At 50.9% G+C, this 279,200-nt stretch overlaps 7 protein-coding genes and 6 long non-coding RNA genes across 37 annotated transcripts in view; 5 read left to right on the top strand and 8 right to left on the bottom strand.

Annotated features, from left to right (window-relative positions):
- Positions 1–5,159: 5,159 nt before the first annotated feature.
- On the top strand, positions 5,160–23,642 carry LOC135298536 (ras association domain-containing protein 6-like). Of its 9 annotated transcripts, none has more exons than XM_064416206.1 (13): positions 6,929–6,960; positions 10,179–10,279; positions 10,409–10,479; positions 11,533–11,622; positions 15,703–15,781; positions 15,999–16,150; positions 17,930–18,021; positions 18,457–18,641; positions 18,745–18,846; positions 19,789–19,840; positions 20,348–20,466; positions 20,553–20,650; positions 21,365–23,642. In XM_064416206.1, exons 4-13 carry the CDS (start codon positions 11,552–11,554, stop codon positions 21,438–21,440), a joined length of 1,026 nt encoding a protein of 341 aa, XP_064272276.1. In that variant the 5' UTR covers positions 6,929–6,960; positions 10,179–10,279; positions 10,409–10,479; positions 11,533–11,551; the 3' UTR covers positions 21,441–23,642. The 9 variants fall into 9 exon arrangements, with proteins under 9 accessions (XP_064272279.1, XP_064272283.1, XP_064272281.1 ...); XM_064416207.1 differs by lacking the exon at positions 6,929–6,960 and adding an exon at positions 7,100–7,183; XM_064416209.1 differs by lacking the exons at positions 6,929–6,960; positions 10,179–10,279 and adding an exon at positions 5,160–5,382.
- On the bottom strand, positions 23,012–24,717 carry LOC135298538 (uncharacterized). The gene is made up of 2 exons (XR_010360541.1): positions 24,569–24,717; positions 23,012–23,311 (listed from the first exon to the last, which is right to left on the bottom strand). It is a non-coding gene; the product is annotated as an uncharacterized LOC135298538 (long non-coding RNA).
- Positions 24,230–33,632, top strand: LOC135298537 (uncharacterized). 3 transcript variants are annotated; one of them, XR_010360539.1, is made up of 8 exons: positions 24,234–25,127; positions 27,130–27,223; positions 28,259–28,384; positions 29,671–29,794; positions 30,845–31,075; positions 31,360–31,526; positions 32,608–32,747; positions 32,933–33,632. It is a non-coding gene; the product is annotated as an uncharacterized LOC135298537 (long non-coding RNA). The 3 variants fall into 3 exon arrangements; XR_010360540.1 differs by having other exon boundaries at positions 24,230–25,127; positions 31,363–31,526; positions 32,608–33,632; XR_010360538.1 differs by having other exon boundaries at positions 24,237–25,127; positions 32,608–33,632.
- Positions 33,633–38,024: 4,392 nt separating this feature from the next.
- On the bottom strand, positions 38,025–41,887 carry LOC135298535 (spidroin-2-like). 5 transcript variants are annotated; one of them, XM_064416201.1, is made up of 3 exons: positions 40,364–41,887; positions 38,508–39,333; positions 38,025–38,334 (listed from the first exon to the last, which is right to left on the bottom strand). In XM_064416201.1, the coding sequence occupies exon 1, from the start codon at positions 41,870–41,872 to the stop codon at positions 40,784–40,786; it is 1,089 nt and encodes a 362-aa protein (XP_064272271.1). In that variant the 5' UTR covers positions 41,873–41,887; the 3' UTR covers positions 38,025–38,334; positions 38,508–39,333; positions 40,364–40,783. The 5 variants fall into 5 exon arrangements, with proteins under 5 accessions (XP_064272271.1, XP_064272273.1, XP_064272272.1 ...); XM_064416203.1 differs by having other exon boundaries at positions 38,508–38,822; XM_064416202.1 differs by having other exon boundaries at positions 38,508–38,753.
- A 27,119-nt stretch (positions 41,888–69,006) lies between these two features.
- On the bottom strand, positions 69,007–71,449 carry LOC135298540 (uncharacterized). 3 transcript variants are annotated; one of them, XR_010360544.1, is made up of 6 exons: positions 71,250–71,449; positions 70,791–70,827; positions 70,360–70,436; positions 70,136–70,229; positions 69,580–69,624; positions 69,007–69,260 (listed from the first exon to the last, which is right to left on the bottom strand). It is a non-coding gene; the product is annotated as an uncharacterized LOC135298540 (long non-coding RNA). The 3 variants fall into 3 exon arrangements; XR_010360543.1 differs by having other exon boundaries at positions 69,007–69,475; positions 70,394–70,436; XR_010360542.1 differs by having other exon boundaries at positions 70,394–70,436; positions 71,250–71,448.
- Positions 71,450–77,256: 5,807 nt separating this feature from the next.
- Positions 77,257–81,542, top strand: LOC135298542 (uncharacterized). Its single transcript, XR_010360545.1, has 3 exons — positions 77,257–77,440; positions 78,437–78,499; positions 78,657–81,542. It is a non-coding gene; the product is annotated as an uncharacterized LOC135298542 (long non-coding RNA).
- Positions 81,543–81,998: 456 nt separating this feature from the next.
- SHROOM3 (shroom family member 3) lies at positions 81,999–191,240 on the top strand. Of its 6 annotated transcripts, none has more exons than XM_064416216.1 (11): positions 81,999–82,304; positions 112,810–112,964; positions 165,255–165,383; positions 172,850–172,981; positions 175,027–178,225; positions 180,371–180,447; positions 183,240–184,112; positions 185,081–185,569; positions 186,322–186,472; positions 189,469–189,741; positions 190,273–191,240. In XM_064416216.1, exons 1-11 carry the CDS (start codon positions 82,140–82,142, stop codon positions 190,630–190,632), a joined length of 6,003 nt encoding a protein of 2,000 aa, XP_064272286.1. In that variant the 5' UTR covers positions 81,999–82,139; the 3' UTR covers positions 190,633–191,240. The 6 variants fall into 6 exon arrangements, with proteins under 6 accessions (XP_064272286.1, XP_064272285.1, XP_064272287.1 ...); XM_064416215.1 differs by having other exon boundaries at positions 185,078–185,569; XM_064416217.1 differs by lacking the exons at positions 81,999–82,304; positions 112,810–112,964 and adding an exon at positions 121,243–121,402 and having other exon boundaries at positions 185,078–185,569.
- On the bottom strand, positions 89,311–106,562 carry LOC135298543 (uncharacterized). Its single transcript, XR_010360546.1, has 2 exons — positions 106,449–106,562; positions 89,311–90,864 (listed from the first exon to the last, which is right to left on the bottom strand). It is a non-coding gene; the product is annotated as an uncharacterized LOC135298543 (long non-coding RNA).
- Positions 191,241–198,101: 6,861 nt separating the features above from the next.
- Positions 198,102–200,768, bottom strand: LOC135299913 (16 kDa beta-galactoside-binding lectin). The gene is made up of 4 exons (XM_064419305.1): positions 200,617–200,768; positions 199,061–199,140; positions 198,768–198,939; positions 198,102–198,309 (listed from the first exon to the last, which is right to left on the bottom strand). Exons 1-4 carry the CDS (start codon positions 200,713–200,715, stop codon positions 198,166–198,168), a joined length of 495 nt encoding a protein of 164 aa, XP_064275375.1. The 5' UTR covers positions 200,716–200,768; the 3' UTR covers positions 198,102–198,165.
- Positions 200,769–204,443: 3,675 nt separating this feature from the next.
- On the bottom strand, positions 204,444–206,314 carry LOC135299912 (uncharacterized). The gene is made up of 3 exons (XR_010361750.1): positions 205,516–206,314; positions 204,677–204,996; positions 204,444–204,540 (listed from the first exon to the last, which is right to left on the bottom strand). It is a non-coding gene; the product is annotated as an uncharacterized LOC135299912 (long non-coding RNA).
- Positions 206,315–212,945: 6,631 nt separating this feature from the next.
- Positions 212,946–216,155, bottom strand: SOWAHB (sosondowah ankyrin repeat domain family member B). Its single transcript, XM_064419255.1, has one exon. It carries the CDS (start codon positions 216,153–216,155, stop codon positions 214,107–214,109), a length of 2,049 nt encoding a protein of 682 aa, XP_064275325.1. The 3' UTR covers positions 212,946–214,106.
- A 2,760-nt stretch (positions 216,156–218,915) lies between these two features.
- Positions 218,916–267,351, top strand: SEPTIN11 (septin 11). 4 transcript variants are annotated; one of them, XR_010360530.1, is made up of 11 exons: positions 219,004–219,069; positions 242,906–243,020; positions 245,074–245,269; positions 246,279–246,465; positions 248,156–248,317; positions 249,923–250,019; positions 250,938–251,106; positions 254,320–254,452; positions 254,895–255,082; positions 261,667–262,941; positions 263,818–267,351. XR_010360530.1 is itself a non-coding variant. In XM_064416185.1 (10 exons), exons 1-10 carry the CDS (start codon positions 219,019–219,021, stop codon positions 258,025–258,027), a joined length of 1,314 nt encoding a protein of 437 aa, XP_064272255.1. In that variant the 5' UTR covers positions 218,916–219,018; the 3' UTR covers positions 258,028–261,231. The 4 variants fall into 4 exon arrangements, 3 of the variants coding, with proteins under 3 accessions (XP_064272255.1, XP_064272256.1, XP_064272258.1); XM_064416185.1 differs by lacking the exons at positions 261,667–262,941; positions 263,818–267,351 and adding an exon at positions 258,012–261,231 and having other exon boundaries at positions 218,916–219,069; XM_064416186.1 differs by having other exon boundaries at positions 261,667–267,351.
- Positions 266,451–279,200, bottom strand: part of CCNI (cyclin I) — a 23,337-nt gene continuing 10,587 nt past the window's right edge. Inside the window, exons 2-7 of the mRNA XM_064416189.1 lie at positions 277,695–277,851; positions 272,307–272,441; positions 269,915–269,989; positions 269,613–269,753; positions 268,608–268,838; positions 266,451–268,061 (exon numbers count right to left, since the gene is read on the bottom strand). Of these exons, the coding sequence (XP_064272259.1) occupies positions 267,600–268,061; positions 268,608–268,838; positions 269,613–269,753; positions 269,915–269,989; positions 272,307–272,441; positions 277,695–277,808 (1,158 nt within the window). The 5' untranslated portion in view covers positions 277,809–277,851 and the 3' untranslated portion in view covers positions 266,451–267,599. The remainder of the gene's footprint in view (positions 268,062–268,607; positions 268,839–269,612; positions 269,754–269,914; positions 269,990–272,306; positions 272,442–277,694; positions 277,852–279,200) is intronic.

Raw genomic sequence — 279,200 nt, 5'->3', positions numbered from 1 at the left:
GTTTGGTAGAAAACAAAGGAATCAACTGGATCTTTATTCACAATGCAAAGAAGTTTATCTAATCACAGCTCATTTTTGAGGGGTTGAAGTTTGGAAAAAAAGAGGAATGTAAAGGCAGTGCCTACTTTTTCAGAAGGAATTCTGACACAGCGCTCACTGTGTAATCAAACACAAATTTGATTACATTTACATTTAATACTGCATGAAGCAAAGCATTATAAAGGCCCTGAACACTGTTACAGACATGCTCACAGCTGAAAGTACCACATTCAACAATTTGTTTGATACATCTGGCAGCATTAAACTTGCTGGAAATCTACAAAAACTCATTTTGGAGGATTGGAGTCAAAACCACCAACCTGGCACTCCATTTGACTGCGACACTCCATCCTCATTTCCTTCAGTGCCTTTCCTATGCTCTGCAGCTGCATGTTTCTGTTGTCCAGCTGCCTCCTGACTGCTCCATGGTGATGCTGTTCTCTGTGTTCTGATCCCAAAATCGCTCGTTCTGCTCTTTTTCTAGACTTAGCTCTGTCTCTTTTTTTGAGGAGTTCAGTCTATGAGAAATTAAAGCAATCTCTCTCCTAAATAAATTCGGAATTTTTTTGTTCTCTTAATGATAATTTTAAATGTAAATCACGTTAAAAACACTAACACACACATTTCAGAGCTACTCATTTCAACAATATGAATTTAAAGTGTGGCCCAAAGAGAATTACCAATGGGCATTTCTGCTAATCATAACTTCTGCTGTTGTTTACTACTTGAATATTGGATAAGCCTTGCAAAACATGTGTTAAGGGACCAAGGTTCCTTAGCAGAGAGATCCAAACTGTGAAGCTAAAGTGGAGGTAGCTCAGCATCTTGATATGATTTGCATAGGTTTCTGTGGCTTTGAATTTATGACAAAGTCTTAATTCAGAATATCCACCACCACTATTGGCAAAGGCCTTGGGCCTTTCACAGCTAATTCAAATTTTTAGTTATAAATAATCCCCAAAGTTAATTAAAAGGGGAAAAAAGCAAGGTGCAAGTTTGAATACCAGAAGCAAGGAGAGGCTTTTAGAAAGCAAGTATTTTCAACACTATCATTTGTTTTTACCCACTGTTGATGAGTCTGGTCATTTGGATTTCCAGGTTCTTGGCCATGTTGTGCCTGGTCTGTGTGAGCTTCTGCTGTCTCAGAATGAGCTAGGTGCAACAGCTTCTCAAGGTCTTGGACTTAGAACATTCTGTTTAAATAGAATGCTTTAAGAGAATTCTTCATGAATATTTGCTCTTTTCTATCTCTTTTGGTTTTCTTCTAGGTCCTACTTGAAACAAGTACAAATTTAATCTTTTGGCCCAGCAGAGTTATTCCCTGGGTGTACTCATAATTGTGCTGTCTTTTGGTGATTAAGCTCAGTTTCGTTTCAGAGTTAACAGAGGTTCAGGAGAGCAATTTGGCTTCCACCCTGATCCAGAGCTCTTAAAAAGTCCCTTATCTACAACATAAATGCTGATTGGAATGGTAAAATAACACTCTGGGGGGGAAAAAAAAGTAATTTTTTTTCACACAGGACTATTCCTTCACCATGGCTACACTGAGAAATCTCCAGGAACACACATTTTGTACCGAGTAGTGTTCCCTTTCTCTGAAAGGAGGCAACTTCTGCCAGTGTATGAGATGATGGACCAGACTACAAGGCTATTAAATATAGATACTCTTGTGTGCCAAATTTAAGATAATGTAATTTATTCTATTATCCAGACAGTTTTTTCTGAAGCAATCCCTCATGAAGAGACTCCCTTCTGTCTCTGGAACATTTCAGATGTCGACACACCCAGTTTCACTGGCACCACTGCTAACAGGCAAATTCATACATGCCTTATTTCCACAGATCCTCTTCACTTCTCCCCCCTGGGAACAGAGCTGGCAAACTGTGGATTGCAGGTGACAGACTTGATGTGGATGCATCAGATTCAGGGTTCTTGTTTGTTCTCAATGGGAAGTTTGAGGTGGAGACATTAGAAACTCTAAGAACCATCAAAGGAGAAGCAGCTTCAACCTCCTCATTCCCAGCCTGCCTAACACATGGATGTTTTCTCTCCCCTCTATATTGCCTGGTTTTGGGGGGTTTCTGCTTTTATCCCTTTTGTCTTGATTTCACAGTCCGGGCACCCAGTGCTCCACTTAAACAAAATCACTGAGAAGCCAAAAGAATAGGGCAGAGAGTAGGGCGTAGGAGCAGATTAAGATTTCCCTCAAATTAAGGTTACTCCTAACATTTCCTACATTATAATCAGACCCCAGACTTAAGGACCTGTCTCCACCAGGGTTTGGATGTTAATTGCGAGCTGCAGGCACTGCCCGCTTCATGAGGCACTGCTGCCACCTCGTGCTCGTTTCTGAGCTGCTCAATCCTCCTCCCAAAATAAAACACTGGTTACGATTTCATCTTGGCAAACACTAACTTCTTTCACTTGTCGGAAACGGAACCATTTCACTGCTCTGTTATTGAGTATCGAGATTGGATAGTTTAACTTTGAAGGGGTTACTGTGTAACTCAAGTGGATGGCGGGGCAAAAATTAGGACATAACAAGCAAAAAAGGACAAAACTCTTAGTGAAACCAGCAGAAAAAGCTGATTTAACCACCAAAATTACTGTCAATCTTTTCTTTTAATGGCGGAACTGGTGTCATCTATTCGGAATTTCAGCAGGCAGCCGGCCACTCCGGGCCACCGGGCCCTGGACACGAACCATGGCCTTTCCCCAGAGAAACAAAAGTCACCAGGCCAGCTCCCTGATGTCAGTTTGCAGGAGGCACTTCGCACTGTCAAACCAGCCACAGCTGGTTGTGGTGGAACCTTGCTTCAGGGAGGCATCCTGATCCGTGTGGAATTTCAGCAGTGTATGAAGAACGCCTGCAGCACGCAGGGGCTGTGAGCGCAGGAGCGTGGGCTGCCCAGGCACACTGCCACTGCTGCCATTCCCCAGTGCCCACCTGCCCCTGATCCCCTGCTGCTCAGGCAGAGCTGAAACAAGAGACAGCTGTTTATCACCCTTTTATTGCACTAATTCTTACAAAGGTAAGCATCACTGGCACTTATCTCGGCGTGTTTTGCTGCAGGGACAAACTGTCCTCTTGTCTGTACAGGAGAAGCTTTGATGTGTAACACCTTTCAAATTGAAAATGCATCTTTATACCTCATCTAAATAGAAGTATCAGAAAAAATGACAGGCTATTTTGCAAGGATGTCCCTGCTGTAGCAGGTGAGTCTGCCCTTCCAGGAACGATGGCAACAATTTCAGTTCAGGATTAAGATCTGAGTCTTCCCCAGAACTCTAGGAAGTGACTGTTCAATTGAGGGGAGCTCTGGACAGACCTTTTGTAAAGAAATAGAAAATAGGAGACAGCACACATCATGACTCACCTGCCTTAAGGAAAAACTGAAGAAAAGTCATTGAAAATGGGAAAGGGAGTCAGGGAATACAGTCACATGGCCTCAACTGGTCATTTCAGAGCAGTGACTGAGCATAAAAGGATCCTCTAATGCATTGGTGGGTGGTCGTTGTGTGGGGATTGGGAGGGTCTTGATAGCAGCTGTGAGAAGTATGGGAGACCAAGGGTTTTGTATCTTGAAGGCAGAATAATCCAGATATGTAGCATGACCTACAGGGGGAAAAATTGGACAAATTATGTTTGATGGACTGAAAACCTTGAGTGTGGCCAAGTCACAGTTTTTAAGTGCTGTCCTGGCTGGGTGTGATGAGGCAGTGATTTTACTCCTGGCTCAGCACCAGTGGGAGTGACCAGCTGTATTACTGCAGCTCTTTGGGACAGGACAGTCCCCTCTGGCTCTGCCCTCTCTGATATTTTGTAGCTCCAGGCAGTAAAAATCCCCGTGTACCTCTGTGAAGTCCTGTAATATTAAATGGATGACGCCATGGGTGTGGATAGGCAGTGACAGCCACGAGGCATGACTAAAGGTGTTTCAGATGCTGAGGTCAGACCTGCCCATCCAGCAGTGGCTCATGAGGATAATAACAGTGACACCTGCAAGCTGCTTTCCATGCAGGCAAAGGTCAGTGTTTGGTAAGTTCCAGTTCTTGATGTGATATTCAAAACCATAGCCTTTAATACGTGTGCTGCTGCCAACTTCAGCTCTGCTTCTTTTCTATTCCTTAAAAACTCGTGGCTCTCAAATCCACCAAATGGTGTGTGTGAGGGATTATGGCCCATGGCAGTGCATAAGCCTTTGTGTGCTTTTCACTTTTGTGACATACTTCATTATCTGAGCTAGTATCTGTTACCCAGTCTCTGGCTTCTGTGCTTATCAGTCGTGGCTCCAGAGCATGTCCTGGCACACGAGTACTGCTGTTGGCACTTGATTGTGATGACACAAAATAATGTTGCCAAGGAGCGGGAGGCCCACTGGAGCCTAAATTCAGGTTTTAATTTCTTGGTTTGTTCCTATGATCATGCCACCCCTCTGGTAGCATTTGTAATGAGAATGGAAGGATCGATCACTTGTTTTTTGAGTTAAATTCAACTCTTTTCAGATTAGTCTCTCTTTTTGCCTTAGAGTGCCTAGCTCAGAAAATCTTGGAAGAATTTTCTGTGCTTGAAGTTAATGAGTTGTCTAGAAATAGGTGTTTGCAAACAGGATTAGGGATTTTCCTTCTCACTGTGAAACAAAGGAACACTTTGTGTTTATCAAAGTCCTTCCACTGAAGTGCAGCGCGCGTGTGTGATGCTGCCGTGGCAGCCTGCTTATTGTGATTGTCTGCTACAAAAATAGAACAGGAATCTCTGTTTTTCCCGTTACAGGTTCTCTCCTGTCTTCAGCACTGTGTTTGTTAATGGTTTGAGGCCAAGTTATGAAGTAGCTCAACTCCAACTTCCAATTACTTATTAACCTAAAATTACTTAGTTATTAATCGTGCAAGGAGCAGAATGTAACAAAGTCTGTAAAGACTCCAGGATCATCACAGTCCCTGTCTGTTCTAAAGAAATTATTGTTACCCTTTCACTCAAGAGGTGAAGCAGTTTTACCAAGTTGTGACTTGTTCATGGATTTCCAGGGCACGCAAACTATGCTGATTATGAAAGACGAAAAAAATAATTCTCTCTGTGCATTGATGATTGAATTTCTATGAAAGGGATCAAAGCCTTCTGTCTCTTGGGGTTGACAGTAAAGCAGCTCCTGCTCTGTGGCCCTGAGGACCTTTTTCCCCTCCCCATACCTGCACCCAGCCTGCACTGACCAGTCCTTCCCAACCACTCACCAGGTAATTTTGTGTGACTCAGATGAGGTCAAAACTTGCCCAGTGGCAGGAAGAGTTCAAGGGTGAGAGAGAGAACTAGAAATAAACCAGAGCCACGTTGCCCAGGCCAAGGTAAGGACCAACACACCTGGTTTTACTGGGAATGGGAGCTGCAGTTTTTATTACAATTAGAGGTTTCTTTGCTTTATTGTATTAATTTCTTACTGAGATATCTTTGCATGAATCTAAGTACTTAAAGTGCTGGGTTTGCAAGACTTAGTTACAAACTTTGAAAAAAAATAAAAATATAAAAAGGGAAAAAGCTATCTGCAGAAATCTGAGGTTTTGTTTGCTTTTTGAGTTGCAAAGTTTGGGGTCAGGATGAAGCCTGATTTATCCTTCGGGGGGAGGCTAACATCACATTTTGCTGTTGTAAGCCAATAGTGCGGTCTTCAGTCATAAAAATACTCGGGTACCTCCTGCTGCCCACAGCTTCACGGTGTGGGTGTCCAGCAGGGTGGCAGACCTGTCCAAAACAGGTATTTGACATGATCTTGGCTTAGAGACTGAAAGGAGTCAGGCTGCTGTTGCTCTCTGCTCCAGCTCTCTGATCCCAGAGCACCAGGCAGCGTGCTCAAGTATCTGAAGCTGGGAGAGGAAAAACCAAACCTCTGGTTTTACAGAGCTGGAAAGCTGTGTGGGCTTGTGCCAAACTGTCCCACTTGAGATGGAGCAGCTCCAAGCCCCAGCACGGAGCTTCCATGCTCTTGTGAACTGAGTTAAAAAACCTTGCGTGCTGCTTCCCCGCTGTTTTGAGTGACTCTCAGTGTTGTAAATACCAGTTAAGTCCTTGTGTCAATATTTTCAAGGTGCAAAGCCAGAAACTGCAGCACAAAGTTTAATCCCAAACCCCAGGCTTGCTGTGGTGTGTGTCTGGCAGTGTGTCCAACTCTGGACAGAAGTATACCACAGGAGAGGATGTGATCAGGAATCAAACATTTGAGTATTTGAGTCTGTTCTGCCTCTCCCCAGCATCAAATTATACAAAGCAGAAGGAACTTGATATGAAAAAGTGCAATGAGATGGGCGTGAAGGCAAATTCAGGTTTGGTGTTTTTCATGCTCCTCTCCGTGGCCCAACAACTTCTTGTTTTGGGGTTGATCTGGTGAATGAATTGTTTGCTGGAAACAGATGGGCAAACAGTGGAAATGGTGAAGGTGTGTCTTGTTCAACTCTTTTTTTCTAGCTTAAGCATCTGCTTATGCAGTTTATTGCTGAGCAATTAAAGAGGCCATGCTTTCCTTCTGACAGATGCAGCTCTTGCCCAGTAACATTCATAAGGGTATCACACAGTTCAGTAAAAAAACCAAACAACTGTGTGGGGTTAAGGTGCCAAGCTGTTCTGTCACAATTTGCCATAACGTTCTAAATCTGTGTATCTACACCGATGGGTTGTACCAGTTGTTCCCCCAAACACTGAGGATGGGCGGGTATCTGAGGGAAAGCACGCTTTATCCGATGGATTAGGAAACAGAAGAGGCTGAAGCCCAACAAGAGCTTTGGGCACGGGGTGTTTCACCAGACGATTCCAGGGAGTCGGCAGGTTGCCTCCCCTGGCCAAGGTAGTGATTAAAGCGTTAACCGGAGCCTCCTGGAGGTGGAACCGTGACTGAGGGCGGGCTCCTGTCAGCGCTCGGGGAAAGGAAAGTGGTAGGTAAATATTCCCGACGTGCACCGAGGTGCGGGGAGTGTCCTGGGCTTCCAGCGTTCCCAGTTTGTTAAACAAAACAGCAATTAACAGCAGGACCCGGGCAGCAGCAGCGGCAGCAGAGGCGGCTGTCCGCCCTGGCCGTGCTGCCATGCCTCCCTCGGGGCTCAGGGAAAGGCTCCTGGAACTCCTGCTGCGCTTCCCCTGCTCGCAGCGCCCGGCCGGGTGAGTGCCGAGGGCGGCTGGGCTGCTCCTCCCGCCGGGGAAGCGAGCTGGGGGCTCCCGCACCGCCGGGCACTCCTCGGGGGCGTTGGGGTGCCGGGGGAAGGAGGAACGCTCCACAGGAGCTCCTGGAGGCTGGGTGAGAGCCGGCTGGGCTTGGTTCGGGCGGTGCCGCCCTCGGCGTGCCCGTGCCCTTCCTGGGGTGCCGGAGGATGCGGGAGCGACATCAGCGACCTTGTGCGGCTGGGCACGGCCGTGCGGGCAGAAAGGAGCGCTCCCGCAGCGGGGGGACCCTGCCCGAAGGGGACGTGTGCGAGCCCCGCCGGAGCGGTGCCCGGGGCAGGGAGCGTGTGCGCGTCCCCTGCGAAGTGCCTGGGAAAGCGGAGGGGCCGGACTCGCATGGTCCGATTCACCGCTGTTTTTGTCAAATCCCACTCCCAGCCTGCCTGAGCAGAGGGCTTACGCTGTGATTTGTGCTCAAGGGGTGCTCTTAATGCTCTGTACTGAACAGCTAAGTATTAAAATAAGGTGGGAAGAAATCTGAAAGCCCGAGGAAAAAAAAACAAAGCCTTTTTTTTTTTTTTTTTAATTAGCGGGGGAAACACAGTTGTTCAGAAAGTACTTTGTTTTAATTACCACCTTTTTCTTTGGTGGTAGGGACATTTAACGTAAACAAAAATAACAAACAAGGGAACATAAGTCCCATAACTAGAGTATGTGACTAGTAAAATTATTCTGCTGTTACTGAGTTTGTCTATCTGAACAAATCTTAAATTCATCTTCATAGCAACCAATCAGGATTGAAGAGTTTGCCAAATACCAGACACGTGTGAGTTTAGAAGATGACTCAGCTGGACATGGTGTTGTGCCTATGTACAGAATATTCTGTGTGCCTGCAGTGGATAGCTGAGCTAACAGGCAGCTGAGCCTTATGGTTTCTGTACAAGAAATGGAAGAGGTTCACCCTATGCTGACTTCCCGTGCGTTTGGAAGAGCTTTGGGGAGCTCTGGGTTAAAATACCTAGGGGTCTTTGCTGAGCTTTGGGGCTTTAGTTTCTCCAGCACGGGCAGAGGCTCTGCGTAGTGCACTGCGCTCTGCGGGCCCTGTCTTCATGTATGGATGCACCAGAAAGCACATCCCGGCTGTTTCACAAACTGAGGTGCTGCCTTGCTGCTCCTCCTTGGCTCACTTCTGGATCCTGGGTGTCCTCTCCTTCCAGTTCTCCTCTGCAGCTGCCTTTTTTAATCCTTGTCTAAAAATCTGTGTAGCCATTTGCTCTTAACTTCTGCTGTCTCACTCCTGCACTCTACCGTCCCCGGTCTGTCCCCTTAAGTAAATGACTTAAATATCACTGTACTGAATAGAAGGGAGCAAGTCCTCTTATCTGCCTCTGCACGGACACTTGGACTTCTTCTTTGGGGGGGGAAAAAACCAAAACCATTTCAGGTAAGATATGAATCTTACAGACAAGTACAGCTCATTACCTTTGTGAGATTTATCTTGTGCCCTGACATGTTGCACAAGACAATGCTCTTGCAGCTTTGAAATGTGCACTGGTCTGCTTTCCCTTTGCTTTTCCTAGATTCCTCCAATAGTTGCAATCCTCCTCGAGAGATGCTCAGTTTGCAGCTCCCCCAGTTTTCATGTCATCCTGACTTTCCCGTTGCTTTCCTGTCTTTCCTTCACTACGTATTTCATGCTTCAGTCAGTCTTCCTCCAAGCATTAGGTTTCTGCTTAGCTAGGTCTCAGGCCAGCTGTTTAGTCCAGCCAAGGTCCCACTTTCCAGGTGTAACCTATCTGAGGAAATTCTGCCCTTCTAGTCCAGTTTAACATAATGGTAGAGACACCTGTGTGATACCAAGTAAGTCAGGAGATGGCTTTGAATAAGTGGCACAGGCAGATATGGTTGGAGTGGCTGGCAAACTAGCATGGCTAGTTCAAATCAAAGGGAGCAGTGGAAAAGGCATTTCACTTCTGTTTGCTTCCTCAAAAGGACTACAGGGAAGTGGCATGGAAAGCAGCAAGGTAGCAGGAGGTGATGGGAAATCTAAGAGCTTTGTGGATTTAGGGAGCGCCAGTGCAAACATCCTGGCATCTGCTGTGTCAGGTCCTGGTGCTGGGGAAGTCACTGCGCAGTGGCAGCCCACAGGTTTAGGCCTTGGCTAAAAATAAGCCTCAATGTGCCCATGGGAAGGGTCCAGGGAGCAGAGGTTCACCTCTGGAGTGAGCTGGTGGTGTGGAAGTGTTTGGTGCGAGGCTGACAAGCACAGCAGGTCACACAGCTGAGGAGAACGTAGTGAGAGTTGTGCTTCTCCCCAGCCACAGGAGAGAAGGCTCTGTCCTGGGTATTGCGGCCGTGAGGGAAAGAAAGAGAAAGGCATCGGTGAAGAATTATCCCCATCACCACCCACTCTTCCAGTTAGCTTTATTTCCAGCATTTTAATGGCACCTGGCTGATTTAAAATCTGTCCAAGGTGTTTAAGGCAAATTTACTGGGAGCCATTCGCTGCGTAGCAAAACACAGTGTTCATCTCTTTTGTGTGTGTGTGAAAAGGTCACTTCTCTCCATGTGCAGAGATCAGCTTTTTCTTTCAGATGAATCATTTTAAGGCCAAATAGTGTAGAAAAGCAATGGAGCTGCTGGAGCTTGCCAGTGTGGCTGCTCTACAGTTAATAGAGGTGACTTGGCTATCCACTGCTCTTAGCATGTTGTTTCCTGACAGGTGCGAGGAAGCTGAGGTCTGTGTTCAGCTACTCAGGTGCCAGAGTGCATAAGCTCCTCTGCATCTTGAAAAAAGGGCTTGAAATGACACTGACACAGGCAGCTGCTTCACTCAGAGCTCTTAAGCAAATCACATAAAATCAGATTTCAAGGTGTGGCCAGTGGTTACTGAAGTCATTTCAGAGGGAAAAGCCAAGCAGTGGTATACAGCAGTGTATTCCTCACACACAAACTCATGTCTGTACAGAAGTCCCTGGGCTTGTTTGGCTTGCAGGTATGTTTTTGTCTTGATGGATGTCACCCAAAGGACAGAGGAAGTGCTGCTCCTTTCAGTGAGCTCCTGATAGAGCACTGCTAGAAACACCAGCTGCTCAGGTAAAGCTCATTTTGGTAGGGCACTCTGGTTTTAGGGGTTAGGAAATACCTTCCTATATATTTTATAGGGTGAAGATCGTGGTTTTTATATGCAAAACTTCTCATTTGTCCTTATATGTTGTTTTTTAGAAGCTATTGATCTATGATTATGGAAAATTGGTGACACCTAAAAAAGCAGCTCAGTGGTGCAGTACACAGAGGTGAGGTGTTTCCTCTTTGCCCAGCCATGACCCATTCAAGGTTGAATGCTCCCTAAATCAGTTTTTGGAAGGCTGCTTGTCACGGGGACTATAGACAATCAGCTGCTTTGCAGGTATCTTTGACCAGGCCCTGTCCAATGCAGTCTGAAATAAGATTCAGGTCAATCCCCTGGCATTAAGGGACAATGGGCATCGAGTGCTGTGAGCCAAATTCCTCTGTCATCACGTCCAAATAAGAGAAATGGCAGTGGAATGATCAACTCCCAGTGCAGTCTTTGGAGATGTTACTGCTTTTCACAGGATTCTCTGAGGTTTTTTTTTCCCAGCCATGTGTCATGCTACTTGTTCAGTTAACTCCTCAGTCCTCCTTTTATTCTAGTACCTGGGGGTGGAGGAAAGAGCCTAGACTCCATAATTAAGTTTATTGAGGAATGCATTGTTGAAGTCTTGTGGCTCTGGCTCGTTGCCTGCATAATGTGCTTGAATCCCAGTGTGGAAATCTGTAAATTGTATTGCTGCCTCCCTGAAATTACTGTCTTGTTCTCTCTTTGCTATTCCACTTGCTTGGTGTGCAGCAGGACACTGCTTAGCATCACCACTCCTTCCCTTGCCTGGCTTTAGGAATCCGGATGAGGGTGGCTGGCAGAGTCACAGTGTGTTCTGCTGACCCCGGGTCATGCTCTGTCCATAGTGGGCACATGGATCCTGCCCAGTACCTGGGCTGCTGTCTCAGAATGCTGACAATTTGAGCATAATCCTGGACTTGAAGAAGTCCTAAAACTGCTTGAGGAAGTCCTGGTAGATGTAGTGCTTGGGATTTAAGGGACTCTTATACACCTGATGGGAATAGCTTATGGCTTTTTTTATTAGGACTGGGAAATAGTTGGGTATTAAGGCAAAGTATGAAGTAGTCAAAATATGATGTAGTGAGCCCTCAGCTTGAGTGTCCCAGCCTGTGTCACTTAGCCAGCTAAAGCTTTGTGCTTGATTACTATTCCATCTTCTGTAGTAACAGTAGTGGATGCATTTGTTTTTTTTTCACCTTTTCCTTAGATTCATCTCTTCTGAGTAAATGAAGAAAGTGACTATGAAGGCACAGCATCTGCCTTCTGTTTTCATCAATGAAGAGAAGTTTGTAACCAGGTAAATTATTAAAACACTGGATATTTAATGACTTTGCTGCTTTCTTTCAAGTTATTCCACATGAATTCCTTGACAGGGGATCCCGTAGAGAGCTGAGCCTGTAGCAACAGCAATAGTTAGTTTAACTATTAGTTAGTTAATTGTTAGTTAGTTAACCATTAGTTAGTTTAATACTTAGTTAGTTTAACCTGCCTACAGAACAGAGGCCTTTGACCTTTACATGGAATTAAAAGAACAGAGCATTAAATTTTTGGGTCTGTGGTTTTTGTTCCTTAAGGAGAACAGCCCCTCTAGAGGATTCTGAAATAAAATTACAAGTTAGGGAAGAAGACCTTCCTGTCTTGGAAATCTGTTGGAATTGACCATAAGTTCCAGAGTTGAGCTCAGCTTGTCTGCAGCTTGGGGTTTGGCAGCCCTGGACTGCAGGGTATCTGTGCAGAAAGACTTCTGGGCTGTGGTCAGAGGAAGAGTCTCTTTCACCTACTTGTAAAAAAAAGCTCGGAATTGCAGTCTAACTGTCATTTGTGGGATGCTTTTCCACAGTTCAGTCTCCCTGGGAGGAATTTTTCCTACTGCTGCCCCAAACTCTGAGCCACCTGGCATTTAGCAACATCCCCTTTCTTATGGGATTGTTTTTCCCCTGTTGACAAGAGTGCAGGAGCTGGAAGGAGAGCCTCTCTTCTCTCTCCATTTCCATTGCTCTTGGTCTTCCCATGGGAAAGAAACCACGTGTGGACTCAGCCAGGGATGGGTCTGCAGTGGAATTCATCGTGCTGCAGGAGAGGTTTGTTCCTGACTCCTGATACTTTCCTGTGTGGCCTGGGCAATGCTGTTCTCTCCCTGTTCAAGGAAGGGTGTCAGGGCTTTGCCCAGAGCACGCAGGCAGCAGATGCATCACTCCCTTTCTCTTCAGGAGTCGTTCCCTTTATACTGCTGCTAATTTGGGCTGCAGTGCTTTTGTGTCAGAGGTAACTCATGTGTGTGAACTTGGCATGCAAAAGCGTTTGGAGGTGTACCAGGTGAACCAGTGTCTCTGGGGCTTTATTGCTCTAAGCACTTGCCTGTTCATGTGGTGAAATGTGCATCCCAATTGAGACCTTTCTGCATGACAGCCATGGTTTAAACTTTCTTCACCTTGCATCAAGGAAATAAGCATTTCAAGAACCACTGACATTCCATATGCACTCAGGCTTGCTTCCAATGCAATTTCCAGACTGTCATCCCTCATCTCTGCCTTGAATCTGCTGTTACACTGCTTCTCTTCCAGTTCTATCCTGCAATCTTGCTGATGGGGCAGGCCTGCTGTTTGGGAATTGCACAACGGCTGGATCAAAAGGCTGACCAAAGGCTGTGGGATGATTTGGCTGGCTGAACTGCTGCGTCTCCAGCAAAACTGCTGTAAATATTCAGGGATTGTGTGCAGGGCTTGGGCAGGAGAGAGCACAGGTGAGCTGTCCTGGGTTAGTGTTTCCAGAGAGCAGCCTGGGCTCTGTTGTGGTTCACCACCTGATCTTGCAGCTCCTTTGTATCCCGCTTTTGCTGCTGAAGAAAGTGGTGAATCTGCAGTGCACGTTACATTTTTGGGCTGAGTTTCTCTGCCAGTTACGTGGCTTTGGTTTCTGTTAATGGCTGTGTTTGGCTGTTGTCCCAACAGCTGCTGATTTTCCAGACACCAAACTCAGCAGAGATGGCATCTGCCTCTAGGTTAGGGCAGCAGGAAGATGTGTTACAGTAAGACTACTCCTGGAACTAGGCTGGTGCACATACTCCCTTCTGGGACAAAAAGAAGGAAAATGTTTTTTTTCTCTTATGTTTCCACTGCACAAGGACAAACAAGCCAGAGTGAGCTGCTGTTAATCTCTCCCTCAGGGCTTTTCTAATTGCTTGTGTGGTTTGTCACTGTTGGTTGCACTAATGCAAGGCTGAAACCTGAAAGATTTACTTATGCAAACTTCTGAGGAGGGTAATGGCAAGTTTTTCTAAACAAGGCAAGAAACTGTGTGGAAGTCTTGAGGGCTTGCTCTGAGAAACAGAATCTGCTTCAGAGATGACCCTTAGCAGACCACTTCCTGCTGTTAGTCTATGATTTTATTTGCCTTTGCAGTCAACATGGACTAAGAGTAATAGGTGACCCTCAGAGCGTGCCCCAAGTCCTTAAGTATTTCTAATCCATCTTCAGGGAGCTCACCTTCCCAATGTCCTGCTTGGAACAAACTTGTGAGATAACAGCTGTCAATGAAATGATTGCCAAATGCTGTGAAGTACAGAGACTTGAGTGTGGAGCACCTTTTGAGCAGGATCAGCAGGTCTGTCACAACATCCCACGGACAGAACTGCCTATCTCCTTCTTGCCTGGTAATCACGAGTTGCATCTGGAGCTTGCCTGTGTACGGGGCCAAGGCATGCTTCATCTTGCTTGCCTGTAGCCAGTTCTGTGATCAGAACTGGGCTTGCATCTGATTCATATCCAAACCTATTTGCATTCCCTTTTGGTGGGATGACCTGAATGTGGTCCCCCACAGAGACATGAGGAACTTCCAATGAACTATTTCAATCCAGGGCAAAGAAGGGCTTTTCCCACCAGCATTCTGAGGGTTTAAGACCAAAGTAAGTTGAAGTAAATATTGAAAGTCCTTCTTTAGAATCCAGTTGATAAAACTAGTTAAAAATATTTTTGTGTGTGGGATTGCAGTAATGTAAAGTAAATAATTTACAGCCACAGAATTAGCAGGGAATGCAATGAACCTTGAGTTTTGTGCTGCAGCCCTGTCCTCATGTTACCTGCTAGGTAAAAGCCCAGTTGATTTTCTCCCTTCTCACAGTGGGAAAAGGCTCTCTGAAGCAAGGGGACACTGTCGTGTTATTAAGTGGAGAGGGAGGGATAGGTATGCCAGGGAAAGCTTTCCATATTCATACTCTGCACGCCCTCTGCCCCAAGCACAGCCTGGACATGTTACCTGCCCTCCTGGCTGTCCCTGGTTCCTCTCTGGTGCATGGACACCTGGGCCCAGGGGAAAGCCACCTTCCTGGGGCCTGTCCCCATGCTGAGCTGTCAGTTCCTCTGGGGCACTTCCTTTATTTAAAATTGCTGGAGGAGCTGTCATAGTGTTTCTGATGGTTCATGGGTTCTGAACAGCTCCAGCAGCTCTCTGAGGAATGTGTGCTGCAGAGTTTGCAGGTGCTCTGTGTTCCATCTGTGGGCCTTGCTGCTCCAGCAGCTCCCACAAACGTGGAAATAAAATAACAAGCAGTCTTTGGAAACAAACTCGGTGTCCTCACACATCACTGTGAGGCAGGACATGAAACCATTGTAATCGTTAGTCCACGAGGAAGAATTTGTACACTTCCATGCAGCTGTTCCCCATGGTTAACCACCTCTGCTGGTGGGAATTGCTTGCTTGAATTACAGTCTGAGTTGTCTTTAAATGGTGGGGGGAAGAGCGCTTCATTCTCGATGGCCTTGAAATGCATTTCAATTAATTCTGTCGTTGTTCAGCCCTCCACAGCCTGACCTGCAGCTGGCTTTGTCTCCGTGGCTCCTTGCTTGTTGGCAGAGGTTCTCTTCATCTCCTTCCTTTCTCCTCTCAGCAAAGACGTGGTGCAAAGCTGTTTTGTTTCAAGCAGAGGGAAATAGAAATGTTAGCCATCCTGTAGGTGTTTGGAGACAGGAAAAGTACCTGAAGCAGTATGAGACCCGAGTGGAAGCCAGCATGCAGGGAAAACCAAGTGCAGCCTAGTTAAAGTAACCTGCAGCATTGGTGCATGGGGAGGGTGTTCTGTTTGCCTCCTGCTCATGACTGCTCAGAGGTGCAAAGTACGAGCTGTGCTGGGGCAGCGTTATTAAGGTCATGTGAGACTGACTAATTAATTTCCTCTGGGCCTTTAAAGAAGCAACTTATGAACAGCCCAATAACTTGACAAAACTCCTCTCTCAGAAAATGATGTATGGATCATTAATAAACCTGTACAAGGATCCAGTGGGTAGCACAATTACAATTATGGGGTGTTACCCTGCCACATACCACCAGCATTTTACAGAGATGTTAAATTTTTTTTTCCCCATTGTGATCTTTATTCTAGAGAGCAGCTCAGTTCTCTTCTGAAGAATTACAACTCTTACTATTCAGATCAAGAGAATCTGCAACTGACATATAATCAGGTAAGGATTTAGGAGTGAGAAACTCCACTAATCTGGACATCACTAATTAGTGCTCTCTTCTCCTCACAGCACTGGACTCCACTTGCTGTGGTGTTGCTATTGCACGACATGTCCCATCTAATGTAATAAATAAATAATGTAAAAATGTAATTGATTATTATTAGTTGATTATTTTTACGCCATTATCATGCAGCACTATTTCCCTGTTTTTCTCCAGCGAGAAGGCAGCACCCCATTCATTGAAGGAATCCTCTCAATATTCTGGGGCGTGCGACATCCTATCCGATTAAAGATCCAGGATGAGAAGCAGATACCCTCTTTTGTGACCCTGAAGTCAGCAGAGAATGTGGGGGTTTTCCCTAGTGAAAGGTAATGTATGCACTTCCCTGGGGAGGCTAGCATTGCAAGAGAGCTCGTGTTGTGCCCTCGGTGGCTGTGGCTGGCTGCACTGCATATCCCAGATTCCCCAAAGGCCGTGGTGGTCGCTGGACAGCAGAGCCTTTCAACAGCTCCTGCTGGGCTGGAAGGTGTGTGTTTGTAGCATCTGTGTTTGGCCTCAGGCTGAGGAGCTGGAGGAGGCTGCTCTTTTTCATGGGAACTGACAATTCCTACACAAGGACTGGGAAATTGATGTGTATGAAATATAGGAAAGGACCCAAACAAACCCCTTGTGTTTCCATGTGCACTGATACTGGTAGCCCCTGAGGGGCCTCGTGTTGGTGCACACACTAGAGCACGAAGCCAGGATCTGGTAGGTAAGTGCTGAGGGATTGTCTGTCCCAGCTTACATTCCCAGGTATGTGAGGTCTGGAACCATTGCTGCTCAGGTGAAGTTCAAGTCAAGGAATGGATAGTGGCTTTGTCTGTGCAAAATTTGGTGTAAAAACCCCTTAAAATGCCCACAGACCAGCTGTTCCAGCTGCTGCCCATGGCATTTTATACCCCAGTGTGTTGTGCTCAGTGATACAGGTACTCAGTGTACTTTTCCTTTGTTTTGAACACTGTTTCCCCAACCCTGGTTGGTGAATTTGATGAGCTGAATCTTGTAATACAGAGGCAGAGCCAATGTTTGCCCTGAATGACTCCCTGATGAATTGAGTATTGCAGAGTTTATTTTTCCAATGACTTATTGTCTTAGGTTGCATGTGGGACATGTTGAAACTGAACTGGGGATTTAATTCTGCCACCTTTGCAGCTGTGGAGTTCCAGTAAAGTCCTCTTCCCCATCTCTGGCTGCTGAAATTCAGGGATGAATTTGGACAGGAGTGACTAGGAAAGACCCTGAGCTTTAGGCAGATCTGGCTCTCAGTTTACCTTGACCAGGTCTGCTGGTGTGGGGTGCAGGGCAGTTCTTAAAAAACTTGTGGCTGGTGGAAATCTGTATGCTAAAGTAAACATTCACTCATGATCCCAGAAACGTGGGGCTGCCCTGACATGCTTGAAGGTATGCAGAGCAGCTTGGCTGTCTGATCTTAAATTAACTTGGTAAATGTGTGGAATACAACCAAGATCTTGTTTGGCGTGTAAACTGGTGGTAGCTGAATATTGCTGGGAATACACAATATACATATACATATGAAATTCATTTTTAATATTGCACTACAAATTGGTTTATTCTCGGTCAGAGCAGTAACTGGATGAAGATCTTAGGCTGAAGAGTTTAGGCAATGATTTATGGAAATATTGACATGAATGCAGGTTTTCTGAAAGGCTGGATGGAACTTTCTGCTCTCATACACAGCTGGTTTGGACAACCCAAGGGGCTGTGTGTAACTTAACCTGTGTAACAGACCTGTGCTCTGTAACTATTAAACAACAGTTTGTGTGTTTTGTGTGCCTGCCTGGTAGTCTGAGTGTGATTAATCCAGGGTGTTGCTGTGAAACAGATCAGGAATTACTGCAAGTTGTTTAAATTATGTCCTTGTTGATGTTCAGCAGGTTTTAAATTGGATGTGTTACATTTGGGATCGCTGGTCATACTGTATTTTAATATTATTTTGTTATGACTTAAACTAAAATTACCATGCTGAAGTCTGTAAGTTGAGCAGGGATAGGAATGACATGGTCCCTGGCCACAGGATAAACTGAAATCACCGAGTTAATGAGGAGCATTATCAGTGAATGATAACTACGTGTTTGGTCTTTCAGGGGAATGACTCGCTGGGGAGAGTTTGATGACCTCCATCACATCAGCGGGGATACACTGAAATCTCCTGAGGAACAGCCAGACCTCGAGCAAAGTTAGTGTCGGTGCTCTCAGGTTAACCAAAAATTCTGTGTTCTGTGACCGTGCCAAAGGCCTCTCACACGTCAGGCCCCCCTACCAGCAAAGGGAAATAAATCCCTTTGCTCTGCAGCATGTACTGCAAGCTGGGGAAACACCGGCCTAGGGCTGGTTATTGCTGTGCAGGTGACTTGGTGAACAGACAGTGGGAATGAGCTGTGCCTTTATCCAAGAAATCATTCCCAAGGGAGCAAAGCAGCAAACTGCAAACACTGCAATCAGCCTATTCCTCATTTTATTCCTATGCCTTGTTCCTTTCCTGCTCCACCCCCTCAAAAATAATAAATAGTAAATAGTAAATGAAGCCCTTCACTGAGAGCCTCCTTCCCCTGGGGGTGCTGGCAGGGAGTGGCCAGCAGCTGCACACGATGTGTGGTTCCATTCTGTCCAGGTTATCCATGCTATGAAAGTCACACGCTCAGGTGCAGGAGGGAGCAGGAGCTTGAGTGTGCCACCCTGCCCCGGACCAGCAGCGACGCCACGGCCGCGCGCAGGAGGACCAAGCTCCCCACCACAACCAGGACAGAAGTAGAAACTCACAGGTTCTCTATCAATGGCCACTTCTACAACCACGAGGTAGGAGGTTTTAGGCTTGGCTTTGTCACCTGGGGGACAGGGAGCCCTGTGCAGTGAGTTGTGCCTCACGCTGACGCCGTGGTGTGGCTGTTCCTGTCGCCAGACATCAGTGTTCACTCCGGCTTTTGGGTCCGAAACCAAAATAAGAATCAACAGCCAGATGAGGACCAGACAAGTGATAGAACAGTTGCTTCGGAAGTTTAAGGTAAGTCTGCTGGCAGGAGGAGGCGTGGCTGTGTGCTGGAAACGTTCATTCCGATGTCCAGCAGTGCAGGAAAGATGGGGAATAGCTGGGTGAGGATGGTGCATGGAGCAGAGTGTAAAAAAACCCAGAGGGGCAGCTTTAAATGTCTGGGACGGGCTTTCTCTGAGAGCCAGGCATATGGGAAGATGGCAAGGTTCGAGCTAGAAGCACTGCTCAAGGGCAGTGCCATGCTGTCTGAAACGATTCATTTTCTTTATTTCCTTGGAACCATCTCCCACCAGCTATGTCGTATGCGGTCGGAAGTCGCTTCGCCCTTACTGCTGCATATTTCTCAAGTATCTTGATTTTGCATGGCTGCTTAGTGTTTAATTTATACTTTAATGGCCTTAAACTTCCCATTTAACTTGTCTAGAGACTTCGCTGTTGCAGAATTACTTTTTGTGGTTAGTAAGACTTGTGAGTGTCTTGGAAGGAAAACTTAACTTCTGGGAGTAATAGGGAAGGGAATTACAGAGCAGGGAGTAGAAGTGTAGGGAATAAATTGCAAAGTAAGCGTTCAAAAGGCTGTCAGGCACGAGGGTAGGTTACAGAGGTTTACCTTGATGGCAGCACAAATAGCAGATCTGCATGCAATCTGAGAGAAGTTAGCTATAGGAAGCAGTGAAGGATGCTGCAAGGGAAGCAGGCAGCAAAGATCTGGGCTTCCAGTGTGTTACTGATTTGGGCAGCATGGGAACACAAGGGTTAGGGCTGGGGAATATGGCAGCACAGCTTTCTGCCTTATCCAGATCCAGTACCTTTAACTCTCTTACAGACACGATCCCTGTCTCAGACTTTGATCCAAATCTCTGAGCTGAGACACACAGGGGAAATGTGCTGAGAGGGAAGTGCTGGGAAGGTCTGTGAGTCTGAGTGCATTTTCTTTTTTTTTTTTTTTCACAGATAGAAAACAGCCCCCATGAATTTGCACTTTACGTTATCCATGCATCTGGAGGTAAGCCAGCCACTGCTGCCTGATCACTTCAGCTCCAATCATTCTCTGTGTGTGTGGAATGTGTCCCTTGGGTTCACAGGACTTGTCCCAGGCCTCTGACCTTGTTTGTGCAGTGTGTCTGTGGTGTGGCTTTTTGCCTTCTCATGGACCCTCCAGAGGTGTGTCCTCTGGAGAGGAGAAGCTGAATAATTGTATTGTGGGCCCTTTCAGCTGACAGCTTTGGATTGCTGAGTTCAAAGTACTCATTGTTCAGTGGAAAGAGGTTACTTCCATAGCAGCTTACTCTTACTTTTCCAGGAAAAGGGAGATTTGATCTTTAGTAAAGGGAACACCTGAGAGAATGGGAGGGAGCTGGGGGAGAAGGTATTTTAATGGCACAATATTAGGGACCTGTTAGGTATCTGTCAGTATGGGATCCGTGTCAGGAAAAAAGGCTGGTGACTGCAGGTGGTAGATGCAGCCCCTGTGGTACGTGCCATGCTTTATGACACTGCTTATAAATTCCAGAAAAGAAGCAGCTGAGGAGTAGAGATGTTCCCTTGCTGCACAGGCTGCTGCAGGGGCCCTCTGAGAAGGTTGCCAGGTTCTTTCTCATGGATGGGGACGTGGAAGAGATCAGCAGTGATGTATGTATATCCTCACTTCTCACAGTTCATGGAGTTGTTCTCAATGACCACAGTTAGCAGTGCCTTGCTTGTCTTCTCCTTATTAGGTTGCTCAGTACATTTCATTTCATCTTCCCTTTTTGGAATCCATTCTGCACAGAATAAATGAAGAGGAGGAGCAGGAGATTCAACAGACAACTGCAAGGTACACAGACACAAAATGAGGTGTCACAGAGTCCAGGGCAGTCTGTACCATTGGCTCATGAGCAGGACATACAGACGTGGCAGAGTGCAGGCAGAACACTGTGATGGGAAGGATGAAGGGATTGGGAGGGTTTGTAATCCTTTCCCTGTCCTGCTGCTCTTAAAGATTCCATCATTAATACTGACTACACACAGAGTGGGGTCTTCAGAAAATTTGGACCCTGAGGGTAACTTCTCTTTATTTTGTTTGCTGTTTGCTTTCTGGGCCTTTGACTGGCTCCGTTTTTACTTGCTGCTGCTCCCTTGGGAAGGGTAAATGCAGTACCACACACGGTACCATTTGGTTCTGTAGCATTTAGGCCACATCAGTGCCAGCTGTCCCCTCACAACCTGAGGTGAGTGACGGAATCCCCCTGGCAGTAGCTCAAAATGCCCCACAGGTACAAGCCAGAGGAGCTCCCATATTTGTGAGCCTCTGAGTCCTGAGTCCAAGAACACTTAAGAGGCTGCAGCAGCACAGATCTGTTACTGCATGGTGGGCTGCTCATCATGTTGAACCAAAGTGTTCAGGAAACGTTTAGAAAATAGTAGACTTGCCTGCGTTGGGAAAGTTGGACACGGACACAAAAGCTGGGAATGGACACACACGTGACCAGCTCGCTGGAATTAGGGCTGGAAGTTTGCCGAGGGTATTTAAATGCCTTCTCCCTGTCAGGTACATAAGAGAGAAGAGGCTGATACTGCAGCACCTTCGCAGTCGAAGTGTGAAGAAAACAGAGACCACGGTGTGATGGGCCAGCCCCGGGAGTACTGGGAACACTGGGAATGCTGGGGCTGCTGGAGGGCAGCCCTTGCTGCCTTCCGGGGCTGGTGGAGTGCCCAGTGGGAGAAGTCTCTCCTCACCTTTAACTCCTGCAGCGCTGGGGTGCAGGCTGGAAGCAGCCACGGAGATGCACTACATCAGATGCTGGATCTGACTTGGAACATGGGCAAAACCTCCCCTGAAGAGCCCAAGGCTTTAAATCCTGCTGATGTGTGACCTGGCACCAAGAGGCTGGCGTAGAAAAATACTGCAATAACCAATGTGCTGGTAGAAAATATGCAAACTAGGAATGTGGTTATCCCTCTGTTAAAGAAATATTGTATTATATTAGCAGAAAGCTTTTCAGTAGGGCCAAGTGGCAGAAGATATTTATGTATTTAAGACTGCAGGTAGAATTTCCATTTAAGTTATGAAATAATCTATGCAAGATGCCTGAAATCCACTGGCTTCAGGCTGGTGGGTGCTGAAACTGCTTGAGCTTTGAGCTGCTGTTAGGAAAACATAACTGGAAACTCTCCCCCTTAGGAGCTGCTCAGCTCTTAGCAATGACAGGGAATTTATTGCCGAAATACCTCGTGAACTGCAAAGTAAGAACTGACTGAACACTGTTGGCTCCTGAAAGGCACCTCGGTGGTTTCTGTAGTTGGAACCAGAGGCTGTGTTCCTGCCTGTGTGCTCTGTTTGGCAGGGCATTGAGGGTGCTCAGTGAGAGGCTGTGTTACAGCCACGCAGGGCTGCAGTTTGCCCCCAGCCCCACGCAGGGCACGGCTCCCAGGTCCCTCCTGGCCGAGCTGTGCTCGGTGTTAGAGCTCCAGCTGCAGAGATGTCAGTAAAATAAACCTGTGCACAGCTGCTTGTCCTCCTGGGCAGCTGGTTGTTTTGGCTGGTGTCTGCGCCTTCCCTCAGCTGCCTTTGTCTCATGCAGGTGACAGGGAGGAAAGGCATGTGCAGAACGTGGTGCCCAGAGATTGGGTGGAGTAAATCAAATTGGAAAACTTCACACTGCTGGCGTGTGAATTCAGAAAGTGGAGGTCAAGGTGCTGGTATTGAAGCTGCTCAGGTTGCAGCAAGTGCCTTATTTCAAAGTACAGTTTATTGTCCTGCCCAGGAAAATGGTTAGGGACAAGGGAGCACAGAGGGCAGAAATAAAAACAATTCACAGCCAAGAGGCAGGAATTAAACAGGCCGTTTCTGTCACCATCTGATGTTCAAGACTTGAATCCCCTTCAGTTCTCTTGTCTTGCTGAGTTGGGACTGTCACTTCTGTGGGACAGCCCTGGGACAGCACACAGGGCTGGTGCTGCTGGCCAGGACTACAGGGAGTGAAACGAAGCTGTGACTCCTGTGGGCTTGGTTCTTTCTGAGGGCTGTGCTGTCTAAATGAGCTGTTCCTGACAAATACAGGCAAGAGCAGGGCAAGAATTTCTTCCAAGGTATTCTGGTTTGGACACGAAGCCATTACCCACAGAAACAGTGATTACAGTCTGTATCTTACCTGAATGTGTACATTGAGCTCATTTGCACTTACACTTCATACGCTTAGGATTTAAAATGCCTTTCTTTGTTTTGTTCTGTGACTGTTTGGGACAATACAGTAACATTTCACACCAGAAGATGGTGGCCACAGCCAAACCCTGAATTTCCATCACTTGGCTTATTGTTTCGGTGGAATTCCTCGCAGGGATTCAGCCTCCCTCTGAACCAAATGTGGCTTTTTGCCACTTGGTTTGCTGTAAATGCTCCCCGTGCTGTTTGTGTCACTTGTCCAGCGCGGACATGAACCCATGCAGCTCCTTCTGCCCACAGCATTTTCTCACTCCTTTTGATGAGTTCCGGACCCTGGAAAAAGGAAAACCCCTGGGATCAGTGGTGCCAGGAGGGTGACTGACGTGTCTGTGACCTGTTCAGTGAGCTGGCAGCAGTGGGGCCTGTCCTCTGACCTCGGCACAGCACCACACCGTGTGCAGGGCACAGACACATCTGTCACTGCAAATGCACGTTTGGTTTTGCTGTTCAGCTGAGCTGGCCTTAGACTTGGTCAGAAAAATACTGAAATGCAGTTCTGGTAGGAAGAACCAGAATAATCCTTTGGGAATGTGCTGTTCACATCCAGGGGTGAAAAAAAATATTAATAAAAGAGAATTCCTTCTGTTGTCACATTTCAAGCCAAGACTTGGGGAAAAAACATAATAAAAGCTTACGGGTCGGGGGGGTTTGTTAAGGAATAAAGAGAGAAGTAGGGAAGATGGGATTTACTGGAGGGTGGAGAGGAGCCAAGGCGGCTCTGGGGTATGAAGTTCAGCGGGCTGAGACAGCACAGGGAAGGCAAGAGGGAAACAGAGGCAGAGAAATCAACAGGGAAATGCTTTGGCCTAAAAGTCCATCACACGCGCTAATTAATGGGCACGAGACCAGGAGGCGGCGTTCGGCCGAGCTCGGCTCGGTTCGGCTGAACTCGGAGCCGCGGGTGCGTTCGGCCGGGTTCGGCTCTGTTCGGCTGAACTCGGAGCCGTTCGCTGGGTACGGCCGAGCTCGTTCGGTTCGGCTGAACCCGGAACCGCGGGCGCGTTCGGCAGAGTTCGGCTCCGTTCGGGGAACCCCGCAGCCTCTCACTGCGTTCGGCCGGACTCGACTCGGTTCGGCCCGGATCGTAGCTGCTCACTGCGTTCGGCTAAGCTCGGCTCAGTTCGGTCCAAATCGGAGCCGCTCGCCGGAGTCGGACGAGCTCGCGTCGGCTCGGCTGAGCTCGGACCCGCTGGCTCGGCTCGGCTCGGCTCGGCTCGGCGCGGCTCGGCTCGGCTCGGCTCGGCTCGGCTCCCTGAGGCGGCGCGGGCCGGGCCGAGGCGCTGCCGGGCAAGCGGCGCCGCCTCACGCTGAACACGCCCAGCTCCGGGTTCTGCTGCTGCCGCGGCCCGGCCCTCGCACGGACACGGACGGGAGCGCGGGTCGGGCAGGAGATCATTAGGCTGTGACTGCAGTCGCGCTAATCAATGGGCACGAGAGCAGCAGCCAGGGTTCGGCCGAGCTCGGCTCGGTTCGGCCGGACTCGGAGCCGCTCGCTGTATTCGAAGCTCAGCTCGGTTCAGTTCGACCGACCTCGTAAAGTTCACTTTGGTTCGGCCGATCTCGCGTTGGTTCGGCTTGTTTAGTTCGGTTCGGCTTGTTTAGTTCGGTTCGGCTTGTTTAGTTCGGTTCGGCTGAACGCCGTTCCGTTCGGTTCCGTTCCGTTAACCTCGATTCGGCAAATCTCGGCCAGGTTCGGCCCTTCGGGAACGCTCGTGCATTGTCGGCTGCACTCGGCCGGACTCGGCTCTTCGGCCGGAGAGGAGCGCTGCGGTGCAATGGCGCCCGTGGCCGGAGCTCGCTGCGCAGCCTGGGCTCCGTGAGGGCGCGGAGGGCCGGAGCAGCCGCCCCGTCCGCCTCACCCGGTCCCTTGCGCACCGCAGCTCGCCCTGCAGCGCCCTGCGGCCGTCGCCCTGCCGTGCCGTGCCGTGCCCGGGCGCGGTGCTGAGGTGAGGGCCGGAGCGCGGGACGCGTTCGTGCCGGCCCCGCGGCTCCGGGATCTGCTCCGTGGGATGAAGGCCCTGCCCGCCCCGCTGCGGTGCCAGCGCTTTGCAGCGTGAGAAACGAAGTTCGCTCTTGGGAATTTTTAAAGGTTTGTTAAGGGATGAAGTGCGGCGCTGGCGTGCTTGGCTGTAAACCATGTTCTCTGTATTCTGTTACATTTCAGGGGGTTCGTGCATATCCATGAGAGTTTATACGTATTCAGACAGTCGAGTTTAGATGTTCTTTTGCTTGGTTTTAACCTTTCACTTGTCTTCGTGCCACCTTGTGGATTATGCCAATATATTTTATTTCTTGCTGTGGTGCCATCCCGTTTTGTTTTCACTCCCTCGTTATTTGATAACGAGGGTCAGTAAATTCTTCTTTTTTTCGGTGCTCTGGTTTCTGTTTCAGTTGCCTTGTGTTTTAGATAAGACAGTCCCCGAATGTGGGAAATCGCCTGATTATTTCACACCATTTTCTGAGTTACTTACGTGTGAAAGCATTTTAGCATTTTACAGTCTCCATTATGCTACAGCCTAAATAGTATCTATTACACTGCTGTGTATGAAAGGTGCATACATGAACTGGCAGATTATACTTTACCAAGAGCAGTAATTACAGACTGTACTCTGTCAGGATTTCTGTGGTCAGTAGTAACTTGCCAGAGCTGATGCACAAATGCCAAAGGCAATAACTCTGTTTGTTGTTTATAATTCTGGGCTGGGCTGAGCTCTGTTTTCCGGGAGGCAGCGGGATGGGTGTCCCTGTGCCACCCCCATGGTCCCAGGGAGAAGCTGCTCCTGTGGCTGCAGCTGAGGGTCAGTGGGAAAACAGGAACAGTCCCGATGGAAACCAGTAGAAAAACTGGTTTTGCTGGGTTGTGGACTTGATGTTTTCCCCCTGATTCTGTGTGTTTTGCCTCAGGAAACAGGAACTGGGGACCAAGACGTTTTGTTACCTTAGCAGGGATGAGTTTATTTGATTTATTTCCTGACCCACCTGGAACGATTTGGGTCTCAGGAGGCACCTGAGAGCCAAAGCCAGCTCCTCTCAGGAGGAGCTGAGAGGCCCTGAGGGATGAGGACACTGCAGCAGCTCCTCTCAGGAGGAGCTGAGAGGCCCTGAGGGGTGAGGACACTGCAGCAGCTCCTCTCAGGAGGAGCTGAGAGGCCCTGAGGGGTGAGGACACTGCAGCAGCTCCTCTCAGGAGGAGCTGAGAGGCCCTGAGGGATGAGGACACTGCAGCAGCTCCTCTCAGGAGGAGCTGAGAGGCCCTGAGGGATGAGGACACTGCAGCAGCTCCTCTCAGGAGGAGCTGAGAGGCCCTGAGGGATGAGGACACTGCAGCAGCTCCTCTCAGGAGGAGCTGAGAGGCCCTGAGGGGTGAGGACACTGCAGCAGCTCCTCTCAGGAGGAGCTGAGAGGCCCTGAGGGGTGAGGACACTGCAGCAGCTCCTCTCAGGAGGAGCTGAGAGGCCCTGAGGGATGAGGACACTGCAGCAGCTCCTCTCAGGAGGAGCTGAGAGGCCCTGAGGGATGAGGACACTGCAGCAGCTCCTCTCAGGAGGAGCTGAGAGGCCCTGAGGGGTGAGGACACTGCAGCAGCTCCTCTCAGGAGGAGCTGAGAGGCCCTGAGGGATGGGGACACTGCAGCAGCTCCTCTCAGGAGGAGCTGAGAGGCCCTGAGGGATGAGGACACTGCAGCTGGAGTGCTGAGACTGCCTGGCTGTTGTCTGCTCAGTCTCCTGGGGTCCCATGGCTCCCAGCTCTGCACACCCTCAAGGCAGGGGTGGTTTTTAAATGTTTTTCTGCAGCAGCTCCCTCCCTGCGTGAGAGCTGCCTCAGCCTGGCTGAGTGTGGGGATATCCAGCTCTTCCTTAGGGCTTGGAGCACGGCAGGGTGCAGAGCTCGTGGTCAGTCCTGTTTAAACACTTTTAATATCAAAACACTTTAAAACAGAGACTTGGAGGAAACAACACGTGAAAGTCTGTTGCAAGCACGGGTACCAGCTGTCTTTGTGAAAGATCCACATTGATGGGTGTCTTGTCAAAGCAGTCTGGGGCCAGAGAGTGTCCAAAAGGCTTCATTAACCCCTTGTGTTCTGCTGGCAGGGCAGTGTCTGACCCCAGCTCCGGGGGCTGTGTGGGGATTCCTCCCTGGAGCAGGGTCACCCCCTGAGGATGAGCCACGGAGTCGCTGGAGCAGGTGAGCATCTCTTTGTGCTTGGGGGTTGTTGTTGATGGTTTTAGTGCCACTGCTTTCGTGTCAGTGTTCATTCTGAGCACTGATCCTGCAGCTGGGTACCTCGGCCAACAGGGATTAGAGGCAGCTCTCGGGCCCAGAGCAGGTGCTGTCCCACAAAGAGCCCCTGAACTTGCTGAGATGGACACAGGGGTGCACTGGACTTGGGGCTGATAGTGAGTGCTGCCAGGTGGTTACTGTGAGGTTGAACTGAGCTTTGTTAGAAAAGCCATCAGGTGTAATGGAAATCCATGGAAAACAGGTGGTTGGTACACTAGCTGATGGTAGGCCTTGGGCTTTTCTTCTTCTTTTCTTTAACCTGTTCTTAAGAGATCCCCAAAACTGCAACATTTAAAGTTGGGGCATGGGGGGAATGTGGGGGTGAAAGTTGCTTTTTGTTTTTTTAAGAATTGCTGTGCATTTTGGTATGTCAAGTGACACTACCAAAACAGAATTGGAATACCTGAACTTCAGGACTCTGCACTTAATTCTTTTGATGTGTTTGTGTGGGTGCAGGAAATGCCAAATCCCAAAGCAATTCTACATCTGTGACTTCAAGTGCAACATCTTTAAATCTCAGTGTGGGCTTTTCACATGGATGCAAATGGTCTAAAGGCCTTTCTTGTGTCCCAAAAGCAAAAATCCTTTCTCTGTGGGGTTTTGGAGGGGTTTCTCTCTGGGATTTCTTGTGATGCAGCATCCCAGGTGTCCCTTCCTTTGTGCAAAGTCCAGTGGTAAGGGATTGAATGACTGACAGCTGGGGTCTGGGATGAAAATGGTTCTGTTAAAATTAGGCAAAGATGCAGTAAGAAAAATGAGCATCCTTTTAATGTCTGAAATAGTTAGGAATAAAAACGCTGGGGAGGGGCACTTTTATGTTTGTTTGGTGTCACCTCTCATGGATAAAACCCCGTAGCGAGCAATCAGAGCAGAAATATGAAAGCTGGGATCCTTTGACTCCTGCAGTGGACTTAATTGTCTTTTCCTCCTCTCTTTCAGGACAGGAGAATTCATCAAACTCCTCCCATCTTTGCCAAAAGCTTTGGTGTCTAAGCAGCCAAAGCCCAGAGGCTTCAGCACCAGGGGTCGGCGCTGGAGGGCTCCTGGTCCTGCCCACGCTGTGGGGTAAGTCGGGGGGACACAGCCTTCCTCTTTTCCTCTCTGTGGGAATAACTGCCATGGGAATGCCCTTTCTGACAGCCCAGCCCTCGCCGTGCCTGCTGGAAGAGGGCAGAGGTGAAGAGGCAAATGCCAGAGCTCCCTGGGATGATGGAGCTGTGGTGTTTGGCTGTGTCCAGAGGGGCAGGCTGGGCATTGCTTGTGCACCTCAGGACTGCTCTGGGCGTTCAGGAGCTCTCGGTGTATCCCAACCTCCTGCAGGGCTGGGTTGGGCACAGAGACAGGGGGAGGGAGGGCTGGGAGGATTTGGGAGCAGTGGGAGGAAGTGAGGGATGGTGCTGGGCAGTGATCAGCCTGTGCTCGTGTCAGTGCAGCCACGCAGGGCACTGGGATCTGGGAGCAGCTCCGGCTCTCCTGGTGCTCAGGGATGCAGGGTCCGAGGGACTGCGTTTACCTGAGGCTGCCCAGGTCAGCAGGAACAAGGGGGAATGTGGGGCCAGAGCTGTGCTCCATCAGGCTGTGCTGCCCTCTGGGCACAGAGTCTCTGGGCTGAGGAGATGAGTTTCCTGCAAGTGCTTGGATGAGCAACCCAGGGAAAATGGAGTTCAGGAATTGCATCCACTGCTGGAAACATTGCCTTAAGTCTGCTTAGTTTGTGTCTGTGAGAAGTGGGATTTGGGCTGGAGAGGTGCTGTTGGGAACAAAAGATGGAGTAAATCCTCTCCAGGGATGTGCAGTGAAGGACTGAGTGGGAGGGAAGGGGAGTATTTATAAATTATATCAATATTTCTCCAAAGATTGGGGTGGAGCAGTGATGGGGGTGGTTGGGTTTGGCCTGGGCCTTCTTACTCCTTAAGCAATTTTTAAATTCTGTTGTATGATTTACTGTCAAGTATCTTTCTAACAAAAACTGACAGAAATTTAGGTCAAGGATTAGAACTTAGGTCCATTCAGTGCAAGATCTTGCCAAGGCTGGGGTGGTGACTGCTCTCACACAGGTTACTTGTTAATCCTGTGTCAGATGTCCCTCAGTGCTGGGCAGGAAGGGTGAGGGTTTGGCTCAGGAGTTGTGCAAACAAGGCCTGTGTGATGGTCACTTGCTGTGCTTTTCAGGGAGCCAGGGCTGGCACAAGGGCTCGTGCAGGTCCTGGTCTGGCACTGGGGCTGCTGCCCTTTGGAGCCTTTGTAAAGGTAGCAGTAAAGAGCATTTTGGGGACTGTTTTCAGAATTTTGAGTTTTAGAATTCCTGTCCCCAGCCTGTTGCTAACCCTGTTGATCTGCTCTGGTTCCAGGCTGCCTGTGCTGGAGCACCCTGGTCCCTGCCGTGCCCAACGCCTGAGACACAGAGAGCCCTGTCCAAAGTGGCCTTTGCCACCTTGTCAGGAATTTGGCAGCAGCCCCAGGAGCAGGCTGGAGGTGAGAACGGGGTGCTGGGAACTGAGGAGTGTTTCTCTGGGGTGGGGGGAGGAGTTGGCCCCAGGTGCTGAGTTGAAGCAGGATCAGGGTGACAGATGCTGTGTTTTGTGCACCCTGAGAGTTTCCATCCCCTCTGGAGAGTCCCTGCTGATGGAATGAGGCAGCACAGGGAGCAGAATGAAGTGTGCACCTCCTGTGGGCATTGCTGGCCTTTGTGTCTCTGTTGTGCCATCAGAGTGTGGCAGTTTGCTGCTGTCACTGCCACTGCCACCCCACCTGGGGGCTGTGTCCTCCTGGCAGCCCTTGCCAGCCCCAACACGAGCTCCAGGGGTGCCTGTGTGCCACGCTGGCAGCGTTTGCTGGGAATGTGCCTTATCCCTGGCAGGGTCCTTTTGTCCCTGGGCTGCTGGCAGAGCTTTGGGCTCGCCAGCCTCCGAGTTTGGTGGCAGCAGTCCCTGAAGGGAGAGGGGCAGGAGGATGTGAGAGTGGGGCTGTCAGAGCCCTCTGTGTGCTGGGGGTGGATTTGCACTGCAGGGAGTCAGGGTCCCCTTCCCAGATCAGCCCAACAGCTCCCGAGGGCTCTCAGAGAAATAATTTATTCTTTACTTCCCTTTGTGGCAATTTAATCTCCACCCTGCTCTTGAGGCAATCCTCCCATGTGTGAGAACACAAGGCTTGACTCCATTTTTCTCAGAAGGCTGATTTATTATGTTATATATTAAAATACTACATTAAAACTATACCAAAAGAACAGAGAGAGGAAGGATCAGAAGGCTACAAAGAACAAGAATAGAATAGAATAGAATGCATAACAAAACCTGTGACTGCTCACAGCCTTGGCCCAGGTGGCTGTGATTGGTCACTAACTGAAAACCATCCACATGGACCAATGGAAGATGCACCTGTGGCATTCCACAGCAGCAGAGAGTTATTGTTTACATTGCTTTCCTGAGGCTCTCAGCTCCTCAGGACAGGAAGAATCCTAGCAGAGGATTTTTCATAAAATATCATGGCTACACCCTGCCATGAGCAATTCCTTGATTCCTCTAGGAGAAAACCTCACAGCAGAGGCAGTTTGCAATGGAGGCCAGAGTTGTGTTTGGAGCAGAGAATGCTGAGAGCTGCATCTGCCTGTGCTGCCACAGCCTGACAACAGCCACACGGAACAGCCTGGGAAAAGGGGACGGGGAATTTCTGATTCCCCAGGGAGAAGAACAGGAACTCACAGCCATTGGGGCCTGACAGTCCCCTCCAGCCAGAGCTCAGCACACATCCACAGAGGTAAGTCCAGCATCTGAAACAAAAGAGAAGAAAAAGGTGATTTATTTTGCTTCAAAGTCATTTCAAGTCCTTAAAGCCCAACCAACATTTGCTCTTGATTTTGGTTGGGTGAATCATGAGCAGTAGATGATTATGGCATTCATTTAGCTGAAAACCTGGTGTACTTTAGAGGGGACACAAGAACTGTTTGTGTAGGAAAGTGTGAGGGGATGCTAGGGGGGTGAGGTGGCATTTTTGAGGGAATTGCTGAGGTCATTGCTCACTGTGTCCTCCTTCCTTGGCAGCAGGGAAGGGAGAAGAGGATCCCTGTGGGATGAGACTGGAGAGAGCGAGCAGAGGAGCGGCCTCGAGCTGGAGCAAGGCAAAGGGACCTCCCTGTGGGCAAAGGGACACAGTGCTGTCACCAGGGCACCTGTGAGGGACAGGACAGACACTTGGAGGTCACACAGAGGTGAGGAGTGGATGGTTTGGGGCAAAATCTGAGTTTATCTGCAGTGAAACAAGCAGGGGATACTTAGGAGGGAAAAGCTGAGGCGATGAGTTCACCCACCCTGGCACAAGTTGTGTTGGCACAGACTGGGGCCAGAGGTGAAGGTCAAGCCAAAGCTAACCCTGCTCAACTCAAATCCCATGATCAGTTTTACAGACTGCACACTGAGGGATTGAAAATACATAACAAATATTAGCCAAGAGCATTAATGATTCCTGGGAACCCCATTACTGTGTTGTCACGGAACTCTTAACGCAGTTTTGAGCTTTTGATGACATAATGCATTTTTTTATTTGGATTATTCACTGAGTGGGACATGGGGTTTATTTGGATTTCAAAGCTCTCATGGTGGCCCTGACACTGCTCAGGAGCTGGTAGGCAAAGCAGAGTCAGAACTCCTGGCAGGCACAGGGTGTTTTCCCCCATAGTGGGTTGCAGAGGAATTGTCTGGGACCCGGATTGTCCCTCTGGGTGACACCTCTTGCTGTGATTTGTGTAATTCCATAGCTTTAATTCCCAAAACTTCCCAGCCCAGGGGTTTGAGCTGACAGGGCAGGACAAAGATGGTTCTCTGTGTGGTGCCCAGATTTGGGGTTCTCTTTTAGCTTTGCTAGTTCTGATGAATTACATCCATAGCCCCAAATTCCTGCTCCATTCTCACTGCAGTAAGCGCACAGTGCCTCATGGAGTGTGGATGTTCCCATGCAGAGCTGCTGCCTCGAGCACCAGCCGTGTCAGGAAGCAGCAGAGCTTCCCAGGAAGCTGAGCAGCACTGGGACAAGGACAGGTTTACGTTCCACAGAGCTGGCTGTTTATAACCCTGACCCCAGTGACGTCCCTGGGATCAGCTGACAGAGCTGATGGAACTGAGCTGATGTTCACTCCCCTGGGCTCGGGCTCCAGCTGATGTTCCAGAGCAGGAGGAGGCAGTGGCTGGATGAGCTGGGGCAGCCCCTGTGCCCAGCCGGGGACAGCTCTCCCTGCAGGAGCTCAGCTCCTTTCACAGCCTCAGCAGTGGCCTCCACGAGTTCTTTTCCCTCAGGAAGGAGATCCATGTCCCTGTCTCCAGTGCACCTCCAGTGGGACCCACCTGTGAAAGCTTTCCACCACTTCTGCACCTGCACTTCAGCTGGCTCCCTGGAAAACTCCAAACGGCATCCCACTCCATCCTCTGATTTTCAGGTATCTCTGAGGGCTATTGCTTGGAATTTAATATCTGTGGGGGAAGATTGCCTTGGCTTTAATGCTGCTGATAGAGAATGGCCCCAGGCTGGAAAGGAGGAAAGGGATTTGGGGTGGCTGGGACATACCTGGCAGCTGTGTGGGAGCTCTAAACCAGGAACTGCTGTCTGAGCCTCCATTCCCAGGTAATGCCAGCTGCTCCTTGGGGTCCTTCTGGGCTGCAGCACCTCCGTGTGCCTGGGCAGAGCAGCCACGGTGCAGGCAGTGCCCTGCAGATCCCAAGGACAGGAGGTGCTGCTGCCTTTGGGGGCTTCTGGCCTCCCCCTGCCCTGAGGGAACGCCAGGGAACACTGCTGGCAGCGAGCAGGAGACGCCCAGGCCTCTGGGCTAGAAAATCAGCCCTGGCCTCAGCAGCCTCCATCGTTTTGGCCTGGCAGCACTCACCTGCAGGAAACGCTCTCTGCCATTCTCCAGAGGAACTTCAGCCATGGAACAAGGTAACCCTCAGGACTTGTTTCTCCCTGCAAAGGGACGTGGCATGAGCACACTTACAGCTGGGTGAATCCTGGAAAGGACAGAAGGATCAGGGTTATGGGGAAGAGTGTGGTGCTGTCATGTCAGGTGCCAGCAGTTCTGCCTGCAGCCATCGCAGGGGCTGGCATGTAAAGCAGTGTTAGCAGAAGGGAAGGAACTGCATTTCTTTAGGAGTTCTCTTACTGGCAGCAGTCATTCATCGTGATCCTGGGATTGGCTCAGGTGCTTGGAGCAGGCTGCTGAGAAGACCAAAATTCTGTGTTCCACGTGCAGCTGGGCCAGTCATTGCTCAGTGATGATCCTCATGGCTCTGGAAATAAAGAATAAATAGTTTTCACTGGCTTTTCCACACGAGGGGTTTTTCCATTGGAGACTGCGAGGCACAGGGAAAGAGGGGAGAGGAAGGAGAGCATCAGGTCTGAGCTGGCAGGTGCTGGACGGGCGGGCAGAGCAGGAGCGAGCCCTGCGGGGCTCCAGTCCCACACCGGGCACAGCTGAGCGGGAGCAGCCGCAGCAGCCATCCCGAGCGGCTGCTCCAGCGGCGGCCCCGCTCGTCCGGCGGGGATCCCGGGCCGCGGCGGCCGCAGTGCCGGTGCCGGGGGGGTCCGGGCCCGGCACGGGCGCTCTCCGTGTCCTGCCCGCTTCCAGCCGCGATCCAGCAGATTCCCGTCTGCTCCGGGGAGTCGCTGTGCTGCTGGCGGGCCCGGCACAGCCCCGGCCGGAGCGTGCAGGAGCCCCAGCGGGACCCCAGCCCCGCTCCCACCACCCGCACCCGGCCCGCCGAGGAGGCAGCGGCACCGGCAGGAGCAGGACCCGGACCCCGATCCCAGCCCCACCTGAGCGCCTGGGACGCCGCGCAGTGCCGGGAGCGGCCCCGCTCCGGCTCTCCGAGCGGCGGTCCCGCGGTATCCCGTGCTGAGCATCCCCCGCAGGAGCCGGGACGGCCCCGCTCCGGCTCTCCGAGCGGCGGTCCCGCGGTGTCCCGTGCTGAGCATCCCCCGCAGTGCCGGGAGCAGCCCCGCTCCGGCTCTCCGAGCGGCGATCCCGCGGTGTCCCGTGCTGAGCCTCCCCCCCAGGAATCGGGACGGGCCCGCTCCGCCGCCATTTATGGCCGGGGGGGCGGGGCCGGGGCCGCAGCGCGCCTGCGCGGGGCGGGGCCTCGGGGTATTTAAGGCGCAGTGAGGGCCCGGCGGAGCCATTTGCTCCTCGGCGCTCGGTGGGGGAGGCTGCGCTGCCCGGGCTCTATATCTCTTTTTCTCTACGTTTGTTTTCCTCTACGTTTGCTTTCTGTTGTATTTCTTTTTCTCTATACCTTTCCTTTCCCCCCTCCCTTCCTCCCCTCCCCCACCCCCTACACCCTCCCCCCCCCCCTTCCCCCCCCCCTCCCTCTCCCCCCTAGCCCTCCCCTCCCTCCCCCCCGGGCGGTTCCCCCTGCCCGTCCCCCCCATCCCGCTTTTCTATTCCCCTGCTCACCTCAACCCTACCCCATTCCTCGATCCTTCTCTCCCCAACCGGGCTCCCCCCCGCGCCACAGTCTCTCCCCACCTGCCCTCAATCCTGGTCATTCATCCACTCTTCCTTCCCCCCTCCACCCCGGCTCCACCTGCCCCCTTTCCACGATGCCTTCCCCCCCACACCTCCCACCTCCTTCCCCTCAGCCTGCCGTCAATCCACCCTTGCCTTCCTCCGGCCCCCTCCCCTGCTGCCCTGCACACCCCGACCTCTTCCCTACCTGCCCTGTGCGTGTTGCCCTTCCCTCCGCTACCCCATTCCCATTCTCCATCCTCTGCTCTCTCCTTTCCCCGCAGCCGCGGGGCTCGGGGCGCCGGGCAATAATAAAGCCCAGAGGGCCGGAGCCCGGCGCCCCCCATGGGGTCCCCACACGGGGCCGGACCCGCTCTGCGGGTGCCCCCATTCCGGTCCAACACACCGCCCGACACTGCCGGCGTTCGGCTTCCCCAGCATCACACCGTGGGGTCGGGGCTGGGGTCGGGGGGCAGGGGGGTGGGTAGGTCAGGGCGGGCCCCCTCCGGAGGGGGGGGTCCGGGGGGGGTGGGGTCCCCTCCGGAGGAGGGGTCCCTGGGGAGGGGTCAGGGGCGGGCCCCTCCGGGGGAGGGTCTGGGGCGGGGCGGAGAGGGGATCCCTCCCCCTCCAGGCCTCGCCCTCTCCCCGGACCCCTCCTCCGGACGGGGTGGGGAGGGCAGGACAGGGGGAGCCGTTCGTGTATTTGGCGATTTTTTAGTATCGATTCCTTTTTAGTGTTTATTCGCGCGACAGAGTGACGTGACCCCACCTTCCATCCCACCCCACCCGCCCCCCTCCCTGCCCCGGGCCCCGTCCGGAGGAGGGGATCCCGGGGCGGGGTCCGGGCGGGCCCCCTCCGGAGGAGGGGTCCGGGGAGAGGGCGAGGCCTGGAGGGGGAGGGACCCCCTCTCCGCCCCTCCCCAGACCCCTCCCCCGGAGGGGGCCCGCCCCTGACCCCTCCCCAGGGACCCCTCCTCCGGAGGGGACCCCCCCCCCCCCCCCCGGACCCCCCCCTCAGGAGGGGGCCCGCCCTGACCTACCCACCCCCCTGCCCCCCGACCCCAGCCCCGACCCCACAGTGTGATGTTGGGGAAGCCGAACGCCGGCAGTGTCGGGCGGTGTGTTGGACCGGAATGGGGGCACCCGCAGAGCGGGTCCGGCCCCGTGTGGGGACCCCATGGGGGGCGCCGGGCTCCGGCCCTCTGGGCTTTATTATTGCCCGGCGCCCCGAGCCCCGCGGCTGCGGGGAAAGGAGAGAGGAGAACGGGGAGACAGGAGAGATGTGGGGGGGAAGGACGGGAAGGGAGAGGGGTCGGAGTGAGGAGGGAAGCGGGAGAGTAAGGGAAAGGCTGGGGGGGAAGAGGGACGGTGGAGAGGGGGGAATAGAAGGGAGTAGCGGGAAGGGACAGGACAGGAAGGGCCGTGGGGGGGGTCGGGTTTGGGGGGAGAGGAAAGGAGAGTTTGAGGGCGAGAGGGAAGGGGCGGAAAGAAAGGGAATACGCGGGGAATGAAGGAGGGGTAGAGAGAGCGACAGGAGGGGAGGCAGAAGCCTCCGCGCCTCACCTACGGAGCCCGCACACAGAGCTCCTGCCCGCGCCGCGCTCCGAGTGAGCAAATGGCGGACGCGGCGACTACCGGGGCCTAAATCACCTCGGCCCCGCCCCGCGCAGGCGCCCTGGGGCCCCGCGCACCTGAGCCGGGCCCGCCCTGCGCACCTGAGCTGTCCCCGAGCCCCGCCCCCGCACCGCCCGGACACGCCCCTGGTGCATCTCGGCCCCGCCCCCTGTGCCGCCCCGCGGCGCCCCGGCCCCGCCCCGAGGGCCGCCCTGTCCGGGTGGGGGCGGGGCCATGGCTCGCGGCCCCGCCCCTCGCAGCGGCTCCGGGGCTCTGAGGGCTCCGGGGGCTCTGAGGGCTCCGAGGGCTCTGAGGGCTCTGGGGGCTCCGAGGGCTCTGAGGGCTCCGAGGGCTCTGAGGGCTCCGGGGGCTCCGAGGGCTCTGAGGGCTCCGGGAACGGCCCCGGGGCTCCGGCTCAGGTCCGGCGGCATCTGCCGCGGGCCCCCATCGGGGCCATGGCCCGAGCCTCCCCGGGCCGTGGGGACAGAAGCTGCCGCGGGCCGGGCAGGGAGCTCCGGGCCCGGCGGGAAGCGGCGCAGCCCCGTCCCGGTGCTCGGCCGGCGCGGGCCGGGCAGTGCCGGCCTCGGGAGCTCCCGCGGCTCCGGACGAGTCCCGGAGGCCGCACGGGCTGGGCAGGGCAGCGGCCGCTACCGCCCGGGGCTTTCCCCGGGAGAGCTGGGAGCAGGGGCGGATTCCTCTGGCCCGGGCTCGGGGACGGGCGGGAGGCTCCGCGTGGAGGAGGTTCTGGGGGCCGGGCATGGCGGCCCTGGAGCGGGGCGGGCTGTGAGGGAGGGATGTTCCCCTGGAAGCGGGGTACCCGGCTGGGCTGTGCTCCCGGGCCGGGGGTGAGGTGTTGCAGCTGAAATAAACGTCAGTGATTCCCCACATCCCCCAGTGCTGCCCCACAGAGACACCGCACGGGACCCCCGCACACGGAGAGTGCCTCCATCCCAGGTCCCAAGCACTTCCCATGAACTGGAGACGGGGTAGGCAGTGGGCAACACCTTCCAGTGCCCACTGCTACTTCACACGCGGGGTCACGAACAGAGGTGCAGTGCTGGCTCTGAAGTGCCAAATGGCACGGCTCGGGTGCTTGGAACAGGCTGAGGGGCTCGGAGCTCAGAAAGGGACCAAGTCCTGCATTTTCCACAGTTGAAACCAGAGACTAAATCCAGTGGGTTTAGGTCTAAAGGCAAAAACTAAATCTTACGTTTTCACCTTTTGAGAACAGAGACTAAATGTTGCATTTTTGGGCCTTGAAACCAAACTCTGGGGGGGTTGAGCTTGGGTCCCAAGAGCACAGCCCAATGTTCGTGAAGCGCAGAAAAAGTAAAGCAAGTCCTGCATTGTCTTTTCTTGAAAATGCAGGTCCAGTCCAGTGTTTCTGGGACTCAGAGAAATGACCAAGTGCCACTTCCCAGAGACCTGGACACAGCAGCTCAGCTGGCTGTTCCCAGCCCCCAGACAGAGGCTGGGGAGGGCTGGGATGAGGACCCGCTCTGGAGGAGGGGCTCCGGCCACCTTGGTCCCCAAAGGCAGGGACGCCAGCACGCCCCAGGCTGGTTCAAGGGTCTGAGATAGGAAAGAAAATCACTTTTCAACCCGTTTTCCACGTCCAGCCGTTTATTGAGTACAACCACTACATCAGTTATGGCTTCTATTTAGACAGTAACTTCATGACAGTTAATAGTTACGTGCAATTGATGACAGTGAGTCATTTACAGCTTGGCCAAAATCCCAGGTAACTGCAATTAGCTGGAATTTTAAACTGGCTAGTAACAAAAACCAGCAGTTATTAAAACAGAGCTGGAAGGAACTGGAGCAGCCATCAAGTGGAGCATCTCAGCTCCAGAGCTGGACGGAAGAACACAGCACAGCCAGAGCTGGAGGTTCAGCAAGCTGGACTGGGTAACACCTGCAATGGAACAAGCAGAGGGAACAGACATCACCTGGGTCCTCAAATATCCTGAGCAGTGTCAGCAGGGGTCCTCCAGCAGGAGCTGTGGGCACCAGGAACAGCTCTTGTCCAGCGTCCATCAGCTGGAGCTGTAACAGGCACGGGTGTCCCTGAGGGAGAGCTGAGCTCACCTGCAGCTGCAGCACCACTGTCTCGTGGCTGGGTCCCAAACTAGGGCAGCCGGGATTCCCGGGCAGGCGCAGGCGTGGATGTCCCTGACCAGGAGCTGTGAGCAGCGGGAAGCCCAGGCTGCTCCCTCGGGAGCGCAGCCAGGCCAGTGCTGCTCTCTGCAGGGAGGTGGCTCCCAGCTCCACCCCAGAGCAGGAGCGAGCCAGGAGCTCTCCTGGGGACGAGGTGCAGCAGCGTCTCCTCTGTCTCTGCAGGGAGGGGCTCAGCCAGCACCCCCAGGGCGCACAGCACAGCCCCACACAGCCCACAGGAGGTGCCTGTCCCCAACAAGGGGCTCAGCCAGCACCCCCAGGGCGCACAGCACAGCCCCACACAGCCCACAGGAGGTGCCTGTCCCCAACAAGGGGCTCAGCCAGCACCCCCAGGGCGCACAGCACAGCCCCACACAGCCCACAGGAGGTGCCTGTCCCCAACAAGGGGCTCAGCCAGCACCCCCAGGGCGCACAGCACAGCCCCACACAGCCCACAGGAGGTGCCTGTCCCCAACAAGGGGCTCAGCCAGCACCCCCAGGGCGCACAGCACAGCCCCACACAGCCCACAGGAGGTGCCTGTCCCCAACAAGGGGCTCAGCCAGCACCCCCAGGGCGCACAGCACAGCCCCACACAGCCCACAGGAGGTGCCTGTCCCCAACAAGGGGCTCAGCCAGCACCCCCAGGGCACACAGCACAGCCCCACACAGCCCACAGGAGGTGCCTGTCCCCAACAAGGGGCTCAGCCAGCACCCCCAGGGCGCACAGCACAGCCCCACACAGCCCACAGGAGGTGCCTGTCCCCAACAAGGGGCTCAGCCAGCACCCCCAGGGCGCACAGCACAGCCCCACACAGCCCACAGGAGATGCCTGTCCCCCTCCCAGGCAGGGGCAGCCCTTCCCTCCCTGCTGCTCCCTGCTTTGGGCACAGACTGCGCACTGAGGACACGGAGGGAGAAATCTCAATGGGAGAGCTCAGGGCACAGCCCGAATAATGCACATTTCCGCCCAGAAAGCACAGGAAGAGGCACAGGTTGCTGCAAGCTCAGTGAGGGGCACTGTGGTAACCAGCCACCAAACAACAGGGGCTGAGGGGGGCTGTGCCCACACAGGGCTGGCCCATGGCCCTGCCCTGGCTCCCCTCAGCCTGCCCGGGGAGCCACAGGCTGTGCTGCACATCCTGATAAACACCTCTGAGCCAGGCACAACCCTGCCCCAGCCTGAACACACCACAGGGCACGCTCATCCAGCAACGCTGAGCCAGGCCCAGCACCAAGAAGGAAATGACAGAGGCCACAAAGGGCCCAGAACAACCAGAAGGCCCCGGGAGGGGGAGCAGGGCAGGATTGTCCCCGCGTGTCTGTGACCAGAAGCCAAACCAGCAGCAGCACAGGGTGGCTGCTGATGCTGTGGGGAGAAGCCACCCTCGGGCAGCTGTGCTGCAGCACCTGCTCTCAGCTCCCCTCACAGCCACAGCTCCCACACACGTCAGGCACAGCTGAATCCCACCCCCAGGTCCTGTCCTGGCTCCCTGCAGCCAATGCAGCCCCAAACCACACCACAACAGGACAGAAACCACGAGCACACCACTTTCTTCCCAAGGAACAGCCAAGCGCCATGCAGAGGCAGGGCACAGCCACAACCCTGGCCCTGCTGCAGCCTGCTGCCAGCCCAAAGTGGCCCAAGCAGGGCCAGCACCACCAGCAGAGCACGTTCTCCTCAGCCACAGCCCGGCACAACCTCCTCAGGTCGTGTGCACTGGGGCATTCCGTCCTTCCTGCCAGATCCTGCAACCTTCCCCAAAGCTGCCCGGCTCAGAGCACTCACCTGGCCTCACCCTCCCGTGCCAGCCTCTCCTGGTGCCACGCTGGGGCCGTGCTCCTCACCGGGGCTCACCCTCCCGTGCCAGCGTGCCCGGGGCAGCTGCTGCTGGGGCCGTGTGCCAGGCTGAGCCCCTCGGCCGGTCCCCCGCGCTGTTCCCTGCACGGAGACAGTCCCTGGTGAGGAAGAGGCTGCAGCTTTGCCTCTGGGAAGACAAAGCTCTTGCCCCAGCAGGAGCTCCCAGTGCACACCACAGGTCCCTGCAGGCAGCAAAACGCAGTGCTGAAAACAAGAGCTGCCTTGAAGGAGTGCAGCCCACCCTGTGGCCCTGACCTGCCCCTTTCCTCACAGCGCTGCAGGGGCCAGGGCACCCCCTGAGCCCCGGCAGCCGCAGCTTTCCAGGCACACAGGAGCCCGCGGTGTCCCTCAGAAGCTTCCCCTGGGCAGGCCGGGCCCAGGGCCGGTGCAGAGGCTTTGCCTCCTCTCCCTGCCGTGCCGTGGCCTCAGGCCCCACCTGCCCCTTCCAGCCTGGGAGCGGGGGCCGAGCCGTGCCGAGCCGGGCTGCCCAGGCAGGGTCTCTGCACAGGGCACAGCTGCCCCGGAGACAGGGACGCTCGGGAAGCCCTTCCCAGGCGTGCCGAATTTCACGGGAATCACGCGGCGGCTGCGACTGCCCCATCCCCTGCGAGACCCCGGTTCAGGGCAGCAGCGCCGGGCTGCACCGCTTCTCTGCAGCCGCACTCCTGCCGATGCGCTTGGAGAGCCCTTGCGTAGGCTGGCAGTTCCACGGCACCTCCCGGCTCCCTTCTCTTCCCGCGGCTGGGAAGCGCAGCCCGGCCCAGCCCCGAGCTGGGAGAGCCCGCACTGCCCCGGGCCGAGCTCCGCAGCGCCCCGTCCTCGCCGCACGCACCCGAAGCTCTCCGCAAGCGCACGCTGCAGCCGGGAACGGCCGGGGGGCCCCGGCAGCTCTGCCGGCAGCCAGCCCCGAGCACCCGGCCGGGCAGCTGAGTCCGGCTCCCGCCGCGCCCAGTGACCGCGCCCGTCTCTCCCGGGACCCCGCCGAGCCCAGTGACCGCGCCCGTCTCTCCCGGGACCCCGCCGGGCCCAGTGACCGCGCCCGTCTCTCCCGGGACCCCGCCGGGCCCAGTGACCGCGCCCGTCTCTCCCGGGACCCCGCCGAGCCCAGTGACCGCGCCCGTCTCTCCCGGGACCCCGCCGGGCCCAGTGACGCGCCCGTCTCTCCCGGGACCCCGCCGGGCCCAGTGACCGCGCCCGTCGCTCCCGGGACCCCGCCGGGCCCAGTGACCGCGCCCGTCTCTCCCGGGACCCCGCCGAGCCCAGTGACCGCGCCCGTCTCTCCCGGGACCCCGCCGCGCCACAGCTCCGCCGGGGCCGCGCCGCCCCCGGGAAAGGCCGCGGGGCGCTCACGGCGCATGCCCCGGGCGGGGCCCTCCCCGCGGCGCCCCCTGCGGGACGCACGGCGGTACTGCGGGAGCGCCCCCTGCCGGAGCGCATCGCCGCTCGCTGCCCCGGCCGTGTGTCCCTGCAGGGCCCTGCCCGCTCCCGAACCGGACCCGCGTCACCCGGGCTTGGGCCCTGATCATTCCCGCTGAGAAGCGATCCCAGCTCTTCCCCGGTCCCGAACGGCCGCTGCTGCCAGAGGCCCGGCGTGGAGAGGGGGCAGCCGGGTCGCGTTTCGTGGTTCGATGGCTAACAAACCATCCCTGACCCGTAACCTTTGTTTTCAGTCAGATTCGGCTCGGTTCGCCTCAATTCGTCTGGGTTCGGCCGAGCTCGGCTCGGTTCGGCTGCACTCGGAGCCGCTGTCTCCGTTCGGCCCAGCTCGGCTCGGCTCGGCTGAACTCGGAGCCACTGTCTCCGTTCGGCCCAGCTCGGCTCGGTTCGGCTGAACTCGGAGCCGCTGTCTCCGTTCGGCCCAGCTCGGCTCGGTTTGCCTGAAGTCGGAGCCGCTGTCTCCGTTCGGCCCAGCTCGGCTCGGTTCGGCTGAACTCGGAGCCGCTGTCTCCGTTCGGCCCAGCTCGGCTCGGCTCAGCTGAACTTGGAGCCGCTGTCTCCGTTCGGCCCAGCTCGGCTCGGTTTGCCTGAACTCGGAGCCGCTGTCTCCGTTCGGCCCAGCTCGGCTCGGCTCGGCTGAACTCGGAGCCGCTGTCTCTGTTCGGCCCAGCTCGGCTCGGCTCGGCTGAACTCGGAGCCGCTGTCTCCGTTCGGCCCAGCTCGGCTCGGCTGAACTCGGAGCCGCTGTCTCCGTTCGGCCCAGCTCGGCTCGGTTTGCCTGAACTCGGAGCCGCTGTCTCCGTTCGGCCCAGCTCGGCTCGGTTCGGCCGAACTCGGAGCCGCTGTCTCCGTTCGGCCCAGCTCGGCTCGGTTCGGCCGAACTCGGAGCCGCTGTCTCCGTTCGGCCCAGCTCGGCTCGGTTTGCCTGAACTCGGAGCCGCTGTCTCCGTTCGGCCCAGCTCGGCTCGGCTCGGCTGAACTCGGAGCCGCTGTCTCCGTTCGGCCCAGCTCGGCTCGGCTGCACTCGGAGCCGCTGTCTCCGTTCGGCCCAGCTCGGCTCGGCTCGGCTGAACTCGGAGCCGCTGTCTCCGTTCGGCCCAGCTCGGCTCGGTTCGGCTGAACTCGGAGCCGCTGTCTCCGTTCGGCCCAGCTCGGCTCGGTTCGGCTGAACTCGGAGCCGCTGTCTCCGTTCGGCCCAGCTCGGCTCGGTTCGGCTGCACTCGGAGCCGCTGTCTCCGTTCGGCCCAGCTCGGCTCGGCTGAACTCGGAGCCGCTGTCTCCGTTCGGCCCAGCTCGGCTCGGCTCGGCTGAACTCGGAGCCTCTGTCTCCGTTCGGCCCAGCTCGGCTCGGTTTGCCTGAACTCGGAGCCGCTGTCTCCGTTCGGCCCAGCTCGGCTCGGCTCGGCTGAACTCGGAGCCGCTGTCTCTGTTCGGCCCAGCTCGGCTCGGATCGGCTGAACTCGGAGCCGCTGTCTCCGTTCGGCCCAGCTCGGCTCGGTTTGCCTGAACTCGGAGCCGCTGTCTCCGTTCGGCCCAGCTCGGCTCGGTTTGCCTGAACTCGGAGCCGCTGTCTCCGTTCGGCCCAGCTCGGCTCGGTTCGGCGCAGCTCGGCTCCCTGGGGTCGGGCAGGAGCTCATCGGGCTGTGGCTGCAGTCACACCTATCCATGGGCACAGAGCAGCAGCCTCACCGCCACGCCCCGGCTGAGGGAGCTTGACCACAGCACGTCTGGGAACACCAGGATGGACTCCTCCCCTAAACTCCCAGAATGGGGATCACCCAGGGACCTGCGCTGCAGAAACTGCAACAGGAACGAAAGCAATCCTCAAGCGAACATTAAAAAACCTAGAAATACAAGCAAACAGACAAACCCAACCCAAAATTACAAAACGCTGGAGGGAAACCCAAACGTCCCGGCAGGCACAGACCAAAGTGACAGCCAGAGTTTCCCTCACCACAGCCTGGGCTGTGATAGCTCCCCCAGACTCACAGGGAGGGCGGCGTGCCAGGGACCTTCTGCAGCGGGCACCAGGAGAGAGGGGCAGGCAGGGCACCTGGCATCGTGCAGATGTGGGAAGCCAGGCCACAGCAGGGAGCTGGGCAAACCTTCCTCCTGGAGGATCAAAGGCACTCTGGAAAAAATGGAGGTCATGCAGAGCAATCCATTCCTCCAGGAGATAAGGAGGAGTGGGCACCCCCCCGGGAAGTGGGGAGCCAGTGGGCAGTCCGTGTGTGTCAGCTCCTGCCTCGGTCACGGCAGGGAGCGGGGTTTGTCCCGGACGTGGCCACGCCACAGACAGAGGTACAAACTTGGCTGCCAAAGCCCTGCTGCCCACGGCGTACTGCGGCAACGGAGAGGGGAAGCTCAGAGCCAAAGGGAACACGTCTCCTTGAGCTGTGTGAGGACTGCGTGCCCTGCACCTCTCCAGGAAGGGCACAGCCACTCACCAGCTGCCCGAGCACTCGCGGCTCTCTCGGACAGCTTCCCAGCCAGCGCAGCAGAAAGGAACTCGCACGGCTGTGCCAGGGGCTGTATGTGCATCTCCACAGCCCGGAAAGAAATCGGGAACAGGAGAGAACACATCACAATTCCAGCCCTTCAAAAACACAGGAGGACACTCAGTCACGTGGTTGAGGGACGGCCACTTAGTCCTGGAGGGTGCAAGTGCTTTAATTCCAGCGGTGCAGATTCAGTATTACGTGTAGCAGACACCTGGGTGTTTCTCCCTGGCTCAGCCTCCAAGTCCAGCTGGCAGCAGGGTCCCATCCCTGCCACGGGTAAGGAGGCCTGTGCCCGGGCATCAGCTGGAACATCAGCCTCCTCACTGCTCACCACAAAGCAAAAATCCACCCCTCTAATGACAGCTGCAGTGGACCAGTTGGGGCTGATGGATATGGTGCTGAGGGATATTATAAACTTGTTGGCAAGAAGCTAGCATTGATGTTAAAAAATCCTCAGTATGAAATTGGACACGATTACCTGAAACTGGGGTGGTTCTACCATCTCGCCACGGTGGTGTGTTGCACCCAGTCACAAGAAATCTGTTTCTCCGACCGATCTCTGAGGCAGGCAGCCCCTAAAATCTCTGGCAGTCAGAAAGCACAGGCTGGGAAGGAGCTGCCAGGGCCCGGTGGCCCTGTGCAGTGTCTGTTTCCCCCTCTCCCAGAGTGCCGGAGAGATGAGAAGCATCTCCTCGTAAGTGCCGTAAGCCGCCAGCCAGGTCTGCATCAGCTCCCAAGCTCTGAAAACACAAAGGCGCTGTGAGCGAGAGCTCCCTGGCTGACTCGGGTCCGAGCTTTCTGTCAGCGCCCGGAGCGCGGCAGGACCGTCCCGCTGCCCACGGGAGCCCTGCGCACGCCGGGCCGGGCACCGCTGTGCCGAGCGCTCCCGGTGCCGTGCGCCCGCTCCGCGTGTCCGCTCCCGACTCCTTTCCTTCCGTGCCGGCTCCCTTCCTGCGCTGCCGGCTCCTTTCTTCCGCTGCCTACTCCCGTCCTTCGCTCCCGTTTTTCGGTGCCGGCTCCAGTCCTTCGCTCCCTGCTCCCGTTCTTCGCTGCCGGTTCTCGTCCTTTGCTGCCGGCTCCCTTTCCTTCCTCGCCGGCTCCCTTCCTTCGCTGCCGGCTCCCTTCCTTGGCTCCCCTCTCCCTCCCTTCCCCGCCGCTCGCTGTCGCGCCCTGTGCCTCCGAGACGCCCCGGCTGCGGCGGGCTCTGCTGCTGTTAAACCCGGGGCTCTGCCGCTTCACCTCGGTGATGCCAGGTTTCGGTGATGAGGTCGGGTTGCCACGTACGAGGCGGCAACAACTTTCCCTGCTGCAAACTCCCTCTGCAAGCTCTGCAGCGTCAGGAGTGTCGGCTTTGTCACCCGCTCAACACCCGGCAAAGCCACAGACCCCGCTCCCCTCTGCAGCGTCCGCCGAGGGACACCCCGAAGGAAACAGCCCCGAGGATGAAATGCCCGTGCCTGCACACGAAGAATCGGTCTCTGCACCAGGACACCAGCGCCACTCTGGGCCACCGGGCCATGGACACCAAAGACGGCCTTTCCCCAAAGAAACCAAAGTCACCAGGCCAGGTTCCTGATGTCAGTTTGCAGGAGGCACTTGGCACTATCAAACCAGCCACAGTTGCCTGTGGGGGCATGACACGATCCGTCCTAAGGATGTGATTCGTGAAGGTTCTTTTTCACTGATCTCAGGGTGCAAAAACTGACACGACAAGGGGATTTTGCAGTAAATCAAAACAGATGTACTTTTATTGAATAGCCACAGCAATGATGTGTTAGAGAGAAGGGGAATGGAGAAAAGGGAAAGAATAAGGAAAAGAAGAGAAGAGAGGAAGGGTAAAGAGGTGTATAGCTACCAGACGTGCGGATGACAAAGTCCCTCGAAGTCCGGTCGACGAAGAGCCTGTCGTCCTCACGTCAGGGGAGATCTCAAAGGTATCAGTCAGCTCTAACCCTTTTTATAGTCCTTTTGAAATGGGGGAAGGGGACACATTTCAAAATAGTCTATTGATGAAGGGTACAAGGAGTCCATCAGTAGTCCATCAGGAACAGGCGTCGTCAGCAGCAGATGTCGTAGGCAGGAACCATTGTCTTCTCGGTCCAATGGTCGCTTGCAAAACTTGCTCCGGTCCCCACGCACACCTTCCCTCACCCTATGGTAGGGATTTCAGTCTTAGTCCTTTTGGGAAGAAGAGGGGAGCTTTTCCATGTAGGGGTCGCATGTCTCAGTCCTTGAGGGGAGAACCCTCTCCCATCTCAGTCCCTCTTTCACAGTGGTTGATGAACGGTGAATAGGGAGTCTTTTAGTGGTGACCTCCGGGAAGGTCATTCCAGAGAGAAAGTCCAGCCAAGTCAGAAGGGTTGAGAAATTCCAGCACTAGCGTTGCTAGGTGACGCAGGCAAAGGAGAGCACACTGCCCCTTCTCGGGTGCAGTGTTCCATGAGTTGAGCAAACACACCCGTAGGCAATAATCTGGCTGGATGGACCAGACAGACCTGGACTTTCAGAACAGGATCTTTCCCTTTCCCCGGTGGTCATGGCTTTCATGACGATTGAGAGGCAAAAATGAGGGAGGTTTCGGACAGACACTCACAGGGCACCTTGCATCTGGGAGGCATCCTGATCCTTGCGGAATTTCAGCAGGCAGCCGGCCACTCCGGGCCACCGGGCCCTGGACACGAACCATGGCCTTTCCCCAGAGAAACAAAAGTCACCAGCCAGGTTCCTGATGTCAGTTTGCAGGAGGCACTTGGCACTGTCAAACCAGCCACAGTTGACTCTGGGGGTGTCAGAACCCAGAGCATCTCTCTGGATGCCCTGGATGCCTCAAAGCCCTGGCAGGGGCTCGGAGACCCTGGCAGGAAGCCAAAGACACCTGGAAATTCGATCTTAATTAATGGAGCAAATTGTCAACCTTATATGAAGAACTACAGGCCACAAAAGTTTAAGTAGGAATCACAGGGTGAAGCGAAAAATTTTGGAGCACTGTACAGTGGGGTTTTGTATGTTGTACAGGGGGGGTTTGAAATTCTGTACATGGGGGTCAGGAGTTCTAAGATAGAGGAATTTGGGCGTACCCTCTCCTTCTTCATTCTTCTCCTTGGCATCCATGTTCAGGATGATGTTGGCATGTGTGGATTGGTTCATAGAGAAAGTGCACTTCCCAACAAGGGCAGAAAGTATTGGAAATTAAAGGTAAATATCTAATACGTAGTTTTCACTATAAAAGAGACAACCACCCCGTGGGTGGGAGAGAGTGCTCTTGGCTGTCCTGTTGATCAGATCTCGGCTGGACAGACAGAAAAACTTTGTAGATAAGAAACAATAAACTCAACAGAAGACCGAAAAGCAAGAGTCCAGACTCCTTCTTCGAGAGTGCGGCCTGCCCAGAACCACTTTTTCCCGTGCTGGGGCAGAGACAAATAACAGCCGACTGCGGCAGGGAGCACCTTGCATCTGGGAGGCATCCTGATCCGTGCGGAATTCCAGCAGGCAGCCGGCCACTCCGGGCCACCGGGCCCTGGACACGAACCATGGCCTTTTCCCAGAGAAACAAAACTCAACAGTACAGCTCCCTGATGTCAGTTTTCAGGAGGCACTTGGCACTGTCAAACCAGCCACAGTTGACTCTGGGAGCACCTTGCATCAGGGAGGTATCCTGATCCTTGCGGAATTTCAGCAGGCAGCCGGCCACTCCGGGCCACCAGGCACTGGACACGAACCATGGCCTTTCCCCAGACAAACAAAAGTCACCACACCAGCTTCCTGATGTCAGTTTTCAGGAGGCACTTGGCACTGTCAAACCAGCCACAGTTGACTCTGGGGGCACCTTGCATCTGGGAGGCATCCTGATCCGTTCGGAATTTCAGCAGGCAGCCGGCCACTCCAGGCCACCGGGCCCTGGACATGAACCATGGCCTTTCCCCAGAGAAAGAAAAGTCACCAGGCCAGGTTCCTGATGTCAGTTTGCAGGAGGCACTTGGCACTGTCAAACCAGCCACAGTTGACTCTGGGGGCACCTTGCATCTGGGAGGCATCCTGATCCGTGCGGAATTTCAGCAGGCAGCCGGCCACTCCGGGCCACCGGGCCCTGGACACGAACCATGGCCTTTCCCCAGAGAAACAAAAGTCACCACACCTGCTTCCTGATGCCAGCTTGCAGGAGGCACTTGGCACTGTCAAACCAGCCACAGTTGACTCTGGGGGCACCTTGCATCTGGGAGGCATCCTGATCCGTGCGGAATTTCAGCAGGCAGCCGGCCACTCCGGGCCACCGGGCCCTGGACACGAACCATGGCCTTTCCCCAGAGAAACAAAAGTCACGAGGCCAGCATCCTGATGTCAGTTTTCAGGAGGCACTTGGCACTGTCAAAGCAGCCACAGTTGCCTCTGGGGGCACCTTGCATCTGGGAGGCATCCTGATCCGTTCGGAATTTCAGCAGGCAGCCGGCCACTCCGGGCCACCGGTCCCTGGACACGAACCATGGCCTTTCCCCAGAGAAACAAAAGTCACCAGGCCAGGTTCCTGATGCCAGCTTGCAGGAGGCACTTGGCACTGTCAAAGCAGCCACAGTTGCCTCTGGGGGCACCTTGCATCCTGTAGGTATCCTGATCCGTGCGGAATTCCAGCAGGCAGCCGGCCACTCCGGGCCACCGGGCCCTGGACACGAACCATGGCCTTTTCCCAGAGAAACAAAACTAAACAGTGCAGCTCCCTGATGTCAGTTTTCAGGAGGCACTTGGCACTGTCAAAGCAGCCACAGTTGCCTCTGGGGGCACCTTGCATCTGGGAGGCATCCTGATCCGTGCGGAATTTCAGCAGGCAGCCGGCCACTCCGGGCCACCAGGCACTGGACACGAACCCTGGCCTTTCCCCAGAGAAACAAAAGTCACCAGGCCAGGTTCCTGATGTCAGTTTTCAGGAGGCACTTGGCACTGTCAAACCAGCCACAGTTGACTCTGGGAGCACCTTGCATCTGGGAGGCATCCTGATCCGTGCGGAATTTCAGCAGGCAGCCGGCCACTCCGGGCCACCGGGCCCTGGACAGGAACGATGGCCTTTCCCCAGAGAAACAAAACTCACCAGCCAGGTTCCTGATGTCAGTTTGCAGAAGGCACTTGGCACTGTCAAACCAGCCACAGTTGACTCTGGGGGCACCTTGCATCTGGGAGGCATCCTGATCCGTGCGGAATTTCAGCAGGCAGCCGGCCACTCCGGGCCACCCGGCACTGGACACGAACCATGGCCTTTCCCCAGAGAAACAAAACTCAACATCCCAGCTCCCTGATATCAGTTTTCAGGAGGCACTTGGCACTGTCAAAGCAGCCACTGTTGCCTCTGGGGGCACCTTGCATCTGGGAGGCATCCTGATCCATTTGGAATTTCAGCAGGCAGCCGGCCACTCCGGGCCTCCGGGCCCTGGAGACGAACCATGGCCTTTCCCCAGAGAAACAAAAGTCACCACACCAGCTTCCTGATGTCAGCTTGCAGGAGGCACTTGGCACTGTCAGACCAGCCACAGTTGACTCTGGGGGCACCTTGCATCTGGGAGGCATCCTGATCCTTGCGGAATTTCAGCAGGCAGCCGGCCACTCCGGGCCACCGGGCCCTGGACACGAACCATGGCCTTTCCCCAGAGAAACAAAAGTCACCAGCCCAGGTTCCTGATGTCAGTTTGCAGGAGGCACTTGGCACTGTCAAACCAGCCACAGTTGACTCTCGGAGCACCTTGCATCTGGGAGGCATCCTGATCCTTGCGGAATTTCAGCAGGCAGCCGGCCACTCCGGGCCACCGGGCCCTGGACACGAACCATGGCCTTTCCCCAGAGAAACAAAACTCAACTCACCAGCTCCCTGATGTCAGTTTTCAGGAGGCACTTGGCACTGTCAAACCAGCCACAGTTGCCTCTGGGGGCACCTTGCATCTGGGAGGCATCCTGATCCATTTGGAATTTCAGCAGGCAGCCGGCCACTCCGGGCCTCCGGGCCCTGGACACGAACCATGGCCTTTCCCCAGAGAAACAAAAGTCACCACACCAGCTTCCTGATGTCAGCTTGCAGGAGGCACTTGGCACTGTCAAACCAGCCACAGTTGACTCTGGGAGCACCTTGCATCTGGGAGGCATCCTGATCCTTGCGGAATTTCAGCAGGCAGCCGGCCACTCCGGGCCACCGGGCCCTGGACACGAACCATGGCCTTTCCCCAGAGAAACAAAACTCAACTCACCACCTCCCTGATGTCAGTTTTCAGGAGGCACTTGGCACTGTCAAACCAGCCACAGTTGACTCTGGGGGCACCTTGCATCTGGGAGGCATCCTGATCCATTCGGAATTTCAGCAGGCAGCCGGCCACTCCGGGCCACCGGGCCCTGGACACGAACCATGGCCTTTCCCCAGAGAAACAAAAGTCACCAGGCCAGGTTCCTGATGTCAGTTTGCAGAAGGCACGTGGCACTGTCAAACCAGCCACTGTTGCCTCTGGGGGCACCTTGCATCTGGGAGGCATCCTGATCCTTGCGGAATTTCAGCAGGCAGCCGGCCACTACGAGCCACCGGGCCCTGGACACGAACCATGGCCTTTCCCCAGAGAAACAAAACTCAACAGCCCAGCATCCTGATGTCAGTTTGCAGGAGGCACTTGGCACTGTCAAAGCAGCCACAGTTGCCTCTGGGGGCACCTTGCATCCGGGAGGTATCCTGATCCTTGCGGAATTTCAGCAGGCAGCCGGCCACTCCGGGCCACCGGGCCCTGGCCACGAACCATGGCCTTTCCCCAGAGAAACAAAAGTCACCAGGCCAGGTTCCTGATGTCAGTTTTCAGGAGGCACTTGGCACTGTCAAAGCAGCCACAGTTGCCTCTGGGAGCACCTTGCATCTGGGAGGCATCCTGATCCGTTCGGAATTTCAGCAGGCAGCCGGCCACTCCGGGCCACCGGGCCCTGGACACGAACCATGGCCTTTCCCCAGAGAAACAAAAGTCTCAAGTCCAGGTTCCTGATGTCAGTTTGCAGGAGGCATTTGGCACTGTCAATGCAGCCACAGTTGCCTCTGGGGGCACCTTGCATCTGGGAGGCATCCTGATCCTTGCGGAATTTCAGCAGGCAGCCGGCCACTCCGGGCCACCGGGCCCTGGACAGGAACCATGGCCTTTCCCCAGAGAAACAAAACTCAACATCCCAGCTCCCTGATGTCAGTTTTCAGGAGGCACTTGGCACTGTCAAACCAGCCACAGATGACTCTGGGAGCACCTTGCATCTGGGAGGCATCCTGATCCATTTGGAATTTCAGCAGGCAGCCGGCCACTCCGGGCCTCCGGGCCCTGGACAGGAACGATGGCCTTTCCCCAGAGAAACTAAAGTCACCACACCAGCGTCCTGATGTCAGTTTTCAGGAGGCACTTGGCACTGTCAAAGCAGCCACAGTTGCCTCTGGGGGCACCTTGCATCCTGTAGGTATCCTGATCCGTGCGGAATTTCAGCAGGCAGCCGGCCACTCCGGGCCACCGGGCCCTGGACACGAACCATGGCCTTTCCCCAGAGAAACAAAAGTCTCAAGCCCAGGTTCCTGATGTCAGTTTGCAGGAGGCATTTGGCACTGTCAATGCAGCCACAGTTGACTCTGGGGGCACCTTGCATCTGGGAGGCATCCTGATCCGTTCGGAATTTCAGCAGGCAGCCGGCGACTCCGGGCCACTGGGCCCTGGACACGAACCATGGCCTTTCCCCAGAGAAACAAAACCCAACAGCTCAGCTTCCTGATGTCAGTTTGCAGGAGGCACTTGGCACTGTCAAACCAGCCACAGTTGACTCTGGGAGCGGCTTGCATCTGGGAGGCATCCTGATCCTTGCGGAATTTCAGCAGGCAGCCGGCCACTCCGGGCCACCGGGCCCTGGACAGGAATGATGGCCTTTCCCCAGAGAAACAAAAGTCACCAGGCCAGGTTCCTGATGTCAGCTTGCAGAAGGCACGTGGCACTGTCAAACCAGCCACTGTTGCCTCTGGGGGCACCTGGCATCTGAGAGGCATCCTGATCCTTGCGGAATTTCAGCAGGCAGCCGGCCACTCCGGGCCACCGGGCCCTGGCCACGAACCATGGCCTTTCCCCAGAGAAACTAAAGTCACCAGCCCAGGTTCCTGATGTCAGTTTGCAGGAGGCACTTGGCACTGTCAAACCAGCCAGAATTGCCTGTGGGGTCACCTTGCATCTGGGAGGCATCCTGATCCGTGCGGAATTTCAGCAGGCAGCCGGCCACTCCGGGCCACCCGGCACTGGACACTAACCGTGGAGTTTCCCCTGAGAAACAAAACTCAACTCACCAGCTCCCTGATGTCAGTTTGCAGGAGGCACTTGGCACTGTCAAACCAGCCACAGTTGACTCTGGGAGCACCTTCCATCAGGGAGGCATCCTGATCCTTGCGGAACTTCAGCAGGCAGCCGGCCAATCGGGGCCACAGGGCCCTGGACAAGAACCATGGCCTTTCCCCAGAGAAACAAAACTCACCAGCCAGGTTCCAGATGTCAGTTTGCAGGAGGCACTTGGCACTGTCAAACCAGCCACTGTTGACTCTGGGGGCACCTTGCATCTGGGAGGCATCCTGATCCGTTTGGAATTTCAGCAGGCAGCCGGCCACTCCGGGCCACCGGGCCCTGGACACGAACCATGGCCTTTCCCCAGAGAAACAAAACTCACCACACCAGCTTCCTGATGTCAGTTTGCAGGAGGCACTTGGCACTGTCAAACCAGCCACAGTTGACTCTGGGGCACCTTGCATCTGGGAGGCATCCTGATCCTTGCGGAATTTCAGCAGGCAGCCGGCCACTCCGGGCCCTGGACACGAACCATGGCCTTTCCCCAGAGAAACAAAAGTCACCAGGCCAGGTTCCTGATGTCAGTTTTCAGGAGGCACTTGGCACTGTCAAAGCAGCCACAGTTGACTCTGGGGGCACCTTGCATCTGGGAGGCATCCTGATCCGTTCGGAATTTCAGCAGGCAGCCAGCCACTCCGGGCCACCGGGCCCTGGACAGGAATGATGGCCTTTCCCCAGAGAAACAAAACTCAACAGCCCAGCATCCTGATGTCAGTTTGCAGGAGGCACTTGGCACTGTCAAAGCAGCCACTGTTGCCTCTGGGGTCACCTTGTATCCGGGAGGTATCCTGATCCTTGCGGAATTTCAGCAGGCAGCCGGCCACTCCGGGCCACCGGGCCCTGGACACGAACCATGGCCTTTCCCCAGAGAAACAAAACTCAACTCACCAGCTCCCTGATGTCAGTTTGCAGGAGGCACTTGGCACTGTCAAACCAGCCACAGTTGACTCTGGGAGCACCTTGCATCTGGGAGGCATCCTGATCCATTCGGAATTTCAGCAGGCGGCCACTCCGGGCCACCGGGCCCTGGACACGAACCATGGCCTTTCCCCAGAGAAACAAAAGTCACCAGGCCAGGTTCCTGATGTCAGTTTTCAGGAGGCACTTGGCACTGTCAAACCAGCCACAGTTGACTCTGGGGGCACCTTACATCTGGGAGGCATCCTGATCCGTTCGGAATTTCAGCAGGCAGCCGGCCACTCCAGGCCAATGGGCCCTGGACACGAACCATGGCCTTTCCCCAGAGAAATAAAACTCACCAGCCAGGTTCCTGATGTCAGATTGCAGGAGGCAGTTGGCACTGTAAAACCAGCCACAGTTGACTCTGGGAGCACCTTACATCTGGGAGGCATCCTGATCCGTTCGGAATTTCAGCAGGCAGCCGGCCACTCCGGGCCACCGGGCCCTGGACACGAACCATGGCCTTTCCCCAGAGAAACAAAACTCAAAAGCTCAGCTTCCTGATGTCAGTTTGCAGGAGGCACTTGGCACTGTCAAAGCAGCCACAGTTGCCTCTGGGGGCACCTGGCATCTGGGAGGCATCCTGATCCTTGCGGAATTTCAGCAGGCAGCCGGCCACTCCGGGCCACCGGGCCCTGGCCACGAACCATGGCCTTTCCCCAGAGAAACAAAACTCAACTCACCAGCTCCCTGATGTCAGTTTTCAGGAGGCACTTGGCACTGTCAAACCAGCCACAGTTGACTCTGGGGGCACCTTACATCTGGGAGGCATCCTGATCCGTTCGGAATTTCAGCAGGCAGCCGGCCACTCCAGGCCAATGGGCCCTGGACACGAACCATGGCCTTTCCCCAGAGAAACAAAACTCACCAGCCAGGTTCCTGATGTCAGTTTGCAGGAGGCACTTGGCACTGTCAAAGCAGCCACAGTTGCCTCTGGGGGCACCTTGCATCTGGGAGGCATCCTGATCCATTTGGAATTTCAGCAGGCAGCCGGCCACTCCAGGCCACCGGGCCCTGGACACGAACCATGGCCTTTCCCCAGAGAAAGAAAACTCACCACACCAGCATCCTGATGTCAGTTTGCAGGAGGCACTTGGCACTGTCAAAGCAGCCACAGTTGCCTCTGGGGGCACCTTGCATCCGGGAGGTATCCTGATCCTTGCGGAATTTCAGCAGGCAGCCGGCCACACTGGGCCACCGGACCCTGGCCACGAACCATGGCCTTTCCCCAGAGAAACAAAAGTCACGAGGCCAGGTTCCTGATGTCAGTTTGCAGGAGGCACTTGGCACTGTCAAACCAGCCACAGTTGACTCTGGGGGCACCTTGCATCTGGGAGGCATCCTGATCCATTTGGAATTTCAGCAGGCAGCCGGCCACTCCGGGCCTCCGGGCCCTGGACACGAACCATGGCATTTCCCCAGAGAAACAAAACTCAACTCACCAGCTCCCTGATGTCAGTTTGCAGGAGGCACTTGGCACTGTCAAACCAGACACAGTTGCCTGTGGGGGCACCTTGCATCTGGGAGGCATCCTGATCCGTGCGGAATTTCAGCAGGCAGCCGGCCACTCCTGGACACCGGGCCCTGGACACGAACCATGGCCTTTCCCCAGAGAAACAAAACTCACCACACCAGCTTCCTGATGTCAGTTTGCAGGAGGCACTTGGCACTGTCAAACCAGCCACAGTTGACTCTGGGGGCACCTTACATCCTGTAGGTATCCTGATCCTTGCGGAATTTCAGCAGGCAGCCGGCCACTCCCGGCCACCGGGCCCTGGACAAGAACCATGGCCTTTCCCCAGAGAAACAAAACCCAACAGCTCAGCTTCCTGATGTCAGTTTGCAGGAGGCACTTGGCACTGTCAAAGCAGCCACAGTTGCCTCTGGGGGCACCTTGCATCTGGCAGGCATCCTGATCCGTGCGGAATTTCAGCAGGCAGCCGGCCACTCCGGGCCACCGGGCCCTGGACACGAACCCTGGTCTTTTCCCCGAGAAACAAAAGTCACCAGGCCAGGTTCCTGATGTCAGTTTGCAGGAGGCACTTGGCACTGTCAAAGCAGCCACAGTTGACTCTGGGGGCACCTTGCATCTGGGAGGCATCCTGATCCGTTCGGAATTTCAGCAGGCAGCCGGCCACTCCGGGCCACTGGGCCCTGGACAGGAACGATGGCCTTTCCCCAGAGAAACAAAACCCAACAGCTCAGCTTCCTTGGGTCAGTTTGCAGGAGGCACTTGGCACTGTCAAACCAGCCACTGTTGCCTCTGGGGGCACCTTGCATCTGGGAGGCATCCTGATCCGTTTGGAATTTCAGCAGGCAGCCGGCCACTCCGGGCCACCGAACCCTGGACACGAACCATGGCCTCTCCCCAGAGAAACAAAACTCAACTCACCAGCTCCCTGATGTCAGTTTGCAGGAGGCACTTGGCACTGTCAAACCAGCCACTGTTGCCTCTGGGGGCACCTTGCATCTGGGAGGCATCCTGATCCGTTTGGAATTTCAGCAGGCAGCCGGCCACTCCGGGCCACCGAACCCTGGACACGAACCATGGCCTCTCCCCAGAGAAACAAAACTCAACTCACCAGCTCCCTGATGTCAGTTTGCAGGAGGCACTTGGCACTGTCAAACCAGCCATAGTTGACTCTGGGAGCGGCTTGTAATGGGAGGCATCCTGATCCTTGCGGAATTTCAGCAGGCAGCCGGCCACTCCGGGCCACTGGGCCCTGGACACGAACCATGGCCTTTCCCCAGAGAAACAAAACCCAACAGCTCAGCTTCCTGATGTCAGTTTGCAGGAGGCACTTGGCACTGTCAAACCAGCCACAGTTGCCTCTGGGGGCACCTTGCATCTGGCAGGCATCCTGATCCGTGCGGAATTTCAGCAGGCAGCCGGCCACTCCGGGCCACCGGGCCCTGGACACGAACCATGGCCTTTCCCCAGAGAAACAAAACCCAACAGCACAGCTTCCTGATGTCAGTTTGCAGGAGGCACTTGGCACTGTCAAACCAGCCACAGTTGACTCTGGGGGCACCTTGCATCTGGGAGGCATCCTGATCCGTTCGGAATTTCAGCAGGCAGCCGGCCACTCCGGGCCACCGGGCCCTGGACAGGAACGATGGCCTTTCCCCAGAGAAACAAAACCCAACAGCTCAGCTTCCTGATGTCAGTTTGCAGGAGGCACTTGGCACTGTCAAACCAGCCACAGTTGACTCTGGGGGCACCTTGCATCTGGGAGGCATCCTGATCCGTGCGGAATTTCAGCAGGCGGCCGGCCACTCCGGGCCACCCGGCACTGGACACGAACCATGGCCTTTCCCCAGAGAAACAAAACTCAACATCCCAGCTCCCTGATATCAGTTTTCAGGAGGCACTTGGCACTGTCAAAGCAGCCACTGTTGCCTCTGGGGGCACCTTGCATCTGGGAGGCATCCTGATCCATTTGGAATTTCAGCAGGCAGCCGGCCACTCCGGGCCTCCGGGCCCTGGAGACGAACCATGGCCTTTCCCCAGAGAAACAAAAGTCACCACACCAGCTTCCTGATGTCAGCTTGCAGGAGGCACTTGGCACTGTCAGACCAGCCACAGTTGACTCTGGGGGCACCTTGCATCTGGGAGGCATCCTGATCCTTGCGGAATTTCAGCAGGCAGCCGGCCACTCCGGGCCACCGGGCCCTGGACACGAACCATGGCCTTTCCCCAGAGAAACAAAAGTCACCAGCCCAGGTTCCTGATGTCAGATTGCAGGAGGCACTTGGCACTGTCAAACCAGCCACAGTTGACTCTCGGAGCACCTTGCATCTGGGAGGCATCCTGATCCTTGCGGAATTTCAGCAGGCAGCCGGCCACTCCGGGCCACCGGGCCCTGGACACGAACCATGGCCTTTCCCCAGAGAAACAAAACTCAACTCACCAGCTCCCTGATGTCAGTTTGCAGGAGGCACTTGGCACTGTCAAACCAGCCAGAGTTGACTCTGGGGGCACCTTGCATCTGGGAGGCATCCTGATCCATTTGGAATTTCAGCAGGCAGCCGGCCACTCCGGGCCTCCGGGCCCTGGACACGAACCATGGCCTTTCCCCAGAGAAACAAAAGTCACCACACCAGCTTCCTGATGTCAGCTTGCAGGAGGCACTTGGCACTGTCAAACCAGCCACAGTTGACTCTGGGAGCACCTTGCATCTGGGAGGCATCCTGATCCATTTGGAATTTCAGCAGGCAGCCGGCCACTCCGGGCCACCGGACCCTGGCCACAAACCATGGCCTTTCCCCAGAGAAACAAAAGTCACGAGGCCAGCATCCTGATGTCAGTTTTCAGGAGGCACTTGGCACTGTCAAAGCAGCCACAGTTGACTCTGGGGGCACCTGGCATCTGGGAGGCATCCTGATCCATTTGGAATTTCAGCAGGCAGCCGGCCACTCCGGGCCTCCGGGCCCTGGACACGAACCATGGCCTTTCCCCAGAGAAACAAAACTCACCACACCAGCTTCCTGATGTCTGTTTTCAGGAGGCACTTGGCACTGTCAAACCAGCCACAGTTGACTCTGGGGGCACCTTGCATCTGGGAGGCATCCTGATCCTTGCGGAATTTCAGCAGGCAGCCGGCCACTCCGGGCCACCGGGCCCTGGACACGAACCATGGCCTTTCCCCAGAGAAACAAAAGTCACCAGGCCAGGTTCCTGATGTCAGTTTGCAGAAGGCACGTGGCACTGTCAAACCAGCCACTGTTGCCTCTGGGGGCACCTTGCATCTGGGAGGCATCCTGATCCTTGCGGAATTTCAGCAGGCAGCCGGCCACTACGAGCCACCGGGCCCTGGACACGAACCATGGCCTTTCCCCAGAGAAACAAAACTCAACAGCCCAGCATCCTGATGTCAGTTTGCAGGAGGCACTTGGCACTGTCAAAGGAGCCACAGTTGCCTCTGGGGGCACCTTGCATCCGGGAGGTATCCTGATCCTTGCGGAATTTCAGCAGGCAGCCGGCCACTCCGGGCCACCGGGCCCTGGCCACGAACCATGGCCTTTCCCCAGAGAAACAAAAGTCACCAGGCCAGGTTCCTGATGTCAGTTTTCAGGAGGCACTTGGCACTGTCAAAGCAGCCACAGTTGCCTCTGGGAGCACCTTGCATCTGGGAGGCATCCTGATCCGTTCGGAATTTCAGCAGGCAGCCGGCCACTCCGGGCCACCGGGCCCTGGACACGAACCATGGCCTTTCCCCAGAGAAACAAAACTCAACTCACCAGCTCCCTGATGTCAGTTTTCAGGAGGCACTTGGCACTGTCAAACCAGCCAGAGTTGACGCTGGGGGCACCTTGCATCTGGGAGGCATCCTGATCCATTTGGAATTTCAGCAGGCAGCCGGCCACTCCGGGCCACTGGGCCCTGGACACGAACCATGGCCTTTCCCCAGAGAAACAAAACCCAACAGCTCAGCTTCCTGATGTCAGTTTGCAGGAGGCACTTGGCACTGTCAAACCAGCCACAGTTGACTCTGGGAGCGGCTTGCATCTGGGAGGCATCCTGATCCTTGCGGAATTTCAGCAGGCAGCCGGCCACTCCGGGCCACCGGGCCCTGGACAGGAATGATGGCCTTTCCCCAGAGAAACAAAAGTCACCACACCAGCTTCCTGATGTCAGCTTGCAGAAGGCACGTGGCACTGTCAAACCAGCCACTGTTGCCTCTGGGGGCACCTTGCATCTGGGAGGCATCCTGATCCTTGCGGAATTTCAGCAGGCAGCCGGCCACTCCGGGCCACCGGGCCCTGGCCACGAACCATGGCCTTTCCCCAGAGAAACTAAAGTCACCAGCCCAGGTTCCTGATGTCAGTTTGCAGGAGGCACTTGGCACTGTCAAAGCAGCCACAGTTGCCTCTGGGGGCACCTGGCATCTGAGAGGCATCCTGATCCTTGCGGAATTTCAGCAGGCAGCCGGCCACTCCGGGCCACCGGGCCCTGGCCACGAACCATGGCCTTTCCCCAGAGAAACTAAAGTCACCAGCCCAGGTTCCTGATGTCAGTTTGCAGGAGGCACTTGGCACTGTCAAACCAGGCAGAATTGCCTGTGGGGTCACCTTGCATCTGGGAGGCATCCTGATCCGTGCGGAATTTCAGCAGGCAGCCGGCCACTCCGGGCCACCCGGCACTGGACACTAACCGTGGAGTTTCCCCTGAGAAACAAAACTCAACTCACCAGCTCCCTGATGTCAGTTTGCAGGAGGCACTTGGCACTGTCAAACCAGCCACAGTTGACTCTGGGAGCACCTTCCATCAGGGAGGCATCCTGATCCTTGCGGAACTTCAGCAGGCAGCCGGCCAATCGGGGCCACAGGGCCCTGGACAAGAACCATGGCCTTTCCCCAGAGAAACAAAAGTCACCAGGCCAGGTTCCAGATGTCAGTTTTCAGGAGGCACTTGGCACTGTCAAACCAGCCACTGTTGACTCTGGGGGCACCTTGCATCTGGGAGGCATCCTGATCCGTTTGGAATTTCAGCAGGCAGCCGGCCACTCCGGGCCACCGGGCCCTGGACACGAACCATGGCCTTTTCCCAGAGAAACAAAAGTCACCACACCAGCTTCCTGATGTCAGCTTGCAGGAGGCACTTGGCACTGTCAAACCAGCCACAGTTGACTCTGGGAGCACCTTGCATCTGGGAGGCATCCTGATCCGTGCGGAATTTCAGCAGGCGGCCACTACGGGCCACCGGGCCCTGGACACGAACCATGGCCTTTCCCCAGAGAAACAAAACTCAACTCACCAGCTCCCTGATGTCAGTTTGCAGGAGGCACTTGGCACTGTCAAAGCAGCCACTGTTGCCTCTGGGGGCACCTTGCATCTGGGAGGCATCCTGATCCGTGCGGAATTTCAGCAGGCAGCCGGCCACTCCGGGCCACCGGGCCCTGGACACGAACCATGGCCTTTCCCCAGAGAAACAAAACTCACCACACCAGCTTCCTGATGTCAGTTTGCAGGAGGCACTTGGCACTGTCAAACCAGCCACAGTTGACTCTGGGGGCACCTTACATCCTGTAGGTATCCTGATCCTTGCGGAATTTCAGCAGGCAGCCGGCCACTCCGGGCCACCGGGCCCTGGACAGGAATGATGGCCTTTCCCCAGAGAAACAAAAGTCACCAGGCCAGGTTCCTGATGTCAGTTTGCAGAAGGCACTTGGCACTGTCAAACCAGCCACAGTTGACTCTGGGGCACCTTGCATCTGGGAGGCATCCTGATCCTTGCGGAATTTCAGCAGGCAGCCGGCCACTCCGGGCCACCGGGCCCTGGCCACGAACTATGGCCTTTCCCCAGAGAAACAAAAGTCACCAGGCCAGGTTCCTGATGTCAGTTTTCAGGAGGCACTTGGCACGGTCAAAGCAGCCACAGTTGACTCTGGGGGCACCTTGCTTCTGGGAGGCATCCTGATCCGTTCGGAATTTCAGCAGGCAGCCGGCCACTCCGGGCCACCGGGCCCTGGACAGGAATGATGGCCTTTCCCCAGAGAAACAAAACTCAACAGCCCAGCATCCTGATGTCAGTTTGCAGGAGGCACTTGGCACTGTCAAAGCAGCCACAGTTGCCTCTGGGGGCACCTGGCATCTGGGAGGCATCCTGATCCTTGCGGAATTTCAGCAGGCAGCCGGCCACTCCGGGCCACCGGTCCCTGGACACGAACCATGGCCTTTCCCCAGAGAAACAAAACTCAACTCACCAGCTCCCTGATGTCAGTTTGCAGGAGGCACTTGGCACTGTCAAACCAGCCACAGTTGACTCTGGGAGCACCTTACATCTGGGAGGCATCCTGATCCTTGCGGAATTTCAGGAGGCAGCCGGCCACTCCAGGCCACCGGGCCCTGGACACGAACCATGGCCTTTCCCCAGAGAAACAAAAGTCACCAGCCCAGGTTCCTGATGTCAGTTTGCAGGAGGCACTTGGCACTGTCAAACCAGCCACAGTTGACTCTGGGGGCACCTTGCATCTGGGAGGCATCCTGATCCATTTGGAATTTCAGCAGGCAGCCGGCCACTCCGGGCCTCCGGGCCCTGGACACGAACCATGGCCTTTCCCCAGAGAAACAAAACTCAACTCACCAGCTCCCTGATGTCAGTTTGCAGGAGGCACTTGGCACAGTCAAACCAGCCACAGTTGACTCTGGGGGCACCTTGCATCTGGGAGGCATCCTGATCCGTTCGGAATTTCAGCAGGCAGCCGGCCACTCCGGGCCACCGGGCCCTGGACACGAACCATGGCCTTTCCCCTGAGAAACAAAACTCAACTCACCAGCTCCCTGATGTCAGTTTGCAGGAGGCACTTGGCACTGTCAAACCAGCCACTGTTGCCTCTGGGGGCACCTTGCATCTGGGAGGCATCCTGATCCTTGCGGAATTTCAGCAGGCAGCCGGCCACTCCCGGCCACCAGGCCCTGGACAGGAACCATGGCCTTTCCCCAGAGAAACAAAAGTCACCAGGCCAGGTTCCTGATGTCAGTTTGCAGAAGGCACTTGGCACTGTCAAAGCAGCCACTGTTGCCTCTGGGGGCACCTTGCATCTGGGAGGCATCCTGATCCGTTCGGAATTTCAGCAGGCAGCCGGCCACTCCGGGCCACCGGGCCCTGGACACGAACCATGGCCTTTCCCCAGAGAAACGAAAGTCACGAGGCCAGGTTCCTGATGTCAGTTTGCAGGAGGCACTTGGCACTGTCAAACCAGCCAGAATTGCCTGTGGGATCACGTTGCATCTGGGAGGCATCCTGATCCTTGCGGAATTTCAGCAGGCAGCCGGCCACACTGGGCCACCGGACCCTGGCCACGAACCATGGCCTTTCCCCAGAGAAACAAAAGTCACGAGGCCAGGTTCCTGATGTCAGTTTGCAGGAGGCACTTGGCACTGTCAAACCAGCCACAGTTGACTCTGGGAGCACCTTGCATCTGGGAGGCATCCTGATCCATTTGGAATTTCAGCAGGCAGCCGGCCACTCCGGGCCTCCGGGCCCTGGACACGAACCATGGCATTTCCCCAGAGAAACAAAACTCAACTCACCAGCTCCCTGATGTCAGTTTGCAGGAGGCACTTGGCACTGTCAAAGCAGCCACTGTTGCCTCTGGGGGCACCTTGCATCTGGGAGGCATCCTGATCCGTGCGGAATTTCAGCAGGCAGCCGGCCACTCCGGGACACCGGGCCCTGGACACGAACCATGGCCTTTCCCCAGAGAAACAAAACTCACCACACCAGCTTCCTGATGTCAGTTTGCAGGAGGCACTTGGCACTGTCAAACCAGCCACAGTTGACTCTGGGGGCACCTTACATCCTGTAGGTATCCTGATCCTTGCGGAATTTCAGCAGGCAGCCGGCCACTCCGGGCCACCGGGCCCTGGACAGGAATGATGGCCTTTCCCCAGAGAAACAAAAGTCACCAGGCCAGGTTCCTGATGACAGTTTGCAGGAGGCACTTGGCACTGTCAAACCAGCCACAGTTGACTCTGGGGGCACCTTACATTCTGTAGGTATCCTGATCCTTGCGGAATTTCAGCAGGCAGCCGGCCACTCCCGGCCACCGGGCCCTGGACAAGAACCATGGCCTTTCCCCAGAGAAACAAAAGTCACCACACCAGCTTCCTGATGTCAGCTTGCAGGAGGCACTTGGCACTGTCAAACCAGCCACAGTTGACTCTCGGAGCACCTTGCATCTGGGAGGCATCCTGATCCTTGCGGAATTTCAGCAGGCAGCCGGCCACTCCGGGCCACCGGTCCCTGGACACGAACCATGGCCTTTCCCCAGAGAAACAAAACTCAACTCACCAGCTCCCTGATGTCAGTTTGCAGGAGGCACTTGGCACTGTCAAACCAGCCACAGTTGACTCTGGGAGCACCTTACATCTGGGAGGCATCCTGATCCTTGCGGAATTTCAGCAGGCAGCCGGCCACTCCGGGCCACCGGGCCCTGGACAAGAACCATGCCCTTTCCCCAGAGAAACAAAACTCACCAGGCCAGGTTCCTGATGTCAGTTTGCAGGAGGCACTTGGCACTGTCAAAGCAGCCACAGTTGCCTCTGGGGGCACCTTGCATCCTGTAGGTATCCTGATCCGTGCGGAATTTCAGCAGGCAGCCGGCCACTCCGGGACACCGGGCCCTGGACAGGAACGATGGCCTTTCCCCAGAGAAACAAAAGTCACCAGCCAGGTTCCTGATGTCAGTTTTCAGGAGGCACTTGGCACTGTCAAAGCAGCCACAGTTGACTCTGGGAGCACCTTGCATCTGGGAGGCATCCTGATCCGTTCGGAATTTCAGCAGGCAGCCGGCCACTCCGGGCCACCGGTCCCTGGACACGAACCATGGCCTTTCCCCAGAGAAACAAAACTCAACTCACCAGCTTCCTGATGTCAGTTTGCAGGAGGCACTTGGCACTGTCAAACCAGCCACTGTTGCCTCTGGGGGCACCTTGCATCTGGGAGGCATCCTGATCCGTGCGGAATTTCAGCAGGCAGCCGGCCACTCCGGGCCACCAGGCACTGGACACGAACCATGGCCTTTCCCCAGAGAAACAAAACTCAACATCCCAGCTCCCTGATATCAGTTTGCAGGAGGCACTTGGCACTGTCAAACCAGCCACAGTTGACTCTGGGAGCACCTTGCATCAGGGAGGTATCCTGATCCTTGCGGAATTTCAGCAGGCAGCCGGCCACTCCGGGCCACCAGGCACTGGACACGAACCCTGGCCTTTCCCCAGAGAAACAAAAGTCACCAGGCCAGGTTCCTGATGTCAGTTTTCAGGAGGCACTTGGCACTGTCAAACCAGCCACAGTTGACTCTGGGAGCACCTTGCATCTGGGAGGCATCCTGATCCGTGCGGAATTTCAGCAGGCAGCCGGCCACTCCGGGCCACCGGGCCCTGGACACGAACCCTGGTCTTTTCCCCGAGAAACAAAAGTCACGAGGCCAGGTTCCTGATGTCAGTTTGCAGGAGGCACTTGGCACTGTCAAAGCAGCCACAGTTGACTCTGGGGGCACCTTGCATCTGGGAGGCATCCTGATCCGTTCGGAATTTCAGCAGGCAGCCGGCCACTCCGGGCCACTGGGCCCTGGACAGGAACGATGGCCTTTCCCCAGAGAAACAAAACCCAACAGCTCAGCTTCCTTGGGTCAGTTTGCAGGAGGCACTTGGCACTGTCAAACCAGCCACAGTTGACTCTGGGAGCACCTTGCATCTGGGAGGCATCCTGATCCGTTTGGAATTTCAGCAGGCAGCCGGCCACTCCGGGCCACCGAACCCTGGACACGAACCATGGCCTCTCCCCAGAGAAACAAAACTCAACTCACCAGCTCCCTGATGTCAGTTTGCAGGAGGCACTTGGCACTGTCAAACCAGCCACTGTTGCCTCTGGGGGCACCTTGCATCTGGGAGGCATCCTGATCCGTTTGGAATTTCAGCAGGCAGCCGGCCACTCCGGGCCACCGAACCCTGGACACGAACCATGGCCTCTCCCCAGAGAAACAAAACTCAACTCACCAGCTCCCTGATGTCAGTTTGCAGGAGGCACTTGGCACTGTCAAACCAGCCATAGTTGACTCTGGGAGCGGCTTGTAATGGGAGGCATCCTGATCCTTGCGGAATTTCAGCAGGCAGCCGGCCACTCCGGGCCACTGGGCCCTGGACACGAACCATGGCCTTTCCCCAGAGAAACAAAACCCAACAGCTCAGCTTCCTGATGTCAGTTTGCAGGAGGCACTTGGCACTGTCAAACCAGCCACAGTTGCCTCTGGGGGCACCTTGCATCTGGCAGGCATCCTGATCCGTGCGGAATTTCAGCAGGCAGCCGGCCACTCCGGGCCACCCGGCACTGGACACGAACCATGGCCTTTCCCCAGAGAAACAAAACTCAACATCCCAGCTCCCTGATATCAGTTTTCAGGAGGCACTTGGCACTGTCAATGCAGCCACAGTTGCCTCTGGGGGCACCTTGCATCTGGGAGGCATCCTGATCCTTGCGGAATTTCAGCAGGCAGCCGGCCACTCCGGGCCTCCGGGCCCTGGACAAGAACCATGGCCTTTCCCCAGAGAAACAAAAGTCACCACACCAGCTTCCTGATGTCAGCTTGCAGGAGGCACTTGGCACTGTCAAACCAGCCACAGTTGACTCTGGGAGCACCTTGCATCTGGGAGGCATCCTGATCCTTGCGGAATTTCAGCAGGCAGCCGGCCACTCCGGGCCACCGGTCCCTGGACACGAACCATGGCCTTTCCCCAGAGAAACAAAACTCAACTCACCAGCTCCCTGATGTCAGTTTGCAGGAGGCACTTGGCACTGTCAAACCAGCCACAGTTGACTCTGGGAGCACCTTACATCTGGGAGGCATCCTGATCCTTGCGGAATTTCAGCAGGCAGCCGGCCACTCCGGGCCACCGGGCCCTGGACACGAACCATGGCCTTTCCCCAGAGAAACAAAAGTCACCAGCCCAGGTTCCTGATGTCAGTTTGCAGGAGGCACTTGGCACGGTCAAACCAGCCACAGTTGACTCTGGGGGCACCTTGCATCTGGGAGGCATCCTGATCCATTTGGAATTTCAGCAGGCAGCCGGCCACTCCGGGCCACCGGGCCCTGGACACGAACCATGGCCTTTCCCCAGAGAAACAAAACTCAAAAGCTCAGCTTCCTGATGTCAGTTTGTAGGAGGCACTTGGCACTGTCAAAGCAGCCACAGTTGCCTCTGGGGGCACCTGGCATCTGGGAGGCATCCTGATCCTTGCGGAATTTCAGCAGGCAGCCGGCCACTCCGGGCCACCGGTCCCTGGACACGAACCATGGCCTTTCCCCAGAGAAACAAAACTCAACTCACCAGCTCCCTGATGTCAGTTTGCAGGAGGCACTTGGCACTGTCAAAGCAGCCACAGTTGACTCTGGGAGCACCTTACATCTGGGAGGCATCCTGATCCTTGCGGAATTTCAGCAGGCAGCCGGCCACTCCGGGCCACCGGGCCCTGGACACGAACCATGGCCTTTCCCCAGAGAAACAAAAGTCACCAGCCCAGGTTCCTGATGTCAGTTTGCAGGAGGCACTTGGCACTGTCAAACCAGCCACAGTTGCCTCTGGGGGCACCTGGCATCTGGGAGGTATCCTGATCCTTGCGGAATTTCAGCAGGCAGCCGGCCACTCCGGGCCCTGGACACGAACCATGGCCTTTCCCCAGAGAAAGAAAACTCACCACACCAGCATCCTGATGTCAGTTTGCAGGAGGCACTTGGCACTGTCAAACCAGCCACAGTTGCCTCTGGGGGCACCTGGCATCTGGGAGGTATCCTGATCCTTGCGGAATTTCAGCAGGCAGCCGGCCACTCCGGGCCCTGGACACGAACCATGGCCTTTCCCCAGAGAAAGAAAACTCACCACACCAGCATCCTGATGTCAGTTTTCAGGAGGCACTTGGCACTGTCAAAGCAGCCACAGTTGCCTCTGGGGGCACCTGGCATCTGGGAGGCATCCTGATCCTTGCGGAATTTCAGCAGGCAGCCGGCCACTCCGGGCCTCCGGTCCCTGGACACGAACCATGGCCTTTCCCCAGAGAAACAAAACTCAACTCACCAGCTCCCTGATGTCAGTTTGCAGGAGGCACTTGGCACTGTCAAACCAGACACAGTTGCCTGTGGGGGCACCTTGCATCTGGGAGGCATCCTGATCCGTGCGGAATTTCAGCAGGCAGCCGGCCACTCCGGGACACCGGGCCCTGGACACGAACCATGGCCTTTCCCCAGAGAAACAAAACTCACCACACCAGCTTCCTGATGTCAGTTTGCAGGAGGCACTTGGCACTGTCAAACCAGCCACAGTTGACTCTGGGGGCACCTTACATCCTGTAGGTATCCTGATCCTTGCGGAATTTCAGCAGGTAGCCGGCCACTCCGGGCCACCGGGCCCTGGACAGGAATGATGGCCTTTCCCCAGAGAAACAAAAGTCACCAGGCCAGGTTCCTGATGTCAGTTTGCAGGAGGCACTTGGCACTGTCAAACCAGCCAGAATTGCCTGTGGGGTCACCTTGCATCTGGGAGGCACCATGATCCTTGCGGAAGTTCAGCAGGCAGCCGGCCACTCCCGGCCACCGGGCCCTGGACAAGAACCATGGCCTTTCCCCAGAGAAACAAAAGTCACCACACCAGCTTCCTGATGTCAGTTTGCAGAAGGCACTTGGCACTGTCAAAGCAGCCACTGTTGCCTCTGGGGGCACCTTGCATCTGGGAGGCATCCTGATCCGTTCGGAATTTCAGCAGGCAGCCGGCCACTCCGGGCCACCGGGCCCTGGACACGAACCATGGCCTTTCCCCAGAGAAACAAAAGTCACCAGGCCAGGTTCCTGATGTCAGTTTTCAGGAGGCACTTGGCACTGTCAAACCAGCCACAGTTGACTCTGGGGGCACCTTGCATCTGGGAGGTATCCTGATCCGTTCGGAATTTCAGCAGGCAGCCGGCCACTCCGGGCCCTGGACACGAACCATGGCCTTTCCCCAGAGAAACAAAAGTCACCAGGCCAGGTTCCTGATGTCAGTTTGCAGGAGGCACTTGGCACTGTCAAACCAGCCACAGTTGACTCTGGGAGCACCTTGCATCTGGGAGGCATCCTGATCCTTGCGGAATTTCAGCAGGCAGCCGGCCACTCCGGGCCACCGGGCCCTGGACACGAACCATGGCCTTTCCCCAGAGAAACAAAACTCACCAGGCCAGGTTCCTGATGTCAGTTTTCAGGAGGCACTTGGCACTGTCAAAGCAGCCACAGTTGACTCTGGGGGCACCTTGCATCTGGGAGGCATCCTGATCCGTTCGGAATTTCAGCAGGCAGCCGGCCACTCCGGGCCACCGGGCCCTGGACAAGAACCATGGCCTTTCCCCAGAGAAACAAAAGTCACCACACGAGAGTCCTGATGTCAGTTTGCAGGAGGCACTTGGCACTGTCAAAGTAGCCACAGTTGCCTCTGGGGGCACCTTGCATCTGGGAGGCATCCTGATCCGTGCGGAATTTCAGCAGGCAGCCGGCCACTCCGGGACACCGGGCCCAGGACACGAACCATGGCCTTTCCCCATAGCGGCAATACTCACCACGCCAGGTTCCTGATGTCAGTTTGCAGGAGGCACTTGGCACTGTCAAACCAGCCACAGTTGCCTCTGGGGGCATCTTGCATCTGGGAGGCATCCTGATCCGTGCCCACTTAAGCGACACTTAGCAAAGTAAGGTGCAGAGATTCTTCCTCAATAGATTTTTTGTGGCAGTAAATAAACCACGAGGTGATCAGCATGGAAGAAAAATGCAGCAGACAGTCACGAGCAAATAAACATCTTTTATTGGAATGATTACTGAAGTCTTCAAATATATTGCTTGATACCTCCTAGTCTCCCCACCCCAAATACCATGATCATCACAAAGGAAGTCTCTGTGGAACATGTGAAAAATGTCTGGTTATGCTTTAGGAATGAAAAAAGCCAGAGAATGGATGCCTCACTTGATGTTGCTGCAGCAGAAGCTCTCTTTGGGTCTGTGACTCTTTTGTCAGTGACTGAAGTGCCTCCTCCACCTGTTGTGAACAGATGACACAGCAAAGCCCTGAAGAAAAGGCAGCAGATTCTAGAGGGTGATTTCTTCCCTTTTAGTTCCCCCTTGAGCTGTGGAAATGTGCTCATTCCCAGCAGTAAACCCAGTCTGGAGGCGTGACCAGTGTCAAAGGCTGCCACCTTCACTGCAAGGTGCCACTTGCACCTCATCATGACATAACCCTTCCCCTAGGCCAGACTGGAAGAGAAAAAAAAAACAAAACCTCGGGGTGTTTTCAAATGCATTTCCTAAAAGCCAGAACACAGAGCATCAGAAGGAAAATGAGGACCTTGTCCACTTACCAGGACCAGCTTTCCTTTGAGGTGTGACACCTGGGAGTCCAGATCCTGCAGGACACCACAAAATGCTGTGCTCAGGCTGGCCATGTCCCCAAGCTCACAGAGCTTCCTGCCCACCCTGTCTCTGCAGTCCACTAGGCTGCCAGGTAATTCCAGCAGTAACTCCTTGTGGCTGTGGAACTACCTGTGTCAGATGCTCATTTTGGCTGCCAGCCTCCCTCAGCACCTGGTCCTGCTGCTGGCTGGCAGCTTCCAGCTCTCCAGTACTATTTTTTAACTGTATTTGTAGATGCTCTTTGCTCTGCAACTCCTTTGGTCTGAATTTGGAAACTAAAGTAAAATAATTCAGAGAACAGGATTCACCTGGAGTTTTACCCTCACAGGGGTAATACTTCAGTTGATGAACTGCTGGTTTTTACAGCTAAATAATGAGTTGTTTTCTAACCCCAGAGTGCTATAGTGTTATTCCAGGAGGGAAGTTTCTCCCTGAGGAAGCCTGCTGTGCCTCTCAAAGCTCATACAGATGCTCTCCATGGTACATCTGTCTCAACCTTCATACCTGCTATCCTGAAGTGCATCTCTTTCCAGCTGCATTCCCCTCAGTTTGCTCTACCCATCAGACTTAAATGGATTTCCTCACACAGCTCAGTGGTCTAAAAGAGAAAAAACAAACAACCTAACTGAACCAGCCAAAATACTGAAGACATGACCTAAACCAGAAAGAGGCTGCTTAAAATAGTGCTGGTGAAACTGCCCAAAGACTCAGCACTGACAAGGACTCACTAAATTTAAGAAGCTGTCCCAAATTTCAACTCACTTCATGCAGCCTGTTCTGCACATCTCCACTTTTCTGAGAGAAACTGTAGAATCAGAGGAGAATTTGGTTATATAAAACCTTGAGTACAAAAGGAAAGAAACCTGAGCCAATTCACACTGTCTTATTTTACTGGAATTGATCAGGCAATGGATTATTTACTCCATTCCTGAGGGTGTGGTGTCAGTTTGACTCATCAGTCTGAGTCAATCAGTAAATCAAATCGCTGTTTGCCATCAATTTTCAAACTAATTTATGAACCTTCTTGGGTGAAACTTTCAAATATTAGATATACAACTGTGTATAAAAAAATCACTAAAAATCAAGCTCTACATTCTGGGGGAAAAAATAATGACACAGCAGGGACAGGAATTTTCTGCAAACCCATCCTGTGTATTACCTTAATTCCTGGATATTCTTGTTCATTGGGACAGCACCTGTGAAGAAAAATATGTGCATTTACTTTTTAATCTATTAAGAATCAACTTCATGTAACACAATTAATTCTGCCCATCTAATTTTAAAACTGCAGGAGGACTTAAAGTTATTTAAGGGGAGATAAGTTTCCCTCCTTTTCCAAATCTTCTGGTTTGTTTTGTCAGGACTAACCCAGATGCAGACAGAAGAGGAAAAGAAGAAAAACAATAAAGAGGAGGAAAGAGACAGAAAGGGGAGCCGGAAAGAGACAGAATCTATCGGTGGTGGTTTTAAATCAGATGGTATTGACAGGTTTCTTGCTCCATTTATTTGCATTTTTATGCGTGACTCGCCCTCTGGAGCGCTGGTGACCACACCGCAGGCCAAGTGGCAGCCCGAGCAGCACCTGCCATTCCTGGCTAACTTAACACCTTCAACAAACCTGACACAGCCGCCCCGGGGGTGCTTCCTGTGGGCACACTGAGGAGAAAACCAGAGTCCTTGGTTCCAGAGCCCAACCCTGAGGGGCCAGAGCAGCGAACAGAGGAGAAAAACCCCTCAGCCCTGCCATGGCAGGCGCGGGAGCCGCCTCCCCTCAGGCGGGCCGGGCCCCGTCGCTTCCCCGTCGCTTCCCCGTCGCTTCCCCGTCGCTTCCCCGTGCTTTGTGAGCCACTCAGGAGCAGGAGATGGAGCTTCCTTGTTCCGGAGTGACCCATTATAGGTAACGCTGAACAGGTGTGGGGCTTTGCTTTGTGAGCCACTCAGGAGCAGGAGATGGAGCTTCCTTTGTTCCGGAGTGACCCATTATAAGAGACTTCTGGGGAGCACAGCGAACAGGAGCAGGCAAACAGGGTCACAGCAGTTTGTGCAGGCAGGGCTAGCAGGTAGGGCTGCAGGTTCTAGCTAGTTTGGTGAAGTATTTTTTATTGGTTGATTGATCTTGGGCTTTCCCCTAAGCAATGGTTTTAACCTGGTCAAAATCTGTGGTTAGTACAAGTGTATATGACCAAGTAGAGCCTTCCAAAAAGCATGTGTCTGTACAGACCCATTCCTGCCCGGAGTGTTTGAGCTTATCAGTGCCTTCAGGGGATGTTATGGAGAAGGCCTGCCTGCGGTGTGAACAAGTGAATGACCTCCTTTCGCTAGTGGCTGAGCTTAGGGAAGAAGTTGAAAGATTAAGGAGTATCAGGGATAGTGAAAAGGAAATAGACTGGTGGAGTTCAGCCCTTACATCTTTAAGGGAGGCCCACCAGGAGTCAGAGGGCTCATATGTCTTTCAGGCAATAGAGGGGCACCTGGTAGATGAAGGGGAGTGGAAATGGGTCCCTGCTCGGGGTGGTAATAACAAAAATCCCTCCTGCCCCCCATCCCCTAGCCAGGTGCCACTTCAGAATAGGTATGAGGCACTGGATCTAGACAGCCAGAGAGATGATTTAGAGGAAAATCATCTACCCAGTGAGCCTCCCAATTATGACTTGCCTAAAAAGAGGATTACCATCTCTAATGTCAAGAAAAAAAGAAAGGTAATTGTGGTGGGTGATTCCCTTCTGAGGGGGACAGAGGGCCCCGTATGTCAACCTGACCCATCCCACAGGGAGGTCTGCTGCCTCCCTGGGGCCCAGGTACGAAACATCACTGAGAAACTTCCTAGGCTGATTCAGTCCTCTGATTATTACCCACTGCTGATACTCCAAGCTGGCAGTGATGAGATTGAAAAGAGGAGTGTCAAGGTGATTAAAAGGGAGTTTAGGGCACTGGGTTAAGTGGTTGATAGGACAGGTGCACAGGTAGTGTTCTGCTCAGTCCCTTTGGTGGCAGAGAAAAATAATGAAAAGAATAAGAAAACTCGTATCATTAACAAATGGCTCAAGGGTTGGTGTTACCGGCAAAATTTTAGATTCTTTGATCATGGAGCAACCTTTATGGCACCTGCTCTATTGGAATCAGATGGGGTACATCTCTGTTAAGGGTAGGAGGTTTTTAGCTCATGAACTGGCAGACCTTATTGAGAGGGCTTTAAACTAGGTTTGAAGGGGGAAGGGGATGCAGCTGGGCTGTTTGGAAGCAGGCCCAGGGGTGGTAAGACTGTGTTAGGGGAGAAATCAGCAGCCCAGCTGAGATGCATGCATACCAATGCACGCAGCATGGGTAACAAACAAGAAGAGCTGGAGGCCATGGTGCATCAGCAGGACTATGATGTAGTTGCCATCACAGAAACGTGGTGGGATGACTCACATAGTTGGAGCACTGCACTGGATGGCTACAAGCTCTTCAGAAAAGACAGAAAAGGGAGAAGAGGTGGAGGGGTGGCCCTTTATATTAGGGAGGTTTTGGATGTCACAGGTATTGAGACTAATGATTATGAAGTTGAGTCCCTATGGGTAAAAATTAAGGGGAAGGCCAACAAGGCTGACATCCTACTGGGAGTCTGCTATTGTCCACCCAACCAGAATGAAGAGGTGGACAACTTATTCTATAAACAACTGAACAAAGTCTCAGGATCATCAGCCCTTGTTCTTGTAGGTGACTTCAACCTACCAGACATCTGCTGGGAACTCAATACAGCAAAAAAACAGCAATCTAGAAGGTTTTTAGAATGTGTGGAGGATAACTTTTTGTCACAACTGGTGGGCAAACCCACCAAGGGAGGGGCTATGTTAGACCTATTGTTTACAAATAGAGATGGACTGGTAGGTGATGTGGAGGTTGTAGGCCGCTTGGGGCATAGTGATCATGAAACTATAGAATTCTCAATAATTGGTGAAATAAGGAGGAATATCAATAAGATCTCTACACTGGACTTCCGGAGGGCAGACTTTGGCCTATTTAAAAGACTTATCCAGAGAATTCCTTGGGAAACAGCCCTTAAAAACAAAGGAGTCCAGGAGAGACGGGTGTGCTTCAAAGCAGAGATCTTGAGGGCACAAGAACAGACTGTCCCTGTGTGCCAAAAGATGAGTAGACGAGGCAAACGTCCAGTCTGGATGAGTAATGAGGTTTTGAAGGAACTTAGAAATAAGAAAAAGATGTATCATCTTTTTAAGGAGGGAGTGATTTCTGAGGAATTATTTAAGGGTGCTGCCAGGGCATGTAGAAAAAAAATTAGGGAGTCCAAAGCTCAGTTTGAACTCAACTTGGCAACTTCTGTTAAAAATAATAAAAAAAGCTTTTACAAATATATTAATGGTAAAAGGAAGGGTATAACCAACCTCGGTTCCTTATTGGATGGAGCAGGCAAACTAGTTACTAAAGATGCGAAAACGGCGGAAGTGCTTAATGTTTTCTTCACCTCAGTCTTTAGTGGTAAGACAGCTTATCCTCATGACAACTGTCCTCAAGGGTTGGTAGGTGGTGCCAGGGATCAGAATGGTCCTCTTATTATCCAAGAGGAGGCAGTCAGAGAACTGCTGGGACACTTGGATATTTATAAATCAATGGGACCAGATGGGATCCACCCTAGGGTGATGAGGGAGCTGGCAGATGAGGTTGCCAAGCCGCTCTCCATCATTTACCAGGAGTCGTGGCTCACTGGTGAGGTTCCAGATGATTGGAAACTGGCCAATGTGACACCTGTTTACAAAAAAGGTGGGAAGGAGGATCCTGGTAATTACAGGCCAGTTAGCCTGACCTCAGTACCAGGTAAGATAATGGAACGGTTCATACTAAGTGCTATCACACAGCACTTACAAGATGGCTGGGGTATCAGACCGAGTCAGCATGGGTTTATGAAGGGTAGGTCATGTCTGACCAACCTGGTCTCCTTCTATGACCAGGTAACTCGTCTGATGGATGCAGGAAAGGCTGTGGATGTTGTCTATTTGGACTTCAGTAAGGCCTTTGATACTGTCTCCCACAGCACACTCCTGGGGAAGCTGGCAGCCCATGGCTTGGACAGGAACATTCTGTGCTGGGTTAGGAACTGGCTGCATGGCCGGGCCCAGAGAGTGGTGGTGAGCAGTGCTGCATCCAGCTGGCGGCCAGTCACCAGTGGTGTCCCTCAGGGCTCTGTGCTGGGGCCAGTTCTGTTTAATATTTTTATTGATGATATGGATGAGGGCATCGAGTCCTTCATTAGTAAATTTGCAGACGACACTAAGCTGGGAGCTTGTGTTGATCTATTGGAAGGAAGGAGGGCTCTGCAGAGAGACTTAGATCGGTTGGATGGATGGGCAGAGTCCAACAGTATGAAGTTTAATAAGTCTAAGTGCCGAGTTCTGCATTTTGGCCACAAAAATCCCCTACAGCGTTACAGGCTGGGGACGGTGTGGCTGGACAGTGTTCAGGCAGAAAGGGACCTGGGGGTGCTGGTTGACAGCCGATTGGATATGAGCCAGCAATGTGCCTTGGTGGCCAAGAAGGCCAACGGCATCCTGGCCTGCATTAGGAATTGTGTGGCCAGCAGGAGCAGGGAGGTCATTGTTGCCCTGTACTCGGCACTGGTGAGGCCACATCTTGAGTACTGTGTCCAGTTCTGGGCCCCTCAATTTAGGAAGGATATTGAGATGCTTGAGCATGTCCAGAGGAGAGCAACGAGGCTGGTGAGGGGCTTGGAAAACAAGCCCTACGAGGAACGTTTGAAGGAACTGGGGTTGTTTAGCCTGGAGAAGAGGAGGCTTAGAGATGACCTTATTGCTCTCTACAACTTCCTGAAGGAAGGTTGTAGACAGGTGGGGGTCGGTCTCTTCCACCGGGCAGCAACTGACAGAACAAGGGGACACAGTCTCAAGCTACGTCAGGGAAGGTATAGGTTAGATATTAGGAAAAAAATTTTCACTGAAAGAATAATAAAGCACTGGAATTGTCTTCCCAGGGAGGTGGTGGAATCACCATCTCTGGATGTGTTTAAAAAAAGACTGGACATGGCACTTGGTACTATAGTCTAGTTGAGATGTTAGGGCATAGGTTGGACTTGATGATCTTAGAGGTCTCTTCCAACCTCATGATTCTGTGATTCTGTGATTCCCCACCGCGGGCCGTGAGGGACGCCTGGGCAGCTGCGTCCCCGGGACACCGCGCTGCCAGCTCCGCAAGGCGCTGCTGCCGACCCAGCCCGCCCTGGGGGAGCTGCCAAGCTCCTGCCGCCTGCTCCCCGCCGGGAAGGAGGCATCCTGAGCCGCCGGCTGCTTCTGGAAGACCCGCTGGCACCGCCGGGAATTGCGGCGCCGAGCCCCTCGGCCCCAACATGGCCACTGCCCCCTCACGGCGTGGGCACCATTTTGTGGTCGGGGGGCCCCGGTGGTTTCGCGATGCTGGTGCTTGAGGCTTGAGAAAAAAAAAATCCTCTCACAGGAATAGGGAAGGGCCTGGGTTATTTTCCTTATGATATTTGGCCAGTAAAGTGGGGCATGTTGGAGGGATGACCGTGAGCTGATTCAAGGCAGAAGTTGGGTGAGGGGACTTTGTCCCGCCAAAGAAAAGCCCAGAGGTTAAAAAGCAAAAGATTCGAAGGCATCTTGCCCTAAATCCAGTTCAGTAATAATAACTGGAATATTTTTATTTTTACACCAATCTCATCAGAGAGGACAAATTTCTGTGATCCCTGGTATTTTCAAGGTGAGGGAGAGGATGCAGAGTTAAGAGGTGATGACTTCAGCAGAGGAAATTACATGTCTGATTGTGCCATTTTGGATCTCGATTTCATGAATGAACACACAGGTGTCCATAGGCTGTCCCTCGTTTCAGATTATTCAAAAGACCACCTTGATACAAGTTTCCAGGAACAGGTGTATGAACTGTGCCCAAAACAAAATCCCAAGTTGGAGAGATGAAGTCTGAGAAAACTCAAGAGACAGAAGGGTATGTTAATTTGTTTAAATATCTGACTAAGATATAAAACACATCACCATTCCTCAAGGGTATCACATAATTTTCATTTACAAGACAAAAAACCATCCACCTGGTGCTGAAAGACAAACAAAGGGAGAAAAGTGGTTTTACGTGAACTACTACAGAAAAGCAAGAATTAACCAGCTGAAAGCAGACCTCAGCTCTCCGTTCTCCTTGCTGCAGTGCAATCCCAAGTGGAAAACACCTCAAGGAAAGGACTTCTAAGGCACTACTTGGAAGAGGCAGCAACAAAATGATTAAGAGATAAATGAGTGTGTAGGTAAATACAAGACCCTACGATATACTGAAGCTCTACGATATCTTCAAATGATATTTTAATCCTCCAACAGTCCCAGGTGTTTATAAAGCATAAAAACTCCCCTGGGAGGGGGCCAGCACCTACCTCTGGCAGGCAGTGCTGGGCTTTGTTTCTCCGGGATCTGGGATGGGGCATGGAGCTTTTGCTCCTTACTGTGGGGCAGGGAAAGAAGGGAGGCACTCATTTCCCCGCCCTCCCTCCTGGCTTTTCCGTGCTGAGGGCTGCCAATCCAACTTCCCGAGCCCTGCTGGGAGCCACCTGCTCCTTATTCCAACGCCTCTGCTCCCTACTCGGTAGCCTTGGGAACAAGCTCCTCCCTCAGGAGCCCGTCGTGGCATGAAGGAGAGCCAATAAACGCCGTACCGAGGGCTTGATTTCTCCCCCAAGTGTCATTCAAAGCCCGGCTTCAGCGGGAAACTTGGTATCTTTTCCCCATCGGGATCCCGGCAAGGTGCTTTTTTGCAGAATGACGCCTATCTTGACTGCAGGTGCCTTTTTTTCATCCCTTGTTTCCTGGGAGTCCCGGTCTGGAGCACCCAGCAGCCCCTGTCGTTCTTGAAACAGAATAACTCTTTAGGATCAAATTCCTGTGTAACTTTCCTCCTGTTTGGGAGTGCCTCTGAAAAGGTATCGAGATGCAAGTATCAACTGCTTGTGTTTAAAGTAATCCAGGATAGAGCTTCAGGGGAAGGGATTGGAGTGATTTATGCCAGCAGAGACTACTCACATACCTGGGCCATACCCACCAGCCACTTCAGAGCTGGTTTAAGGTTCTAACAGTGGCATGAATTGTTCAATCATCATCTTATTTGGGGTGGGAACGTTGTACAGTTGTGGTGACTCTTTTTTGATTCCCAGTTCCTGATTGGAACTCTGTTTTCAACAGAGTGGTGACATCAGATAGACAAGAATGCAGATGAAGGGGGAAAACCTGCAGTTCTGAGTTCAAACGCCCTGGGTTCAGGTCCTTGGGTTGTGGCAGCACTCGTGCTCCCCTTGGAGGGACAGATCCCTTCCTCACCTTGGCTTGTTGCTTTCCAGTTTGCTTTGAGGAGTTGAGCAACACAGCAAAGCTCCATATTAAATGGACAATCTCTTTCCCGTTCTCCAAAGAAAGTTCTTTCCTTTCAGACTTCAAACACAAGTGCCTTTTCCAGCACCAGAAGGATGTGGATTCATTGGTTTCACAGGTTACTTCTGTTTCTCAGTTTTGTTCTTTCCTTCCATTCTCGGACATCTGTTTTCCCCTTTCTCTGTCCGATTTTTTCACATTTTTCCCTCAGGCCTATCCAGAAAAAGAAGCTTGTTCTGTGGTTAGGAATGAAAATGAGCTCAAATCCAACTGGGAACCTGAGTGGAGGTTCCCTAGTAGCCCTTAGGAATTTTTCTCTGGAAGCACCTTTTGAACGTGAGCTGATGATTGCAATCTCTTTGATACCATGCAGAGCCTCACATGTTTTCCCTGCTGTTATTTCTTCTTTTAGATGCCAGACTGACATTTTCCAGAGCTGAGGAGATGGAAAAGTTACAGCCCCAGCTGATTGTAGGTAAGTATAGGAAAGCCATATTTTTGATTTGTTCCTGATTTTGTTAAAAAGAGGAATCGCTACCCCAGGAGGGAACGATTCATTCCTGAAGGGGTCCTGGGCTGATCCAGGAGAGCTGTGTCTTTTGCCACTTTTGTCTTGTTCCATCCTACTGCAGATTTAGGTGAATGGCTTCAGGACTCCTGGGGAGAGGAAGAAGCTGGGCCCACCAGTGCCTGAATGATGTCCATTATTTGAAATTCCTGGTGCTCCTCAGCTCACACAGAGCCCTCCCGGAAGGAAAAGAGAAGTTCTTCAGTGCTAAGATCAAGGGAAAAGGAGCACTGCTTTCTCAGCCTTCTCATGCTTCCTGTATGGCCATCAGCAAGTCACACGTCGTGTCTCTGTGAAAGGTAGGAGGGCCCACGTTATTTCACAAAACTTCTCTGTAGAGACAAAATGGGAATCTGCTTCCTCTCAACTTACAGGATAGAACTAAGCAGCAGGTAGATTTAAACTAAGCCTAGTGTTTAGTTCTCCTGCCAAAAGTAACAAAATGAGCTGAATTTCCTGTCTTTGATCAGATCAGGCACTCTGAACACTCTGGACAGATTCTGCTTCATTTTTGAAAGGGAAAAGCATAGTAAATGCCTATTAACTAAGGAAACTTTGGCATGGAAGTCGATCCGCTTAAACTGTGACAATTCCCGGTTTCAGCAGACGAGGGCAGTGTTGCTCTGACGAACTTAATTTGCAAAAGAATCTTGGAATATTTGACGGAATTTAGGAAAGGACAGAGCCAGCTGCCTCGACTGATGATAAATACAGGGTTTGATTGGGACCCCTGAAAAGTGAAATCAGTGCTAATTTTTCCTGCTTTAGCAGTGCAGTGCTCGATGAGGGAAAGGGTTCTGACATGACTGTTCCAAATTTATTTTCTCTTACGCCACAACTGTGCAAAACTTCAAACATATTCTTCTGTGTGGAAAGCACTTTGCTGAGCCTGGGTTCTTTTGGCTGTATCCCATCAAGGAGTATGTCAGCTCTGTCCTCAGAGGAACTCCTGTGTGGAATAAGAGCCCGCTGAGGAAGTAGCACAGTATCTGGCAGCCCTTTTTTGGGTGATTGATCAAACCTCTTTCCTTAGTTGGTTGTGAGTCTCTGATACATGGAAGCACCTGGATGTGACCTTTTTAGAGCTGGATTAACAGGATGAAAAAATACCAAATCTGGAGGTGGTAAGAGGAGAAAATCCTGTGCCTGCAATGGTGACAAATCTGATGTAGTTTGGCAAAAATGATGTTTGATTCAGCACTTGAAACGAACCACAGTGCTGGAGGAGAAGTAAACTGTCTCAGAAATATGTTGATAACTTTTAATCATCAGATGCAGCAGACCCCATGAGAAGTAGAGCTCTCACTGGAAATCTGGTGTCCGCAGACAGCTGTGGTGACAAACGTTTCCTGTGGGAAATGGATGTAATCCAGAGGAGTGCCTCGGGCTGTTAACGGGCTGGTGTGTCCTTACACAGCCTTACCTAGTGCTGCTGGCTGTGGAGAGGAGGAGGCACGGCCTCGGGAGAGCTCCCGGAGCCTTCGCCTGGCCCTGGAAGGGCTGTGCAGAGCATTGGACATGAATTGCTCTTTGTGGTGGCTTGGAGCGAGGGTTTTCACACTGAAACATTAGGAGAGCAAAACTTCAGAAATCTGATTTGAGTCAGGCTAAAGGGTGAGCTCTGGATAATAGCAATCCGTGAGCCTGACCAGGTTGTGAGGCTAATGAAAACTCAGGCCCTGGGAGGGAAGCTGAGGGGGCAAAGCTCAGGATAAGCAAGGATTGGGAAATCATCTACCATGAAAAATAAAGCGAGGGGCCTCTTTTCTGCATTTGTCTCCATGGCTCTTGGGAATGAGACCTGGCACACGTGGGGCAAATGGAAAGCTCTGGGAACCTGTAACACCTTAAAGGAAATGGAATGGGAATGGGGTGGCACGGACAAATGCAAGGAATCCTGGGTTTAGAGTCCCAGCTCCAAAGCTTTTCCCCCACCGTTCATTAAGGTTTTGTTAACACAAGGCCCTGAGAGCTTGCAAAACCCGAAGGAGAAATAATGCACATTCCATGCACAGTGAGATCAAAAGCTGGGAGTGCCTTAGAGGCAGACGCTACTGTGTGTTTCCTCAGCTCTGCCAACAGGAAAGGCAGTGGGCTCTGGTCTTCTCTCTCTATTGTCCTGTTTGAGATCCAGCTAAAAATTAAAAATCAGGAAAGGTTTTGCACACCTCTAGTGACACATGCTGTGATATATGTTAAGGGATGAGCCAAGTCCCAAAGTCTACGTGCACATATGGAAGAGCAGATCCACCCACATGCACATGTTCTACAGTAGGTAACTGCCTGCATTAATAAAAGTATCCGGAGTTTTCGTGCTGTTTCTTATTCCATTTATTAGGAAAGCATTGGCCTTTTCTGGCAATGTAAATGGGGAAAAGAAATATGTCCAGGGAAGCTGATAGGCTCCACGCAGAGGAAAAGCGCTTTATGAGAGCAGAATTATTAGCAGTGCTCCACTGAGCTGATTTGGAACAGGTCCATTGTGTTTTCAGCAACTGGCAGTTTGAATTGTTACAATTCCTTGGCAAGGACAATAGAAAGATGGTGGTTTCCGGGGGCATAATAAAAGGGTGAGCCCCAGCTTTTGCACACTGCATTTTATAATTGCGTGCTTGATGTGCACAATTGGGCAGCACTGCCTTACTTGCCTTAATCCATCTCTCTCTCTCTCTCTCCCCCCTCACTTCCTCACCCTCCCTCAGAGCAGCAGTAGCTGCTGCAGCTCTGGCAGCTCATTGGGGAGAGCGCCGAAAATGAAAAGAGTTCAGCTATTGCCTTAACATTTTTCCCAGAGGATTCATTTCACCTGCTTCTCCAGCTTTCCCAATGGTTTCTTTTTCACTCTTTAATCCAATAAGTATGGAGTTATTTCACATTTTAAACCCCTCTAAAGGGTTTTAGGAATGGACTTGCTCTCTCCTTCCTCCTCCCCCAGCCTTTTTTTTTTTTTTTTTTTGACAAGTCTGAAAATCGTGAAGTAAGCGAACAGAGTAACTGAGAGCTGAGAGGGAGAAGACGCTTCCATTCTTTTAGTGCAGTGGGCTGAGGCAAAAAGGCTATTGTAATGGTAAATCGCATGCAGAAAGGAAGAAAAGACTGATAATCAATCACAAATGAAGCATTCGTTTGGATTTTGGCAATTTACTGACCGGGGGCTTTTAAATCCATAAACTTTTTCTTTTTTTTTTTTTTCCTTTTTTTTTTTTTTTTTGCCCCCATCTTTAAAAGCATAGTTTTGATCTGCTGAAGGCAGGAAGAGAAATCTTTACAGAGCTCTCATGCCCAGAGTAGCTGGGAGTGGGGAGAGCTCGGTGCTGAAACTAAAATCCTGACGGAGAAGCAGCACGGTGAAATGTTGATGGGGCTGTTTTTAGCCCATCACCTTGGACTCCGGCTCTGAAGCAGAACTTTCCACCTCAGGCTCTTCTTGTTTCTCCTGTTCAGGGATGACTTGTGGTGGCCTTCTGGGGACTTTGATTTCCAAGCTGGTCGCTCTGTGACTGCCTTGAGTGCGTTTAGTGTTTGCCTGAGTATGTGAATAGGACAGATGAGGATGTTAGACAACATTAACACCAGCATATCCCCTTCAGAGTGCAGCATCACCCACAAGGGAAGATACATCTACCTGGAGGCACTGCTGCACGGAGGTGCTCCATGGGGATTCACGCTGAAGGGCGGGCTGGAGCACGGAGAGCCGTTAATCATCTCAAAGGTACTTTTTCTCATTTTCTATGCCATGCAAGCAAGGTGGGAGCGGTGCCCGACTCAGAGGGCAAATTCGTAGAAGTAACAATGAAATGTTAAAACTGATGTTGGATTTGGCTTGGTTTTTAAGTGCTGAGCACCTGTTCAAGTCAGCAGCTTTGCTCAGGAGCTGCGTATTTGAGAAGCACAGGAGAGCTCTGGGCATTGTTTAGCTATCCAAGTGCAGGTTGTGTCCCACAGGAAGTATCGTGGCTTGCAGAAACTGGCTGTATTTATTTCACTGCCATCAATGGGAGGGAGTAGGGGACTCTGGTGAAGTGATCTCGTGTCATGAAGCCGTGGCATATCTGAGCACGGTCGGTAATCCATCCCCAGCACTCCTGAGGTAAAACACAGTGAGTGCTTTCAGCCGCACGGTGGAATGTGGGCTAATTAGGAGTGTGTGTGTGAAACAGTGCAGTAAATACTGGCACCTGTTTGATAAATGGTTTGCTCACCCTACTTAGTAAATATCTGTTAAGTATGGTGCGCCTTCAAGATTTTTTACTTAATGATTGCGTATTCTCAATAGGCAACTAGTAGCATAGTTCACAAGGATATTTTGAGGGGGAAAAATGGGAGAAGGAATTCCTTGTTCTCATCAGAACCGGTGCTGAAGACCACGGATTCTCAAAAGCATCACCTTAAATCCTTGAATATCTAAAATATGTCTGACCAATAGTCCTAAAACTGTTCTGAAAATAGGATATAGGTAATTCCGAAATTTCACCTGTAGTGGGTCCTAACCATATGTGTCCTGTGTCATCAGTCTGGTGCACTCTGTGTTTGTAGTGTGTATGTTGAAGTACTCGTGCACAAAGGGACTTTTGTCCAATCTTATTCCCTCCTGCAAACTGGGTTGTATGTGGGGAATTCGATGGATCACAACCAGCAGCAGATAAAAGAAAATGCTGATACTCAGAATCAACTTTGTTCAAATCTTTCGCATTTTCAAATCCTGTTGCAATTCCCTGTGCAAACACATTCACATGAAGACTGTCAGTCATTTACACTGAAGTAAATTCGTTGTGGTTAATACATTGCATGTTGAAAGTAAAAAAGGGAGGGCTCCCATTAAAGTCCTTTCATCATAAAGGGATTTTAGAAGTATCACACCATCATCTTTCTTGGAGGACCTTCTTGGAGGCAGTTTGGCATAGCCACAGACAGCAAAAGCAGCCTCACTGAAATGGTGTTATAATTTTTCTTTTATAAACACTTGGGACTAACACAGGCTGTTCACCGTTCCTGGCAGTGTACTGCAGTTGTGAGGAAAAAGTTTCTTTTTGCTCTGACATTCCTCTGTGATGTAAAAATTGCACTCCACCTTTTTTTCTTTTTTTCCTTTTTTTTTTCTTTTTTTTTTTTTTTAATTGGGGGCAGGGAGACAGAGAGGATAGGAGATAGCTCTGGCTGCTGAACATTAATTAATCTATGGGATTTGGTTTCCACAACAACCAGGCCCCTTAATGTCAAACATGCCTGGAGTGTGCATAGTGCCACTGGGAGCTGCATGACTTGTGCCTGCCTTTCTTGAAACAACACTGCAAAAATGTGCTGGGTTTTATTTTTGGTGGGGTTTTCCCTTTTTTCTCCTTGTAGTCCCTGCTTGGTTTGTGCTATGGGTGTCAGCATTTCAGTGTTTTGCTCATGCATGGGTGATGCAGAGCTGGAGAATGGCTGCATGTGAAAGCTCTCCTTTCTGGAATTCAGGCAGCTCCCGTTTCCTGGTTTCCAGTTTCAACTGAGACATTCCTCTGGTGCTTCAATTCACTATGCGCTCCTCAGAATTAATTGCATATTACCCACCTAGTTAATTCAGTGTTCCTTGCCTGAGTGTACTGTGAAGTAATGAGGAACTGTGGGGAAATGATGAATTATGTTACAGATTTAATTCTGTACAAGAGTGCTTGGAGAATCATAGAAAGTTTTAGGTTGAAAGGGACCATTAAGGATGCAGGCACTGGGAATGATCCAACAACAGTTCCAAATAATACTACATAGGTATTATATAGGTATTATATAGGAGGTGGGGGCAGACCATAAATTTATTACATCTCTCACATATTTTTCCCTGAGAGAAGCCTCAGAATAAAGATCTGTTGAATCCTCCCGGCATGTTTTTATTGTACCAGCAGGAAAGGAGTGGTAGGATGGCAAAAGGTAGGCAGGTGCATGTTCCTTTCCTGCTGCACCTCAAGGAAATGCCCAAAACTCAGTACCTAAAGGAGACCAGAATGTCCCTGGGTGGCAGTGGGACAGTGCCCAAAAAGAGGCAAATTAACACCAGGTATTTTCCCTTTTATATTAATTCTGTGGTATGAAATGTAGTCAATGACATGTTGTCAAATAGTGCTTTGGCAAGAAGGTTCTCAAGTTTTTAATTACTTTCCTTTTAAAAAAAAAAAAACAGGACAATTGCTTGTTTTGTTTTTGGTGTTTACACACATTTGTGCTTAAAAAGTAACTCAGTATCCTCAATGTGTCACTAAGGCTTCAAAATGAGAAGTCAGATTCCCTGAAGTGACCTCCAGTCTTCTGTTTCTAGACCTTGGGTCCTACAGTTGAATTTCTGATTTTTTTAGTAATTTAGAACCCTGTAATTTTGGCCCGATTTGGGGATATTTGCTTGCAGTGGAAATTTCATTAAACAAGTGGTTTTTTCATCTGGAAGTAGAACTTCAATGACAAATGCCAAAGTGAGTGCAGGTGATACCAAGTGTTTAATTAGAATCCAATATTCTGTGGGCTCAAAAATCATGATAATACACAGAAGTAAACCCAGATTTCTATTTCCAAATTACTTTTTTGGCTCACCCTTAGCTGCAAGATCAAAAATGCAAAAATGAAAGCCCTGACTGTTACAGGCAATGAAGGCAAACTGGTAAGAGAAGGTTTCATTCCTGCTCAATTTTCTCTAAGAATTTTTAACCTAAGGTAATTAATGTTAATCAGTCTCAACCATTTTGGAGCCAGGAGAGGTATTTCTGTGGTTTGTTTCTCTTCACTACACAAACCTTTGGAACAGTTCTGGCTGTTGTAGGCCTCTGAAATGCCCTTTTATTTTGAGCTCAGTGTTGACAATACTAACAAAGGAGTTGTTTCTCTTGCCTAGGAATTAAAGCATCCAAAGTGTTCTCCCTGGGATGGTGGCTGTGTGGGAACACTTTTCACATGCTGTGCTGGAGTTCATGGGTTCCCTTCACTCAAAAGGGCAGGTCGTTTGCAGGGACCCCATGCCAAAAGCATGACACAAACTCTGAGGTTTACCTCTCAGCAGGGATGTAGGAAGCAATAAAAGTTTAATAATAATGGGCATAGTTTGGGACACAGCCTGAGAAATAATCTGGAATTCTTGTAAGGTGTTTAAACCTTGTCTGGAGCCTGATCCAAACTCTGATGCGATGAACAGCAGTCAGTGCTTGCAGAAGCTGGACCTGGCTGCCTGCACAAGGCTCCCCTGCCTCTGCTACTTCTCTGGTATTTTTTGGTTGAGAGGGCTCATAGAGCACTTAGTGACATGCAGTGGGAATTGTTCCACCATTCTTGACAAAACAAAACTCAAAAGGCCATTCTGTACCCAGCTGGTCCACAGGCACTCAGCCCTGTCTCTGATCCAAACACTGGGAATCAGTGTTCTTCTCCCAGTACCAGGAGCTCGTAGCTTTCCCCTCTTGAATGCCCAGTGCCCCCATAAACAAAATAAAATTATCTTATGCACTGACAGGCCAAGTTTCTTTGCATCTGTTCCCTGCATCCCTTGGTGTGACAAGTGGTAGTTTAGGAACTGTCACCCTTTTTGTAGGGTTGCAGACACAAAACCCATGGCCCGTGCTCATGTTGGGGAGACTTCTCTGAAGCTGGCAGAGTCATGAGAGACTTGTTGTCCTGGGCATTAGGACATGAAACTGAGCCAGAGGCACGGTGACATCTTCTGTAAGTTTAAAAAAAATTATTGTCATTTTTTCTTTGCACATTTCCACCCTTGTTGCTGTTGATATCGACTTTTTCTCCTTACTGCTGAAGAATAGGTTGAGACCTGTGTTGTTAATTTTTGAAAAAACCACCCCTTCTCACCCTTTATCTTCCAATATTGTGTAAGTGGGCTGGTGATGGTGAGGGGTCCATGGCACAAAATCACTGGCACATCTGACTCCTGTGGCAGGCAGTGCACAAGGCAGGTGTCTGATCCCCGGTATCGAGGAATGGATGGTGCAGGCTGGCAGCTGACACTGTCACTGAGGAAGCAGGAGGCACTTCCTCACCACTCTTCTTGGTTTCTCAGGGCTCTCATTATGGCCTCTCCAAAGACTGCTGATGGCAGCACAAGGGACAGGATCCCTACCTTTTCTTAAAGCAAGGGAGCTGCTGCATGAAAAGGCTTCTATTGTCAGCCCCTCCATTAGGCTGCTGAGCATTCTCCAGCACAAAAAGTCTTCTGTTCACTTCCACAGCACTGAATTAGCAGCCACAGGCAAGCCCAGAGCCTGGGGTGAGCAGGGCCTGGTGGGCCAGGCAGAGTGAGTGGCAGCTTTCAGACTGCTGAGGTGGCAGTGTCAGCTGTGCTGTGATGCATCCCAGGGAACCTGGCTACAGAGAGAGTACCTTGCTTGTCCCAAGCTATGAATCCCAAGGGGCACAAACAACTCTGTTATGAATGTGCCTGTGGAAGGAAATTATGATAAAAAGGATTTCTCTGTGCTGAGAAAGGATGGGGGTGGCATCTGCCAGGTGTTGGTGTCCAGCTGACCAGTCATGCTTTAGGGCTTCCTCCTCAGCAGGGTCAGCCCAAGCTGTGAAGATTTGTCATCCCCAGAGACAACTGCTCTGAAAGATCAGGTCTCCACCCCTCCTGGCTGCCACAGGAGTTATGGAGTGTCATGTCCTTCAAAGTTACAGAAAGGTATCAGGGAAGAAATATTTTCTTCTCAGGACAGAGAAGAATCCTGTGTGATTAAATAGAAACATGTAATCCTCAGGATCAAGAAATGAAGCCTTTGTAAATCCTGCCCTGGCTTTAGCTTGCATGAAGGATTAGACGGAAAAATGCCACATATCCTTGTTCCCTTGGCTGTAGCAGATACAGCCAGAGTTGAGGTTTAAAAACTGATTCTAAAATGAGACCCAGGAAATGCACTCTTTAACTCAGTGTTTGTACACAATAGATGTTTGCTTTTGAAAGGGTCCACTACTTTCAGCCTTTCCCACAGTTCTTGGGAGCCCAAGGCATAGGAAGAAAACCCATCATTGATAATAGAGCGGGAGCTGAGCTAATCTAATCTCAAATTTCATTGGTGTTTGCCTTCAGGAACTCTTGAGGAAGCTCAAAACTGGGAAGCATGAATCCAGCATAGTTCTATTGCACAGAAAGTATTCAGCCAGTGACAGGATCCCAGGGAGCAGCTGGAGCTATGTCAGGAGATGTTTGACTGAATATTAGGAAAATGTTCTTCACCCAGAGGGTGGTCAGGCTCCGAACTCCCCAGGGCAGTAGTGATGGCCCCAAGCCTGCCAGAGCACCAGGAGTCCTTGGAAAATGCTTTCAGGCACATGGCAGGATTCTTAGAGTGGTCTTGTGCAGAGCCAGGAGTTGGACTTGATGATCCTTATGGGTCCCTGCCAACTCAGGATATTCTCTGAACTAGTCAGAAATGGGAAGGATCTTGGCAAGTGAAAATGAGGTGAGCTGTAATTTGCTTTCCAACAAACACTGGTAGTCAAAGGAACAATGTCCAGAGGCCTTTGAAAAGAGACTGCTAAGGCAGAAAATTTCTGTAACTCATTTGTGTAGTTCTAAAGCCTTGAGTGAATCCCCATCCAGTGGCAGCAGAGAGACCATCCAAGGCAGTGCCAGGAAACCCTGAAAGATGTTGGTACCCATCAGTACCAACTGAGTGCATCTGAAAGGTGGAAAAAAGCCTTTCCAAATGTTGTTTAAGTAAGGAAAAGTTTGCATCCACTCATTCACACAGCTGAACAAGAAGTAGAGTTCCCATCTTTCCATTTTTAGCCAGCCACTGCCTAAATCATTAAAAAATCCCCCACCAAATAAAGGATTCCAGGTTTCTTGGTCAACTGAAATTAGGAAAAGAAAAGGAGCAGAACAAGAGCACCTTATCCAGGACACAGCTTGTTAACATCCTCACTGGTATTCAAGCATCATATTAATTTTTCACACTTGCATTAAAAAATCCCACCAAAAAAAAAAAATTGAACCCCAGTGAAGAATGATTCCTGCTGATAAGAAAATCACTGTGCTTAAATTCATTAATAGAATAGGCTGTGGGATACATTTCAAAGCACGGGGTGAGAAATAAGCTCCCAAATCCCATTAAGAAATAACAGGATTTATGTGCATTCCTCCCATATATTAACTTTCCCCTCTGGAAACGTCTTGTACTGAGCTGGTGCCATTTTTGAGGCAGGTGCAGTGTAGTGCAGTTCCCACAGACTCACCAGATAATCTGCCAGCCTGAAAGCCATTTCCCATTCTCCCCAAGAATGGGGATTTGCTGAGGCCTGGCGGAATGAGGAGCTTGGCTGACAAATGCTGTGGCCATGGCCATTTGTGAGCTGAACTCCTCTAGGAGTTGGTTTGTAGGATCAGCAGGGTCCAAAAATTTCCCAATACCTGTGGAGAACTGCTGACCCCCTGAGAAGGACCATTCACTGTAGCCCTATGGATGTTTTTACCTTGGTTTTATGTTGAGCTTGTGAGCAGTATTTATTTCCTCTATTGTGGTAGTGGCAGCAGGATAAAGGTAAAACTACAAACCCTTTAATGCTGTTAATAAAGAAATCTGCTTCCAGGTGGTTGGAATTTATGGTTGTGATACAGTCATGAGATGTAAATACAAAACCCCAAATGTGGGGATGGGTGAAGAGTGAAGCAAGAGCCTGGAAATGCGGCAGTGAGTTTACTACCTCATACAAGAATGATGTTGCTTCAGATTTATGCATCATTTAATACTGGATTTTAAGATTTTTACAATGGCACATAATTGCTGGAATAATCATACCCTTGGAAACTTGCAGTGGTGCCGGATCCATCATTGCTTTCTTTTTAAATTGTTCTGTAAAAATACATGATCTTTAAAGGAACGCCGCATTTAGAAAAGTGGATTGGTCCCCAGTGTCAGACCTCATGTTGTCATACATTGATTGATGACCAGTCTTGCCAGTGGAATGAGATAGATCCACATTTCTCAAATGCAGTCTCATAGAAACTGGGAAATGAGCTGATGGAATCCAGACCAAAGATCTGGCTGTTTTCCAGGGGCAAATACATGGCAAGACACATTCCCAGTTTCAAGAGAGGGACTTAAAATGGAGAAAAAAATGCGAAACATTTGGGCACTGAGAGGTGGGGTCATGGGGGGAATCTTCATTTTCTCAATGGTCCCTCTCCCCTCCCTCCTGCCCTGCTCCGTTTGGTGTTTGCTTAAAAGCAGTTGCCAGTGTTTGTTGAATAGTGTCAGCACAGAAGGGATGCAGCCACTGACCTGACTAAAAGGCAACAGCAAAAGGTTAGCAGAATTAGTCTTGTACTGCAGACTTGTATTAATAGTTGTATTGTGGGGCTGTTGGCACCAACTCTGCAATTAAATAAGTTGTTGGCACTCTTCCCTAGGTTAAATTACTATGGCTGTTCCCCCTGCTTGCAAGTCAATGAATACAACACTTTTGGGGAGGCAAGTTCAAACATTTTTGTTCTTTGGGGATTCTGCGCATTTGTGGTCTCAAGCTAAGAGGTTTCTGCTGGCTTTCCAAGCAGACCTCTGTTGTTGTTCTGTCTGTGCAAACAGCCTGTGCAAACTAATGCTGGAATAACCAAGCAGGGAATGAGGTGACTGAGGGAGACACCACAAAAGACTGATGGAGAAACAAATGCCCTTAGAAGAGGTTCTTGCTTTCTCTCCTGCCCAGATCCACAGATGTTTCCTAGCACTGGGCTGTTGTTGGAGAGGATTAGCTTTCCATCACAGCTTCATCAGGGGCAGCTTACCCTTTTTGCTAGGCCAAAAACACAGACAGGGAAGGGGAGGGACTCCCTGCTTCTCCTTGCCCATAAGTGCAGAGCAGCCTCTTTTTCCAGCCTGAGGCCCTGTTCCCTCTCCTGCTTTAGTCTGTGGCAGTTGGGCTTTGCCCAGGGGTCCCCACAATCCTCTGTGCCATTCTGCAGGGGCCACTCTCAGCAATACATGTCCACAGCTGGAAAAAACTTCGGATTTCCAATTTATTAACAGTTTCTTCTACTTTGGGAACAGAAGTTCTTGTGCTTCTTTCTGAGCTGCCTCTAATGTAGCAACACATTGACTTGCCAGCAGCACCTGTGTCCTCACTTGTTCACTAAGGGGTACATCCAAAAATCACTCTTCCCTCCATGTAGTCCAGTCCTTTGGAGCAGCAACCTGTAAAATTCAGGCACAAGAACTGCACGTGTTTCAGTGTTTCTTTTCCTGTAGCCAGTGTGGAAAGGCAGCAAGCCTGTGGGGAGACTGTGCTCTGTACAGTCTGAGCTGCGAAACCTGTACAGAGAACAAGAAGATTTCTAAGAAACTGGTGCTATGCAAAAAAATGTCTGGGCACAACCTTCACCTGTGCTTTCCTTAAGACTGGCTGTTATTTAACCAAGTGTTAGGCATTAATCATGAACTGCAGCTTAAGATTTCCCTGCCCAGCAGGGACATGGGTTTTTTCTGGTTTATATCACTGTTTCATGGAGACTGATGGAGAGTGAGCTGTGGACACACCAACAGAAGCTGGAGGTTTGGAGGAAGAAGTGAGCAGAAACAACAGTAAGTGCATTTGAATGACTCAGTGTCTCTACAACTTGTTATGTATCTCATCAGTTGCTGAAACAAAAGGTTCCTGTGCTGAAGAAAACTAGGGTGAGCATCTATTGTTCTGTGGGCTTTATTCTTCTCAGGTTGGGATCTTGTCAGCTCTCATTAGCTTAACAGGTTGAACTGTGTCACCCCTTGGATGGGAGACTTTGCAAGGCAAAGAGAAACCACACAAAGTGGCTCAGTCTGTGGTCCTGCTCCTGCTGAGTCAGTGCTGAATCACTGACCCCTGGGGGTTTGTGGGGAGAGGGGAGGGTGTGATGGCACTGCTCTGTGAGACCTTCTGCCTCTGGTGATGAGATATTATAGAAGCTCAGGGTGGCATATTGTACTAGGGGAAAAATGTGATGCCACAAGCTAAATTCCGGTCGGGATAAATCACATGCCAACAACAGCATTATCATCTTGATTTTTCCTGAATCACATTAAGCCCTCTTTGTAATTCACAGGGGGTTGTATTCTGCCCCTGTACTTTTGGTGACCAGTTGTGGACCAAGCACAATCCTCAGTCAAATGTCTTTGGTTAGTTGCTGACTTCAGCACTCCAGAGTGAGTCTGCTTCTCTTCAGGATAATTTGAAAAAGCATTCTCTTCCATTATGCCTGTGGCCGTGGCATTCCTCTGTGACTGGAGAGGAGCAGCTCAATCCAGTGGCAATTGGAGCTGAGTTGGCTCCCTGAATCCCTGTGAGAAGACACTGGCCAGCTTCACAGCAATACCTAGAAATCTGCAAGGTGAGATTATTGTGCCAGAGGATGGCTTTAAAGTACTTCCTATCAAGGTAGCTCGAGGCAATTACCTCTGTATCTGCTAAAAGCTGGGAATGTGGGAGCTGGGTAAGGAAGCCAAAGTTAGGGAGACACCTTTCTTCAAAGGAGAGATGACAGACTGGGCCTTTCCAAGCTCTGTAGCTATCCCTGCAAATTCCCTAGGCAAGACACACACACACACACACACACAAAAAAAAAAAAAAAAAAAAAAAAAAAAAAAGAGAGAGAGAGAGAGAAAGAAAAACTAAGATGGATAAAAGGAAAGTGTGGTTGTCTCTTAGCTGCTCAACAGGCAACCCTGAGATCCCTCTGGCAAGAGCAACTGAAGCTGAATTTGCCATTGTTTGGCTTGTGTCACCCAGCTGGTCGGGTCAGAGAGCTTCTCTGACCTGAGTCCACGAGTGATGGACAGGTCTGTAGCGGGCATTATCACAACATAATCACATGGAGTGAAAGGAAAACCTTGTGTGCCTTTCTTAACTTCTTCTCTCCCTGTTCTCCAAATCTTTAGGATAATACATCTTTTCTTATTTTACTCTGAATCCGTTAATGCTTCTGTTGTGTAATAAGGTTTTCTCAGCAAAATATGGAGAGTAGTAAATGGAATTCTTGCAAGGATCCCCAAAGATCTGCAAAGATTCTGTTGCACTGCTAAAGGAAGCATTAATCATGGTCAGAATATTTCCTGCTGGGTTGTAGTATGCTTTCTGATTTCCTCTGTCCCTCAGGCACTAGTGGAAATTCCATCTGATAAGAAGGTGTGGGGTGGTTTTTTTTTGCTGGTTTAAGTTAGCTAAATTGGTTTTGGAATGGAACAGAGGGTCTGTAACTTCTTAGTGGTGTTACTGCTCTTGCCAAAACTAACAGTGGCCAGGAAGAAAAATGCTGGAGACCCAAAAATCCTGGTCAGGAGGAGAACAGAGGAGGAATTTTGTTGTCCTGGGGGCTTATGAAATTCCTTTTCTCTTTCTGTATATCTGGATATATGTGTTCCTGGCTTGGGGGCAGTGCAGGAGGAGACGTGCATTTGGAGCAGGCAGTGTCAGGAGTTTGGTTGTTCACTTGTATTTACAGTTTGTATTTACTCACAGCATATTGATCATGGCATGAATACTAATTTTTAATACATGGAAAGCTTAAAGAACATAGAACTATGTAATATTCTAGGTTTGGTGGCCTGGATAAAGAGACTGGTTCTTGTAGACCCTGAAACAAAATCATGGCAAGATGGAAAGAATAGAAGAGAATGAGGGACTGGTGCTGAACTGACAAGTTTTGTTTGACCCTGTATAATAAAAGCAGGTGAACTTTGAAATGAAAATGATCACCGAGACCAAACCTGAAGTATTCTACTTTAAAAATGTCAAAGTTAAAAGTTTCAAGCCTTTAAAGTTATTCCTTCTTCCATGCCTTTTAGGGATCAACATCCCTTACTGCATTTAACCTGCATGTGGAAGCAGCCTTGTTCTTGCCACTGGAATCACTGCAGTTAAATAAAGATGCCCCACTCTTGTCTTTTAAACTAAAGCTCTGCTTGAATGTGGAGTAATTTAGCTCTCATCCCACCTATGAATGACACTCCTTATTATCTTTGAGGCTTATTTTGACCTTTTGTCTTCTGGTGAAATGGAGCTGACCCTTGCCAGAATCCCCCTTTAAGACCTTTTCTTAATGGTACAAGGGATATCTTAAGCTCCTAGGAAAATGTAGGTAGTGAAGAGGAATTTTCATAAAGGAGTGGATGTGATAATATCACTGGATATTATTCCTGTGCATGTCATATTTCTAATGGAGAAAGATACTTTCCTTTGTTATTATTGATAACTGGAGCTGAGTGAAAAATGGATTTTCAGGTCACTGGATGTTAAAAAAATATTTGCACTCATTTCAGATGGTTTGTTTCAATAACATTTTTAGTTTTGACAATTCCCAGAGATAGCTTCAGCTACTAAAATAAAATAATGACATGCTAATTTAAATTGAAAAATTGCACCTTTTTGTTTTAAAAATAATGACCTTCAGGCTGTTTGCTTTTTAATGGATATCTTACCAGAATCAGTGTGTGTTGGGAAGCGTTTTCACTATTAACATGACACCAACTGGATTTAAACACCTAAGTCATGTAGGCGTTAGAAAAGTTGTTGAGCAGTCTTTAAAGCAAAGTAGATGAGAACTGAATTTGCAGGAACACTCAGTGTCCAGGGAAGTTTCCCTGGTCCTTTCTTGAACACCCATAAAAAATCTGGCTTTCTCACTCAAGTTCCCTGTTGGCAACTGCTCTTATTTACTCACACCCAGAGCTGTCACCCGTGATGCCCTTCCACCCAGAGGGCATACTGTGGCCCTTTGCCCTTGAATGCTGCAGTTCAGAGAGGCAGGGAGGGTCATCCTGTGGTGACCATCACGCCCAGGTGTGGCAGGGAGACTGGAGTTCCCACTGCCTGAGCTGAAAAGCTCGGTTCTAAGCAGAAGCTTGTGTGAAGATGGGTAAGGCCAGGAAGGAGGCACTGCATGCTCAGCATCTGTGCTTAATCTGCCCACACTGCCCCGGCTGCCCTGCTTGTTATTTCAACTATTCCAAATAACTTGTGAGATTTGTCTCTAAGTCTAGGGATAGCACTAATCCAGGCAAAGAGGTTTTGGTAATGTAAGGCCTGGTCAGTGGAGCAGCTTGTGAGGGTGAAGCTGCTTTTCTTAAAGCGGGCGTATGCACGCCCATCCGGTACTTGTGTGCAGTGTGAGCCACTGGCTTTGTGCATTCTGGAAGTGTCTAAGGCTGGGCTGGACAGGACTTGGAGCAACCTGGGATAGCAGAAGATGTCCCTGCCCAAGGTACGAGGGTGAAACTACATGGTCCTTATGGTCCTTTCCAACCCAAACCACTCAGCGATTGTAAAATAGATATACCCCGTAGGCTCCATTTGCGTGGGTGCCATAGGTTTGGGTCACAGTGACCCAGACATCCAAATGTGCCTGTAGCTTGCCACCCCTTGCTGGCCTTTACTGGCTTGGTGGAGATGGCAGCTACCTGTCAGCGGGAAGGTCAGAGACCTGGTGTTGCTCTGGCTGTAATTCCCAGCACGAGAGGCCTGGCCCCCAGGAGCTGCCTCAGCCGCGGGCCTTGCCCTGGCCGAGGAGCCGCAGGGTTAGCTGAGGACAGCTGCTGCCCGGGGGTGTCTCCTGCCCACGGCACTTGGGAAAGTGCAGGCTGGTTTGAGAGAGCCTGGGATGGGTGCGTGTGTGTGCTAATGAGGCCCAGAGGTGCTGCCAGCCAGGCCTCTGCAAGGGCACTTTGCGCATGAGTGCACCAAGAATGCACCGGCTATTCAACGGTAATAAGTTTTTATAAGCACACGTTTCTGACCATGTCAAATTTTGTACCCATTCAGCTGCTAAAATCCATGGAATTTGACACTGGGGAAACAATCACATTTGAGAAGAGCTTGTACAAAAGGGAACTCACGTTGCTTCCCAGCTAGAGCCTGAGCAGTTGATTGGCTTTTCTAACACAATATCACGTATTTATTCCTTAAGCAAGATGAAAACTTTAGAAGAAGAAAGATTGCTCAGCAAGATTAGAATAGAAAACATTCTTAGAGAGTTGTATTTTCCATAAAGAATCATCTGCTCTCCACAACTGCAAAAGTAAAAGGACATTTTTTTTTCTTCCACCATTTTGGACAGCAGAGGTCTACAAACAGACAAATGGGGCCTAGTCCATTCTCAGCTCAGAAGTCCCATTATTTTCTCTAATATTACCTATGTGGGTAAAGTAAAACACACTCAAGGGTGTGATTAAAATGAACAAACAAGAAAGAATCATATTCCTAGAGGTCTTGTTGTCCCAATGCCTAGAAAACAGCAGCAGATGCTGATGTGCCCAAGAGGTTTCCACACTGAAATGAGGGGAATGTGATATCTTCTCCATTAGAAAAAAATCTCACACAATCTAAATTATGGAAAATCACTAGCAACAGAGACCCAGTAAGCATCAAGGAGTGACAGCCACCACCAGTGCACTAGCAACAAGGTGTCATCCTTGTTAAAGACAAGTCTCTTAGGCTGGCTCTCTTTGCCTTCCCAGATAAGTGTTGAAGTACAGGAGATGAAATCTTATTTCCCACACTGCTGGTCTGATATCAGTTTACCACAATAACTGCTCTCTGGAAAAATAAACATTAGCTCAGCAGAAGGCAAACTGCAAAACACAAAGAGATGGAATATTAAGGAAATGGTGAGCAGTCACTTGAGCTTGCACAGGAGCACTTAACTTTCTCACCCCAGGGACTGAAGTGAGGTGAGAGGAGTTCCTGGGACTCATTAACCACAGATCCATTGTTCATTGGAAGCTGTTGCTGTGGTGTGATCGATACTTCAAAACCTGTGTGGGAACTGACAGGAGATTAGGAACAAATAATAAAAGTGAGACCAGCTTACAGGCCTGATCTTTTCTGCACTGTGCCTTTGGGCAGTTTAATTCCTGGCCAGTGAGGAAAGCAGTGTGCTCCGAGAGAAGGGGCCCTGCAGCAGAACCAAGGAGCTGCTGCTTACAATCCAGTCCTACCTCGGGCCCTCACTTGTGCCCTCTTTTACCTAACCTCTGTTTTGGGGCCATTTGAGGTCTTCCTGCTGGCACACAGGAAGAGCAGACACATAACGCAGTCTTAGGTGTAGGTGATGGGCCATGGGAATAAGATGGACACAAAGGGGTTTTTGGGGTGTTGTCTAATTAAGCAGCAGGGTGGACACTTGCAGAGTTGGAAAAAAGGTTTAAAACTTGAAAGTTTCTAAACTCCACTATGGATGTATTTCCACAATAGGAAAATCTGCGTAATGAACGGTATTAGACAAGAATATTTTGGGGAGCTTGACTCCATATGTTTCATGTCTTTCTTTCTCTGCACACAATGAACTGTCTACATAAGTTCTGTGCCCAATTTCTAAACCTTCTGCTGAGGTAATGGAGCTAGACAATGCCAGGCCACTAGATATTAAAACTTGGTCTGTGTTTTTGGACTGACAAGGAAACTGTTAAGTGCTTTTAAGCATTTTCCTATCATGCTGTGTTATCTGTATGCATTTATTTCTTCACTGTCAAATAGTCAAATTCTGGTTTCAAAAATAGTATTTAAAAATCTGCAAATAATTGTATCGATGTGTCATGCTTTGGTACTTAACTCCAAATGGATTTCACCTGTATGCATTTGGGGACCTGGGCTTTTATTGATTTCTTCCTGAATGAAATAAGCTTTTATGGGACCATGAGGTACAAGAACACACCTAAACATATTGTGAGCATTTCAGCAAAAACCCTTGTTTGAAACAGTAGTTTTTAAACCAAAGCATAGGGCTGCAATTTTGCCAGTGTTTCACTTTTTTACTGGGCTAGGGAGAAGCCATATTTGGAGTTACACTAAACCTGCAGGTTCTCTGGCTGAGTTTCAGTCTGCCTTCCAGTCAAACTGGCATTTGTCTCCCAGTTCCAGAAATGTTACTGTGATGATGATGTGTGAAATGGAAACAAGACAATTAGCGTTTCAGACACGCCAAGCTGGCACTGGAACCAACTTACGTGAACTCCAAGGGAACAAATCTGACGTGGAGCCCATTCAGTGTAAACAGCAGTCTCAAAAGAGCAGCACGCCTTTATTTTCTGATCACGGTGGGTTAACGACTGCTTGTTAGTCCCAAGGTGTTCTCTCCTTCCCCACATCCATTCCTTTGGAGAAAGCAATGGGGTTTGCCCTTATTACTCAGATTAAGAGTTTTGACTGTGAAGTGATGAAGCATATGCTGTGAGCTATTTCTACAGCTTCATTGGCAAGTGGCAGGGCAAAATTGCTCAGGGACTGTGAGCACAGGAATGGATGATAAGAGCCTTTTCATTTATTAATCACTTTAATTCACATCTAAAACTCAGCCAGCTGAAAAATAACCAGCTCTGGAGAATGGGCACGTAGAGCGCAGCACGGTCAGCTCATAGCTCGGTCATGACATCCGTGTTTTACTACTTGTACGTTGGGAGGCTGTGCCAGGATTAATAACTCTGGACAATGCTGAGAAAGTGTTCATTATCTGCAGAAGTTTATTAGATTAACTGACTAGGAGATATTTTGTGGAGATCTTCACTGTGATTCTGCCAATCCCATGTTTTAAATGGAATATTAAGTGTTTTCAGTTGAACTACAAAAAATACATCACCAGTAGCTGGATGTTGAAGGGAAAAGATTAAACTGAAGGTGGGATTTTTATTTTTAATTCTTTTTTCCCAAAAAAAATAAAAGTTTCAGATTGGTTTATGCAGGAATTAATGACTTGTGAACCTGTGTTATGATGCTGAATGTTCACACATTTAACACATTTTTAGCTGTATTCTAAAAGTCTTCCAAGGCTTACATCCCCTGTAGTCCATGGAGATGGAGGTGGCTGCCTTGGGTAGATGGGCTAGCTGATGCTAGGAAGCTTGTAAGCTCCCACAGCCTTGGAGAGGAGAATGTTCACGGTGACAGACACCCATCTGTCCTTGCACCAGGGTTACCCTTGCTGCTACTTGGAGTGGAGGGAGAAGGAGAGGATTTAAAACATTTTCGTTCATTAAAGTATGACAAAAGACCTTATTCTGCCCAGGCATGCAGCCCACAAAGCTGTTTAGGGCCTGAAAGAATCAATTGAGGCGATCCAGCGGCAGCAGGACAAAAGACCTCGGGCAGTGTAATTAGCTAAGTACTGCATGCTGCTCCTTCAGTCCCCTCTCAGTTAATCAGTCAGGACAGGGATGGCTGGGTGCAAAACATCGCTGAGATCATGCACTGGCTGCAGTCACCTGCGCTCCTCTGAAAGCCGTGGCTGGCTTCTGGGGTTTATAGATTTTATCACTGATTGAAACCAGCTTCCCCACAGATGGACATCCAGACTTAGCAGTTCTTGTGACAAATGGTCACAATGCCAGTGGCAAGTAGAGAGGAGGGACTCCATCCCTGTGTTAAACACTGTTTAGCTCTGAAAACAAACACCAGCACAGAGTTACATATGCAATTTAATAGGGATCTCTAGGATCCAACAGGAACAGCCAAGAGGCCACCATGATCACTGTGCTGTTGTTGTACTTGGTATTTTGTCTCTCCAAGCAGTGAAGGCATTAATCCTGACCTCAGTAAGGACCAGAATGCAGGAGAGAATCCAACTGTTCAGGGTTTGTTCAAATCTGGGGGTCTGTCCTGTCAGCAAAAGGGAGATTCAACTAAAAGAGTCAGCTGGCTCTGTTCCTAATTCAGCTTGAGGAACAGATGCTGGGATTTTACTGGAACTGGTGCTCTGTGTAGCTTTTCAAAGGGCCAGCACTGTACATTTTTTAATTATTATGTTGGCAAGGGTGAGAGCAAACAGCAGCAATTCAATATCAGTGCTCCCCAAAGTCTCTGCTGGGACAGCTGGAAACTCACACTTAAAGTCTTAAGGTTTGTCGTTCCATTTCCCAGTGGGAATCTCCTGCCAGGCCCTTTGAAGGTGAGCTGGCCTTCAAAGCTCATCCAAGCTTTTCACAAGTTCACCACTGTCTGCTTTGATACAGACAAGGCCATACTTGCTTTTCACCAACTCACATAAAGACACTTCCTCAGAGAGTACTTTTAAAAATTTGGAAGCCTGGAGGAAGGGTTGCTGTTGGCCATCTGTAACCATAGCAAAGGAAATATCCATTCCAAGCCCTCTTACAGAGGGATTTTTTCCCTGAAAAATCCCTCTGTGTTGCAATAATGAGCAACACAGGACCCCGGGCAGTGCAAAGAAGTGCTCTTTATTGCCAAAACCATGCCAGTTTTAAGGCACAACAAGCCCAAGTGAACCAACCACCATACACCACGATGTGGACATGATGTGGACATGCAGCAGGCAGGCAGAATGTCTGTCACATCCCTCTATTCCAGCTGAGTCACTCCCCCTCAGCTCCCTTAGCCTAAGTAACAGGCCAGAGCCATGTTGCAAGGCCTTCCCTTTAAAAAGCCTTACCTATCAGTACCACTTCTGTATAGGCTTCATCCAAACCTCATGACATGGAAAAGGCATATACTGGATTTAGCAGGGTCAAATCCCTGGAAGGATATTAATGAAACTAATTCCAAACAGAGCAGTGTCTGCCGCAGTATTTCTGCTTTGAGGTTTCCAGTGAACTTTTTGTTCTTTCCTCTTGGAACTTTTATGCAATCTTCAAGTTCTCTGCAGCTTGTTTGTCTCAAAGCTGTTGTTGCAAAATTGTTTGCCAGAAAGGACATTGTCATCATTCACAGGACCTATTTTTAAATTCCACCAAGATTCCTTAAGTGAGAATGTTACCCCAGAGAACTGTACATCCCAGAGATGCTGCGGAGCCTCTTGGAGCCGAAACAATTGAGAGTGTATTCACTGAAGTGGTGGGGGGACCATGGGGAAACAGTGTAGTTACCTTCACTGGAATTTGGCCAGTGTCCCAGCTGCCACTAATGCCTCCACTCTTATGGGAATCTCCTGGGATTTTCATTAAAGTATAATTCAGCTTATAAAAACATGTGTCTGCTGCCTTATCCCCTGGAGCTACAGCAAGTAAAGAAATGCTGTTAGGCCTCTGTGTAGTGGTTGGCTTTAGCAGGCACATTCCCTTCCTTTCTAGTTATTCCTGCTCCTCTCCTTCCTCCTCCCACCCCAGGATGCAAGGGTAAAGCTTCCAGAGCATTGTGTAAACAGCATGAAGCAGGAATATGATTTTCCAATGCTTAAGGCTGAGGGTAAGAAAACAGAACAGCTCCTTGTACCCAGATTCATCATCACCACGTGTGTGTAACAATACCTCCAGAACCTGGCACTACATGCAAGAAGAGAGGAGGCCAGTGAGCCAAATGGCCTTCTCGTGATGCAGGAATTAGGGCTCATTTTGAGACAGATATAAAACTGGAGTATGGAATCTTTGAAATCCAATTCTTTCCTGACATCGAGGGCCTTTCACTGCCAAGAGCCCAACACATGGTTTCACATCACCCTTGCTAGTGGGAAACTCAGAGCTGTTTGTTCTGTCAGTTTATTTTCAATGACATTTTTGGAAACAGAAGAGTAGCAAAAAAAAAAACAACCCAAAACAAAAAACCACAAACCCCACCCAAAAAAACCCCACCCCAATCATGGAGAGAGCTGTGAGAAAAATCAGGAAATGGAGGAGGCAGGAAGGGAATGTGTGTGTTCAATTTATGTTTGCAGTTCTTGTGTGGGACTTGTCCCTGGCACAATATGGTAAAAGAACAATTTGAAACCCTTCCTCTAGAAAGGAATTTACATGTAATCCTGGAGATGCAGGGCAAGGTGTAAATCCAAAGCAAGCAGGAAGGAGGAAGACAGTGGGCAATGTGCCTAGTGTTTTTACAGGTCTGTTTACCTCATCCATCTCCGTGGCACCTGACAGCTCTGGAAACTTGGACCTGCCTCAACTTGAACTGTAGCTGAATTAAAATCTGTGTGTCTGCTGCAGCTAAAAATAGTTTTGCCAAAAAGTGTTTGGCTTGGTAAATGAATAATTGGCTTGGGAAATGCAGGTATAAATTCCCCTCCCTAAAATGTCTGGATAAGACATTTCCAAGCAGGATGTGGCCACTTCAGAGACTTCAGGCAAAGAGAGGGATAGGTGCTGCATGTGACTGTGAGAGTGGCTTTAGGGAGCACTTGTCCTCGTCACCCACATCTGAAGGGATTGTTTTAAAGGCAGAAGAGAACAAACGTCTTTCTTCTCTCACTCTGCCCGTTTCTGCACGATTATGTCTGTATCTGCAGTATGAAATGAACAAGAATGTTCCCGGAATGCTATAAAATGCCTTGCTAATCACTAGCTAAGCCTGCTCTTATCATCTTAGTTTCCAGATTGCTCCAGCTTTCTCTTGAGCTGGTGAAAAACCCTCCCATGCAGGTTAAAGACATTTTTGCTGACATGTGGACAGGGAATTTCAGGGGCTTTTGGGCAGTAGTTAAAGAATTGACACAGAGCACAACAAAATTAATTCAGTGCTTACTAATATGAACGTTCAATAATTTTTAGCAGCATAAGGTACTTTCAGGACAAACTCATAGGGAATGAGCTCTGAGCCACAAGATGAACGATACTATCAGGAAAAACAGACCTCAGAGATCATGCCTGGCAGAGTGGGAAGCACTGAAAGTTATCAGCCAGACAAACTGAAGGGGTCAGGACCCCTTTCCTCTCATTTTGTACATAGACAGAGGACTGCAGCCTTTCCTGATGAGCCTGCCTGTGTTTTCAGAATTTAAATTGATGAATAAGGTAAATACCACTTCTTAAACAGTTTATTCTTGCTTTCCCACATAATAAAATTTATTCAAGCATCTGCCTTTGAGCCTTTCAGATATTTTCTGTGGCTTAAGTGCAGCACTGCTGTATTTTCACAGCACCAGTAATAACTGCAAGATTATTTCCACTGAAAAATGAGTTGCATGGAAAAGCAGCTGTCCCCTGAATGTGGAGCAGCCGCGGGGTGGCAGCAGAGGACAGGGAGTGTGACTGCAGGGCCGAGGGGCCAGGGCTGGGTATCTCCCTCCTAGGGAAATGCTACCTATTGCTCCATCTCTCTCCTGCTCTCAGGAAGACCAGGAAGCACTTCAAGACATCCACACGGCCAAAGCAAGAACAGGCGCTTCAGTTTCCGTGCTCTTTTTCATTTGGATAGCCTGCTGCACAGGAATCCCCATTTTATAAAAATAGCTGTTGCACTTCCATCTGTGGAGCTGACCATCCCCGAACATCTTGGAGGTAAAAGAAACTGGGAAGAAGGTGGCAGGGAGGAGGGGTGACAAGCTGATCTGTAGGCAAGGAAAAGGAATCTCCCGGGCTGTGAACTTGGCATCTTTCACGAGCACTAAATTCACTTGAGAAGAACTTTTAATAATTACAGAAGGCTGGGGGAATGAAGAAAGGGTTTGCCAAGAGTGATGTGATGACAATGGCTTGGAGCGTGAAATTCCTCTTTTGTCCCGGCCCCGTCGCTCTGAGCCGCGCGCTGTTGCCGTCCATTCTCTGTGCGAGGGGAGCTCTGGCTGTGGCATTGTGCAGGGGCTGTGACCTGGCACTGAGTCAAGATGCTGGGGTGAGCCGGCTCAGCTCCCTCTGGAAAGCCCGTTAGCTTTTCTTGCTCATCCCTAAGGATGCCACAGTACTCTCCTGCCCTGAAGGACACCTCCCTGAATGTTCAACTGAGTTTTATTTGCTGTTGGATGCCCTAAGCTTTGATCTTCAAAGAGTGACTAAAAATGCTGATGTCTGATTCTCATTAAAATGAGGGAGAAGTGCATACCTAAATCCCTTCAGCAGCTATTGAATCCTGGCAAGAGCTCCAGTCGGTTCATCAAGCACAGCTCTGCTGCATGGTCTGTTTTTACTTCCTCTCAGATACAGACTGTTTAGTGGTTAATGGTTTGTGTTACTGGGCTCCGAGAGGAAGAAGAGCATGATAGAGAAGGCCAAAAGGTAAAAAGGCACATGATAGCATCATGAGGGAGAGGACAACTGCAGCAAACAGGAGAATTAAACCTGTGGAGACAAGTGGGAAACCAGAAATAATGATGGAAGGACATCCAAGATCACTTCCTCATGCTTGTGGGAAAGAGAACATTGCTGTGAGAGAAAATGCCCCAGTGCTGGGGACATGGATGGAATATTAAAGGTGAAGAGTCTGGTTTGGCATCAGCACAGTGTCACCTCAGTCAGAGCAGGGAGTGCAGCTCCAGAACTGCTGTGTGGTGCTTTCTGTGACCCTGGAAAAGTTACATAAACATGGCTCCTGTTTTTATTCCTCTCTAATTTAGGAAGAATTCTTCCTGCTGTCTCCCAATGGTGCTGAAAGGCCAAATTAGCTAATGGAAGGAAAGTTCTTGAGGATGATTACTGCTGTTTTCATTACTATCATTATTGCTATTTATAATAGGTATAATGGAAGTGTTAACATTGGGGAAGGGAAATAAGGGAAAGAGAAGTGGCAAACATCAAAAGCAGTAACTGGCCATGCTTGGGCCAAGGATCTGTCTGCAGGAAAGATAAGCACTACCTGTTCCAATAGCCAGTAAATCCCATAGCTTTAGGTTCACCTAATTTATGGAATTACCTGATTGCAGGATTTTCTTGACATTTCTGCTTTGAATCCATGTGAGCAATATGCCAAGGCAGGAAGTTCACTGCCTAATCATGTGATGAAAAAAACCCTTGACAACTGTCCTTTGAGAGCTGCTGATTGTCTCCTTTCTCCTCCACACTGCTCCCAGGTGTGTACATCTCAGCCCTATTTTCTTACCTGGGAATATTTCCAGTTACCCCAAAATGATACAATCCCAAATAAGTCTCCTGGCAGTTGGTCACCCTGTCAAGCCTCAGGGGGTTACAGCAATATAGGTCATAAAAACAAATATAAAAAAAAGTAATACAAAAGCCTGGGAAAACTTGTTAAACATCCTGTAGAGAAGGACATATTGCCATTTGTGCCTTGATTTTACAACAGCTAGGAGATTAAAGCAGTGACTGAATTTCCTTCTATGGTTGTTCCTGTGATGCTAGAGTTGGCTTTCCCAAACCTTGAACAGTTGTCCTTGGAGTAGGGAACAAATGCAGTTTTGCAGACACATCTCCAACTGGTCTGCTTTCCTAGATGGTGAGGATGGCCAGAAGGAGGTGACAGAAAGTACAGAAGATTGTGCAATGTGCAGCAAATAATCTGCCAACAGCAAAAGTAATGACTTATTCCTAAACTGATCCATTTGCACTCAGTGCCAAAGGGGACATTTTTAAGGTGGGCCAATTCTTGCATCTTTAGCCTTTTTGTGAGTGAATGGTAGTCTGTAGCATCCCACAGTTTGAGGGATACACTGCAACCACCAAGGGCTGTTTGGGGATGGTGTGTGTACTCTGCACGAGTGCCTCTGGGAAGGATTAGGGAACAGCTAATGCCACTGACTGTATATCCTAAGATTCATAGGGTTCAGGCAGTCCCTGAACAGCACCTTATCTCAGTTTTAGTAATTACAGCTGCTTCCACATGTCCATCTCCATTTTTGAGGGATACATGGCACTGAGTGAGGAGCACTGTGTGCCATGGACTCCACAGCTGTGAGGCAGTGTTGTCTCCCGTGCTGGGTGGCCACAAGTTTGACAGCCTCTTGCCTAGGCTGTAATGGGCTCTCTGTCAAAATGTTGTAGAGACTGGGTTTTTAATTACTGAAATCTTGTGAGAAATGTGAGGAAGGACTGTAAGGCTGGGGGCAGGATGGCAAAGCAGGGTGAAAAAAGGAATCCTTGGGTGTGTTTGGGGCAGAGCAGAAGACCTTTCCAGCAGACTCTTTGGCAAACAGCTATTTTTAACTCTCCCTTTGCAAAGCAAATATTAACTCTCAGCCATGTGCAGCCACTGGCTTTGTGTGCTCTGGAGAGGGGCGAGCTGTATCAGCTACAACAGAGGAACAGAGACTGAGTTCTTGTAGCCCCTTGAGCTGATATCGGCCGATAATTGCCGCAGACCAAACAGGATCAAGTTAACGTGCTCCAGGCCCCAGTGTTTGTGTCACCTGGTGCTATACCCTCTGTGGCATGCTTGGAATGGATTGTTTGCAAAAACCAAACAGCAAGCAGAGAAGTAAGGCTCTCTGATTGCCAGGAGCACGGGCAGGGTGTGTTCTGCAGGCTGGGATTGGAGCTGGAAGCAGGAAGCAGAGGAAGAACAGGACAAAGTGGTCCCTCAAAGGGCAAGCACTGCTCTGCCCCTGCACTGGCATCGCTGTTCTGCAGCTGACCCAGGTACACCTCGGTCCTTCCTTGCCTTGCTGTGGGCTGTAATCAACAGGAGGGAAAGGCAGGAGGAGGCATTGGTGATGGATTTATGCTGGCTGAGAGCCAGCTGGCTTTGCCCTGTCCTGCAGCTGCTCTTCTCCCTGCCCGGAGGCTCAGTCCATATGTCGCCCATGTGTAGCTAAGAGCTGATTTTGGTGCTGCCTTTCTGCTTGATCATCACAGCTTTTCCACATCTGTTTTCCATCCCTCTGTTTGTCAAACCTGCCCGGTGATCCTGGAGGGCTTGGGGCAGGAATTGTCCATGATGAGGTGTTTGTACCAAGCCTCTAAAAGTGGGACCTTACATGGCTCAAGGCATTACCCATAGCAAACATAGATTAGTTCCTCATCTAATACATACAAAGAGGGGTGGAGAAAATGTATTGTTAGTTTTGCCTCTTGTTACAGAAAAGATCCTGGATGCTTCTTGAAAGCCTGAATCCAAGCTGCATCACAGGCCCATCTTTCTTTGTACATTAGTTGAAAGAAGACTTGATTTTCCCTACCCCTTCCTCTTTTAAATGTAGAAATCTCTGTGGGAGCCTAACAGTTTTGTGCTTAAGAAGGTGGAAAATTATCTTAAGAGCTAAGCCTTCTTTCCTCCACTGGCTTAGGAATTTAGAGTCACCAAGAGGAATCAGGTGCAAACTCACCCAGGCATGTCTCCTTATCTCTTGGAGCCCAAGCCAGCAATCTGTTTTCCATTCACTTCTTGCCACTTTTTGCTGAGGGGCTGGCTGCTGAGATTAACCTTGCTCCCAGGACAGGAAGCAATCACACAGGAAATGGAAAGGTGTGGAAGTGTTGGAACCCGCAGGGCAGTCCTGGGAATGACCTTGAATCCTCACCACTTGTCAGTAAGTTGCATCCCTCCTGCACCGATCCCACTGGCATATCTGCAGCTGGATTGCAGCTTTGGTGCCCACAGTCACTGTACCATCTGTACCACTTGCACTTTCATTCTGAGTGTTCATTAACGTGTTCAGGCTGAGTGTGGGAGAAAATGCCTTCTTTTGCCCGTGCTAAAGAACAGATTTACATCAAAGTATTGGAAAGCTTTCAGAGCACTGCTAGCCCTTCAAAACTGTGGAGTTTAACTTGCTCTTCCACTGAATCAAGTTCAGCCTCTCAAGGTGAAGTCATTCAATATGAACCTTGTATCATAACCTGGCACAAATTAGTCTGCACACCACTATGCTTTGTACATGGGAGCAGAAATGTTATTGTAGAACAATGCAGAACACTATGAGAAAAAATGCCTTCCTTGCTTAGCTGCAGCACAAAACAAAAACTAATTTGGAAACTCTTTCCTTAGCTTGGAGTAAATGGCAGTAGCTGAATTCTCTCAAGATGCATGTATGCACCAGGGATGGGGAAATCCAACAGAGACATGGCTTTGACTTAACTATTTCTTGATTGAATTGTCTTAACTGCTCTGTCAGCTGATACAGCTGAGAGTTTGAGGACAATGGGGAGGAATTTCTGTCTGCTGCATGTCACTGCCCCCCAGTTGTGACATGGCATTAAGGCTCCATGAGGAGAGCAGCATATCCTCTGGAGACATTCAGCTGCTCTGCAACTTTGTTTTTAGGTCTGAGAACCATCTCAACTCCACAGGGGATTAAAAATCTCCAACACAAAGCCCACATTAATTCAGCAACTTAGTGAGTTTTCTGAGCAAGCCAAAATATGCGTGCCCTGCTCTGCACTGGGTGCAATGCACAAATGGTCTGGTGTGGCTCTGCTACCCCTCATAGTGGACAGGGAAATGAAACATCCCAGTACTCCCAGTTTGAAGTTCCAGTCTGGGTTGTGAAAAGTGACTTAAACCTTGGCTGTTGAATTTGCAGTGAATACAGTCAGATTTTCTGGTTTCATCCTTTCCCTTGCATTGCACTGGTGCTGATGACCTTGTGAAGAGATGAACCCCAGATTCAACACAAACACATCTTACCACGGGAAAGAATGGAAATGGTTCCAGTAAAATACTTGAAAGCAAGAGGTCTAAAGCAGAGAACATTTTTCTTAATGCTGATGGAATGCCTGGGAAAGTCAGGGACTCCTTGCATCAGAAAAAGCTCTCTCTCTCTCTCTCTGTTCCTTCGTGGGGGAAAATTGCTTCCTCTTTCACCCTGTCAGTTCCTATAAAATCTTTTTCAGCAGCTCAGGAATTCTGAACAGCCACCTCCAGCAGTTCATATGTGATGCTTCTCTTCCCATCATTACAATATCTGACATGAAAAGGGCAGTAGTTTGTCACTGCAATTGCTGCTGCTGCTGTGCTGGCTTGCTGTTTTTTCCAGGTGTCCCCCAGGAACTGTCCTAACCTGTTCTGCACTCTCCTGTGCAACTGCATACAGTGTGCACACATCTTTGCTGGATTGCTCCTGTTTTTTTGTTGAGAAACTCAAGCAAGTAAGTTTGCAGATTCAGAATCACACATACCATTCATCATAGAAAGGACACAAAGATGGAGTAATCCATCTTAAGAGCTGCAGAGAATTTGTTTTTACAAAAGCTCCTAGAAGAAAGGGAAGAGAGGCATAAATAAAGAAAACTTCTTTAAAATAACCAAGAAAGGCTCTCAGTCAGCCAGTGTTCTCCAAACCTACAGTAACCATAGTGAGCCAAACAAAAGGCAGCAGTAGTAAGTCTTATGTATCCTTGGTGATCCGCTTAAGCAACTTCTTGCTTTTACAGTAAGCCAAAAAGAGGGGGAACACATGGGTTTGAAGTCTCCTGCAGGATCTATTGAGTGATAAGAAGCCTCCTCTAATGCAAGAAAATGGTCTGGAATGTTCATGCAAAGCAGGACCAGGGGTGGCCTTTGGGATTTTCAGCAAAGGGCAGTGGGCATGGAAGGCTTTACTGCAGAAAAGACAACGGCAGGACTGGAGTTTGTGTCAGCCCAAGGAGACTGTGGAGGCCTTCGGACGTGGGTGCATTTTAGGAGAGGTCAGCTTGGCAGGGAGCTCCTTGTCCTCTCCTTCCTAGAACCTGACAGAATTGGCTAGATGGGTTTGTGGTAAACAGGAGAAAGGAAGAGGTGTGTGGGACATGCTGGAATCACAGAAGTTTGGTGGGGTTTCACAAGAAGTAGGAACCATCCTGTCTGGAACACCCTCTGGAAAGGGATACTTTGCTGTTGCATGTTTCTAATTGTCATGGACTCTCCCCAGGGCCAGGGCCTGGGAGCTAGGGATTTGCAGAGACATCTGGAATAAGAGCCAGGATCTGGATCATCACCACCCATAGAGCACTCACACATTAATTAGACAGGACAGAGCAAGGCAGAGCAATTGTGTCCATTCCCAGGTGGGAAACTGAGGCATGGAAAACAAGAGTCTGTGCTATTGACATGTTTTGCTGTACAGATACTCCTGTTGATTTCAAGGAGAAAGGGTTGTTCTCCCCTCTTGGCACTGCCTGGGCTCTGGTCACAGCACCTGTAGTAAGACCAGCCATTGAATCCAGCCCCAAAGGTTCAAAGCCAGACTGATTTTCGGGTATTCCTCCACCCCATACTTGCCAGAGTCACCTCTCATAACTTGACTTGGCAGAGCAGTTGGCCTAATTCAGCCAAAAGGAAAAAAACGTCAGTCCCTGGCTGGCTCCTCCTGCTCCTGATGGATGAGAGACAATCATTACACCCACAAGGTTTGCTGGCTGCATTTCACCTTGTTTTTCTCAGCTTAAATAAACCATAAGAGGTCTTGCTGGCTATTGATTAGCTCCTAGCACTAGATCCTTCAGCTTATGACCATCGCATTTTTGCCAGCAGTGATTACTGAAGGTGATTTTGGCAATGCTGTGGCTACTCCACTGGCACAAAGAAAACACCAGACTGCAATGCTGGCTGTGCCCTGGCTGAGTGACAGCACTGAGATCCACTGGGGATGTAGGGAGCAGTGCAAAACTCGCCTTCCCATTTCCACTTGCTCTGGATCTGGTGCACAGGGTGAGTGAGGCTGGCAGAGCAGGGAGCCACAGGCAGAAGTGGTCCCCACCCAGTGTTATTTGGCTGCTGTGGCCTGCATGGTGTGCACACATCTGCCATCAGCTCCGTGCCTCCAGCACATCCTATCCTGGGCTCTGTGCACTCTCGTGCAGTGAAGCAGGTGTTCATTTAACCAGGTTACCTGCATGTTGAGGTTTGTTTGCTTTGTTGATAATTGTTACACTGTGATAGAGCTTTGTGTTTATAGTGCAGCTTGTTTTGTTTGAATCACTCAATCCTTCCCATGAAATATCACCACTCCTTAAACACAAATATTTTCAGAGGCATGCAAAGATGAAGAATGGACATGGAGCATCTGAGCTTTGCTTTGGGAGACAAGGCCTTGTTTCTGGACTTTTGATGGAACCTCATGAGTCTTTTTTACCTTTTTTGTTTCTCTGAGCAGTAGTACTAAGTCACAGGCCTGTTGTGAATGTTTTCTTCCAGGAACCTTCAGGAATTTTTATTCAGGTAACCCCAGCTGGGTAGATGAGAGATGAGAATGCTAACAGGTTAGTAATAGATGAGAGAACTGTGTCAACAATGAAATGGAAGTCCACGTCTCCATTTATATTCTCTCTAAGTCTGTAAGTAATACAGGTTTGATGCTGCCATCAAAAGCTTCCAAAGGCAGAATGTGGGTCTGGTTTTAGGTCTTGGACAGTTTAGGTAGACAGGAGCAAAGCAATTCACTTTCAGCCTCTGGAGTAACTTGCAGATGTCTCTACTTGTGCTAACGAAGTTCCTTCAAGGCATGCTTTACTCTGGTACTGTGGCTGGCTGCTTGGCCTTGCAGGCTGCAGTTTAAGAGCTTTGCCCTTGGTGTAGGTATAACCTGGAATGCATCAGGATTTGAAGAAAGATTTCTTTCAGAGCAGTTAATAACGTTATCAGCATTATCAGAAGTATTGCAGGGTTTAGTCTTCCCTGAAAGTGTTTGATTTCACATTCTTTATAAAGGTGAATATGGAAGAATCCAAATGTCCACTTTCACTGCAAAGGAGAAAAGGAGAAAAGGGAAGGTCTAGTCCATGTAGTTGCAAAGAGAACCTTAAAACAGTGTTCCTGTGAAATGAAAACCTCAACTATATAATTACAATTGGAATTGTTAGATGATAAAGCACAGATCACGATTCTGTTGGTTTTTTTAAGGTTAGGGTTCATCCAGGCACAAATTGATACAAATGCTTCTGATGAGCATTGCAGCCTTTGAAGTAGCTGGTATTTGTTACAAAACATATTTTTTCCAAGCAGGACTTTTCTCCAGAATATGTGCTGTAATATAAAGCACAAACAAACATTAAATCCTTTCTGTTCACTATATCACAAGTTAATCTAACCTCTAGTACCACACTTTTGTATTTCATTGAAATCATACCCACCTGTTCTGCTTTACAGCAGCAATAAACTGCAGCAATACTGCATTTTTCATTTGTTATTTATTTATACTGGCAGCAAGGGCTAATGTTTCATCTCTCACCCTTCCTGGTAATTGTGATACAAGGCTCTTTATGGGAAGGCTCATTCCTGTGGTTTTATCCATTCTTCAGAAGAAAAGAAAAAAACTCATTCATCAGTGGAATGACTTCCTGGTAAAATGAATGACAATGATTTTTACCTCCCTTTGTAGGGGGTTTGGAGACTTTATTGGCTGATGTTTGGGGAAGTCAGATTTTACATTTTAGACGGTACCTGGGCTGGAATTCCTTGGTTAGGAGGAACAGACCAGCTTTGCCTGTGAGAAATCACCATTCAACACCAAAACTAATGCCCTGGTAAAAAACCTGGGCAGTGTGTCTGCATGTGCTGAGTTACATGTCTGGGGCATGGCTTAATTACACCCTGCTTGGCCTGACTTGAAATAAAAGCAACTTCCAGAAGTATGCGTGCAATTCCAGTGCTCTGAAAATCACACCCCTGCACAGAGCTGCCCTTCCTGCCTGGATCTGAGGCAGAACCAATCCAGCCACATCCCTTTGTCGCAGCGGGATGTCTGAGGAGGTGAATGCCTGAAAGAAGTGCTGATACTCCTGCTGTGCCAGGAGATGTTCCACAGGAGTATGGGTCCCGTGGCATCTGCTAACACAGGTCACAGCCTCTGTTGAGCAGGGACTGCTGGGTGCTTTGAATAGCAGATGTTGTGGCAGAAAGTTTCACAGTCAAAGTAATTATCAGTTGCACTTGGAGCTGGTGGCAATCCCGAATCTCCTGGAATTTAGGATTTGCTGTGCCTAACCTGGCCCTCTGCTATGCTAGTGTATGCCTTTGCAGAGAGAGTGCATTAGTGCACAAGACTGCAATTTCAAGATCCTGGGCCAGATTTTCTTCTCCTCTGCCATGTGTATTTCTGCTGGCACATGGATGGGGAGTCACTATGCTGTTTACATGATGGGCTGCACAAAGCAGAATGAAGAGACTCTGCTTCTAGCCTTGCCACTCCATAGCCTGGAGCAGACTGCTTACTTTCTCATAAAATTCAAATAATCATCTACTTTCTTTAAATCCCTAGCTGAAAAACCCTACAGAGATGCCGCACTTTATTAACTACCTACACCTGAGTGCTACTGCTTTGCTGCTGGCCAGTAAGAAAGATGCTGTTGTTCATCAGGCATTTGGATCCAAAAGGGGAGCTTGAACAAAAAAAAAATACATCCAAGCTCTTCTAATCCTGGCTTTGCCCTTGGGCTGGTGCCTGGGTGCTCTTATCAAGAGGTGTTCCATGGCTGTTTTGCTGGAGTTCACTGCTTCCAAATACCAAAGACTTTTCAGGCTTATTCCAAACGGTGCTTCTTGGCAGAGCTCGTCTGGCTGCTGATTCCAAGCTGCCTTCTATATGAAATGTAGGGATGGCAAGCACAGACCTTTGAGTGAGCTGGCTGGCAAAGGGATCTTTAAGTCCAAGAGCAGAGTTTGGGGCTGGTAGATCAATTCTTTGAACAGAAACACACGCTCAGCTCTGCAGGTGAAAGCCAAACCACGTCAGGCACGTCTCACTTTCTCCCTTCTCTCCTGTGCAGATCGAAGAGGGAGGGAAGGCAGATTCCCTGCCTTCCAAACTGCAGGCTGGTGATGAAGTGGTGAACATCAACGAGGTGGAGCTGAGCAGCTCCAGGAGAGAGGCCATCTCCCTGGTGAAAGGCTCCTACAAGAAGCTGAAGCTTGTCGTCCGCAGGTAGGCAAGAGCCACAATCATTCCCTGCCTTCCTCCTGCCCCTCAGGCCACCCAGCCATGCCCCTCACTTCTCTGGAGCCTGTGGCTTGGCCTAATCTGACCACAAGCCTTGTTTTGAGCACACAGGCATGAGCCCAAGGGCAAATGCTTGTTCTTTTTAGCCAATATTTCTAGAACTCCTTTGTCACTGATATGTCCAAGCATGTGAAACTCCCATTTCTCTTGCACTGCTCCCCTGCCACATGACACTCCAGGATCCCAGTTCAGTGATGTACAGGCAGTCCCATCTTCCTCCCATGTGCCTGGGGCTCCCTGCCAAGGGGTGACAGTTCTGTACATAGCTCTTGCCTCATTTGCTGCATGTTGTCACTGTTGCTGTGGCAGCAGGAAGATTTCCACTGGCCCCATCAAGATTTGGGGCTGTTTGGTGTTCTGCAGGTGAGTGATAGAGGATTTTGCATCAAAAATGTTTTGGTCTGGAATTTGTGTTGTTTGTTTTTTTTAGACCTTAACAGAAATGGTACCTCTGTGTCTTTTGCTGTGGCCTTTCTGTGCCAGTTAAGTGATAGCTGGTATCACTTTATGGAGTGCTCTGTCCTCAAGCTCCATACTTAGGCAAAAAGGAATCTGAGTAAAGATCAGCACAGTTGGGGAGCTGTCATTACTCAAACAAAAGGTGTCATTTTGGGCCACTAAATTGGAACAACTGAGTAACATCTGAGTGGTGATGCCTGAGCTGGGCAGGTATGACCAGCTCAGACACCTCCTGCTCCCTGGGCTGTACTTACTGCTTTTGCTGACTCTATTTTGTTGTTTAGCTAAAACATCTTTAGGTAACCTTACAGCAAATTCTGAATATTCATATACAGAACTGTTACCTGGTTTGTGGACCCACTGGGAGAGGATTTGCAGAAGGAGTTTGTTGCAATTTGGTGTTTTCCAAAAATACCTTTTGGATTTGGTTTTTACTTTAAGACATGTAGATTGTAATCCAGCTGTACTGACTGAAGAAAATGTTTAATTCAAGCTACCTTAGCAAAACAGTGGAAAAAGAACCTGTTTGTTTTGCAATGCAATAGTTTCTCTGCATTTTTTTATATTCCAAACACCTTTCCACCATATTTTCCCTCTTTAGAGTATGCAAGGAGTTCTGATGTTTTTCTGGTTAGAATTACTATAGTGAACTTGAAAAAAATTTGATTGTGAGTCTTTCATGGCTTCATTCATCACCAATAGAAGGATCAAGCGCATTAACTTTTAAAGGTATTGCATTCACATAGCATCCCCTTGCCAAGGTACTTTGAATCCTTTGTGCACATTTAAAGCTCAGTGACAATCCATAAATTTAGAACTGGAAAATTGCAATTAAGAGCTAGGAGCCCAGCCTTCTGGTAATTTGACCCAGTCCAGGTGACCCTGCAGTGGTGGGCATGAAGGCAGAAAGAATCAGGAAATGTGAGGTCCTGGCTGCTCTGTGGGCAGTGGGTCACAAATTTCTCAAAATTCACTCCCTCACCAGAAGTGGCCAGACTCAGCACACTGGCCAGGATAGAGGAAGAAATTTTGTGTCCAGTTCTAGAAGGTAAGAAGAGATAAAATAAGGATTCCAGAGGAGAATGGTGAGAAAAGAGGAACGGGGTGCAGATTACCTTGACCCCAGACAGAATGAGTTTAGCCATTAAGCCAGGTAAAGGCAGCTCTAACCTTGCTTCCCACCTGAGGTCGGGTTTGGTAGGTTGGAGATTTGCAGTACTGCATCATCTAAAAATAAAGTATTTTTGAAATGCTTGTGGTGCTCATTTTTGTAAATCTGCCATCATGATTGAATTGAAAGGGATTAGGGTTGCTTGCTGCAGGTACCAGCAGTTTGAAAACTTCCTGACCTGTTTGCAACCTGAATTTTTCAGTGCTCTCAGTATTCACAGAAACTCTTCCTTATGGGGTGACACAAACTCCCACAGACATGGACTTTACTCCTTACAAGTCATATACAAACAACAGCAAAATCTGCTTGGTGTATGTGGTTCTGGCTCTCTGCAGAGCATATTCCAGGTCAGCATGTTTTTGGAGGTTTAGCTGTTTGTTTTTCAAATGAAAACCTCACGAGTTCTCTGTAACGGTGTGGTGGTGACACCAGCCATCACACCAGACAGAAAGCACACATTTTTAAAATCAGATGTATTGTGCCATAGCCCACACAATATATTCAGCTTGCTATTTAATCTTGGTTTTTATTTCAGGACAAAGGTAAGCTTTTAGTTCTTAAAGGGTGACCTCTCTGTGTGTTACTGAGCAAAAGTAGATGTTACAACACAGCTCTGCAGACTGGCTGATGAAACGATGTGGTACTTCCCTTGGAATGTCACAACTGATGTGTCATCATCAGTCTTCATCAAGTTTGATTGATCAGTGTAATGGAGGGACAAGGTGGGAATAGTTTCAAAGAAGGGAATGTGAGGGCAAAACCAGGGAAAATTCAGGGCAAGAGAAAAGGCTAAAATAAATAGTGATAAGAAAATTATCTATCTCACATGACCAGCACCAGACATGAGGACCACAGTCTGCCACATTCTCACTCCTGTGCAAATGTCCTGCTGTCCCCAGGGAGGAATTTGCAGGAGGAGAGACCTGGAGCTGTGAATTGATACACTTTCTGCTTCCTTGCTCACAAACTTATAGTAGGGCAGAGGCAGAGAATGCCCTAATGAGCCCCAGTGTTAAGTAAATCCTGTGCCTATTCCCTAAGAGGATCTTTATTTGGGAGATAAATGTTGAACAGTTTTCTTGGAGGCTCTCTAGCTGCATTTTGTTTGTCTCAGCTCAGAAGCCCTTAGTGACAGATTTCAAATGTTCCCTTTTCTCTGCTTCTTTAGCACATTTACTCACACCTCCTTGTTTCAAAGGCTGTTCCCAAAGCCAGGTCCTGCCTCTGCCCTGTCCTCACTGGTTTTGCCCATTCATTTCCAGGACAATGGACTCAGATATGTGTGTTTGCTCACTCCTGTGCACCTCAGGCCTGCAGCTGGTGTGCTCTGAGGGACCTTGCTGACACTCACACTCCATCCCAGCTGGAGCAGGAGCTGCTCTGCAGCCCAGGGAGTGACTCAGTGTGCCTGAATCACTGCTGGCGACAAATGTCTCCAGCCATGGGCATGAGAACCACCACTTTCATCAGGCCTGAGGAATTCACGGGCTGATGCTGGGGAGGTCCCTTTGCTCAGGGTTTGCCCATTTGGAGCAGTTGGTGTGAATCACAATGGGAAACTGGAGAGACCAGTTTGCTGGATTTTGAAGCGGAGAGGCTGGCCTACTATCCTCAGCAAACTGCCTTACAGAGGTCTTGATACTCCGTTGATCTTTAACCAGGTGAAGGAAAAACTGTTTGAAAGCTACAGCTACAAAAGAATAAGACTTAGCTGGTTTGTTGTGAAATACATAATTTTTTCCAAACATTTTTTTTCCTGTTGCTTCCTCTCCAACTGCAGTATCTAAGCAGAGTTGGATGCAATTACAAAAAGACCCTTTTCAGTGGTATCAGTCTGATCTAATTGTCTTGTGCATGCCTTCATCAGCTGAAGATAAGGCTCAAACCATGGGCAGAGCCTTGTGTGCTTTACAGCCCCTACAGTGGCCTGGAGCACTTGCCAAAAATAGGCTTTTGCACAGGTCAGTGGGCAGGAATGGCTGCGGGAGCATCACACTGTTTACATGGCCGGACATGCAGCGTGTCCCTAACTGCAGCAATTAGGGCAGCCAGGCGTGGTGGCACACGGAGCTGTGCCACCAAGGGGACCCAGGGCCGCAGGGGACAAGTCCCACACACCCTTTCCAGCACAAACACCGCCGTGGCCAAGCCTCCCACAGGCCACTCCCCAGCACTGCGAGTTCTGGGCGGGCAGAGGGCACAGCATGTGGCAGGTGTTCTTCTTGAAGGGACACTGCATTGTGGAGGGATCCAGCCACAGGCTGGGTTAATTAATACAAAGCTCTATTAATATTTGCTGGTGGAACAGCAATGAAAAATGTTCTGCGGAGATTTAACAGAGTTTCGGGGCCCTTGCTCTGCTCATGCCAATGTGCAAGGGCCCTGCAGATCTCTTCCAGGTGTTCAGATTGGGATGTGATGGTGACACTAGGGTTTGCAGAGCCAGTGAGACTGGACAAAGCAGGAATCTCAAACCTGCTGTGATTTACAGCAGAACTGCTTGCTCCAGGATGCACATGTGTGCTCTTAGCATATATCCAGTCATTCTGACACCAGCGACTGCAAGAAGCCTGTTCAAGTACTATTTATATGGTATACACAATATTGTAGTGAAGATCAGTATTCAAGGTGGTTGATTTTCTGTTTTCAGTGGTAGTAGTTTGTGTCTGCCTCAGGCTTAGCAGTGCCTGCAATTGTTTTCCTTCTCAAAGAACCTCAGACTAAAAGTACAAGTCAGATAAAGGAGGAGTGGGGATAGAAAACATCCTCCTTTTCCTGTTGTGCTAAAAAACTATACAAAAAGGAAGGATTAAGCTTATCCTTGGCTATGACCATAATCTGCATGTTTGTTTTCACGCTTCCCTACAGATTCCCTGCATCACTTGGGTTATTTGGGTAATTCTCTTGGTACATCCCTGGCCCTGGGCCCCCTTGCCTGAATGATGAGACCTGGGGGAGCTGCTGGGAGTGAGAAGGTGCTGGGCTGCGTGGGCCTCCCGGGGCCAGGGCTGTGTTTTCAGACAGATCTGCTTCTAATCAACTCCTTTAAACACCTCAATGGCAAGATCAGGAATTAAACCCAGACATCCTGAATACTTGCACTTACACCATAGCTACAGAGCTGTTCTTGGTTTGGCAGCAAATTACTATAACTAAGGCTTTAGGAAAAACTACAGGAGAAAAGTCTCCCAGTCCACCTGATAAATGACCCTATGGAGGTGTGGAAGGGCAGGAGGAAGATGTCAGCTGTGCTGACATCTGCAGCTCAGAGCTGATTCAAGCCCATGGAAATCAGTGGAAAGATTCCCACAGACTCCAAAAGGCTTTGGCTTAGACCCTCACTGAGCAGTGATTTCCTTCATTGACCAGGAGAAAATGGGCTATTCCTGGAGAGAGAGGAAGCTGCTGGCATTTTTACAAAAAGACAAATGCCAACACAATTCTTCAAAGAAGTCTGTCCACTAATCCTTTCCTCTTATGACACTAATGTAATTTTGTGCCGTATTTGACAGCGTGCCAAAAAATTGCATCGAATAAATCCAAGTTTTGTGAATGAAGTGAATTAGAATTAGCGCTGGCCCACACCCTGGCCCGCAGCAGCGCAGGAGTGCCTTCCCAAAGAGCTGCTCTGCGGTGTGGCTGGGGCTTCTTCAGTGCTGATGGCCGGGGGAATGGCAGAAAGGAAGGCTTCATGCACATGGAATGTTTAAGACTGACAGCTTAGAGGCCAAATCTGGCATTCGAGGGCTGGCAGGGTGGTCTGTGTCTAGTGCTAGTGTCTGTTTGTTGTGAACTCCTCCTCGGCTTTCCAGCATGCTCCTGCTCATGTCTCCTTGTGCTCAGCTCTTTCCAAGTGCATCCTTTTATCACTAAAAAACGAGCCTTTGGTTGGGGTCTGCCGCTCCTCATGTAATGCCAATGGGTGTGACCAGCCAAAGCCCACCAGGGGCCTCAGCCACTGTTGGGATGGCATTTTCAAGGCCTGTACACCCTGTGCCCAGGCAAGGAAAGGCATTAAAATTTCCTTGTGTCTTGGATCAAACTGGTCAGTCTTTAGTATCTCAAGCATCAGTATTTTCATAGAGGAGTTTCCAATGCATTCATCAAAATGTTTGCAGTTCCTGTCTCGTTAGGAAGGGACAGGCAGCTGGGAAGTGAACAGAATTTAATTTTTAAATCACTGGCAAATCCTTACTGTCTAGGACTTATTAGCTACTAATTACTACGTATTACAAATTAGCTACAGTTCAGGAATGATAGGGTTTTAGTAAATGTAAGGGAGATCTAGATACAATTTTTGAATAAAAGCTTTTAGGTCACTGATAGGAACAGTGGGCAAATGCCTTGGAAAGAAATAAATGCCAGTCACCAAGATGTGCTATGGTCTCTGAGATGTTACAGTCTGACCCCTCAGCTGAAGCTGCATTAGGAACCCAGGAATTTCCAGCCCCTGCTATTCCAATTAGCTGCTCCTCTCACCCTGTGCCTGTGGATTAGTTTGCCTTCTTCAGGCAATAATCAGCCTGGGGCTGGATGTGTCAGCAAGTGACTCTGGAAAAGCTGGGAGATCTCTGCCAGTGCCCTACAAACTACTTTTTACAGCGTGAATCTCCTTTATTTGGAATTTCCCAAGGATTTGGTTGGAGCTGGATCAGATCACAATAGCATGAAAACTCAGACAAACAAGCATGTGTTCTCCCAGCACTCCATGCATCCTTCACTGTCTGGGATGGTGTGGGGATGACCTTTAGTCCACAGGGCAAATACTTGGACTAGACAGGGCTTCTGGTTACCTGTCCAGGTGCAGAGGGGTGCAGGGTGACACCTTCACTGGGCAGCTGCAGGGAAAGCTGAGAATAGCTGCATTTCATCATCCCTGTGCTGTAAAGGAGCTGCCGTTGCATGGAAGCTGACTATAAATATAGATTTATAAGGGGTTTCTTGGTTGGGTGCTATTGATATGGGCAGATGTACATGTGTACACAGCCACAGCCAGATTAAATATTTAGTTGCTCAGCTGCTAATATAAAATAATTTCACAAAATCTTTTCCTTGCTTTTCCTGCTTGGTCCAAGGTTTCCTCTGAAAGGGAGGTGGGGTCAGGAGAGGTTAATGAACACTGATGTAATCCTACTGATATAAATTGTGTTTGCCTGGATTTACTTCAGCAAAACAGATGTTAGGGTGTAGTGATTACTGTAACTCCTTTACGTCTTTTATGAATGGGCTTGTACAGGTCATCCAAATCCCTTGGTATTGTTTCTCCCTTAGGGCTGGATCCATGGAATATCTCAGACAAAAGAACAATGAAGAGCAGACACTGCACAGACAGTATCAAATGGTCTTTTATATGCACAACTCTTCCTGTGTGTAGCGCAGAGCAGCCTAAATCACCCAAACACAGATGGACAAAGAATATAGAATGTTTTTTTTTCCCTAATCCCCCTTTCTTCAGCTTCCTGCCTGACTTGGGCATTAAAGGGAGGCAGGGCTGATCTTCAGTATGTGTATGTAAAACTTTTTAGGTAGGTTATACCTGCATAATAAACCATAACTTCTTTTTTTTTTTCTATTGAGAATGCACAAGGAAATGAAAATCAGAAATAGTCATTAAAAAATACATGTTTCAGGAGCTGAAAAGAGACTGTTAGCTCAGAGTTACCACTTAGGCTTTTGTGTTTACCAAGTTTTTAAAAAGTATTACTATTGTCAAGTGAAATGTCAGGGGATGAGTGGAAGCATTCAAGAAGGTAACCGTGTGGAAGAGGATGATGTATTCCCTTTACTTGAAGTCAAGGGACATTGGAGTAGAGAAAATGTGGTGAAAAGTATGGGTGAGATAGTGAATATTTTGAATTTTCAGCCAGCTTGGAAAGGAGAACTATTTAGGGCTAAATGGAAATGCAATTGTGTGTTCTGTTTGGCCTGAAATGAACCGTTTTGCTCCTGGTAGGAAAAGCATGTCAATTTAATATATTCAATGTATATTTAATGTTTTCAGCTTTCTCTTGGATGTTAAGGCAGCCTGGCTGGGTATAGAGCACTTGAACCTCCCTGTGCCGGTACTTCCTCTGTAGCAGGATGGGTCCAGTGGGTTGAGAGCCATGTGCTTTTCTGGGATTATTTCCATGGACTTCATCCGGTACCCACAGCCTTCTCCTGTGGCATTTTTTTCAGCCCTGCAGTCGATTGCTGAGCCCCAGCTTAGGGGCCAGCGAGCAACAGGGACCAACATCCTTGCTGCACCTCTTCTCCACGGTTTTTATCCCCCACCCTTATCCCAATTTTTCAATTGCAATGTGAAGAGTGAACTTTGAGAGAAACAACAGATCGTTCCTGGCTGGCTGTAAAGGCTTTTTTTCTTGGATATAGTTAATTTTCTCCTCTCTCCCCGCAAAGCCCAGTGTTAATTACAAGAGGGGCCAAGCCCAAACCTGCGGGGAGCCGGGGCAGCGCTGACTGGCACTTTCACTCAGCACATTCCCCCTTTCCTCACGGTCTCTGCTCCTGTCTGTCAGGCCTGCTGACGACTGCCGGGTAGGAGGGCAGTAATCCGAGCTGCCTGTGCCGAGCGAGCCTGCTGCGTTGTGCTGCGGGATCGGTGCCGCGGTGCCTGCGCGCACAGCACCTGCACCGGCAGCTCGCCGCGGCCGGGCCCGCCGCCCTTCCCGCTGCCGGCCCCGCGCTCCCCGCGGGCGGCATGGCGATCCCTCAGCCTCCGGGGGCTCCCCAGGTAAGCGGCACAGCCCGCCGGGCGCGGCCTCGGCAGGGGACAACGCGGGCCGGGGCTCTTAGGGACCCGCTCCGGCCTAAACCTCACGGGCATCGTACAGCTCAGGGTCTGTCACTGGGGGGCTGCCGGGCGATTTAAGCAAAGCTCTCAGGCTTCAGGCTAGAAAAGTGCCAGGAGCTCACAGGAGAGCCTCCAGAGCTGTGCAGCATCCCCACCCTCGGTGTCCAAGGGTAATATCGATGCCATGCACTTGGGACGCTGAGTCTTCCAAGCAGGGGTTCTGACTCACGTCCACACCGTGGTTGGTGGAGTGCAGTTTGCAGTTTTGTAGTCTGGAAGAATCCGTGCTCAAGTTCGTGGCACTCTTCTTGGCCTTCAGCTTTTATAAGTTGAGAGTTGTTTAAAGTGGGTGGCAAACCAGGCACACGCTTTACGTCACTGGCGGACAGAGATGGACCAGCCCCACAATCTGGGATGTGATCTTGTTCAATCAATATGGCAACAGTGCAGGGAGCAGGGAGAGAATGGGGAAGCGGCTGGTTCACGAGAGATGGCAATTAGTACAGCTCCAGTGCTGGCAATCACTGTAGCTCCAGCTGGGCCTGCACAAATTTGCATTCTTTGGAGACCTGTCGTATATTGTACACATACCTATCCACCCTTCTAGATTGGTCATGAATCATAAAACTAAGCTCATTGAACTTGGATTTGATTTTGATTATTTTCTGACACATGAACTCCTTTAGTAAACCCATTAACTAATCTTTAAACTCATTAGCTGCTTCATTGCTGTTAGGATATTTTCAGTTTGAAGTTTGTGTGGGGTTGTTTTATCTTTGAGAATGGGCCAAAGCTTTAGCTGTGCACTTCAAGGGAAATTGTAACTGGTTTTTCATGTAAACTGTGGTGATCCAGTGTGCTTAGGGAAAGTTGGCAGTGCAGGTTGTAGTGGTGCTTGTGGAATACTGGGGCAAAACTAGTGGGCATGGGAATATCCCTAAAGATTCCTGAGGCAGTCGAGCTGACAAGGATCCAGAGCATGAAGGAAGAGCTTGCTTTACAGCACAGATCCCACCTGTGCCTGGCCTGACGCCTACAGAGGTGAGCATGTTCCCAGGCTGCAGCAGTGAGAAGAACCTCCCATCTGAAATCTGAAAAGATGCCTGAATTAAAGAGATTTGGTGGTCACCCCCTTCAAGCAAATTGAAAAAAATTCATCTCAGGCTGATGTTACTGTTTTCTCTGGTGTGCTATATTGTGTTAAAGTCTTTTGGATGCCTTCAAAGGGCTAAAGGCAATACCTCATAGAAACCCAAGTGGCTGAAGAATTACCAGATATTAGCATTTACCTCAGTTGCCAAAGCTTGGACGTTTCTTTCTGCCTTTCATAAATTACAGCCTGCAGGGACCATTTAGTAATAAATCATAGCAACTTGGCTTTTAGAGGGCAACCCATGTACAGAGGCACTTCAGGTCTGTGCCAGCATCTCCTTTGTTCAATAAAAGTAACAGCAGGAATTTGATTAAAGACTGATAGAAAAGACAGGGAGGGAGAAACATAGCAAAGATTAAAGAAAGAAAGAGCCACCTGGAAACTTCGTTCCTCCTTTATTTCTAACTTAAGCTCGTAAATACCAAATCTAAACCATTGTGTGTGTGAGAGGGAGGGAAAATTTCCTGCATGCCTGCACAGAACAGACTGCACATGCAGCCACCCGAACGACTTATAGCAGAAGTCAGATTGTTTCCTCCAACTTAAGGCTTGCTGCATGTGCTCCATGTCTGCATTGGAAAGAAAATAAACTAGAAAATAACATTATGCCCCGGTGCTCTGGGAGGACGGCATTTAGGAGGGTCAGGCGAGTCCCATATCTGGAGGAGAGTGGCGCTGGCTTTGGGCTGAGCCTGCCTGGGAGCAGGGAGCACATTTCCCAGGCTGCCTCGGAGCAGCCCTGCAGCTCGGCACAATGCGATGGCCAGCTGCACACGGCCAGCCCACAGCATCTGCCCCTTTGTCTCCATCATCCTTGCTGTAACACCCCCCAGGAAAAGGAAAGCCCGGGGACTCCAGCAGCCAAATGCAAATTAGCCCCGAAGAGCCCCGTTCTGTGTGATCAGCAAGCGACAGGCAAATCGCATTCAAATTCCTCACTGCAGAGCCAGCCCGGCTGTTGTTTGGGTGTAGGAGACCAGAACGCTGCCATTAAGTGTCCAACGGGAGCGAGGGTGCATTTTCCTTAGCCTGGCTGTGCCCTGGGAGCTGGAAGAGCTTTGCTGGGAGTCAGAGGCGCGCTTTGGTTCCCAGGCGGGATTTGCAGAGCACACAAGAGGAAGTCTGGGACCATGAACTCCCCGGGAATGGGGAGTTCAGCCCTCAACAAGGTTTTGCATACTTTGGGGGCTCCTGCAGGTAATCTTGCCCTACTCCAGCCTAGATGGAGCAGCAGGGCAGAGAATCCTGTACTTGAAGTCTTTGGCTGCTGCATTTGGTGTCCCTTGTCTATACACTTGGACATCTCTGCTTCTTAAATCATGCTTTTGCCCACCTGCAGCTTCTCTTAGTCCATCTTTACATTGGTTTCTCTCTGCTCACTTTCTCTTATGCTTCTCAGCTCTTTGTAACACCCGTTGGACCGTGAATCCTTTTTGGCCGTGGCCCTGGCTCTGAACTGTGTTCCCCTCAAGTGGTTAGGATGCGATGATGTGTTTGCAGCAAAGAGGATATATCTGCCTCGGTCCAGCCTTCCCCACCTCAAGCCCTTATCCTGAAGGCTGCTGCCTCCTTCATCCAGGGAGCAGGAAGATGCCCAGCCCTGCATCGGGGTCTGGATCAGGCTTCGGTGCCCAATCAGACCGCTACAAAGACGCAGGAACAGACAATGTCCAGGACCGAGCCTCCGGTCAGCAAACCACATTCTCCTAGTCAGTGAAACTCTCAGTACCGAAATGCCGTATCCCGACAGGATTTGTCCTCCCGCTGCTTCTCGCATCCCGGCCCCGCGGCTCGGCGCGGTGTGGCGGGGACCGGCCGCCGGAATGCGGGGAATGCGAATGGCATGCTTGAGTGGACAGCTTCAGAGCCGGGCTCGGGGATGGCTCTCCTGCCATCTGTTGTGAACCCCGCGGGCCCATAGCAACAGCGGCTCAGGAATGGGGCTGCTGGGTTTTTTCTGGTAAAGAAATTCTTCCCGAGCCTCTTCACCGCTCCTGCATGCGCGCACTCACGAATAAGCGGGAACGGGGCTGGGATTCCTGCTCCAGAGCGATGCCTGCTGAAGGAGAAAGCGCCTTGTAGAACTCGGCTTGTGTTTGGTTTGGGGAGGTGTTTCCCTTTCTGCACTGGGACATGAGCCCATGTGTGTGATTTATTGTTAATTGCCAAAATCTTGTTCCATTCAAATCAAGTGTGAACTTGTGTTTGACATGAGGTCGGTAAAATCTCCAGTGGATGTACAACCACTCGATTGCCCTCAATGAAACAGAGATCACTTCTGCCTTGTTATTACAAATGCCAAGGTTATAACTGATGTAAATAATCCCAGTGGATTGATTTGTTGTGCCCATTGTTTTCTTATGACCCCGGAGCTTTTCTGTCCTGGCTGAGGGGTTTTGCTGCATCATGAAGTGGTGGGACTGGATTCTCTGAGGTTACAGGTAGCTCAGCATCACTGGTGGTACTGAGACATGCCAACTTGTGCTCCAGGGAAGATTTTGCCACATAAGAACTCTGTCTCCTGTTCACCAGTGTGAAGTGGCATGCCATGGGGAAGGCTTAGCGCTGAAAGAGCCTTTATTCTGTCAGCAGGGGCAGGAACAGACTGTCTGTCAGTCTGTCTGAATGGTTTTACTTCTTCCTTTCCTCTGGAAATTCCCTTCTGAAATGCAGGTTTATTTTCTCCCCGTACCTTAACCTTTTTTTTCCTGCTGTCAAGCGGCTGAGACCTCATTCCTGCACATTGCTCAACCTCTCCCTGTGACTCAGCAAGGTGGATTGTTTTAAAGTGTTTTTAATTCCTTTAAGATGAGGACTTGTAAGTTGCAAATTTACATGAATGTTTCAAGAGGTTTGATGTGAGACATTCAGAAGTTAGTTGTATTTAACTCTCCCAAACAGTGCATTGGTTTTTAAGTATTCTTTTAGTATTCTATTTCTATGCCTAACAGCGTGCAACAAATACCAAAATTTGCAGAGAAGCCCTCATGGCCAAGAGGGAATCATGGAACTGGAAGTTTCGTGGCCTTTGAAAGATGTCATGAAGAGGAGAGGGGAGGAAACCAAGGAGTTTTCCCCCCAGTGCTCACAGGGCTGTGTTTGAAGCTGGGCACACAGCTACAGTGGCTTGATCACAGGGAGCAGGGTATAATTTCAGTGAAAGCTGATAGGTACAGGGAGGAGGGATAAAACTCTCCCTATTACAGGTATTTATTATCACTTGACAGCTGTCAGTTTGCAGTAGGGGATTTGCCTTCCTGTCAGCTCTCTGAGAACCAGGTATATTTGCCCAAGGTTGTGGGGAAGGATAGAAATCCTGCTTTCAAGCACGGGTATCATTTAACCTTGATAAGAAGGCAGGTAAAGCATTTTTTCTGAAAGACAGCTGTGGAGAACAGGGGAGTCAAGTCTTTCTAGCCCTACCCAGATGGGAAAAAACAAGTCATTAAAATCTGATACCTACCTGCTTTTAATGAGAGAAATGTTGTTCGAAGAAATAATCTCAGTCCTATCACCACCGAACTATTTTCAGGAGCCATTAGCCTTTCACCTCCTCATATGTTTTATCTCTTACTTTTGATCTCATTCAGGGAAAACGGCAGTGCTGCTGCAACCAGAGATCTGGGCTTTAATCAGGAGCTTACTCAGTCATAGCCGTGCTCTTTGCAGCCGTCCTTCCCAGGAAATGACCCCCAAAACCATGGGGAGTGGGGTGGGGAAAACAGCAATTAAAATCAAGCACCTGGCTAAACGTCTTTAGTCACGTTTAGCTCTTCACTGAGCCAGTACGGGTATTCTCAAGGGTTCTGCAGTGCTCCCTTCCTCTTTAGCCTCTTCCCTCTCCCCAGGAACTCTTGCACAGGTGCTGGGGACAGGTGACTGTGAGCTCCCAGCCTGAAAACTACAGGCACAAGGCAGTTGGGTTTTTGCCTGGAAAAAGCAAAAAGCAAGAGCCAGCTGTGGAGGGATCCTCTGAGCTGCACTGAGCAGTCACAAACTCTGGCTCCATTTAACTGTACCTCAGTGTCAGGTTGTGTCTTTGCTGTGCTCTCTACTTGAAAGCTGTTCTGATGTAGAATAAGATCCTTGATCCAGGCATGGATGCTCCCACAATCCCCCAGCTGGAAGGGAAAGAAGCCGAGTTGGGTGGTTTTGGTTTTGGACAGTGGGATCAGCAAAGGAAGGCTGTAGATGACCAAGGGCTGCTAAGGTTCAGCCTCATTCTCTCTTTCTTCAGTGTTTATCACATTTTGTTCTTTGTACCATTCAGAATAATGTTTCAAAACAAAACCAGGAATGCAGGCTTGAGTCTGCTGAGACAAGTCTGTTTCTTCTGCCTCATCCTGCCCAGGAGCCCACTTCTCCCTATAAAATGCTGCTGCTGTTATTGCTGTCCCTAGACTGTAACACATCTCCGGAATCATCAATGTTCTTCAATATTTTCTGCCTTAGCTCCAGCATGTTGCATTGGATGATCTTTCATGTAGATTTTTTTCCTTGCATCTGTTAAATTCAGACTGAGATCCATTTTAATGCCAGGCCAGTTTTATTTCAAAAGTTACCCATCATCAGTACATAAGGATAAACAGAAAAGAGTGAAAAAATATCAATTATGAATGAGATATAACACATACACATTTATTTCTATGTTGCTGGTCCATATTTATTTCTTCTCTTTATCTATGGATATCAAAAGCACCAAAAAAATGCCAGGAATGCCACGTCCCACTGATGTTCTCCTGACAGGACATTCAGAGCAACCCACAGCAACAGCTGTACTGCCTATTTATCCTGGAGCAGAAAATTGTACATGGCCTGGGACAATGGCCGACGTCACCGACCGACACGGGGGCCACGTCTCTGTCACGGTGGGAACAGTCCCTGCACTCCCCTGGGCTGTTTGTGTGCTCAAGAATCATGCTTATCATATTGCTGTAACACAGCACTTTGCATCTAATTTAAGCAATACTGGGGCTTTTGTTTGTCTCACGAGGTCTAACCCGCAGACAAAAGCCGTGGTCCAGCCTGAAGGTTATGAGACGTTACCAGACATTCATGTTCACACATACACGCTCAGTCAGAGGAATTTATGGCCATTACCATGTTCTCTAATGAGTACAAAATGAGACCATTACATATTCACATAATTAGTTTGACAGATTTTCATTTAAATATAAAAAGACTTCTAGTCTTCAGAGAACAAAAGGAGGGGTTTGTTTCCAGGGCATTTTTTGACTTGGCTTTGCTGGAGCAGGAGGTTGGGAGTGACAACTGAGGGGAGACAATTTAGTGTGAATAATTCTCAGCTTTTGATTTCATGTTGCCATTTCTTTGCTGTTTTTCCAGTTCCCCTGGAGCACTTCAAGGAGAGTTTTGTGATGGGGCCTTTCAGGTGCAGCCAGGAAAGCCCAAGTGTCATTTTTTGTTCTTGGATATTTGGGCATCAGAGAAAAAGATGTGGCTTTTTTTATTAATTTAGTTAGAGTGATTTCTCTTTGGAAAGGTTCACAACAGCTCACCAGCTTGCTCTGTACCTTTTCCCCTGCCTTTTTCACACCTCTTTTACCTGTGGTCACTTGTCCTTCAGGTTATTTATCTTTCTGTATTTCAAATGCACTGTTGGCGCCCCTTCAGCTGTGTTTTTCCTGAATTGGTTGGGTTATGCAGCTTCTTCAGGCATTCGTGGAGGAGCACTTGCTTAATTTCATGTCTGGGCTTCAGAGGCCACATGCTGGCCCGGTCATCTCAGCATGAGGAACGCTACATGTGACACTCTCCAAGCAGGAATTCTTAAAAGTCAACATGAGGTGTCCTCCAAAGACCCATGCACGTACCCAATGTATCCAAACCCAAACTCCTCGGATTATGGTAGATTTGGATTGCTTTAGGCTTGGATGATACAGTAGTATAACTGAGCAGTGCCCTTAAACCATGTAAAGTTCCTTTGGTTCACAGCGTGCGTCTGTGGGGCCACTCACCTTTGTGTAACCAGCCCGTGTCCTTATCGGAGCTGACGACGTTTGTTCCTACACAGGGGTTACATGCTGGGAGCCAGGACTAAGTGCACAGCTACTTTATTTACACATCCAAGTGCCTCTTGGATGATGCTGGTAAATTCCAGGACGCTTGAGGTTCCCTGTGACATTTCAAAAAACAGCTTTTGTGAGAGAAGATATTGGGCAAAATCCACACGGGCTCGGTTGTGACACTTCCCAGCCCTCCTTTTAACCCGGTAAAGCTCAGGGCCCCCTTGTCCTTTGGTTTCCTGTGAATGTCCCACCCTGGGATGTGCCTGCCGCACATTGTGCCCAGCTGAGAGTAGGGAAAATTGTATTCACAGCTCAGACACAACCACACTGTGGAAATAGAGCTGTGAACTCGTAGAAAGCACAAGGCATTTTGGCACTTCCACATGCTAAATCCTCAGAAGGACCTTATGTTCATCACCTGAAACCCCCCCTGCCTTGTTCTTCCTGGACATTGCTGGGTAAAAAGTGACCTTTTAAAAAGTGACCAAGTGCAAATACAGCACATTTGTGTTTCGTTCAGGATCCAAGCACTTTTATTCCGTGGTTTTTAGCTCTGTCTTCCTTGTCTGGCATACACTTTTTAGAATGATGGCATGAAAAGGAGTTTGAGCTTAATGATGAATTAGTGCTATTGGAATTTGAACTGCTCTTGTTTTTCAAGTTATTCTTATCAGAGAGGCCTTGTTTCTGGAAGGGGAACAGCAGTGGCTCCGTTCAGTAAAGCTGACAAAGCAGGAAATGATCACCAGCCCTTCACAAAATCCTAACTGAACATTTACTTAGAGCCACAGTGGGAGAGACCCAGACCCATAAATCAACCTATTAAACCTTCAGACACGAATTTTTGGAACCTCCCAGGCATTTCTTTTTCCTGCTGCTCTTAAGAAGTCTTTTAAAGGCACAAGCTTCATGATGTCATTAAGGACATGAGCAAGTGATGTTGCTCCAGGCCTGGAATCAAGGCAGTGGGTGACCCTTACCCCTCCAGGAAGAAATCCCAGTGACTTCAGCCCTGGCTATTTATTAGACAAAAGCACAAGGTGACATGGGGTGCCAGTTTATCAGGCAGGAGAGGTGGTCATGTCTGTGTAGGAAGGGTAAAATCTCCTGGATTGTTTTAAGAAGGTCTGTGCTGCCTTTTATGGCAGGGTGTGAAGGTTAAGCCTGGCCTGAGTGGGTGGTTGAGGGGAAGCATCTATCCTGATCCATCTATCCAGAGCCTCCAGTTCTGCACTGTGGAGGACAAGAGGCATTTTGGTATGTCTGATATGGAGCCCTTCAATAAGCCCTGTGTGCAGTGTTAGTATGTGGGATTACCTCGTGCTCTGCAGAGACACAACAACCCTTCAGGGGAATGTTTAGGGGCAAAGAAAAATAGAAAAATACAAACTCTCACCACTCCACATTTAAATTTGGGGGTAAGGTAGCTAGTATTATTCCTCACTGTTTAATCCCCATGGAAGATTAAGGAAAGGATAATTAATATCTGCTGTTAAAAAATCAGCAGTATCCTTCTTTTCTCATAGACAACATTTAACTAAAGGCCTCTAGTTACATGTGTAAAGCCTGATTAGTACGTGTGCAACTATTAGAGGGCCAGGGTGCCTGGGTATCATTTCTGTCTGTGCCACATACTCACTGTGGGATGGGAGGCAAGATGTTTACTGCTGTGAATTGCCATTTCTCTGTGCAGGCAGTACGTGTGACAGCCCTTCCTAAGGCCAGGGATGTTGTGAGCCTTGATTGCCATGTGTGGTGCACTTTGCAAAATACCCTGCGCCACTGTAGGTATGAAAAGGCAATTAAAAGAAAAATACAACGTCTTTCTCTCTAATTTTCAGAGGAATGTCTTTGTACTTTTGGTTGCTGTAACCACAGCCCAGATTTTCCTGCTGAGTAGATGGTGAGAACTGCTTCTTAGAAAAGAAAATATTGCCTTCCTCAGCTGCAGTCACCCAAGAATGAGCCTTTGGTAGCTAAAAAGAGGAAAGATTCTTCATCATTCTCCCTCCCATCCAAGGCTTGGAAGATGGGGCTCTGCTCACAGGCCCAGAGTATTCCTTCATCTTCCTGCTTCACCTCTGCCTCAGTGACTGAGTGGTTATTCTCTCTCTGGGATGGGGCTGCCGCCATGAGCACTACAAATGTGGCTTATAATTCCAGTGCCTCTGAAAGTCTAGGTAATAGAGACCCCAGGTGCCTATAGCTCTCCCTAAGTGTGAGAATATATAGGACACTGGTCTGCTCCTGTCATCCCAGTAGGCCCTTGGCTGAAAGTTTCCCTGCTTAACTTGAGCTCTCTGCTGGAAATCACTTTGAATTCCAGCATTTTGCTGTCTCTGAGGATTCTGCAGCGCTTCTGAGTGCAGTACTCACAGGGTTCCCCAGGAATAAAGAACACATGACAAAGAACCATAAAGGAGGTACCATAAAGCAATTCTGCTGCAAAGGAGGGCCCAGAGAAACACAGCGTTGTGCCGTGCTTCATATCTTTGCAGTTGAAGATAAATCATAAGCCAAGGGGCTGGAAGCTTTTACAGCTCCTGGTGTAGGAATGGGTGTGGGTGGGTGTGGGCACATGTATGCCTTCAGAGTGAACCAAAAGGGAGCTGTGCTGAGACACAACCAGTGAGGAACAATGTGGAGTTGGGTTTTGCTCTGCATATTGCCCATTTGTCTCTTGGGGTATTTTGTTCATTCTATAATTTACATACATAAGGCCAGTGTGTCACAAAAAGCAAGTTGCAGCTCAGACAGGTCTGTGGATGGAAGTAGGGAAGCAAGAGTCTCTTCCTCTCCCTGTGCTGTTTAGGAGGGCAGCAGGAAGTGCTGACTGACCCTGTGAGTGGTGGTGCAGCTTGAAGAGAGCTGAACAGCCAGAGCCTGGGCATCAGGAAGAATTTCTTCACTGGAAGGTTTGTCAGGCATTGAAATGGGCCACCCAGGGAAGTGGTGGAGTCACTATCCCTGAAGTGTTCGAGGATGTGACACCCAGTGCTATGGTTTAGTTGACAAGGGAGCGATCAGGCAAAGATTGGACTTTACGATCTTCCAGCCTAAATGATTCTATGGTGACATTGCTGCACACCACATCCAGCCTGTGATGTGTGTGGGACATGAGGAAACCTTTCCAAGGGCTTTTGCCTCACTGACAAAATCAAGCACTAAAGGAAAAACAAAGGGATGGACTGGGAAATGCAGCAAAGTCCCAAGAGAAGAAGTGGCTGATAAAATCCCCCATGCATGTCTCAGCACAGTTTCCATGGCTAAGGGCTCTTGTTCTCCTTCTGCAGGACTGCATGGACACCCCTCCCTCATGGCTGCAGTGGGACTAGTCAGACAGTAAGGACTGCTCGTGTGAGTAAAGCCTGCAGGCCTGAGCTGCCTGCTGAGTGCTGCCCACGCTCCTGTTTATTCTTCCCAGTACTGATCTGGGCCATGAGCAGAGCACTGTTTTCCAGGGCCCTGAACCTTTTAGCAGCAAACAAAATGTTAATTTGAGCTGTGTCTTTATGACCTTGTGACCCACAACATGCTCTGGGGTGAAAGGTGCTTTGTTCCTTGTCCCAGTTTTGTCAGAGCCTCTGAGGGACGGGCAGTCAGATAATGGACACTGGTCCAGCAGTGTCAGCTGTACTTGGCGCTAATGACCAGTCCCGAATTTCAGTTTTAGCAGGTGGCAGGCTGGAGCAACTCCTTTGAAATGTCTTAAATCTGTTTTTACAAATGGCTTGGTCAATTTCGTGAGCTGGTTCCTGCCCAGTGGGTGCTTTGGATCAGGTCTAGTCCTGCAGTGCTGGAGTGAGGGGATTAAGACCAAACACTTTACAAGTGAGCAATGCCCTGCAGAGAGGTGTGCTGGATGCAGGAACCAGGACTCTGGCTTGGAATTATTGCTCATTGTTATCTGCATGGTTGTATCTCATACAAACAGGTGGGTTACGAACCAGCAGTGCTTGCTGCCATAAAAGCAGAGCAAAATCCGAGGCAGGCCCTGAGGCAGCAGGAATCTCCAGGTATGGCATCAGGCAGTCAGTCAGTCGGCATCAGCCCAGAGGGCATTACGGGAATCTGCAGAAATGATTCAGCAAGTCACTGCTTACTGCTGACAGAGTGTATTGCCTCTGAACATTTATTTCATTAGTGACATTTCGTGTGACACTGCTTTTGAAAACTGACATTTTGCAAAGCGTGCTGGTGGGTGACAAACGCCAGTAGCTCCAGTTCCGTGCTGGTCAGAGGTGGTGTCACTGACCCTTGCAGCCTTCCTCTGCAGTAGTCCAGACGTGGGAGATCCCATTGCACTCCCAGCTCTGCCCCTCGCCTCCAGGGTGGCACCAGAGTTGTGCTTCACCTTTACCTAAAGAAAAGGCCTAAGAGCTGAGCATTGTTTTTTCATAGTTAGGGTGGATGTAAGAGAGTCTTGCATTAATTTCAAAGTCATTCACATGTTTGCTGTCACGGAGCTTAACAGACAGACATCTTTCATCTGACTCACCCCTCTGTGGGGGGAGTGAATGAGACTTTGTAACAAATAGCTTTTTAAAAGAATGAATAAGGGTTCCTAGTTACCATAAGCTGCCTAAGACGTCTGAAGGATCTTATCTTTTTAATGAAAATGACTCTGGTTTAAATTTGCCAGCTTGGAGTTCATGTTGTCACATTTCAGGTTCCTTACCAACCTTTGCTCTTAGGGGCTAGCATTCCAAGCTGGATTCACTACAGATCAAATTTGCTTGTTGAGAAGATTTTTATTTTTCAGCATCACTGCCATTCCAGCTTCCCTCCAGGGAAATGAAGAGTGCAGTGTAATAGCTGCTGCTGGGATTGCTTGCTGGCAGTCACAGTTCATGCTGAAAGGAGGTGGTGTGTGGTGATGCTTCCATAAGGCAGGAATGACTAAAGTTTACAACAGTTTTCCAGGAAAGGAATACACTGGTGGCCTTTAGGAAGATTTCACTGTGATCATGCACAGCTATGCTGCTCTTGCCAGTTCCTGAGCTCTGCCTCTCGTTCTTCTCCTTAGGCAGATATCCAGATATTTTGCGAGTTCCTTCTTTTAGAGTAAGAGAAGGGAATGGGGTAGAGACTTGAAAGAAGATCCTTGAGAGCTGTCCCCATGTTACACCCCAGCATTAAAAAAAACAAACAATAAAATGCCTTGACTTTACTGCTAGCCTAGATGCTTTAAGGTTAGGCCAAGCAGGATTCCTGATCAGGGCCTGATCTCTAAGAGTACTCATCACCTGCCTTTAACACCTGACACGAGCACAGGACAGGAGGGTGGTGGGGACGTCTCTTCCTAAAAGAAAAGGCAGTATTTGTTGCTGAGGTCAAGGGACCAGCTTGCCTCTGCCAGATTGGAAGCACAACCTTTCCAACCAGTTTGTCAGCTCAATTGTTTAGCAACCTGCTTTGTTTATGCTATAAAACCTGGCTCCTTCGTTCAATGTGGAGTGCCAGAGGGCACTGGAACAACAGAGTGAGCTGCTTTAAATCCTGTGCTTAAACTCCATCAGGGCTTAGAGATGTAAAGAGAAGGTTTCTCTCTAGCTGTTAGATTTATTCTCAGTCACATTCCTGTGAACCCAGTGGAGGAAACAGCCTGAGCTAATGGGGTGTGGCTGGAATAGCCAGAGCTCCAGAGCCAAGACCCAAACACATCCTGCACCACTGGGGATTAAAGTCAGGCTGTCAGCAGGGCTTTAACTCCCTGCAGATCTTTCACCTGACATTGTGTTTAAACCCTTTTGGGCTCTAAGAGAAACAAAGGTGAATTAGAGGGAGATTTTCCTTGAAACCTGAGCTACAGAGTTTTGAAGTTTTGTCAGTGCTCACCTTGCAGCATCCTGCAGTGAGTCTCCAGCAGTTCAGTGAGTTGCTTCAGGCCTGGAGGTCGCGAGGTTTCCTTTATTCACAAGTACTGATGTAGCCAAAGGCAAGCCAAAAATTAATGATTTAGGTTTCAGTCTAGCTCTGGCCCATCCCAAAGTCTGGCAATCGCTGCCCCCGTGGTTTCACTGCCTTTATCTCTTACTGGGGGCGTTTGCTGGGCTGCTCAAGCAAAAGGGCTCGTAGAATATGATTCACCAGAATAAGTGGTTCTTGAATTACCCAGTGCCAAATATTCTGGTTTGATCCAGCAAAGCTTTTCAGATCATGATCAGCTTTAAGAGTGTGAGCAGTTGCACTGAAATGCTCTGGATTACCCTGGTGCTGGTGTGGGGACAGCGGGTGCAGCCTTGCAGGATCAAGCCCTTGGATACAGGGGCCAGAGGCCATGTGCTGGAGGAAGGGAGAGGAGTCACTGCCAGCAGTCCTGTCACAGAGTAGCACCCTGGAATTTAGGGCAAAAGCACATTGGACTTTTTTGTTTAATGCCAATCTGCCTGCAGTCCTCAAACTGTGTAAGCCAAGATCAACAAAGGAAGCTAAAACCTCTTAACACTGGTTTCTCTTTGTTGCTGACAGTGATGTCAGGCAAAAAATCAAATTCTTTCTGGGTGTCAGGTAAGTCAAAGACTACAGAGTGCCCCAGAAAGGGATTCTTGGGGATTTATGTTCCATCAGCAAGACAAATGATAATTAGAGCCTGGATATTTCTGCTAAGCTGGGAAACAAAAAAGAACCGTCTTAATTCCTTAAATTCCTCATGCCAGGCTGTAAAATATATTCCATTCATGCCTGTGTCTTGCTGCTTGTTCTCTCTGTGTGTCTTTCTTTAGCATTCAGCCACCTGTTTGTAAGCAGTGTCCTGCAGGTTCTCAGGGCGCTTTCCTCCCCGCTCTGCCTGCCCTTGGACGTGCTGCTTTGACACTGAGGCCTCCTTGTCTAGGGGAGACAGTCCATCAGAGCTCCCTGGCCTGCCCCGCTCCCATAACTTCATTCTTGGAAAGTTTCTGAGTTTCCCGGGTGATAAAACATGGGCAACATTTGCTCTGACCTGAATCATTTCTGAAGGCATTGAGTCCTGTTTTGTTATGAAGGTTAGTTGGGGTGGGTGGTGGGGCATGAGAATTCCCAGTGATGGCAATTCCTGACAAGTGTCAGGAAGTCGCTGCCTGCACCTTTCACGCTGCAGGATTGTTTTGATTAGTTTTTTAGTGCATGCTGAAAAGTGCATGTGACAAGCTGAGGGTGAGAGACGCCAGCAGAACAAATCGGCACGTTACAAGATTGTCTGCCATGGCTTGGCCCCAGCTCTCACCAAAAGGGGAAAAAAAAGGGGGGAAAGGAAAAAAAAATCCAAGCCCCAGCTCTGTATATACAGCAGCTATCAAACTGTCACAGATCACCACTGCTACAGCTGGGGTTAAAATAATATAATAGCAGAGTGTTTGCTGGTCTTGTAAAAACCTCCTGGCATTCACTGGAGACCAAACTCATGAATCAAGAGGACAGTGTTTAAAACTGTTAAAAAAACTATCAAATGACAAAAAACCCCACACAGTAAATAGCTCTGGAATGTTGTGGGTTGACTGTGGGATTTTTTTTTCATTTGCTCTGCATTATTTATCCCCTTAAAATTAATACCGTCTGCATGATGGGTGGCTTGGGGCTTAGAGAGACTTACAGAGCAAGTTCACTACCAGTTCTCAATTACTGTGGAGTCTGATTCTGTTCTCATTTACTCTTGAGTACATGGGAAATGATTGTGTTCCCCTTGATATGCAGGACATAATAAAACCTTGAGTGTCTGTCCTTTGCAAAGAGAGACCTAGGCCATGCCAAATACTCTCAGTCAATTTATTTAGGTTTTACTGCATTTCTGGTGGTGATGACATGCTGCATCTCTGCTCCCAGCCCAGCTCACAAGACCAGCATACTTCTGGAAGAAATGAAAAAGCTTCAGGTTTGAAACTTTGGAAATATTCAGTCACATGTCCAAGCATTAATAAAAAAGCCCAACACCGTTTCCACCCCGAGCGGTGTTGCCTGGCCAAGCCTGGTCACTGAGCCACCTGCACAGGACACTGTGCTGTCAGTTCCCAGATCCATGGCCGAGGTTGGGTGGCACTGGCTTTCCTCCTGAAAATAATAATCATTTTATGCTCAAAAACAAAGAATTTACTTTTTAGCTTGAAATTTTATTTCCTCTTCGGAGCATGAAGGATTAGGAACAGGATCATTTAGCAGTCAGACACCCATCATACACATGGACTTGGCCTTTCCTGAACCTTCCCAGCACACTGGCAGCTCCTGCCAGCATGGCTGAAGGTCATTCTGCAGCATCCGTGCCATGAGGAAACAGGAAGGTCATAGCTAATACTGTGCCAAATTAACAGACAGGTTTTAATTCAACACCAGTCATGGATGAACACTTGCATAAGGAATCCCGGGCCTGCTTTAAGCGAGGCCCCTGGGCATGCACTTCAGGCTAACCCAAGTACAAGTGCTTCCTTGTGTTGTGTCTTGGAAGTGATGAATGCTGAGGTGCTTTCGTGCCCTCTTCCCAGAAATCATATTGCCTTCAAAGAATGGGAATTTTACTCTGCTGCCGCTGGAAGGAGCTGGAATGTTAGATGGGAACCTTTGTGCCCTTTCATAACATGAAGGGAAGGGAAAATGCAGTTTTTCATCTGAGTAAACTGCTTTGCATGTAGGTTCACTGAGTGAAGAGTTGTATTATAAGGATGTTAATTTCTCTTTAGCAATGGTGAGACCCTGTCCAGCAAAGTGTCTTGTGAAGTATTAACAAGGTCCTGGTTGGCATCCACGGGGATTTTAATCCAGGCTGTAGCTGCTTTCAGCATTAGCAGCTCTGGAGATGTATCCGGGGAGGAGGGAAAAACCATACCAGGCTAATTTGAGAGAGCAGCTGGCTACCTGCTAGGGACCAGGTGTAATTAAAAACATTCCTGTCTCCAGCACAAGGTCTATAGATCTCTCCTGGCTGTCTGTAATTAGAGATGTGGAGTGAATATATTGGTTTGGGAGTGGGATTATTTGTACTTTCCTTGTTTCTGGTCCTCCTGTTTTATAGTGACACGTTCTCTGGGACATGTGGAGGAGTTCAACATCCAGAGTGATCCCAGAGGGAGCAGGTTGAAGATCAAAGAGGGAGCACTGACCTGCTGCATGTGTACCCTGTAAAGAAAACATGCTGGATTTCAGCACATGGTTAACGAAGCTGGAGGTGCCCTGATCTCTTGTTACTGATACAGTGAGGAAACACAGCCTCCTTGCATGGGGATGGCAAAATGACCATAAATTTGGCAGACACACACTGTACCAGGGCAGTGGAGCTGAGCCTGTGATGTGCCTTCATTTTACTTAACCCCGTTTCCCATCCCAGCCCTGACTCACAAGCTTTTCATCAAAAGTGATCCTTATCTTTTCTCCTGCTTTTCCAAAGCTGTGTGAGTGGCCAAGAAGGACTCTTTGAAGTCAGTGGGGGCTGCAAACTGCTCTGTGCTTTGGAAACTCAGACCCTGAATTTAGGCACCTGCTTTTAAAGGACCTTCATCTATAAATTCAGCAGTGCTTCAGCTTCACTGTCCGTATGGCAGGTCAAGTAATTCCTGCTTCCTCCAGGATCAGAAATGCCCTTATTTAACTTAATGTGGATGTGCACAAGATAGGCCTAACTGAGGCATTTCCTTCAGAATATAATAAGGTATGAAATCCTTTTAATCAATGTTTTAATGTATTCTTTATGAGACAAGTATTGGTTAATTTGATAGGATAGCACCAAATATGCACAGAAAGGTTATCCTGTGTGATTCTGTTAGGTGACCTTTTCTCTAAGGATTCCCTTGTCTGCCTTTCTCCGTGTTTCTTTGTGGTTTCTCTCATTTCTTCTGGCGTTTCCTTACTAATTTCATCCTACTGCTCCTTTTTCATCCCTTTCTCCCTGGGGCAGAGGAGAAGCAGCAGCAGAGCAGGAGGAGAGGGATACGTGTGACAGCAGCTTTTCCCCAGTCAGCCCTGCAGTATCAATCCATACCAGGGAGCACAAGGCTTTCCCAGGACCGGTTCTCATTGCTGGAGGAGGAAAGGCAGTGTCTGAAGAGGCAGTGTCTGAGCCAGGAGGGATCAGGCTGTTACCCAACCACGCTCCTGATGTAAGGGCTGGGCTGAGAGCATCCCTAGGTGTGGCTGTGAAACTGGCAATAAAATCTGTTTCTGAACTCTCTTCATCGAAACCAGGAATGAAGGGACAGCCACTGGCATTGCCTTGGCTTCCTTTTGCTGTCATTTCCCAAGGAGCTGTGACTCCACTGACACTGGAATAGGAGCTTTTACAGTTCTAAGATAATTTCAGGCTCTGGAAACAAAGTGTCAGATGAGGTTTGGCTAAGCCATCCATCCTTTGTGCAAGCTGGTGTGTTTGAGCTTGGACAACTCAGGATCACTAAAACACAGGCTCCTCCCCTAAGTTCAGAGCGATGGCAGTGCTTTTCTGGGGAGTAACGCGAAGGCACCATCTCCCTCCTGCATCCCTTCTGCTGTTGCTGCCCTGCTTTAGTCACCCGGCTCTGCTGTGCTCGTCTCATCAGCTCGGTGCCTGCAGCGAGGGCAATTCCAAAGCCGTGGCTGGCTGGCTGCTGGCGAGCTCTGCTCTGTCATTAAAGCAGCCAGCCTCTTAAAAGGGTGAGCGGGGCTGGCTGCTCTGCTTCCCTCCGTGCCCCTGGCCTGGCTCACCGTGCCCGGCACCAGCTGCAGCGCTGCCCATGCAGCCGCACCTGCAGGCCCTCAGGAAGCTCCTGGCCCTCTGGAGCGCATCCCGACGGTGTGTACCCTGTGGCACTGCACGCCCGCCTGGGCACCGGCGCCTTCTGCTTCCTCACCTGTCAGGAAAACTTCAGCTCCCTTCGGTGGCAGGGGAGAGCAAGGCACTGCTGCTGGTTTTGTCCGCCTGCTTTGGTGAGGGATGGGACGCTCGGAGGCTCGGTGAGCTGGGACGCTGCGCTTTGCTGTCACCTCTGGTTCTCTCTGGTGCTGTTTGCTTGTTCTTTTAGGCGTGAATGGTGAGCACAGCTGGATCTGTAGTGCTGACACAACCAGCTGGGCACAGGAGGTGGCATTCAGCTGCAAGGCGGTGCCAGCCTGCCCCAGCCTGGCCATGCTGCTCTTGGCGGGCTGCTCTGCTGGCTGCTTTGTGTGCATTCCATATTGTGAGAATGTGTCTTTCTGATGTTTAGATGATGACAAGCTGATCAGAACAGCATCATATCACCTGGGAGGTTAATCACAGGTGGCACTGTGTCGCTCAGACAAGTCCGGCCTTTGTGTGCTTGCTCACCATCCCTATCAAGTGCATGGTATTTGCTCCTTTTCTGCTGCTGTGTTTGTCCAGGGCTGGGGGTGAGATTCAGGAGTTAGCTGAAGTACAAAAGGCTGCAGATAGATGTGTTTTCCAGAGCTAACTCTGAGTTTTCAACCCTTTTGATCCAATTCTAGGAAACAACTTCTTAGCCTTCACATGGGTGCATAATTAACTGTGGTGGCGCTGAGGGTTTTCACCCACCAGGAGTTAGGGCCTAATGATACCAGGTGTGCAGCAGCCTTGTTTTATAGCAACAGAGTATGTTATAATTTAAACTTGACCTTATGAAATTACAGGACACCTTCCTTTTCTGCCAGGGCACTGTGCCTGCCAGTGGCACCATACTTAGTGCAAATTATTCTGGGGTTTTGGCAAGGTGGCCTCTCTCCTTTAGAGCAGATTTAGGGCACGGGCTTGTTTTCAGCCATGAAATGATGCCTCTTTCAGAGCTCTGTTGTCACGTAGTCTTGAGTTACTGTGCAGTTCCTGAAAGCACCACTGTTGAAGTGATTACTTTCCTTGCAGACCAAATATCTGGGAATTAAGATATAGCTAGCTTGGCTTTTCAAAAGTACTTTCTATCCATGACAACACCAAGGAAATTATTGTGAGCTTTAGTTTAGACATACTTGTATGGAGGCATTTTTACTTAGATGTCTAAGATGTTAGTTTTTACCTGTTTTACCCAGCTCTGGGTTATGTCATTCTGTACCACTCAGAGAGTCAAGTGTTTTTCTTTTGCTGTTTACTCGATAAGCATTAAGTGCAAATTCCTCGACTTGGCCTCTTCCAATGTAAATAAACCAGAATTTGTTTTAGTGATGGAAGTTAACAAGGGTTTAATTGACGTCAGCACAGGGTGAGCAACATCATGGTATCACAGCATCAAAGTTAGGATGTGGAGTGGCTCCCTGGGCTTTTCCCTCTGCCACAGCTGAGGATACCTGGTGGGAAATGGCCAGTTCCAAAAGTGCCATTGCAAAACCTCTGGAAAACCTGGATGGAACTGCTGCATGGAAGCAGGCAGAAAGGTTTTTGAGACCAGTTGACTTGCAGATAGTGACTTCATTCCTACAGGGGAAGCAAAACTTTGTCCAACCGTACAAGGGAGTTCAGGCACCTGAGCATTTAGTCGGCAGGTTTTGAAAGTTAAAAAAGCAAAGGTTAGTGTAAGTGTGCCTTTACACAAGTGGTAGGTGCAGCTGTCATTGCAGGAAGGCGTTGGTGAGGTGTCTCTTTGAGGACTAATGACAGGGCAGAGCAGACAGAGCGTGGCTGTGTGGAACAGCCCCACGTCCTCGGAGCAGGCACAGACAGTAACTACAGCTGTGCCTGACACAGGCTTTACCACAGGCTCCTTCCTGCCTGCTGCAATTAGGCAGCTCACAGGCTGCTGGGTCTTGGCAGAGACTTCAACAAGCTCAGCCTGCTCTGAGATAGGGCTCAGAGATCTTCCTGGGGATCTCACAGGATAGCAAATGAATTTCGCTCATCAGCACCTTGACAGTGTCTCAGACCGAGTTCCTCACTTGGCGGGAGCGGTGTGGTGCAGTGGTTTTGTTCCAGTGCTAAACACTTGGCATTTGAGGTTCCTGGTTTGGCTTTATGGGTTTGCATAGATCTGGCTTGCTAAACAGCATCTGCAGGAAATGGAATTACTCTTCTTACCATCACTTTGGAATAACTGCACTTATCCCAAATGTATTTTAGATCCAAATATATGAAATTTGGATCAACCTCAGGCATTTTCTTTCCCAATTGATCAAATAATATTCTTCCTTCCAGGAAACAAATTCCAGTTGCTTGAGGTCTTGTCACAGAAGCAGAGTCCCTGTATATTAGGGACAGTTCTGACTGAGGACAGTTTCACAGACCTAGACAGGATCAGAAACTTCAGACTCCTTATACTTTTGAACCGTTTTTCTTCATTTTTTCTCACAGCATTCAAAACTTCTATCTCTACTTCTGAGCCTTGATTTCTGTGCTCTGGTGACCCTGCCTTTCTCTCCTGGTTTCCCTGAGCTCTGTCAGTAATTCAGTGTAAACCACCCCTCATTGCAGCAGCAATTCTCAAGTGACAGCAGCTCTCACGAGCTGTTGAACTGCTGCCTGGCACACAGGAATGCAACCAAAACCTCCACTTGTTTCTTAAACCTTTATCAACCCATTCAAGCAGGAGTGAGCACTGACCTAGAAATGCGGCAGCTGCAGCTCTGGCCGTGGCTGCGGAGTCTCTTGGTGACCTACTTCGTCCCAGCCCGGAGCATCCTGCTGCTCCAGGGTGGGTCCTTCCCAGGAAACTCATTGACAAATGCCTCTTGCTGCTGAGGTTTCAGGGCAGGCTGCACCTGAAGGGGTTAAACAGCTTAGGAACCTTCCTGAAGCCCTCCTCTTTTACACCCAGCTGTTAGCCTGACCTTATCTCTGTAGTTAATGTGGGATACCTTGGACATGCACTTAGGAAGCCCCTGAGGGAATTGCCCAATGTAACCAGCACAGACCAGGTCAGAGAACTCTCTCCTGTAACTTTATTTTGGTTTAATCATCTTTCTTTGCTTTCCCATTTTGGTTTGTGCAGAGCAACAGTGACATCCATTGGCTTATTAGGTGAATCCAAAGTCTCACTCACCATATATTTACTCAAGGTGGAGGGCTGGACCAGAGTGTGTCTGAAAGATTATAAAATGCTGAATTCTCTGAAAAACTGTTAGCACTGCAGAACCAACACAGGTTGGGAAAAGTTAGAACAAATTTGCTTTAGCTCATTCACTCATGATAATATCTAAAATGTAAATTGCTACAATAAAAGACTGTTCTATTTTAAAACTACATCCTTTATTGAAGACATGAGAGCTTAGAAAAAGAAGAAAATCAGTAGAAGTTGTGGGGGACGAACTGACAATCAAAGGGTTGTAAAAAAACCCAGTGAATGAAAGACCGAAAGTCTGAAATAGAGGATTCAGTGATGAAAGAAAAAAAAAAATAAACACAACTAAATAAATCATTCATGTGAGAGGCTGATCTGGAGGATCCTCATTCCATTCCAAAAAACCTGAAAACAGTTCAATTTCTTTTTAACCATGTGAGTGAATCAGTGGCCATTTCCTGCAGGTATTTCATTGAACAGAACCAGCGTCTGCAGTAAATTTTTGACCAGCTGTAGTTACAGTCCCACTCCAAGGTCCAATGCCTTGACCTGGCAGGGAGTCCCTGTGAGAAGGAGGATTGAACTCCGAGCCCATTGGCCCAATTTTGTTGCTCCACAGCCCAGCACAGCTCTTGGGGTTGTGTCTGCAGCCAGGTGCAGCTCCTCCCTGTGACTGGGACACCTGGGACTTGCACAGACAGCAGGGGGATTTTGCCTTCCAGAACCACCAGGGACAGAGGAGAAAGGGAGTTATGCAGATTGATACCATCTGATCTGGAGTCTGGTTCATAGCTCTTAATTAGAAATGAATTTGTGAGTGCTGGCCAGAGCAATCATAACTGAAGGGAGCCACAGGTTCTCAGCAAAAGGTTTTCCATTCCATTCAGCAGCTTTGGAGCAGGCATCATGTCCACAGCACCTAAGAGGGATTTTCCCTTTATTTAGAGTTTAATTTCAAGTGGAAGAGCCCATTAAACATTCCCAGCTGATGCTCAGTGTACTGAGGAATTTCAGACTGCCCTTTGTGGATATGTGCACAACAAAGAGGAGGCGAAATTCATGAGGAAGCTTTGCCTCCTATCCCTCCAGACTCCAACATGCTGGAGATGCTTTCATCCAGTTTATGTGATTTTAGCCCTTAGAGTCTCTCTGCTTCATCTTCATATCCCATTGATATGGGCTCACAGCTTGAAAATGTTTCTTCTTGATGTTTCAGACACTGACACCTCATTCCAGCCAGAAGTGTCCCTTTGCAGACCCTCTGTTCTCCCTGCCTGCCTTTGGGGACTCCTGTGGAGATTTCTTGATACATTCCTCACTTTCCCTCCTCCTTGGGAAGTGCCTCCATGCCTTTCCATGGCTGCAGCTAATTCTAGGGCACTGTTGCTGAGAGAGGAGGACAGAATTTATTTTTTTTTTATCTCTCCTAGTCATTCTCTGGCTGATCTCTCTCTCACAGCTGCTTAGCAGGTTAGCTCCACACAGCACTTGGGTTTGCAGGGCCCGATCTTCCCAAACGCTGGAATTCCCCTGGGTGTTGACTTTTTGGTGCCTGTTGAGCTCCTTTTGTCATTCCTGCAGTATGTGATTTCACGGGGAGTGGCTGGCTGCCGGCTCAAGTTCCTTTGGCTATCCTGTGTATACATTTTCCATGATCAGAGAGGGAGACCGGCGGATAAAATCCCGCTGTTTGCGGATAACAACGGATAACACTGCTGTGCTAACAGACATTTGCATGGCAGATATGAAAACAGCCCCATTCATACCCTCCTGTCGTGGTGCTGGGTCTTGCAGCTGCTTTGAAATTTGAGGTGAGCTGGTGCTCCATTGCATAAGGCACCGGCTTTGCCGCGGCTTCCCACGGGAGCACTGGACTTACCCAGCCCTGGTCAGCCTAGCAGGAGGGTCAGCACTGCCTTCCCGCAAAGCTCCCAGCAGCCTGGGTGAAGTTACAGGCAACGAGGTTGCTTGTGGCTGCCTTGTCTGCAGATTTCCAAAGATGGAAGGGAAAACACTGTATTTGCACTCCAGAGCAGGCTCAGCCCCATTCTTGCCCATACACTAGGGATAATTCAGCAAAACACCACAAACATCCAAATTCCTTTTGGTAAGGAGTAAGCCAAAAAGGTGGGCTTTTTTCCATGGAAAATACTAAAATTTCAGTGAAACCCAGAATGCCCCCGAAGTGCAGTTGCATGTCTGGAGGTGTGGGGGGATAGAATATAAGGAAATAAAGATAGTGTAGAAAGTAATTTCACCCCTAAGGAGTTGCAGCTGGGCCAGTTACCAAAGATTAGGAACAGGCCTGACTTCACCAGGCCACAGCTGTGGCCAGTGAGAAGAAGAGTGCTGTGAAAGAGTGGGCTGGGTGGCTGAGAAGGGAAATGGAGTCAGTTGGCTACTGTGAAGAAGAGTCAGTGCTCTGAGGAGCTGCCCACCAAACCACACCAAGGAGGTGTGAAACTTTTGTGATAAGGAGACAGCAGTGTGGAGCTTTTGTGATATGATGACAACACGGAGGCTGCGCCGAGCAGTTTGTGCCTGCGAGGCTGGCGCTCAGTCAGCCTTTCCAGCGAAGACAAACAGGGTTATCTCCTCGAGTGTGCTTGGAGCCGCCATGAAAGGGAGGCTTTCTTTCCCCTTTCCGACAGGAACCAGGCCTGATGCTGTCCTGTCGCACCAGGACCTTGTTGTGCCTGTTTGTCCCCAGTTAATGACATCCGGTGCCGATTGCTGGTGTCACAGTAGCTTCCAGCACTGCCCACTCTGGTACTTGATTTTCCTTGTGCTGTTACAACAGATTGCCAAAAGGCAGTAGATTTGAGGCAAGCTTTTAATTGGAAAATGCAGCCTGACCTGGGATCTTGCTGGGAGCTACTCTGAGACTTGCCCAGCTGTCTGAGGTGGCACAATGTGGCGCATTTCTCTGCCCTGCCTGGGTTATGGTGGGGCCAAGTCTCTGCCTGGGGCTTTCTTTGCTCTCCTGTGGCAAAGGGGAACAGCTCCCAGTGTTTCCTTGCTCTCACATGTTGGAACTGTTTGCACATTTAGAGCAAGTAATGCTTTATTACTGTTTACATGAAAGGAGGAAGGCAAAATAAATTTAAAAAAAAAGGAGAGTGAGAACATCTTGTGAACCTGCTGTTCTCAGATCTCTCTGATAAGGACAGTTCCAAGTGCGTGAGAAGTTTCCTACTCCAAGATTTATTTATTTGTGAAAGAAAAGCCACCTTCATCTCATTATTTTATTTTCAATACAGGTTTTAATTTGGTGAGAAAATATCTTCCCCTTAAAGAACCTATTCTGCCTCATTAACTCCTATAAAAAGCACCCCCCAAGCTTGAAATGTTTAAAGAAGCATAAATTAAGGCAAAGTTTGTTGTTTGCCGCTTGAATCAACAAACAACCTTAAAAAGGACTCACAAAAGGTTCTGTACACTAAATTTATTAGTGAGCAGGAAAACAGGCCCTCAGTTGCAGCCTCCTCCCCTTCCCAGCCCCCTGGATTTGAATTGGGGTAGGTTTTTGGAGTGACTGGTTTTGTTTACAGTGTCTTATTCTCTTGGGCAGGTTGTTGTGGTCCCATGGATCTCTGTTAGACTTTTGTGATGCAGCTGAACTGAAGTGACTTGGGACAGTCTGTTAATTAAGTCTTCAAAGCCTTCTCCTTTTTTTCTTCACTGTACAAATGTCCTTTTTCCCTAAATCTTTTTGTCGGTAGCTCAGAAGAAAAAGAGGGTTTTTTCAACTGCCAGAGAAAACTGTCATTCTCTCTGCCTTCCTTTCACCTCTCTGGGATGTTGGAGGAAAAGTGGATTCACATCTATTTTCTGCACTTTTCCTCTCCTTGGAATGTTTAAGAAGCCTTCTACTATTTCCTCTTTATGCCATCATCATGATGTGTTTCTCTCTTAGGGTTATCTCTACACACAGAGAGGTGCTCACAGTGACTGTGGTACCAAGAACTGAGGGAAAACGTGGGGGCATAGTCTAGAAAGTTTCAGTGCAGAGGACAGGATAGTTGAGTAAAAACACCAGGAATTATCTTCCCTGAGTTGGCACACGTGAATACGTGATTTCTTTCCAAATTCCCCTTACAATTTCCTCATAACAGTGAACTTCCATAGAAACCTCTTGCATTCAGACTAGGTTCAATCTTAAACTGATTTTTCATTGGGTTTATTTGGGTGAAGTCTTCGTGAGGAAATTTAATAATGGGTTTTATTCATTGCTGCAGGATTTGGACTTCCTCATTTCTTATTTTTTTTCACAGCTATCTTAAGTTCAGTCTGAGATATGCAGTGTAAGAGAGATGCAATAAAAATCCTTTTTGTTCACTGGAAAAAATGGCCTTGACCCATTAGAGAGCGATTTGATATTTATCTGAAAACCTCCTCACCTTCCAGGAGTTAATTTGACTTGGAGATGAGCCAAGACAGGGAGTTTCTCTAAACTTCTCCCAGCTTTAAAGGCATGGATCCAAAGAGTCCTGGCTCTGAACAACTCATGGTTCAAGTTTTCCAAACCAAAAGGCGACTGGGCACGTTTTGGAAAACCGGAGCCTCCCTGGGAGCTCTGTTCCCCCCTGATTGATGGCCCTGGCTCCAGCCCCTCTGTGCTCTCACTCTTCATGGTCTGTGGGTAGGTCAGCACTGCAAACTCTCCTCAAAGGAAATCCTCCTTCTTCAATGCAGCCCATGGTTTATGTCAAAACCCAGTTTCCTCTGTGCATCCCACGCCTTCCCTTCCTCCCCCAGCAGACGTGACAAGGGTCTTGCATTTCACACCAGCTGCCTGAGCAAATGCAGGAGGGGTCCTACCGTGCTGCAGCCTGGCATCTGCAGTGCCCAGCAAGCCAGGAGCATGAGGAGCAGCCACAGGACAGGCTCCTTTGGGGCTGTTTCATGTCTTCTTTCCATCCTTCAAATAAGAGCTTATCCCCATCTCTGTGACCCAGCCATATCCCAGGCCTGTGTCCAGCAGCTCATGTTGCCAGAAACAAGAGGCTGGGAAAACAGGCAAGTGTGGGATGAGGGGGAGCACAGGGATTCAGGGCCACTCTTCCAGAGCCAGCACTGTGGGCATGTGGTGCTCCTCCCCCTCATGGCTTTATTTTACCAGGAAGAAGGAGCCTTCCTTGGTTATCCCATGTCCCCAGGAGCACACTGTTCACTGGGCATGGCAGTACCAGGCATCCAGCTGCCAGGGAGATGGGCAGCTGGAGAGCAGGAACACTGGAGGAGTTCTTGTGGTGACTAGAAAAAAAGCAAAAGAAAAAGGACTCCTGGATGAACACTTGAGTCCTCTGGTTCCCCACAGCAGAGCTGTTCCTGTCATCTCTGGGAAGGGATGGGATGTGGATGTGCAAATCCCAGGGCATCTTCAGCTACTCCCAAAGGCAAACAAAGGCAGTGTCATCACGGTGGTGTGTGCACAGAATTTTTAGGCTCTCTGTCCCTGTTGCAGCCCAGCTGGCAGGCTCTGGAGCTGATGGCAGCAGTGTGTATGCTGCCAGTTGGCTGTGATGTGGGAGCTGAAGTGAAACTACCTGCATGCTTTTCATCCAGGTGGGAAAGGGCAGGGAGATGGGCAAGGGCTTCACTAGACCTTCCTGACATCAACTCATATTTGTCTCTGCCATAATTCACTCTGCTTCCAATGCAACTTGCTGCAGCTGGGAGACAGGTCAGGAATCCATCTGGGCACTTAAGGGTCCAGCTCTGATTTCTTCAGGTGTTCTGTAAGTCCAGCCATTTTCAAAGCAGTGAGAACAGCCGCAGGACAGAGGAAAGCTTACAAAGACCCATGATTGTTGAGAGAGATTATATGACCTGTGCTCTTGAGCTTAGATAGGATTAAACTGCCATCGGAAGCAAACACCAAGTTAGGAACCAAAACCCTGCAAAAAAAAAAAAAAAAAAAAAAAGGAAAAAGCCCTCTGAGTCCTCCCCCTGGTTCTTACCCCTTGCAGGATATGATATTTGATACTGGTGTCACAAGAGTCACCCGGTGGAGAAATCTTGCTTAGTTACAGACATTCTTTCATTTTTTTGTATGGAAGTGCTTTTCTTTCCAGAATAAGCACTGAAGGGCACGTAGGCTGGTCCAGGTGGAAAGAGTTCTGGAGGTAGCTCAGTGACAGCTGAGCTGTGCTGTCCCATACAGGACAAGCCATCTGGGGCTGCTCCACCTGAACAGGGAACAAACGCTTTTCTGTTGAAGCAGGATCAGGAGGGAATTGCACAAAGGCCAAGGTGTGACCGGGATGGGTTTAGCTGTGTAGGGCCAGTGAGGCATTCCAGCCAGGACACTGGCAGGAGGTGAGCTGTGGACACTGAGCACCTCTGAGACGTGGCTGCCATCAGCCAGAGCTCCGTGCAGCAGCTCAGCTCCACCGTGTGGGTGTTTGACCCACGCCCCATCAGTCTGAAAGGGAGGCCGTGCTCGCTGCTCCAGGGCAGCACGGATTGTGTGGAAGGTTTCGTTTTGTCAGCAGTATGAGCTTGTTGTGATCCCTCCCAGTGAATTCCCACTTGGATTAGCTGCCTGTCATCTGCCTCAGGGCGAGTCCCTGTGCTATCCTAAGTGCTGTCATGCTTCAGTAAATAGTCCAAGGTTATGGGGACCCTTATGCTACGGTGGTAATGTTTTTGTTGTTGTTTTTATCACAGAAGGACAAGCGTTGATGGGTTTTTATGATCGCCTCCCAAAGCCGGACTTTGTTTCATTGCCCGGTAACGTCTGTGACCCTGTTTGCCACTCGGTATCTTGCCAAATGGCTGGCCAAGATGCAAAGTACACTTCAAGCGTTTAAAATATCAATAAAACCATCTGGAGTCATTTCACGGTGCAAATTATCATGGGTCCTTCTGGGTCCTAGTGGAATGATCCTGAGCAGGTGACATACACTGCACATGCTGGTGTGGGAATATACAGTGTTCCGTGTAGATTTCCGGTCAGGGAGGGGAGAAATCATGCCTTTGGGAGAGGTGATAGCAAAAGCCATGCCTCCAGTGGGTGACATCTGCACAGAGGGGCTCTGCTGGCAGCAGGGTCACCCTGGCTGGTGGCTATAGATGTCGGCTCTTGAGCTGGGTGATGGGTGTGCTCAGCTTGGATCAGAAGGGGCCTCTTGCTGTGAAAGGGGACAGAAAGGCAGGCACCACCACCTGAGTCATCCTTACTCCCAGGCTGTTTAACCCTGCTTCCCAAACCTGCCCTTTTGTGTCACAAGGCAGTGATCTGGAGCTGTTGAAATTATTAACCCATCCTGATGACACATCCCCTTAGACACGTGCATGGGAGGGGTCTGTTGTTGTCCCCGGTGGAAATCCAGGTGTGAGAGCTCAAAACCATGGCAAGACAGGTGTGTGACAGCACCCCAGGTTTTATACAGACCAAATATCCTCCCTAGGAAGCACAAGTGAAAAAAAAAAACAAAACAGGAAATGGCCCTTAATCTGCTGAGAGAGGTGCCACCTCATGATGGGTTTCATCATGAGGACTCAGAAGTAATGCTCACTGCCTTTGTAACCTCACCTCTGGTTTTCTTTCTGCATCTGCCACACTGGTTTATCACTATGATTTCTGCAGCTGATGAAGTATTAAACATTTCAGGCTGCTGATTATGAGTGTGCAGGTAGGGAGAGAGACATGAACATGAAAAGTAGGGTGACTGAGCATAATTTCACCTGACACAGATGCACCTGTTCAATATTTGCCTTCAAATTAGACCAACGGGAACCATTTTAAGCTAGGTCAGAATTAAGTTACATATAAACAGAAGTAAAATTATCTATGTAACATGTTGTGATAACAGTGGGTGAACAAATGGCTTCAGGGAGGCCAGTGCCTCTTGTGAAGAGTATATTGGGAGTGGGATTCTTTCCTGCTCACAATAAGATCACATCCTTTTCCCTCTCTCTATAAAATATCAGTCTCTTTCTATATAAAACAGGGATGTCTTTGGGTGATGTTTGGATATTCCTGGATAAAAGATCCATTATGGGCCAGATACATTGTGAAGAGCAACTTTTCCAGCACCTCCTTCAGTCACCTCTCTGGGTTCAAAAGGTATTTTCTTTCCCTCACATTTCCCCACTTGCCATCTTCATTCTGCACCGCTCTCTGGTGCTGCCATCAGCTTGCAGAGGAGTTTGAATTCAAGGGTTGTTACAGGGGCAGGCGCTATATTTGCATCCATGTGCAAATCCAGAATACGGGGGTCAACATGGAGCCACCCCTTGAGTGGAAACAGCTCCCAGATAAAAAACCAGGAGGGTACAGAGCAGAAAGGGAGAGGCAGGTGTTTGGCATCAAAAGGGCAGGAAGAAGGATGGCAAGTGGCAGGGTGGGAAAGTAGAAACTGATTCCGTTTCACCTGCAACATCTGTCACCACTGGGAAAGGCAAAATGAAATCCTGCAGTCCTCAGCCAGGAAGGCTTCCACACCACCTGGCCACTTCAATTCCTAGGCACAAACCCGCTTGGCTCCATAATAGCAGCGTGCTTGTTTCGTGCCAGCCAAAAGCAGGGCATTACAAGTACAAATTCTTAATTGAAACTTGAACCCCTTCCGTGTGTAACACAAATCATTGTGTAACACAAATCATTGTGCAGCGTGAAGGATTTTCTTTAGTTTTTCACAACAATACGAGAAATCGAAAGGGTTTGTTTATCTTGTCAGTTTCCTTTGTGAGACAGAACAGTTCAGCTGTGTGTAGTTTTAAAATTAATTTAATACAGCTCATTTGCTGGTTAAATGTCCCGTATGAAAGGAACCTAGCGGGTGACAGCAGGTGCAGTTAAAGCCACCGCAGCAGTAACGTGGCTTTGCTGTGGCAGTCGGAAGCACCCGCAACAGCTTCGTTTAACAGCAAGGTGCGACTGGCCTTTCGCAGGGAGCGGGAAAGAAGAGCGGCAGGGCTTTGGAGGGAGCGCCGTTCCCTGAGCGCAGCTCGGGCGGAGCTGGCCGGGGATGGGGATGGCGATGGGGCTGCGGCGGGACGGGCGAGCTGGCGGGGCGCTGCGGCCGCCGTGCCGGGGGGGCTCCCGCGGCGCGGGGCGGTGCCGGGGGCGGGCTGCCCGCCGCGGCACCTGCCGGGGGCGGCCGGAGGCGCCCTCGCCCGGCGCCAGTGCGAGCGCGGAGCCGTCCGCGCCCCGGGGCACGGTGAGTGCGGCGGCTGCGGGCAGAGGGATGCGCGGGGAGCGGGGGTGCGCGGGGAGCGCGGTGCTGGAGGAGGGGGGATGGACGAGACCCGGCGTGAGGGGGCTGCGGGGCAGGCGCGCTCCTTCTCCCAAGGCCGGGCTAACAAAAGGCGGCAGCCCCGCGGCTCGGCCGGCACCGGCGGAGTCTCCCGGGGAAGGGCGCCCGCCCCCTCGCTTTCCAACTGCTGTTTTCTCGTTCGGTGTTCTCGGCGCCTCTGGATGCTGGGGAAGAAGCAGTCGGGGAGGGAAGTGGTGTGGGATGAGAGCCCGCCGTGCCGCGCTGCCCGCTTGTGGCACTCGTGACTCGGAGGGGTCTCCAGGCGCCGTCGTCGTGCTGTGGGTGCACGGACACGTCTGGGACTGCATCATCCACTGTCCTGCTGCGGGGCTTGAGGGTCCCTTTACTGCTCTTTCTCTGCGGACAGTTGCCGGGCATCACAGCAGCGGGAGGTTTCGTATGCGCTCTCACTGTGTTACATGTTTTAGTAAGCAGTGTAGTGTTCCTGCAGGGAGTTCTGCTGGCAGGCACCTTGCAACGAGATACTGGGACAGAAGCTGAGAAGTTTTATCACCTGGTTGGAGTGACCCACAGACTCCTTAAAATGGCTAGGAAGAGAATTGTATTCAAACGGAACACTTAGCCAGCATTTTTCTTTGTAAATTTGGGAGGAATGTGTCCCACAGACCTCATATGCCTTCACTCCAACTTCTCCCCTACTTCTTCTGTTCACAAGGTCCAAAGGTCTGCTTTTCTCATTCCCTGCTGTAATGCCTTTTAAACGCTGATCTCTGTATGTTCTTCTGCCTAAAAAGCCCACCCTTAAATTTAGTTGGGTGCCACCATTGAAACACGTTCACTTCTCCTCCCAGCCTGAGCCCCCTTTAGCTCTTTTAGCAGAGGGGTGAGGCTCAGCAGCTCTCTGTGTTTGCTCAGCCATGGGGGTCTGACTCTGCTCCTCCTCAAGCAAGGTGCTCGACCAGATTTTTTTCCTCGACACCAGCAGAAACAACTGTAGGGAAAAATCAATGCCCTAAAACTCCTTTGAGTAAGAGGGGTGAAGTCCAGGCCAGCCTACAGCTGGGAGAGGGAGGGCTGCTCTGCAAGTCCATAATGTGGGGATTTAGAGGATTGAGAGCTTGTTGGCCCACATTAAATGGTGCTTGGCACCTCTGGTTCATTAATCGAAGAGGGAAGTTCAGTTTGACTGAAATCAGGATTACTGTAAATTTTAAGGAAAGTTCATTTAATAATCACAGAGGCTTATCTTCCAGAGGTCAGCAGGCCAGAGGTTTAACTATACAGCATTGCTCAAAAGGCAATAAAGACATACAAGGCCAGCTGCAGCCTATTTGGCATTGCTCTGCAGAGAGGGCTGCTGCCGCAGCACGTGGGAGCCCTGCCTCTGGGAGATGGTTCTGCAGCAGCCAGGGGCCTCCACAAATGCCTCTGTCTTCAGTAGGCCTGGACAGATTTTTTATGAGAATAAAAGCAGGGTGATGTAGAGTCCTTCCCCCCGGACAGAGTATCCCAGGTCTGGCAGCAATGGGTGAAAAGCTGGGCTCTAGCAGGAGGATGCAGCTGGCATCGGTGAGCAGATGGACTTGGGAAGGCTGCTGAGGGAAGAGCAGTGATGGGGAAAACATCCTTCCTGCCTTTATTTAGTTAGGGTGGACCCCGTCTTAATGGTCAGCTCTCTGGGTGAGCAACCATCCTTCACTTGGTGTTTGCAGAGCAGATGGCATGGTGGAGCCTGGTCCATCCCATCCCTGGGCTTCTTCACCCCAGCAGCAGTGTAAGTAAATAAATCAGGAGGATATGACATCAAACAGGGTGTTTTATAATGCCCTGTGTGATTCCCACTTTGCTAACATTTGTTCAGGCCCAGAGTGACTGCAGCTGGCGCTGGCAAGCTGCTGGACTTCAGTGGGTGTGGGAGTAGAGCATGGCTCGTGGTCAGCAGGATGAGGCTGTAGCCACACTCAGTATCTCAAGGTGCACCCCACTCAGGTGCTCCAGTCAGTAGAAACCATGGTTTAGGAAGTCATTCCCAAGTTTAACTGGACTGGAAAGCTTGGCTACCCTTGATGTGCTGCATTGCTGCATGCTTGCCTCTGTTCAGATGAGAGCCACTTCCCTAATCCTTTACATTTGAGTTGCACCAGGGCTGGAATTAGTGGCAATGTCCTTGGGTTTAAAGAAGCGTGAGGAATGTCAGTCAGCAGTTGTTCGGAGGGAAGGGGATTGGGTGGGTTTTTCATGTAGCTGTAACTGCTGCGTTGGCTCAGTTCTAGAGGTTGGGATCAGAAGGGTAAATTTATGCCTTTGAAAGAGGAATTTGATGGAAATGAAACCAGCCCACTTCACCCTGATTAGATTTCATCGTGTTGTTCCCTCGAAATGCCTTCAGCAGCCTGGCAACAAGGGCAGAGATTTGAGAAACATCCAAAAGTTAAAAGGACATGGTTCTGTGGATTATCAGCCCATCTGTTATTTTTTTAAAAAATCTCATCTTTGCTATTCTTTCAGCAACTCAGAACAGTGTTGAAGAAAAGTATTCAGGGGAACAATAAAAATAGGCAGGCCAAGTGCTCTCCGGCAGCGACCTGATCCCGTCTCATGTGCTGCAGAGGGCACAGATTCCTCTGCAGTTACAGGCGGGCTCCGGGCTGCAGACAGGCTCCATTTCAGCCTAATTTAAGCAAAGTACGTGATGATAACTGGTGGCCAGTACAGTTATAGTGGGGACAAGGCCCCCCTGCACGATGGCTGCATCCTTGTCATGCTATGGCAGCTTAAATTTCCCTGGGTAGATGGGAGCAAATATGTGCTATAGTAAGGCATAGCTCTGAAAACTCAGCTACAGCGCTGATGGAAATATCAAGCCTGGAGTGGGTTTGTCAATACTGTGTTTTCCCATCCAGCCTAGGCAGAAGTAAGTGGCATATACATTCCTGTCCCCAGGGGCAGGAATGATCTGCAAGGAGAAGGAGAAGCTGGGATATTTGAAGTGACTCTTGCAGCCGAGGAGTTTCCCTTGTGAAATCATGGTTTGGTTTGTTTGTCTTCCTGTGCAGACATTGTTTGCCTGGGAGCCCACTCACTCAGTGCTGGCTAGAGTGCTTAATTCCCTGCAGACCAGACCTTGGGATGGATCTGCTCTGTGTTGGGCAGGGAGTGGTTAAGCCAGGCCAGAGAGAGGTGTGTGTTGAGAGGTGGATTGAAAGGGAAAGGTTTTATGGGGCCCAGTGGCTCTGTTGTGAAGGATGCCAAACCTCCAGGCCAGGAGCTGGGGGCTATCACTGTTGCAGCAAAAAGGAGCTTAGTTTCTAAATGACTACTGGCTTTACTACCTTGTTTCTGTCAAAGGTTTGCAGGGGTGATGCTGATTAATGTCCTGTCCTTTCCCAAGTCTGTCTATTCCCTTCCTCTTCCATCTCACCAGGCTCAGCCTGACACTGTTTATTAGGCCACTTGTCCCTGGTTTGTGAAGAATAAATATTGACACTGATGGCTGCTTAATAGGATTTGGGTTTGCTGCTTTCTCTCCGAACGAGTTTGGTACTTGTGACTCGATTTGTGTTTGGGGCTAGCTCTGCCAAGGCTCCATTTTGGGAGGGGTGTTGGTAATGATGGTGTCACCGTGTGTGCTGCATACCAGCAGAGGCTGGGAGTGGGGTTATGTATTGCTCCCCTTTTCCTGTTGCCATGCAGAGATTTCCAGGCTGGGACTCCAAATCACTGCATGTCCCTAGCGAAGGTGTGACTTCCTTTGAGAGGGTGCTGCTGTTGCCGCTGGGGAAGAAGAATTTTTGACGTTTTGTTAGCCTGTAACTGCTGTGAAGGTCTCAGATCAGACTGCCACTTGGCAGGGATGTGGGTGGTCCTCTCCTGCTTCCTTAATGTGCTTGGGGTCGTCCACTCCAAGGAAATGCGGCCCATGCTGTTTCACAGTGGTTTGGGTAGATTTTGAGACGTGTCTGAAGTGAGCAAAGTCCCACTAAAAGCTGATAGGCATTTAGGCTAAGTGGGGTTTTCTTGCGTTTCCCAAGAGCTGTGAAAGGTTTTGCATCTACAGAGCAGCACCTTCATGTTCCTGGAAACCCAGGAGGATCTGAGACTTTTCTCTGGAAGTCAAAGCCATACGCTAAGCTGTAGTGGAATTTCTCTTGACTCTTGCTGGGAGTGGTTCACCTCAGTGTTACTGGAGGGCAGCATCACTGGGGAAGCCATCTCATCCAGGTGAGATTCCCACAGCCTCTGCAGGTGCTAATCCAGCCCTGCAGCTGTTGCAGAGAACATCCCAAGACCCAGCCTCAGATCTTTCTTTGAGCCCAAGGAATGATTTGGGTCTAGACTCGGGATCACCAGACTAAAACGCAGTAGACAAGGGTGATGGGGAAGAGTTTTCCTGCTGTCAGGGCACAGGGAAGAGGTCCCACACTCAGGGCTGTGTACAGGAAAGATGCTTATGGTATCTCCTCAGCAGAAGGATGGGAGATTACTCCTAATGCTGCTAAAATAGCTCCCTGCTGGGGGGAGTGGAGTCAGGAAGGCCAGTTTCCCCTTTTGGGGTTTATGTGAGAACAATGGGGATACACAGAGGCTTAGGGCCAAGTGAGAGGGGACAAGGATTCCCCTCCCTCATCTCATGTTCCTTGTCATGGTTGCAGCCCTCATCCTTTTCCAAGCTCATCTCTGCCAGACTGGCAGATGATAAAAATATTTGGAGTGACAAACTGATATTTATTAGCTTAGCAGCCAGCACTTCTGTCACTTGCCTTGGTCTCTCTCACTGAGCTGGCCAAGTCCTCATCTCCTTACTCAATCTATCATCACCTCTTACTTGGGCAAATCTCCTGCTGAAATCCCCAGGAAGTAAATGGAATGCTTTGTTGAGTAAGGTGCTCAGGAATTTGTCCAGGAAGAGGTTGGCGTGTGGGATGGAGAAGCAGCTCAAAAGGGGTAGCTCATATTCTGGGGATTAGGTATTGCTACACTTTGAAAGGTGATTTAGACCTGTACACTCCACCCATCCAGTAACTGCAATTAAAATCTGGAATACCAGGAAGCACTGCAGATAATCAGGTTAGAGAGGGCTGAGAGACAGCTCAGCTGCTGCAGACCTGAGTCCTTGGTGCTGAATGTTCACTGTGCCTGTGGCAAATGTGAGTACGAGGATTTCTTCTGCCCCCTCTGAGGAGATGCTCAGATTGTCACTCCCATTAGTACAAGTCACTGAGAACAGTGTTCAAAAAGCAGCTGAGCCACTGCTGCAGCACTTTGGCAACATCTGTATTTCTCTAGGAGAGCTGCTGGCTAAAATTTCAGGGTGTATTCCTTAAAGCACAAAGTGTCACCAGTGCAGGCGAGGAAGAGAGATCCAGCTGTGCTGGCAGAAGAGATTAATGCCCCACTTGCTCATATTGCCAGAGACTTCATCCATCTGCCACTGGAACAGTTCCTGTAAGCACTCCCTTAATCATTAGCTTTAAACCATTTAAATTGTTGGGCTGAACTGACCTCATTTGGTTTGTATGGAACATATTAGGAGCTGCACCAGCAGATGCAGCCTGGTCCCAGGTCCAAGCTGCTGGCAGAAGAGTGTCCCAGAGAAGGCTGGGCTTGCCTTTCAGGTCTGCACCCTATGGCCAGGTTCCAGGTGGGACATGTCTTTCCTGACATTCAGACCACCCTAGGATGGCCCTTTTATAGCTGGAAAACATCACTGTTCTGAAGGGTGAGTGTAAAAAGAGTAGTTGTGGGAAAATACCTTCTGCTGATTGCATGTCTTGCTGTGAACATAACTATTCTGTCAGCATGGCGGGCTTGTGGGCTTTTCCTATGGAAACATTTTAATTCCCAAATCCTAAAATGGAAACTAATGCTTATATTACATTATACGTGTATGGCTTTTCCTTCCTCCTTGTGGCTGCTTTTCTTTGTAGGAGCTGCAGTTACATTTTTTGTTTCACTTACACTTGTCCTTTAGAGCCAGCTTGTGCTTGGTGTGTGTAATGTTAGAGATGTTAAGTGTTATCATTTATCGGAAGGACTTTAGATCCACACGATTCAGTGTGGGGATACCCCAGAAGCTGTCAGGATGCTGACTTACCTGTGTGTGGTGGCTGTGGCCCTTACAGGGACAGGTGTTTTAGAGACTCTCCAGCTTGCCTGAGCACTGCTGTGCATCATCTTCTTCTCAGGACCTCTGCCCGACAGATCTGATGCACAGAGAGAGCAGATCCCATTGTTTTATGGCCAACTCTGAAGGATTGTTCCTCACAGCCTCCTAGTCCTGAACAGCCCATGAGGAGAGGGGTGTTCTGATTCCCCAAACTGCTTCTGCAGTGTCCCCAAAGGCATCTCTGAAAAACCTCAAGAGATGCTTGGTAATGGTCAAGAGCAGGTTTATAGGATAGTCCTGTTAGTTGTGGGGTAGAAAAGAATGAAACTGTCATTTCTCTGTGGTTTTACTCCTGTCTTGACACAGTTAGTAGGTAGATGTGTTTTTGAGAGGATTAAAGCTCTCTGAGCACGAGGTGCAGGTAGAGGTGGGGTGCAGGATGGATCACACACTGCTTTTTTGACAGGCCAGAGCAGTTCTCACCTCTCAATTGTCTCCTCCCGAGAAGGTGAGATCTCCCCTGAGCAGGCAAAGTGCTGCTCAAGTCAGTACTGCTTTGGAGTCTTTTGCTTCCATTGAACTTGATCCCAGATTAGAACTTCAGGGAATGAAGCCCCAGTCCTAGGAAGATGTGGGCCAGAGCTGCACAGAGCACACTTTTGGGAACAGGCTGTGTGGGTGGTACTGGGGCACAAAGAGCAAGTTGTGACAGACTCTAACTGTACACCACTAATACAAAACGCCAGGAATTCACTAGGGATAAACGCTAAATCCTGAGCCTACAGGTTCTTCCTTCCAGCCAGGATCCAGGTCGTTTTGGCAGGGCTGTGCAGGGAGCTGTGCGCTCCAAGGCGGCTGGGCAGCACAAGAAAGGACTGTGGGCTTCGGGGCTCCGTGCCCAGCTCCTCCAGGGCCTGCTGCTCATGCAAAGCAGGGAAGGCCCCCAGTTGAGAAAGCGTGGATTTAGGGTGCCTCTAAAAGCGTGGCAATCTCTGGGTCGAGGTCTGGGCGCAGTGGAATGCTTACTGTCAAAGCTAAAGACCAAAGGGAACGCTGCATATTGTGGGCCTAAATGCAGCTGGCACAAACCAAAAATGTGCATGTGAGTGCCTTTCTAAGTACCCAGTAATCCTCCAGGGCAAAACGGGGATTAGGGCTCTCTCCCAGACAAAGGAGGAGTTCATTTTCTCAAAGATCCCTTGGCCAGTGAAGTGAGGAACCCAAATGAATGCCAGGGCTCCTTTCAGCTCTCTGCTTGCAAACAGGTACAGCGCCGGAGCAGCTGGTTTGTGTGGGGCTGTGCAAACACAGCACGGCCACATTGTGGGATTGAGGTCAGGTCAACTAAAACCCATCCAGTCCCAGAGAAAAGAGGAAGCCAGAAAAATGCTGGACAAGTAAGACTAGACAGTGTTGCACAGGGAAAAGGGGGTCTCCTTTCTCCAGACTTTTTTCTCGGTGGACCTGAAGGTCAACACTCATTGAGGTTGTTTAAGTTGGAGTTGCCTGAGTGAAGAGCCCCCTGAGAAGGAAAGCTGTGAGTCTGGATTAATTCCAGGTGACTTCTCAGCCTCTGTTGCTTTGCCCTGAAATTCTGCGTGCTCAGAATCTCCACGTAGGAGCCATAAGACTGAAACTGATGGGTGCCTTATTGTGGGATGTATTCATCTAAAATTCACCATCCTGTGATTTCTTTAATTTGCCTTCAAGCAACGGCCTCTGCAGGTAGAAAAACACAAGCCTCTCTGCACTGTTCCTGGGAAAATTCTTCTTTTCCCTTTTGGGGATTGGCTTATGGCACAAAGATCAGCTCTAGTAATCCTGTATTACCAGGTATCAGGGTGGATGTGTTTGTGATGCATACAGAAAATGTGCATTAAGTAGTCCTGTTTCTTAGGAGCAGCAACACTGTGAAATGGGTATGGGGTTTGTGGTTGTTTTTTTTCCCCTGAGCTTTACTGACCCATCTGAATCCTAGACATGGATATTATTGTTTCTACTTGAGAACTTGGACCTTGCTGCAGATCTCAGGGAAGAATGCCTAATTTATTCCCAAGATTCATGTGCTCAGTGAGCCTTACTGAGATTTCAAACTCTGTCTTGCTCTGCTTATGATGAAAATGTGCTTCCAGGAGTTACACAGGTGGAGCCTGTTATGTTTTGGATTAATGAACCAGCCTTGAATTCCTCCTGTGCCTAATTAAGACTGTGGAGTTAAACCTGGTTGTTTCCCATCTCAGGTGAATCTTGTAAGTCACGAGGTAGAGGTTTTACCCAAGGACTGAGACTTTCTGGCAAAGGTTTTACAGGTTATTAGTGTGAGAGGTTTCAGTGTAATTTATAAATATTTTTCATGATAAGTTTTGTCCACATCTTTTCTTCTGGTCTTGGTGTGGCTCGGGAGTCCTGTGAGCAGAATAACAAACATGTGCAGGCTTTGCTGCTACCAGGAGAGCACCTGATAGTGCTCTGACACACAGGCACTTCCAGTGCAGCTCAAGGAGATTCTGGGAGTGTGACAGAGCTGTGGATTATAGGCTATTTCTGGGCCAGCCACAGGAGGTAATAAAATAAGAAATACGTCAGCAATCCAGTCTTTTCACTTCAGGCGGAGCAGGAGGATCCGCCAAGCAGGACAGCCACAGCCAAGGTGGGTGCCTGGGATGGGTGTGGTGTCTCTCTGCTCTGCATCCCTCTCCTGGCAGCACAGAGGAGACAGCAGGGCTTGCTCTTTGCCAGGACATAGATGGGGACTGCCGTGGAGGTGCCGTTTGCATTCCCAAGGAGATGTAATTCCGGCTCGGCAGCTGCTGAGAGCTTGCCTGTGGATGAGGATAGCCAGAGGTGAAGCTGCCCAGCTCTCCTTATGTCACTGGGCTGAGCTGGGGATCTCAGGCTGCCCTGTGACATTGTGTAACGTGGGGTGCTGTGAGGATAAACCAGCAGCATTAACCCCCCAGGCTCCTTGCTGCCTGTCAGAGCCCGGTTCAGCTTTGTTGCTGCTTCTCTCTGTTTTTGTGCCTGTGATGTGCTGTTGGCTGTTTCTGTAATGGAGAAGGGTTTCCTCTCAGGTTCTGACTTAGGACAAAGGGAAGAATATCTGGAATGCCTACAAATAGCTGTAAAAGTAGGAAGAAGAGTTCCTTCTCAGTTCCTAATCTCAGTTTTAGAAGCATCATTGTGTAAGCAACTATTTTCTTTTTGATTCTGTCACTGGTTACAAATACTCCTGCTCATCCCAAAGTATTTAAAAATGAGAATTTAATCTCTGTCCTCTCTTCTAGAACAATATTGGATTTAGAGGTAACAAAATACTAAAAATTACTAAACCTGTTAACATATGGGGATTGGATCCTCTGGCACTCAGATCATCTATTACTGTGGCAGCAAATCAGGTGTTGGTTTAAACTCAGCAATCATGGCTCCAAGAGGCTGGACCATTAAGAAATACCTATTCTGAACAATTTTTAAAAAATTAAATAATTTCTATACATACTCCAGGTGCTGTTTATGGCTCATCTCAGGCATATCCTAGACTCTTCCCTGGAACTACAGGCAGCCAAGCCAAGAGTACAGGATGGTAGTGCAGCCAGAAGAACTGTAACACTCTTGTCCTGGAAGAGAAATGCTATGAACAGACAAAACTTCCGAAGTTGGGTTTGTGCCGCCTCCCTGTGCAAAGTCTGTCTCCTCTCTGGAAATTACAGCCAGGCAGCTGAGCTTGCACTGCATCATTTCCTCAGTAAGAGCAGTGATTTATGCTGCTGCCATTACTCAGGGAGCTGTTGTTATGAAACATGGAGTTTAATTAATTAAGAATATGATCTCTGCAGACCCAGATAATTGCTGGGAGAGCTGCTGGGCAGAGGCACCCACCCACACTTTCTGTCCAGGCTGGTTTAGAAAACCGATCTGTGTTGGAATGTGAAGGTTGTAAATAAGGATAAGGAAGACTGAAGAAAGTGAGGAGGAAGAGCCAGGAGCCCCAAAGGTTAAGATAAGTGCTGCGAAACGTTCCAAGCATGCAGGTAGCAGGAGGTCAGCACGGGAGGCAGATAAGGGACCAGAGGAGCTCAGAGTCAGCCCTGCTCAGAGGCAAAGCATCTCCCTAAAACAGCAACTGAGTTCTGCAAGGACTGTGGCAGCTCAGGAGGCATCCAATGGCAGCAACTAGCAAACCAGTCTTGTGGGGAGTTGATTAATATAAAATAAGGCCACCCATGTGTTCTTGCAGAGCTCTGAGGAAGGTGGTGAAAAGGAGGGAGAGTTTCACAGATGCCTGCTGTGGAAAGGCTGTGCTGGCTGTGTGGGAAGAGATGGATGTGGGGTCAGGAGGTTCTGCCTTTCTTCTGGAGGGCACTGGAAACTTCTGGAGGCAGGTTTCCTTGAAAAAAGCCCTTAATTTCTAGCACTGTATTCTTTCACTGTCAAGCAAGCAGCAAGGAAAAATCCAAGCAGGCCATATTTTTAGATGAGGGAAAAGCTGAGCACAGTGTTCTCATGGACATGTGTGGTATTAAATACCAAAGGCACCATGGAAGCAGCAAGTATAAATAACAATTCATAATTAAACACAAACTTTGCAGAAAAGGAAAGATTTCAGAGGCAGCTGCCAGCCTCAGGTGGGAGGTAAAGGAGTTTTAAATAGACTGTGTGTGCTGGGTTTCCTGTCTCCCACTTGAGAGCTTTAGAAACAACACGATAACAAAAGGAACAACTGCAGGCCCCTCCTTGCCAGGCATAATTTTTAGCTATGGAATTGTGAGGCCCTTTGCAGCATCCCAAAATAAAATGCAGCCCCAGGCTTTAAGAGCATCCCATCGGGCTGGGTGCTGCCACAGGGAGCTGGAGAGCTGTCCTGGGGCAGCTGGAGCTTTCAGAGAAGGGCCACTCTAAGGAGAAGGTGTGAGGACAGCCAAGAGGAAAGGTAGGCCCTCAACAGCTTTTCACAAGAGTGGCTGTCTCCATGTTATGGTGGAGAAGTGTCTTCACAGGGATTAACACCCTCCTGGTTGTTAGACTGAGCTGCCTCACCTAGGAATGCCACAGAAAATGCTCTGGGATAAGCAGCCAGGTAAGGCAGGAGGCAGAAAGGACAGGATGGGTACTGGGCTTGGGGTCCTTTTTGGGGGGGACAAAACAGCCCTGCAGCCCTGGCTGGCCTCAGCTCTTGCCCCTGCCCTGCTCTCACAGGGACCCCTGTATGGGGACCGTGCCTCTGGCTGTGCTCTGGCCCTGAGCTGGGTGTGCTTCCCAGCTGGAAGGATGCTCATCTCTTGTGCCCCCACTGCGAGTGATTAATGTTGTTATTTCTAGAGCGGCTGATTAGTTTTCAGTGTCTTACTGAGCCTGCCGTGCACCACAGAGCTCTGCAATTACAGTTTTTTAAGAGGCTGGGGAAAAACTCTCTTGCATTTCCTTGTTGCCCCCAACAGCACCTCCAGAGCCCATGGAATCACTAATTAAGGTGTCTTTGTGAGGTAAAGCCCAAAGTTACGCATGCTGGAAGTACGGGTTGCTCCTGGGAGGGGGAACACCCAAGCTGCTTATCCTCCCTCCCTCTGCTTGGGGCTGCCCCTGGAGGGTCGGGCTGTGCAGGTCCATGTGGAAGGGACTTCCTCAGCTCTGCTCACAGCAGAGTTCAGGGTCTGTGGTGTCTCTTGCTTTCTTAGCATACTTCAAAAGCTGCTTTATCTTTAAAAAAAAAAAAAAAAAAAAAAATAGTCCAAGTGCTGAAAGATGACTAGGCTGCCGTGCCCATGGAGCTGTAGGCACTTACTACTCCTTTATATCAGTTCCTCAGGCTCTTGATGACTCTTTTCTTGGCCCAGGGGCAGTTTCCCAGTCCTACATATTGTCACTGGCTCCCTCAGAGACAGCTGGCCAGATGGCAGGCGTGAGCAGCTGTGTGTGGTACCTCTGTGGTGTGGTGTGGCCTGGCACGGCCAAACTCTGCTCTCCAGGAAACGAGCAGGGAAGCACAGGGCCCTGTCCTCCAAACACTGAAGCTGTGAACGTATTTTGCTCACAGAATTGTAGACTTGTTTGTGTGGATAAATAATTTACATGCAATCTTTTAGATCCTCATCTGTCTCAGGCCTTCTGTCCTTTCCGTGTCTTGCAGTGAAATCTCCTCTGGAAATTGGTAATTTTTCATGGTAAGCTTGGTGAGCAAAGAGTACTAGAGCGTTTAAGGATATTGGAACTTCCAGGGCTGCAGGAAAGGAGATTGTGCTCCTGGTGTACAGTGAGGCTGGAATGGGAGCAGGGAAGGGAAACTTTCAAGTTCAGTCAGAGACTTGACATCACCTTGGAGGAGAGGAGTGGCAGAGACAAAGCAAGATGGGATTTGGGACATTGAAAGAAAAGGCAGCCAAGGCAGGATTTGGGGTAAAAATATGATGAAGATGAGCAGGGTGAGCAAAAAAAGGCCCTTCCGGAGCAGTCGCTTTTTCTAATCGAGGTGAAAGTGCCGCTGCGCTTCCCTGCTGTATCCCATCCGCAATGGGAGGCTTAACATTCCTGCCTGGCACGTGGGGGCGCGGGCAGGGAGCGCGGGGGAGGACCCAGCCGGACACAAAGACGGCCGGTCTCTCACCGGAATGGCATCCGAGCCATCTCAGCCATCCAAAGCCCCAGATGCCGGCATGTGGGCTCAGCAATTGCAGCTTATCCCGGGCCAGGCCTGCCGCGGGCAGGGAGAGGCACAGGGGGTCTTTCAGCCCCGCTTTTATTCAGCGTGGGGGTTCCTTGAGCGAGCCGAAATTTCAAATCCCTTCTGCGCTTCGGGGCTAAAAATGGGAGCGAGTGGGAATAGCAGAGCAGTCCAGCAGGAAGGAAGGAGCTGAAGCGATGGTTACATAGCGTTTTTGTGACTTGGAGCGGGGTGAATACGTGTTTGCTGACTTGGTGGAAATATCAGTAGGGGTAGGACAGGCTTCTCTTTCTCCCTCTCACTGTGTGGACCTTCCTCTTGGCTTTCCTCTTGTGTGTTCAGAGCATTCCTTGAGCTCTCATACATGTGGAAAAAGCGTATCTCACAATGTAACCCGTGAACTCCATGCTTGGGGATTTAGTGTCCCCAAATGCAGCTGCAGGATAATGAGTTCTGTGCCGTGGACACTGAGCTAATCTCACTCCTGTGTGCCATGGGATTGGGCAGCTCCTGCAAAACACTCGTGAGGGACACTCACAGAGCCAAGCACTACCTAGAGTAGAGAAAAACAAGGATACACATGACCCGACGCCCCTGCCTTGCCCTCTGGGTGTGTGCATTGCCCTCTTTCCTAAAATCCTGTTGGCTAAAAGGCCTGAGGTTTTTTGCGTGCTGGTGTTTTACCTGTCCTTGCTCTCCTTGGCAGGGACACCCATGCAGCACAGGGATGCACAGAGCTGTCTCCCAGCCCGCTCGGCCAGGACTGCGTGACCACTGACTTCCAGCCCAGCAGAGCCACGTGGGCAGCAGGAGTCAAGCTACGGCTGAAGACCAGGTGAGAATGTGTTTGTGTGTGTCCCTGAAACCTCTGCAAAGCCAGGGTGGAAAACAGTTCCTGCTTTGGCTGACAGTGTGCCTGAGGGGCACTCACGGGGAAGGGGTGCTGAAATGTCTCCTGAGAGGCTTTTGTCAGCGCTGGTAAAGGTCACCAGAAATGCTGAACCCAAATATCCCCACAGAAGTGGTGTAAGTCTTCTCTGACTTCCCAGCTTCAGGTGCCTGGCATTCCAAAATCACCTGGCTTCTTCAGAGTCTGGGCGCTTTAGTGGGAGTTCATGACTTCTGAGTACCTGTCTACATTTTAGAACGATTAACTGTCTTCACAAATCACTTTCCTGAGCTGCTCTGGGTTGGCTGGTATTATGGCTGAGCCTGACTCCCCTCCATTGGCTATGCAGTTTAGGACTGAGTCCTGCAGCATCTGCTCAGGCAGAGCTTTTGCTGGCATCAGAAGAGCCTCTTACATCAGTCAGCTGTAATCTGGGTGACCTCATAGATTTTTGTGTCTCTCTCTTCTGAGATTTGTACCGTGAAGTGGAAGCAGTGGCTTTTATTTGCAACATTGTATTTGGGTCAGACTTTGACTTATTAGAAATCAGGAAGCTATGCTGATTTCCTGGAGCTGCTGGAAATGTGGCCCAGTGCCTGTGAGTGAGCAGCTGAGGAGGGAATTCCACATTCTGGTCTTTTCAGCAAGGATGCACCTCTGGAGCAACCTCCCTGACCTTAGTGGAGATGCTCCAGCTTCTGGCCACTGTAGGCAGTCATGGATGCTGACCCTGCCCAGCCTTGGACAGAGCAGATCTTAGAGGCTGAAATATCTCCTAAAGCTGATTTTGTTCAGGAGAAGTTGATCTCTGACTGAGGGGTTGGGACTCTGCATTTCCCCAGGTATGAGACCCACAGGGAATCTGGGAGAGGAGCTCCCCTACATCCACCACCTCCCTATAACAATGAGTGATTCACTATATACCCTCTGTAAATCCTTCTTGCCCAACAGTTTAGTAGCAGATCTTCACAGAAGGTCCACAGTTTAGCATTTCACTTGGATAAATTTGCCTTTGGGTGCAGAGCCAATGTTTAGCTTAACTTTTCCGGCGGCATTGGAAGCTGTGCCTGCACATCTCAGTTTGACCTGGGCTGGAGCTTTAGTTACAGACAGGAAGCTGCTCTAATGTATAAAATTGTGCCTGTGGGAGAGTGTTTCAAACTCAGCAGCCTTTGCTTTGGCCCAGGCAGCAAGTGCAGTTCCCTGGCACATTTAACTCACCCTATTACCCCACAGCTGTGTGCAAGTACCTCCACACATCCTCCTGAAGGCCCTGCTGCTTCTGTCCCGTTTATGGCTCTTCCAAGAGCACTTGGATGTGGAGCCTACAAGGGTTGCCTGTGATTTGTAGCCCTGTAGCTCAGAGGAGAGCCCAGCTGCTGCCTGGAGCCTTGCCCTGCAGATCCCCTTGGTTACCTGCCGTTCCTGATTGTCCACGTTCCGTTTGGATAATCGGGCTCACGGGGCAGTGTTCCTGCTGCCAGCCACCCAGTTCCTCCTAAGCACTGAATGAGGAGAGGAAAACACATTCCTTCCATTGTTTCTGAGTCTCTCCTGTTGCAAGTTGCTGTGTGTTGGATATCCGGTGGTGAAAGAATCTAAGCTATGCTTGGGTTTCTGTCTTTTTAACTAATTTACTGACTGGAGAAGAATGAGAAAAAATTAATTGAATTGAGCCCGTGGGGCCGGTTCATCAGTCTGGATAAATCAGTGCAGCTCTGAAGAGCTGCGGGCAGGGAAGCCAGTGCAGGCTCTGGCTGCTAGGATTTTCCACCCTTGCTCTGGGAGAGATGATGTGAATCCCTGCAGAAGACAGGGAATAATAGGGTCCTCCTCAAAGACTGTAAGTCAGTCAGCTGCTTCTTTTCCATGTCGGTTCTTTCCTCCTCTTTTTCCAGCAAAGGAAAAAATTGCAGAAAGAAGAAAGTTGCAGAGGGTCTTTAACCCAGTGCTCCCCTGCTCCTCATTGTATGCATGGTCTAGGTACCAGGCTGAAGGCTCTCCTGGATTCTCCATGTCCAAGCTGCAGTCCTGTGGGAGCAGCAGAAATGGACTATCTTGGCGGCAAGCACTTCTTGAAATAGAGATCTGAAATACTTCTAGTTTTGAAATTTAAATCAGTTAGTCTGTTGCTTGATAATGCTGTCTTCAAAACAGAAAGCTGTCAGAAGATCCTGGTAGGACAATGTCCTTGAACACAGTAATCAGGAAGAGGGAGGTTTGTATACATCACCTCTGTTCCTGTTGAAGCCTGTGTCTGGTTAGTGTCAGGAAATGCCAGTGGGACCCTTTCCTTTTGTAGGCAAAAGTCCTCAATCTAAATATTGCCTGTGAACCTGTGCTGGGGTGAAGGGAAGATGGAGCCCCAGCGCGCGGCCCGGCTGCCAGCCCCTCACTCTTTGTTTCCTTTGCTGGACACTGGATAAACGCCTCTTTCTTGGATAAGACAGCGTGGGGGTTCCCAGAGATATGTGATAACACAGAGGTGTGACTTGCAAGACCAATAATCATTAATTACAGTGTTTGACTGTTCCTAAGTTCAACGAAGGAGCACCCGTTGCTCACAGCTGCCATCACCTCTGAGCGATCCCAGCACTTCCATCTGCAGCCTGTGGCTGAGGGCACTTCAGTCAGGAAAAGCCAGTAGAAAAAATCTGTCTCTAGATCCATATACATGGTTGTCATCTCTGCTTACACACAGGGATTTTCTTCCCAGTGGTGTGGTGGGGAGTTTTTTTTTTCCGAAGAGTCTGTGATGGTAATGGTAGGAATTCTGAGCAGAAACTTCTGATTCCCTTCTTCCACATCCCAAAGAGACTTCAGGGAGATTGGTACCTGTCTCCCAGTTCCCACATGGTACTCAGGCCATGGTCTGATGCAGCCCAGACATCCTCAGTGATGCTTATCAAACGGGAAAAACAAATGGTGTCTGACGTGTCAGCTGGAAACACCACACAGGCACAGGAGCTGCAAAAGGAACATTTTGTGGAAAAGCAGGTTGTGCCCTGGTATGAGAATATTGAGAATATTGACACATTTCACCCAGGTGTTCTTAAGTGAAGGGTTTTTCATGTGTTTTTTACCTAGGGAAAGTTTTCAACTTGAGCATTAAGGGGTGGGGGCTGTGGGCATGGTTCTCCCTTTCCCCTATAGATGAGGAGACACTATTGGCCAAGATGCATGGTGTGAAATAACATTTCATAGACTTCAGGTCTTTCTAATGAGTCTTCCCTGGTTTTAGTCAAAATTGTGAAGGGACGGAGTTCACTCCACATCCCCCCTGCCCTAGAATTTACCAGAAGGGCTCAGTGAGCCTAAAAAGAGAGATTTAGTGAAAGACACACCAAGCTGATGCCATTCTGGTCTGACTCCTTTCTAATTGGCCTCGTCTGTTCTGCTTATTTTTAGAACCATGACTGAACCTTAATTAAGAGCGACGTTGCTTTGAGTAGATTGTGGCCTCGCTCTGTGGAAATCCTAATAGGCTTCTGAGTGCTTTACTTTTTCCTTCATCTCCTGCCTAATAGATGGGCAGAGAAGCTGCAGCCACACGTTTGGGTGTCTGGAAAACATCTTATTGTCGTGCTCCTGCTCCTTTAGCAGTGTCCATCTTGGAGACAGGTCTGTCCCAGTGAGAATTCAGATGGTTGTTCTGCTTTCTGTCACTGCAGGTGCACACTCACCCTGGAAGGAGGATACAGGTGAATTGCTGGAATCAGGATCTCTCCATGTACAAAGATCCTGCTGCTGCTTGCACAGGATATGGCTCATAGTGCTCCTGCCACGTGGGTTTTGTTAGGTTAGAATTATCACCAGCTTGAAATCTTGACTGCTGTGAGAATGACGTGGTAAGGATGGGCAGCTGCCCTCTTGGCTTTCTGTCTTGTGACTCAGTGCCTGGGATCAGGTCCAGGAGGCACCAGCTTTGCGCTTGCATCCAAATCTTTCATTTCTCCTGCAGGAGGAGGGTCCGTGCTGCAGGGCCTCCATCCCTTCCCACCTCCCCACGTGATGGGCTAGGCCATGGCTATTCCCTTCCAGCCATGCCTATCCCTTCCAGCTCCAGCAGCCTCCCACACAGCCACCTGACTGCAGGGCTGCTGGGGGAAGAACCTCCACAGGGATTGTGATTGTGAGTGATGGCAGAATGACCCCTCTGGCCTTAGTTCTCTTCTCTTCTCTGCCCCATACCATCTTCCCTGGACACAGGGACACCAGCCACTAGTCAGAGCCATCCCCTCAGGTCATGGAGGTGTGTCCTGGTGACCACCAGTCCTGCCTGCATCTGCAGTTGGATTCTGCTTTCCTTGAAAGGTTTTGCTGCCTTTATCTTCAGCATTCCTTGTGTCTGCTGAGGAACGATTTGGAGCTCGTGGGGACAGAGAGAAAATGACCACAAGGTCAGTGGTACTAGAAGCATTGTTCACAGTTCTCTCTTTTCAGCCACCTGGATGATGCTTCTGATGGATGTGAGAATGGTGAAAACAACTCCCCAGGAGCTGTGTGGGAATAGGAAAAGATCAGTTTATTGGGGCACTGATGACCCTGAGTGGTTGGTCAATCAGCTGCAACATTCCTCTCTGGCTTTCACTTATTAGCTTTCTAAGGATGTGGGAGAAATGCAAATGGCAATTTGAAGAAGCGGGGTTGTTTGCTCTGGGTGAAGATGGGCCTTTTCACACTGAAGGACTGCACTCCTAAAGGATGCTGGGCTTGAGGTACTTTGGAACTTGCAGAGCACTCAGGTTGTACATGTACTCCAGAACTGGCAAGGAACAGTACGTGAAGAACAGCAATCAGGCTGGCTACACTTGCCTGGATGTTTTTAGTTTGTGACCTTGAGAAGAGGATGACCTTTCAGTTACACTGTGAAGAAAGCCTCAGATGCTGATTCATCTGTCGAGTTAGTGCCAAAGTGTCTTTGTAAAGTTCCATTCCTGTTTTGCATGCAATATAAAGATAATCTCCAGAGATTACGAGATGAGCACACTCAGCTCCTGCTAATAAGAGCAAGCTGCAGAGTGGTTCCTGGTGAGAGGCCTCGGAGATGTGGATGTGGTCCCTGCAGCCCAGACTGCTCCCAGAGTGTGCCAGGCTGCCACTGAGGAGCCTCTGCTGGGCTGGGTGTGTTTCCATCTGCAAACACTGGGACCAGCGTGGCAACAGCGAGCACCCAGATGGCAGCAGCTGGGTGAGATGAAAAACGATCCCTTTCCCTTCAGTTTCCCCGTGTCCAGTGTGAGCTGGCAGCACCTGGTCTGTAGCTTGGGTTACAGCTGCCATGCAGATGCCAGCCTTGCATCCGTCCCGCTGACTTCCCCAGGTATCTTCACTCCCAGACATTTGTCATGATGCCAGCCTGAGCTGGATGCCCGGGTTATCTGATCACTGGAAGTGTCCATGAGGAACCAGGAATCTCCTTTTCCAGCCTTGGCATTTACAACACAGGGATCGCTTAGTTTGTTATTTGAAGTGCATAAATTTTCGGTAGTAAGGTTGTCCAGACACCTTCACAAGTACATTGCAGAAGATGTAAAAGATAAGGTGATGAGGTTGGTTTGTTATTGTTATTATTACAATTCTGCAGTTTTAGATCCTCCAGCCTCCTGTGCCAAAGTGTCACCTGTTGCTCCTGGTTTTGTTGCAGGCAACTTAGCTGTACCAAAGTAACACCAGTTAAAGATCTAATGATTTATTTGTCTTCACTCAAGTCCACCATTAGCTGCTGCCTTTGCAGGTTTTATCACTCAGCCAGTTTGTCTGGGATCAGTCAGGATCTGTCACATTTCCAGGACAGGGTAGGTGTGGAAACAGGGTGAGGTTATTTCACACAGAGCTGCTAAGCTGGTACCATGTGTCTTGTGACTCAAATTCAGCTGTGCACGTGTTGTATTATTACAAGGGTATCAAACAAAAGAGTTAAAACACATGTGGCTCAGATGATTGGCTACACAGCTCCGTCACTGTTCCTACTAATCAGGGGATAACGTGCCTTGCACAGGATCATTCACTTTCCCAAGCAAAAAATTGGTGCTGATGGTTTGTACTCCACTAAAGTATTTGCAGTCTTTACATGTCTGCAGTAGAAAAGGTAAGAATGTGGGTTATTCTTAATAAACAGTTTTGTCAACTTCCCATCTGGCAGTGTCCAGGTTCCTTGTTTTCTGGGCAAGGAGCTTAACAGAAGAGCTCTGTCTTAAACACACCTACACATGTAAAGGTAAAATGGTGTTGGGTTCAGCTTGTCCTTTGCAGACCTCCAGTCCAGTTTCCCTTAAGGCAATCCTGCCACAACAGACATGAAAGGGAAAAGCATGTCAGCATGTCCCTTTTTCTTCCTTCTTTTAGCAGACAATGAGAAAAAACACAGCACTTCTGAAATCTGTATGGAAGAAATGCTGGAGGAATGGCTCTGCCTCTCACTGTCTGCCTATGCTTTTCCATGCTGTCAGACATCAGTGGGTGCTGATGTTACCTGGTACTAGGAAAGGACATGACCCTGAAAAACATTTTTAACTTTTTGCACTTTCCTGTACCATTCCTTTTCCCAATCTTAGGCAGTGCTCTCAGTGTCTGTGTGCCAAGGGCATTTTAATCTATGTACTGATGCGTTCAGGACATGCTGTACTGTGGATTTTTCAGTGAGACTAAGACTAAAGATGTGTCATATCCTCCTCTTGCATTTATTTAGTCAGAAGCGTCCTGCAAGCTGTCACATTTCAGTACGACACAGGTCCAGGGCTGCTCCTCACTCTCCCAGGGAGAGAATGAGAAACTGTGGAAATGAGTGCTAGAGCAGGGGAGAGCTCCCTCATGGAAAGCAGCAGGAGGATTAAGGACAAGCCCAAAGGCTGGGACAAAGGAGAGCCTGTGTGGCCTCTTCGGGGAACTCATCACTAATCCTCTGCTTTGACTTTCCATTGCACCACTCTGCGCTTTAAATAAGGTGTCAGTGGGGTTTTTTTTCCCTCAGGGCTGACAGACACAGGCCTTGGCTCTGGTGGCTGAAGGCACCAAAGGGCAGCTGTGCCGTGCCATGTCTGGGGACACACCCTGGGGACAGCTGTCTGCCCGGGGTGGGATGCCAGGGACACACGTTGCTGGCGCTTGGTTGTCACGTCTCGTCCTGCATTTTTAGCAACCCCGAGGAGAGATCAGAAGTCCCTTTGCAGGCTTCCACCCCCTCATGGCATTCAGTGACCCACTCGTGCAAATCCCAGAGGGAGCGTGCTGTGGGAATGTAGGGACATTCTCACATGGTTACTGTGGGACTTGCTTGGAATGGACAGAAACACAGCAGTGAAGCACAAATGAGCACGAGCAGTTTTAAATGTTGGTGTAAAGTTCACTTCCACCTTCCAGGGGAGAGCTGGCCTGTTGCTGATGTGCAAACCTCTTCTGCTTTCACCTAGGCGGAGTGAAACTCCAGGCCGACCTCACTCCTGGCATTCAAGCAAATTCACGGAGAACCAGCCCGATCCCAGCATGATGCAAATATCTCAGGGTACGCTTGGCACCCCTTGGCATCAGTCCTACCACTCCAGGTAAGTACCGCACAGCTGGCGAGGGAAGGGAGGGGGCAAAGGTAGTGGGAACATGGTACCAGTCGTCTCCATACAGCTGGACAGGTTTGCACACAGCCAGGGTTCAGATTAGAGTTAGGAAAGTTTCAGTTTTTCTGTTTGGTTTCCAGATAAAGTGGTTTTGTTTTCCTCCTATAAGTGCTCTGTGGGGTGATTACCAGCTAGGAAATCCCCCTTCCTACAAGGATCAGAGGCCACTGCCAGGATGCTGGTAGAGCTTTTTGTGTATGCCCCCAGACAGAAGCACAGTGTGGTTGTTTCCCCAGCAAAGGAAAAGAAATCCAAAATCTAAATTGGCCTATTGAACAAAAAGGGAGAAAAGGGTGTAGGTAGCAGAGGCTGTCAGTGTAACAGAGCAGCCAACAGTGCATCAGCAGCAGTGCTCCCAGGGTGAGGAGTTCGGGGAGGGATTTCCTGGTTTGGCAGTGGCTTTCTGCAGGAGTCAGCTCCATCACATCTGAACGTGCAGGGCAGCTTGAGGAAGGACAAGTTTAAATTCCACCCTTGAAATATTTTCCCCAGAGAGGCAGAAGGGTTTGAAGCTCTCCATTATAGCCTCTGGGATTGAAACATCACTTTCTTCTACTGGCTAGACTGATCCTTGGCAGAGGAGAGGAAAGAGAAAAAAGAGCATTAAAGAAAGTGAGGAGATGGTTGCAGAAAATAAAGTCTGTTGGTCTGTGGCCTCAGCACAGCTCATGCTGGAGTATACTCCTTTCCCACCAAGGGGCTTTGCTTCCCAGGCAGTTCCTGGCAGAGCCTTTGGCAGCATGGCTCTGTCTCCCGGGTGCTTGAGAAGGAGCACGGGGAACATCTAGTGGCCAGCTGGCTAGGGCTGTGTTGGGCATTGCCAGGGAGATGGTTATTTGAATCCAAAATAGAGTGTTGCATTTAAATGAGTAAACCAGCTTCATCCTGAGTTTTGCCGTATCTCTTCCTGCCTGTGTTCCTCTGCATCTCTCTGCAGAGCTGCTGTGAGCAGGCTTCCTTCTGCCTTTCCTTATCCTTAGCAGCCTTCTTCCCTGGGTCTGTCACTTGTTTGGGATGTGATCTGGAGCCAGCTTCCAGTGCCTTGCCCTGCCACAGCCTGTCCCCTGCCTCCCTGTGGCTCTGCCAGGACAGCATGTGTCGTTGCACAGGGAACTAGAGAAAGTGATACCTGAAGAAGGGAAGCTGGGAAGAGAGGGAAGAAAAGTGAAATCCTCAGGCTACGCTCTCCAGTCCTCAGTGTATTTGCTTGAATCTGGAAGGGGAGACCAGCCAGGGCAGAAGTTTGTGACATCCCCTTGTGACTGGCACAAAGAGCTCCCTTCCCATGGATAGAAAGATCTCTGAATAGGCTTCTTTTTTGATCACTTTTCTGGTGGCCATGAGTCCTCTCTGGACACCTCAGAGAAAGTGCCAAGGTGTACCTGCACCTGCTAAGCCACAAGAAGAGGTGGCAGTGCAGATTTCCTGGGAATTCTCAGACTGTTTCTATGGTTGCACCCCACTTTCCTCCAGGCACAGGCACATACATCTCCTCTTCTCGTCAGCTTAGTTTTCTCGCAGCAAACAAACTATCCTCGGGACAGCTGAATTTCCAGGAAGCCTGCCAGGGCATAGCCTTCATCTCCATAAAAAGAAATGAAATGGGGAAAAAAGAAAGAGATTAGATTCCCCCAGAACGCCCCTTGTGCTCCTCTCCTCCACTGTGAATGTCAGTGCTCATTCAGCTTTCCAAGGGCTTTGGATGGGTTTGCTGGGTGGGGTCGATCCTCCCTGGCTCCAGAGATGCACCATCTTTCTGTCTGTATTTCCCTCCCACCCTTCTGTGGTAAATAAGAGCCATGTGTTGCAATGTCAAGCAGTTCCTCTTTGTGAACTGGGATGACTCCAGACAGGGGATGGAGCAAGGCCCAAATATGGGTTTTCATCTCAAAACTAAACATCTTGCTTCTGAGCTCACTTATAAGTTGTTGTGCCTCTCCTCTGCCGGTTTTCACTCTTCTCTCGCTGTCCCCCAGCTCCTCCACCAGCGATCTCTCAGCGTACGAGCATGGCTATCTGAGGAGGAGCCCCGATCAGTACAGCTCCCGGGGCAGCATGGAGAGCTTGGACCACTCCTCCCCCGCCTACCACCCTTGCCACCTGTCCCCGGCCAAATCCACCAACAGCATCGACCAGCTCTCCCACCTGCACAGCAAGAGAGACTCTGCCTACAGCTCCTTCTCCACCAACTCCAGCATCCCCGAGTACCCCGCGGCCCCGCTGGGCAAGGAGCACTCCTCGTGCTCCCCGGACAGCGCGCAGTCCCGCGGGGGGCTGCCGGAGGCCATGAGGCAGGCGGACATCCGCTACGTGCGGACGGTCTACGACGCCCAGCAGCGCATCTCCCAGGAGTACGAGGTGAAGCCCTCGGCCCTGCTCCCCGGCCACGGCAGGCTGCACGCCTTCAGCCGGCACAGCGCCGCCTCCTCCTGGGCGCAGGGCCCCTCGGACGGCAAGAGCCCGCCGCCCAAGGGGCCGCCCCTGCCTCCCGCTCGCAGCGACAGCTACGCGGCCATCAGGCACCACGAGAGGCCCGGCTCTGGCGCCGGCCTGGAGCCCAGCAAGCCCGGCCGAAGCCAGGCGAAAGGGGCCTGGGCGCCGCTCATCAGCTCCCTGTCCCAGGGGCCGCTGCTGAAAGCGCCCTTCGGAGAAGGACACCTGCACACCGTGGTGGAGAAGAGCCCGGAGAGCAGCCCCACCATGAGGGCCAAGCAGAGCTATTCGCAGGCAGCCCAGCCAGGGCAGCCCCTGCTGCCCACCGGTGTCTACGCCGTTCCCTCCCCGGAGCCGCACTACGCCCAGGTGCCCCGGCCTTCCGCCGGCAGCACCGGGACGCTTTACCCAGCTCTGGCCAAAGAAAGTGGCTACTCCCCAGCCCTCCCGGCCTCCTACGACAAGGCCGTGGCCGGCGGCACGGTGGGCTTGGATGAGAATGGAAACCAAAGCACTACGAACAGGTCAACCATCTTCTACCAGCCCCCTGCCACTGAGAGAAAGCACGAAGCCAAACTCATCCAGCAGAAACCTCCCAGCACAGCAGGCCCGGAGCTCGGCCTGGCTGTGTCGCGAAAGGAGGAGCTGCTACCCCTTTACAAGGCAGCACACAGCCACCGAGAGACCACAGGTACTACACAGGCCTCCAAGCCCATTTTCCAGAGTCCACAACCCCAGGTGAGGGATGCTAGTGAGAGGAAAACCCATTACCAACTCAAAGAGGACTGGATATCTGGATCCCCGGAGGACAAAAATGGCAACGCACAGGTAAACGAGAGAGATGCTGGTGCTGCCTACCCATCAGGTCACAGCAAGGCCAAGCAGTATGGCTTCTCTTCCTTGCAGAACATCCCAGAGAGCTTCAGAAGGCAAAGCAGCTCTGACCTAAGGGAGACACAACCAGACGAGGGTTATTCCAGCACCAGACTGTCCTTCCTGAACAGCAGCAGCAGAGAGGAGAAGGATCCCAGGGAGCAGGGGCACAGACAGTGGAGCGATGTGGACCCCCAGGCCTTCACAAGGCAGGAGGAGGAGGGCACGAGCATGGCTCTGTTCCACGCTGCTGAGCCAAAGTGCAAAGAGCCCCCTTCTCCTCAGCTCCCAAAGACCTCGGATTTCGGGAGGAGCCAGCTCAGCTCTAGCAGCACCCAAAGCTTTCCCTACAGCAAACCAGAGGCTGGCAAGCCCCGCTGCTCGGTGCTGGAGAAGGTCAACAAGTTTGAGCAGCGGGAGCAGAGCGCTCCACGGCCCCAGAGCGCTGGCGTTCCCAGCTTCGGCCAGCACTATGGGCCGAGCAGGACGAGCCAGCCCGCCGGCACAAGGTGCTCTGTGCACAGCCCAGAGGACATGAGGAACAAGCTGCCCAGTGAGCCAGGCAGGGGCTCCAGCCCGTCCATCAGGAACGGGAAGCTGGAAGAGGCTGACTGGCGCCCCGTCGAGCTGCAGATGGTGGCTTCGGTGAAGCAGGCAAGACCCAGTGAGTACTACAGCCTGTGCCCTGAAAATGAGGTGCAAATAAGGGCAGCTCAACTTCCAAGGAGTAGGAGCACATTCCAGCTGGGAGGCGAGCCTGAGAAGGAGATCCTCTGGAAGGATAACATCCAGGATGTGCATGGGTCACAGCTGGACACATCGTTTAACAGGGCCTATAGGAACAGCATCAAAGATGCCCAGTCCAGGGTGCTGAGAGCCACCTCCTTCCGACGGATCAGCCCCCCGTTCGGGAACACACCCAAGAGGGTGCCCCAGAGGCCAGCCTCGGCCCACGTGGGCATGAGGAGCACGGCAGCATCCCCGCACACCCCCAAGGAGAGGCACAGCATCACGCCCACGGAAGGAGGCTTCTCCAGCCTGGACTACGCCAGGACGCAGCAGGTGCTGCGCATCGGGGGCCGGAAGCGGCTGACGGCAGAGCAGAAGAAGCGCTCCTACTCGGAGCCCGAGAAGATGAACGAGGTGGGCATCTCGGACGGGGAGCCGTCGCCTTTCTCCTTCCAGAAGAAAAGCACCCATTTCATCTTCCCAGAGAACACGGTGGCCGACCGGCGCAAGATCTTCGAGAGGGACGGCAAAGCTTCCTCCACAGCCAGCCTGTCCAAGCCAGAGCTCAAGCAGCTCCAGCAGAACGCCCTGGCTGACTACATCGAGCGCAAAATGGGGCGACGGCCGTCCTCGCAGGACATCGGGCTGCTCCGGGAGCGCTCCCACAGCTCCCACCTGCAGCTGGGCGGCCCCGACAGCCAGAGCCTTTCCTCTGCCTCCAGCATGAATTCCCTCCAGGACCAGAACCTTTACCGCCGCAGGGAGTCCATAGAGCGGATATCCAGGACGGGACGGATGTCTTCCACCCTTCCCCCTGGGCTGGTGGGCTGCTTGGACACGAGCGGAGATGAGAAGGTGCCAGGGTGCCAGGACAGCCTGGTCACCAGCCGGCCCAAACCAGAGAGGTGCAGGGATCACAGACCCAGATCGGATCTCGCCAAAGGCACGCAGACAGACCTGCTGGGCATGCAGCGCCAGCCTCGCTACAGGAAGCAGGAGCAGGTCTTTGAAACTCCCTCCACCTCCAGGAAATCCGGGAAATCGGTGTCTGTGGAAGACTTGCTCGATAGGTACGACAATCAGCCGGTCCCTGTGCATGTACGTTCCAGGTCGTCTCCCACGGTGGATAAGAAACACCAGGTATGTGGGAACGGGGTCGTGTGCACTCCCAAGCTGGGATCTCAGAACCAGGGAATGGGTGGGAATGTCAGAGAACAGGCTGATGTCCAGTCATGGCCAGGACTCCATTGATTAGAGAAAGATTCAGCACATGCTGAGACAGTTTAGTGCACCTTAATTAGAAGATCACTGGTGGGGTTCAGCTCTCTCCCTGCTGGGCTGTATCAGGAGTGTCAGGAATGCTGGGATTCCCGTGCATATGCTGGTATGTTCTTGCTGCTCTGGACATCCCATCTGAGGTGTCCTGCCCTTACCTGCCAGCAGCACAGGAGAAGCACTGAGCACTTTTCTGGTGGAGTGTCCCGCTGAGATGGTGATTTGCCTCAGCCCATTTTCCTGGTGCAAAGTAGAGAAGATTAGAGGCTGCTTGGAACTGCCTTGGCTCCCACTGTGCCTGACAGTGCTGGGAAATGCTGGGCAGAGGCACTGCCAAATAACCATTATGTTTAGCCTCCAGCCCTGGAGGGAAACATCACAGAGAAAACCGAACAGAGACCCTGGCCCTTCCATGTCCCTGCTTGGTAGTTGGGAACATCACACTGATGTCACGAATGGGGAATTCGACTGACTCTGATGATGGTAAACAGTAGAACCAGGCTAAATTCTTAAAGAACAACTGCCCAGGCCAGCTCTTCAGCTGGCTGAAATCTGTTCAGACCTATTTAGGAAACTGCAACTGGTCGAGCCACATGGATTTACAGCAGCGCTGGGTCTGCTGCCCCATCCCTGTTTCCATGCCAGGCTCCGTTCATCGTGGAGAGAGGCAGCAAACAACCAAAATGTGTGCACAGGCTCCTAGCACCAAATAGGCTGAGTGTTTGGAGAGGCTCACATACTTAGAGGGCAGCTGAGATCCAGGACATCTCCTTCTAGTCCTGCACTCACTCCTGGCCCAGAGCAGATTATCCAGGAGCAACCGAGTGGTTCTGAGTCAAGTGACAAGAGAGGAGCTCTGGGCAGCATCTCACAAATGGACCAAACTGGAGTAGGGGGAAGAAACTGCCCTCCCAAACTCATTGTGAGCTTCTTTCTACACATCCTCCCTCAGCAGCCCTCAGCTACCACGCCACATCTTTAAATAGAGGGAATTAAAAATGCAGCTTGTGAATATCAAGTGACTGGAATGCACTTCCAGAACCACCCGTCTCATCCCACCATCAGTATTTTTCCACCCCAGCCAGGCACCAGGCCCATCTGTGCCATTCTGTCACACTTGACAATCAGAGCAGCAGCAAAACCAGACATCCAGAGACAGAAAAATCACGCAAATGTACTTTACAGTGACAGGTTGGATGAGAAGCAGCCCTAATTCATTTTGCCTTGCCCAACTGTTATCAGGCAGGAGGTACAGGGCAGTTCTTGAGATCTTCATTTTCCCCTCCTGGTTCATTTTTGATTGTTCATATACTCAGTAGCCAAACCAGAGGTTCTGCCTGTTGTAAATCAAGTTGAGGAAGAGGATGAAGTCCACTGCAGACCTGCTCACAGGGTCTGAATTCAGGCACTGAAGAGGGGAGAGCCCTTAGGGCTGTTTCCCAGAGGGATTTAGCTGTAACCACCTGTGGAACAGGGATTAGTCCCATAGAGAGCAAGGCACTTGTGAAAATCCTGGTATTAAATCCTAACTTGACTTCCACTGTATATATTCCAGTGGATACACCAATCCACAGGGTCTGTTTGAAAGGGAAGTATATGTTGAAGTGCCTTCTTCTTTAGGTCTGTTTCTGATTCATCTCCGATGCAAACCCACAGCTATAAACACGGGGGACAAAGCCAAACCAACAGAGTGAGGTTTTTTATTATTTATTAGATTTCTTTTGCCCTTTTCAAATGTTTTTGTGGGAAATGTCTATTTCCAGTTTAGCAGCAGACTTCTCTGCCTCACTCACTGTTCATTTTTCAAGGCCTTGTGTACAGTGCTTAATGTTCCTTTCAGGCTGCATACAAATCACGTTGCACTGTCACTGCAGGAATTTGTTTGGAGACAGGCAGGAGTGGATAGCCATGGGGAATGACTTGCTCTAAGGCTTTGGAAGGCATTCTCATCCATGTTCTGGTATTTTGTTTTGCTTTCTGCTCGCTGCTGACGCTGTCTTGGTACCCCAGGAGCTGCTGAGAAGGCAGAGCAGTGAGTTCGGCCCCATGGTGAGGGATCCCCTCAACGTGGTCAGCGCAGGAGCCAGGTGGGTGTGTGTTCCTGTCCCCTGTGTCCCTGCAGGGCCAGCTCTGGCCATCCCCCTGCCAGCAGCAGTTGTCATGGGCTGTCTAGAGCTAAGACCTGCACAAACACCGTTCCAGGTGTGCTTGGTGTGCATGTAACTTCAGAATGTGCTTGGTCTGCTGTTGAAACTCACGTTGGATGATAGCATTAACTGGAGGATCCTAAAGGAAAAAGTACCTCTGTGTCCCACCCTGGCTGGTTTTATCCACCCAGGACGCTGCCTCCCCAAAAGCAAGGGACTAAACCCAGGATATTTCCTTAATCATGCTCAGCTGGGAGCTGGCCTTTGGGCTGCTTCCCTTCATCCAGGCAGGATGTTTTGCTCTGCAACAGGGGAGAGAGAAATGTTTTTAAAAATAGAAAAGCATAAGCACAAAACTCAATGCCTTAGGACTTATGTAAGTCTCCACTTAGCCCCTGATTGTTTTGAAGTTAATGAGAACTGAAGTTGGTCGTGCTGTATTTACATTTAAATAATAAATAGATGTTTGCCCTAAGCCCTGAGTGCCCAAACAGCTAACTCCCATTACAGTAAAAGCCATCAAGAGGGACTAAAAGCATTGTTCACAAAGGAGCTCTGTTCCTCACAAACTTGAAGTAAATGCCAGCCCTCTCTGTGGTCACAGTGGGAGTTAACACTGCTGTGTCCGAAGGTTTCTTCATGCAGCTCTGGGTCAGGGAGTGACAGCTGGAAGCAGAGGAAGGCTCCTACTCTGGCTGATCTTACTTCTGGCCATTTTTGCCCATAAGAACACATAAATGCTGTTTAAAAGGGACTCAATCTGCCTTCAGGCACATCCTTGTAGGATTATTTAAAACACACTTGTTTACTTTGATTTGGAATAACTTTTTCTATGTTTTTTTCCAAAGAGAACAATGCAGCTGTTTCAGTTCCTCCTGCTTCCCCTTCTCTCCTAGAGATGGCATTTCATCCTGCTGCTCAATCACTGCTTGTGCCTTCCTTTTGTTTTTTTGTTTTTTTTTTTCTCTTTCCCCAACCTATTTTCCAAGTAATGGGATTGAATACCCTGACTGAAAACAAGTTTACTGGGGCACGAAATGTAGGTTTCTCATTTTCATGCTTCACTGCACAAAGATTATTTGTTGCTAACAGTTTCATGATGTTTGTGCAGCATAGGCATCCCGCGTGCTCCGCAAGCACCTTTCTCCTGGGAGATGGGAGGTTGCTTTCCCTTCTTGCTCAGATTTGGACTTCCCAAAAGATAAAACAAAAGGATTGGAGAAGCGTTTTCCATGCATGGGCCCTACAGGGAGGCAAGGCAGGCAGCAGGAATTATGTTTCTAGGTTTCCTTAGGACACAGCTGCCTCATGTGCTGGAGAAGAGATGGGACCATACCTACTACCTCTCCTGCTGGAGGAGGAAAACAGTCTGGTGGTTAAGTGAGGAAAACCTTGGTCAGAAATCACTTGGCCGAGCCACACGTGCTGTTCCTCTGCTCCCCAGGTGTCACACGACACTGGGAACAGCTCCACCAGTTTTAGAATCCACAGTTGCTTCCACAGTGGGAGAGATCTCTGAATTAGAGAATCACCATCTGGCATTCCCCACAAACACTGAGCATCTGAGCAGAATACACACTGCTACTGTCCAGGAACCACAGACAATACCAAGAGCAGCCTGTCTGGGAAGTTTCCCCACCCCCAGGCACAGGCTGCCAAATTCTATTCTCAGTCACACCAGAATAAAGCCAGAACGACCCATGTCTTTGACAGAGTTATTCTTAATTTGTACCAGTACAACTGAGAACAAATTTGGGGCCCAAGTCTCCAGCATCACAGATTGGCAGCGTGGGGGTTATTGGACAATGCATCTCAAGAACAGAAAATGCACTGGCAGTAGAGCTTTGTTGTGTTTTACTGGTTTATGATATGGCCTCGTCGTTCCAGGCCACCTTCTCTTGCATCTGCCAGTGCCATTATTACTGCTCAGTTTGTTTTCCAGCTAAACAGCCAGACAGGCAAATAGGTTTGGCTCTAGTTTCCAAGCAGAATCCTCTTTCCAAAGGCCAGACACTGTTTCTCAAGCTTACACATGAACACCCTAAAAGACCTGGAAGGAATAATTCGATCTGCTGGCTTTGCAGCCTTAACATCTGCTTGCAGTTGGAATGTGTTGGCTTTGGTGTTTGTCACACCTGCCTGTCTGAGGGAGCTCTTTCTTCTAACAGGATTCCAAGGCTGCAAGAGCTTTTTTCAATTTTCTTCATAGTCAAAATAGTGCATTTTTTGGCCTTGTTTCATTCTTGGAGACAGTTGAATCATTTTAATGGCAGCTTTCCAAAAGGAGCAGATAACATTATGGGAATATTTGGCTCACAGAGCTGAAATTCTTAAAATTACAAGCAATTGAGAATGGAGTTTGATGGTAGATAATGTCAAATAGTCTATCTTACAACAATTGCTACTCACTCCATCTGTAACAAGCAAAATGGAAAGCAGAGCAGGAAAGGAAGCCAGCCATTAGGTTCTCCTCATAATTTTTCCATTGAGTTACTGCTGTGGTGCGTGCTAGTAGAACACACTGAAAATGATGGGAGATGGTGAGAGGGAGTGGGTCTGGCTCAGGATTTCACTTCCAGTTTCAAAGCTCATCTGTACCTCACCTAGACCAACAGGCAGTGATGATGGCCTCTGATAGTGTTGACAACTTGCCCATTAAGGAGGTACACAGTAAATTTTCCTGCTCATTGATGAGTTACTAATCTTACCATGGTCTGTCTCTTGGTATTCAGGTCTTTCAGCAAGAAAGAAAGAAGCCACTCAGAGAAAATGGCATTCACGAGTTACTATCCCCATCCCCTCCGCAGCACAGAGGTTGTCGCCGGGCCTTCCACGCTGGTTGAGAATCACAAGCTCTTGGAACTTTCCAGGCCAGATAGCAGGACTTCTGCATTTTTCCCAGCCCCAACAGAGGCAAGGAGTCACTATCCTGAGCAAAAGCAAGGCTTTAAACCCTTGTTCCTTAACCTTACTCCTTCTGGGCCTGGCCACTCTTCCCCTAATACACCCGCCCGGGCTCCCGCAGACTTGCAGAGCACAGGTGACAGCCAGGCTCCGAGACAGCACCATGCCAAACGAGAGGAGGGCAGCGGGAGCACTCAGGCACAGCCTCTGGATGCTGTCCAGGACAGATCCCCCGAGGCTCCCACGGAAGAGGTGATGTGGAGGAGGAAAGCGGGGCTGCCACACGGCTGCCTCCCGCCCAAAGCGGCGTGGGCTCATTCGGCCAAAGACGGCGGCTACACCAGGGCCATGGCATCTCCTCCGGCCACCGGGCCGAAGCCCTCCCAGAGGTGGCAGTCCCTGCCCACGCAGAGCAGCACTTCCTCCGACCCAGAGACTCCTTCTCCCCAGGCCGTGACCCAGCTGCGGATCTCGGAGTCGGGGCTGCAGCTCACGCCCCCGCCGTCGCTGCAGGACGAGGAGGACGACGAGGTGTTTGTCGCGCCCTTCTCCCCGCCACCGCCATCCCGTCCTCTTCCCGAGCTCGGCTCTTGCACTTCTGCCAACGGCACGGAGGAATTCCCACCTCCTCCCCCTCCCACTGAGGGGAACGGGGCAGCTGGAGACAAATCCCCCCGGCCCCCAGAGGAGGCCGGTGTGAGGTAAGGGTGGGCTGGAGTGCTGCAGCTCGGGCGGTGCAGGGCCATATACAGTAAGATATGCAGGGCTGGGACAGATGGGCTTGTCCCTCGGGCTGTGGGACCCCCAGCTGCCAGCCGGGCTGGGAGCTTCCACGTGTTCAGGGGCTGGGGACTGACAGACTCACTGCTGGTCCACCAGCAGGTGCACTGACAGGTGCTCCCCAAAACCGCCAGGACAGGGGACTGCGGGGGAACACTGCTGGGCTGGTTCTCCCTGCACATTTCAGTGTGGTTGCTTCTGACTCTCCAGCACAGAGCTGGAATGACTGCTGGCTCCTTCCAGTTACTGGGTTTTGAGAGACAGCTGTGAAAATCTATGATGGGTTTCTCCAAACAGTTAGTATTTCCCAGAAGATATTTTGGACCTGGCACAAAATAGTGCTGTTATGAAGCGGTGACCGTCTGCCAAGAAATGACAATGCAAATATGTCACAGTCAGGCTGTATAGGGAAATTCTCCTGAAGGATAGGACTTTGGGCGAGGTGCCCAGGAGGTTTAACTCAGCACAGTTTCCCTCACTCCCAGGGAGCTCCTCTGATATCCATCTGGGAAAATTCTGGCCAGGGCTGTAGTAGTGATTGCCCTTCCAACACAGCAAGGACAGATGGGGTAGAGGCTGCTCAGAATGGCACTCCTGGGTGTGGAGGCACAATGTGCCCAGCCTGCCAGTGGAAAACAAAGTGACTTGGCATTCACTAGTTCCTTCTGTGTTGGAAGGACAATCCAGCAGTGCCCAGGTTGAAGGGACAAAACAATTCTGGTGCCAGTGTCTTTACACTGTGGACCCTCCATGTTGGAATGAGAAGCGAGACACAAAAACAGGTGAGAGAGAAGGAAAACTCGCTTCTTGTAGGCCTTTAGCATGTGTTCACAATGGTCCTGTGTGGTAGGTTTCTCTTCATCTCACACATTGTTTCTGTCCATAGCAGCTTCAAAAGCTTTCCCAAAGTCGAGAGGGAGATAACAGGGTTGGGCACCAGCACCGGTGAAAATGACTGGCCAACCCCATCAAAGAGGATTGGCTCTCCGTCTGCTGTGGATCAGCAGCACCAGTTCCCTGCTTCTCCTGAAGGGCCTCAGAGCACTGACAGACAGCCCATAACTCAGCCTGAAGGTAACCCCGGAGAGCCAGCACTGGAAAATGCCAGCCTGGACGACTCTGAGATAACCAGCACAGCACCCCCAGTGAAGGCAAAGAACAAGACCCCAGAGGATATTAAGTCAGAGGCTCTAGCAAAAGAAATTGTCCATAAAGACAAGTCTCTGGCTGATATCCTGGATCCAGATTCCAAAATGAAGACGACCATGGACTTGATGGAAGGGATTTTCCCCGGTGGAAGCAGTGTGCTGAAGGAGAACAACATGAAGAGGAAGATGTCGCAGACACAAGCCAGCAGGACGACGGTGGCGGGTGACACGTAAGCACTGCTGGGCAGAACTGCCTGCTCCCTTGCATCTAAGCACAGCCTGTGCCAAATTTTTCTTCATGTCTGTAGGTGAGAGTGAATTTTGCAGTTCAGAGGTGTGAGGCTTGGCAGGGCATTTCCAAGCAGCCTTTCCCATGAACTGGGCTCTATGCTTGGGCTCTGAGCTCACTCTCTGGCTGTGTAGGAAACGATGCTGAGCTTGGGAACAGAGCAGGAAATGAAACATCCCTGGAGATATAACTGGATTTTGCTATCTGAACTTTGCTACCTTAGTAATCTGAAGCAGTTCAGTCCAAAGCAAAGGAACAGACATAGTGAAGTAAAATCAGGATGAAAATAATGGTAGGCACAGAGATAACAGGAGGCCAGATTCTGGAAGGAGGGTTGAGGGGACCTACTTATTACAAGATCAGCCCAAGTCCCCCAGTGTGGCTTTTTAAGACAGAGATTTCCAGGTGACAGCTGGAGAACTGTCCAGAAGTCAGGTGTACTGCATGATGCCAGGTAAGGTCAGTCTGGCCGCCTCCAGCCGAGCTGTGCTGGCTGACCTTCAGCAAGGTAAATCCTGTGCAGAGCTGTGTGTCCCCTCACCTTTAAAGCCAGTGGCTGTGCTGTGCTGGGACAGCAGCTGACACGCACCCCCTGATGGCAGGAATCTGAGGGAGTCCTGGAAAACCATGGATCTAAACACTGGGAAAAGTCAGGCTCGGACTGAACTCTTCTTTTTTCTTCACCTGGTGTAGGAGAGAGGAAAAGGAAGCTCCTGTCATCTTGGTCACCTGTCCTGCTTACTACAGCGTTTCAGCTCCCAAAGCAGAACTGCTGAATAAAATCAAGGACTTGCCAGAAGAAGTAGGTGAGGAAGAAGAGCTGCTGGACATCAATGAGAAAAAGGTAAATTCAGCACACAGCACTGTTTACTGCTCACATTCCTGAAATGATAATTAGCCCTGAAGTGCATTTCAATTTGATGTCAGCTTTTGGCAGCACCCAGAATTGCGTGGGAGCGATTAGGCCACCCATGAAGCCTTGTTAGAGTGACCCAAATTGTATAAGAGAGTTAATCTGAATTACTCACTGCAGATTGAGTACCAATCTTGCACCATCCTGAGGCGGGCCTGATCATACCAAATGCTGAGTATACAGACTGTCAGGAGCAGTCCCTGTTCTGCAGCAAGGAAGAAAAAGGAGAGGTGAAGCAAGCTGTGCAAGGCCAGCATGAGTTGGAAACAAAACCAGAATCCAGCAAGTGACTGCGCTTAGTGCAGGAGATTTTTCCCCAAGAGTTTCCTGTTCAGTGAAGTCAGCTTACCCATTTCACCTGCTGTCTGCACTCCCTGCACCCAAAGAAACATGGGTTACCCTTTTTCCCCTCATACTTTATAGTTTCCCTGCCCACTGAAAGCCAGGTGCACCTCAGTATCTCAGTCAGCACAACCTCCGTGTGATGGCATGGAAGGGCAGAGAGCAGGCAGGAGGGAGGACACATTTTGCTCTCTTACTGAGGCTACTTTTCATTGTTGGAATGGCCCCCTGCTGCTCTTGCTGGAGGCTTCCATGCTCTGCTTCCAGGGCTTTTGCAGGGCTTTCTAATTTGCCCTGTGGTTGTCTCACATTAGTTACCTGGTAATTACAGGCATGCTGCTTAGCTCCCACATCCCAGGGGGCCAGAGGCAGGGGTTTGTGTCCTGTCTGTGCCTCTCCTACACACCTCCTACCTTCCTGCCTCTAAGTCTAAACCATCCCACACTGCCATGGACAGAGTAGCACAGCCCAGATTTCATTTGCTGTTCACCACCTCCTCTTTCTGTGGCCCTGCACAGATTCTGGGTCGCAAATACACAGGTCGCTAATCAAAAGCATTTGCCCAGGGCCTTTGCCTGCTGCTTTCATCATGTGGCCCAAGGCACTGGTTGTAGCACACGCAGCTCCAAAGGCAGCCCCTGCCACATCCATAGCATTCCTTGGACTGCCTTCCAAATCTGCCTGCTCATACCAAGGTGAGAGGTGCAGAGCAGGACAAGGGTGCTGCACCATGAGCCTGCCGTGGAGGGCAAGTGCCAGGCCTCAAAGGTTACGTTTGCATGGAAAGCCAGAAGGAGATGGGAGTGATTAGGCCCAGGCAGCACAGTCTGGCCCCTTTGCTCGTGGTCTGTGTGCAGGAGCACTTGCACAGCCTTACCTGAGAAGGGGCTCCTGAGAGCAGCCCCTGTGGGAGATCATTTGGATAAACCAAGCACGTTTCCACTGTAAGTATGAAAGGAGCTCTGTGGTATTTGGGATTGCAGGAGAGTCACTGATTAATGAACACAACCCTAAGTCACAGGCCCCTCCAGCTCCCAGGCCTTCAGAACAAAGGTACCTCACTCTCAGGAGCCCCATAGCCTCCTACTACACTTGGAGGACAAATCTCATGGAGCAGAGAGGAACAGCTGCCAGTTCCCAGCAGCTCCATCCACCTGAAAACTTGCTAAGGTTCATGCCAGACTTTCAGACCACCCCATGGAGTCCTGCCATAGAGATTTCCTCACCTAACTGTAACCCTGAACATGGATCCTTTCTGTTGCTCCTCGGGATTTACTGAGGATCTTTCTTTGGAAGGGGGCTTTAGAATCACAGCTCCAGGGAAGGGCAAGGGGTGGAGTTTGTCTCAGGGTACTTCTGAGGGAAGAATGCTCATAAAGGAGTTTTGGTTGACCCTTAGGAGGTGGGATTTAGTACCACCTTTGCTCCCTCTCCCCTGAGCTACCCTGCTAGCCAGTGGAGGTCATTCCAGGGAGTGGATGTTTGTTTTCAGGGAATATTAGTGGCTTTTCCTCAGCCTTTGCATGTGTGTGGCAGCAGAGAGCAGGCTGTACTGCAGCCACAGAGCACGGCACACCCAAGTGTTCCATCTAGTGGTGCCTGGCCATACAGAGCCAAAGCAGCTGGGAACCCACTGCCAGCCCAGCCTGGGCACCAGGGCCAGCTCAGTGACCCCAGCCTGACCACTCTTTGAAAATCCTTCCTCCTCTGGAGCAGGACTGCCTCCTGCCTGGAATGGCACTCAGTTGTGATGGAAAGAGGACTTGGAGAGAATATTTTCAGGCCACCTTGTGACTGAATTGTTCCATCCTGCGGTGTTGGTATGCAGTGGATGAACTGCAAACACAGGTGTTTGTGCCTCAGCAGTGCATGAACTGAACACTGAGAATCCCCACCCGTTGTATGGAGCTCCTGCTTGCTGTGCTCTCAGTTCCAAACAAACAGAAGCAGGAATTGCAAGCCCTAGGCCAGAGACTTGCTTCTGCATATGTCTTTCCACGAAATCCTAACAGAAATTAGGATCTCCAGCACATGTGCAGCACTGCTGTTCCTGGAGTAACCAAACCCCAGGGGCTTCCTTTTCTTTGGCAGGGAATAGGTGTTAGTGTTTCTGCAAAATGGGTGTGTTCTCTGTGTTCAGACACTGAGTAAATCCAGAGCATCTTTGATGGGAATGCTTCCTCGATGCCTCTGTGTGTGAGGCACTTGTTTGGTGCAGCTCAAGGCATTTCAGGCTGGGCATGAGGAGCACATCAGAGACATGGCTGCAGCTCTTTTCACCCAGAGGTTTTACAGAACATTCACCTGTAGGTAGCTGAGTATCAGAATACAGTACACCAAATCAGAGATGTCATTTATAAATGTTCATTGGACAAATACATCCTCATGCAACCTGATGGGCTGCTTGGCTTATCTCCGAGGTGGGGAATTTCAGTATTTTCTCCGTTTCCTCCCTTCTTTGTCAGCTGTTGCTGACCTGACCCTGCTACTCAGGACCTGCAGCCGTATCCTCTTGTTGTCATCACCCACATATGAGCAGGGTGATGCTGGTAACAACCAATGTGGCACTGCTTCCCCTCCAACAGGCTGAGCTCATCGGGAGCTTGACGCACAAACTGGAAATCCTGAGGGAAGCCAAGGAGGGCTTGCTGGCAGACATTAAGATGAATAATGCTCTCGGGGAGGAGGTGGAGCTGTTGATCAGCACGCTGTGCAAACCCAACGAGTTTGACAAGTACAAGATGTTCATTGGAGATCTGGATAAGGTGGTGAACCTCCTGCTCTCCCTCTCGGGACGACTGGCCCGCGTGGAGAACGTCCTGAGCAGCCTGGGGGACAACGCCAACAGCGAGGAGCGGGTATGTATGGGCATGGGCACAGCCCTGGCCTGCTTGGGGTGTGGGGCAGCAGCCACCACCACCACGGCATTACAGCGACCTCCAGGGGCTGCCAGGAGGGCAGCACAGGGCTCTCGGTGCTCATGGACCAGCAGTGGCTCAGGCATTGTCCCTGAGAGTCTTAATTCCCATTTGTATAAATGGCTGGGATCTTGCAGCCTTTGTCTGGACACAGAGCAGCTGTGTTGGGCACAGCCACATTTAAACATTTTTGGGGTGGTTTTGAAACCAGATTCTCCTGGTAGCTGTTGCTTTTAGGCAAGGTTTCCTGACTTTATTACAGCACTTTCTGCCTCCCTTTGGCAGGGACATTCAGAGTCCAGTTCAGTGGGGTTCACAGTCACTCTGTGATGAGGAATTCATCCTCCTCTCCCAGGCTTTTGACGGTGCCTCGGGGAGCTTAGCAGCCATGTCCAGAGGTGGTGCTGGGAGAAGGAAAGGGGCTCAGGGAGTGGGTGCTGCTGGTACTGAAGGGCTGTTTCTGGTGTGCAGAGTTCCCTGAACGAGAAGCGGAAGCTGCTGGCCGGCCAGCACGAAGACGCCCGGGAGCTAAAGGAAAACCTGGACCGTCGGGAGCGGGTGGTCTTGGACATCCTGGGCAACTACCTCTCTGAGGAGCAGCTCCAGGACTACCAGCACTTTGTCAAGATGAAGTCTGCGCTCCTCATAGAGCAGCGGGAGCTCGACGACAAAATCAAATTGGGCCAGGAGCAGCTCAAGTGCCTGATAGAAAGCCTGCCCACGGACTTCACGCCCAGGGATGCAGCAGCAGCAGCTGCCCTGGCTGCAGCACTTGCTACCTCCTCCGGGGTCGGTGGTAAAACACCTCCAGCAGCCTCTTCCTCACTCTGACCTGGCCCAGGTGGAGCTGGGATGCAGCCCTGCCTGAGTCCCTTTAGTCCCATACTTGGCAGGTGGTCCTCTTCGAAGACCGTGGACAGAGACAGGTCTAAATCAAGATTTTAATGAAGGAAAAAAAAAATAGCAATAATAAAGGTTTTATTTCTCCTTTCCTTCCACCTCTGCTTCCTGGAAACTTAAATCAATGTGGAGGGAAATCTCCTCCTGCCTGTGATGAGGAAGAATCACACATGACTTTTAATAAAAAACATGACCTCCTCTCTTCCCTCCCTTTTCTGCCTATCTGACACCTCATTAAATAATGAAGGATCTAAGAATGAAGCCTTAAAAATAAAACCAACCCATTTTACTGAACATTATTGATATTTATATTTTTTAAAGAACAAGACAATGTGTATGTTTTTGTACATACTCTAATCAGTTACTTGATTCTACTTTGTTCTGTATGTAGAAAAGACATTTAATTTTGTATTTTGTGAAGACCTTAACAAAAAGAGGGAACCCCAAAGATAGTCATGCAGTAGCTTGAAACATCTCATCATGGTTTTGTTGCTGTTGTTGTGGTTGTTTTTTAATATAATAAAGGGCTACCAGAAGCAGCTTCACCCTGTTTCAACACATGCTAAAGATACAATTAAGTGGCCTTACAAAGGAGATTTTGGCCATGCAAATAACAAATTTTACCTCTTCTGGATCCTGTGATCCTCTGAGTCTGGAGTTCAAACTTCTTTTATGGCAAGCTACATGTCAGGAGTCCAAGCTAGCATGAAGCAAGGAATTCATTGCAGGAATGTGGGGTAAAATCTGTCTTTATTTTGGTTATTCATAGCTGTGGTCTGTGTTTCTGTTGCAGCCTGAAAGATTTCCCTGAGGTGTGACAGGGATCACTACTGATATGATTTATAGGCCCTGCTTTGAGTAGAGTTTCAGGGACTCAGGGGGGAGCTGTTTCAATCCAATCAACACACTTCATTTGCCCCAAAAAAAAAATCCAACTGCTGCTAAATCTAATTTATTTGATTTAAAAACACTTTTAATCCAGATTTTTTTGCAGCCGCCCTTCCATCTTACATTTACCAAAACAACTCACAAAGACATGATAGATCTGGGAGGTGTTTGTGTACTTTCCATTTAGTGAGTTCTTTTCTGAAAAATACAAGTCCTGCACTTTATCCCCAGGTCAGGAAGAGGCTCCATCCAAACAGGATCTGCTTGTTTGCTCCAGGAACCCACATGGCTTCAGGGGGAGCACCTCCAGCAAGTTTGGGGTGGACAAGGCAAGTCCTCTGTGTGTTCCCACAGTAGAGAGAAACGTCAGCTAATGAGGCAAGTGATAGTCACTGATATTTTTATAACATTATATTTTCAAGTGAGAAATGAGTTAAAGCCACAATTTTTGTGGTAAATGCAGAAGAACTCTCTTTGCACAGTTTTGTCCAAAAACCGCCCTCCTAACTGCAAAGTTTACTGAGTTTGGTAGAAGTACACCTTGATATGTATTTAAAGGTAATTAAACATCAGGCAAGCCGGAAGATTTACTTCTCAGGCAAAAAGATTTACTTCTTTTACCTCTGGCAAAAAGGGGAGTGCATTCATTGCTCTTTATCCCACCTTGCTTTTCTCTTGTGGCTATGAAACTAGAGGATAATGGAAACCCAGAATTTTATAGACTGATTTCATGGGACAGGAATACCAAGGATAGAATTTTACACTTCCTGTCCAGTCCTTGTAAACTTACTGACACAAATCTGTATTTTGGGTCTGGCTGCATGAGGTTTTTAATACTGAACCTGTATTGCAGTGGAGAAAGCCAGTACACCAGGTAGAGTGAGCACCATCTGCTGTGCTACCCCTTCTCCAAAACACCTCAGGGAAGGGGTTTTCAGCAATATTTGCTAGAAATGAACTTTATAACAGAAACTTCTGGTCTGGATATTGCTGTGGAATATCCTACATCCCCTTCTGCCACAGGGATGACAGCCTGGCCTGTTTGCCAACTTGAGGGGGGTCTGTTTGTAGGTAACAATGGGTGGGACTCCTTCCCAAGGCAGTTTGTGGTACCTGGATGAAGCACCTTCTCCAGAGCTGTCTCCAGGTAAGTAATGGACTGCTCAAGGGCCGTGTGACAGCCACCTTCAGCTGGCTACAGGCCCAGTGGGAAAGCACAGATCTCCCTTTAGTGACTTGAGGAGAAGCCTGGTAAGGACAAAACAGTTACACTTCTGACACGTGGTGCCAGTTCCAAGTAAAATCTCCTTGTACAAAACCAGTACTGTTATGTTACATTTACACATGAGTTAGGAACAGAGGAGCAGCCTTTTTCCGGGGTCAGTATCCCTTGAATTATTATCTCCACTCAAAGCAGGCCAGCTCTCAGTGAAGCCTCACGTGCTTTTAGCAACATGCATGTGAGAGAAGTGGCAGAAAATCTACTCATCCAACTTAAAATTGGCCTTTTTTTATCAGAGCCCTCGGGCCACTGATGGTCACAAGGAATTCACATCAGATGCCTTCCTCAAGACTAAATCTAGTAAAGAGTGTTTACGTACCAGAGTCTGTTGGTTGTAAGTTTGCACATAAGATCTTTTGTGAAGGTTACCTATAAAATTGGTCCAACCCAGAGCACAACAACAATTTATGTGTCAGTTTATCCGTCATCTTTACAACTCAGCTGCTGTCGTGATTGTTTAGGCTGGTAATTAAGAGAAGCAAGTAAAGCAGACTGGATAGCACTCCACACTCACTCCACATAAATCCTGTCCTTTGCAGAACAGGGAACAGAGCAAGCTTTTCATCAAAGAGCCCCTGCTTCAAATCACTGTGAGCAAACTGAGGCACACCTACACACCCCATCCCAGGCTTCTCTGTGCCTCATTCTTTCACCCTGCAAACCAGTGTTTCCATAAGAGCTGTTTATCCCTTTACACCCCTCAGAGGGGACATGTCCTGACTGTGGCACAGTGTTACAGCTTGGCTGTGTTCCCACAGGAGTGCTGCTCGTGCCTTTGCACACCAACCAAGTGTCGTGCAGCTCTGCTCTGTGAGAGGGTTTTTCTGTCCGTGTGTGACTGAACCATCAGCCTTTGTGTTGTGCAACTGGATGTGTGTCTGTGGCCAGCCTTTGTGCAGCCTGGTGTGCATCAGTGCCAAAACCCATTGCAAAAATCTGCTTTCTTCTTGCCCGTTTCAAGATGTCGGGGAGATGGAGCCAGCCAGGCTCAGCACCCTCAGACAAGCTCGAGAGGGGGGTCAGTGTGGCTCTGCCTGCATTGAGATCAGGAAAAAGGGCTTGTTTTCCCCTGCTACATAGAGGAAACAGGGTACATATGGGCCAGGCAGCTTTTTCCTCTGTGGTTTAGAGCCAGAGGCCGTAGCCTTCTGCTAGGGTTCCACCGAGAAGCAGGGAGACTTCAAATGAGAAAATCCAGCCATGCTCATTCAATTCTTCATTTTAGCACTAAATTAACATAGAAAACTGAAATGCAAAAGAAAAAGAAATACCAAAACAAGAACATAATTCAGTTGGGGAGGGTAAGAGCTGCTGAAAGCGTGATGGCGTATGGGGGAAACCACTCATGAGGTGCTTGTGCTTTTACTGAGGTAAAATAAAACTTTGATTAAACAAAACAAAAAATCAAATATACAGACAAAAACCACCAGCTTAGAAAGGATGAAATTGGAATATGAGAAGCCGTGATGGGAAGTTTTGGGAGAGAAAGGGGGCCCTGAGCAGAAGTTGCTTGTGGCTCTTCCTGCCAAATTTTTCGGCGGGAAGCCTTTTACCTCAGGGACCCCGGCCGCCATCTTAGGGGGCTGCCGAGGGGAGGGCGCCCTGTCCATGAGGGGCTCTGGACACCCAGCCCTCACCAACCTCACCTCCGAAAATGTCCAAAGACTTCCAAAAACGACAGCAGGGCTCGCTGCCTGTCCCTCCTGCTGTGTTTTTGTTGCCAACACCTGTGTGGCAGTCAGGGCTAACAAGGGGCAGCTGGGCTGGGGCCAGCCAGCCAGGAGTCCAGAGGACGCATGTCTCAGCCTGCTGAGAAAAGGTGAGGAAAACTGTATTTTTCATGCTTTTTTTTTTTGTTTACTCTTCATGGGGCACATTGGTAGCAGGCAGCTGCACTGGAGGTTTAACAGGAAAAAAAAAGCAGGAGCGTCAGGTGTTTGGTTTCTGAAGGGAGGGAGCATGCTGGCCTGTGGGGATGGGAGGGTGCCCACAGCCTGGACAGCACAGGTACAGGGTCTGTACCCATCTGACCCCAAGGATACCCCCCCAGCACCATCCAGGCACGTGCCCAGACCTCCATCACACGCTGGGCAAGGGGAATGGTGGGGTTATGGTTTCCTGTGTGCTGCCCCAGAACGCTTGTGAGGTAACGCAGCACCAGGTTTGGGGCTGACTTTCTGAAAGGAGTGCTAAAGTGCCCTTTGGTTTGTGCATGTTGAAACTGGGGCTGAGGGAGTGGGAGGTGAGGGCAAAGGGCTGGCTGGTGTTTGCCTCCTCATTTTGTACACGGGTTGTTGGTTCATTTCGTATGTGTATTGTTTGGAAGAAATTGTCAGGTGATGTTTTGGTTGTAAATTCCTTGGGAAGTGACCCTGCTGGCTTCCCCTGCCTCACCTAGGGCTGCCCCTCAGCTTCCCTAGCACCCAGCTGCTGGGTGCACGGTGTCCTCAGATTGTCTTTTGGGGCTGTGACAATCAGTGCCACACACAGGCTCGTGCAGCCACAGTCACTTGGATGGCCTATTTCTGTCGAGTGAAGTTAACGTGAACTGCGCAGGGAGAGGTTATTTTCTGAGGAGACAAAGCTGCTGGTCTGTCTTAGCCCTCACTGCTCTTCTAAGCTGTGCATGAGATTTCAATTCCTGTCCCATCTATTGCTTCCAAACTCATCTTCTTTTAGAATTGGTTATTTGTTCTCATCTTCCAAGGTGTGAGGTGAGAGCACCTCTCACTTGATCTGTATTGATAAAATCATTTAGATTAGAAAAGACCCTTACAGTCAAGTGCAGCTGTGAACCCAACACCACTAAATCTACCACTGTGCCTCAAGTGCCACATCTCCACCTTTCCTAAGTACCTGCAGGCATGGTGACTCCACCACTTCCCTGAGCAGCCTGTTCCACTGAAAAAAATTCTTCTCACACCCAACAGTGTCCATGTTGTAAGACACAGACTCACAGCTGTTTGTAGGGAGTTTTGAGGTCCCATTTTCCCTGGCCACGACGCTGTAAGGAAAATGGTGAATTCCCACTGTGCAGGATTTAAATTCAAAAAAGAAAGAAAACCCACACTCTTTGGCCACATTGTGGTGATTTCTGCTCCTCCCCACAGCAAGCAGGGCTCAGGGTTCTCCCAGGAATCTTGACATGAGCTCCCTGTGGTTCGGGAGAGCACACTTGGCAGGGACAAGCGTCACTTTCCCATTCCCTGTGACCGTGTCCTCCGCAGCAGGCCACGGAGTTCTGGCTTTCCCAATGGCTCTAGCAGGAGACAAAGCCTGGTCACCACTCCAGGAGCCAGCCAGGGCACACTGCATTTACTGGTGTCACTTAAAGGAACAGGATTATTTATAGCTCTGGACATGGGAGCAAAGACTCAAAGCAGCAGGAAATGCTGGCAAAGGGATGCTTCCTTCCTCCCCTTTCTCCTGTTTTATGGTCTCCTGAGTGGTAACTGCCAGCGCTCAAAAGCAGGATGAAGCTAATTAATTCTTGTGGGAAGTCCAGGAGGGGGGTGGCCCCCAGGAAGACACTGTTTGTGCCCTGAGTTCTGCAGTCAGGAACACTTGTGGCTAACCTACCTGGCAATCAGGACTGCCAGCTTAAGGACAAAAAATGGGATTAGCCTTATTCTTGTCAGTTCCAAGACACGCAGACCTCACCTGACCAGGGCAGCCAGGAACAGAGACACTCACAGAGCTCTAAGCTCTCCTGTGCCCTGCTACATCAGGGCCACTGTACCTTTTCAGTGTCACACACCTGATTGAACTTACCTTCAGCCAGGTTATGTGAGAGAGGGAGAAACAAGACAAAAAGTGCTCTCTCTTCCCCAATTCCCCACAAAACACAAAAATCCCCAGCCTTGCTTGACAAGGCAAAGCACCAGCAGAACTTGTCTTCAGCCTTCCCTAACAAACACACCCAAGCCTCTAAACACTTAGCTTCCTGTGCCATAAATGATGCAGGAGATGCAGGGCAGGAATGAATCCCTCCATTACCCATGCCCCTGCCTGCAGTGCCCTCTCCCCTGGGGGTGCCCAGCTCTGGGCAGCTGCTGCAGTGCAGAGGGGACAGTGCTGCTGGCATGAAGGCAGCCTGTCAGCCTCCCCACCAAGAGCCTGGGATGGCTGAAATACTCCACAGAGGGCTGTGGCCCTACCCAGGCTGGCTCAGCTGTTCGAGGAGCAGCTGTGCCTGGATCAGGCAGCAGGGATCACATTCCAGCACCCGAGCAGCTGAGGAGGCCTCACCTCACAGGCTGCTGCTGACTGAGCCACACTGGCAGCACAGTCACAGCCACAGAGCCGACCTGTCCAGGCTCCCAATTCCACACAGCATGCAGGACTTCCTTACTTTCCGTGGGCCCTCCAATGCCACAGCAGTCCCAGCTCCAGCCCTGGCTGTGGGAAAAGAGCAGCAGCAGACACACTCCAAGGCATTGCATGAGCACAGAGGTTGTAAGCAGAAGAGACTCTTTACCAAGCTTTTTTTCTCTTTGCCTAACTGCAGTTAGTTGTGTTCAGTGCACTCCGGATTAAATGCCCCAGGTGACTCTGTTGGACACAGCCCTGTAGCAGGGAAATGTTCCAGACACTGACCCACAGGCTGCCAGAGGGTTTGTCACCCATACCTGATGTGTTGCTCAGCCCCTGACTGTGCCTCAACCTCTCTCTCTGGCAGTGTCCACACCTCAAGTCATGAGCACCAGGGACACTCTGGATTCTCTCAAGTCAGTCCTAAGCTTTCTGTCAGGCTTCATCTTTCATTCCACATCTTGTTCCCAGCCTGCCTACTCTTCATTGCTCCTCAGTGCTAGCCTTCAATGCACACAACTGCTGAGCACGTTCTGGGAAAGCAAAGCTCTTGGCAAGAGCACAAGCCATGCCCCGAGTTCCCCGTCAGTCCCCCACCCCCAGCAGGGAGCAGCATTTCGTGCTCAAGGGTGGCACGATGAGCAGCCAACACTCGCTCGTTCCTGGCTGGGACTAGTCCTGCCCTCGAGGAACCAGACAGGGAACACGCAGTGGAGCCAGCACGGTGAATGGAGCAACTGCTGCTAAGGCAGCTTCGCTCACAGTCAGTCAGGCTTTGCCAGGCTCGTCAGTACCAGCTGCAAGGCTGCAGTGTAAGGAGGAAAATGCTGGATACACATCCCCTCCCTGCCCACCCCACCCCGCGCAGCACACACAGGAGCAAGCAGATTAGAGCAGGAAACAGCAGAGGAAGCAGCCATTGCAAGTTTTGGTTTATTTCACTATGCAGGGAGCAGAAAACAAAACAAACCAAGCTATAGCTGTTAGCTGAACTTTATGGCTTTGACTTTGAAGTCACCCTCCACAGCCAGGTATTCAATTTTCTCCATGCCCAGCCGATTTGGGAACTTGAACTCTGCCTCGGGCAGCTTCACCGTGGCCTCAGTTTCATCGAAGGAGATGCATATCTGTAGAGAGCCATGGGAGGGAAGGAAGGGAGGAAGGAATGAAGCTGACACATCACAGCTCCCAGGCTTTGCTCACTCCCACTACCTCCAGTCTGGGTGCAGGTGGCTGCTGCTGCCAAGGCCAGGCTCAGCAGCTCAGCCTCCTCCTGCCAGCAGAGGCATAGAAGGGAGGAAGCTTCTGCAGCTGTGGGACGAGACAGACCCAGGCTGAGTCTGACCTCGGTGCTGTGAGTGCCCTGAGGTGCACAGCTTAGCCCAGAGTGGGGCACTCAGCGCGTGCCAGCTGCTGGGCATTGACTTGGGCAGTGCAGCTCTAGACACTTGCTTGGCTCTTCCCCTGGGGCTCGTTCCCCTTTCCATGCTTGCTCCTTCTGTGCCGCAGAGGCACAGGGCAGCATTAAAAAGCTGTGCCCTCAGCCCTCAGTGCCTGGGCCTTGTGCACACCCCTGGGGCCTCACCTCAATCTTGTCACCATGCTGGAAGGGGAAGTCGGCCTTCCTGTCCTCCTCCCCCCACACGCCATCCTCCTTGGAGTTGCACACGATGGTGTTGACATCCCCGTGACAGTCGAAGCGAGGGTTGAAATGCAGCATGAGGGTGTTGCTGTCCTTTCCCACATTCACAGCAAACCTGGGCAAACACAGCCAGTGCAGAGGGGTGCCAGTGCCGCAGCTCCAGCTGCCAGTGCTGACGAGCTGAACACAGCAGGAGCTCTGGCTTCCCCCATCAATCCGCTCACCACCTCACTCACCCTTTGGCATCAGACTGGATCTTCCCTTTGACCTTGATGCACTCGCCAGGCTCAACATCCAGCTGAGTAACAACCAGTCCCTGCAGGGCCAAACCACAGGAGTTAGTCTATCCCAAGGCAAGGCTTCCAGTCCCGCTTGGGCCAGGGCACACAGCAGCTCTGGCACACCCAAACACGAGTTCTGTGCTAGAGGAAGGGCTGGGCCAGGCCCCCTGCCTGCCCCAGCAACCACGGGGGTCTCCCACTCCCCTCAGCAGCAAAAGGTGACAAGGAGGTGTGGTACCTGGTGGATGGCATCTGGTGGATGCCAGGTACCCACCAGAGCCACTGTGTCACAACTGGATGGGGGGAGAAAATACTAAAAGCTCATGAGTTGAAACAAAGACAGGGAGAGGTCACTCACTGATTATTGTCACAGGCAAAACAAAGTCAACTTGGGGAAATTAACGTATTGTCAATTAAAATCAGAGCAGGATAACGAGAAGTAAAATAGGCCTTTAAAATGCCTTCCCACCACTCCTTCCCAGGCTCTACCTCTTCCCCTGCTCAGTGTGGGTTCCTCCCACAGTGCTGCCCTGCAGTGGGAGTCCTCCAAGTGAGCTGCACCTCTTCACCAGCTGCTCCAGCACGGGTTCCTTTCCACGGGGTCCCAGCCTTCCTCGGCCACCCCCCTGCTCCAGCACAGAGTGCTCCCTGGGCTGAAGTGGATCTCTGCCTGCCTGTTGACATGCAGGGCTGCAGAGGGACAGCTGCCCCGCCACGGGCTGCAGGGTGTTATCACAGAGCCACTCCGGCCTTGGCCAGCGCCCTGTCTGTCCTGGAGCCCGCTGGCCTCGGCTCTGCCCGACACGGGGGAGGCTCTGCCAGCTTCTCACAGAAGCCACCCCGGTAGCCCCCTCTGTTACCAAAACCCGGCCGCACGAGCTACTTAACCGTGTGCCGCGCCAGGTAGGGAGGGAGGCAAATTGCAAATTAGTTCGCTTGGACGCTGCCCCCCCAGCCCCCTGAGGCCGCCCTTGCCCCCATGCCTGCTCCCTGCTCTGCCCACACACAGCCCGCGGAGCTCGGTGTTCCTCGAGTCTCCACAGCGCTTATTCCTCCCGGCTCTGGAATGCAGCCGCTGCGCCCGGGGGGTCTTTCGAGGAAAGGAGAGCTGCGGGGGAAGGGGTGGGTTAGAGTACACTGCCAGCCTGCTTTCCTCTCCTCTTGCATTAAGAGTTAACCCACTCCTGCACCAAAAGGCGTTTTTCCAGAAGAAAAATACGCAGATTAAGGGGGAAAAGTACAAAGAGTCTGGAAACTGTAGAGTTGCAAACGGACCCAAACCTCCAGAGTACTTGAGACTACAAACATTCCTCAGCTTCCCCACTTAGGTAAGATGCTAGAGAAGGGGAGAAGAAATACGGCTGGCCAGCCCTGACTGTTCCTCCCAAAGCCATACATTAGCCTTGCATTCCGTCCCCGCTAGTCCCCCTCTCCTAGCCCCACCCCAAAGCCCACGGGTGGAAGTCCCGGTGCCGCGGGGCAGAGCAGCCCGGCTGGCAGGCGGCACTCACTTTCTCCATGCTGCAGGCGGAGCAGCCCCGAGCCCCTCTCCCGGCGCGGAGTGACGCAGCGCCGGGCTCCGGCAGCTGATCGCGCCCGGGCAGGACCATCCCAGGGTCGGGGGGAACGCCAAGGGCATTGATCACCCCGGTGCTGCGCCCCGAGCTTCCCAGCCATTTACAGGGGCCGGCGGGAGACCGCTGTCGATGCTGTTCTCTGCAGGCAGTCTGTGTGTGATTTTAAGAACTGGTGATTGCTTGCTTCTGCGTGGTCCTTGCTGCAAGCTCTCCTCGCTGCTGTGCGGCGTCTCTTGGCTCCGATCCCCCGAGCCGGAGTGCCGCTCTGTGCTAGGAGCCAGGTTTTTGTTCGGCGATCCGTGTCTAAGCTCAGGGCTGGGAGTCCTCGTGTTCCTGCTGCCAAGTGCCCACCTCTGCGGGTACGGGTGGATGTGCTCTCCCAGCCCAGCCGGGTGGGAGACTGTGAAAAATGCCAGTCACTTGGTTTTGAAATTTTACAAGTTTAATAGTAATAAAATGGTTATAAAAATAGTAATATAATCAGAATAATAAAATTTGAACATTTGAGGTTAGGACAATATGAGACAATAAAAACAAAGAGATACGGACGTCCAGGTACCTTTTTCTGGGCAGCACAAGCCCGAAAAAGGACACCGGTTAACAGAGGATTAACCCTTAAAAACAATCGCCTGTTGCATATTCATACATCTCATACATGATGCATAAATTCCATTCAAACACAGGATTCTGTCTGGTCACTGTGAATTTCTTCCTCTTAATCCTCATGCCGTCTTCCTGTCTGAGCGAGGTGGGAAGAAGTTAGTTTTCTGCTGATAAGGGAGCAACAAATTCCCTTTCTCTGAAAGATTTAGGTGTCTTGTGGCTCCTATCTGGTGCCAGTCCTTTCTTAAACAAATATCTTACATAGCATAGTTTCTATTTTAACATTCTGTTATAACCTAAAACTATATTTAATACACTACTTAAGAAAGTTAATAGCATAACTTTCTAGCATAATACAATATTCATTTTAATACTTGCGAAAAGCCAATCACAAAATACACATTTTTCACAGAGACGCTGGGTACAAAGCCCCGCTGTTTGCAGTTGAATGAAAGCTGATGGCTTGGTACAGCCCGTGTCAGCATTTCAACAGTGCCTAAAAGGTTAAGGTTGGTGCTGTGGGGCTCTAAGCAGATGTGAGAATTCAGGCTGCGGCTTTTGAAAGTAGCACGATCTCGCTGGTTCCATTCCAGTTGCACAAGGCTCCGGAGGGAGAAGAGAAATGCTTTGTTAGGGGAGGAGGAGGCCGGGCAGGGCTGTGTGCAGCCGGCAGGACGGGAGAGGAGGCTGCTGTCCCCAAGAGTGCCCAGCGCCTGCCATTCCCTTCCCTGTGCCCCCAGAAAGCACCGAGCACGACTGCCCCGAGGGGCTGGGCAGGCCAAGGGGCAGCGACTGCGGTGCTTGGTGAGGCCGTGTCATCGGCTTGTCCCTTTGCATGGGCTTTGGCAGGTCCTCAGGACTCTGTGCCTCAGTTTCCCCGAAAGTGACGTTAATGACACTCAGCTTCCCGATGCCGCCAGTAACCCCGCAGTGAGAGCTGCTCTGTGAGCACTGTGTGAGCCATGACCGCTCCTGGAAGGGCTGCACAGGGCGCCTCACAACACAGAGCAGGAATTTGTGGGAAACACGCTGCCCTGCAGGAGGCTGCTGGAACTTCACTAGAGCCCTTACAGGAACAGCATCCTGACTCCTGATGCCATCCTTTGCTCCAGATATCCCCCACACCCATTTCAGAACATTCCCGTGGTGTTTCAGCAAAGCTGAGCTGTGTTTGGACTAAAAAGTCACAAGCTCGGGTTGCAGCCCTGTGACTGGGATGCATAAAAGAGGACAAAATGCTGACTGCAAGTGCTGTAGGGAAAATCCTGCACGTGCCTCACCTCCAGCTAACTCCCTGGCACACACAAGAGCCATCCAGAAGTCAGGAGTTAACTGTGGGAGCAGAGTTCACGCAGATAGCAAATGCCACTGAGAGCAAGCCCCCTCCACAGAGGGTTTGGAGAAATCCCAACTAATTCCACCTTAAGTTAGCCCCATTCTCCAGCAGTGTTGGCCAGGATCACGTGTTAGAGACAGGCTTTAGGCGCCTGCTCTCTGAGCCTGACTTACTGTGCAGTGTCCCCCTGGTCGCCGGCACATGGGAGGGATTGAGCAAATTCTGTTTGGTCAGTTGGGTTTGTGTATTTGTTTTCCTTTCAGCCCTTTGGAACCCTTGGAGACTTCTCTCCTCCTTTCAGTGCTGGGCCCTCTGTCTCCCAAAATGCACGTTTCATGTGAGCTGCTCTTCTGGCCTGAAGTTTCCTCCTCTGACCCTTCAGACAGTGAATTACCTTTCTAATCACACACAGAGACTGCTCTGTTTGTTTTCCTTGAGTGCTGTGCACTGGCAGCCCGGTTGGTTTAGCAGCAAAGCCTTTGTCTTTAAAGCACTCCTTGTCATGAGCCCTGTGAAATCAGCAAGGTGTTTGTTCTGGGGCTACAATGCTGAGTTGCCTCACTGTCCTGCATCTTTCTTGGGATTAAGTGGGAAAAAAAACCCAGGGGACACAGTGGCCCTTCAGAGGGCAGGGTGCAAAGCGAGGCCCCACTGGCCAATCCCACCCATCAGGGATGATCCCGGCCTCCCTGCACAATGGGGGACAAAGCACACCTTGCACCTCCCGCAGGGGGGGACTCGTCCCCATGCACCCACAGCAGGACTGGGGTGTGTTTCCAAGGCCTGGGGGAGAAAGGGAGAGGCACTGCCCTGTGCAAGCCCTTTGCACTCCCCAGGTCCAGTAGGGGATGTTCTGGGAAGAGACCCTGGGCAGAAGAGCCCGAGTGAGCCCCACCTGGGTTGTTACAAGGGCCTGCAGTCAGTTCAGGCCCTGAGAGAGAGTAGCAGGGCACACACAGTGCAGGTGTTCCCATTTCAGGTGTCACAGCTCTCTACCTGCTTTTGGAGAAGAGTTGCACCCACCTGGCAGCTCTGGCAGAAGCTGGGAGACAAGGGGCATCTGCTGCTGATCCAGAAGTGATGCACAGAGGAATTTTTGGCTCTGGGGAAAATTAAGGCTGGCCTCTTAGTGCTTGGCCTTGCAGGCTTGCTTGTGGGTACAGGGCCCTGCCCAGCACCAGGTCTCCAGCCCAAACTCTTCATTCACCTCTTGGTTTGCACAGGCTGAAGGCAGACACCTGGCCAGTCTGATTTCCTTGTAACTCCCTAGAAATGTCCCAGATTTGCTTCGGAAGCAAAGGGTGCAGCATGCTGAGTGTTTCTCCTGTGAGAAAATATACACCCTAGCCATTGGCAAAGTCACATCCCTGGCTAATCAGTGCTGTCATTAGAGATGGCTTTCCCCTGGTTTGAGAGGTCTGAGGGCACACCCTGCTGCTGGCTACCTCCAGGAGCAGGGTGTGACCCTGCTGGCTCCTCGCTGCCCGTGCCTGGTTGGTGGTGCTCGGAGCCCACTGGTGCGGCACATCCCGAGTGGCTCACGGCTGCAGCTGACAAGGAGCCCCCACTTGTTGCAGAAAGAGTGAGCAGAAGCTTTCTCCTCCTTCAGAGAAGGCATCCAGCCCCGGGGCCAGCACGGCAGTCCTGTGCATGCACCGCTCTGGGGGGCACCTCTGCTTCAGCCACTGCCCCTCAGTCACTGACACGGACCAAGCAGGGAGAACTGCTCCAATCCAGGGATGGTGCTGCTAAAATAGTGACAGGAGAAACCCCTCACCCTTTCCTGGTGTGAGAGAAAGCTTACGTCTTGCTTTAGGTTAGGGTTTAGTTTTTTGCTTTATTTGGGGAAGATTTGTTCTTGTCTCTGCGAGTTCATTCTCGGTGCATCAGGCAAGGGCTGCATCTTTTTCTCACACCAGCTTTAGGGAATATTTGTGTCAATACTGTCTGGATGGGATTGTGTTCTCAGCAATAGCCCCTGGTTACTCTTACAGCCTAAATATTATTCTGTTACAGCATCACAGATATATACATTGCATTTCTATATACACTTACAGGCTGTTTTCTCTCTCTTGGAATATCTGGGGACTTAAGCAATCCTCTGCTTCTGCTGTTGAAGTGTCTGGTTCTCTCTGTTGCTACCACAGCCCATTAGTTTGTCTCAACTGAGAAGTTTCTGCCTTTTTGCTTGGGTAGTCATGACCTCCTGAAGAGTTGGGTTTCAGAGTTTCCCCGGACCCTTCTGCAGAGCTGGCTAAAACAATGCTCTCACCACCACGGTATCTTCCAGCCCCGTGCTATCCTTGGGGGAAACTCCAGGGCTCAGCTGGATGCTGCTGAGGAATGGAGCCAGACTTCCAGGAAGAGGCTTTGGCCTGCTCTTGAAAGACAGAGTGACTCAAGGATTCACAGCCCAGTGTGGCAGGAGGGTGAGAAGCCTTCCCAGGCACTTCCTCAGGGGGAAGTTTGTGCCAGGAAGGTCCAGTCTGCACTGGATACCAGCTGGGGTTGCGTGGCCACATGTCACTACAGCATTCTTATCCCTGAGGGCTTCCTGATTTCAGCTTTCCCTGCATTTAAAGGGAGGTATCTCTATTCCAGGTTAATTATAAATTAAGTTAATTATAAAGAACTTCTGGCACTGTCACAAAGTGATGAAAGGAGTTTGCTGATTGTGTCACTGGAATTTAAAGTATGTCTCCTCATTTTATTTCCCTCATTAGCATTGACCCAAGCTGATAATCTGTGTGTTTCTCTCATCTCTCAGTGGATTAGATTTAACTAGAGCAGATTGTTAACTACCCAGGAGAACTGGGCCTTTGTTTTGCTGGATTCACTTCACTTTGGCACCTCCCTCCTTCACCTTTTAACTCTGTGGGTGACAAACGCCTCACCTCAGAGTTTGCTGCCTCATCTGAAAGGAGCTGCTTGCATTTGCCCCTCACTGGATGTCCCTGCTACTCTAAAATCAAGAGGTCCATCTTTCCCTCCTCCTTGGGGGTCACCAGAGTTCTCAGTCAGGCAGCTGTTGCAGTGGGAACTCGTAGCAGAGCCCAGGGGTTGGTGACCCTTCAAGTGTTTTCCTCGAGGTCTCTCAACTCAGGCAGCCCTAAGTGCTCGTTTTGCTTAGCAGCACAGCTGTTTACTTTACATCTGTGACCGAACTGCGAACTTCTGCCGCTGGCAGCAGATCCTGGAACACTTCTCACCGGGATGTCACAGCAGGATAGCAGCACTTCCCAAGCCTCAGATATTCCTGTGGTCTAGCCCCAAGCAATCTGGGTTTGAATTGGCACCTCATCATCAGCTGCAAGGGGACTTGTGTGGGGGCTGAAGATGGGGACTTATGGATTTTCCTGTCCCTAACCTGCTGAATAAAACCTGTACAGGCCTTGAAGGGGTCCACATGATGAGAAAAGGGAGTGCAGCTGCATTGCCCTCCACAGGGTAATTCCAGCAGTAGAGCTGCATAGCTGGGTCTGGACCCCATGTGGGTGAAACAAGGTGTCAGTGAAAAAGGGATCCTCACTGGAGCAAGCCTTCTGGGCAGCTTTCATCTTGAATGGAGGTGTCTGCACCAGGCTGGGGTTCTTGCCTTTGTTTTGTTTCTTCTTCATAAATCAGTTTCTATCACGTCGTGCCACCCGTAAAGTTAAAGCTCCTGGGGTTTTGCCAAGTAACCTGGGATGCTCTTCTGAAAGATTTGCTGCATTCCAGGCCACAGGACTGGATCTGTGTTGTCATAGTAGACACATCCAGGACACAGTAGACATGTCTGTTGGTCCTCTCATATTACCTCCATAGGATTGTAAGGCTTGATTTTCCTTACGTCACTCTCATTCTGCAAAACCTGCAAGGCAGAGATTTTCCTTGGACTGAAACACTGTGAAGCAATTTCTTGTTTTGGGGCTCTAATTGATGGAGGAAAACCCCTCACAGTGACTTTGGACAGGGCGGGACCCGTGTCCACAAAAGCATTTCAGCAACCTTAGGTTAGAATGGTTTAGCAGAGCTCTTTTCTAGCCTGACATAGCACACAGAGCATGCCAGGATGGCTTAGAAACTGAAGCCATCTGGAGCTCTTTTCCACAAAAACATGTGTGTGCCAGAGTTGGTCTCCTTTGAGCCACCCACAGTGAGAGGGGATTGTATTTAGGCTGGCTCAAGTTTCTTGAATTCAATTTTAGGCAAAAGAAAATGGTCGGCAAGTATTTGGAAAATGCCTTGGAAAGAACATGCTGATTAAAAATGTAGCAATCTTTGAAGGAACATTAACACCGTCCATTCTGAGTCTTGAGACACTGAAGAGCCATCAAAATGATGATATGTTGGGGGAAGTTCCTTCCCCTTCCTGCCACCTTCCCCCTCAATGATTTGTCAGCCAGATTTAGGGCTTACCCGAAATGAGTCATGAGGACTCCCTTAGTTCACAAAACAGCTCTGAACTTCTGTGGCTGTTGAGGTGCAGCAAGGAAAGAGACACTCAGGTTTAAGACAGATGTGCTTTTATACAGTACAGCAGCTGTCAAAAAGTATCAAGTGCAGGCAGGTCATTTGGTCATCTCCCATTATTTGTGATGGGCCATTTCACAGGGTGGCATCTCATCTGGTAGACAAAAAGAGGAAGGACCCAGTTAGAAATACTCACATGCACACACAAATTTGGAAATACATTTAGAAGTGGCTGATGAGTAAGTTCTGCTGGAAAGCAAGAGCATCATTCCCAAGCACCGTGGGCAGATCAGAAACCCTGCTCCTAACCCCACTGAGGGCTGTGGTGATCCTGGCTGGATTCATAAAAGGATTCTGGCACAGCACGGTGAAACGAGGCAGTGCTTCAGAGCCCTGCAAGGAAAAGGGAGGGCAGGCAGGATTTGTCACCCTGACAGGAAGGATTGGGAGAGTGTGAGCGATGGCAAAGCCCCAGCCATGCCTCATGCCCCAGCGAGAGCACAAACCCAAGTGGCTGCCCCAGTGCAGCAGCCAGCAGAGCTGGGGGCTCCACTGAGACTCTGCCCTCCCACGGCAAGTGAGAGTGTGCCCAGGGTGTGCTCAGCCCCAGAGAGGAGCAGCCTGGCAGCTGGGCTGCACGGAACCCCACAGCGCCCGGGGACAGGCAAGGGGCATGGCGTGCCTGCCAAGGCTGCAAGATACCAAAACCCAAGGGAGGCACCACTGCACCGCCCTCCCCTTCGGCCACAGGCAGGAGGAGGACTTTCCAGATGACGTGCCTGATTGCATGGACACGCAGATCCATGGCTGACTCACGCTCGTCTCCAGCACAGACCATCCAGCAGCTAAAAAGTCATGAAATCTACAGGCAGCCACTATGAGGAACAGCAGCCTTGGGCTTCTTGTGAGGCAGCAATGAGAAACCGTGGAGAGGGCAGGGTTGTAAGATCTTTGCTTAAATCATCTACTCAGTACTTACAAAGCAAAGAGACAAAGAATCCAAATCACATGCAAATAACGCCAGAGCTCAAGCATCTGCATTCCCCCTGAGCATGCCACTCAGCACGACTAAACCAGTTCCAGTGTTTATGCAAAGAAAAATGTGCAACTTCCCTGGACTATGCCCATCTGTGCGTCTCGACCTGCAGGCCAGGCTGCCAGGCTTAGTGACTTCCCGGGGATGCTATTTATTAAAGCCATTTGCCTGGAAGCCTCCCTGCCTTGGCAAGAGCATTTGATTCCTCCTTTTTTTCCCCCTAAAACACTCACACCCTGCCCTGGTACATCCCTTGTCCTTGCCTGTGGACTGTAGTGACCAGCACTCGGATGGGGAGAACCCATAACAGCCTTGTGGACTATAAACCTCCAGCAGAAAGTATGTTAAAACAAGAGTCAGGCTTTACATTCCTTGCCATTGATGATATGACTAAAGCAGATCTGGAAACTCAGGTTAAGTATTTGAACACAAGGAAGGAAAAGAACAGGATTATTCTTAATGCACTGGACTGTTCTACACACATTTGCTTATGTAAGAGTTAATCCCCTTCCAGTGTTTGCATTTTACACTCTTCAGTAATATTCAGCACGTGCCCAGCAGAGGTCTTCCTGCCTTCGGGGTGACTTGATGGCACTTGGCACAAGCACAGAGGCTGGTAAGGGACCCAGCCTGGCTCAGACACAGGAGGTGGAGCTGCTTGGGGGGTCAAACCAGGGTGGGAGCACAGAGTCCCACCTTGGCTCCCCAGCCTGCCTACGTGGGCTGAACCAGAGGCACTGGCATGGCCGGGCAGGGATATGAAACAATCCACAGTGACAGGCAGGCTTTCCCTTGGGTGAAGTCACAGGGAGAGCAGAGCTGCAGGAGTGGAAGCCAGCAGTGGTGCAGGGGAGGAGCTGCTGCTGTCCCCAAGCTCGGCACAGTCCTGCAGGCTGCAAGTGAGCAGCAGCATCTGCTTCTCCCTTGGCCCCACTGCCTTCCCTGGCCACTTGCAAACAGCCTGGCTCTGAGGACAAACCCTGCCCTCATCCTTATCAGCTGCCCTCCTTATCAGCTGCCTGTTTTGTTCTAGGGTCACTTTAGATGCCATCACCAGGCAGTGTGAGAAGCACTGGGGAGATAAGGAGGGTGCAGTGTTTGTGGATGGAGGAGCACAGCTCTGCATCCCTGTAGCAACAACACTCCCCACTAAGGCCTGGCAAGTACCTCTTGTCCTCTCTCAAAGTGAGACTCAAGCCCTTCCCATTTCCCTGACACATTCTCTGCTATTTACCAATGGCACGCACCTCCCACGTGGACTTTGGACAACCTGCAGTAACACCTGTCCTGTGCCTGGCCGTGCAAAGCTATTTGTTCCCTGTGGAATTACCATGGGGCTCCAGGTCTGCAACACGCACCAATTCAAATTCTTCTGATTCCCACTTCCACGGAAATATCCTGGGCTTCATTGAAGTCTATAAAATACCTCTTCTGGTATCAAATTCTTCAGAACATTCCTTCACTCTCAAGCTGTGACTCAGGAAGGCGAAAAGAAAATATTTAAACCAAGAGCTCTCTTTACAGAGGCCCCTCAGCAAGAGGGAAGCTGCTGGGACACATCCTGAAGGATTTTGGTCCTTCCTTGCCATGGCAGCATTAGAAATGCAAACTGAGGCCAGACCTGCTTGTGTGGAATACCTTGCCAATAGTTTTGAAGGGCCTTTCCTTCACAGCAGAAACTAGGACTTGTTAAACAATTAATTTTAAATAGCTTGTGGCTTTTGAGCACATGGCTGCCTATGGAACACTATCACATAGTCACAAAAGCACCCAAAATCTTTATCAGACCCATCTGCCATGAGCAGTTTTGTGCTTTCCTCCAGTACCACTGGAGCTAAAAAAGGTTAAGAGCAGTGTAAAGATATAATTCACAAACAGATTTTGGGTTGCTTTTATTTTATGACAGCTTGTGCTGTAAGGAAGTCCTAATAGGTATGAGGAGCTTAAGTGCCTTTGCTGAAATCCTGTCCAGATTTAAAATACCACGAGCCTTAGGCTTATTTAAACCATCCAAAAAGTTTGCTCCACCAGATCAAATTAACAGCTCTAAGGAGAAAACCAACCTCCACAAGATCACCCATCTGTGTCTTCACAGACAAGTGTTGCACTGTGTGCTCAGCTAGGTATTTAACACAATAGTGCCTCTGTGCCAAGCTTTTCTTGGTATCCTAGAATATATTTCTTTTAATTAATGGTAAAACACATTTTCTGTGCTTAAATAGACTCTTGATGGGGATGAGGGGTATTAATTTAACTAAACTAAGAATTCTCCTTTTAGAGCTTTCCAGTGTGACTGAGTTTCCAAAGACAATATTTGTTTTTCCCTGAAAGGCTAACAGTTCTCATTTACTGGGGCAATTTAGGCTGTACTGGTAGTTTGTGAAGGGGTGTGGGGAGGTTCTTGTTCTAAACCCCACTCTGCTAACCTACATCTGGTGCTACTCGTAGTAAATGTAGTGATGAGAAATTCTAGCTTTAACAGGATTTAGTAGCATTTGCAATTGTTTCATCACTTGCTGAAAGTGTGCAAGACTTTCTTCTCACTGTGGAGTTGTATACAAACTATTTAATTCAAAATGACATTTTTCATAGTAGGAAAAAAAGTGTATTTTGTGTGATGGACTGTCCAATTGTGTTTTTTTTTTTAATTATTCAACTTCAATTTGTCTCTGCTTCATAAAGTGCTGTGATATACAGGGTCCTATGGCCATTAGCTTCGGTTTGCAGTCTTCTGTGCTCTTGCTCACCTGCCTTGCCCAGGAACACTTTTCTCATTGCACAAAAGCCTCTTGGGCTGTTTGAGCTGGACTCCCACCATTGCTCCAGCCTTCGGTGCTGGTCCAGAGGCGTGGATCCAGCTGAACATCCCTCTGTGCCGTGCCGTGCCGTGCCGTGTGCCTGCTTTCAGCCATGGGACGAGTGGGTGTGAAGGGGTTCCCTTTGCCAGGCCCTGGCAAGGCTCAGGTTTGACAGCCTGTGCTGGGCAAAGGCCGAGGCACGGGAACACCCTCCCCCTCTGCAGGACGTGGGCTTTGGAGTACAAAGCAGCTGATGGGAGATAAGCGTGACAGAGAAGAGGGGTGGACTTTACCAGCAGCCGGCGCCAAGTGGGAGGTGTGTTTTAGATGCAATGAGAGGAGAGGGCAGAGTCCTGCTGTGCAGTAATCCACAGCCTGTCCTGTGTTTCAGGGCGGTGCAAAGTCGGATGCCTGGGCTGGGTGTGAGGCAAGGAGCCACGTCCAGCTGCAATGAGGAAACAGCAGCGTGCACAGGTGTGGAAGGGGCCAGGCAGGCTGACAAGTAAGTAGCAAGGAGATCAGGAGGACTTGGAAACGGAGATGCTCAGGCTGCATGTGTGTGTGTATCCAGCTTGCTCCTGGATCTGTGACACACCAAGGCAGCAGTGTGATTCCTCCAGGCGCGGCTGAGGGAACCCCGCCTCCCACCATGGGCTGGAGATGGGTTTCATCCTGTCCACTGCTTATTTCACCAGCAGAAAACTTGGGAGGATGAGGCTTTCTGGGAGTTGAAAGAGTGGTTATTCCCCCAAATAACTGTGTGGTGTAGGAGCTGTGCAGTATTAGGAGTGTAAGCAGTCCTAATACCACTGAGGTGATAAACCAGAGTGAATGCACACTGAATCCAGAATGGAAAGTTTTGAGCTTCCCAACAGTTGCTCTGTAATTTAAAAATTGGAGACTGCTTATCTGTGTCATCTCAATAGGCAAGCAAACAGTGATCACAAAATTAGGTCACAACTTATTTAGTTCAGCAGTCTGACAAAACTGCTGGGGAGAGAAAAGGGCTCTGAAAAAGGTGAAGGCGAGGGCTGAAAAGTGTGCAGGGAAAAAAAGCACCACTTTGGTTTGCGTCACGGAGAAAGGTCAGGGGAAGGCTGTAAGATGAGAATCCTAAGGTGACAGCATGGAAGATACAAAAGGGAAAACCTTGTTCTTTGGAAGCTGTATTTGCAGAAAAAAATATCCCCCCCCCCACCCCCAGCTTTAGTCAGCTCACAAACTTCTTTCAGTTGGGGTTCCTTCTGAGAAGCTCCCTGTACAGGAGGGCTCTGGTGGCATCCCTGACATCCCCTGTCAACAGGGTTGCTTTTAGGAGCTCATAGCCAAGGATTGTGGAAGGCTTTAGGATCCCTTTCCCAAGGGAGCCTGGTGCATTATGTGAGTAGTGACAATGGCTCTAAATGTGGTGGAAAAGGCTTCATTAATTTACCAGGCAGCAGCCACTTTGTGTGTTGGTGTGACCTAGAGTATAAACCCCAGCCGGATTGAAGAGGAGGGGGGAATACCCAGGATTCCTCCTGCTCTGTGGGGGTCCTGCAGGGCCCTCCATCTTCTCATGCTGGTGGCTCAGAGGCCACTTTACAGCTGAATTTCTTACGAGTTCAAGACTGTGTTGTCATCTCAGAGAGGAATGATCATTGACAGGACACTGCTTTGGTCTACTGAACTCTTTCCCTGTAAAAGGAGAAAAACAGGCTGGGAAAAGGCCTCAACCTTCCGTGGCCCGAGAATCAGGCAGAGTAGCTTCCCTTGTGCAGGAAAAAGTTCCTCCCTCAAATAAACCCCAAGCAAAGCAGAGACCTCAATTAGTGCTTGAGCAAGGACTCGAGGCATTCCCTGGCACGCGTGTGATGCAAGGGTCAGGTTCTGCTGCCCTCGTTCCTGTTCCTCCCCGAAACTGCAGGCATTCACACACATGCCTCAAATGCATGAGCGCTCCCACCTACTGCTCTGCTGCGCCCCAAAGCCTCCCACTGAGGCTGAGGCAGCAGTCCCAGTTTCACTGGTCCTGCACCCAGGGTCACCCGGCAGCAGCAGCAGCAGCATCAACCTGGCAGCACTGGATCCCTCTTCCCACCAAGCTCTCTTCCTGCCTCCATAGAGGATCTATAGGAGAGGCAGATTTGGTGCAAGATCAACTTGTTGAAATTTTTGACACTTTAGAAGCTCATTTATGCTGAAGCAGAGAGCAGAGTACATTATAGGACGCACACAATCCTTTGTTTTTTTGTAAACTCTGAGGAATTACTCTACTGGACATCTCTTGACTGCACTTGGCCCCCCAGTCCCACCTGCTCCCATCACATAAACACCTAACAGGCAATTTAGGGCTGGTGTCTCTGGGAAGATGCAGCTCTGGTTATGAAACTGCCTTCCCTCTGCAAGGGTGGGACATGTACTACGGCACAGCTCCTTTTCTGCCCAACACACAATCCTACCGGAATGCTTTCCGTGCCGGCGCGTGGGAACAGGGCTCTAGCCACAACACAGGTACCACTTCCTAATCCTGTGGTGTGAGGAGGGCAGCTGGAGGTGCAGGAATGAGGGAGCAGCAGGGATACTGCTGGACAGCCCCAGGCAGCTGTGGAGGGGAGCAGGGCTGTGGTGCTGCCCTGCATTCCTTTCAGCATGGAATGGTGGGCAAGGTGGCCTGGGGAACGCCCTTCCCTGCTCACTGGAAGGCTGGATCTTGATCAGCTACATTTTTAAAAGAGGGACTCACCCTTAATCTGCTGGGATTAAAAAGGGATGTGTTTTACTACTCCCCAGAATTTAGGTGGTGTAAACAAGTGTTTTGCAAACCCCAGGACTAACAACAATCTGTCACTGTCAGCAAAAGCAAGTGCTCTACCCTGACTGGGCCAGATTTGAGCCCCACCCAAAGCCATGGTCCCACTAATGCTGGTGGTCGTGGCTGCACCCAGCAGCTGGCCCTGGCCCTGTGGGCTGCGGAGGACTTGCCTCCTGAGGGTTCTTCCTGCTTCCAGCAGAGTTACTGCATCCCTTTGCTGATAAAAAAAGCAAGAAACGGGAGGGGAGGCAGAGAGGCTCAGACAACAGTTCATTGCAATAATTTAAAAGTACATTCTTCAATAGGTTCAGTCTGTTTCACAGCTTTTGTTCTGCCTGCGTGGCTTCCTCTCTCAGGGTGGCCACCGAGGTCCCATCTCCCCTGGCAGGGGATGGCGGGAGCTCCTCAGTCGCTGTCACTGCCGGATTGGTGGGATTGGTGGGACGCTGTCCCACGGCCGAGCTGCCCCCTGAGGCAGGCGGGCAGCGCTGCCCTGCCGGTGGACGGCGAGCCCTTGCTGACCGAGGACACGCTGCGGGCCAGGGGCTGCGTGGGGAACATGATGGTGCCGCGGGGTGCCTCCAGGAGCTGCCAGACCTCCCCCGAGGTGGAGCTGCCCAGGTATTCCCACGGCCGGCGCCCGCTGCCGTCCCGCACCTGCACCTGGCAGCCCAGCTGCAGCACCAGCACCTTGATGACAAGCTGGTGGCCGTGTATGGCAGCCAGGTGCAGCGGCGTGTACCCGCAGCCCGAGCGGGCGTCCACGTCCAGGGCCAGCCCGAGCCGCCGCGCCGCCGCTGCCAGCTCCTGCAGGCCCGGCCCGTCGCCGTGCTTGGCCAGCCAGTGAAGGACCGTGAAGCCTGATATGAAGTCCCTCTGCAGGGCCAGCTCAGGCTCTTCCAGAAAGAGCCCCCGCACCTGAGCCCAGCAGCCCGCTGACATTGCCACCAGCCAGGCGTGCTCCCGCTGTCCCAGCGGCACCAAGGGCCCGCGGCTGGCGGCGTTCCTGGGGGAGCTCTTGGCGAGCACGGAGCGGGGCTGTCGCCCGCAGTCGTCGTGGGCTGAGGGGGGGATGCCCTGCGCCTCCGACAGAGCCAGCTGGCACCTGATGCTCCGGAAAACAGGCAGCGGTGCCGGGGGCTGGCTCTCTGCGGCTTGGGGCACTGCGGGGCCCTGTGCTGGCAGCAAGGATTGGGAGGGGGGTGACCCGGCAAGGGGTGGCTGCAGGGAGCGGGATGGGGGCGGGAGAGTGGCGGACTGTGGCAGGGATTGGGGTGGGGGGGATCTGGTGGGGGGCAGGATCCCAGGGCCTGACGGCAGTGTCAGGCTTTGAGACGGCTGCAGTCGCAGGACTTGAGGTTGGGTTGGTCCCTTGGGGGTCAGCCCCCTGGAGCCCCTCGGCAGGTCTGGGGGTGGCCTGGTGGGGAGCTGCTGCAGGGACCTGGACTGCGATGGGGGCAGCCTGGTGGAAGCGAGCACCTCGGGGCCTGACAAAAGCCGTGGCGACGAGGAGGGGCTGGCAGGGAGCGCCTGCAGGGACCGGGACAGGGGCAGCACCTCCGGGGCGGACAGCAGCGGCAGGGATCGGGAAGGGGGCAGGTCGCGCGGGGACAGCGCCCTGGGGCTCGGTGACAGCAGCGGGGACGGGATGGGTCCGGCGGCGGGTCGCCTCTCCGGGCTTGCTGAGGGTCGTGGGGCCTTCAACAAGGGCATCTCGGTCACGGGCTGCGGCGGAGATCGGGGCTGAGGCAACCTGTAGGGAGGCGGCATCTCCGTGCCCGGTGGCAGCGGCGGCGGTAGGGACCGGGGCGGCACCGCGGCGGACAGCGCCCCAGGACCCGACGGCAGCGCCGGGGGCCGGCTGCGCGCCGTGCCGCCGGGACGGAGCGCCCAGGGGCCCGAGGACAGCGGCTGGCTGCGGTACGGGGGCGGCTGGCTGCGGTACGGGGGCGGCTGCGGGGAGAGGGAGCGGGGCGGCCGGGGGGCGGGCGCTGTCCCGGGGCCCGGCGCGGCGGCGGCGGCGGCGGCACGGCGGCACTCGCAGCACGGCCCGCCGCGGCCCCGGGCGGCGCAGCCCCCCGCCCCGCCGGGCCGCCCCTGCTCCGCCGCCTCCCCGCGGGGTTCGCGTCGGGGCGGCGGCGGCTGCGGCTCGTTCTTCTCCTCCTCCTGCTCCCGCTGCTCCTCCGGCGGCGGCAGCTCCTCATCGAGGAGGTCGCGGTACCTGCGGCGGAGGACGATGTCCTTGGAGGCGCCGGGGGCGGCGGCGGGGTGGACGGTGGCCAGGGAGTTGACGAGGCTCTTGAAGTACTCGCGGCGCTCCCGCCGCTGCTGCTCCGTCAGCGCCGGGTCGCGGAGGAAGCGCTGGAAGTGGCGGAGCAGCGCCGTGTTGGGGGCTCGCCCCCCGGCCGCCCAGAGGAAGTCCAGCACGGCCTCCTGGCTCAGCTCCCGCGCCATGCTCCGGGCCGGCCGGCTCTCGGTGCTCGGTGCTGTGCCTCGGTGCTCGGCGCTGCGCCCAGGTGCGGCGGGGAAACCCGCCTCCCGCCGCGCCGGGCCTCTCCGCCTCCTCCTCCTCCTCCTCCGCGGCCGGGCCGCCACCCCACGGTCGCCTTTGCCCGGGGTGGCGGCCCGTAGAGGTGCGAGCTGGGGTGACAGCGCTGGGGAGAGGTGACGCCGGAGGAGAGAAGCAGGCTAAGGGGCGGGAGGAGCTGAGAAGTGCGAGGGTCCTTTGCTGGCGGGCCGTGAGACCAAAGAGTGGCTTATCGGTCATTGTGTCAGCGAACGGACAGGACATGGTAGGCACAAATTGAAATGCGGGAATTTCCATTCGTGTGTGAGGAAAAACTATTTTACAGTGAGGATGGTCAGCAATGGGAAGAGGTTGGCTGGAAAGGGTCAGTCTCCATCCTCAGGGACATTCAGTGCTCCATGAAATATCTAAACACCAGAGGTGCCTCACAGCCTGAACTGCTCTGCAGTGGAGAACTTAGGAAAACTGGCAATAAAGATTCACAAATGTGCTGTGGGGTAGCTGTTATTGCAAGCGTGTGTGATCATACGCTTGTACAACAACCACACACAAATACCACGAGTGTCTGCAGTCAAATCCTATCTCACCACATCTCATCTCTGTACTTGTTGCGTGGCTGAGAGAGGTTGGACACACGTTGTACTGTCGTGGGGATCTCACTTTGTTCTGTACTGCCCATGCTGATACCACAAGTGTGTACATAACAGAGAGGGATGGGTAAAATCAGTGCCCCTGTGTCCTGTGCACAAATGACAGTCCCTGCCCCAAGCAGTTTGGGGACTGAATAGTGGGTAAAAGTGTGGGAGAGAAGGTGTGCTGGATTTTCTGTCTCGCAGTCAGAGAATGGAGAGACTGAGCTCAGTGTGGGCTCCCTGGCTTTAAAGAGGTCTGGATCAGGCCCTAAGTCACACTTCAGAAGCCATCTCTGCTGCAGGCTCCCGGTTATCCATAAATATTTTTAGCTGCCTGTCATGTAAGCAGCTGGAATATCCTGCAGCCTGCTGCAAACCCAGAAGTGTGTGCAGCCCCCACAAACCACGGACACAGATTGCAATAAATGCTGTGTACAAGCTACATCCCATCAGCCATGTTCATCTGGATAGGGTGCAGGTGCTGTGGAGAGGGTAAGGCTCATGTTAGTATTTTATCACTTGGCACATTCCTTTGGTGCTGTTCTCCACACCATGAATGCATTTCTCCCTCCTCTTCTGATGAGCCCTGGATTGCAGTCACAACAGCATTTGTTAGCAGCATGCCCTCAGCAGAAGCGACTGAGAGGAAATGAACGGAGCGTAATGGTTGTAACTGTGATCACAAATAAGAACGGAGGGTAGATTGCAAAGATAAAACATTCAAATAAAAAACAGTGGCAAACTGTGTGGTCATTGGGAGTGGGGCTGCAGCCGAGCATCATCCCCAATGGGTCACAGCTGTGAGAAGCAGGTGAACATTGTTGAAGGTGACAGCCAGGGACTGCCCGGGGGCACTGATCAATCACCAGAGGGAACACAGGGCATATAGGTATATACCTTTTATACCCATCAACCGTGAGGGTATAAAAGGCTGGGCTAAAGAACCAGATAGACTGATGCTTGAAGCCTTTGGATGTGGTGTGGTGTTACTTTGTATGGGTTGAAGCCTTTTGAAATGGTGTGGTGATAGTCTGTGTATTGTGGCTTTGCAAAATGTTGCCTAACATCTTTGGGAACATTGAAACAGTTCCTGTAGGGTCTCTGAATTGAGGGGCTGCCAATTCCCTTTGGAAACAAGGAAACAGCTCCCGTGGGGTCTCTGGATTGAGGAGCTGGCAATTCCCTTTGGAAACAAGGAAACAGCTCCCGTAGGGTCTCTGGAATGAGGGGCTGGCAATTCCCTTTGCCAGCCGGGTGTTGATTTGTTAGCTACAGGTATGAAATTTTGAGGAACAAGGTGCTGAACAGTAGTAATTACAAAGAGCTGCGCTAGCTGAGCTCTGGGAAGATCTGGCAGAACATTTCTTTGTGCTGATGTTTTTCACTCCCTGCTCTTTTAGCACGGATGGCCGTACCCATGAAGATGTGTATGCATGAGTATTGTGGAGGAAATGCGGCCACAGCTCTCCCAGCTCCAGACCAAGGAAGGACAGGGTGAGTCACATCAAGGTTTTGTGAGCACAGGAGATTTTCACGTTGGTTGAGTTATGCTGATGTCGGAGTATCATGCATCTCTAATCCAGACGAGGAGAAGCTCTGTCTGCCTCACCCACAGGTGCCACAAGGGCAGCTCTTGAGATAGGATCACCAGGTTTCCACTAGAGGCTGCACTGGTCCGGGCGCGTTTCCCGGCGCGGGCTGGCTCAGCACCTCCTCAGCCGGAGCTGTGCGTGCAGGAGGAATTTGCTACAAGAGCAATAATGAGTCTAATGCTGAAGCCTCCCTCGGATCTTGGCGTTAACACCTAACATGTTAGGGTGATGAAAGCGCTGCGTCAGCTATGCTTGCCAAATGTTCCTGATAGACAGCCTTGCATGTCTGTTGGTGTTGCTGCTTTGCTGGTGGGGGCTGCACCAGTGCCCGGCTGAGGGCTCTGCCCAGGTGCAGGTCCTCAGCTGCTGGGTGGGGAGCAGGGTCAGGTAGGGCACTTCCAGTGGTTCTGGGTCAGGCCGGGCGTGCAGGAGATGGTGTGGGTGACCACTCTCCAAGATCAGCTCCCGAGTTCTTCAAAGCACAATCATAAAAGCTGCAGGAAGGAGAAACCTGGACTCCGTAGCCCTCTTCAAACAGTGATGTGCTACTCTGTAGCCATGCAGAAATGGCTTTGGAGGGAAAAGGTACAAGCTTGACATTGAAGGCACTAGAAATGGTGAGTGTACTGTGGAGCTCTATTTGCTTACTGCTACCTGGGGTCATTTACTCGTGCTCTCAGTTTTTATTCTGCTGGCTTTTTCTTTGGGATTCTATGGATTTTCTTACATGGGGGTTGGGCTCTGGTGTGTCCATAATTCAGTGTATCTATCCTTCATGCGTGCAGAAAATAGGGTCTCGTCTTCTGTAGCCCTTTGGGGTTTTATGTCTCACAAAGCAGTGTAGGGCCCTTTCTTTATCACTACCTTGGTCCAAGATTGGCAAACAGACATGTTTAGCTTAGCCCTAAGAGTACCCCCTTTTTAGATAAAGGGATATCATGCTTAACACCAGAGTGTTAAGTGTTTGTCAGCTGGAGTGGCAAGGAGCCAGCTATGCTTGTCTTTAGCCCTGGAAGTCGTTTAGTGGAGTGGGAGTGTGGGCACTCAGTTTGTGGAATTGGGAGTGGGGCTGCAGTGGAGCCTCATCCCCAATGGGCCACAGCTGTGCAGCACAGGTGAACATTGTTGAAGGTGACAGCCATGGGGTGCCCAGGGGCACTGACCAATCCCCCGAGGGAACAGAACATCGACCATGGGGGGTATACAAGGCTGGGCTGCAGAACAAGAAGGGCAGATGCTTGAAGCCCTCTCAAGTGGTGTGGTGACGCTGTGTATTGTGGCTGTATCAACTGTGACGATACGCTGCAACATGGCAGAGCAGCTGGCCGCCGTGGCTGCTGCTTGGTATACCAAGTTTGTTAAACAGCAGTGTCTGTGTGTTTGACAGACGAGAAATGCTCGGAGAAACAAGGGGAATGAGGTGCCGGGTTTTGTCCTCTGCCTTGTTATACAAGGGAGTTAAGGGCTCCTGTGTCCCTCCTTGTTAGAAATACCTCTGCGCTCCTTCTTCACCCAGCTGCTGGGAGGAGGATCATGCTGAGCGCTTGCTTGGCCATCTCTTTGCAAGGGTCTCTGGAGCAGATGTGCGTTCATCTGCGGGGGCGAGAGAGACCCTTCGGGGCGAAGGGGACGGGCACCGCGGCGGGGCGTGGGCAGCAGAGGGATTAGCGGGGGGTTACCGCTGGGCACTGCCTGCAGCCCCCCGGGGCTCCCGCCGGCTTTCGGGGCTCCCCGAGCGGCGGGGCGGCGCCGGCGGCCCCGGGGGAGGGCCGGGGGGGTCCCGCCTCGCCGCCCGGCCCCTTTGCATTGCGCATGGGCCCTCCCCGCCGGGTGGCCATGTTGCAGTGCTAGCAGGCAGCGCAGAGGCGGCAGCGCAGCGCAGACACCGCTCCGCGATGGCCGTGGCCGTGGGCAGACCGGCGGTGCGCGGGGCCGGGGCGCGGCGCGGGGCCGGGGCCGCATCTCCCGAGCGCGGCGGCGGGCGCTGCAGGGGATGCCGTGCCGGGGGTGGTAGGGCTGCGGGGGGCTGCGGGGGCGCGGTGCCGAGGGCACGGTGGGCTCGCCGACTCTGCTCCTTTCCGGGGCCGGCGGAGCCCGCGCAAAACTTTTTTTTTGGCTCCGTCTTGGGGCCGCGGCTGGTGACTGCGGCGGGGCCGCGGCGGCGGCGGGCAGCCCCGCGGGCACGGGGACACGGCGCGGCGGTCCTGGCGTGGTCCTGGGCTGCGGCCGCCGCTGCTGAGGTGTCTGTGCCTGTGGCGCGGGTGTCCGTGCCCCGCCGCTGCCCGTGGGTGCGGAGCGCCGGGAGCGGGAAGGGCCGTGCCCCGTGCGGGCGGGACGGGCCCGCCGCTGCCCGGGAGGCTGCGGCAGTCCCGGCACGGGAGCGCTCCTGGGGCACGCGTGCCCTGCGCTTCCCAGCGTGACCGTTTTCCCGGGGATGTGGGGGCCGAGAGGGTGTTTAGGTTCGTTGTGAGGAAGACAAAAGATTTCCCCCTGACGGGGAGAAAGTTTTTGTGGGTCTGGAGTTTTTTTTCACTAAGTATGCCGAAAAAGAAAAGGAAATCTCTCTTGCGTCCGGCTTGCAGGAACGTGAATGAAACTCCACCGTGACCGGACTGAATGCGCTTTTGTGCATTGTCGGCCAGGGGAGGGAGAGACTTGACCGACTTCCCGGTAACTTTTTCAGAGCTTGGGAGTAACGTACAAGTTGCCCATGAGTGGAGGACTTGCATGTGACTCCCTCTCAAAATGAGAAAATGGTCTGCTTTCAAGATGTGAGATGAGATGAGACCAGTTTCTTTTAGCGTTTATTATGTGCTTGTGGATCTGTGGGGCTGTATGGTTCCTCTGATGTGGCAAAGCAAATGTATGGAGATGGGGTTAATGGTGTTACTGGAGGTGAGGAAGTTAAGCTACTGAGCAAAATAAGAGCTGGTGTTTCTTAACAGAATACCTATAAATTATACCAGCCATTTGTAAAGCTTCTTCTGAAATGTTTCCTTGATCTTAGGGTCTAAAGCATGCTTAGAAATTGAAGTTTGTCTTTCGGGGTAAGAATGTGCATTGAAGCGTGCCTTCAGATGGTTTTTAGGGCAAGCTGAAGGGTGTTGCCAAGCAGAGCCTTTTGGATTTGTGTGGAGCACTAACTTTGCAGCATAAATAGGCTCAGGAACGTGGCGTATTGCAAGACGTGATTGTGTTTGTTCTAGTGAATGTGTTTGGCGCTTTTTTTTTGTTACTATGTTGAACTGGTGCTGCTACTGAGCCTCCTGGGGTATTTTGGTGAATCCAAGTCCAGGGCCATCCCGGAACCACATCCGCAGAGGGTTTTGCACCAGTCACACCAAATTGTTGTCTGTGGACTGCTGAGTCCAGCCCGGTGGGACTGACTGGGGGATGAAGGATCCGTCAGCATGTGGGAGAAGCGTGTGGGAGAGGGAAGGAGGAGGGCACTCGGCTTCCTCGCAAGCAGCTGCTGGGCAGACCCTCCATCCTCCGGAATCCGTGCTTTTTGGACAAGGGAGTTGTTTTATCTCGGGGTGATAAGAGAAGAAGGGACGGTGGCCTGGCGCTCGGGAGGTGTTGGGCATGTTCTCTCTCATGTACCTCCTTATCTAATCCTCCCTGCTCCCACTTTGCATGCTGCTGTTGTGTTGCAGGCAGTTGGAAGGAATAGTTAATTATATGTTAGAGCAAGGCAAGACTGGTGAACGTTTGCCTTTCCAACTTTGTTACAAAACATGATTAAGTGGAGCTGTGAGTGGCATGCAGCTTGTTGGAGGGAGAATTGAAGGAAGGGGGAAAGAAAAAGGAAAGGAATGAAACCAAAAGCGAGTCGGTTGGAGCTAAAATGATGATAACATTCCTGAGTCACAACCTTTTACGTCCTGGCAGGATATGACATTATGTTAATTGTTAAAGTATGCATAGAAAAATAACTTGAGCAAACTGCTCTGAAGTGTCTGTGTTTAATTGTAGCCGAGCAGGGCGTGTTTTGGTAGGATGGGAGGCTTTCTTTTTAAGGCCCTGATCCCACAGATGTGAAGGCACATGTGTAATGTGCTGCCTGTAATTTCGTTTGACTTAATGGAGTCTGATCTCGGCATGCAAACGTGGAGGCATGCATAAGCAAAGTTTTGGCAGGATGGGTGCCGGGAGCTGCCGTGGGAGCTCTCGGCTGATGAAATCCATGCCTGTGCTTAAACATGCACCAGGCTGGGAGGATGCTGTGGTCATCTGGGCTCAGTGTGAGATAAGCCACTTCCAGTCTGGAAGCTGTTGAGATGTGCTGGATAGGGGACACTTTTCTTCCTCTTGGATTAATTCCCAGTATCTTGACCAGTGGTGGATGGTTTGTTCATAGATCTGAGTATGGAAGAGGGCCCTGGCCTACCTACCCTTCTCTTTCTGTGTTTATCCTAAATATGTACAGAACCAGAGCTTGGTTGTGTTACAGGAGTGAGACTCATGTTCATTTAAAAGTATACTCTGGTGTACCCTGCTCTCCAAGTCTAACAAAAACTGAGGGGAAAATGAAGCTGGAGTGCAGATTTTGCATGGGAACCATAGAAAACGTTATCTGAGAGATTAAAACAGCACAATGTATTCTTACTCTTCAATCTGTTTTAAAAATACTTGATAATGAGAGACTGCTGGTTTCCATGGAGGGAAGGAAGGAGAGGGAGTTGGGAAGGTAGAGCGGGACTGAAGCCTCTGTGCTTTGTCTTTGAGGAGCAGATTCGCTGACGCCCACCGGGTTTAGCAAGAGCTGGGGGCAGCACCTTTGGAGAGCCACATCTGTGCCTGCTGCTGCGTGCCAAGGACCACTGGCTTGGGACAAGAGATGGGCACCAGGCAAGGGGGTACCCCATGCTTCTGTGTTTTGGGGCTGCAGACTCCTCCTGGCGATGCTGCTGCTGTGGGTGGCACTGCTTGGGCTGCTGAGGTGGCCAGGGCACAGGGTTTGGTGTCCTTGCCTGCTGCTGCCAAATGGGGCTTTTGGGCCTGGCCTGGCTCAGCCCTCTGCACCAAGGAAGCAGCCCTGGGTGGTGCACACAGGACTGTGTTTTGGTTTGTGACCTTTTTGTTTCCTTTATTCACCTGGCTGCCTTGTTTTCAGTAGGAAATTGTTTGAGACAATTTTTGCTGCTCCCATTGATGTTAACAATGGTGGGAACCTGCCTCCTCCTTGCTTTTATTTCAGCACAGCCTGGGTCATGGGGCAGATTGTGTGAGCCCACCACACACTCAGGACCTCTAGCTTTTGCAGTGTGAATGAGCTGAGCTGGAGTCAGATCCTTGAGATACTTAGAAAACCCTTGCTTTGTGTAGGTGAGATGATGGGGATGCAATTTTAGTGCATGAGTAAGGGCCCCTAAAATAATGATGAGGATTGACTAAGCATGAATCTGAGGAATAAAATATTTACACATAGCTGAGGCATGTTTTATACGTCCCCTTCCCACCCCTGCAGCAGCCCTGTGGCTCTTTGTGGTGATTCTGGGAGCATGGGCGTGAGGCTGCTCGGTGCTTGCTTGGCAGGAGAGATGCCAAGGGCACAGGGTCTTCTGTTGGCTTGGCAAATGCTGCAGCTTCATCCAGCCTTGCCCTTGGCGTGGTTTGGCTCCAGGCTTCAGTCCTGTGAGCTGCAGGGGCTCTTTCAGGGAAAGACACTGAAGCAGCTTCAGCGTAGAACAGTTGGATTCGACCAGGTGATGTAAAAATAAACAAAAAAAGCCTCCCAGTAGTACTCAAAGCTTTTTTTAGGTACGCTGTGTAGCTGCCTTCCCTTCCAGCTCTGTGAGCAGCTCTCCAGCCCGCTGGAGGAAGCGATGCGTGATAATGGTTCAGACAAACACCACGGCACGGGGAGAGTTCAGCACTGCTGCTGCTGGAGGAGGCTCTGGGGCACACACAGAACCCACTTCGGGCTCTCACTCCCTTAGCTCACAGCAGCCTTAATGGAAAAGTACCCCAAATGTTGTTCTTGCTCCATGGAGTGCAAGTCCTTGTTTGTGTCCGCTACGCAGTGGGCCTAAGAGATGCCCCTTCTTGGCTGCTCCCTCCATCTGGATGCATTTCCCCATCCTCTGCACCCTGGTGCCTGGTTTAGATACATGTGGGCCAGGACTTTGTCAGAACTGTCCTTGTCCACAGCTTGGGCAGGTGGGATGAATGGAGGTGTGGGCAAGGTCCACTTGGCCACACGCAATGTGCTGAAGGAAGAACAGCTCCCTGTGGTTTTCCTTTAGCAGTTCCCAGCCCTTCTGGAAACTTTCTCCCTCTCTGGAGTGCTCTGCTCATCCCGTCTAAGTGGTGCTCTACTGGCACAAGCTGTAGTCCAAAGGCCATTACTGCCTTTCCCTGCTAGTACAGTTACTTTGCTGAGCTCTGTGATTTATGAGTCTTGAGCTATCTTTGGGACTCCTTACTTAAAAATACAGGCTGTGCCCGTGTTGTTGGCAACACGGGCTTACGATCTGGGTTTGCAATTAGAGCTGTTGAAGTGTCTGCAATAGGAAGAAGCTGCATCTTTTCTTGCAGGCTTAAGGTTTTTGTTTTCTGTGGTAGCATCCCACATAAGGTGCTGTCAAAGAGCAGACTGGTGCTGTTTTGGGGAGTTGGTGCTTTCTTCCATCTGAGCTTACAGCTTCTTTAGATCTTTCTGTTGTCTAATTGGATTTTCTGTTTCTGGGTTTATTTTCAGATGGGATCTATCTGCTGGAAATATGTTATTGAAGTACTGTAATTGTGGGTTACTTCTTTACCAGATCTGCTCATGAATACTTGGCACAAGCTAATAGAAAAAGACTTGGTTTAAAAACATTTTGGTTTTGCCACTGTTGCTGCCCCCGCTTTGCTCCCAGCGGCTCCTGAGAACTGATTCCTGTGCACAGCAGTAGTTCTAATATAAATTGTTCCTGGAAATCTGCATGCTTCTCATGACTTTCATTCAGGAATTGCATTAACCTCTCTCACGTGATGGGTGTGGAAGTGAGGCACTGTTTTGACTCCTGGGCGGGATATTTTTAAGTATCTTTCCAGGCTGTTCAGGGTGGTCTGTGGATCTGAAGGTCTTCTGCCCAGTCTGGGTGTTTCACTGGTGGCTTCACTGGGTGCAAAGTCAATTACAAAGTCCTGTGTAAGCAAAAGGCTCAACAGGACTTACTTGCCAGACGTGTTGAATGCACCAAGTGTGCAAAGTGCTTTGTGTAAGCACGTGAACTTGGCTCTAATTACGATTCTGGCAGTCTGGTGCTAGCAACTCTGTTTTTGTCTGTAGAGAAAGTGAAAGGCTCAGGCTGGGGAGATGGCTTGTTTGGTGACCCCATGGGCTTGTGGCTCTGCAGGGCAGCACGGAGAGGGGTTCCCAGGGAGTACAGTGCAGTAGAGGTGGAATTGCAGTGCTGCTTTTAGCCTCCCAGATAGATGTTCCCACCTTTAGCCACAGACACATCTTTTTGTTTTGACACACACAAATCGTCTCCCTTCAGTCCCCGTGTAAACCCTTCTTCTCTGATCTGGGTCATCTTGGGAGGTTTTGGCAGCTTTCAGATGAATGAACAATGCCAGGCTGATGGTCCTGGCTTAATTTTTCTGGGACAATTTGGCAGGCAACAGACTAGCTTGGAAATGACAAAGTTGCAGCTTGGAAGGTGAAGGTACCAGGTTATGACTGACACTCATTCCTGACATCTCCCTGCAGGAACATGGCTTTCCCCCCATCCCGTGGATGTGTCTAGGAAATGTACAGGGTTGCCAGTAAAGAGGTTGTGCATCCACGTAGTTGGGTTTTCCTTTTCTTGCTTCATCTGTGATTAAAGGTTTTTCTCTGTCTCCTTTAGTTTTAGTTGGTATGATTACACTTCTTGGGTACCTGCGGAAGGAGCACAGAAACAGCATGGCTAATGTTATTTCAACAGTCTTTGTTGTTGTTTTGTTCCTAGTTTGAGGTGTCAAGGCTGGTGTTGTCAGAAAGTGTGGAATTAAATAACTGGGAGCAGTACTCATTTCTTCCGAGGTTTGCAGTGAAAAGATTAGGTTGTCATACTGCGAGCAGGTATTGCTCCCTAGGAGTGATTATAAGGCTTAACGCAGCCATCTGGGACTGAACATATGCGCAGTCCTCAAATCTTCATGTCAAGGCCCCAAGAGGAGCGGGGATTTTGTGGTATCGTCTGGTGACAGATCACACCACTTTGTCACCGCATCCATTGGCTGCTGCTTTTTCCTCCTTCAAATCTGCTTCATGTCCGGGTTGGCCTATGGCAGCCTCCTTATACCTTTGCTTTTTTGGGCAGAGTTCTGAGCCCTGAGATTTTTTTTTGCCCGAGTGTAAGCACAAGGGTATGGACACTGAAGAGGGGGGAGGAGGGGGGGAAGTAATTTTTCAAATCTTGTTTCAGCAGTTTAGCTAAAGCTCCCCATAATTCTGGCCAGGTAACTCAACTCCCTGCTACTGTAGTTATCTTGGCAGCAGAAACAACCAGTCAACCATTATGCCTTTGCTAACCTATAGAATCAGGAGATCAAGATTTTTAATTACATTTGAAAAGCATTTTATTGTTTTCCTCCTGTGTCTTGTATGTCGTTTCCAAGCCAAGAGAAATCCCTAGTGCTTTTAAATGAATGCTTTTCTGCCACAAGCTGTCTTTTATCACAGAAAATGCTGGCCTGGTCTCATTCTGTTTCATCTGCCTCATTAATATTAAATACATGGCACTTTAATATGGCAGCCGGAGCAAAAGCAGGGAATTTCAGCTAATATCTGACAATGGCAAGCTGAGACTAAAAGATATCAGAGTGCTGTCGCTATATATAAAGGAACTGGCATTTTTCAGGAGCACTTGACCTAATTTATGTCAGTTCTTTTCTCCCCCTGCTCCCTTAAATCTTTCCATCTTCAAGTGAGCCCTTACGTGCTCCTGCCTTTCTCGCAGGCCTGGTTCAGTATTCTGGGAGAGGGAAGGGTTTGGTGCTTGCAGCACAAGTCCCTGTGTCCAATGGAGGCAAGAAGTGGCCCCAGATCCGGGAACTCTCCATGCTGGGAATGGTCTTCATGGGAGAAGCGTGGACTTGAGCTGTGGGGCAGCTCTTCAGCCAAGCTGTGGTAGACTCTCCTGATGCTCTGAATTACAAAGCACCTGGCTGAAAGTCGAAGAATAAACAACTTCTCAGAGCAATGCCTTCCCTTCTGGGACGCACAGTTGATGGTCACTGAGCACTTGGTATGAGTCACATGGGTTTGATGTGTGATTTACTGGGACTGTCAGGGGACCTTGGGTTTGAGTTTCCAGGTAGCTGAATATTCACCCGGCTGGAAAGCGCTCCTGCCATTCAGCATTTGCAGTTGAGCAGTTATTAATTATTAGAGCAGTAATTAGCAGGGGCACTTAGGATTAGGGTTTGTGTGGCTGACATGCTGTGAGTGTTTGGGCTTCTGATTTGGTGTGTGGTCTTGGGCCTTTGTCTTGGTGTGCCTTTGTTTTCTGTGTGTAAAGCAGGAGATAATTCCCTCTCTTGTTTAGTGAGGTGCCAAGCAGTGATCAGAGAATTAATTAATAGCACACCTTAGTCACCTCTGCAGACCTCGCCCTGTTGCACCAAATTGAGTGAACTCTTGTGGCACAGAGGCATTGCCAGATTAATGCTTTTAATTAAAACTGCCTTCAAGAAAATAGCTATTCAAATAGGGTAATATGCAAGTTGTGTTTTCAAGGAGATGTAACAATAAGGGGGAAGGGTTTAGAGGTGAGCAGTGTGAGTAACTCTGACCTTGTTTCTCTGGGTTTGCCTGAGTGCAGTTGAGGGCGATTGCCACATAGAGCATTCCTCAGAGATGCTTAATTCCTCTGGTGCAGGCCAGAACCATTTAAACAAAGAGCCAGAGGTGTTTTGTTGCTTAAACAAAACAGTATTAGAAATTGTGGGTTGCCATGTGACTCCTGTCTGTTACTGAACACAGCTACATTTCCTCTTGGTTTGGCTTTGCCAGGAATGGAGCTCGGAAAAGCTTTTTTTTAATTTTCCAGTGGGATGTGCTTTACAGGATTTTGATATAACCTGAGGAAAGTAGGATTTTCATAGCCTAACCAAGTAACCTGATGATTTCTTCCAGTGGGTTGAGCCAGAAAGCCAGAAGTATAAATCCAGGCTAGCTGTGATACAGTTTATGTGCTGTCCTGGTTTCAGTTTGAAGGGAGCTATAAAGTTCACGCGGGCTAGAAAATGTTTCTGGCATGAAGTAGGTGGTTGGTCCCTATGTAAAATCCAGGGTAAGGAGTCCCGAGGGAAGGGTGTGTGGATGTTGTCAGTATCCACGCTGTGGTAAATGTATCTTTTTCTGAGCTGTGTGTGCTGAAACATCTTGGCAATTGAAAGCCGCTCAGGACTCGAGCGTGGTTTTCCCGTTTTGGTGTCGTGCCTTGCAGAGGAGGATAGGGGTCCAGGGTTCAGTGGTGCTGGGTGGAAGGGAGGAGGATGGAGACGGCTGGATGTGTGCCATCCTCCTGTGTAAGTAGGAAGGTAGTGCAAGCCTGCTCTCGAGATTTATGCTCCAGTTGGCACCCTCAGGGGCTACTGAGTGACCTGAGAAAATGTAAATTAAGACATTAAGATCCTGAGGAAGGGCTGCTCCAGCCTGTGCTGACTCTCCTGGGGTTGGCATTTGCTGCTGGCCAGGTGCAGGCTCTTGGGCTGTGCTGGTCTGTGACATGGGAGCTCTCATGCTGCATGTACAGACTCAGCTCCTTCTGGGCAGCTGTGGGAGGAAGAGCTGGGCATTAGCCTTCCTGTTTGAAGGATTCCTGAGTTCCTCAGCAGGGATTTATCTGTCGGACCCCAGCTGCTCTGGAATATGAGCAACCCAGGTAGGGCTGCTTGTGGCTTCGTGCATCACCTCCTGCTTTGAGCAACGTGGAGGTGGAGACTGCAATCTTAATAAAGGATATGCAGCAGCAGATCCCTTGCTTCGGTATCTCATTAAATAACTGGAGCCAAGGGCAAAAACGTGCACCACACATGGGAACTGTGCCCCAGTTTTGGCACAGGCGGGTCTGCAGCACTTGGAGTTAGAGAGCATGTCAGAGCAAGGAGCTCCTTCATGTGAACACTAATCTTCCCTAGACCTCCGCAGGAAGCGCTTGCTTGGAGCAGCCTTCATTTGCCTTGGGGTGTGTTTGTCTTCCCGAATCCTTAGGTTTGGCTCCATAAATTTGTGGCAGGATTTACCTGCTCTGTCAGGTCTTTACAGCCAGGCTGCTGCAGGAGCTGCTCATCTGTCACAGTCCTTCTCAGCTGCTGCATGCTGTATGCTGGCACAGGGCTTGGCCAGGGCCTTGCTAGTGGAGGGATGCCTGACTGCCTGTCCTGGTGCTTCCAGGGAAAGAGAGGCGTTGAGGGGAAAAAGGGAATGATGAGAAGTTTGAGTACTGCGAGCACAAAAAGCTACAGTGAAAAGTAACCACGGGAGGTGCAAGCTAATGGCAAATCCTCTTGCTTATTGTTGTTATTCAGAGAAACAGCCTTGCAAAATGTTCTGTTCCAGAAGCTGTCCTTGAGCTATGGATTTCAACCAAGAGCAGTGCAGTATGTATCATCTTCACTCATAAGGTTGCAAGAGTTTGGATTGTGTTTAGCTTGACTGTTCTGGAGAAAGAAATCCAAGCAGCTGGACTGTCCAGAAGCATAGCACTCCAGAGAATTCCATCAGTTTGCTTTAGGGGTGTAAGGGAGAATAACCCTCGGAGTGTAGGGTTCATTTAACTGCTCTGTTACAAGCAGTGGCATGGGTTGCTAAAGCACAAGCCTTGACAGGAGGGCAGAAATTTAAATGAAGCCTGAATCCATCTGCTTCTGCTTTCCCTTCAAAGCGCAAACACGACTGGGGTGAACACTTGGAGCAGAATGTGGTGGCCAGCATTAATCAATCTGTGGGGGTGGATACTGTCTCCAGTTTAACCTTCTAGCAGGACTGCTCCAACAGCTAATGGACGTTGCAGCAGCTTGCGTATGGAATAATTTATGAATTTGGAGCAACGCGATTCCAGAGAATGCGGGTGAATGCCAGTGGTTTGCAAACCTCTGCCAACGGTCTTGTGAGCGGCGGGCTGCTGTGGGAAAAACAACATTGGATTAGCGCAGGGTAATGTTTGGAAGTGTCCCACTTAGCTCCTAAAGCCTGGCCCTTGAGCTGAGCTGGGCTCTCGGCAGGACGCTCCGAAGTAGCAGAAATGCATTAAATATGTGTCTGCTGCATGCACCACACAAGAAGCGGGGAGCAGCACAGGGAGATGGTTTTAGCTGCAGGCTTTTCCCAAGCAGCCTTAGCAGCATCTTTGTTGTTTGGGAGGACAGTTTCCTTGTTCCAGGTAATTGGACTGTCTGGGCAGATGGCAGGTCACTTGATCTTGCAGCTCCAGGGCAGCTGGGTCCCACTCCAGACCTGTCCCCTGGCTTGGGAGCTGGTGTTGGGCGCCTTTGCTGCAGCCAAGGAACGGACGCCTTTCCTCAGCACCAGGCTCCAGAGCCGGATGTGAGCCCAGCAGCACTCCAGGCCTCTTTCCAGCTTTTCAGGCTCCTGCTTTTAATTAAACTGTCGCGACACTGGGACGGCCAGAGGATGACTGAGATACCAGGAGCCAAAGGTCCGGCTCACAAAGGTGTATGGGAGCCTCGGAATGCGGATGGGAAGCCTTGGACAGGGCAGGATCAGTGCCTGCCTCCCACTAATTGTGGTTTGTTTGCTCTCTGCTCATCCATCCACTCTGTGGCAGGGCTGAAAACATCTCTGAGGTCTGGTTTTAATAACACAGTGTATCCTCACAGCTGAGAGGAGCCTTAAAAGATAGCTAGCCCTTTGCAAACCTTCACTCTGCAGAAGTTGATGTGCACCACTTAAATGTGAGGATCTTTGTGGATTTGAGATAATTACAGATGGCTCCAAGGAGATTTGCTGTACTTGATCTGTGTTACCTGGTGTTTCTTTGCACTTCGTGCCTCTAGGCTCGGTCTCATGATAGGGCAATGCTTGCCTCTGAGCAGCTGCCTGCCTGCTGGATAACTTGTTCCCCTCATGGAGCTTATCCCTTTGCCAGCCATGAAAACATCTTCCCTCACGCTTCCTGGCCAAGCGTTGCTTCTGCCGTGTGTGTAAAGGACTGCTTGCTGCCTCTCTTGTTACAAATGCTCTTGTTCCAGTGGGCAGGTTGAAATGCCACATAATCCTCAAACGTTCTGCAGATTTGACACATACCCTGAGCTCACTGAACACGCAGCTCTGCCAGAGGCTGTGTTGGGATGGGGAACATGGGGAGAAGTAGCAACTATGGCAGGTCTGGTTCTGGAACTGAAGTGGAGGGAATGCATCAAACACAGAGTTGATAGTAGATTTTGGATCAAGTGCTTGGAATTGTGTGTAAGTCCAAAGAGAATTGTATTGTTACAGGATTAGTTTAATTAGCATCTGGAATGTAGCCACTAATGTAGGTTTGTGTGTAGAAACATGGTTAGTACTTTCCTTTAGAACTTATTGTTTCCTACATGTAGATGTTCAAATAATAGTTAGGGTTAATGAAACTTAGCAACAGCCAAAAGGAAAATATTTTTCTCTTGCTTATTTCCTTGTGCTGTACATTTAGACACTGTTCTCATTGTTGGGGTTTTTTTCTTTGGTTTGAGCTATGTATGTCCCTTTTTCTAGAGCAGAAAGGAAAATTGTTCACCAACAAAAGCTAAGCTTATGGAAACTACCAGTTGGCTGAAGGTTCAGGGGCTGGAAGCATCTGAGGTGGGGCTGTCTCTGGAGCCTCCAGAGCCCTTGCTGTGAGGAAGGAGGAAAAGGGTGACTGTACAGGCTTGTGCTTTAGTGGATGGCATTGATGAAGGGGAATGTGGGCAGGTTTTTCCACGTGCAGTGCCTTATGCCAGTTTTACATCTGCCTTTATTTGCATTATTAGGATGACACTAATAAATCTGCTCTAAACCTGCCTGCAGTCCTTGATGCTGTGACATTGCTGTTTGCCAGCTCTGTGCACGCTGCCCCTTGCCGGGATCCAGCCCTGGGGTGGAAGCTGTGCTCACACGGCTCAGGAGGCTGCTGCGTCTGCCCAGCTGTGGCCTCGTTGCCTTTACAATAAAATCCTGCCTGCACCAATGACCTTTTTCATTTTCTTCCCCAGGAATTGCTGCCCCAGTTATAGAGGTGTTTGGAAAAGAGGACCCCGCAAAAGAACCTGGTCACATAAGCCCGATGTTGGGTGCCAGTGCCTGTAATTGAAGGGAAGATCCTTCCCCATGGCATCGAGTTCCCAGGCTCATCTCCTGTGGGAAAACCCTTTTCTTGTAGGGTGGCGAGCTGCCTGAGCCTCCTTTGGAGGCCACCATGGGCTTGGGATTTCCTTGCCAGTGTGTTTGCAGAGGAGGCTGAGGGTGTGCTCAGGAAAGGACAGAGGTGGTCAGCTGCTGGAGGGAGCTGGGCTGTGCTGCGTCAGACGGAGACCTTGGCGGCCTGTGCTGTGCTGGGGGTTTGTTCTGTCACCTCCTTCGCGCTGGGTTACTTTGTCACCAGCAGCTGGAATGCAGGGAAGGCCTTAGCCCTTTTGGTGGGGCAGAACTAAGATAAACTCCAGAACATGGGGCAGCGTGGGACTCTTGATGCTTCTGGGAATTGGTTTAAATCTCTGGAATGAAAGATTTATCTCTGCTCCAGCTCGAAAACTGGAGCTGTCAAGCTAATCCCTGGCTTCCTTGTGAGTAGAGAGTTAATCCTTTCTTTTGGTGCTGTAAATGGTTATTTAGCCATGCCTTGATGGAGTTCAGGCACTTTGGAGTGTATGTTGGGTAACTGCTGGTGTCCTGTCCAGGGATTCTTTATGGCTTGGAGCACCACCAGGATTGTAGTGGCCATCACAAGTCTTTATGGTCCTGCCCCTTAGCAAGTGATGGATATAGAGAGGACTGTGGGAACATTCTTGGCTCTGGGCTGCATGTGAGAAATGTGTTTTGTCTTGCAGTGTCTGTTGACTCCAGAAACGTAAAGTTTCTGTAGCAGTTATCAGTGCAGCCAAACACAAGGAAGATAAAAAACCTGATGTAGGGTACCCTTCTAGTCCCATCCCCTAACAATCCCAGTGTTACGGCTGTGCTGCAGACCTAGATCAGATATCCTTTTCTCTGGAGAAACTCTGGCCAGGGAGGCTTTTTGGCAAGACAAAATATGGTCTTTCAAGGTAACCACAAAAATTTGGAGTTAGTGAGGTGGAGGGAAGGAAGTAATTCACTTGAAATACAGAATTGCTCCTATTAATAAAAATTTAGTGTTGGCTTTCCCTGTTGAAGGCAGGAAAACCAGGACTTGCTAAAGGCAAGTGGGGAACTTTATTGCTTTGAGGTAGTTGAGAGCTCAAAGTCTGTGGACTGGTATTTCCAAAACTGTCAGCCAAATAATTGAGTAAACCTTCACCTTTTCCTCTGCGTGCAGATCCAGTCCAACTTAAGTCTACTTTCCTTCTTGCTGAGGATGAAAAACTGTGCGCTAAGGCCAACAGTGTTTGTGATTTTTCAGTATTTACTGATTGCCGACCTTTTCTTATTCACCTTGAAGGATTTCTGAGGCACCTTGGAAGAGCTCTATGTGCCACGAGGGGCTCTGTGTGTTCCGTTTCCCTTTTGAAGCAGATGTGAGGGCTGTGACTCAACACTTAGTGTATTAGGCTGTGCCTAATATTTGAATTCATTCAAAGCTGGTTCTTTCCCTCTTGTTTTCTGGTTACTAGTGGGTCAGAATCACACTCAGGCGTGCCTGTTGCTGGTGAAGGTGACAACACTGGACTTGGCTGAACACAAGATGTTTTCTCTGGCCTTTTACTGAGCAACCTTAGTGCAATATATGCACACACATGTTGCATGTGAATTTAAGAAGAGCTGGTCTGAGCCAATTCTTTTCAATCCTGTTGGTACTGGATTGACACTTCCTTGGTATTGCTGGACCAGTCAAGTTTCCCTGGGGAATTCCTGTGTATCTAGCACTTGTTTGGGTTCTACAAGCCTTGGTAGGGATTTGTCAAGGAGCTGGGTGATGATTAGTTTGGAGTTAGGACCCATTTGTACTCGCTGCTGTGGTACCTGTGCATGGGATAAGCAGTGTGTGTATGTACACCTGTGTTACCTCAGGATTTAGGTGTGAGGACGGCTGCTGTGATAGATGTGAGCTCTTTAGTCCAGAATCAAGAGCAGGGGTAAATAAATGGTCTGAAGCTGTGTGCTCTGGTAGGCATAGCTCCAGTGCCCTGTGTGGGAGCTGGGTCTGGGCAGCCACAGTGTCCCCCACCTGCCCCTGAGCGGGCCAGCAGGGCACAGTGTGAACACAGATCCTGCTTCTGAGTCCCGGGGGTAATTAACTACCCAGAGCACCAGCTGGGGCACCTTCCAGTCCTGCAGCTTGTTGAATGGGAGCTGACAAAACGTGCCCTTGATGTGTGGCTGCAGCCTTTCAGGAAGGAGCACATGGGGTTAAGGAACTGGGAGGTAGCCCTGCTGGGCTGTGCCTTCGCCACCTCAAGGAAAGCTGCTGCTTTTTGTGTCCCAGGGGCTCTTAATGAGTCAGGTATTGGAACAGTGCTGCCTTGTTACAGCTTTGTAAGCAAGCCCTTTGGGCTGCCTTCCTTTCTCAAAATTCCTCTTCTGCTCTGGATGTGTTCACAGCCCTAACTGCACTGGAGTTGGTGGGAGCCTGGGGAAGGTTGCAGGGAGACCTGGCAATGGGTTCAGATGCTCTGTCGCCGGGTTTGTCTTAATTCTGCCTTTTTGTGCCTGGGGGCAGTGTCCCAGCTATCTCCCCCCTCTCTGGGGGTGTAACTGGAATCTTGCCGAGTTCGTGTATCACCCTTCCCTCTGTGTCGGGTCCTGTGTCGGGCTGTGCCTGCTACTTGGAGCAAAGTATAGATCCAATGACTTAATGGCCCGTGGTGCAGCTGTTCCAAGGCTATTTTAAGTGCCTGACAGTGAAATACAGAAGGAAATGGCTGTTGGGTTTTCCCTCTCTGCTGGGCTGTATCTGTATCTGTGGTGGTGTGGCACTGTGCAGCCAGAAGGGCTGGAAAAGGGCGAAGAACTTTGACAGTTCTCTCTCACAGAAGGAGAGAGCAGTATTTCTGATGGCCACATAGCAACATGCCTTCCTGCTGTGTCCCAGCTGGCTTCTGTCCTTCCATGGGAGTTGTTCTTAACTCTAAAGGCGGCAAGTTCTCAAGCCTAGCCAAAACTGGGCCTTCCCTGGTCCTGGCTGGTGTCTGGAGTCACAGCCCGACTTGGGTGTTGTCACTGTGCAGCGTTTCAGGGCTCTGGTGAAGGAGCTCTCTGCGCTGTGCCTGGCTGAGGGAAGGGTGGGGATGCTCCAAGGGCTGGGTTTGCCTTGCCCTGCGTGTGGCACTGCAGCAGGCACAGGGCAGGGGAGCTGCAATAATAATAATAATAAATAAACTGTGTGCTGCCTTCTGAAGCGGGAGCAGAGCAGCGTGGGCAGCTGGCAGGAGCTGCAGCTCCCATTTTATTCCCTCAGCCTCGCACAGGCGGGCAGAGAGGGAATGTTGCACGTTGTCCTCCTGGCAGGAGAGAGATTGGCCAGAGAAGCAGAGAGCATCTGGTTCTCATTGGGCTCTGCCTTTGGATGGTCTTCATTCTTGTTTGTCACATTATGGGTTTTTTTCCCCCTTCCTTCCTCTCGTCTTTTTTTTCCCCCCTTCAGTGAGTTTACAAGCCTTGCTGGAATGCACATATGGTCCTTATCATCCCCAAAGTCCAGCTTTTTTTTTTTTCTTTTGCTGGTTAGCAGTTTGTGACATCAGGGGCTGTTAGAAGCATTAGTCACTTTGCCTCCAAATAGAAAGGTCCGTGGTTTTTGGAAACCTATGGAGGAAAATGTCTTTTATGTCAGTTCTTGGCATACATGGAAGTGAGTGCTCTGAGCTTGTGCTGACCTTTAGCCAAACATTTAGCCTGAAGACAAATGCTCTTTCCTACTCTGTGCCGCCCCTCCTGAATTGTCAGATTTTGCTGACTTCCCTCTTTCCAGAAGAATGCAACTGTATCCTTTTCCCCGAGTTCCAGCAGCTCGCCAATGTAAGCAGCTCCCCTGGCTTCCCCGGGCAGCCTGTCCTTGTGCTTCCCAGCCCCGTGGCATCCGTGCTGGGCGAGCTTGGGGCACGCTGGCTCTGTGTGTGTGGGCTGTGCCTAAGCAGGGCCAGCTTGTGATGCCTGCTCCTCTGTCATTCTGCCCTTCGTGTGTGGGGGACAGCCCTGCAGAGAGCGTCGCTCCCATGGAATAACCATTCCCCGTGCCATTGGAAGCGTGTCCAGCATCATCCAAGTCTCTGGGAGCATCTGCTCAGGGGAACCCCTTGCTTGCTCTCCTCTGGCTGCAGGCTCCACATTCACATGAGATTTTATGGAGTGTTTTTTATTTTATAGGAGTGTTTTCTGCAAGGGGGGCAGCACAAGTCCCACACCTGCCCTTCCCCATGCTCAGTTGGTCAAGTTGCTTCCAGCCTTTCTTCCACAAAATAACCTTTTCTGCTATCCTGATTCTTGGGGATTAAAAGGAAAGTCCAGTATATTCAGGGATAGCCTTTTTGTATTTCCTGTGACCTCCCTGTTTAATGAGCATGGGAGTCAACTGTGGCATAGCTCTGCTGACAGCATTCCCTGTTCCTGGCAGTGGAGACCTGGCTCCTTGCTGTTGTGGTAGATGTTGCTGGAGGGCTGGGGCAAGGGACTGGTGAGGAGCTGTGTGTCCCTAGGCAGCTGCAGCTGGTGCCAGCTTTTATCCAGGAAGATCAAGATGGTTTCCTGCAGTCCATCCCTCAGGGACAATAGCTGCAGCAGTGAGTCACTGGTGGGCTGGTGGCAGGGAGGGAGGCACAGATCTTCGTGCCTTGACTGACACATTAATGTACAGAATGAGAGCATGCCTTCCACAGGGGTCTGCTCTCCCTGTTGAGAGAAAAGGGGGGAAGAAGAAAGCGAGGGGGAAGAAAAACAGCCAAGGACCTCCCAGACTTGAGTAGCTTGTGCAGACATTTGCCCGAGCCTGCAGCCAGCCAGCAGCAGCGTGGAGCCAGGAACTCCCCCTCCTGTGCTGGTGACACTGATGGTTATCTTACCCTGAAACAACAGCCAAAGAAGTCTTTCCTCTCTTTCTGAACTGATTAACTGATTGATTGCTATCAGCCCTTTTCTTCTGGCATCCCTGCACGCCTAGGAAGGGAATGGAGTTGCTTCCCATGTTCTCCCCATACTATTCATAAATCCATTTGTCCAACAGTTAAGGGTTTGGCCATCCCTTAACCCTGTGCAAGGAAGGGGAGCGGAATTATGGGTGCTGTTACTAGGAGCAGGGAGCTTGGCTCTGGCAAAGGCACTGGGAATACTTGGCACCCTGCTGGCAGGGATATCAGCTCTTGGGTTTAGCTCTGGGAAGGGGGATAGATCTGTCTTCTCCAGACTACTCTGCTTCTGTGCTCTTGCTGGAGCTGCTTTTCTATCTGAGCAGACTAAACTATCCCTGAGGTCCCTGGCTTTGGATGCAGCATCTAAGATGATTTGACCTAGTAATGAGTCAAAAATGTTGCTGGTCTGAGCTGCTGACAATAATAAAAGCTTTTAGAATTTCTTAAAGGTGCCTCCTAAGTCGTGTGGCCTCAAATAACTAAACACTTGCTTCATATTTGGGGTTGAGCTCAATATTTTGCATACCAGCTTTTTTTCCCCTCTTGAATTTGAGGCTGGTTTTTGTTTTCTTTAACTCTTGGGAGGCCGTGTGAAGTTGACCCCCAGCCGCCAGCAGCAGTGGGCTGGGAGGGGCCCAAGGGGAATGTTTTGCCAGCAGCCTTAAAGCAAAAGGGGCTTGGATTGGGGAATAGCCACCATCACAGTTAAGTCCTGAGCAAGGACAGCAGACTGGGGACTGGGACAGTAAATGCCCTTGTGGAACTCTCTCCTTGGCCTTTTGGGAGTGGGGCTTTTTTTCCTGCCTAGGAGAGGAGCAATTTGCTTTGTTTCCAGTCAGCTGCTAGTCACTTCTGGAAGCATAAGCACTCAGCTCTGCTTTGTGCTGCCTCTGCAGGAGTGACATGGGACCCACTTTTATCTCCAGCTCCCCATCCACACACAGACTCCAGGGAGGAGAAAAACTTCCTCTTCATTCTTGCTGGCTCTGCCAAGCTGTTGTGGCTTGGGGGGAATGAGCTGACTCTCCTTGCACGTGCCTCATCAGCTGAATTGTTTTATAGAGCTTCACTGATTCCTGTCCAGCCAAACCCACTGTTTGCCACAAAGCATCCATTACAGCATTGCTTGACCTGTGAAACCATTACCACCAGGAGCTATGTGTGAAGAAAGAGATCTGAAAGAGCCTTGACAGGGTTCTGAGGCTGCAAACCCATTCTTGTCTTTTGCAAGGCTTTTTTACCCCCTTAAAATGAAGAGCGGTGGGATGTGAGTGCCTGACAATCAATCTCTTTATATAAAGTGATGGTGGGTAGTAGTTGCTGTGCCTCTGGGGGCCTGTCTCTGCTTAACTTACCCCTTCCCTTCCCCTGATGCAGTTAAAGCCAGCAGCTGTGATAACAGCAGCTCTGAGATCGTTGTTGATCCAAGAAATATCGACTGTGGGATGCCTTGTAGGGCTCTCTGCAAAGAAGTCAAGTGATCAGCATCTTTCCCGATAAACAGGCATTTATTTGTTCATGTCACTCCTTAGTTTTTGTAGGGGTTAGCACATAGCTCTGGCTGTTCAGAATTGCTTCCTGCTCATGGATGGTATGGGGAGAGGGAGGGGAACCATGCCCTGTAATGTAGGGTTCAGTACAGGAGACGTGACTGCCTTGAGGAAGAGTTTAAAAAAACAGATTGCTTTTGGGATGTCTCAGGCTCTCTGGTGTGTGAGAACCCAAGTCTAGCAGCACATCTGGTGCAAACTGGCTGATCTCTGCAGGAGTCTCTGGAGCTGCAGTTTTACCCATGCTCATCTTGTCCATGGATCCTGAAGCTGGGAGCAAGGAGAGGTGCTTGCCAAGCAGTGACTCCTTTAGTGTGCTTCTAAGAGGTCAGTACCTGAGACACTGCCACTTGTCCGTGCTTACCAAGGCAGCTGTGAGTGACTCCTGAGAAGTTGTTTTAGTCCTGCAGGTTGTTGAGGTGCAGTGCTGGGCAAAGGAAGGAGTTGTGCTGAGCTCTGTTCATTTGAGGGATGTGCTTGTGAAGACGGCAGTGAGGCAGGGTGAAGAGGTGCCTTTCCACTCGGGCTGAAGCACCTGAGCAGCACTGCTGGCTTCCTCTGGAAGAGGAGCCGTGTGGCAGGAGGAATAAATCCATGCTTGCAGCATTCCCCTGGCTTGTTGGTGCACACGGAGGCTCTGTGGTGGAGCAGGAGCCATGTCAGCCCGAGGTGCCCAGCTCCCAGTGGGGTGACTCAGCTGGGATCACACCCAGCCCCTGAGTGCTCGGGAGCTTCTCCTGGCATTTCACAGCTGGAGAGGCAGGGCCATCTGACTTAGCATCCCCTTGCTGTTACAGACCCAAAGCGTGACTCACTTGCCTGCTCTGCTGCTGATAGCCTGAGCAATCAGGCTTGTTGCTCTCCAGCAGAGGCTTCCTTTCCTTGTGCATGAAGCCATCCTGTTGAAGGGGGGTGAAAGCAAGAGCAGAGGCCTGGCTGCAGCTTTCCAAGGGCATCTGCATGCTGCAGAGCTGGCTTTGTTTGTGTGTGGAGGAGAGGTTTAGAAATGTAGTACTTTCGGCTCTCTTGCCTCCTCCAGAATGTGTGTCTGCGGGCCTCGTGCAGAACTGCAGCTATTTTCCGTGTCTGCTCAGGGAGATGCGCTGCATCCTGGCAACACTGAGGGAGGTGGATGCTGGGGTTTGTGTTTCATCTCTGCCTGTGCCTCAGGCCTCAGATCTTTTCACCAGGGTTTTGATGTTTTGAGCAGATATCAGGCTACTCTTGACTCCTGTTGTGCAGCACAGCCTGTGAAAAATACTTGGCATTGCAAAGTGCAGAGATAGTTTTTGTTTATTCCATTGTTGATGTTTGCCACTTGCAGGGAAAAAAAAAAAGGCAAGGGGAGGGGAATTAACCAGAGAAGGTCTGCAGCAAAAATAACTGACACAGATGCAAGAGATGAGTCTAACTCCTGTTCCTGCTGAGCAACTGATGATGAGGCAGTACTTGCTTTCCCAAAATATGTTAGGGAGAGAGATACTGGTGCTGTGCTGAGGGATGTTCAACACCCACCACTTTGTGTGAAGCCTGTGAGTCATGGGCACTTTTTGCTTTCTGGGATCTGCTCTGAGCTCCCTTCACTTGATCATAAACCCAAGCCCACCGGTTTCCTTAGAAATACTCATGTTACAAATATTTAATTTAACCTATTCATGTAATACATCGGTCCCAGGGCCTTCTCCAGGGAAATCACAAAGTGATGGTCTTTCTGGGTGGTTATTCTTTACCCAGCCTGAGTGAAGGAGGTGGCATCTCTTACTCACCATCACCACACCACAGAAGCTCAAGGTGAGCTGCACACAGAGGGATGGAGGTGAACAGACTGGTGGATTGGCATTTAGCTATGGACAAGCCTGGTTTAGATGGTGAGAGAAGGCTCAGGTGTCTAGCACAGGTGCCAGGCTCTGTGTGCCAGCATGGCAGAAAGGAGCCATTTGCCCAGACACCTGGCACAGACTGAGACATCTTTCACTTGGAGATGTCACTTTTCTCAGGGACTTTTTGTATTTCTTTAGATCTGAGTTTATTTTCATCGACACTCAGCCCAAATGTCTCGTTTCTCCCTGCAGTTGGTGGCTGGTCCATGGTGTTTTAAGGAGGGAAGTGGAGCTGCTCAGCAATTGTGCAGAGAGTGGGAAGTCCTCCTCTGCTTTTGATTCTTAACAACCAAAGAGTTGTCTTTGTCTGGTCCAAAACCCACTTCTTTGTGGAAAGAAGCTGGTGCTTGCCAGCATCTTTGTGGGCAGCCTCAGCCTGGTTTAACTGCAATTTATTGTGGCCTTGAGGGAGTGACTGCATTGGAAGGGTGTGGGTTTGGAGAAGGGTTCCAAATTAAGGACAACAAACTTCAGGAGAAACATGTTGTGAAGTAACAGCAGAGCTGCTCCAGGTGTACCAAGTTTGTGGGATTGTTTTGTTTGCTTGTTTTACCTGGGACTTTGGCATAACCGTGACTTGCCTGGCAGGAGGTAACTGGGCTGCCTTGCTTTTCCAAGCCTCTGTGGATTGCCATACAGCTGCTGTGGGAAGGACTCAAACACACTCTGGGGGTTGTGTCAAACCTCCCTTCTGCAAGGTCTGTGCTGCTCTCTTGCCCTCCACAGAGCAGCTTTGGGGTGTTGGATGTTGTCAGCTTGAGCAGCTGAGGAGGAGAGCAGGTCACGAGGGGTGACTGGCACCTCTGGGCTGCCTGGCCTGGCTTCTTTTCCTGCTCAGGACATGCACAGGCAGCACCAGGGGCTCTGTAGGTCACACAGGAAACGCTGGGAATGGTGCCCTGCTTCCTCACCTCGTGTCAGATGAGGTTATTTGTAAACCAAGGCGTGGCAGAGCAGCGTGCTCGTTTTATTCCCTTCCTGTCAAAGCCTGGAAAAGCTGGGAAGAGCTCTAGCTGGCTCTAGTGGCACAGCTGCTTTCTGAGCTGTGTCCTGCTGTGGCCATGCTGAAGGGTTGCAGGGAAAGGGCTAGAACGTTGGCATTTCCCTTGTAGAGCAAGGCTGAGAGCTGCTCCTTCCCTTTGGCACACTGAGCCAAGGAAAGCACCACCTTGGCTCTCGGCTTGCCTACACAGGTGTGTGTCAGGAATAGCTTTTGGAGCTGCAAGCAGGGCCATATCACAACCTGTGTCACTCCTCAGTATGCTTCTTGAGAGAGCCAGCCTCACTGGGCAGTTTGGGGAGTTTCCCATGCTGCTGGGGAAGTTCTGAAGTGGAAGGTTGGCTGGTTTCTGCTGTGTAGCTGTGCAGTGGACACGGAGGAGGCAGCCTGAGCTGCTTCACCAATTGAACAGGAACTGGTCACCTTGCAGCTCTGCCTGAGTTTCATTCTCTTTTCCAGGTGTCTGCCAAAATAATCCTAGGGTTAACTCTAGGGATATGGGATGCTGGGGCCTCAGAAACAGCATTTGGGTGTGGCAGATTGGTCAAGAATCGTGGTTTATTGGTGACAGGCACAGACCAGCGTGGTGGCGTTTGTCTGCCTTGGGCTTGGGGACATTTTAGCTCCTGAGCCCCACAGCGGAGATGGATAGAAGGAAAAGGAGAGAGCGCCTTTGGGAGGGACACAAAGGCAGGGATCCTGCATCGTGAAATCCTCTGTGTCCTTAGCACAATTCTGACGGGACCTCTGCCCTGCCAGGGGTGTTGCTCCCCTGCTGAGTGCTTTTCTCCTGATCTTACAGAACGATGACCTCAGGAACCTGTCCCTGTCCGGCCACGTGGGCTTCGACAGCCTCCCGGACCAGCTGGTCAACAAGTCAACGTCACAGGGCTTCTGCTTCAACATCCTGTGCGTGGGTAGGTCACCTGCTGGGCCCTCAGGGGGCACAGCCCCACACTCACACCTTCTCCCCCTGCCCAGGGCAGGGCTGAGCCACTGCTGACTGCGCTCGTCTTCCCAGAGCAGCTCCATGGTGAAATCCGGTGTTCCTCTTTCCCCTTTCTCTGCCCTGTCCCCTGAGTCAGAGCATGGCAATTGCTTGCTGTTAAAATATGGTCATCCAGTGGTTCTGCTTTCCCCAAAGGCTGCCCGTAAGGAAAGTGAGTGAACTTGGGAGCTAAATGTATTTTTAAAAGGATACTAACTTAAATCTGCTTTTCTCTGGATTGGCTGTGGAGGCTGTTTCTCACCAAATTGCATTCCTTCCCTTACAGGGTTTGCCTGTATCCTTACATTCTTAGTTATCACTTTTTATCCTTACATTCTCCACTTAGAAACGGTGCCATTTTTAGTCTCCAAATGATGTACTGGAGAACAAAGCTTGTCACCTGTCCTCTGCTCTATTTAATCTGGAAGTTGGTTTAATAGTCTGAGTTACTTTTCCCAAATTGTTCAGAGGGTAAAATATGAGGAGGCAGTATCTTCTCTTGGCTCTGGGGAGGTAGCTGCTGGCTTGGTACTCTGTGGATCCTCCGCAGTTGGAAATCCATTGCTCAGCCCCAGGGAGCTGTGAGCCAAGCCAGCTTTGGCCTGTCAGTGAACCCAGAATCTGGTTCTGTAAAGGGACAAAACTGCTGGGTTTTTCTCTTAGCTTGGCAATGCAGGCTGCAAACATCATCTTTCCATTCATTGTTCATTTAAGCCTCCAAGAGGGGTATTGTCCCTCCTAATTAGTTACATTAATTAGCTGGACAGAACCCCACAACCCTCTGACTGTGATTTTTCTACAGCAAATTGAGAATTTCTGTGAGCTGCCTGAAAAGAAATCTAGCAAACTCGTCTCCTCTCTGTAGCTTTGTGTGTGAAAGGAGGAGATAAGAGAGTAGCTGCACTTCTGCACACTCGAGCTCCCAGCCCTCGCGTGACTCTCGAAGCAGCATGAAACCATTTAAATCCAGCAGGGAACAGCCTGATTAGCAGGCAGCTCTTTGATCAAAATGGCATAAATTAATTGCCTTTCTCTCTTGAAGTAAATATGCCTTTCTTAGCGTGGCTTAATATGTCTCCATTAGCAATTTGATCCACCTCTTTTTTCCTTGTGAGATGTGCCCATCCACCGATTTTTCACCCCATATTAAAGTTTCACACAAACTGCTGCAGCTTGCCAAGGAACAGAAATCTCAGCCTTGAAAAAAATTACTGTTTAAAATTGTGATTTGAGGGAGGACAGAATTAACTTCAGTGTTGTAATGTGAGACTTCTAATTGGGATGTAAAATGCTGCGGAGCCTATCTGGCATAGAAAGCAGCAGTTCACATCAGGAGCTCCCTAAAATTTGCAGTTTCAGCCACAGGCGGTCTGTGCCATCAGTTTGGGACTTGGCTTTCCGTGTGAGTTGCCTCAGCCCACCCCTGCTCACAGCATGGGTAGCAATAGCTGCTTGAGAGTGTAATTGCTAAACAAACAGTTTTGACTGAAAAATGGCATTTAAGCTAATGCTTTCATCCATGTTACTACTTGCACTGGGGATAAGTGAAACTGTAATAGTTTAAAAAGTTGGTATTTAAGCAGTGTGCCTTTTTTTTTTAAGAACTCCGTATATATTTCTCTGTCTCAGATTTTTATTGTCTTAAGTTGCACTATGGGTTTTGGATGATCTTCTTGAGACAACAAAACTGCCTTAACAAGGCTGAAACAAAATCGGGGAGATCAGACTTGGAGTTGAGAGACTTTACAACTTGCTACCATGAAGAAAGTTCTGGGGTCAGTCCTGGGGCAGTGGTAAAGATGGGGACTGTCTCTGAAGACGTCTGTTCCCGCAGGGATTATCTTGCTTAGCAATGTGCATTGTAGCCTAATTCCACTGCTACCCAAGTGGAGCAACGCCTTAACCTGGGGAAGGTGCCAGACAGAGAGGCAGGGGAGAGCAGCAGCCCTGCCCTGACACTTGTGTCACCTCTGTGTGCTCAGGTGAAACCGGCATCGGCAAATCGACGCTGATGGACACTCTGTTCAACACCAAGTTCGAGAGCGAGCCCGCCACGCACAACGAGCCCGGCGTCAGGTTGAAAGCACGGAGCTACGAGCTCCAGGAGAGCAACGTGCGCCTGAAGCTGACCATCGTGGACACCGTGGGCTTTGGAGATCAGATCAACAAGGATGACAGGTAATCCGAGGTCTGCCGGGACAGAAATCCCGGTGCTGCTGCCCTCCGAGGTCTCTAGGGTCTCCTTCTGTGGGCAGCAGGTTCTGGGGGTGTTTCCCCCGTCCCAGATGCTGCTCCTGCCTAGCCCTGTGGGCAGGCCCAGAGCAGCAGGGCTTAGGGGGAGCTTTCCTTCTCCTGCTGTGTTGTGTCCTGGCACATAGGGCTGTGGTGGGTGCAATTAGCTCTCTCCTCCAGTCTGAGTCTTCACAGTCCTCCTTTGCTCTGCTTTTTTTTATGGGGCTTGCTCTAATATTTCACCCACGGTGAGGCCTTACTGCTTTCCTTGCACATGTCTCTGAGGTTTTCAGTGTCTCATGGTTGGAGACAGTTTCCATAAGCCAAGAAACCAGAGCAGCAGTCATTTTATAGACACACCTAGTGATGTCCATAAAGCTGCCCTTGGTGGAGAGGGAACACATGGAACAGTTTTCTTTGTAGAAGCACAAACAGTTAATTTGAATAAGGACATGTTACACTACATGAGCTGCTTTTTCTCCATGAAAATGGTCCTATCAAAGTCTATGAATTATGCAGTTGTCTTCTGAGCTTTGCTCATAGGCTTTAGTTCGTGAAAAGTTTCTCGTACCTTGTGACTCCCCATCTTTTAAGATGATGAGATTTTGGACCAGCTAGGGGGTAGGTCGTGATTTAATGTTTAAATTTTTTTGTTAGATGATTTTCAGTGAGATGGCAGAGCAGCAGCTCAGACTTGAAGTGGAGAGACTGCCTAAGGTGTTGTTCTTCAGGGTAGCAGTCTTGTGTGGTTTCTGTCTGCGCACCTGTCGTGTCTGTTGTGCTTTGCCTGTGCACCAAGTGGAAAGGCACCCTTGTGAAGAGGGACTGTAGGTTGGTGGGGAGGGTCCTGAGAGCAGCGCTTGTCCTGTGCCATGCAGAGCTCCTGAGTGTCCATCAGTGGCCCGTGTGGTCGCAGCAGCCAATTCCCTGGTTTCTCTGTGCCCTGTCTCCCCAGCTACAAGCCCATCGTGGAGTACATCGACGCGCAGTTCGAAGCCTACCTGCAGGAAGAGCTGAAGATCAAGCGGTCCCTGTTCAACTACCACGACACGCGGATCCACGCCTGCCTCTACTTCATCGCTCCCACCGGACACTCGCTCAAGTCCCTGGACTTGGTCACCATGAAGAAGCTTGACAGTAAGGTACTGGCTGCCTGGGTCACCTGTAGTGCTTTCATTATCTCCCCATCTGCTCAGGAAAATCATGTTTGGGTTTAGTGGTGGAGAGCTGCGGACAAAAAGTGTGAGAAGTGTACCTGGGGCAAGCTGCTACAATGGCTCATTATTCTGCTTCACATGCTGCAGAGATTTATTGAGGGTTTGGACTCCTGCTGTTTTCCAGCTTTACCTCAGGTGGGGAGCTTGGCCATGTGCTCCCCAGCTCATCTTTAAAGTCAATAAAGACAGTTCATGTCATCTTTCTAAACAGTAAAAACAAAGGGAGGTGCTGTGTCTGCTTGCTCTGACCACATCCAGTTAGACAAAAGCAGTGATTTGATCTGCTATGGTGAGTGTAGTGGTGTTCTAGCTGTAATGTCATAAACAAGAATCTGAATATATATGTTACTTGGCATCTGCTCTTCCAAGTACCCTCATGGGCTTGGTTTAAACCATAGTTCAAAGGAGATTGCCTTTCTTCTAGGAAAAATAACTGAGGTACAAATATAGAGCCTGAATAGCTAAACTGGGCCTTCTCTGTGCTCATTTCCATCATGATGAAGCAGTTTAAATCAGTCCACTGTGCACCTCTTGGCTGATTGGATCCTGATTCTGCATGATATCAATGATGACAGTGGCTCTTTGTTTCCTAGAGAGGCCAATCGATTGGGTTTTATGTGGTGATAAGAAAAGTTCCTTGCCTTCCTCAACTGAAAATAAGGTTATGGAGATTTATCCCAAGTGATCTAATTGACATTCCTGTTTTGTCTTTTGGCCAAGAGGGATTTAATAGCTCCAAACAGAATTAAGTGATGTAATAGAAGAGGATTTTCAAGTACTGTAGTTAAAATCCCTCCATATAGGTCGATATTACTGTTATCCTCAGTACAGGTTCTGTCTGCTGTTACAGGGAAAAGCAAACTTGCAAGATCAAAAGCAAAAACTGTCCCTCTGAAGGGAGGAGACAGGGAAAGAAGGCAGGATCTTTATCCTTGCCAACAGCCTGTCTAGAGAAGAGAGTAACTCATCTTTCATCTCGGAGCTGTGCAGGGAGGAGTGAACCCTGGTCCTGCAGTGCAGCAGTGTCTGGGGGCACATGAGGGCACACAGGTGGGGGAAGTGTGCCTGTGTCACTGCCAGCCCCTGTCCTGTGTGTCCCTGGGTTGGATAGGCACCATCTGCTTCCACCTCCTGTGGGGTGACAGCAGCTCTGCTGCCCCTCCAGTGTCCCTGGTGACACTCCCCAAGCTGGGGTCTGTGACAGACTGTTTTCTGAGCGTGGCTTTGCTCCTGCAGAAATCCAGCCAGCTGTGGTACTAGAGGATGTGCTGAGATGTTGGTTTCCTTTTTTTTTTTTTTTTTTTTTTTTTTTGAGTAGCTCATAATAATCTGTGACAACATTTCCTGTCCAGCCAATTCGGATGAGGAGGGGAGCATGACAGGACAGGAAATAGCATGTTGCCAAATTGCATTTGACTTCTTTCTAAGGCCACCATCACTGCTGCCTGGAAATCCTGCCTGAGGTGGTGCTGCTGGCAGCAGCCCCAGGGAAGTTCATCTGCTGGGGGTGCTGGCTGGTGTCACTTTAGGGCTGTCACTGCATGTCCTGCTCTGTCCTCTCCCAGAGACACAACCTGTGCGGTCCCGTATGCAGAAGTGCTGTCCTGTCTTGCAGGTGAACATCATCCCCATCATTGCCAAGGCTGACACCATCGCAAAGAACGAGCTGCACAAGTTCAAGAGCAAAATCATGAGCGAGTTGGTCAGCAACGGCGTCCAGATCTACCAGTTCCCCACCGATGAGGAGACGGTGGCCGAGATCAACGCCACCATGAGTGTATGTTATCTGGGGGGTGCATGGCCTTGCCTTGCCTGGGCCTGTCCCTGATGGCCGTGCTGGGTCTTGCTTGGCTTTAAAACTGCAATTTAAGCATGGACGTCAGCCTGGCCAGAAGGCTTTTGGGGGCTGGCAATACCTGGTCTGATAGGTTTCCTTGTGTGACAAACACTTCTCCCTCGTCGCAGTTCTCACATCCTTCCCCTGTTGCAGTATTCCCGTCAGGAAAGGAAGAGGATGGGAGGCAGGGCCCCAGTGTGGTCAGGGCAGAGAGTTGAGGTTTGGCTTTCCTGTCCCAAACGACCACTTGCTGCTTCGTGGGGGTGATTCATTTGCTGCTGCCTTTGTTTCGGTTTCCGCTGGGAGCGGGGCACCGGCACTGATGTTCCAGCACTCTGCAGCCCATCAACAGCTCTGGCTTTCACCTCCTTCCCTGCCTCTAGGGGTGGGAGTTGAGGGCACTCAGGGCTAGACTGGACCTAACATTTTAGTGGGGGTTACCAAGGGAAGCAGCTCTTTGCCATGGGCCTGACTCGGGTTGCAGAGGGAAGAATCTGAGCTCAGGGCTGCTGGCAGTGAGGTGTTGATTGGCCCCAAGAGGATGTGCCGGTCCTAAAGCAAGTGCAGTCAGATTAAGCTGTTTCCTTGCTTCTTGAAGGCTGTTGCGAGTTTTGCTTCTCAAGGGCTTGTAGATGGGCAATCATCTCATCCAGCTGAATGTTAGACCCTCTGCAAAGCTCCTTATTGCTTCTCTTGCTGATTTGAGCAGGGAGAAGCTGGCATAGGGAAGTCATGTGGCACTACCAGGGTGCTTTGTGTGCAGTGCTCTGCCTTCCTCAGGTGCAGCCTGGCTGCTGGGAAACCCGTTTGCCAGATAATCCCGTGTCCTCTGCCCTGCCATTATCCCCTCCCACCCAGCCTGTGACCACAGCATGGCTGAGGCAGCTCCCGTCCCAGAGCTTGCACCCAGCCCCTTTGGGTGCTGTCAAGGCAGGGAGAGTTGTGCTGGGCTGGGCTGGCAGCTGAGGCGAGCTCCCTCCTGGCAGCAGCCACACTTCTGGGAGCAGATCCCAGATTGTCGCCACCACACCCACGGAGAGACCTGGACGGAGCAGAGCTCCATGACTCAGTGTCAGCCCAGGGCTGGGTCAGCTCCGCTCTTCCCCTCGCTCACAGCTTTGCCCTGTGTAAGAGGAAGCATTAGCAGTTCTTTGTAGCAGCAAAATCCCCCTGAATTTTGCCTTCCTCGAGAGGATGTAGTGTGTTTTCCTTTTTATTGTTTCACAGTTCTTTTTTCTTGGTGTTTGAATTCAGTTCCACTTTGTAAGACTTGGTCCGTGCTTAAGACAGTAGTGCATTGTAATGAAATTGAAAATAATGTACATATCTTATATTTTTAGGACTTCAGAATTCTGGGCTTTAAGTCTCATCAAGTTTTTCATCCAGATCGTCCTGTTGATCTTCCTGGAATACCAGATGAATTGCAAAGGAGTTTAAACAACTTAAATTTAGCAGAGCTGCCCCAGTAAACAGCTTTCTTGAGAAACAATTTCTGGCAAGGCAGCAAAGGAAATCCCCAGGCTCATTGTCCCTTTCCTTTTGTAGGTCCACCTCCCTTTTGCCGTGGTTGGCAGCACTGAGGAAGTGAAGATTGGCAACAAGATGGCAAAAGCCAGGCAGTACCCCTGGGGTGTCGTGCAGGGTACGTTACCAAGGGCACAAGCCAGGCCTTCTCATCCTATCCCCTTCTGATCCAAGAATAACCAGTTCTGTTACTTCCATCTCTAGATGGCCTTTACCAAAATCTGTCTGGAGAGAGCACAGCTTAGATCCCAGCGCACACATCTGGATGTGCAGCCAAAAGCTCCGTCCTGCAGGAGGGCAGAGTTTGGCCAGGGCACTGTTTGCAGCCCAGGCTTTACTGAAGCTGCCAAAAATCCAGAGCTGATCCTTGCTTTCCAGCCAGCACTGAGAAGTACAGGATTGAGATGGTGATGGTCTCCTGGTGGCTTCGGTTGTGTATCCCGTTGGAGAAGGGCCCAGGAAGCCACAGGGGAGCATTCACAGTGCAGTTCTGCACAACTCTCTGGTCTCTCAGTAATACCAGCTGACCCTGAAGCAGCTTCAGAGACTTCAGCTGTGCTTACCAAGGATGGTACAGGGACAAACAGTTAGGAAAGAAGCTCATGTGTTTGGGTGGTCTTGGACTTAGACCTGTATCCTTCTGGGATCTTGCTGTTCCCAGAAAACTAGGACCAGATAGTCGGAGATCCACTTTAGGCTTTGCCTGTGTGAGCCCCTGTGAGTGCTAGGATTTCAAGTGGGTTTGGGTGGGAAGTGAAATCCTGTGAGCAAACGGATCATCACCTCTGGTGCCAAAATGCATGGGGAGGTGGGGGCCCTGTGACAGATGGGCATTGCACAGATTTTGCAAATCCAGTGCAGGCCTGGAACTCGGGCCCTTCTGGCATGGGATGGCTTCAGCCCCAGCTCAGCAAGGCATTTTGGTGCAGGCTGGCTTGGAGCTGTGCTCGTGTGCCTGAGGAGCTCTGAGGTTTGCTACGCTGGGGCCCAGATCCCGGGTTTCATGTTCTCTCTGTGCATATTGTCATTTTTGCAGTTGAAAATGAAAACCACTGCGACTTTGTGAAGCTGCGGGAGATGCTGATCCGAGTGAACATGGAGGACTTGCGGGAGCAGACGCACACCCGGCACTACGAGCTGTACAGGCGCTGCAAGCTGGAGGAGATGGGCTTCAAGGACACGGATCCCGACAGCAAACCTTTCAGGTAGGGACGTGCAGCCCAGGCACTGCTCTGCTCTGCAGCCTGCTTGCCCTGCTGCTGCTCAGGGCTGCCTGGAATTCCGGGCAGGAGCAGTGCAGCCGTGTCCGTGTGACAGGAAGGTGGCCCATGCACTGGGGTAAATGATGTTTGGGTAAATGATGGGGTAAATGATGTTTTGACCCCCCTGGAGCTCTTCACAGCTGGTCCAAGGTGAGCTGTGAAGAGGGTGCCACAGTCTCATGCCTGAGGTTTGGCTGATTACTGAGCACATAGTCCATTCTGTCAGACAGCTTTGTTGGTCTGCAGCCCAAGCATTAGCCAGGGACAGCAGCTGTGTGGGAATTTGGGAGGGGGTGTTTGTTTTCTCCCTTCGTTTCCTGTTTCCCATTCCTCCCCAGCTTTTCCCTGGTAATTGCCCCCCCTGCCTCAGAGTCCCAGGTTCCTCTCTGCCTCCCGGGGAAGGCAGTCAGAATTCCAGTGCACCGGTGTGTGTCAGGGGCTGGCATTGGTTTGGGGTCTTGTTTCTGACTTGCTGAGTTGATGCAGCTGCACTTCTTCTGCAGCAGGAACTCGGCTGGAATCAGTCAAGCCCAGTTCTGTTACTAAGCCCAAGTGTGAAGCTTTATTGGATTTCCTTTCTGGAGAGCAATGGCTTAAGATGGGCTCAGCCCTTCCTTTGGAGGAATCTGAGGAATTTCCATTGCTTCCTGTACACGAGGCCTCTTTTGACCAAGCTATAAGTAGAAAGGAAATGAAAATGTACAGAATTTCTCCATCTGGTACGTGCTAGTTCAGAGCAGTTCACTCTGGGTGCCTTTTCCCTCCAATAAACAAACAAAACCTATGATCCCAAGCTGTTTGGCCGAGGCTGATGTATATCTGAAACGAGGGAGACATTCTCTCTGAGCTCAGGGATCAAAAGGATGCTTTTCCCTGCATCTTGGCCCCAGGAGCCACAGGAACTGCTGCCCTACAGCCAGCTTGCATCAGCCAGGAGCAGCGAGCCTTTGGCAAATCTCAGGAAGAGCAGGGCAGGAGGTCCCAGCAAACCATTGGTGTTGTGTAGGGACTTCTGTGAGGTGTGGAAAAGGGGCACTGGTGGTGTCTGAGACCTCCACCTTGCTTGGCCAGGCTGCAGGAGGTTAGGAGGGAGCACCGAGATCCCAACATGTGTCAGCTCCATGAAGTGGGGTCTCTGTGCATAGAGACCCTTCTGCTGTCCTCTGTGTGTTGTGGGCTGGATTCCTTTGCTGCTCTGGTTGAGCTGTTCAAAATACTCCTTTTTCAAATAATATTATTTGCCAGGGTGTGGGGGTGTGTTGGGAAATCAAGTTACTCTCGTAGTTTAGGTTCATATGTTTGTGTACTTAAAAGCCAATTCCCTTGTCATCTTTGCCTGTGAGAAGCTGCAGGGATCCCAGTTGGTTTGGACTGTTATTCCTTAGGGCTGTAATTGTTTTTTTCACATGCAGCCTGGGAGTTGCCAGGCCAGTTTCTCTGAGAACTTGGCTCCTCTGGAAGTTAGTCACTGTGGCAGAGAATGAAGCTTTGAACCTGGGACAATTTAACAGGAAGCCCCTGCCCCTCTCACTCCTGCCAGGGTTTTCCTGCTTGCCCATCACCTGGCATGGTGTTTTTTTGGAAGTGAGCTCTGGAAGAAGTGGTTTGCAGTCCAGGATGCAGTGAGCTGTGTGCAGAGCTTTGGCTCTGTGAGGCTCTGCTGCTCCCTAGGACAGCGTGGCACTAATTGCAGATTCAGTTTGTGCTCGCTGAGCAGCAAAGGCTCACCTGCCCTCAGGCTTTGCCACATCCTTCACAAGGGCTTGGGAGTTTAAACTTCAATGTCCACAGTCAGAGCGTTAAATCCAACACTGAATTTTAGGGACATGTTTTGAGTCTCCTGAAGTCTGCATGCTGTGAGGGGTCTGGTTCTGCATGGAGCTCAAAATCCAAAGATAGCTCTTGCCCTGCTCTCCCACGGAAGGATTTTTGTTGTTTTTAGAATCAGTATTTTTGCTTCCATGTGTAGGAAGCTGGTGTGGTCATGTGGAATGGTGTGATTTCTCTGGGGCGGCCACTGCTGTGCCAGAACAGCTCTGGGCATCCTGTCTGGAGGGTATTTTAGGAAGTAACTGAAGTGCCTATTAATTAGCAGAGTTAAACACAAGGCTTGGGATAATCTGACAAGTTGTGTTCCCCAGCTCAATATTTCATCCCCTTAAAAAACTCCAACCAGTAAAAAAGCCATCCAAGCCCCCAACACTGTGAGGAAAAGTAAACTCTTGACTTTATTGGAATTAAAATGTTCCTCTGGCCCAGCTGTTAATATGTTCCTTAGGCACACGGATGCAATGTGTCTGTGTGACTTCAGTGGAGTTTTCATTTAAAAAATGCTTTTCCAGAGAAAAACCTCTTGGGGGAAATAGTTATCATTCCCACACTATCATTATGGCTGGGCTATCCAAATCCATTTAAGGAATAAAACAAAAGAGGAATTTGGCATCCAGAATTCCTAAGAGGCTTTTAGAATCTCAGAGGTACACAGACAACGTGTTTTGTGTCCCAAATCTTCACTGCCTATCTGAGTGCTGGGGAAATGAAGGAATGCCAAGGAGTAAAGGGGGGATGAAGCAATCCAGTGATGTGGTTATTTGGAGCAGGAAGGCTGCTGTTAGTTTGCAAAGGAGAAAGGGAGGTCTCCCAGGACGGATTTATCCAAATCAAGCCCCTGATGTGACTCTGTTAGCCATGAGCAGTGAAAAGGAGTTCTGCTCAGTGTCAGTGTCATGCCTAATGAGCTACACGGGGGCGGATTTCACCCGGGTCTGCTGCACAAACCTCGCCTTTGGAATGCAGAGGCTTGGCACCAACAGAGGCAGAAGGGAGGTGGTGTGGCTCCGAGGGATCACCAGCCCCGTGGGCATCGGGGATTGGTGCAGGCACTTGGGTAGAGGCTGCTTCTCCTCCAGGACAGCCACCCTGCCTGCCGAGTGATGCCCGGGACGCTGAGCAGGGAGCTCGGCTGTCCTTTCCACTCGCCTCCCACTGCTGCCACCTAGCAAGCTGGGATGGCGTTCACGGAGCTGATGCTGCCTCTGCTGGAGCCTCTGACCCTGCTTTGTGACAGGACAACCCAAGTGCTACGGTCTCCAAAGGCTGGGAGCTCCTGGCTGTGCTTAAACGCTGGTCTGAGTGGGTTTTGTGCGCTTTTAACAGCCTCCAGGAGACGTACGAAGCAAAGAGGAACGAATTCCTGGGAGAACTCCAGAAGAAGGAGGACGAAATGAGGCAGATGTTTGTCATGCGAGTGAAGGAGAAGGAAGCAGAGCTGAAGGAAGCAGAGAAGGATGTGAGTATATTGTGACTGAGGGCTTGGGGCAGGGCTGGTACAGAAAATGTCCTGCTGGGGCAGGGAGCTGCTCTTCTCCTGGAGGAGCATGGGCTGCTGCAGGGGTGCAGACAAGAGTACAGCCCTCAGTGCCCGTGTTCCCTTGCTCTGCACGAGCCTGATAGAGTCCACTAAGCACTGAGGGGTGGAATATGGGAAGTGTCCAGAGGCCTGCTGGGTTCCTTCGACAATGGGAATTCCAGCTCTGTGTGTGCTGGTGAGTGTTACCTGCAGGGCTTTTCTCACGAGTCAGGCGGGCTGGGGACAAGGCTGATGGCATGCAAGCAGTGCAGGGAGGCCTCGGTGCCAGCAGGAACACCTGGGGCATCATTGCCAGGGATTCAGGGTGTGGAACATTCCTTCCTTTCTTCCCAGCCTGTTCTCACTGTCTCTGTCCTGGCAGCTTCACGAAAAGTTTGACCATCTAAAGAGGACTCACCAAGAAGAGAAGAAAAAGGTGGAAGAGAAAAAGAAGGAACTTGAGGAAGAGCTCAACAACTTTCAAAAGAAGAAGGCAGCAGCTCAGCTATTACAGTCACAGGCTCAGCAGGCAGGTTCTCAACAAACCAAGAAAGACAAGGACAAGAAAAAGTAAGCGGATGTCACCCACACCCTTTGTAGGGTTTGTTGCAAGTTTGGGAGGTTGTTTTTTTCTTTCTTGCTGCATGTCTGTATTTGCTTTTCCCCATTACCAGACTGGAAACAGGCTTTTTCTCAGCCTGATCAAATAAAATATTTTTTTTTTCTAAAGGGTGGGCCAGGGACATGATATTAATTTTTCTCTAGAAGACTACCTTCAAATTTTATCTTCAAGTCTGACTGGTGTGGGAGAGCAATTGGATGGTGGAGTTTTGATTTGTGATCTGTTCAGCATCTTCTGGAACCGTGGGATGTTCTGGACTCAGAATTATCTGCCTGAGCCAGAAGCATTAAGGGAATTGCTACCCGTCCTTTCTTTCTCCAGTAGTGTCCAGTTCCCATTCCTTAAGGTTATAGCTGTAAGTAGAAGTAAATTAGAAACCAAAACCACCATGTTATTTTTACATGGGGAATGCTAGTGCCAAAAGTGATGGCTTGGAAGCTTGCTTTAAAGACAAGAAGCTTTGGTTTTGTATTTTTTTAGAAAAACAAACTACTACGGTACCATAATTGCAGTTAAATGGCGTTTGTGGTTGTATCAAGTTGACTTAATAAGCTAAGAAACCCTTACCTTTTAGTCCAGATCATGGCACTGTTTTTTACTATTTTGTATTCGTGTCCTAGGAGTGTGATCCTTTGCCCTCCCCTGGCCTTTTCCATTCCTAGTGAGACGGTGCTCATGCAAGCCCTTAGTGAGTCACCTGTGCTAAGGGTGCTTAGTTAGTACCTGCCTTTGGGAAAGCTGGGGCTGCAGCAAATCTCACTGGAAACCACCTGGTTACCCCACACACAAAAATGACAGTTCCACGCTGCTTCCCCTGCCCGAGAGAGAAGGGAGTGTTCCTTAGAGTAACACGGGTGGAAGAGCAGGGCTGTGCCTCGGCCCCTTGTGTCTGCTGTGCCAGCCCGGGAGCTGCAGCCCGGCCCGAGCTGTGCAGCAGATGCACTGGGGTTTGCAGCTGTCACCCTGGCTGCGTGGCCAGGGCCAGGTGGGAGGGCCTGGGGCTGGTTCCTCAGCTGCTGTAAATTGATGTAGCTCCTATGGAGCCCTGCTGCTCGGTGCTGGCTGAGGACGTGGCCCTGGGTCCTGCTGGGGTGCGTGGAGCACTGCTTGGGGAGAAATCCTTACGGACCAGACCCAGGGGTGGCGGGCTGAGCACTGGAGCCAGCCAGTGTTGGCAGCCAAGGCCCAGGAGAGCTGAAACCCCCTTCTGCAGACAGCCGGGACACTCATCTGCTCTCACCTGAGAGCTCAGAGATGGTGATGCATTCCCTAAAAAGAATAGGAAGTTTTGAAGACCCTTTTCCTTATCTCGGAGTTGGTAGGCTAATATTTTTGAGAACTGTGCAGTCAGATGTTTTTGTCTCTTAGCTGTAGGAGCGGTGCAGCACAGAACGGTCTGGGGAGTTCTGTCCCTCTGGGTGGTCAGTGTGAGCTCCTGTTTGGTTCCAGCCTCGTAGGTGGGACAGGGCTGTTCCCAGCGACCGTGACAAACACAGGTTCTGCTTTGCTGCTGCATTCACAGAAATCCAGCCTGGAGGAACATGCCCGTGTTTTAGTGTGTCCTTTGTGTCGCTCCACGCCAGGTGCTGTACCTGCTGCAGGTGCTCTCTAGTGTCAGAGTTACTAACAGAGGCTTTCAAGGGAAGTGCTGATGCTCCTGCCTTGTGGCTCACCTTGGTTTTCTAAAGGCTTTCAGTTTCTCCTTGCACTCTAATGTGGAGCTGCAGTTTGTACAGTTAAGGCTTCCAACCTCTCTCTCTGCTGCCGTGGCCTGTGGTGCTTCTTGTGCAGTTGCCAGAGGAAAGCCTTGCCATGCCCAACCCTTACAGCCTCCCCACAAAGTAATTCATGGAAATGCTTTATTTTCTCAAGGTGGGATCAGATTTCTCCAGTTCGGACAACACTTTCCACTGTGCTGTGCACATCAGAGGGAAGGCTCAGGGTGAAATCTGCTGCTTGCCTGACTCCATGAGGGAGAGCTTGGCCTTCCTGATTTCCACACTATTCCTCCAAAAATTCTCTAGCTTGTGCTCTTTATCTAAAAAGTTTGGGGCTCTGGCCTGACACCCGTGTCCCCCAGGCACTGAAAGGGGTGGCTGCAGAGCAGACTCTGGCACTTGGGTGGACGTGGGGCTGAGCCCCTGCTGTAGGGGACTGTGCTTCCAACCTGCCCCGTGTGGGGAGAGCTCCTGGCAGCAGAGCCAGGGGGAGAGGCAAGCAGCCTGCCTCAGCATGTGCCGTTGTGCTGCTGCTCATCCACAGCCCCCCAGGAGCCAGCACCATCTGTTTGGCTTCTGTCTCCGTTTATTAAAAGCTGCTTCTGAAAGCCAAGTGTAAAACTTTTTTTTTTTTCCCAGTTTCCTTTCCACTTAAGTTTCCAGTCCAGTGTGCCTGGTCCCAAAGCATCCCTGAGCTGCAACACCCATGGCAGGGCCTGGCCCAGCACCCTGTAGAAAGAGGGGTTTGGTGGTGCCTGAAGGATCTGAGCACGCCTGGGGGCATCCTGGTGTCCAGGTGTGAGATGCCTGAGCTGCCTCCTGCAGGGATGCCCGTGGGAAGTACCCCAAGCTGGGAACAAAGGAGCCCTGAAGCCACCAAGCTCTGTGGTGACAGGCTGTAACCTGGGCCAGCTGACAGGGTTGGTTGGTCACTCGTTCTGTCCCCACAGTTTTTCTTTTTACTTTTGTTTGTCATAGGCCAGAGTAGAGCCCAGCCTTGAGGTTGAATTTCTTTGTAATTCCATGATCCATCAGCATGCCCACCCACCGGAGCGGGTTGCTGGTGTTGGCTCTCCTGGCTTTCTTTATTTTTTTTTTGCATTTTGAGTTCTGTTAGTGCTAACTTTTTTGTTTTTTGTTCTGTTTTTTTAACTTGCAGTGCAAGCTTCACATAAAGCCTGTCGAGCCAAGGATGTTCCTGCATTCACCTGCTTTTGCAGTAATGTGTCTCTGCCATCTGTTTTCTTTTTATATTTTTTTCCATTTTTTAACATGAATAACTATTAACTCATCTAATAACATAGTGGGAACAAGAAGGAAGAGGGATTGGGTGCAGGACTGTGTGCAAGTGGAAGTTCAGGGGTGGGTGGAGGGACGAGTCCTCATGATGACACCGTGCATTTTTCTCACCAAAACCATCAGCAGTCAATTATTTTTGGCCCCCAGTCTGAACCAAGAGCCAGCAGCTCAGGTGTTGGCTGGCTCAGGTGTCCTCAGTGCTGCTGGCTGTGCAGTGGGAGCCCCAGGAATGAGTGTTGTAGGAATGTCCCAGCCAGCCCAGGCTGGGGCTGGGGCTGGGGCTCAGCCTGAGCCACGTTCCTGCAGGAGCTGATGCCTTCAGCAGCCCCAGTCCCTGCCGGGGAGAGGGAGGGGGGTGTGTGTAGATAACCAAGTGTAACTGACCTTGCATGCCGTGACATTTGCATGATAAATTTGTGTTAGTTCCTGTTCTGTGCTGGCCTGGTTTTCCAGCCTCCCTTCCAGCTCAGCAGAGCAGCTCCGTGGCTGCCTCGGGGAAGGACCATTCCCAGCACTGCTCTCCCTGCACTACTTGCCTCAAACCTTTGGAGCCTCCCTTAAAATCAGCCCTCATGGAATCAAATGCCTGGGCAGGGGGAAGGTAGAGCCTTTTCAGCATCCTCTTGGAGCTTCCAGGAGCATGTGGGATCCAGAATTCCAGGTCAAGGGAGAGAAGGTGCCTGGACACACAGTCTCTGCACTGCCCCCAAGCCCTCCTGCAGCAGGAACAATGTCCCATTCAGGCATCCCTAGGAGGTGTAGGATAAGCCAGGCCCTGCTCTCTGGCCAGCACACATGGAAGTGGGGCTGTTTAAAGTGTTTTTTTTCCATGCCATTGCTTTCAGACACAGTCATTCCCTTCCTTCCCAAGGAGTGGCAAGCCGTGCTTACCCCCCAACTCCTGGATTTCTTCCTCTGCACAGCCAGCACTTGCTCTGCTCCTAGCTAGGCAGTCTCTTTAAAGCCTTCTTACACAAAACTCTTCCTACCTGAGTCTCCCTCCACAGCTGTTTGCCTGCTCCTGGATGGACTTTCTCTGGGGAAAAAAGAAAAGGCAGAATTCCCACTGCTTTTAATCACTTTTTTCCTCAGGTGTTGGATTGGGAAGTGCTTGGAGGTTAGCTTATGGGTTGTCTTGCTTTTTAACCCTCATCACTTAAACATGGCTTTGGGAAAAGGATGTCTATGAACCATGTCTTGGTCAGACAGCAGAAATTGATAATTAAGCTGGAAATAAAGCAGTTGCCCTTTTAATTATTTTTTACAGATTTAATTTTTTTTTAGATTAAGTTGTTTTTAAAATTATTATTTTTTTGGTTGTTGTTGTTTGGGTTTGGTTTTTTTCCCCCTCCTGGAGCTGCCAACTATGCACTTTTCATCAGGTTAAATGGGTTTGCTGCAGGGTTAGTTGGAAAAGTGAAATTCTGGTTCTTGTGGCTTCTGGCAAACCCAGCTTTGAAATCTTGAGTTATGAAGGAAGAAGTTTGAGTTGTTTGCATGAGTTTTTTTACAGTCACATCACATGCCCATCACCGAGTGCTCGTGGCAATATGCTTTGCTTCAGCTGCCTCTGTGCATGTCATCTTTTTAATTACCAGTGTTTTGTGCCAAGTAGAAAACTTAATTTTAACATTTATTTCTCCTGCTTCATTTAACAGCCCTTCAAGGGATGTTTAGCAGGGGAAATCAGCTGAGTTGAGCTTTTCCTTTTTGACAGAAAGCTGTGGTCAAGTGCATTAGTGTATTTTTGGTTGAGCTTTTCTCCAGCAGAAAACCAGCTGTGTTGGAGAAACTGGGAATAAACCACAAACTTGAAGATGTCAAAGGTATTGTTTTGGTTTTTGTGCCAAAGGAGATGGAAATTACTTTTTTCCCCATCTTGAACCCCTGGGCCATGTTTAGCTTGTTCCTGCTGCTCTTGTTGCCTTTTCCTTTCCCCGTGCCTTTTTTCCCAGTAGCCCCTGATGTGCATGGAGTGAACGATACACTCAGGTGTGGCTGGATGTGCTTTCACCTCTGCATGCAAGTACAGCAGGAAGAGACTGACCCTTCCTGCCTCGCTCCTGACAGGAGAGCAGCTGTGCTTTTCTGGGAGATGCTCCAAGCTAAAACTCCTCTAAAAACTGCATGTTCCTCACAAGGTGGATTTCAGTCCTTAGGTTAATACAGGGGAGCAGGAAAGCACGCTGAAATGTGCTTTTTCTGGGATGGTGGTGTTCCCAGGGCATGAAGCATATCCCAGAATGGATAAGCAGAAACAATCCAGGTCTCTGCGAGGGGCTCTGTAGAGAGGGGGCACACATGGGTCTGGCAGGCAGTGGGAGAGGAGGGTATGGATAAAGGGCTTGTTCCCCCAGAACCTTCTGGGCATCACACAGCTCCTTCCAGGGAGGGCAGTGAGTGGGAAGGTGCCCTTGGAGCTGGTGGTTGTGAAATGCATCATCTTGAGTTGCACCTCCTGTGGCACTCCAGGAGCCACAGGGGAAAGCAGGCGCTGGCACCACCCCGGGCTGCTCTCCAGCTGGAGAGCTGCCACTCCTGTCACCCCCCTGCGTGCTTCCGACAGCTTGGAATCCCAGCAGGGAGCTGCGTGCCTCCCTGGAAGGACGTCCCTGTTAAGCAGGACCCATGGTTCTGCAGGCAGCTCTCCTGTGCTTCTCCCACGCCGTCTGAGTGCAGATGGAAATGTCTTTTTGTGTGTGACCACATCAGATGTGTCTGTGTGACTCCAGTCCCCTTCCGTGTCCCTTCTCCCAGGGCCCGAGCTGCACGTGCAGGTGTGACACCAGCGTGTGCCAGCACGGAGCTCTGCAAATATGAAGGGTTTTTTTCATTCACGGGAAACAAAGCTGTGAACAGCGGTAGAAATCTTGTATTTTTAATATCCTGATTGCCTTAAACCATAGATGTAGGACTTTATTACCTTGCTATTGGAAAATAACCCATGTTTGTAACTAAACAATTGTGTAACCTACATACAGTGTTAATGCAAATGATATGTATGCATCTGTTAGATATTGTCACTTTATTTGATGTGAAAATATTTCAGTTTTTGAATTACAGATGGAATAATAACCTTCTAGCATAAGCTCAGTTATTTCTTGTATATGCTTCAGGCTGCAGATCCACATAGTGCCAACACTCGAAGCGGGGAGAGGAAATATATTTTTACCCAAAGCTTTGGTCTTTGCGTGGCCTCTGTGCTGTTTGCTGTTGCCTTTCTGTGGCAGGGTGACAGGAGGGTCACCTGTCAGCCTCAGCCTCCCCACAGGTTGTTCTGTGCCTCTGTAGGTTCGTGCTGGTGTTTGTCAGTCGCTTTTTGTGGTGGCCCTGAGCTTGTTCCCCACCCTAGCTGGTGTCCCGGGCAGCTCAGGCCAGATTTGACGTGTGTGACGCCTCCCCCATGACCGATATTAAAATGTTGTTCCTCCTTTGTTCCCCGCCATCCTCACTTTTTCATTTCAATTCTGAACCTCTGTTTCTTTTCTCTCCTGTTTTTTTCTCTTTTTCTGTAGCTTCTTCTTTATGTAACCGTCACCTTGCCAAAGCCCCCACACCCTCTCTCCCAGTGGACCATAGGGCACTGGAAGAGCTGCGGATCCGGGCACCCCTGGCAGGAGAAGAGCCATCTCATTCCTCCATCACGTCTGCCCTCCTCTCTCCCCCCTTTGTTCCCACCCGTGCGTCTGAGGGTGTGCTGTGCTGTGTGTCTGTGCGGGCTCTGCCCGCTCCGGCAGCGTCCAGGCTTCCAGCTCTGCCGAGGGAACGGCCGCCGGAGGAGCTCGGCCGCGCCGGGACTCCTTGCTCTGGCTTACTTGGATTTTTTTGCCTCCCTCCCCGATTTCTTTTGCCGTAACATGCACACACTGCTGGTGACACACTGAATGACAGACTGGGGGCGAGTGTGCAAAGCTGGAGGATTTAAATTCTGCCTCAAGCCTGGCTGCTTTGGACACCACAACTTCATCTCGAGGGCGTCCTGTGCTCCTCTGTCGTGGCTGGAAGTCTCTCCGCAGACCTGGTGGTGTTCTCAGTGTCCCACTGTGTGACGGTGGATGTCCCATCCTGTGACCCTGTCGGAGCCCGTCCTGGACAGTCAAGGCTTTGTTTTCTAGCTGTGCCTTGCTATGGGCAGAACGAGATTCTGGCTTTGTACAGCTGAGCTGCACTGGCTCACACTTAGATGCAGGGCTTCATTTTGTTTTCATGAAGCCTAATTAGTGATTATTTTTTTAACAGTCCTCAATGTGGGCAAGTTGTTAAAATTTCTACCTTGTTTACTTTGGAAGTGAACTCAGCAGAAAAGTTTGAGAAGTGCCAAAGGATTGCTTGAAGGTAAAAACAAAACCTGTAAATGTGTGTGGTGACCTCCAGCTGCTTTGGGATGGAGGGAAGGAGGCAGCCCAAGCCTCTTGGGTTATTGTTTTTTGTGGAGTGCTGCACTTTGATTTTTAACCGAATACTAGTGATTTATTCTTTGCATCTGTGAATCTTAATCAAGGCCTTCCCTTCCTTTAACCTGCCAAGGTAAAGCTACCCTGAGCTGGTCTAGGTTTGGCCTCTGGCACTTGGTGTGTGACATACCAGCTGCTGAGGGGCTCTGCTGAAATCTGCTGGGGTTTGTTTTCACAAGCACAGTCTTTTGCAGCACTCTTCAGTGACAGAGGTCAGCTCCCTGCAGCCGGGTGAAAGAAAAACTGCATATCCTGGAAACCTTTGCAACCAAAGAAGTGACTTCATAGATGCACTCACGAAGGTTATGGAGTATTGGCCTCGTGTGCTGTGCCCTGGTATGTAGCTGGGCTTGCTGGCTGTTGCCCAGCCTGAAGGTCTGTGAATATTTGCACAAGTGTAGCTTGGGACAGGACTTGCAGTGATACCGAAACCAGAGCCTGCCCCACTCCTGAGGCTGCAGGGGCCTCAGGTGGTACCCAGTGCCTCCCACCAGACAGCCAGGTCAGAAACCTGCTCAGTTCAGCCTTGTGAGCACAAAGCAGGGTCGAGGCCATTGCTGGATCAAACCTTGGCTGGGTCTGTCCCTGTCTTGCTCTGCAGAACTCTGTGGGTGTTTGTCTTACCTGGGAACCACCACTTGCAGCATGGGATCCCTGTGGGCCCTGGGCCACCACCCCTACCAAAAAGCCATGGCTTGAGCTGCACATGTTCAGGAAAAAAATAGTGAATAACCATGCAGCCTGAAAGTAGGGGTTCACCATGCAGCCAAGGGCTGCTGGGGCTCAGAGCATGTGGTGCTCCAGCCCCTCCCGTGCCTCATGCAGGCCAGTGTCCCCCTGGCCCAGGGTTCCCTGCACACAAAGCTGGTCGCTGTTGACTGAGGACATGCCTTGCCCTTGAAACGCCCAGCTTAGGCTGCCTTTTCTTCCATGGTGGCACCTGTGCCAGTCTGCAGTGCCAGTGGCTGCTGCTGGGGGCCCAAGGGCCTTGGCTGTGGGCTGTGCAGCTTGCCCAGCAGCCACCTCAGCTGCTGGATGCCTTCTGTGAGACCCTCTGCCAGGGAGGGAATCCTCTCCTTATGTTCCCCTCTGTCCTCACACCTTTTTGTTGTTCCCCCTAAGCTCCAAATGGAATTCTTTTCAAAGCCCAATGAGAAGCAGACGGGCACAATCCGAATGCTGAGGCTCACACAGACTGCCTTTATTTTGCAGCTCTGTAGAGTTTTGCTGTGCTGGTGCCTTGAGTCCTGCTGGCAGCTCTGGAGCTCGTGTCTGCGGGAGGACATAGCGGAGTTAGAGAAGGGCACTAATGGGAGTTGGGATGGAGCAGCAGCGTGCCAGGTGAGGCGGCTCCCTTTGGAGGGGAAAGGCAGAGGTGAGGGAGGATCCAGCAGGAGCTGGCAGCACATGGCCTCTAGAGGTCCCCTGCAGCCCAAATTCATTCGTGACTGTTCGAAAGCTCGATGGGGGTGCGCGCCGAGTTCACCAAATCCTCACAACCGGGCTTAGCTCGAAGGGAATGGGCTCAAAATATGGAGTAGCTTTCATACAGAGCAGGTACTAAACTTCTGGGGTTTGTTGACACAGGGGGGCTGTCAGCAGAAGGTTTGGGGTCTTTTAAGGGTAAATTCAGGGAGAACAGGTCCATAAGGAAAAGAGACTCCGTTGGTGGTGGATAGAGGGCGGAGGGAAGGGAGCAGAAGGCACGGACGGCAGCGAGAGGCGGAGCTGCCAGGGCCCGGCGGGGGCTTTCCCACAGCCCAGCCTGGGAGAAGGGATGGCGACGTGACCTTCAGCTGCTTCCTGCATGGCTGCAGCTCTGCGGGAAGGGGTGTCAGCGTGGGGAGGGGGCGGCTCGGCGAAGTTATCTGTCACCAAGTGTCCCCAGCAGAGCTGGGAAAGCCACTTCATCCACTCCCAGTTGAAAAGTTGTGCTTTGGGGTTAACCCTTGTGTGGCTGCTGCAGAGGATCCACACTCTCGTGTCTGGAGGGCGAATCCTTCAGGGGCTCAGGGAAGCTGTGGGGAGCAGCGCAGTGTGTGAGGATGGGCCGGGATTGCAGCTAAAGGCTTGGGGACAAGCAGCAGTGCTCCTCCGGAATGTGGCTGCTGTGCCTGGAGAGCTGCCTGGGCTTGGGGCACTGACCAGATGCTTGGGTTTGGGAATGCAGTGATTTTCTCCCAGTGCTCCTGTGGGAGATGCTGGGCTCCTGCCTGCACTGCTTTGGGTCCCCCTGGAGCTGCTGGCATCTTGGGCTGGTCCGTGACGTGAAGCACTGGGGTGCTGTGAGGTTTGTGGGAAGGCTGCATGAATGTGAGGAGTCAAGGGCATCAGGGAATGTTTTCCTGTGGGAAACAAGGAGCCCTGGCAGTGCTCCAGTCTGGCCCTGTGCTCCAGCAGTGGGAGCAGCATAGAAGCCAGTCTGCTGCTGAAGGTGAGGGGGGCCATGCAGGCTGGGGCTGGAGGGGGCAGCTGCTGCACTTGCTCCAGGGAAGAGCAAAAACAACGGGATGCTGTTGGGTGCCACAGCCAGAGAGGTGCCAAGCATCCAGGGCCTGTGCCAGGACAGCAGGACACTGCAGAGGCGGCTCACCCGGACCAGGGATGGGGTTTGTGCACGGCACCAAGGAAATAAACCGTGTCTGTCTCTCTCTGCAGCCCATGTGTGGGACTGGGGAGCGGGAAAGCTGCCCCAGCAGCCGGGGACACCGAGCCCTGCCCCTGCAGCTGTTTGCTTCCTTGGGCTTGCCAAGTTGGCACGGTGGCTTGGCCGGCTCCAGGCAGCACAAGGAGGCCAGGGAGGGTTTGGGGCAGTTTTGGGAGAGCCACAGTGCTGCTGTTAATTGGGTGTGGTTTGGAAGGCAGAGCTCTCCCCTCGAGGCTGGTCCGAGCCAGGGTGGTGCGGGGCAGTGCACGACCTGCTGCTGTCCTGTTGCTTTGCGGAGCGGGTGACAGTGACAAGGACACAGTTACCTTCTCAAGAGTGACACACAGCCACGGCTGCAGCACACCTGGGACAGCAAACTGCCCCAGAGGCACCCAATACCTCCTGAGGCCCAGCTCCCCTCCTTGCTGTTCCAGCCAGGCCCCTGGCAGCTGGCACAGGCTCCTGGCTCCCACCCTCGTGCCAGCTCCTCTCCATGTGTGCATCTGAGTGCCAGAGTTCTGATGCTGTGGGGAATGCAGGAATATGCCCTTAAACCTGGGGTGGAAAGAGCGTGGGGAGGGGAGAAGCCAGTGTAATTGCACTGGGAAAGATGTAACTTGCTGGAAGCAGTGAGCCCCAGAACTGGGGATATCCTGCAGTGGCAGGGTGCTTTGCTTGGTGGTGTGCTTGTGACACCTTGAGCCTGCTCAGCAGCCTGGCTTTGGAAAACTGAGCTGTGGGATGAGAAGGTCAGGGACTGAAAATACTGTAAGGACGGCAGGAAGGGCTGGAAGGGAAGGAAGACACACACCCTGCTGAGAAATGTGGGCTTGAGGGGGATTTTTTTGAGCCATGTCAGGAAGAAGCCAGAACCCAAGAGAAGGCTGTCAGGGTGCACTGCTGCAGTGAAGATGGCACCTTGGAAGGCAGGGAGCAGGAGGGGCTCCACGACAGGGGACATGGAGCAATGTCCCTGCCAGGCACTTGGCCTGGAAGGGCAGCAGCCTGGAGAGAGGAGCACCAGAAGCAGGCCAAGGCTGGAAGTGCTGGAGAGGCAATGAGTTCATGCTGGGTGACTCCCCTGGCTGCCCAGCACCTCTCATGTCACCTTTCCAGGGCTCTGGCACAGAGCAGCTCCCTGGCAGCCTCTGGGTAAAGCCAAGCCAGGTCTTGGGTGAAAAGCACAAGAGACTGGGAATCCAGGACAACTTTCTTTATTGCTACCAGAAGGCTTTCATCAGTACAATGGCTCTGGATACAATACCTTCCTCAGGGCTGTGGAGAGAGCTTACAGTCGGGACAGGGTGTTCTGAGAACAGGGTGTCACACGGAGGAGACGCGTTAAAGGTCAGACTCTTGGTTAGGAGTTACATGAACACAAAACTCGAGGGTCAGGGTGTTTTGTTTTGGTTCTGTGCCTGATGATGACACGTGTTCCAAACCTCAGGTGTCCACAGCTGCCCCGGCACCTCAACCAGCAGTGCTGGGAAACGTGCAGGGAGAACCGGGCTCTGCACAATTCAAGGGTTACATGTGATGGAGAGAGCTGAGCCTTGGTGAGAATCCACACTGGGTGCTACACAGCAAGAAAAAAATGGTTTCAGTTCTAGTGATGCAAAACCCAGTAATTGCTTTCTGTGTTGGGACAGGCAAACTGGTGTAACTGGGAGAAGTCTCTGTGCCAGGCACAGAGCACCTTCACACTCCTGTGGGAATTACTGAAGTGTGGAGCAGCTTGCAAGCATTGGTTTAGGTTTTTTTTCCTGCCTAATGTTTTGTTTAAATCCAGTTTTTCAATATTATCACATTTAAACACCCAACTATTAACAAAAGAGGTTTTCTGTTTAGAAGGGCAAAAGAAAGCTGTGGTGGAGGTGGGGCAGGACAGAATGTCATGCACGAGACTGGCTGAGAACTAAAAGAGGAGCAGGCAGAGAAAGGGAGCAAGGAGCAGGTGGGAATGGGATCAGAGAGGCATTAGTTGGCTGGGAAACCTGGAAACAGCTCCGCAGGGCTGATGTGTGAGCTCTCGGATGTGGAGAATGGGTTACAACACACAGGAGCAGAAAAACAGTGGAACCGACAACACTAGAAAGGAACAGGTTTTTGCTACTTTTTTTGTTTGGTTTTTGGGTCTTTTTTTAGATTTTTATACTTTTTTGTGTTTTTAAGTGCTTAAATAGTGGAACTATAATTAGCCGCACAAGAAATAAAATTCAAAAAAGGGTTGGGATTTTTTTTTTTCCCTGGTTTTCTTTTGGCTCCCTTCAGTTCAGCCTGACAAGGTACGGCCCCTTCTCGCCCCGCTGAGGCCACGGGCTGCCAGGTCCCGCGGTGGCACCGGCAGCTACATGACAGACACCGGCTGCAGCGGCGGGCAGGGGGACACGCTGCCCTCCTGCCGCGAGACGTCGGCGCCGCAAACAGAGCCCACGTTCTCCAGGGCCACTGCCTCCGGGGCCAGGTCTTCGTTGTAGAGGCGCTTGATGCCGTCGTAGAAGTCGTCCACTTCCATCTCTTCCACCTTGCGCTTGGCGGAGCCTGGCTTGCAGCCGCCGGCGGGGGCGGGCAGGCGCGGGCAGAGAGCGGCTGTAGCTGTGACGGGCGCTTCTGGCCGGCCGTTGTCCTGGGAGAAACCCGGCCCTGGGACAGAGGAGGGCTGGCGGTGGAACGCTCCTCTGTTACAGGTCACCAGGGTCTGCTGGAGGGGACTGTAGACATATACAGAGTTGGGCAGCAGAGAAGGCTGCAGAGTGGAAAGGTGATGTGCCACCAGCTCCCGGCAGTGGATCAGCTGCGAGCTGTCCATCTGGAGTGGGAAGACAAGCAAAGGTACGGCTGCTGTGGGAACACTGGCACGGTGAGGAGAGGGCATGGGCTCCCAATGCCTTGGCCACCTCTGCACCTCGCCAACTACCACGGTGACATCCCAATATACACCCCCTGCTCCTTCCTGCACCTTGTGGGACTCGTGGGGGGAAGCAGGCACAACTTGGACATATTAAAGGGTTTTACTGCCTGTTTTTAGCAGCTGGAGCATGCTCCCAGAGCACCTGCAAGGTTCCCTGTATGCTGTCAATGAATGGAAGAACCACTAACAAGTGGAATTTTTCCCTGGTGCGTTTCTCCCTGGTGCAGCAAGGGCCCTGTAGATCAGAGCACACGGCTCCTCCCGCTGTCATGCAGTGCTCAGGACCGAGACCTGGCAGCACTGTCCCTACAGCTGTCCCTCCAGGCTGAGGCTGAGCCCAGCCATCCCCACACGAACGGAACGGCAGGCAGCAAGGAACCACAACGCCCCGGCTGGCCTGGAGCACTGAGCAGGACGTGGCCCCGGTCCCTCCCCGCTCCTCACCTGTGCCTTCTGGAGCAGCTCGATGATGAGAGCCAGCCAGTCGGGGAGCAGCTTCTCCAGCTCCAGGCTGACGATGGCCAGCGCCAGCATGGAGCCCTTGAACTGCAGCAGCTGGAAACAGGCCATGCAGTGCAGCAGCTGCTTGGTCAGCGCCGCCACGTGCTGCGAGGGGCTCGGCGTGGGCAGCAGGGCCAGGAGCTGCGGCCTGCTGGACACCGCCACGGCGTGGAACTGCGGGACAAAGCACAGGGGGCAGCTGGCAGCGCTGGCCAGGCCGCAGGGCACCTGGGCAACAGTCTGTGCACACACGAGGATCCTCCAGCCCAACCCTGGAGGCAGCTCCTGCCCCGTGGGGAAAAACCCGACGTGCTGAACCCGCCAAAGCTTGGTGCAGCCCTTCTGCTGGGACCTGCTTGGGCACCAGGCTCTAGGGCTCTGCAAAAGGCTTTCCCATCCACCCTTCTCTCCAGTGCACATGTGGCATTCAGGGGTCCTAGACAAACTCCTCAGGGAAGGAGTGAGGATAAAATTCCACAGAGAACCTCAGGACACTTCTCTTGATCTCCTCTCATGTGTGGATCTGGCTCTTGGCCACGCAGGTCTGCAGCAGACATGGATCCACACTCACAGCCTGCCCTTGGGGATTTCTCCATGGCTGTACTCCTTGTTTCCCTGCTGCCTGGTATTTAGCTTTAAGGAAAACCATTGGCAGTGAAGAGTTAGGAGCACTGTTTCCAGGAGCTGTTGATCTGTGGCTGAACACACCCCAGACCAGACCAAAGGGACAGGCAGCAGGCTCACATTTTGGATATTGCACTTGAAGAGTGACAAGTCTCCTCCAGAATTCTCTGGCAAAGCATTTTCTTTCAGAAACTACAGGTACAGAGGAATTCCAAATATCCTCCGAAGTCTTTGTTCCCCTACAGGCAGAATTTTTCTCTAGGTTCTTGACGCATTATTTGCAATGACAGACACCAGAAAGAACATCAATAGCCCTTTACTTACAATATGAAGGAAATCCAGTGGTGTTGCCATGTGAAGATCCCAGTTCAGTTTATCCAGGATGATCTTCTCCATTCTGCGTATTTCAGCTGGAGAACAACCACAAAAGCTATCCCGAGCCAACACCTTCAGTACTGGAATCCTCTGTAAAAGCCAAGGCAAACGAAGAAACGAGAACCAGTCATTAGAGAAATCCCACCAAATGCTTTGTTCCTGTCCTGGCAGGTGGCAGCCACCAGGAGCAAGCAGAGGCGGGGCTGGGAGGGCAGACAGTCCAACAGTGGCACGGTAGGAAGAGCAGTTACCTCATCTTCCTCAATGGTCTTTGCAGCGAGGAAGAAGCAGCTGATTGCAATACAGTTCAGGTACTTGGGACGGGCCTGTGGGACAGGAGAGCAGACAGGGCCCTGTGTCAGTGTGATGCAGCAGTGATGCCCTGATCCTTCTGCTGGGGCAGCCCGAGGCCCAGGTCTCCTCCTGGATGTGCAGGCTGACCTCTGGCTACGCCCTGGCAGTGGCAAGCTGTGCCAAGCACAAATCCCTGCTCCGTGACGTCAGGCGGGGCAGGGATCTGCCAGCCCTGTGATCCCAGTGGATGGCACTGGACTGGAAGGAGCTCGGGTTTAGGCACTGCAGCACAGCAGGCAAAGAGAAAATCCTGAGGGGAGCTCATCCCCTCACAGAAAAGTCACTTCACCTGCTGCAGCAGAGCTCTGCTCCGAGTGCTGCTGCGGGTCAGACACGGAATGGGAAGGGAAATGGGAACTGGAAAACGCCGTCTTTGCCTGGGGAAGTGTAACTCAGAGAAACTTAAAAAACCCCTGTGAAATTATCACTTGTAATTTCACACTACAGTTCCCAAAACTGTGGCCCAGGGATTAGTGAGGGAGAGCTGGTCCCTTCCACAAACAAGGAGATAGTTTTTAGGCAAGGTAAGAGGAATTTGGAGGGGAAAGGAGGATTCTTTTGTGAGCTTTGTACATGTGACCACCTTGCCAAGGAGCTTCACTCCCACTGGTAGTGTAACAACCACTGGCCATGGCCACATCCTCCAGAGTGGCTGGGGCTGGAAAGGCAGAGGCTGTTCCTAAACACTGCCACAGCTGCAGAGCTGTGAGCAGCTCCTGGCAGCTGCACTCTCCTGCCTGTGGCTAGAGATGCTGAAGGCAAAGGGAGACTAAAATCATGCACTCATAAGCTGCACTTGTGCATGCAGGTGTCCAAGGGAATGAACTCCCTTAGGGCAGGACTGGGACTGGGCCCTGCCCAGGGTGCCGTGCAGTGAGATACACCAACACTGCTGGCTCTGGGTAACAGCCAGTCCCTGCAATCCCCAAGTCTGTTCCTGGGAAAGGGACTGGTGTTCATAATAAAATCCCAGAGGAGCCCCTGATGAAAAACCAGGAGTTCAGCTGCATCAGAGGAATGAGCTTTGTGGGAGAGGAAAACTGGGGAGGGAGCACAAAGCCCCAGAGCTCACCCAGGCTAAGCCCCTTTCCCCCTTCTTGCTCGCTGCCCAAGGCACACAGTGGGCTATGGACTCTCAGTCCCACGCTTTCTCTACAGACTCCTTGGCTGCTCCAACTTGCTGGAAGAAAACCTGCACTTGAGGGCATTGGCTCCTGAGGGATCTAAATATTTGCCACCTCAGCATTTCAGTAAATCGGCTACTTGGGATTCTTAAAAATAATAACTTCCATGGCTTGCGTGAAAATACAATCAATATTTATTAATATTTAAGGGGTGAGTTAATGAATGATGTCACTTGTGTTCTACCAGAGTCTCTCAGACGGGAAGGCAAGGGCACAGGACTGGAATGCATCCTCCAGCTGCCCTCTCCTAGGGGGTATTGCTGACCCTGCAGGGTGCTGCTGTGGGGTGAGACACACACGGGTGCAGACGTGACCACGGATTGCTGAGCATGGAATGTAACCCAGCAAAAGTGGGAAGGGAGAAGCTTCCAAAGCCTGACTTCACACCTGCAGACCAGGGGTTCCAGGTTGGAGCACGTTGTGTTTGGTCACTTGGCAGGTGCAAAGCACAGCCCAGCTAAGGGGGGCAGCAGGGCCCACTTGCAGGGAGCCCAAATGTTTTTCCCCCTTTTTTAAGCAGTTTCTATGGAGGAACAGCCTGAAACCCAAAGGGGCTCATCCATTCCAGTGGGGTTCAGCACAGCAGGAGGGCACAGCTGTCACATGCACAGCCTGCCCCTGTGTTTGCTTCCCTTTTTCCTTCCCACCTCTCAGACATCAGTCCAAGCTGGAGTCCATCAGGCTGTGGAGCAGCTTGGTAGGGAACTACCCATCCAAAAGCCATTGTCTGCATTTCAACTTTCTTCACCCATTTTCCCCCCCCCAGTTCCCAGCACCAGCCCCCCTGCCAGGCTCAAACCTCTCCTCAGTTTTTTCTGCTGGTTTCCTGCTAGGGGTGGTACAAAGGGGAGGAATGCAGCCATGGAGGTGAGCAGGGCCCATGCCTGGTGCTGCTGTCCGAGGCTGGCCTGGGGCTCGTGGGCACTGCCTTTGCCTTCCCGAGGCAGCCCAGGCTGGGGCAGGGACTGCTCTGGCTGCAGAGCACAGCAGGTGCTGTCCCCCCACGTGTGAGCAGGGCGGGGGCCAGGGGAAGGAAGCTCGGACCACACACCAACTGTGGCCAGGGCAGGAGTCTGCTCCTGTCTGTGGAGCTGCAAATATTTACCTTTACTGCTGCTAAAAACCTGTCCAAGAGGCTGATGGCCAGGGCGAGCGTTTCTGGGTAAAGGTGGAACTGGTACTTGAGCTTGGCCAGCCACTGGATGACCTCATCCCTCTGCCTTGGAGAAATGGCTACATCCTGGGGGAGAGAAAGGATCAAAGGTTTTTTACCTCTGCAGGAGTGACTCAGCACGGAAACAAAGCCTCCCTTGGAAAGAGGGAGCCTGGAGCCAGCCCCAGTCCCTACTCTGCTCCTGCAGGTACTTATCCCATCTGAAAAACCTGCCCTGGAAAAGACAACTTATCTTACAGCAATCTCAAACCTCGCTCCAATGTCACTGTCCTCTTTTCTGGGGAAAAAAGGATGGGTGACTTGCAGTTTGTCAAGCACTGGCAGCCTCAGCTCCAGAGTAGTTCCCAGAAAATTGTTACTATTTTTTAACCTGCTCAGAACCATATAGGTGCACAGCAATTCCCAGCTGGAACAAACACCCCCCCGCCCTTGCCAACAGCAGAGTGGAAGGACTCAGCTGGGGTTTTGTGGGGAAAAGTTTATTTTTCCCCTCAAATGTTGTGGATTTTTTAGCTCAGTACCTGTTATAATAAAGAAAATTACAAACAGCTGCCACAAGGCTCTCAGTGGCTCAGTTAACTGGGAAGGAGGAGGCAGCAGCTACAGCCTCACGTGCAGTTTGGGTTTGGGGTTTGGTTTAGGTGTTTGGCCCGTGTCTCCCCATCGATCTGTTTGGACAGCAGCTACATTTCAACCACACGCACAGCTCAGGCATTGACACGACATCCTTCCCCGTGACCCAGTTCAGAAATATCTCCAGCTTTCCTTGAGCCTTTCGCATCAACAAGGAATTGTCTGGTCTCGCTCCAGTGGGGATTATTGGGGATGATCAGCCCAGATGTGTCCAGAAGCACGAAAAGCTGGGCTGTAACTGCCCCCAGAAATGCCATGAGGGCAAAGCAGCAGGAATTTAGAAAAAACCACTCCCATACCGATACCAAATACATACTTTAGGCTACATCTACCACTGGAACACCTACATGTACCCTCCACACAGTAACAGTGCCCGTGTTCTGCCCTGAGCCCCAGCACTGGCCGGTGTCACCAGCCGTGTCTGCTGCTGCTCCACGCAGGCCCCTGCTCTCAGCTGCTGCTCAGCTACAGCCTGGCTCTTGAATAACAAGTACCTGCTGTTTTCTCCAAGGAACACTGGTTCTTCCTGAAATCACTGATGCAGTTCCAGGGTGAAATGTGAGCCCCCCTGGGGGCAGGAGGGCCCAGGAGCACAATGAGCACACCACACACCAGGAGGATTACTGAAGGCTCTGCTCCAGGTGCTCCCGAGAGTGGGAAGGGAGCTGGGCTTTACCCAACCCAGGGAGAAGGGGAGTGCTCCAGGAGGGGTGGAAATGGCACCTGTGGTGTTCCTGCTCAGCAGCCTGGGGGGATTTCAACACCACCACCCCCCAGTCCTTCCATCCCTGGCAAATCCCTTTCCTGCTCGATCCCACCAAAACAGGCAGCAGCTTCCACAGCTCCCAGTGGCCTCTGTCCTGGCTGGGTGCTGCTTCCCTGTGCCTGCCAAGGCAAAAGGTGAGGTCTTCTCCTAAAAACAGCATGGCTGGGAAGAGTTAAGCCTCTCTCTCTGTGCTGCCTCTCCTCCCCAGCCCTCCAAGACCTGGCCATGGGCAGGCAAAAGGCCCTGTTTCACTCAGGGAGCAGCAGCTGCACACGCAGTGCCTGCAGGGCCTGTCCTTGCGTGAAGGGAAAAGCGTCTGACCCAAACCCACAGCGTAGCTGGCATGTGAAATTAAACCAAGCCCGGCCCCACAGTGCCTGGGGGAGGAAGGAGCAACTGCAAAGCACCCTCAGCTCGGTGCATGTCCAGCACAAGGCCAGCTCCAAAATTCAACTGCCTCCTTAGGAACTATCCGGGGAAGCAAAGGAAAGGAGGGGAGTCTCCAGCTCTTTTTGGAACCCTACAAAAAGGGTGTCTGCTCCAGACCCTATCTGCAGCTCAAGGAGCAGGAGGATGGGAGCAGAATCCCCTCACACAGACAGGTGAGTTTAAGCACCAGGAAAGGTTGTTGCAGCCTGCTTCAGGAGACAGGCAGCAGGAGTGAGAACTGCTCCCCCCACTCCCACAAACCCTGCTGCTGCTCCACGCAGGAGGAGGAGCTTCCCACACAAACACCAGGCCCTACCCCTCTCTCAGAGGTGTCCCTGTGACCCCCTCAGAACACAAATAACAAAATGCAGCACAGGAAAATTAATTAAGCAGCGAGGTCACTGATTCCTAGTTAATTGAAACTAAAAGCAAAACTGAGGCACTCTGGGAGCTGAAAGTGAGAAAGTCCCTTTGGGTGGAAAGCCAAGGTTCCTCCTTGGGACAGAGGTACTTTCCATGTGCCGCCCAGGCAAGAGAACCAGGGGAGAGGATATGGATCCTCCTGGAAGGCAAGCACAGAGCAAATCATCTCTAGGGATGCTGATCTCTCTCATACCTTGAGACTTATGGAATATGTAGGCTAAAATAAGTACTGTCTGTGAACTCAAACATGACTCTGTTTTACTGCTGCCTAATAGAGAGAAAACACCTCAGCTGATAATCTCTCCTCAATGTCTCCTGTCCCAGACAGGCACTCTGCTCTTTCCCCGTGTCTGTTGCTGCCTGGTCCCTGTGGGCTCCTGGGCAGTGAGCAGGTGACCTTTATTAGGGCTGGAAATAAACTGAGCTCTCCGGATTCCTCAAGAGAACAAGTGGGGACACAGAGTGAGCCACAACAGGAAAGAAAGGAGGTATGACACAAGTGACACTTTCTTTCTATAAAAAAAAAAATCAAAAATCTTCACTGACACTCCTCTCAGCCACAAAGTTACTCGGTAACAGGCGAAAATCAACCTTTGATCTGTCTTTACGGCTCCATTTCTCAAGCCTTAATCCCAAGAGCACTCCTGAATGTCACCTGCATCTCATATAACCCATGGGGGCAGAGGACGGGGGGGGGACAACAAGGGGAACCAGAAGGGAAAAAAAATCCAAATCCACTGAGAAGCAGGAGGAGGTTCCAGACTCAGCCCACTGTTTTTTCAGGCTGAAAAGCCTTTGTGAGTTGTGGCTTTGGTATGTTGCACGTACCCAGAACACTGGCCTGCATTTAAAGGAGGTAGTAGGAATTTTTAGACAAGAAGTACAAACAAAACAGAAGAATCAGGTACATTAAATCACCAGGAACCAAGTCCCCAACAGATTCTGCACCCCATCCTAAAAATGGAAAGTCTTCCTGCTTCTTTAACTGCGGGTTTCTTTTTTCCTGTCACAAAGACCTCACTGTCACATATTTAGAAACTGAGTTTGTTCCGGTTTTAAACACCAGAACCAAAAATGTCTCCTATGGAGTCAAAACAGAAAGTTTACTCCTCAGAAATACCTCCCTTGTGTCTCCAATCATATCACTGGACGTCTGCAGATGCACTCAACGTTTTGTCACTGGCAAAGCAGGTGAGTCCACTAAACCTCCGTGCAGCTGACCCACCCTCAGAGCAGGGAATGGAAAGTTCCACACGCTCCGGGGTGCCAGATCTGATCCACAGAAGGATGCACATTTCCCAATTGCCACGGGCAATAAACAACGCTGTCGTGCAAGGGAGGTTTTAGGCTGCTGCAAGTGCTTTCAGAAGAAGGCAGTGGATGTGAGGGAATCTGACCTTCTCCCAGGTTATTACAGAAAACAGGTAATTCACATTGCACGTCCGTGCCTGCACCATCGCCAAAGTGAAGGCTGGGGGAACACGGGACAGCTGGACAAGTTGGGAGTCCTGAACCACAGCAACAGAGGGGAATGTGTGATTACAGACAGGAGTGTTCTCAGCTGCTCCGTGCCCTCCCCAGCCCGGGTTTCCCCCAAGCAGGCAGCTGTGTTTATGCTCTCCTCTCCCTCTGACCTTCCTACACCTCACACTCACACACGCAGGTTCCACTCCCAGTTAGTGGTCCCTTACTGCTAGAAAACATTTCACTGATAACATCAGTGTCCGAGCTGGCATGTAGGAAAACAGAAAGAAAAAGGCTACACCAAGACGGGAGTTTTGGGCGTGGAAATTCCAGGAGCAAGGACAAGCACGGAGGAGGGATTGCTGGGAAGTCTGCCTGAGGCAGGTGCTGGTTTCTGAGCCACCAGAACCAACTTCACCAAGGCAGAAAGGCAAGTGCCTCGTCCCTGTGAAATCTTCACCCATCAATCTGGTCTGGTTACACTCCAGTCCCTACCCTATCTTGTTATCCTGTGATCCTATCTCCCTGCAGTATAATCACCCCAGGAGTACAGCCAGCAGGGAATGACAGGCTGGTTTACCATAAGCCAGCGTCTTAAGCCGTTTGTGCCTCAAGACAGCCACAGCTACAACACACTCCACACCTCTAACAACCAGATCACTTGTTTGGAAACCGAAACGGGGATTAACAAAACTAATACCGAGGCCCTTAAAATGTACTTGCTCCTGTCCAACAGCAGCAGCTTCTTGTTTGCCAGACAGAGAAAACAAACAGCACAGGGATTAGCCCTGATGGCAGCTGACTTACCTGTGTGAACGTTTCATGTGGTGCAACTACAGCAAGCCTGGATGGGGCCCACGGTGCGCTTATTTCAGCCCAACCCGGCAACTAAGGGCCAGAAATTCTGTGACAACGTCCTCACATTCCACCTTTTGTTTCAGACAGAACTTTGTGCAGTGCACAGGTGTTTGAGTGCTCAGGTGAGACAGAGCCTCCTCCCAAAGGAGCACAAACCCACTTTGGCCTGGGTGAGGCCAGGAGTGGCCTGGTCCAACCTCCCTGCAGCCCAACAGGGGGCCTGGACAACACAGCCCCCATGGGCTCTTCCAGCCTGAATTTTCCTCCAGTCCTGTGAGAACAGTCCTCACTGCAACAGGCCCATGCCTGGCTCTGCTTCCCCTGACATGAGCCTGCACCCTGCTCTACAAACAGCCCTGCTGGAGTCAGTGAGGCTCTTCCTGGAGCAGGCATCAGATGGATGCTGCCATTAGTGAATTTTATTCCAAGACAATGAAGCTGCTTTTTAGGAAGTGTTGCAGAGCTGGTGCCCAGCAGAAAGAGGCACTAACAATCCACACCGTTTGCAAAATGAGTTTAATCAGGACAATGTATGTGTGTGCTGCCACAAGCCCAGAGACCCGACCCCGTGTGCTGTGCTCTGTGTTCCGCACCCCTGGGCCAGGTGTGTCCATCAAATAAAGAGGGAATCGCTTCCTTCAGAGGAAATGGAACTGCTCCTGAACACCTCCAGGTGCTCCCACACCAACCCCCCTGGACAGCCTCCTGCCTCTGCTGGGATGGATGATGGGAAGGACAGACATTACCTGATTGGGCTGAATTTTCGGCACATGTGCTTTCCACATTTGAGCTTCCCTAGAGATTGCCATCTCCAGAAGGAGAGACAACCTCTGGCTTTCCAGGGGTCCTGAAAACTTCATGGTGACCCTTGGATCCACCTGCCACCCAGCTGGATACAGCTACCTGCAAAACCAAAGACAGCTTGGTGAAACACTGGGCTGTGCCTGTCCAGGCAAACGGCAGCGCAGAGGGGAATAAAGCTGCAGGAAATGGAACTGTTCCCCCAGCCCTGGCACAGCCTCACTCGCAGGGCAGCCTGTCAGAAAACCTGTCCATTACAAATGGAAAACAAAGCAGAGACAAGGCTTTTGTCCTTTATTTCTTTAAAGACAACAGATTGCACCACCTGCTCTCAAACGGAGAGGATGATCTGATGGAAAAGGTTATTTAGGCAGTAGCTCTCAGACTGCCTACCAGCACTATGGCTGCTGATTTTTGACAGTGTTAACTCACTTAGGCAAAACAGGGAAATAGTAAATGAAGGGTAAAATCCATGGGAAAATTATTGAAACTTCCAATTCTTTGCATGAGGCCCTGTGCAATCCCCCCAAGGTGGATACTGGCCAAACACTAACCAGGCACTTTCATGTGAACACAACAGTCCAGGCTGTATTTACAGGAAATAAGCAAGGTGCTGACTCTGAGAAAATAAACAGAATTCACAGGGAAAACAATCCCTTATTATAAATAACAACAAAAGCAGCTCCCAGCAAATGAAGATTCAAGGTGCTTTCCCAGAGCTAAAGGAAGCCTTAAAGATCAAGACTGACAGAGAACAAATGCTATTCTTTATTCACACAAACTGCACCAGGCATAAACCACACTCCAGGCCCACTTAAGAGCCAAGAAGGTTTTAAGTGGCAAATAAATGTCAGGGCCCTCTGTCCTGCACAGGAACCCCCTCCACATTAGATTTTTATGTAACAAATCCTGCTCCACGAACAGCCTGTACTGGCTTGGCATATCCCTACACGAGATGCCCAGGTGTCACTGAACAGACAGAACACCTTGGATCAGGAGAGCTGAAAAGGACTCCGAAAGCTCTGTGGCGTGCCTCTTCTCACCAGCCCCCAAACAGCCATTGTGGGATGAAAAATCCCTATTAAAAGTTCCTCTCTTGCCCAGAGGGAGACTCTGCCTGGGGAAGTGAAACTCCAGAACCTCCAACCACAGCTTATTTACGTACACTTACTTGATTTTGCATTTGTTTTTCAAACCTGGGGCTGATCCTGAGGACACTCACTGTAAATGGGGCTGAAGGGGAAACAGGGACACAGAGTCACAGCCTCCCCTCCAGCTCCTTCCCTTGGGGGCTTCATTAGCATCTCGTGAGCCTCCCATCAGAGCCACAGTTCTCCCTGTGGCCAGTTCCCAAAGGCTGGATCCCTCACCATCTCACAGCAAAGCTGTGCTGGGAGCAGTGCTGAGAGCCAGGACCAGGAGCAGCTCGCTCCACACTCCTCAGGAAAAAA

Source organism: Passer domesticus, chromosome 4 (genome assembly GCF_036417665.1).
Source record: "Passer domesticus isolate bPasDom1 chromosome 4, bPasDom1.hap1, whole genome shotgun sequence".
Classification (NCBI taxonomy): Eukaryota; Metazoa; Chordata; class Aves; order Passeriformes; family Passeridae; genus Passer; species Passer domesticus.
Note: the sequence above shows the minus strand (reverse complement) of the source record. Positions and strands in the feature narration are given on the sequence as shown.

What these genes read in the sequence shown, in the direction of transcription:
- LOC135298536 (XM_064416209.1), top strand. Translation starts at nt 11,552, where the DNA reads ATGAAGAAAGTGACTATGAAGGCACAGCATCTGCCTTCTGTTTTCATC. An exon ending in GGGGTTTTCCCTAGTGAAAG is followed by an intron (nt 16,151 to 17,929) that starts GTAATGTATGCA and finishes TTGGTCTTTCAG; the next exon opens with GGGAATGACTCGCTGGGGAG. An exon ending in ATTCAACAGACAACTGCAAG is followed by an intron (nt 20,651 to 21,364) that starts GTACACAGACAC and finishes TCTCCCTGTCAG; the next exon opens with GTACATAAGAGAGAAGAGGC.
- LOC135298535 (XM_064416199.1), bottom strand. Translation starts at nt 41,872, where the DNA reads ATGCGCTCCGGCAGGGGGCGCTCCCGCAGTACCGCCGTGCGTCCCGCA.
- SHROOM3 (XM_064416215.1), top strand. Translation starts at nt 82,140, where the DNA reads ATGAGGATGTTAGACAACATTAACACCAGCATATCCCCTTCAGAGTGC. An exon ending in AGCCGTTAATCATCTCAAAG is followed by an intron (nt 82,305 to 112,809) that starts GTACTTTTTCTC and finishes TCTCCTGTGCAG; the next exon opens with ATCGAAGAGGGAGGGAAGGC. An exon ending in CTGAAGCTTGTCGTCCGCAG is followed by an intron (nt 112,965 to 165,254) that starts GTAGGCAAGAGC and finishes TCTCCTTGGCAG; the next exon opens with GGACACCCATGCAGCACAGG.
- LOC135299913 (XM_064419305.1), bottom strand. Translation starts at nt 200,715, where the DNA reads ATGGTCCTGCCCGGGCGCGATCAGCTGCCGGAGCCCGGCGCTGCGTCA. An exon ending in CCGCCTGCAGCATGGAGAAA is followed by an intron (nt 199,141 to 200,616) that starts GTGAGTGCCGCC and finishes TTGGCCCTGCAG; the next exon opens with GGACTGGTTGTTACTCAGCT. An exon ending in ATCCAGTCTGATGCCAAAGG is followed by an intron (nt 198,940 to 199,060) that starts GTGAGTGAGGTG and finishes GTGTTTGCCCAG; the next exon opens with GTTTGCTGTGAATGTGGGAA.
- SOWAHB (XM_064419255.1), bottom strand. Translation starts at nt 216,155, where the DNA reads ATGGCGCGGGAGCTGAGCCAGGAGGCCGTGCTGGACTTCCTCTGGGCG.
- SEPTIN11 (XM_064416186.1), top strand. Translation starts at nt 219,019, where the DNA reads ATGGCTTTGGAGGGAAAAGGTACAAGCTTGACATTGAAGGCACTAGAA. An exon ending in CAGATCAACAAGGATGACAG is followed by an intron (nt 245,270 to 246,278) that starts GTAATCCGAGGT and finishes CTGTCTCCCCAG; the next exon opens with CTACAAGCCCATCGTGGAGT. An exon ending in CCCGACAGCAAACCTTTCAG is followed by an intron (nt 251,107 to 254,319) that starts GTAGGGACGTGC and finishes CGCTTTTAACAG; the next exon opens with CCTCCAGGAGACGTACGAAG.